General features: G+C 45.6%; 1 long non-coding RNA gene across 1 annotated transcript; it reads left to right on the forward strand.

Annotated features, from left to right (window-relative positions):
• Positions 1-106,135: 106,135 nt before the first annotated feature.
• LOC141095134 (uncharacterized) lies at positions 106,136-221,291 on the forward strand. The gene is made up of 4 exons (XR_012233311.1): positions 106,136-106,324; positions 106,579-106,820; positions 219,965-220,133; positions 221,037-221,291. It is a non-coding gene; the product is annotated as an uncharacterized lncRNA (long non-coding RNA).
• The last annotated feature ends 67,067 nt before the right edge of the window (positions 221,292-288,358 follow it).

Here is a 288,358-nt window from a genome sequence, read left to right on the forward strand (position 1 = left end):
GAGGAAGTCTTCTCTCTCTATCTGCCTCACTGATACGCTCTTGGAAGCGCAGATCAATGAGTGTCGCAAGAGAGATTAGATCCTCTAACGAGGTAGGGGTATCCCGGCCTGCCAGTTCGCCTTTGATCTGACCGGACAGGCCACGCCAAAAAGCCCCCATGAGGGCCTCATTATTCCAACCGAATTCGGAGGATGAAAATGGATGGCATATTGTCCTACCGATATTGTACCCTGATGGAGGTTGAAGAGGGACTCGGTGGCGGAAGCCAGACGACCTGGCTTGTCGAACACCTTGCGGAAGGTGTCCAAAAAGGTGGAAAGTTGAGAGACGAGAGTGGGAAACTATAAAGGCCACTTTAGTGCAATCTGTGAGGTAGTGCTGCGACAGGAGCTCAAAATATAACCGGGATTGGTTCAAAAAACCCCCGACACAACTTGGGGTCACCACTATATCGGGGTGGTTTGCATAAATGGGGCACCGAGTGCGAGACCAAGGCTTGGGCAGAAATGGAGGCAATGGATTGTAGGGAAAGGAGACAGTTTTCTACAAACGCCATGTAGTTGAGAATATGGGCCTGGGTGTCGCTTTACTGAGTGAGCTCTTGTTGGAGACTGGCCAACTGGGAAGCATTCCCAGGGTCAGAGGACTGCAAGGTTGACAAACAGGACTACATAGATTTCAAAAAGCACATAATCCTGGTCTTATTCTCCTGTAGGAACACCAGTTCTTTTTGGGCAGTACCCGAGGTACCAGTGGGGTCCATGGACTAATTATACTGTGACGACTCCCGAAGTGGACCCTCTGGGCTGTGATACCAACCCACAGAGGGCGAGCTGACCTAGTGAGGACCACCCCCTATACAGGGAGTGTCAGTGGCAGACCCAGGGGGGGAAAGTACCACGACTGCTGGAACCAGGGGGTCGGCTCACAGAAGACATGAGTGAGTGTGTTTAGCAAGGTGCAACAGGGAATGTGCAGAAAACAAGAGAGTGAAAAGTGTGGATACAGGGGCACGCAAGGTATAGGACAGTACAAGGCATGTGCACGAGGGCACGCTGGGTACTGGGTAGTGCAAGGCGCGTACACGAGAGCATGGTGGGTATGGGAGCGCGTATGGCATGTACTGACTAGCACGCCCAGGTATGGAGCAAAGCAGATCGCTTGCGAGAGAGCACATCTGAGTACAAGACTAGACCGTGCACGTGAAGGGCAGCACGCCTGGGAGCAAGGCAAGGCAGAGGATGTGCTAAGAAGCACAACAGAGCACAGTGCAGAAACAGAGCATGTGCTAAGGAGCATGACAGGACACAGTACCGAGGCAGAGTATGTGATAAGAAGCACGGCAGAGCACAAGGCAAGGGACCTGAATACTGAGTGCGGCCAAGCAAGGACCAAGCAGAAGAAGCAGGGAAGCACAACAATAATCAGGCGCCTCCCATACGAAGAGGCAGCCTGATATAGGGCAAAAGCGCTGAGACTTCCGGGTCAGGTCCCAGACAGCATTTTGTACTTTTGTGTGTGTGATGATGGATGCTTACAACTGGTGACTGACTCATTATGATCCCCTCCCTCTGGTTGTGCTTGTTTTTAGGGTTTAGGGTATAGAGTCAGCGCCTACTAGTGGCATAGTCTTGAGCCACTGTGCTACCTAATCACAGCACCTCACTTAGCGCCATATGGTGCTGTTCAGTTCAAGGCACCTCAGTACCGCATTAAGTGGCTGCACCCGCGAGTGTGGCACCGTGCGCAACTCAGCGCTTTCCTTCCCTAGTCTGGGTGGATAGTGGCGTCCGCCAGAGCGGTGCAGTGCGCACTTGGTGCACTTACATTTCGATACCCTCTTGCTGTCACCGCAGCTGCGGCGCCGAGCACTAGTGATCTAGAATTACTCTAACCCTTTGCCTCTGGGGCAGAGTCCTGTGACTGTTTACTAGCACTCACCCGGCCGAGCTCTTTGAGGTTAACAGGCTTCAGTATTTATACTCAGTGGCAAGGCGGTTCTGTGAAGCAACAGAACTCGCTCCTGTGCACACCGGGTAATACTAACCCACGTGTGTTCTTCCATTATTTTGCAGTGTAGCGTCCGCCATTACCGAGCAGCAGGTAGCATCTCTGCACGGTGGACATTGGGCGGCGAACGCACCTTGATACCATCTTCTATTACTTGGTGCGTTCCGCTAGCCCTAACACAAAATGACCGCACAGTCTCTGAGTGAGCCAATGAGCTATTAACATTTCCATTTTTAACAACAAAATTTAGCCCAGTCACGACATTCACCATACAGGTACGGTGCACGTCGGAAGCGGGTGTATTGAGCGGGCTCATGGGGTGAATATGACCCATGCTCAGCAGGTAATGGATGTGCATTATGTGGCGCCCCCAGGGGTATGGTCGCCACACTGGCTTTGCCTTCCTCCAGGGGAGGGTAATGCCAGGCTTGGAGGCAATGATGGGTCTCTCTCGCAGTCAATCCATACATGCAACACAGTTCCACTCCAGGCCAGCAGGGGGAACTCGGAACCAGGATTAAGGGGAGGAGTGCTCTCTGAGGGCCAGAAGGGAGGAGTGATCAGTTAGTCTGCGGAGGGTGAAGTGTGCAGACGTGGAGAGAGAAGCTGGAGGTTGAGCTGTGGAAGGCGAGCTCCCTCAGCGTGAGAGCGCAAGAACTGGAGCCTGGTCTCCATGGTTGTATGGACACTAACGGTCCTGTAACAGATACCAGAGGAGTAGGAGGCTGTAAATGCCCTACTCCCATATAAGACTTGAGGGCACAACAGCAGCTTGGATAGAGAGCCGGGACAGAGAATAGGAGAGTCCCTGAGATAGGCTACAGCTGTCTGCCGTGCAAGTAAGGTTCTTGAGAACATCTGACAGGAGGAACTTCAGTGTAACTAAGTATTGGAGTACTTCATTCAAATCAGCGCTAGGAAGGAGACTGCACAGCCCGTCTGCTGAGCGAGAATCCCTGAATTGCTTCCAGGCTAGCCTGCTCCGTTACCATCTGTAATCAGGACCCTGAACTGCAGTTATCAAGTATAGGTACAGAAATTGCAACCCGCTGTGTCTTGTCTGCTTCCTACCCTGTCGGCACTGCTACATCCCCGTTCCAACCACATCTACACTGCTCTGAGACTACAGCTTCACCTGTGGGGAGCTTTTACATCTTTGCTGCACCATGCCACCAGTCCCAGCGGATCTGCTTCTAGCAATCCAACTAATAAAGTGAGAGCTAAACTGGGTTCCACACATGACTAATTAATCTATGAAAACCAGAATACCATGAGTATTCCCTATTGCAATACTCCTACTACCAATCCTCAACAATCCTCAAAAGGCAGTCGTGATTTAAAGTCAAAGTCTTTTGATAACCCTCTTTATATGTTCAGGGTAACACTAACCATGGACATATTCTCTTATGTTGTTTTAAGGGTATGTGCACAAGCTGCGGATTCTGCTGCGGATCCGCAGGGGATTTGGCCCTGCGGGTCCACAGCAGAATTTGCTGCGTTGTACAGTACCATTATATCCTATCGAAAATGGAAACCACAGTGCAGACGGTGCAGAATTTTCTGCGCAGTTTTTGCTACGGTTTCTAATCCACAGAAAGAATTGACATGTCATTCTTTTCTGCGGATTCCGCTGCGGTTTGCCATCTCCTCCATTGTAGAGGTGATAAACCTCAGGGCAAACCCGCAGGCTAATCCGCAGATAAACCGCAGGTCTTTTGACTTGCGGATTTACCTGCAGATTTTGCAAAATCCGTGCGGAAAAATCTGCATATCAATCCGCAGCGTGTGCACATAGCCTAATTGTGTTGTAACACTGTTCTTGAATGATGGACCTCTACAAGGGGTATAATGTTTACCATGAAAAAACATTTGTTGGGAGGATTGTTGAAGCTTGTTGGTTATATTGGAACAGTGACCTATATTCCAGTATAGCAAAGGTTTTTTTGGTTAATTTGCAAATTTTCAAATGTGTGGCATCGTGAATGGATTAATTAGATCAGTGTGGGACCTTGTTTAACGCCTCCTTTATTAGTTCTCCTATTAATGCTGTAATTCTGAAATATTCCAGTAACTCTATTAATGAAATCACTGAGCACCTAATTTTACAGATATTATTTTGATATCTTTATGTGTTTTACATTAATGTGGATATTATTTCGGCCATCCCTACCACCCGATAATGAAATGTCAGGAAGCCGAAGATTTTCACCAAGACAAGAACGTCGAGAATCTGCAAGTGGCAGTTCTACTCTCAGTATGAAACTAAGAGACCTTGACAATAGGTCCTGTGATGTACTACATGGGTCAGACTCAGACCAGACAGTCAGCTCGACTGTAAGTGGGACTTATGACCGTACCAACAGGTAGAGCCGGCCATGGAGAGAAAAGTCGGGTGACAGGGTGTACTTGAAAAGTGTGGAGACTAAAAAGGGTCTGGTGACACAGACAGACTGTGACTTGAGGGCCAAAGCTCAAGACCCACATACAGACTGCTGGGGGCGGGGAAGGTTTAACAAATTGACAATGGTGGATTACATCTCGGGAACGGATGCTCGAAGATGACTGAGACGGCCCTTGCAACTTGTAGGGTAAGGTGACATAGGTACCAGTCTCGAGGCCCCTCGTTTATGACAAATGTTCAACCCCACAAGTTTGAACAGAGGGGGGGTATGTGACACAGTGACCCCTGTCACAGCTAGCTTAATCAGATAAAAAATGAACTTTTTTGAATTTTTCGAAATGGCTTCAATTAAACAAAGAGTGAAAAATTTAAAGGGGTCTTAATACTTTCCAAACCCACTGTATGTATGTGTATATATATATATATATATATATATATATATATATATATATATACACATACAGTATATATATAAATCAAGAAAAATAGGCATCACTCCAAATTAAAAGTGAAAAAAGTGGATACTTTACTGATCCTCAGGTGGCGACGTTTCGATGGTGACCCATCTTTATCAAGCAACGTGCTCATAGTCAGTACAAACTTAAATAGTGGTAACACGTGCATACAATTCCAATAATTAATCTGTTTTACATACTCAAAATGGCCATTGCCATAGTAACGTTTATAAGTGCTCCATAAACATATGAGCAGAGATCTGGATTACAAAGTGCAACAGTGCATATACATTGCTTTAAAAAGACTCAGCTTTGCCAATAAAGCCGATCATGACACAACCTATGAGGGTACTAAGGCTTATATAGTTTAAAAAGTTGGTATATTTGTCTCATATCCATGCAGCTCTCTGTCACTGCTGGCTTCTTGCTGTGGTTGGCATTGTCATTACGTCCGGGCCTACGGAGTGACACAGCACAGTGGTTCTGGTCAGTCCTGACTGGGTATGTGTGTGGTAACTTGTTTCATTTTTTGTTGTTGCTGGAAAAGCAATTCATCAGTAAAAGTTTATCTGCTAGGTTTGGTCTTGGCAGATTTTCCTTTTCCAGCTTTTCTGTATGCTGGGAAGCCCACTCCGGTACATGGTCTACAAATGGAAAATGGACTACTGTACAATGAAAGGGGCCATGTTATGCACCTGTCATAGCTGGCCCAGGTTCTGCTCCCTTTGCCTGTGTCCTCCACCCTTTGCTGTACTCCGCCTCAGATTTTGCAAGTTTGCTTGGCGTGTCTCAGTGATATCTCCCCAGGCATATGGAGGGGACCTGTCACCAGAAAAAATTCTACTAACCTGCAGATATGGAGTTAATTTTTAGGTTACTAGCGTTATTAACCTGCTCAGCACCTGCACATAGTCGAACACTATGGGACAAAATGAGCTTGCAGTTACGGGGGCAGCGCTGATGCGGGTTCAGTCACTGTTCTGAGTTTACAGAGCAACAGCAACAGCAACAGGACTCTCAATCCTGAATATTTTTCTATCTACTGGCTAACACGGTACAAAGATATACATCTTTCCTGTATCAGAGCAACAGCTGTAACTGTGCCCCTAGCCCCAATGCAGAGCCAGAGTCAGTCAAGGCTGGGGGCACGGTTACAGCCGCTGCTCTATATACGCCACCTCCATAACTGAAACCCAAGTGCTGCAGGGGAAAAGCTAAGTTAATTTTCTCCCCGCAGCGTTCACCTAAGTGCTTCACAGAAGTTTATAGCGTAGAACCGTAAAAATAAAAAATCATTTTTTCCACAAAAATGATCTTTTCGCCCCCAAATTTTTTATTTTCCCAAGGATATCAGAAGAAATTTGACCCCAAAAGTTATTGTGCAAATTGTCTCGAGTACACACTGTTTGGGCGCATGGCAGAGCTCTGAAGGGAAGGATCACCAGATTTTACTGTTATGGTTTTCGGGTGCCATGACCCACTGGTCATGAGGTGCCAAAACAGCAGAAACCCCCCATAAGTTACCCCATTTTACGAACTACACCTCTCAATGAATCCATATAGGCATTCAGTGATCATATTGACACAATGGGTGTGTCACCAAATTTTTTACCATTGTGCAGTGAGGACAAAATAACTACATTTTTACCACAAAAAATTGTATTAGCCAAAGATTTATATTTTCACACAAGAAGTGGGTAAAAATGGCAACAAAATTTGTCCCACAATTTCTACCCCATATGTGGCTGTACAGTACTCCTTAGCCATGCGGAGAGATTCAGGAGGCATGGAGTGCTAATTGCCTATTCAAGTCAATGGGACTGTGCACATGTCAGTGTGTTTCCACGGACCGTGTGTCTGTGGGCAAAATACCCTGACATGTCCATTTTTTAATGTCAGCACGGGCCATAAAACGTCCCGTACACGTGCACACACATATAACACTTTGATGTCATCCATGTGACATGCATCGGCGCTGGGGAAGAAGCATTACAGTAAGAGCTGTTCCCTGGCACCGGGTGCTGAACAATTGCTCTCATCATTCTCCCCTGCTCTGCCGGTGATTACATTTAAATAATAAAAGACAGCAGGTTGCAGCTGATGAGACTTTACTCCCATCAGCCTACCCCTGCTACTGCTAATAACAATGAAAGCAGGAGTGGCAGATGGGAGTATTCATTTGCCCCTCCTGTGCTGTAAATAAATACAATAATTAAAAAAGGCATGGGTTCCCCCTATTTTTTAAAACAAGCCAGACAAAACTCACAGCTGGGGGATGCAACCCTCAGCTGTCAGCTTCAGCAAGGCTGGTTATCAAGAATAGAGGGGTCCCCATGCTGTTTTTTTAATTTCTTAAATAAATAATTTAAAAAAATGGCCTGGGGTCCCCCATATTTTTGACAACCAGCCTTGCTAAAGCTCACAGCTGGGGGCTGGTATTCTCAGGTTGGTAAGGGGCTATGGATATTAACCCCCCAGCCTAAAAATAGCAGCCTGCAGCTGCCCAGAAAAGTCATATTTATTAGATGCGCCAATTCTGGAGCTTTGCCCAGCTCTTCCCACTTGCCCTGTAGTGGTGGCAAGTGGGGTAATATTTGTGAGGTTGTTGTCACCTTTCAGGTGACATCAAGCCCCACGGCTTAGTAATGGCGAGGTCTATAAGACAACCATCCATTACTAATCCTATAGTTGTATTGTAAATAAACACAGACACCCATAATAAAGTCCTTTATTTGAAAAAAAATGACACAGACTCCTTTATTAATCTCAATAAAACCATACTTACAACCACGCCTAATCCAAGCGAAGCTCTTGATCTCCTTTAATAAAAATAAAATAAAAAAGCAACGATATACCATACCTGTCTATTGTTGTGTCCCATGCCGTAATCCATATCTGTGGGATATACAGTTTTCAACTTGGATGGTGCCAAGATGTGACCATCCCGACTGAAAAACACTGGTAAATGAGATGCTTGGTAATGCAGCTTCAGTAACCAGAGGTGACATCATAGAGGTTACCTTCGGTCACTGAGCTCCTTTCCCAGCAGGGCTGAGCTGCGATCAGATCAACGCTAGCACAGTGAGCGCTTACGGCTAACAGTGCTAGCGGGGATCTCACCGAAGTCACCACAGCTCAGTCTGGCTCGGAACAGAGCTCAGTGAACGGAGGTTACCTCTATGACATCACCCTCGGTTACTGATGCTGCGTTCCCTCCGGGCTGAGCTGTAGTGACTCCGGTGAGATCCCCGCTAGCTCCATGAGCCGTGAGCGTTCACTGTGCTAGCATGGATCTGATTGCAGCTCAGCCTGACTGGGAAAGAAGCTCAGTGACCGGAGGTAACCTCTATGATGTCACCTCCGGTTACTAACGCTGCATTCCCCAACATCTCATTCACCAGTGGTTTTCAGCCGGGACGGTCGCATCTTGGCACCATCCAGGTTGAAAACTGTATATCCAGCAGACATGGATTACAGCGTGGGACACAATGATGGGCATTGTGTCCCATCGGATGTCAGAAAGGGGTTAAAATGATACGTCAGGTGAAGAAATCCATTTTACAGATTTTCTTTAATCTTTGAAGTTCCTCTGTATTCAAACCTTCGTGCATCAGAGCAAACCTGAGGGTGGGACTGTGGGTAGGGTCTTCAGCTTTAATCCGTCCTCTCTGCTGTGTCTGGATGTGTTTTCTTCTTTAGTTAAAACTTCACGCTAACACTGCCTTAGTCACAGGCGTCGCTTTCGCAGATTGAGCTCTTGGAAGTCTGCAGAAAAAAGGCACCAATTTACTGAAGCCCACCATTAGTCCTAGCCACCAGCAGCGCTTGTGCAGATTGATCTATTGATGGTCTTCAGTGAAATGGTGCCGGTGACACTAACAATCTACCCATGTGCAGCCATCGGCGCCATATTCCTGAGCACTTCCAAGAGCTCAATCTGTGCAAGCGCTGCTCATGGCTAAGATGGTGCCAGTGCAGAATTTAAAATATGAATAAAATGCTCCTAGACACATCAGAAGGGATGGAACAAAGCTGAAGAGCCTACCCTCAGTCCCGCCCACAGACCTGACTTGATGAACAAAGATATGAATACTGTACAAGCCCTTCAAAACTGGTTTCTTCACCAGAGGTATTGTTTTAATCAGTATGACAGCACCAATATGGCCCTGTCCTGTTAATGTATCCTGTCTGTCCCCAGTCTTCTGACTGCAGAAGTAAAGCTTTAATTGTAGGTTAACTTGTGTTTTTAGAGTTGTTATTTTTGTTTAAAATAGTTTGTCAAAAAGTTGCATTGATATTCTGTGCTCATTCTTTGTGCTGTCCTCTTGTCTTAAATGCTCTCACACTGAAGTAGCCATGGGGCTAAACACATAGAATATTTAAAAATCTATCAGTACAAGGTGACATTCCAGTTATACTGAATATGCAGATTGGAACAAATTCATTCAATATTAGCTATTCAAATAAGGAAAGCTCTCTGATTAAGCATTACTTAAAGATCTGCTCTAATGCAAGCAGGACATGACCAATCTGTGATAATTGCACAAAATGACTGAACTGAGCAATAATTGTTAAATAATCTCATTCCATTTATGTATGAAGAATTGAAGGTGTTAATAGAACACAATTTTAAATTTCTACTTCTATGCAATAAACATTTCACTTATTAATAAAGACATCTACAGTGTATACATACATACACACACATATACATACATATACAGTTGTGTGAAAAAGTGTTCTCCCCGTCCTGATTTCCTATTCTTTTGCATGTTTGTTACACTTAAAAATGTTTTATATCACCAATGAAATTTAAATATTAGACAAAGATAACACAATTAAACACAATGAAGGTCTTTATTACGGGAAAAAAATCCAAACCTGCCGGGCCCTGTGTGAAAAAGAAGACGCGCGTCGAGGTGTACAGATGCTACACCTGATACTTATGGTGATTTCCTTACCTTACTCTCTACATAAGTAATATCTCTAATGTTATGTGCATTGTCTCCTCACAGTTAGGTATTAGCTATTGAGCTATAGAGACGCACATCTATATTTTACCTTTTTGTGATCAATTTTGGATTGATTCTAATGATCTATAGTGATTTCCTTTTTGTTAATATTGGCAACTGCATAGCGGTCAGTATAATTGATATGCTGTCTCCCTGCTGGGGGAGATGAAATGGATGTTTTTTGACATCTTAGTAATTTAAATGATTCTCCCAGATGGGCCACAGATTTGTACTCCATTTTGTGTTATTGCCAATTTCTATTGATAGATGACTATTTTCTTCACTATTCAGTGTTACATATTTTCTTAAGAATGTTTCTATTTTGATTATCTAGATTATGTCATGTCTCCTCTCTATGAGGCACTCTGCTTTTTTAATCTTCTGCATTTTGGATTTTAATACAGTTAATAAAAAGATTATTTTATTATAATGAATCTCTTAATCACTCTGGATGAAATTTCGTACCAGGGTTTGGGTTCAATGGTTAGTACTTAGTACCACCCCCTTTTGCAAGTATCACAGCTTCTAAATGCTTTTTGTACCCAGCCAAGAGCCTTTCAATTCTTGATTGAGGGACTTTCATCCATTCTTTCTTGGAGAATTCTTCCAGTTCTGTGAGAAGCCTCTGCCATCTTGCATGCACTGCTATCTTGAGGTCTAGCCATAGATTTTCAATGATGTTCAGATAAGTGGCCCTCACAGTCCCTTGTGAAACCTCCAGCTTGCGCCTTTTGAGGTAGTCTATTGTGGAATTTGGCATGTGATTAGAATTATTAACCATTTGTAGAAGTGATTCTTCTTTCAAACTTCAGTTTTTTTATAGATGGTGTTATGTTTGCATCAAGAATTTATTGAAATTTAATTGAATCCATTCTTCTCTCTACTTGTGAAATGTTCCCCGTGCCATTGGCTGGAACACAACCCCAAAGAATGATTGATCCACCCCAATGCATAATGGTTGGCAAGACGTTCTTTTCCTGAAATTCTGTACCCTTTTTTCTCCACACAAACCTCATATCTTTGTGGCCAAAGAGTTCTATTTTAACCTCATAGATCAACAGAACTTGTTTCCAAATTGCATCAGGCTTGTTTAGATGTTCTTTTGCGTACTTCTGACGATAAATTTTATGGTGAGGATGCAGGAGAGGTTTTCTTCGGATGACTCTTCCATGAAGGTCATATTTTTTCAGGGGTCTCTGAACCATAAAATAATGTACCACAACTCCAGAGTCCACTACATCTTTCTGAAGGTCTTTTGCAGTCAAGCGGGGTTTCTGATTTGACTCTCTAGCAATCCTAACAGCAGCTCCCACTGACATTTTCCTTGGTCTTCCAGACCTTATCTTGAAATCCACTGTTCCTGTTTACTGACATTTCTTAATTACATTTCGAACTGAGGAAAGGGAAACTTGAAAACACTTTGCTATCTTCATATAGCCTTGTCCTGCTTTGTGGATCTCCAACATTTTCATTTTCAGAGTGCTAGGCAGCTACTTAGAAGAACCCATGGCTGCTGTTTTTTGGCACAAGGTTTGAGGAGGCTGGGATTTTATAAAGCTGGGAAATTTGCATAACATAGCTTTTTCTAATGATTATAGTGAACAAGCCATAACCCTAGCAGGCTAATTAAGGTCTGAAATGTTGGGTAAAGTTACCTGAGCACACAAATCTCCAAGGGTGCAAATATTTTGCATCAGTACATTTTCCTTTTTGTAATTTTTAAAATGTAAAAAAAGACTATATATATTTTTTTGCCTAAAATACAGAACAAATGTGTCATCCTTAATTTTGGCCTTTCAGAAATCATTTCATCTTCAAGTTGCTTAACTGTTCACAATATCAGGAATTTTGACCAGGGGTGTCCAAACTTTTATATGCTACTATATAAACAGATAAATATGCATGTTTTTCTCAATATCTGACATGAAATCAGAATAAACCTTTCCTGTTTTAGGTCAATTAGGATTACCATAATTATTAATAATTGCCAAATGCCAGAATAATGAGAGAGTGAGAGAGAATGTTTTAAGGCTTTTTTATTACCCACTGCAAAGTCAAAAATGTACATACACTAAGATTACTATTCCTTTAAACAATTCTGGTCTGCCTATATGATGTCATGTGTTTGGAAGCTTCTTTTTTTTTTTTTTGCAACATCTTATTTGAAGACACAATTCTGGGTGTATTTTAATGCACACCTGAAACACACTGCTTCTTTGTGTAGCATCAAGGGAAAGTATAAAGAAATCAGCCAATATATCAGGAAGAGAATTGTGGACTTGTACAAGGCTGGCTCATCCTTGGGTACAATTTCAAGATACTTGAAGGTGCCTCATTCACGTGTAAAAACAATTATATGCAAGTGAAAACAAAATGGGAATGTCCATCCATCATACCTCTCAGGTAGGAGATGGGTTCTGTGTCCCAGAGATGTACGTGTTTTGGTCCAACATGTGCATATCAACCCAAGGACAAAAGCAAAAGACCTTGTGAAGATAATGGCGGAAGCTGGTAAGATTGTGTAAGTATACACAGTGAAAAGAGTGCTGTATCAACAAGGGTTGGAAGGCTACTCTGCCACATAGAAGCCATTACTCCAAAAGAAACCTAAAAAGTCAGATTAAGGTTTGAAAATGCACACATGAGCAAGGACCTTAATATTTGGAGATGTCCTGTGGTCTGATGAAACTAAAATTGAACTTTTTGGGCATAATGACCATCGTTATGTTTGGAGGAAAAAGGGAGAAGCTTGGAAACCTAAGAACACCATGCCAACTGTGAAACACGGGGGTGGCAGCATCATGTTGTGGGTTTGTTGTGCACCAGTCCCTCCTGCAGCAATTCACAAAATGGGCCCAAATTCCGACCAACTATTGTGAGAAACTTGTGGAAGGATATTTCAAATGTTTGACCCATGTCATTCAGTTTCAGGACAATGGTACCAAATACTAATGAAATTTATGTAAACTTTTGACTTTGCAGTATGTAATAAAAATGCATTAAAACATTATCTCTCATTCTGATACAGGAAAGATGTATATCTTTGTATCGTGTTAGCCAGTAGATAGAAAAATATTCAGGATTGAGAGTCCTCAGTAGTTGATACCTTTTAATGGCTAACTGAAAAGATGGTAACACATTGCAAGCTTTCGAGACTACTCGGGTCTCTTCATCAGGCTAGACTAATACAAAATATGAAGTCACATATTTATGCACAATACAGCCTAGAAAAAATGCAATAGATAAGACAAGTGACGTGAAGCAGAACTATCAATATGGGAGAGGGAGAAACATAAATATAAACATTGGACCAGTTCATAGATAAGGAGTCCGGATGTTTTATGGTCCTCTGATTGGGGTCTAGTTCTGTGTTGTGATGCCCCCACACGGTTTTAAAAGGAAATTCCTTAATTGATGTAAAAAGACATAAATCCATGCGACACATTCATTCCAGCACTGAGAGTGTCAAAGTTCGTCATAAATTTGTACTCCCAAACTCGTCTTTCTCTCTGAGAATTGAAGTTACCTTTCAATACCAGTAATTTCATATCCACGCTGCTGTGATCAGGGATACAGAAATGTTTTGCCACAGGTAGATCCATTCTTTTTTCTCTTATTGTGTGACGATGAGCATTCATCCTTGTTCTAAGCTTTTGCCCTGTCTCCCCCACATACAGACCCCCAGTTGGACATTTAGTACAAATAATTAAGTACACCACATTAGATGTAATGCAGGTGAAAGTACCTGGGATCTTGTAGTCCTGATGTGAGTTGGGGATCTTTATCTTGTCCGTGGTCATTATAAATGGACAGGTTTTACATTTTTTCTGGTTGCAAGGAAAGGTTCCTGCAGCTGTCCAACAAGGATGAATGCTCATCGTCACACAATAAGAGAAAAAAGAATGGATCTACCTGTGGCAAAACATTTCTGTATCCCTGATCACAGCAGCGTGGATATGAAATTACTGGTATTGAAAGGTAACTTCAATTCTCAGAGAGAAAGACGAGTTTGGGAGTACAAATTTATGACGAACTTTGACACTCTCAGTGCTGGAATGAATGTGTCGCATGGATTTATGTCTTTTTACATCAATTAAGGAATTTCCTTTTAAAACCGTGTGGGGGCATCACAACACAGAACTAGACCCCAATCAGAGGACCATAAAACATCCAGACTCCTTATCTATGAACTGGTCCAATGTTTATATTTATGTTTCTCCCTCTCCCATATTGATAGTTCTGCTTCACGTCACTTGTCTCATCTATTGCATTTTTTCTAGGCTGTATTGTGCATAAATATGTGACTTCAGATTTTGTATTAGTCTAGCCTGATGAAGAGACCTGAGTAGTCTCGAAAGCTTGCAATGTGTTACCATCTTTTCAGTTAGCCATTAAAAGGTATCAACTACTGAGGACTCTCAATCCTGAATATTTTTCTCTCTCTCATTCTGGCATTTGGCCAATATCAATATTTATGGTAATCCTAATTGACCTAAAACAGAAAAGACTTATTCTGATTTCATGTGAGACATTGAGAAAAACATGCATAATGTATCTTTTTATAAAGTGTATGTAAACTTCTAGGTTCAACTGTATATGCAGCTTTTGCAAAAATTATGAGACCACTGCAAAATTTTCAGTTTGTCTGATTTTTCTCTTTATAGGTATATTTTTGAGTAAAATATAAATTGCTCTTTTATTCCATAAACTACGGACAATTTGTCTTTGAATTTTTTTTATTTTCAGAAAATGAGAAATGGTAAAAATAACAAAAAAATGCAGTGCTTGCAGACCTCAAATAATGCTAAGAAAACCACTTCATAATCATTTAGCAACAACAATACTAATGTTTTAACTCAGGAAGAGTTCAGAAATCAAAATTTTGTGGAATAACCATGATTTTTATTAACAGCTTTCATGAGTCTTTTCATGCTTTCCACCAGTCTTTCACACTGCTTTTGGGTGACCTTATGCCACTCCTCGTACAAAAATTTAAGGAGTTCTTTGTTTGTTGGCTTGTGACTATTAGGGATGAATCATAGAATCATAGAATCGTAGAGTTGGAAGGGACCTCCTGGGCCATCTGGTCCAACCCCCTGCTCAAAGCAGGATTCGCTAAATCATCCCAGTCAGATGTCTGTCCAGCCTCTGTTTGAAGACTTCCATTGAAGGAGAACTCACCACTTCTCGTGGCAGCTTGTTCCACTCATTGATCACTCTAACTGTCAAAAAGTTTTTTCTAATATCTAATCTGTGTCTCCTCCCATTCAGTTTCATCCCATTGCTTCTAGTCTTTCCTTGTGCAAATGAGAATAAAGTTGATTCTTCTACAATGTGACAGCCCTTTAGATATTTGTAGACAGCTACTAAGTCTCCTCTCAGTCTTCTCTTTTGCAAACAAAACAATCCCAAATCCTGCAACCTTTCCTCATAAGACAGGGTTTGCAGACCGGTCACCATTCTGGTTGCTCTTTTCTGAACTTGCTCCAGTTTGCTGATGTCTTTTTTAAAATGTGGTGCCCAAAACTGGACACAATATTCCAGATGAGGTCTGACCAAAGAGGAGTAGAGGGAAATAATGACTTCACGTGATCTAGACTGTATGCTTCTGTTAATACATCCTAGAATTGCATTTGCCTTTTTTGCTGCTGCATCACACTGTTGACTCATATTCAGTCTGTGATCTATTAGTATACCCAAGTCTTTTTCACATGTGCTGTTGCTTAGACCTATTCCTCCCATTCTGTATATGCTTTTTTCATTTTTATTGCCCAGATGTAGTACTTTGCATTTTTCCCTGTTAAAAACCATTCTGTTAGTTGCTGCCCACTTCTCCAGTTTATTTATATCTTTTTGAATCCTCTCTCTCTCTTCTAAAGTATTAGCTATCCCTCCAAGCTTTGTGTAATCAGCAAATTTAATCAGTTTACCCTCAATTCCTTCATCTAAATCGTTGATAAAGATGTTGAACAATACAGGGCCCAGGACAGAGCCCTGTGGTACCCCACTTGAGACATTCTTCCAACTGGATGTGCAGCCATTTACGACCACTTTTTGGGTCCGATCACTAAGCCAGTTATGAATCCACTTAACAGTTGCCTTGTCCATTCCATACCTAGTCATTTTTTCAATAAGGATTGTATGAGATACTTTGTCAAATGCTTTGCTGAAGTCAAGATATACTCTCCTCCATCTTTACTAACAAGGCATACTTTAGCATTATCAAAGTTTGAGGGCAGAATGGTGTAAGGTTTCTCCTTCTAAGGTAATTTCCTTCTATGACGGAATCACTGATTGGGTGGATCAAGGAAGCGAGGATTCGGTACTCGGTGAGTAATGAGGTACTCGAATCCTAGCAAGTAAATTTCGCTACTCGCCTCGCAATATTTGGATCTCCCGCCCGGCATGTGTTAGGCTGGTTTCACACTTGCGTTTTTTGCGCTGTTTTTTAGCGCAAAAAAAGCATGCGTTTTTTTCCCCATACTTTAACAAGGGTGCGCATAGGTGCGCATACACATGCGTTTGTATGCGCATGCGTTTTTTTTGTAGTGTGCGCTCGGGCACACAAAATGCATCCTGTTGCATTTTTGTGCATCCGACTTGCCCCCAAAAAACGCATACAGCAAAACACCCATTATAGTATGCGCAAAAAAAGCACCAAAACCCGCAAAAAAAGCACACAAACGCATGATGCGTTTTTTTCATGCGTTTGTGTGCGCAAAAAACGCACAGCAAAAAAACGCAAGTGTGAAAGTAGCCTTAGCCAATCACAGTAAAGCCGCTGCCTTTTTTGTTGTGGCATTACTGTGATTGGCTGGCGGCACAGCGTCACTGTATCACTGGAGCCTCTGGAGAGCGGTCGCATTAACTGATGCGGCTGTTCTCCACGGGAGATAGCCGTGGGACCCTCATTATTAATGGGATTACGGCGGATAGGTGAGTATAGGGTGCTTTATAATTTTAATTTTTTTACAGGTGATAGATGGATTCGGGGAATTAGGTGTGTGCGGTGAGTATGTACTCTATGTTATGTGTTGTATGTTATGTGTATGTACTGTATGTTATATGTTGTATGTTCTGTATGTCTTTTTTTTTACATTCACCACATTAGCCAGATGATGGGAATACTCCTTTCCCATCATCTGCTAATGCTGTCACTCTAGCGGGCATAGCGCGATGGGACAAGTAGTCCCATCGGACAATGCCCGCACAGCCCGTACAGAGCCAGCAGAGCCCGCACAGGCCCCGCACAGGCCCTGCAGCCCGGCACAGCCCCGCACACACACAGCCCCACAGACCCCGCACACATTCTCCATGCACACATAGTATCCGCCCACAAACATTCAATGCCCATGACTCGCATTTCCCATAGACTTACATTGGACTCGTTACTCATTACAAATACCCGAGTATTAGGAGCTACTCGTAACGAGTACTGCGAGTCCGAGTATTTCACTACTTGCTCATCCCTAGTGACTATCCATCTTCCTCTTCATTACATTCCTGAGGTTTTTAATGGGGTTCGGGTCTGGAGATTGGGCTGGCCATGACAGGGATTTGATGTGAAAACCAAAGGACCGCAAAGGAGTAAGGAGTCCATAATAATATAAAAATGTATAGATTTTATTAAACATATTTCTTATAAATAAGAGTACAATAAATAATACACTACAGGATCAGGTAGTGATGGCCACGGTATCAAGTACCGCAGTCCACCGGCATTCCCTCTGAGCAAGCACACGCCTGAGGTCACCTTCTCAGATGCCGGCATGAACCCTGTCAATACACCATGCATTGTATTATGTTTGTGCATTTTTTTTCACCTTATTATATATTATGGCCTTATGCCTGTTCACTGGGCACATAATTTGGGTCTTTTTAACGCCATGGAGTTTTGCTTTATGGCGCCTGGTACTTTCTATTAGCACTCTTTGTTTTTGTATTCATGATGTTAAGCTGTCTCATAGTGCGCGTGTCTGGGGATTCAGGCACCATGGAGCATCGCTTGTGGTTATGACGTTTGTGTGTTGTGAGGTAGCGCTATCATTCAGTTAGGGGATTCTCGCTTAGTCGCCACAAAACCAGATCCAGCACGGGTTTTCATAAAGCAGTATAGTCCATGAGGTTTATTCATCATCATAAACCAAAGCAATATGCAACAGCATATAAACAGCAGAGCGTCCATTATAACTTCACTCTGTAAACCCTGTGTTCACACAGGTTGTACAATGTTCAGCATACAGACTCTCTTAGCCTCATTTATCTCACACACATCCAGGTCTCCTCATGGCTGCTTCAGCTTACTGCAGACTTTCATTCCCTCCCCTGGGAACTCTCAGACATGTGCAGCCATTCACCACAGCCACTCCACAGGCTGTTAGCCAGGAAGCTCCATCTCAGCGGGACCTTCCACACTGGACCAACCAGGTCCCTGCATTCCCCCATGTGACCTACCCTGGCCACCTTATATGGTCCATAGCCACGCCCACCGGGTCACATGTCTATGACCTCATCACAGGTCCTTCACACACACAAATACACTTTACAATAGCGTTATTAAACACACCCCCTGGGTGGGTTTATAGGTAACTAGTCCCTGACACATTGAACCAGCACCTCAGCAGTATCACTGCTGATTACCACACACATAAATCTCCATCTCAAGGCCACCCACCTTGAGATACATAACGGTCATTCAGTATCTTGCCATTCATCCACTCTCCTGGGACATCCATACAGCACCCCCTAGTGGACGTAGTAGTCACTACACCACATACCTCCCCCCTTTGTTCAAACTTGTGAGATTGAACACACAACATTACATCAGGCTCTTGAGACCGGGCACTCATTACTCCTTGCCCCACAGGTCGAAAGAACCGTCTCCATCTGTTATACGGCCTCATCTCTACGGTAGGCCTCCCCTGCCCCCAGCAGTCAGAGTACCGGCTCTGATCTTTGGCCCTCCAGTTACAGTCTGTCTGCATCATCAGACACTGTTTGGTCACCATGTTCCTCTCCCTGTTTGTTCTGTTCCCCGACCATCTCCACCGATTGGTACAGTCATCAGTCTTAATCAGGCCTACTGTCTGGCCTGAGTCTGACTCATTCAGGGTCTTACAGGAACTACGGTCTCTCAACGTCATCCTGCCAGTCGAACTACCATTTGCTGACATTCTTCGGCCATCTGCCCTGTCACTTCTTGGTGGAACCCTTCGGGTCCTTACATCTTGGGTTGAAGGCAGCCGCCACTTGGTGTTCCGAATCTCTTTATTGATTCGCCGACGGTCCAGCCTCAACTGCTCAATCTCTTGCAGGTACTCCACTCGATACTCCAAGAACATCCGAAAGTTTCTCAGGCTTTCCACGGAGCCAACCAACAGGGCGGGAATCCTACCCTCTTCACTGGATACCTGGTCTTCATCATCAGGAGGGATCCTCACCCTCACCACACCGGAGCTATTTACAAGGTCTTGCATTACCTTCCCGAATCTTCCAATGATTCTCCCAAGTGTGACGAGCGTCAGCTTAAGCTGAGTTGTTTTTCTTGAATGAGTGGACCCTCTAGGCCGTGGCACCCACCCACCTAGGGCGAACTGACCTAGTGAGGAACCACCCTCTATACAGGGAGTGTCAGGGGCAAGACCAAAGGGGTGAGCCACCACGGCAGCTGGACCAGACGGCCGGCTCAGGGAAGCAAAACAAGGCAAGACAAGACGTTAGTTCAAGGAAACTTCATTAAGGAACACTTCTGGGTATAACAGGTGCAAAACGTGAACACACAAAGTACATAAAGCAAGATGCATGCAAGGGCACGCCGAGGTCCAAGACATCAGGAACACTTCAGGGTTCCATGCAAGGAGACAAGACAAAGTTAGAAACAGGATGCGTGTCAACGAACATGCCAGGGTCAGGTTCACAGGAAAGAGGCCTGCGCATGCCAAGGGGTATGCCAGGGACAGGTACAGGGACGTGGCCTGCGCGTGCAAAGAGACACGCCAGGGAGAGGTACAGGACAGAGGCCTGCGCGTGCAGAGGACACGCCAGGGACCAAGATAGGGTATGGTGGCATCGGAATCCGGGGTGCTGGCATCGACCGACAGGGTCCAGGAATCAGACTGCGGAAATCAGCTCCGGACATCAGGCCGCAGTCATCTAGGTCCGGACCTCTGGCAGCGGCCGGCAGGTTACGGAATCCGGCAGGCAAGACAGGGTTCAGAGCAGAGCAAAGTAAGCAAAAGACTTTGTACAAGAGTAGCACGAAAAGGCACAGTGCGAAAACCAGCGTGCGTGCAAGGGAGCGCGGAAACCACGGCTGGGGCACCGGCAGGCGGTACCGACAGTGGCATAAGCAGGCGGGCACGACTAGAGGCGGCACAGCTGCGGCTCACACAGCCGGTAACCACTATAGCACTGGACGGCGGGCAAGGCTGAGGCACACAGGCGAGCACGACTAGAGGCGGAATGGCTGAGGCACAACAGGCAGGCACAGGATGACCAGGCACGTGCACAAGGGCACGGAGCCACAAGGCAGGGCTAAGCAAAGGTACAGGACAGAGACGCATGCAAAACAGCACGGCAAAGCCTAGTACGAAAAGTGCAAGGGCGCACGAAACATCAGAGACAAGGCATAGGGTAAGAGGCAGAGTCCTGCGCATGCAGAGGGCATGCCAGGGCAAAGTACAAGACGAGGCCTGCACGTGTGGAGAGACACGCCAGGGACAGGGACGGAGTCTAGCAGCGGAGCGTAGGCCGAAGCCCAGAGCCGGGCCAAGGGAGAGCCTTGGGACTAGACAGAGTACAGAGTGGAGGCCTGCACGTGTCGAGAGGCACGCCAGGGACAGGGTACAGAACGGAGGCCTGCACGTGTAGAGAGACACGTCAGGGACAGGGACAGAGTCTAGCAGCGGAGCATAGGCTGAAGCCCAGAGCGGGCCAAGGGAGAGCCTTGGGACTAGACAGAGTACAGAGTGGAGGCCTGCACGTGTCGAGAGGCACGCCAGGGACAGGGTACAGAACGGAGGCCTGCACGTGTAGAGAGACATGTCAGGGACAGGGTACAGAGCGGAGGCCTGCACGTGTAGAGAGACATGTCAGGGACAGGGTACAGAGCATAGCATAACAAGGAAGCATAGCAAGGACAAACAAAGCACGAAGGACAACACGAGACAAAGCACGAGACAAGAGACGGAATACGAGCACGCAAGAGCACAGAATAGAGGGAGCGACCCAGCAGACCAAGCAGCCATGCAGGGAAGCAACACAATACTCAGGCCCTGAGCATAGGAAGGGGCGGTCTGATATAGGGCATAGCACCTCCACTTCCGGGTCAGGACCAGGGAAGAACTTCCAGTTCAGATCCTCAAGGATCACAGGGAGCAGTCACATGATCAGGATTCCAGACATGCAGGGACGATTGCAGAACCAGTGCTGAAACCTGGCAGGACACATGATCAGAGTTCCAGACATGCAGAGATGATTGCAGAACCAGTGCTGAAACCTAGGCAGGTCACATGATCAGAGTTCCAGACATGCAGAGATGAATGCAGAACCAGCCTATGCTGGAACATAGGAAGAACACATGATAAGGGGTTCTAGACATGATGAGATGATCACAGAAGGCAGAGCAGAAACGCAGGCATCCTGCAGCTCAACAGACATGAGGTGAGTGTGCACACTGCTCTAGGGAACATGCAGGATAGCAGACACGAGATGCGCGTGCACACCACTCCAGGGGTTCTTGAGGCAAAACAGACATGGCAGACATGACAGACATGGCGGACATGACACCAATCAGACCTTTGAGAACCGGAACTACCTCTTTCTGCAAACCCAACCGATCCATAGCCTCTCTTGCTAACTCTAGGCGTCGAGCAGCTTTCATATTACTCCGCCTAACCAACTGTTTGACATGGAGACACTGCAGATGCATGTTTTTCAGGACAGCCACCCGCTTTGCTGTGTCTTCCCTGGCTGACATTATCACCAACTGCCTAGTCTCAGGCGCCCAGTGCACCTTACACGCTTTGACCGCCTCTTTGAAAGCCTCATGTACACCTTCCTCAGCACAGGCCTTTTGCATGTCTTTTGGTACATCAGTCACAAACTTGAAGGTCGTGGCCTTGCTCTTTTCCTGGCCAGGAGGCTCTGGCTTTACCATGGACACTTCCCTCACTACAGTTGCCCCGACCGGGTGACTGTCTTCTTCAGTTCTCAGCTCCTCAACCTCACAAGATCTCATCTCTTCCCGACCGTCTGCCAAGACGGGCACTGGCAGTTCCGTTCCACCACCCGTCGGACCCAGCCGCTGTTCCTCACTGTCCAAGTTCTTCTCCCGCAGAAGACCACTTACAGTTTCTTTAAGCTCCAAGACCTCTTTCTCGAGCTCCTCAACCCTGTGCTCGGCCATTTGTCTCAGGACTCTTTCTTGTTCGAGATGTTCTTCCATCTCTTCACGTTTTCCCACGTTGACAGGTGACCTCTGAGCTCGGAGACTTCCTTCTCTAGCCCTTCTATTCTGTGCTCTCTTTCTCTCTCAGAGCCACAGTCACCCCCAGAGTCTGAGTCACCCCGGCCTGTCGAGTATTTCTTCCAGTTACCCACTAACCGTGTTTTCCCCCCAATCGTCTCATCTCCCAGTCCACCATCCGTCATATCACGAGACGTCAGGTCCGTAAGTTGGGCAGATGTACTTCTTCTTCCGGTCAGTTCTACCTCTGACCTGTCCACGTCAGGAGCCATCACTGCCTCAGTGTCTGCTGGCCCCACAGTCGAAACGTCTCCATCGTCCGACCATACATCAAACAAAACAAATTCCCGGCCCCTCTCAAGGCATAGACTAAGTCCCGTGGTATCACGCCCCCTTGGCACTCACCACCTATGGGTCTCTCAAACATCACTTTGTCTACCGTATAGTTCACCGTGACCCCATGTTTACAGCGAACCTGGACCATTTTCTCGGTCAGACAGAAAGTGAGAGGAGCTCCTGCCAGAGTCACCTGACACTTTGAGTCCAGCCGACCCGAGACTCCTTCTCGGTGCAGCATTACGGTACACACCTGTGGCCCGTCATTATCCGGAAAGAATATTCCACATTCAGAAAACAACATACACGAACATTGCTGTTCCTCTTTTGACACACCGGCCCCTCCCTGGGACTCCACTTCTTTTTGGGTTACCACCCCAAATTGGGTCACTGCCCTCTTCTGGGACTCCACCCCCTTTTGGGCTACCACCCTGATTTGGGCCACCGCCCCCTTTTGGGATTTCCCCATGTCCGTTATACTGGTCTCCTTAAACCACAGTTCAGACAACACAGTTTGTCTCTTTTACGATACCACCCAAGTCCTTGTTGGCACCACCACAGCTCCTGCTGTCACTGATCACCGACACCACTGGCTGCTGTTCACACACAGCTGCTGGTGTCCTCTTCATAACCCCGCCGAGTTACAGGAAGCCGCTTGTCCCCTTCGTAACCCCGCCGAGTTACAGGAAGCCGCTTGTCCCTTTCGTAACCCCGCCGAGTTACAGGAAGCCGCTTGTCATCTTCTTGACTCCTACTGAGCCACCGCAGGCTGAGTTGAGAAAAGAAGAAAAAAACACCACACAAAACTCACGATTCCTTTCTGTGTGCCATTCAGGACGTTCTGTCTCCGCCTGATACCGTCCAACACAGGGCGCACCGGGTGCTATTCAGGGAGCGTCCCTCCTCCCAGGGTTTCCCAACACACTGGCCTCACCAGGTCCAGGGGCTTAGCGGGTGCTCTTCAGGACATCCGTCTCCTCCTGAGACTGCCCAACTGTTATGAATGGGTCACCGAGGAGGAAAAAACAACAAGCTAAGTCTCAGAAAATCAGAGAGGTTGGTAACTATGCAGACTGCAGATTCCTGATCTTAACCACACAACTAGTAGCCGTCGTGGAGCGTTCCTACGGTGTTCCTAGACGCCTCATCACAACCGGAGAGCTACATAAGCCTAAGGTAGGAAGAGAGGAAAACTAACTGCCCGAGAGCAGACCCCAAAGGAAAGGCAGCCCCCCACATGTATTGACGGTGAAGCAAGATGAAAATACAAACACAGGCAGAAAAATAGGCTGAGCAAACGATGGGGCCCAAACAAACTTGAAAGGACAGGAAAGGAAAGATACTGTCTGCAATCTGCCAAAAACCCTACCAAAAATAATGTCCAACACTTCTGATAACAAAATTAACCCTGAAGTCACTATATCAGCACTCTGAAATATTCTGAGACAGAGCAAAAAAGAGGCCAATCTAACAAAGGGCAAAAAGACAATTTGGCAAACACAGATAAATAAGAGTGGAAATTCAGCACAGCCCAGCCGGGCTGGCTGACCACACAAAAACTGAGTTAACCAACAAGCGCAAGTGTGAACATTAGCAAAAACAAACTTAACTTAGAGAAGACTGGAGCAGAAGTGAAGTCCAAGACCTGAGAAGCAGACTGAATCACCAGTACTAGGATAGGGCGTCGGCTGTCTCATATCCATTCTGATCCTCCAGAGATCCAATCGTTATCTTCCTCACTACCACTTAGACCAACCTCTCTACCTCCTGTCACCACCAGAGGAAGAATGGAAGGGGAACTCTCAACTGGTGGAGCCGAAAATGAGCTCATAACACCCAACACTCACGCCTCACCAGGTCCAAGGTCATACCACGTGCTCCAGGGATCCGATTCTTCTCCCAGAACCTCCCAACACTGACGCTCCAGGACCTTGCTCACTGAACCCTCCAGGTACACAGTCTTTTCCACTGACCCAGGTCAGTACAACACGAACACCTGTTCGTTACCTGTGTTGGCCCCACAGGTCCTTGGATACCTCTTCTCCACAGAGGCACCCTATCAATCACCAGTCTCTTTCTCTCTGACCCCGGTCAGTACAACACGGTTTTCACGACCGTCACCTGCTGGCCGCGCAGGTTCTTGGACCCCTCTACCACAGAGGTATCCTATAAGTCTCTTTCTCCTGGGGAAACGGTCGCACTGGGCTCACCGATCCGGACAGTGCCTTACTCACTAGGCCGCCCCACGGTTCCAGAACCACAGCCGGGCAGTGGCTTCCCCAACCGTCAGCCCTCCTGGCTCAGTGTTGCCCTTAGCAACCAACTTTGCAGTCCTCTTCCGTTGCTCCCAGCAACAAGGCTACAACAATGCCCATAGCTTTCTCCACCAATTGTGAGGTAGCGCTGTCATTCAGTTAGGGGATTCTCGCTTAGCCGCCACAAAACCAGATCCAGCACAGGTTTTCATAAAGCAGTATAGTCCATGAGGTTTATTCATCATCATAAACCAAAGCAATATGCAACAGCATATAAACAGCAGAGCGTCCATTATAGCTTCACTCTGTAAACCCTGTGTTCACACAGGTTGTACAAGGTCCAGCATACAGACTCTCTTAGCCTCATTTATCTCACCCACGTCCGGGTCTCCTCATGGCTGCTTCAGCTTACTGCAGACGTTCATTCCCTCCCATGGGAACTCTCAGACATGTGCAGCCATTCACCACAGCCACTCCATAGGCTGTTAGCCAGGAAGCTCCATCTCAGCGGGACCTTCCACACTGGACCAACCAGGTCCCTGCATTCCCACATGTGACCTACCCTGGCCACCTTATATGGTCCGTAGCTACGCCCACCGGGTCACATGTCTTTGACCTCATCACAGGTCCTTCACACACACATATACACTTTACAATAGCGTTATTAAACACACACCCTGGGTGGGTTTGTAGGTAACTAGTCCCTGACACATTGAACCAGCACCTCAGCAATATCACTGCTGATTAACACACACATAAATCTCCATCTCAAGGCCACCCACCTTGAGATACATAACGGTCATACAGTATCTTGCCATTCATCCACTCTCCTGGGACATCCACACAGCGCCCCCTAGTGGACATAGTGGTCACTACACCACAGTGTCCATGACTACACTGGCACGCAGCGTCATGTAGCCATGCCAACGGGTGATGCAACTTCCTGGGTGGACCCTGACACATGCGCGGTGATGATGAGCAGCTGCTTCTAGGGTTATATAATGGCGGCCTGCTATGACACACTTTACTGCACCTTGATAAAGTGCAGCGAAACACGCGTCAGTGGCGGCGGGCTCGGGTCCAGGTTGACACAATATGGGTAAGCACTTTGCTTAGATGATCCATGGTATTTCGTTTGCACGTGCAATAGACATTATGGTGAATTAAGGATCTTTACATATACCCTAAGTTTGTGTCCATGATCTGTTGTAGCATTGCAGCGTTTTGTATATTTTTTACAAATTGACCTTGGCTATCACTACCTGAGCCTGTAGTGTATTATTGTTTGTACTCTTATTTATATGATATATGTTGAATAAAATCTATACATTTTTACATTATTATGGATTCCTTACTCCTTTGTGGTCCTTTGGTTTTCCTGATTAGATTCAGGAGTGTCCGTTAGGGTGCCTATATTATCCCAATATGTCTGCTGGTGGGCTTGGTATCCCAAAAGTTATTATACCTTTTTTGGTCTGTATTCAGGGATTTGATGTGGTAGTCCTTCATCCACACATTGATTGACCTAGCTGTGTAGCATGGCACATTGTCCTGCTGGAAAAACCAGTCCTCAGAGTTGAGGAACATTGCCTGAGCAGAAGAAATCAACTGTTTTTCTAGGATAACCTTTTATGCAGCTTGATTCATACGTCCTTCACACAGATTAACCTGCCTAATTCCAGCCTTGCTTAAGCATCCCCAGATCATCACCAATCCTCCACCAAATTTCACAGTAGGTGCAAGACACTGTGGCTTGTACGCCTCTCCAGGTCTCCATCTAACCATTAGACAACCAGGTGTTGGGCAAAGCTGAAAATTAGACTCATCAGAGAAGATTACCTTGCTCCAGTCCTCTATAGTCCAATCCTTATGGTCTTTGGCAAACTTTAGCCTGGCTCTCCTCTGTTTCTCATTGATAAAAGGCTTTTTACTAACTTTACATGACTTGAGCCCTGCCTCTAGGAGCCTGTAATGAACTGTTCTTGCCATGCACTTCACCCCAGCTGCCATTTGCCATTCCTTTTGTAGGTCACTTGATGTCATCCTGCAGTTGCTGAGTGACATTCGACTAAGATGACGGACTACCCAGACAGTGGAGAGTCGTTTTCGTCTTCTGCCATTTTGTAGCTTTGTTGTCCCCAATGTCTGCTTGACCTTGTTTTAATGGACTGCTGTCTTTAAAATTTTAAGGATAGAGGCAACATGATGCTCACTGTATCCCTCTGCTAGTAAAGCCAGAATTGAGCCCTTCTTTTCCTCACTCAAGACTTTTCAACTCCATGGTTAAAAGATATGTCAAAAAACCAGTGTAAATATACATTTTATATAGCATCTACATGTTGGTAATTCCAGTCCATAAATAAATGTCTGTGGGCCATCACAATAAAAATCTAACTAAATATTATCGATATAACATCCCAGCAATAAATTAATTAAAAAGTAAAGACAAATTATCCTAATGTGTGGCTTAATAATGGATGTCCATTGCTATAAGCATGAATTTGCAAGTCCCCCCTGGAAAAGTAGTTAGTTGGAATTGATCTGCATCCACTGTGGATTTCTCACAATTTGGGGTTTCAAAGGGAATGTGTGTTAAAAAAATGTTGACTAAATATGGATCCACAAGGTGTCGTTCTTTGTTCAAAGATATGAATCCACAGAATAACATTTAAATCCACAGGGCATCACTTGTTGACGACAGATTGATTAAGGAATAGTCCTCAGTCACTTTGGGTTACTCATGGCTTGTGGTTTCCCCCACAGTGCATGAAATAGGTCATAGGTTGTAGTTCCAGACAAATATTGATATAGAATGTTGATAAAAGGATTCTGAGATAGGCTGGGTTTTAGCATATAATGGCAAACATGTTTAAAAAGCCACTGAGAAAAAAGAAGAGTAATACTTCAAAATGTGTTTGGAATTACATTGTTAAAACATCACTCCTTATTCTAGGTTTCCTGGCCCTGGTCTCATACTTACCAGCCTCTGTCCTCTGGTCATTCACCAGTAGTTTGTAACCTGCTGGGTCGCTCCATTTTTTGCTGAAGCGATCTGGAAGTTACAACTAGAGATGGTCGAACCTGAACAGTAAAGTTCGGCATCCGTACTGAATTCCAACTTTTCAGGCATCAACACTGTACACGGACTTCACCAGGGAGTCCATGCTACTGTTCAGACAGTAACAAATAATTTAAAATGGCATGGGGTCCCTCCATTTTTGATAACCAGCCTTGCTAAAGCAGACAGATGGGGGCTGGTATTCTCAGGCTTGTAAGGGGCCATTGATATCGCCCCCCCAGCCTAAAAATAGCAGCCCACAGCTGCCTCAGAAAATGCACATCTATTAAATGTGCCAATTCTGGAACTTTGCCTGGCTCTTCCCACTTGCCCTATAGTGGGCAAAAATAAAAGGCAAATAGTTTTCAACCTGGATGTTGCCAATATGCAACTATCCAGGCTGAAAACCACTGATGAATGAGCTGCAGGATTAGTGACCTCATCGAGGTTACTGCAAGTCACTGAGGCTGCGTCCCAGCTGGGTCAATGAACTGCGGTGACCTCCCTCTGGTCAGATTGCCGCTAGCACAGTGAGAAAAAGTGAGTTGAGGGGAGTTCACCACAGTTCATCGGGAGAATTTCACTGCGGTTTACTTGCCTCTGTACCATGAGACTTTTTCTCACTGTTATCTGTGATCTCACCAGAGGGAGGTCACCACAGTTCACTGGCCTGACTGGAAATTCAGCCTCGATAACCGCAATAACGTCACCACTGCTCACTGATGCTGCGCTCGCAGCAGCTCATTCATAAGTGGTTGTCACCCTGGACGGTCGCATCTTGGCACCATCCAGGTTAAAAACTATTTATCCCCAGACATGGATTACGGTGTGGGACAGAACGATGGACAGGTGAGTGATATTGTTGTTTTCATTTTTGTTTTATTACAGGAGACAAGGGATTCAATGGAATTAGGCGTTGTCATGGTCACGTGTGTCTGGACGCAGATGTTACCGCAAGGCGAACCCATAACACACGTGACCCTGGATACAGCGCCTCCAGTGGGGCGAATTTAAATAATAAAACGTGCAGATGGATACACCGCCTCCACCTGGCGAATTTAGGTATTACACGTTAATATAAATTCTGGAAACCCCGCCTCCAGTACGGCGAATTTAAATAATAAGGGGGACCTGGGAAACATTAACAATGGTGGGCCCTGCGATAGGGAAAAGGGAAGTGGAGACCTCCTGAGCTCCCCTGAGCCAGTGTCCCTGCACTCCTAACGTTCCCTATACAGGCTCCGCACCTGTCGCCGCACGCGAACCTTTAACCCTTGCTCGCCCTGACCCTAAACCCTCACTAGGGAATTGGGCAGTGCGGAGACTAATCCCACCACTGCACTAATAACACACTTGAGGGAAAGAGACAATACAGGGGGACACCACTTAGCTTTATGCTCTGTGCTTATGCTCCTGCAACAGAGCCCTCCACCTGCGTGCGTCTTCTCCTCCACCCGGATCCATCACCATAACAGGATCCTTCACCATAGTGCAGCCTTGGAGCAGAGTCCACCACCAGTTGCTGCTGCTTAGTAACAGAGTCCCAAAGAGGAGTTCAGCTTCTGCCACGAAGTCAAGCATGCTTGAGTCCAGCTCAGCAGCCAAGTCCCACATGGTGAGTGCCACTCTCCATAGTCGCCACTCCACCAGTCCATGCAGACACTTCCCGCTGACACCATCACTGCGACCCCACCACGCCATGCCAGCCCTTCATCCAGACACCATAGCTGACACACTTCCCCCCCTGGCTAAGCTGCACAGGACTCCTCCTCAGCTCCATCCTTCCACCAGGCTCTCACAAACTCAGAATCAATGAATGAATGAATCTCACCACCAGTGATTACACACCCTGAGACTCATTTATAGAGCCCCACACCTGATTCATAATTATGTGTGCATTAAACCTAAAGTGCGATACCACTAACCACCACCGGGGACAGTCAAGTCACCTTGGCAACTTGCCAAAAGGAAAAAAAGTTCACTCTGTGCTTTTAAAACTGTCACATCACTTCAGATCATGACAGGCGTTAGGTAAGTATAACTGTGTTTTTAAATAAAAAAAGGAAAAGTGTGTTTTGTTTTTATTTCAAATAAAAAGATTATAGGATTAGTAATGAATAGGGGTCTTGTAGACCCTTCTCCATTACTAATCCATGGGATTGATGTCACTAGACAATGGAAAAGTGATATAAACCCCACAAATATTACCTCACTTGCCATCACTACAGTGCAAGTGGGAAGAGCCAGGCAAAGCACCAGAATTGGCACATCTAATAGATGTGCCTTTTCTGGGGCAGCTGCAGGCTGCCATTTCTAGGCTGGGAGGGATGAAATATACATGGCCCCTTACGAGCCTGAGAATACCAGCCCCCAGGTGTCTGCTTTAGCAAGGCTGGTTGTCAAAATTGGAGGGGACACCATGTCTTTTTAGTTATTTGTTTAACTAATTAAAAATCAGCATGGGGACCACTCTATTCTTGATAACCAGCCTTGCTAATGCTGTCAGCTCAGGGTTGCAGCCCCAAGCTCTCAGTTTTGCCTGGCTGATTATCAAAAATACAGAGGAATCCACACAGTTTTTTTAATTTTTATTTAGAGCAGAGGCTAATGAATACTCTCATCAGTTGCTCCTGCTGTTGTGGATATTAACGGCACTAGGCATCAGATCATGGGAGCAGTAGTCCCATCAGCTGATGCCAGTGACCAGAGGTAAACTTTTTACCTCCAATCACAGCTACAGGTTCACGCCATCATTTGACAGCGTGGAAACTGCGGCTCTCTGACTGGCGGCAATGATTTTACTGCCGATCAGAAGCCGTGTTTGCCATGCTGTCATGCACATCATAGCGTGGCAAACACTGGATGTTCGGGCCCCCATTCAAGTGAAAGATTTCCAGGTACTGTTCTGGTACTCAAACTTTTTTTTTTAACTGTTCGGCCACATCCGTTGGACCTGAACATCCAGGGGTCTCCCCATCTCTTGTCACAACTCAATGATAGTCTACATGAGCCAGAACAATGGCCAGAATGAGCCCCTATTAGTCTTATACTGAGAGCTTATGACCATTAACTCTGACTTCCAATCAGTCAGACGTTATGGTCACAACATGCCGGCATGTGACCAGAGGGGCACCGGGCGGCTGGTGAGTTTAATAGCAGTGGCAGTGAACTTAGTGGCATCATGCAATAAATGTGATTAAGTAAAAAAAATCACTTGAGTGGTGCTAAAGTACTGGGAAACTGACCATTGGTATCCACAGGGATCCTGATATCGAAACTCTGCAGCCTCGTCCTGAATGGAGCAGAAGTGGACACTACAGCTCTTCATTTCCATCAGTGACAGTCAATGAACACAGCAGAGGCTGAACATGCGCCCCTCAAATTCATTCAGGATGGGGCTGTAGGTGACACAACTCTGTTGTCATAATACCTTGGGCTAGGGTCTCCTTCCCTGTCCCTAATGCTAAGGGCATCCTAAGTATCCCTGCTCCCCAGTTTACTTCTGATAATGAAGATGCAGGGGCCACGTAACTTGTTGAACTCCTGAATCAGCCCTATATCTCCTCCCTGACCCAGGGAAGTGGGAAGTAAGTGTGTATGTATATACACAAAAAATACTAACAATGGAGGATGTACATACATAAATGAAATACTGAACATACAAATATGCACACACAGACAACAGAGGTACACCAGGGAGAAAAGGTAGAAAAACCAAATAGGGAGGATTAGTATTTGCACACAGTCGAAACACCAGTCACATATCAACACTCTAAATGCCTCTACCAACAACAGACTTCTCTCCACACTAGCCAGTACAAGACTATCACTGGCAATCCAGATTGCCTGAGGTTACTATATATAGTAGAGAGGAGTGGCCAATACTAAACAGCTGAGGTCATCCAAGCAGTGAGGTTTCAGAGACTCTAAGCTGAACAGTTTAGTCCCTACACTGCTAGAGCAAACCTGAAGCTTTTAATTTGAAGGAAAAATGCCTGTAATCAGTGCAGGAGTACGTGAAATGAGATGCTGCGGTATTCTGGCCCCCGGTTAATCTGTGACAGCAGGTCATTGTGGGCAGTTTCAAAGCAATCAACAACTTATCAATTATGCTTTGGATAGGGGATCTTATTTTTTTTATTTGGAGTAACCCTTTAATTAAATTGAATCCTTCCCTGTGAATTGAAAATACATACAATTGATAGGCTGCTGAAAAGGGTTTAAGAGTAATTTACTTTTAAAAAGCTAAGTGAATTAGCTTTATGCACAAATAGTCCAAATGGACTAATCATTTTGCTGAAAATAAAGTTTTGCATAAGTCTGTTGCTCAAGTTTCCTAGAACAATGTGAAAATATAAAAACTGCAATATTTAAATTCACTGGGGGAACATTAAGCATTAATGGGGTCACCTCTGATTCTGTAAGCTAAATCACTGACCTTGTTACATATGATTCATAGATCTGCATAGAATGTCAAGCAATAATTGCAGTTTCAGTTACTGTAACCATTGAACTTGTCACTAAAAATAAGCAATGATTCCATAAGCAAATTTGCATTTACTGTATTAATTATTCCAGGTTGTAGCAGTAAATCAGAGGGAAGTCTTCTTTCACTTTTACTGGAAAATGAAGCAAAATTGTCATAAAAATGAAGCATGTTGACATTCTTGATTCCAGCTTGTGCCAGAATAACATTTACAGATAAAACTGCGAAAAATTAAATATCAGAAACTATGGCAAAATGCATATAAACATTCAAAGTTAAAGCTTGGTGTAACAAGATTTTTTCGTGTTGCTGCTGCGCGGTCACTTTGAACCAGGTGCCGCAATGGAAGATACAGTGGAGATGCTTATGCACAATGTACATGACCACCATGTCCATCGGTGTATTCAGTCAGACTGCACAGCTGATCCGCCAATCAGAAGGTCTGACTATCTTTCCATTCAGACTCATGGTGATTTACATACACCGCAGGAGAGCTAAAAATGGTATTTATGCATCAAAGGTGGGGAGTCAGGGGTATCAAAAGTACTGCTATAATGCTTATGTAACACTAAATTGAATGACATCTTTACATCATATCACAAAAAATGAATGACAGATTCCTTTTAAATATCCTCCTGCGAAAAATTTGTTGTTGACAGTGCCGGATCACTTCTTGTATTTTTTCATTGGAATTGCTATTTGCTTGATCCACATCTGTTGTTAACATCTCATGGATATTTATACCAATGATGGACATTTAGAGCAACGGACTATTTTAAATGGAATACAAGCCGGAAGGGAGAACACTGGCACGCTTTTTATGGAGTGTAATTTCAAGGCTGTAATGCAGGTCATAGGTACCAAGACTTTGGAATAAAAAATAACCGATTTGACAGGGAAAGAAATTTGGTTGTTATGGACTGTGAAATTCCTTCAAATCCTATGATGAATGTGACAGAGTACCGAGAGGTTTGCGAGTGCACAAGGATATTTCCCATTACCAGTAGGATAGAGAGTTTGTTGATGAATGGAAACAAATTCAGTTACAATATTCTAGTAAGTCATAACCTTTTGAAAATGATTTTGATACAGAACGAAAAAGACTACATGGAGGTTAATGCAGACCTTAAAAAGGTGAAATCCAAGTTATGCACACACATCACTTAAAAATAAATGGCAGGTGTTCCTCAAAAGACTGGATAAAAGATTGATCCCTATTCAAGCAGAAATCAAACAGAGAAAAAAGGACAAGTTTTTAAGGGATAAAAAAGGACTATAAATCGTGTCAGGTTTTTCTATGGAATAAAAATAAAATGAGTAATAGAAATGGTCAACCACAAAAAAGAAAAAGAAAAGAATATTTAACCATAATTATTGAACTACTGATTTGGACTCTAGTGCCTCAGAGGAATTAGGAACTTTGTAATCTTTCGATCTCCATCTGGCTGCACACAACAGTCGTCCACAGCACAGCCCATATCCTGCTGCATCCATGTTGATGTGAATAAAGTGCTTTTTTAATGGGATGATAAATGCCACCTTTTCAATCTTCGTTGACACCAGTGATTGCTATGGATAAGGAGGTCTTTCAAATTCTTAGATTGCCTGTAGGTAAAAGAGGGGTATTCTGAGAATTTTGTTAAGCATTTCATCACTTTGAAGAATTGGCCAATGTCTCCAAAGGATCTCCTAGACTTGTTGGTGTTTCGATTGAAAGTCAAAGATAAATCTTAATGCATTTCTTCTTGATCGGTTTATCTGTCCACTCAAATTATGGCAATAGTTATTACTTTTGGAATCATAAACGAAAGATGGAAACTATTACACGTCAGAGAAAAAGAGGACCATGCAGACAACTGGAGACAACATAAAACTTGCTTCATCTCTCTGTAATTAATCTGTCAGAAATACTAACAAGGGATTAGATTGAAGTACTTACTCGTGTGTTTTTTTTTCACCAACTGCAAGATTTAATTATTTTAAAGCCGTGAAAGACTTGCATTTATTTGCACGGAAATTAATCTTCATGGAGATTTTTGAAGTTCGATGGACAATGTGTTTCCTACAACATGTGAATAGCAGACCTGGCAGACTTTCTACAGCATATCATGAAGAGCTTTCGTGACCGTGAAGTATTTAGGATGTTCAATTTAAATACATGCACTCCTAATGGACTAAACTTGTGTAGAGAACTACTGATCCACTATTAACTCCAGAATTTGAATTTTTCCTGTTAGTATATAGCAGAGTGGTGCCCCTGTGTTAATTGTATTTCATTATTGTTTGGATATATTTACCTGCATTTCCCCATATTGTTTCACTGCGTTTTTCCTGTGTTTTCTATGTCCTTAACGTCTTCTTGCATTTCTTGTATACACCAATCTTGCTTGCATTGAGGGGTTGGTTTTATTAATTCATGTGACTTTTTGGGGGCGTGTGTTCAAGGGTAAAAATAAGCGAAAATGTAAATGTCGTATTACGATTGACGAATTTGCAATACTTTCCGATTTATTCGATGAATATTCGCCAAACATAACCAAACGCCATTCAAGTCAAAGAGAGGCAAAAACAAATGCATGCACAACCCCTTCAAATGGCCCCAAAAGCTGCTAAAATGCATCAATTTAGGGGCAGACATCAGGAAAGTGGCCTAAATTCACCTACAGTACAAATTATAGCATGGCATGGCAGCAATCAGCCATGCATGAGGTATCGGTGTTTGGGCCAGCATTTTTAGTTTTCAATTAAACATCAACGCAAGATGAGGAGGGTGAGGGATCTGTATAGGCTTGCTTTGCTGGGAGCCCTGATCCCACATGCAACAGCTCAACCTGCTTTCATGCTCAGCCACACTCCAGTGGCAAAAATATCAATTTCGTAGACTACTATTGTCAGAAAAATCTAAGGACATGTAGTTGACTCAAAGGAAGTGGATGCCTGACAGTCTCAGATGCCTACTGCTTCCGGCAACATGCATGAAGGAGCACAACCAGGAGTCTACACATTTACCAAAGTTATTGACAGTCACCACTAAAGTGGCATCAATATCACCAGAGCACAAACAGGGTAATGGAGAACGATATCTCTTTCACTACAGCTAACCCAGCAGATGAAGAGACAAAATCAGGACTCTCCACATTTCCAAAAATTATTGGCAGACACCACCAAAGTGGCATCAATTTCACAAGAGTAGAAATAATATAATAGGGACCAAGAGGTTTTCCACTACACCCAACCCAGCAGGTGTACACCAACCAGGAATGTTCAATTGTGACTACTCAAATTTCCAAAAATTTGTGTTAACATCTGCAGCAGCAGAGACATCAGGCACAGAGGCCACACTAACAATATCACAGAGTGCAGTTGCGCAAGATTAATGCAGCACACTAAAAAACGCAAGATCGTCTAGTTAGTACAGCTTGCGATTGGGTTGCAAAAGTTTTTGGAGATCCATGACTTGTTCATCTTGATGAAAGTTAGACGGTCTACACTTTCAGGGGACAGCCAGCTGTGCGTATCCATCAGAAGACCACCAGCAGTGCTGAAGACATGATCTGAGAGAACGCTGGCTACCGAGCATGATAAAACCTCCAAGGCGTGACAGGGGAGCTCAGGACACTCATCCATTTTGGAAGACCAAAATGTGAAAGGATCCAAACCCTCCTGGATGGTATTGATATTCAGTTCTAGATACTCCTGCACCATCCTTTCCATTCGTTCACCATGTGTAAGACTTGGACTCTGTTGTGCTGATGCACAAGCTGGTCTAAAAAAGTGTCAAAGTACTCACAGAAATTGCTTCTTCCATTTACACTACTGCAACTATTGTTTTGGCATTGATGAAGGTTGGAAACCTAGAGCTGCAATGCGCACTGTGTGCCTCACTGCTGTCTTGAGGAAAACCTCTCTTAAGGTTGTATAAAAGTGTGTTTCAGTACTCCAGCGATCACGGCTCCCTTTCCAGGGCGGGAATCATCTGGCAAAATTTTGTCTTATAACGTGGATCTAACAGAGTGCAACCCAGTAGTCAGCACTACTTTGAATCATAACTATACGGGGATCATGTTGCAGATAGTGCAGGAAGAAGGCACTCATATGTTGGGCTCTTCCATGAGGTCCAAGCTCATGCTGTGTTGGTGATTGGGTAACACTGATGCTTGTTTCCTCCATCCCTTCCCATTAACCATGAACAACATCTAACAGTTGCTCACCCATCACCTCTTCCTCCTCCATTTGTTCCTTGGATCTTGAATCTTCACTAACAGTTTGTCCGTTATCACCAGCCCACCTCAATCGCAATAATTCACCTTACCCTGATATCCACCTGGGGGATGACAGTGTGGAACTTTGAGACAATGTTATCCCTTCCGCGTCCTCCTCTGCTTCCTCCTCTACCTCTGGGACCACCATCACCTCCCACAGGCTATTCTAAGTTTGCTCCAGCATATAGATGACCGGAATAGTGATGCTGATGACAGCGTCTTCAGCACTAACCATCTTAGTAGCCATTTTGAAACGTACTGTATTGGCCCAGGCTATACTGCATGACATACTGCATCAGGGCTCATTGCTGCTGCCACAGTTTCTGCAACATGTGCAGAGTGGAATACCACCATGTTAGCACATCGCATATCAACCTGTTAACTGGCATGGCCAAATACCTCTATATCAATGCAACTCGATGACCTGAAGGGTGCGCATGGTGGAAGTGAGCACACAGCTTCTTTGCTTTCTGCAGCTCTCCCAGGCCAGGAGTGGCAGAGAAAATGGTGTACAACAAGGTTGAGAACGTGAGCCATGCAAGGCACGTGTGTGAGCTTGCCTCAGTGTAGGGCATCCACCAGGTTCGCACCATTATCGGACAGGCTTTCCCTGGATGCAGGTTCAGCGGAGACAGCCATTGATCAAACTCAGCCTGGAGAACTGTCCACAACTCTTCAGCTGTATGACTGCGATCTCCAAGGCATATCAATTGTATCACTGCCTGATGGTGGTGAGCCCTGGCTGTTCAGTATGATGTTGTGGGAGATTCTCTCTGCACTGTTGGAACGCGTGTCTCATTAAGGCAGAGGTTGAGGGTGCTGGAGGAGGCCCTAGAGGAGGTAAAGGAGGAACCAGAAGCAGTGCAGGAAGAATAAAATGTAGAGGTTTATCCTGCAAGCCTTGGGGATTCCAAGACTTGTGGAGCAGCGCCTGCCCCTACAACCACCAGAGTCACCCAGTGTCCAGTCAGCAAGATGTAACACCCTTTACCATGCTTACTCGTCCAAGTGTCTGTGGTGAAATGCACCCTGGCAGACATAGATTTAGTCAAGGAATGGGTTTTGTTGTCTGCGACATGCTGGTGTAGTGCAGGCACAGCTTTCTTAGGAAAGAAAATTGTGACTGGGTAACTGGTACTGGGGGACCGCGATGGCCATCAGCTTTCGGAAACCATCTGTATCTACCAGGCGGAAAGTCAGCATCTCTGTGGCCAACAGACTGGAGATGGTGGAATTCAACCTCGTAGCTTTGTCATGCGTAGGAGTAAACAATCAGCGCTGATGGTTGCTGAGGTCTGCTGGGCCACATTTTTGCAAGGAGGGATTCCCAGAGTGACACATGTTGATTGTGGAAACAATACTATTCTCCTCGGCATACCAGCATCTCCAGATTTAGCTTCACCCGGGCACTTCCCAGGCCATAACGGTCCCTCTTCTAGGCAACCCCCATCAATGGAGACACAGTCCGAGACAACTTTAACACTTTCTTTACTTAGGATTTTGCACGTTACATCGACAGTTGGTACATTATAACATTTGCTTGCTTCCTGATCTTTCCCTTGCTTGTTGTCGCTTCTGTGCAGTACACGCCCAGAACGGACCATCCTAGACTGCTTCCCAGTTCCTTCCAGGCCTGACCTCACTGTAATGACATTTCCTTCAGCCTGTTTCACCCCAGACATGAGTTCGTCAATCACTACGTTTGGTGACCCCTGGTGAAGCATCTGGCCCGTCTGTACCAATCTCGTCGAAGCTCCAACTCCTTTCATCTCCTTAGTCCAGCCAACTTCTACCCTAAAAGCATTGGCCCAGGCGGTAAGACGCCACATCTTCCTTTTCCTGTTCTGACCCACTGCTAAGACATGCAGTGGCCGTGGGTAATATAGGCTATAATGACTTAATGTTATGTGACTGCCAAGCTCTCGGGGCCTATTGCCCATGTGGACACTTGGGCGCTCTGGCCCCATCTGACTAAACCACTCTTCATCACTAACCTTAACACTCAGCAGCCCCTCCTACAATTAACCCTCTATGAACTTCCTATCAGGTCCCACTAGTATGCCCCCATCTAGTGGCCCACAACCTAATTACAACTACCCAGTCTATGGGGAAAACTATGTACTATGAGAGTACTCCTCTAATGTCCCAAGAAGGATACACTAACTTTCCCTGACTGTATATATACAAAGAACACATAATATACTGTATATGCAATATTATAATACAGGAATACAAGGCAATATATTACAGTTTTCTATATAATAGTAACACAGTCAAGTGGCAATACCATAAACAATGAGTGGTAATACATAGTTATACCTGTAGCAGTACCGCAGGCAATCATAAAACACATCTGTAAACATCAGGAACCGGAAGACAGAGGGAAGGGAAACATGAAAGACAATATATCTTACCCCTCCTTACACAAGCATGCCGCACTTCTGAGCTCTGCAAACCCTTCCCCATTTCAAACACGTGCCCCACGCTCATGATACACCACCATTATCATAGCAAAAGTGCTGAAAATACTCTAGTGACAATGCAAATATTTTCATGCACTTTTACAGAATGTTACTGATTTTTCCAATTTTATAAAATTTTGCTCGTGTTTCCGATCACAAATCCGAATGTGCCATGTTCGTGCCGAATTTATGTTTGCAGCACGGTGGCTCAACCTCTGGTGGTGTCACTCTGGGAATCCCTCCTTGCAAAAATGTGGCCCAGCAGACCTCAGCAACCATCAGCGCTGATTGTTTACTCCTACGCATGACAAAGCTACGAGGTTGAATTGCAGCACGGGCAGCACGGTGGCTCAGTGGTTAGCGCTGCAGCCTTGCAGTGCTGGGGTCCTGGGTTCGAATCCCACCAAGGACAACATCTGCAAGGAGTTTGTATGTTCTCCCCGTGTTTGCGTGGGTTTCCTCCGGGCACTCCGGTTTCCTCCCACACTCCAAAAAAGACATAATGATAGGGAATTCAGATTGTGAGCCTCATCGGGGACAGTGATGAAATGTGTGCAAACTGTAAAGCGCTGCGGAATATGTTAGCGCTATATAAAAATAAAGATTATTATTATTATTATTATTATGTTTGGCGATCGTTTATAAACAAATTCCCTCAGTACTACTCAAGAGTTTCCTTTTTGTATAAATTGCTTTATGATAATTGTAAATGCAGCTCTGACAAAGAACAGTGCCAGCGTTTTAAACGCGTTGCTGCAGCCATGGATACTTTGTCATTTTAAAATATTTTAACCCTCCGTCAGGCGCAATATAGATTCTCCTCAGTTCATGCGCAATGTGCCTGACAAGCACAGGTCAGAAAACCACCTATAGTAGCTACATATTTCAATTTCAGGACTATAGAAGTAGTCAGTGACCTTCATAGGAATGTATTAAAAGAGATTACACCAAATCAGATGCAAAAAAAAACATTTATTAACCATAAACTTATTAAAACTAAAAGTACCACTTTTCGGTAGTACCGCCAAATAGGCTCCAGTTATCTTTACTTAACTATTGCTTAAATATAAAATTATGGAAAAAAACTTAAAGGATATTGCACTTAGATGTTACTTAATTATTTTCTACTCATCTTCAGTGGTTTCAACTGCAGCAGAAGATCATCGAAACGGAGGCAACGGATCAAGACTTTGAATCGTTTCAAATTCATCACAAGGCTGAATTTTTCGATGCCATCACCGTCTGTCCCCCACAGCTCCTCCAAACTTTGCCTATTTGCTCTGAAAGCACCATCTAGGTATAACAAGCCAATAAATGCCTTGAGTTCAATCACATCAGTGTTTTTGATGTCCCTCTCTCTGGAGAATTGCTCTTTGATTGTGTCAATATACTGGTTAGTGAACCGAATAGTTTCCAACATGCTATCTGTAATTAGATTACTCCAACATTCCACTGCAGTTTTAGCTTTTCTAGCACTTCCAATAACTCCAGGAAGGTGTGTAATAATATTGTGGGATTCTCTGCGCTGTTTGTTCTTGGGTGCCTTTTTGTTCCACTTTGTATTTTTATCTTTGCCCAAATAATAAGCTAGATCTGTGTCTGTTTCCTCTGTATCAGTGTCATCACCATCCTGCTCTGTTCCAGAATCAGTGTTACATTCTGCTACCTCATCTTCAGATGAAATGTCACTAGATTCCTCTAAATCCTCAGTTACTGCTGGTTCTTCCTCATCATCTTCTAACAAAAAAATCTTCATTTCTTCTAAATGAAGGGGTTTAGATGAATCATACTGTTTTCTGGCCATTGCAGCAGCAAATCTGAAGCAAGAGAGAAAGAGTATGTGTTAGGGCGCAATGTGCCTTAGAAGCCACCCTCCTTTTGTCTAAGAAAACAGTACTTATGTACACTAACTTAGCATTAATCCTTCATAAAACAAGCTAAATACACAATCGTGATGAATAAAAAAAGAAAATACTAACCTTTCAATTTGTGTTGAAATCAGGCGCAATGTGCCTGAGAAGCCAAAGTGTTGATATCTGCTCACTAGAAGGTCTGCTGAGTCACTGTGATATCAGGTTTCACAGAGCCTGTAGAGTCAGGAGATAACTAGGAGGGGTGGGGTTTTCTGATAAGTGGGCAAGGAGAGAGAAGTGAAACTAATTACTGTGTGCCTGTCAGATCTATTGCGCCTGACGGAGGGAAATTCAAGCCTTTATTGGTAGCTGGATCCTTCACTCACTTCTACATCATTGTTTCCCAAGCTCCAGTCTTCACGGCCCTCAACAATTCATGTTTTCAAGAATTTCTTAGTATTGCTCAGGTGTGAGATCTTGTAGAATGTAAGCCGGCAAGTGCAGGGTCCTCTTCCCTCTGTACCAGTCTTCCTTTGTTAGTTTGTCTACTGAAAGTGATATTTGTATTTGGATGTAACCCCTTCTCATGTACAGCACCATGGAAGCAATGGTGCTACTGTATATAGATAAATAATAAAAATAATAATTTATGATGCATTGATACTAAATCCATCACCAATGCAATACTAAGAAAATCTTGAAAATATGACTGTTGGAGGTAGGGGCTTACATAGAAATCAATGGGCCCCATATCAGAAGTTCTAATTCCCCCCTCCAATAAAAAAACCCTTAATATTCTGCGTGGTCACAGAAGAGCATATCTAACAACTTTGAAGCCCTTACAAAGTCATTTTATTAAGTTTAAGCCACTAGATTCCCCTTTCATTGCCTCCATAAATTATGATGGCAACTACAGTGTCCCACGTGAAATACAGTATGATACATCCACAGTGAATTCTTCCACAGTTTCCTCCACACACGTGGTATGATGACTTTACTGTACCCCACTCCCCCTCAACCAGCAAAGTATGGTGACTTCAAAACAGTATGACGCCCCAACTGTGATCGCCACATAGCCCTCCATACAGTATTATGGGCACCATATAGTCCTCCATACAGTATTATGGGCACCACATAATGCTCCATGCAGTATTTTGGGCCCCATATAGTACTCCATACAGTATTATGGATACCACATAGTGATCCATACAACATTATGAGCCACATTTAGTCCTCAATACACTATTATGGCACCACATAGTGCTCCATACAGTATTATGGGCCCCGTATAGTGCTTCATACAGAATAATGATCACCACAGTCATTCATACAGTATTATGGGCACCTCATAGTCCTCCATACAGTATTATGGGCCACTTATAGTCCTCCATGCACAAAAATAAATACCTCTCTCCATTCCCTCGCTGATCCAGTGTCTGCAGGGAGTCTTCTGACCCTTTTTATTGCTCGACACAGAGCGTGAGCTGTAGTGACATCATTGCACCCTCTGTGCTGAGATGTTGAAGAGTTCAGAAGGGGAATGATGAGAAGGGGAGCATCAGCTAACGACTCTCTCCCATCATTGTTTTCAACTTTATCAGCATCCAGGAAGCCAATACAGTATAAAGTATGATGCCAACACCAGGTCCCCTCGATTCATGGGCCTCTAGCGGCTGCATGGTATGTCACTATGGGCAGTATGCCACTGGTTGGGGACTGTGAGGACTGGAGTTTGGGAAACACTGTTCTACAAGAACAACAGTAATATGTATAGGGCAAGTACCCCCATGAGTTTCATTCCAAATCTAAAAATGTCACTGCCCTTGCTTTCTGCCCCCACCAGTTGACCTTTTTGTTAAACTGCTAACACAGGAAAAAATCTCACAAATCACATTGAATGACAATCTCACCCATACACAATAAATAGTCTGACAAATTGAGACAACTTGAAAAAGTTGTCATAAAACTTTTTGATATAGGGGGTCACATTGTGGTGTGGTCCATACGCATGTATGAGCAGCTGATTCGCAGACAACTACATGATGGTGAATGTTATAAAAAAAACATTTAATCCTCTTAGTAAATTCCATTTTTACACCTTTTGATATCCTTGAGAGAGCATGTGAGGCAGAGGTCATTCCAAGGTAACAAATGCAAGGACTATGGGTCAATCAACCTATAATTGGTACTATCTACTTACATCCAAAAATCCCCCCAAAAAATCTAACAGTTCCACAAGGTAGGCCAATTGCAGCTAGTCTCAACAGTTCTAGTGAACCCCTTCATAAACTTATTGATTTCTTTTTCAAACCTATGGTAAAGACACTTCTGTAATTCATTAAAGACACTGGGGACATACTGTTGAGACTGTATGGAATCCAACATGAAAGCAACATGGTACTCGCTACAGGTGACGTAGAATCCCTTTACATGTTAAATAAACATAAACACAGCCTGGCACCTGTAAGATTCTTTTTCTCTCAACAAGCAGCATGAATAATTAAAAATGTGAGTTCATACTTGAAGCTGTCATTCATCAACAAGCATAGCTTTTTTTACTTTAAGACATCCCTCTACCTATAGCTTTAGCGCACTGCCAATGAGGGCAACATGTGCACCGTCCTACGCCAACCTTTTCCTAGGTCTGTGGGAGAAGGAGATCTTGCTCATTGACCTATCTTTTCAGAATGTCTTATAAGGAATATATATAGGAGACTTTTTTATTTGGCAAGGATCCATGTCTGACTTGGATTTCTTTATCGACACTTTAAACCACAATGACTGTAATATCATGCTGACGTACCAGTCAAGTTTGTCTACAACTGCTATTGATGAGCTCTTTTCTTGGTAAATATTCTTCATGGCTGCTTATCATTTTGAACCAGTGATGTTCACTTCAGAATCAACCTAATAACACACTGGGCTATTGAGGAATGGGAGAACAGGTTGTTGTTATGCAAACATAATACGGGGTAAAGGATCTAATTATGAAAAAACTTCAAAAACCCCAGTCAGTTCCTGTGCAGACTAAAGTATCCCGTAGCATAGACCCTAGCAGCTCCAGCGTGACCTGGATAAAATCTGAAAGTAAAACTAGAGAAGACAACTTGGATCTGGCTCCCTAAAAAAACCGTCGAGTGTATCATGTGCAAGTGCTTCTCACTAAATTAAAATATCATCAAAAAGTTAATTTATTTCAGTTTTTCATTACAAAAAGTGAAACTCATATAGAGTCATTACAAACAGACTAATCTATTTCAAGTGTTTATTATTATTATTATTATAGCGCCATTTATTCCATGGCGCTTTACATGTGAGGAGGGGTATACATAAAAACAAGTACAATAATCTTAAACAATACAAGTCATAACTAGAGTTGAGCGATACCGTCCGATACTTCAAAGTATCGTATCGGATGGTATCGGCCGATCTTTAAAAAAAGTATCGGTATCGCCGATTCCGATACCGGAAGTCCCATTCAAGTCTATGGGACTTCCGGTATCGGAATAAGAAAAACCCTTTCCTGCCCTTGTACAGCCTCTCTGGGGTCTGTACGGGCCTTTCGGGGGGCTGTGCCGGCCTGCCAGGGGGTCTGTGCAGGCTCCGGTGGTCTGTGCCGGCCTGCCGGGGGGCTGTGCCGGCCTGCCGGTGGTCTGTGCAGGCTCCGGTGGGCTGTGCCGGCCTGCCGGGGGGCTGTGCCGGCTTGCCGGGGGGCTGTGCAGGCTCCGGGGGGCTGTGCCGGCCTGCCGGGGGGCTGTGCCGGCCTGCCGGTGGTCTGTGCCGGCCTGCCGGTGGTCTGTGCCGGCCTGCCGGTGGTCTGTGCAGGCTCCGGGGGGCTGTGCCGGCCTGCCGGTGGTCTGTGCAGGCTTCGGGGGTCTGTGCAGGCATCATCCGATGGGACTACAAGTCCCATCGGGCGATGCCTGCTACCATGACAGTGATTGACACATTAGCCAATGATGGGACAGTAGTAGTCCCATCATCCGGCTAATGTGTTAAATGTAAAAAAAAAAAAAAAAAAAATTACATGCTACATACATGCTACATACATACAACATGCATACTACATACATGCTACATTCATACTACATAAATACTACATGCAACATACATACTACATATATACTACATACATACTACATACTACATACATCATACATGCTACATTCATACTACATAAATACTACATGCAACATACATACTACATATATACTACATACATACTACATATATACTACATGCATGCTACATACATACTGCATGCTACATACATACCACATACATACTACATACATACCACATACATACTACATACATACTACATGCTACATGCTACATACATACTACATATATACTACATGCTACATACATACTACATATATACTACATGCATGCTACATACATACTACATACATACTACATGCTACATACATACTACATATATACTACATGCATGCTACATACATACTACATGCTACATACATACTACATGCTACATACATACTACATATATACTACATGCATGCTACATACATACTGCATGCTACATACATACTACATGCTACATACATACTACATATATACTACATGCATGCTACATACATACTGCATGCTACATACATACTACATACATACTACATGCTACATACATACTACATACATACTACATGCTACATACATACCACATATATACTACATACATACTACATACAATACATTCATACAATACATACATAGACATACAGTACATATAACATAGAGTAACATACTTACCAATACTTGTCACATTGTTCCCCGAAGCCATTGTCTTTTCCAGAATAAATATTAACATAACAAACCACAAAAATACTCACCCACGATCCGAAGCAGTCCACGAGTGTGTCCCACGACGATCTTGGGTAGAGAACTGCAGCATCAGATGATGCTGCCGTTCTCTACGGGCTGCAGGAATCCAATGACGGAAGGTAGGTATCCTTCCGCACTGTATTCCTCCGCCACTTAAAAAAAAAAAAAAGTCCCTAGTCTCACTTTATGCCATTGCTGTGTGGGAATTTCCCACGCAGCAATGGCATAAAGTGAGACTAGGGACTTTTTTTTTTTTTTAAGTGGCGGAGGAATACAGTGAGGAAGGATACCTACCTTCCGTCATTGGATTCCTGCAGCCCGTAGAGAACGGCAGCATCATCTGATGCTGCAGTTCTCTACCCAAGATCGTCGTGGGACACACTCGTGGACTGCTTCGGATCGTGGGTGAGTATTTTTGTGGTTTGTTATGTTAATATTTATTCCGGAAAAGACAATGGCTTCGGGGAACAATGTGACAAGTATTGGTAAGTATGTTACTCTATGTTATATGTACTGTATGTCTATGTATGTATTGTATGAATGTATTGTATGTATGTAGTATATATGTGGTATGTATGTAGCATGTAGTATGTATGTAGTATGTATGTAGCATGCATGTAGTATGTATGTAGCATGCATGTACTGTATATGTAGTATGTATGTAGCATGCATGTAGTATGTATGTAGCATGCATGTAGTATATATGTAGTATGTATGTAGCATGTATGTAGTATGTATGTGGTATGTATGTAGCATGTAGTATGTATGTAGCATGCATGTAGTATATATGTAGTATGTATGTAGCATGTAGTATGTATGTAGTATGTATGTGGTATGTATGTGGCATGTAGTATGTATGTAGCATGCATGTAGTATGTATGTAGCATGCATGTAGTATGTATGTAGTATGTATGTAGTATGTATGTAGCATGCAGTATGTATGTAGCATGTATGTAGTATGTATGTAGTATATATGTAGTATGTATGTAGCATGCATGTAGTATGTATGTAGTATGTATGTAGTATGTATGTAGCATGCAGTATGTATGTAGCATGTATGTAGTATGTATGTAGTATATATGTAGTATGTATGTAGCATGTAGTATGTATGTAGCATGCATGTAGTATGTATGTAGTATTTTTTTTTTTTTTTAACATTTAACACATTAGCCGGATGATGGGACTACTACTGTCCCATCATTGGCTAATGTGTCAATCACTGTCATGGTAGCAGGCATCGCCCGATGGGACTTGTAGTCCCATCGGACGATGCTTGCACAGACCCCCGGACATCAGCACAGCCCCCCGGCAGGCCGGCACAGCCCCCCGGCAGGCCGGTACAGACCCCCACAGGGTGCACAGACCACCGGCAGGCCGGCACAGCCCCCCGGCAGGCCGGTACAGACCCCCACAGGGTGCACAGACCACCGGCAGGCCGGCACAGCCCCCCGGCAGGCCGGTACAGACCCCGGGCAGTCCACACAGCCCCCCGGCAGGCCGGCACAGCCCCCCGGCAGGCCGGCAGAGACCCCCGGAAGGCCCGAAATGACGGCGCATCATGATGCGCACACACCGCGCATCATGATGACGTCAGTCTGTCAATCAACTTGGAACTTCCGATTCCGATGCCGAATTCCGATATTGAAAAAATATCGGAAGTCGGTATCGGAATTCCGATACAGCAAGTATCGGCCGATACCCGATACTTGCGGTATCGGAATGCTCAACACTAGTCATAACTGGTACAGGAGGAGAGAGGACCCTGCCCGCGAGGGCTCACAATCTTCAAGGGATGGGTGATAATACAGTAGGCGAGGGTAGAGCTGGTCGTGCAGCGGTTTGGTCGATCGGTGGTTACTGCAGGTTATAGGCTTGTCGGAAGAGGTGGGTCTTCTGTTAATGTTGATGATTATGGCTTACAGCCATTGAAAACCCAAAAGTCCTTATCTCAGTAAGTTAGAATACTTTATAACACCAGCTTTAAAAATGATTTTGAAATCCTCAATGTTGACCTACTGAAATGTATGTTCAGTAATTGCACTCAATAATTGATCGGGGCTCCTTTTGCATCAATTACTGCATCAGTGTGGCGTGGCATGGAGGCGATCAGCCTGGGGCACTGCTGAGGTGTTATGAAAGCCCAGGTTGCTTTGATAGCAGCCTTTAGCTTGCCTGCATTGTCAGGTCTGGTGTGTTTCATTTTCTTTTTGACAATACCCCATAGATTCTCTAATGGGTTAAGGTTAGGTGAGTTTGCTGACCAATCAAGCACAGTGATACTGTTGTTTTTAAACCAGGAATTGGTACTTTTGGCAGTGTGGACAGGTGCCAAGGACTGCTGGAGAATGAAATTTCCATCTCCAAAAACTTTGTTGGTAGAGGGAAGCATGAAGTGCTCTAAAATTTCCTGGTAAACGGCTGCGCTGACTTTGATCTTGAGAAAACACAGTGGACCTATACAAGCAGATGACATGGCTCCTATAACCATCACTGCTGGTGGAAACTTCACACTAGACCTCAAGCAGCTTGGATTGTGTACCTCTCCATTCTTCCTCCAGACTCTTAGACCTTGATTTCCAAATTAAATGCAACATTTACTTTCATCTGAAAACAACACTTTGGACCACTGAGCAAAAGTCAATTTCTTTTTCTCCTTGGTCCAGGTAAGACGCTTCTGGCGTTGTCTATTCATCAAGAGTGGCTTGATACAAGTGTAGGTAAGGTGGAGGGGCAACCGACCGGGGGGGTGGTCCGTTACTGGCCACAGACAGACTTGAGACAGAGACAGGATCGTGTCCAACAGGTCTTCTTTATTAACCAGTCAACAGCTGCGTGACAAACTTCGCAGCCTCCCTCAGCGGCTGCTCGACAACTTCTGCAGCCTCACACAGCAGCTGCTCGACAATACCTACAACCGCACACAGCAGCTGCTTGTCAATCTCCACAGCCGCACACAGCAGCTGCTCGTCACTCTCCACAGCCACTCGACGATTCTCTCAGCTACACACAGTAGCTGCTTGACTTCGTACACAGGCCCGGGTACCTTCACTTTCTTTCATTGACAAATGGATGTCCCTCGCGGCTCTATCACTGTGGCTGCCCTAGGCCTAACACCACAGCGTTTCACCAGTCCGAGTCCATTCGGCTTAGTGGTACCCCAGGCTGTCTGTCTGCGGCCTCTCTTTGCTCTCTGTCTGTGGCCTCTGCTGTCTCTGTCTGCGGCTAATCCTGTCAGGGCCACCCCCGTAACTGGCACAACTGTCAGTCCTCTCAGGAACTTCCTTTTTCCTCAGCCGTGCTTCTTGTTTCCTGTGCTCCCTTCGCTGACTGACCCTTCCAGAACCTTCCATCTGCTTTTTATCACCTTCTGCTCTGGTAACTCCGCCCCATGACTCAATGGTTTTTCTTAGCCAATGGATGGTGTTCAGTCCTAACCTACAACCCTACAACTCTCCACTGCCCTCTAATGGTCAAACCCCTACACTACGCTTCGTTCTCTTTATCTACAGCTGTTTTACATCTCTCACTCCTACACTGCCTTACACCCTTTGCCTTCCTATTACAGACAGTTTCGTCCGTCAGTCCACCTTCCCTACACTCCCCCTTCCTTTATCCATTGTCGTCCTCGACAATCTTGTCTCCCTCTTTTCCGTTCTGAAACTTTCCCACCTTCTTTTGTTGGACTGGTTGTTGAGCCAGGCCCGCGATACACGGGGGGCTGAACCAAACCGGGAGCAATCATGCTTCGAGAAGCTCACGGCTCACTCACGAGCGCGTACGCCACCATGACAATTTCTTCAGGTTGGGTTAGGTCCATCCGGACTACTCTACGGATGTGTACCTCCCACTGCTCTCCCCTTCTGTCACCCTCTTAACGTCATGACCGAGGCCCTGACCTACCAGGTCATTGTCAACATCCTCCTAACCTTCTGGGGTTTACGTCTGGTACTCGGGGTCTGACTTAGGGACTGTTGTCTGCTCTGATTCTATCTGTCTCTTCTATCCCGTCAATTTCAGTCATGTTCGGCGGTTTCCTCTTTACTCGCAGTACCCGGGACCTGTTGAACATTTTTTTTAGATAACACTTCAACATTTCAAACTTGGCTATATATACTAAACACAGTTTTTTTTGTTTTTTTTTAACTATACATCTTATGCTTACTTCTAACCATACTAGGCTATCACTCTGTAAATTTTCCATTTAGCACTTTTCAAAGCATAACATCTTCAAAACCATCTATAGCTTTAACTATGCCATGCTTCATTCTTTCAAAGTTAAATATTTTTTTTTTTTTAAAGGCATAACATTTTTCCTTTTAACCAAAACATAAATATTATGAACATTGGTGCTCCCCTTTCCTTTGAAGAGAGTACTCCCCTGTATGCATCCCCACTACACCAAGAGTGGGCGCTTATTACCCAATTGAGGACTTCAAACTGTCCCTAAGTCATGCAACAGCACACAACAGTCCCGGCAGTCCATTTAGAAGGATACTCCGGGCCACCTCCTGGCGGCCGATGTTTCGCCAATCAGAAGGGAACTCCACAGCCGTGAAGTCCCCAAGATGCTTGAAATGTTCTGGCACTCGAGTGTCCCTCATGCCCGAGACCATGGAGTTCTTGTCTCTTTTTATGGAGGCTCATACCCTTCAGGGTAGGTGATGACTGCTACCGCATAGCAGCCGCAGGGGCAGTATTCATTGTAATAGGAGACCGGGTCTCCCTCCCGCAGAGCCCGTCCATGTCTGATGGGAGTCACATTGAGGAAGTGTTTGTGGCGAGTGGTGAGGTCCCGGATGAACCCATAGCCTTTTGCGGTGTTAATATGCACAAGCCGCCCATATAATTGAGGGGTAGTCATAGCTGCCTCTTCCTTCTCGTGTAACAGTACCCACACCTCCCGCTCATTGGCTTCCTTCTGCTCAATAATCTCCGCATCCCAGGCGGAGGGTCCGATGTAGGCCGCAGAGTTCAGTGGGCGGGCCGCAGTCGGGGTCAAGAATGGGGCAGAGGCGGCTGCGGACATTGGGGAGCAGGCCGCAACCAGAGTCACGGATGGGACAGAGGCGGCCACAGGCATCGGCGGGTAGGCCGCGGAGCAGGCCTCAGGCCCCGAAGGATAGGCCGCCGCCGGAAGATGGAGCACGGCAGGGGCGGCCACAGGTCGGTTCCGTGCCGGCGACACGGAACAAGGTGCCGCTGGGCGGGTCGGCTCAGGATCGCTGACAGGAGCCGCAAAGTCATCCAGGGCTGGGGTCGCTGAAGAACGGGAGGTCAGGCGGGGAGGCCAGGGGCCGGTGTCAGGGCCCTGGGGCCTGTCTTGTACACGGGGCATGGGGGCGGGGTCTGCCTGCAGTGCCGCCGGCTGAGCCAGAGTAACGCTCACCTTCCCCAGCACCGCGGCTCCAGACAGTCCACCCCGCAGCTCCTCCAGCAGCCGATGTTCTTCACCCCGCCGTCCGGCAGGGCCAGCCTCCAGGCCCAATGACTCCGCACGGACGGTCGGCAACAGCTCCTCTAGCAGCTGTTCCTGGTAGTCCAAGGTGGCTGCAAACTCCTGTGCTTCTTTTTGGCGCCAAATCGCAACAGCCATTTTTAGCAAGGCCTTTTCTTTTTCACTCCAGATCCACCTGCAGAAATCCAGCAATTCACAGTCCAGTTTGTAATCCACAGGAAAAGATCTTCAACCCATTCAGCTTAGGTCCTTTGAATCTTCAAGGCAGGCTTACCGCTGAAGATGTTGTATTTGTGGTGAAGATCCTGCCGACTATGCCAAATGTAGGTAAGGTGGGGGGGCAACCGACCAGGAGGGTGGTCTGTTACTGGCCGCAGACAGACTTGAGACAGAGACAGGATCGTGTCCAACAGGTCTTCTTTATTAACCAGTCAACAGCTGCGTGACAAACTTCGCAGCCTCCCTCAGCGGCTGCTCGACAAATTCTGCAGCCTCACACAGCAGCTGCTTGACAATACCTACAACCGCACACAGCAGCTGCTTGTCAATCTCCACAGCCACACACAGCAGCTGCTCGTCACTCTCCACAGCCGCACACAGCAGCTGCTCGACGATTCTCTCAGCTACACACAGTAGCTGCTTGACTTCGTACACAGGCCCAGGTACCTTCACTTTCTTTAGTTGACAAATGGACCTCCCTTGTGGCTCTGTCACTGTGGCTGCCCTAGGCCTACCACCACAGCGTTTCACCAGTCCGAGTCCATTTGGTTTAGTGGTACCCCAGGCTGTCTCTGTCTGCGGCCTCTCTTTGCTCTCTGTCTGTGGCCTCTGCTGTCTCTGTCTGCGGCTAATCCTGTCAGGGCCACCCCCCGTAACTGGCTCAACTGTCAGTCCTCTCAGGAACTTCCTTTTTCCTCAGCCGTGCTTTCTTGTTTCCTGTGCTCCCTTCGCTGACTGACCCTTCCAGAACCTTCCATCTGCCTTTCATCACCTTCTGCTCTGGTAACTCCGCCCCCATGACTCAACGGTTTTTCTTAGCCAATGGCTGGTGTTCAGTCCTACAACCCTACAACTCTCCACTGCCCTCTAATGGTCAAACCCCTACACTACGCTTCGTTCTCTTTATCTACAGCTGTTTTCCATCTCTCACTCCTACACTGCCTTACACCCTTTGCCTTCCTATTACAGACAGGTTCGTCTGTCAGTCCACCTTCCCTACACAAGTAATGCGACACAAGTAGCCCATGTCTTGGATACGACTGTGTTGCGATGTTACTAGTGCAAAGGGGAAAGACAGACGTACCCGAGAGTGGACCCTCTGGGTCATGGCTCCAGAGCCCCCGAGGGCGAGTGCCCAGGTGAAGACCACCCCCTATACAGGGAGCGTTAGGGACAGGCCCCCAGAAGGTAGAACCGCGACAGCCGGAACCAAAGGGGCGACAGGGGTAGTATACCGGAGAGGAGGCACAGGGGTGTCGGATGAGTAGAGCACTGAGACACACGGAGACCTAACGATACACAGGACTGGAGAGCCAGGAGGGAAGGCCAGGACTGGAGACTGCAAAAGGAAGAGGTACAATGAAGTACACAGAAAAGGGGGAAGACACACGGCAGGTAGGGTGAAGAGAGGAGGAGAAGGCGGAAGGGAAAGGGTAGCAAGGCAGGAAGACCCAGGAAGCACGGAGAGCAAAGTGTAGCGGCGGAGAACAGAGGACCAGGGCGGGGAGCACAGAGGTAGCACGGGCAGCGCAGACAGAGGAGAAGAGAAGGGGCCTGAGAACACAGTGAACGCCGCACAAGACAGGCGTCACCGCATGCAATAACCAGGCGTCTTACCTGAGGAGACGCTGAACATAAATAGCGGTGGGCACCGCCATCTTGGGGGCGGGGCCAGCGCATCAGACTACCCAGGAGGCTGCGCGCTGAGTGCCAGACGCCGAGGGAGCCGGAGGCCAGGCGCAGGGACGCGCCGAGAAGCAGGAGCGCGCCGGCCAGAGCGCGCAGAAGAGAAGGCAGAACCGGAAGTCGTGACAGACTGTGTGTTGGCTCTTGAAGCAATGACACCAGCAGCAGTCCACTCCTTGTGAATCTCTCCCAAATTTTTGAATGGCCTTTTCTTAACAATCCTTTCATGGCTGCGGTTATCCCGGTTGCTTGTGCACCTTTTTCTACCACACTGTTTCCTTCCACTCAACTTTTCATTAACATGCTTGGATGCAGCACTCTGTGAACAGCCATCTTCTTTATCAATGACCTTTTGTGGCTTACCCTCCTTGTGAAGTGTGTCAATGACTGCCTTCTGGACATCTTTCAAGTCAGCAGTCTTCCCCATGATTGTGGTGCCTACTGAAAAAGACTAAGGGACCTTTTTAAATGCTTAGGAAGCCTTTGCAGGTGTTATTTGTTAATGATTCTAATTTACTGAGATAATGACTTTTGGGTTTTCATTGGCTGTAATCCATAATTGTCAACATTAACAGACATAAACACTTGAAATAGATCACTCTGTTTGTAATGACTCTATATAATATTTGAGTTTCACTGAACTAACTGAAATAAATTAACTTATTGATGACATTCTAATTTAGTGAGAAGCACTTGTACCTCCTAAGGCAGGGTTCCCCAACTCCAGTTCTCAAGGCCCACCAACAGATCATGTTTTCTGGATTTCCTTTGTATTGCACAGGTGAAGCAATTATCACCTGATCAATACAAAGGAAATCCTGAAAACATTATCTGTTGGTGGGGCTTGAGGACTGGAGTTGGGGAACCCTGTCCTAAGGGACAGAGAGATAGTGCTGCGCCAGAAAGAAACCCCAGGAGTTCACTTATCTGGCTGACCTAGATACTCAGTAGTAGGACTAAAACTCCAAGCAGAATACACTAAAGACTATCACCAGCAGAGAAGACCAGCAGGGGGAAGATTTAAAAAGTCAGGTATAAAAGGCAAAGGCTAATGATTATAATCATGATTTTATTAATCCAGGCAAGGACATAAACCTTCATTTTTTTCTTGAAAAAGAAAAGCCCTTATAACACAACTTGTGTACTGAGTCAATGTCTAGGTTGTGCTCATTTTTTTGCGTACTACCTGAGGTTTCAAGTAAAATGATCTTTGCACTTGTCATTGTTTACGAACCTTTTTTCTTACAGGTTTTGAAATTAAGCAACAGTTGATTGTATATGGATATTTATAATATTTTGTAATATTGTGTAACATTTTGCACTGTGATTTACTGTGTGCCTCCATTGTATGTATGTTTGCCTGTCTACTCCCCCACTTTACAGGGATTACTTCACAGCCCAACACCATGCAGGATGCTTGGCATTTGCCACAGAACACCAGGATTGGCAAATTTGCCACTGGCACCCTGTGCTCTTCAGAGATGAAGGCAGGTTCCCATTGAGCACATATGACAGAACTGACAGAGTCTGGAGACGCTGTGTAGAGCGATTTGCTGCCTGCAACAACCTTCAGCATGACCGGTTTGGCAGTCAGTAATGGTGTGGGGTGGCATTTCTTTGGAGGCCAGCACAGTGTTGGGCTGTGAGCACAAACCCCATCTGTGGACATCAGGCCCTCAGACCATCCTCATGGAATCGGTTTCTAACCGTTTGTGCAGACACATGCACATTTGTGGCCTGCTGGAGGTCATTTTGCAGGGCTCTGGCAGTGCTCCTCCTGTTCCTCCTTGCACAAAGGCGGAGGTAGCAGTTCTGCTGCTGGGTTGTTGCCCTCCTACAGCCCCCTCTATGTCTCCTGGTATACTACCCTATCTCCTGCTAGCGCCTCTAGACACTACGCTGACAGACACAGAAAACCTTCTTGCCACAGCTCGCCTTGATGTGCCATCCTGGATGAGCTGCACTAACTGAGCTACTTGTGTGGATTGTAGAGTCCGTCTCATGCTGCCACGAGTGTGAAAGCACAACCAACATTCAAAAGTGACCAAAACATCAGCCAGAAAGCATTGGTACTGAGATGTGGTCTGTAGTCCCCACCTGCAGAACCACTCCTTTATTGAGGTTGTCTTGATAATTGCCCATAATTTCCATCTGTTGTCTATTCCATTTGCACAACAGCATGTTTGTAATCTTGCCTAAAGAAGGAGCCACTGTGCTCTGAAAGCTTGCAAACATATTTTCTGGTTAGCCAATAAAGGTATCACTCCTAGAATACTTCTGTAATCTTGCCTGAAGAAGGAGCCACTGTGCTCTGAAAGCTTGCAAACATATTATTTTCTGGTTAGCCAATAAAGGTATCACTCCTAGAATACTTCTGTCATCATTGGGCAGAAAAGTATTCACATTGATTTTTCTGGCTAACATGGTACCACAATACAATTTGTTATTGTACATCACAACAGCATGTGAAATTGATTGTCAAACAGTGTTGCTTCCTAAGTGGACAGTTTGATTTCACAGAAGTTTGATTTACTTGGAGTTATATTCTGTTGTTTAAGTGTTCCCTTTATTTTTTGAGCAGTGTAGTTTAGCAGGTAAGGAAGTGATGATCACTAATTAAATATATTCTGTATGTAATGCTCCCACTCTCATGCATACTTTCTCAACCTCTAGGCTGTGTGCCCACATTGCATTTTTTTAAGCTCAGACGCTGCAGAAACGCTTAAAAGAAGCTTCACACTAAATTGCATGCGTTTTTGGCTTTTTGTGCCAATGCATGCGTTTTAAACTCTCAGGAATCGCTTAGTGGCTAAAAATGCAGCATGCTCATTAATTTCCACATTGCTGAGCGTTTTTAGCCTTCTCCAATGTTCCTAGAAAACGCACAGAAAAAAAAGCATCAAAACGCGCATCTTTTGTGCAAAAAACGCTTAAAAAAAAGCGCGGAAATAAAACACGCGTTTTCTGGGAAGGGGATCAGTTTCCTGAGCGTTTAAAAACGCTAACGTGGGCACATAGCCTTAACATAACATGACTTTGAGAGACAGGAGAGTTGTCAATTGCTGATAACTGAATGATATAACCAAGTGTAGTAGAAATATAACCACACTCAGTAGCGAAATTACAGTCGATGAGATCTCAGGCAGAACCAGAATCTACAAATGTGGAAGTAACAACTAACACATTTTCAGTCCCCAAAGATACAACGTCTGCATGAGAATTTCACACTCTTGGAACCTGAATCTTTACACCTTTAGGCTGAGTGCAGACGGAGTTTTGAGCCCTGCGGATTTTTCCGTGCAGAATGGAAGAAAACCGCAGGTCAAATTACCTGCATTTTTCCTGCGGATTTCTTCCATTTTTCACGCGGTTTTCATGCGGTTTTTGTGCGGTTTTCCATTGCGGTCTTCCCCCTTCGGATTTGGTAACAGGGGAGATAGAAAACCGCACAAAAGAAGTAACATGCTGCGAATTTTGTACCGCAGGAAAACCGCGCGGAAAAATCCGCAGCGTCTGCACAGCGTTTTTTTTTCCATTCATTTTAAAGGTACTGTACATCACAATGCGGATATGCAACGTTTCTGCGCGGTAAAATCCGCTGCGGAAACGCTGCAAATCTGCATCGTGTGCACATGGCCTAAAGGTTTTTTTTTTCTAAAGAATTTCTTATTTATATTTGAAGCACAGAATCATAATGTGCTCAGAATGATCACAGTGCAATCAAAAATGAGCAGGTGCTCCCAGTTCAGTTCCCTCATAGGGACCTCGGCCAACACCATATGTACAAATATGTTCCTTATCATAGCGATAGAGAGAGACAGAATGTTTGTATTTTGGGGAAGCCTGTGAGCAGGTCTTTCCTTGATTTCTCTGGCTTACAGAAGGATGATAAGACTCTGCCTACAGTCCTGCCCCAGAGCACGGGCATCTCATTAACTGAAAACTTTTAACCCTGATTACACAAGAACCACAAGATGGATTTCTTCACCTCAGGTATTATTTTAATCAGTTTAACACTGCCAACCTGACAATGCCTGTAGTTTACTTAGCAAAATCATGATGACAGGTTCACTTTAAAAACCACCATTTTCAGAAGTATATTGTCCTATTTAAATAGGACATGTACTGCCAAGAACAATGACAAATCTTGTACTGATCATTATGTGGTGTCATGGACGTGGTTTGTGGAACCACTGTGCCACAGACTGTGGAGAGCCTGGAGGGGGCGTGACTAAGCAAACACCTGACTTCACTAGAGCCTCTGATGGTGAGGTTAGACTTGGTTCCTGATGAACATCAGGTGCCACTCCAGGACAGACCAACAGACGCACAGCAGCTGGACCCAGAGGACAGACTGGAGGGAGCGGCTGGCAGAGTTTGTATTAGAGTTCAGCAGAGTTTGTATCAAAATGCAGCAGGCATTGTTTGTATCAGAGTACAGCAAGCAGGATCTGCACCAGAGTGCAGCAGACAGGATCTGCACCAGAGTGCAGCAGACAGGATCTGCACCAGAGTGCAGCAGACAGGATCTGCACCAGAGTGCAGCAGACAGGATCTGCACCAGAGTGCAGCAGACAGGATCTGCACCAGAGTGCAGCAGACAGGATCTGCATCAGAGTGTAGCAGGCAGGATCTGCATCAGAGTGTAGCAGGCAGGATCTGCATCAGAGTGCAGCAGGCAGTGGTTGTGTATCAGAGTGCAGCAGGCAGGATCTGCATCAGAGTGCAGCAGGCAAGATTTGCATCAGAGTGCAGCAGGCAAGATTTGCACCATAGTGCACCAGGGACTGGTATGCAACCTTACACAACTTAGATAGCGAAACAGGAGGGTTGCTCAGGAACCTCCCCAGTGTGGAGGAAGCAATATATACATTATGTGCCACAGCTATTGGCTGGGGAGGAAATAGCAAATGCACGCGCTGACCCTTTAAAAGGGCAGGAGTGCACGCACACGTGCCCTAAGGACATGGCCAGAGGACCAGTTGGAAGCATGCAGAGCATGGGGAAGGAAAGAACTGACTGCAGCATTGGTGAGTGAAGAGATACGTCGGAGACCCTGCCTGTCAGAGCAGGACTCCGGCGTGGTGCTAACATGTGGGCATCAGAATGGTGGTTGACTTGTCTAGCAAACCATTAAATGACCTGACCGTAAACTAGCAAGCATGCAGCAGGTTAGTAATCATTTAACATGTGTAAATGCACCTTAAATCCTTGCAAATATTGTAAAGTGGCATTTAGGATCCTCTAGGATATTGGGCTACATTCCCTTTAAGTAAATCTGTTTCAGTTCTAGAACTTTTTTAAAGACAATACATAGAAAATGGAATTTGATTTCCGTCTGTCAGGTGACACGGATGCATTCACCCCTGTCTTATTTATAAGTGAATGTTATTCATGAGCTAAAGCACAAATCTAAAATAGGAAGAGCTACACCTGGATTATTGCTGCTTTCACATTTTTTCCGGAGACTTGTTAGTTTGATAAGTATTTAAGCTGCTTTGGGGGAAACATTTTATCTTAATAAGAATAACCCATCAAGCAAGAAAGCCAACTGACTATAGTCATAATCACTCAGTATAGTCAAAAGTTCGGCTTTTTACTGCTAAAATATTAATTCCACACTTGGAAGCTTCAGAAAATGCTTCGTTTTTAGTGGGTGATTTGAGTGACAGGCAAAGTGGAAGGACCATCAGTCTGTCACAAAGAAATGATGGGATTAGTAGCAGCCGAATAAAGAGACTTGATGGGTTAAAGAGGTTTTTGGAAACATTATACTTACTGTTTGCATCCTTCTTGAATATTAAAATTCCCGGCCTGTAAAACAAAGTCTTTAAAATGCCATTTGCATTTCCGTTGGTCTAATTGACATTGCTCCCCTAGGAACCCTGAGGATTGTGGGAAAGAGAAATCACAGAAATGTCATCTGTTCTTGGCGGTCTCGGAGAGTCTACCAAGATAAAATCACTAATTATTGCATCCTACATTTTAATAAATATGGAATAGACATTACTAAATCCTGCTTTCTTCTCCATACGTCACTAATGTTTTCTCATTAGATAATGGCATCTTTAGTTATCAAATCTTACCATTAATTTTCTGCTTTTTTTTATAATTTCAAAGTCATTTTTTGATACTGAATGGTAATTATAAGTCTGAATATGTATGTGCTAAAAATTAAATTTCCGGGAAAAATAATTTTATTTTACATTTAAAATCTCATGTTTCCTAGGAAAAATTTACTTCTTACTAAAAATTCTCTCTGATTTTGAGAATGAAGGGATAATTTTATTGTTTACTACTTATTGCCTAGGTTCCACCTAAGTCACGAGCAGTTTACCAACGGTGTCCGCCTCTTTGGTAAGAAAGACAGTTATTATAAGCTCTCTACTAGACAAGTTGCTGCTCTGAAACTGGCTTGATCCCTGGATAGGGCCAGCTTCAGTACCCTTGACCATCTTCCAATGCTGTAGAGGCAAAACTGCCTCTGTATTCAGCATCAGAGAACATGGTGGACCTCATAGGAGATCATGATTTTCTAAATATTATGCAGTAATATTGTATTACAGTACATATAACAGAGGATCATGGGTGTAATTCCCCCAAGGGATAAGCATTTATGTTATTTCCTTCTAAAAAGTTTCCAAGTCTATTTTGAAACCATCAATGACTCTCACTGTGGCCAGATCTGGAGGTAGACCATTCCACATATTATTTGTTCTTATGTTAAACAAGTCTTTTCCTCTCTTAAGGTTGAACCTGTCTTTCCGCAGACAAAAGGAGTGCCAAATTTTGAGGGGATTTCACATGGAACAGAGATGGAAACACTGTTCACGTCCCCCTTTGAAGAATTTGTGTGTTTGTGAAAAAGTATTTTGATGTGTAATGTGAACTGTGAAATGCATTATGATATTGGTATTGTATTTTGCCTGGCAACAGGGAAAGTGAGAGTTAATGGTTGGGACTAACCCAGAGTGGGAGGGGCTAAGCTGAAGGTACAAGAGACAGTTTCCTGTTAGAACTTCAGAAGAACCCAGTGTGCAGCCATAAAAGACCTAAGATTTAGTGTGAGCAGTCCAGCATGACATGAGTGTACCTAACGAGAGAGGAGGCAGAGATGGCATGGTCCGGAACAGAAGCAAGGAAGAGTGACGCAGAAAGTAATTTACCGAAGACTAAGTATTATACCAATAAAATACATTTATGTAAAAAAAAAAATTAAAACAAAAAAAGTATATATATTTGGTATCGCCGTGTCCGGAACGTCCCGATCTATGTAACAGTCATATTAGTTAACCAGTTCAGTGAACAAAGTAAAAAAGTTAAATATAAATCATGGCAAAATACTATACTTTTTCATCAAATTGCCAAACAAAAAGGTGGGATAAAATGCGATCAAAAAGTCAAAGTGCTTAGATGTATCTGAGATTTTGGATAAAACTGGACTGTTACTAGTCTGTGAAGAAACCTTCTGTCTATAAGTGATTAAATCCTGACGATTCGTATTCTGCAAAATGACAGATTTTCTGTCCAGGATCCACCAAGGATAATCTCTCTTTCTTAATTTATTATGGAAATGTTCCAATTCTACACCCAATTTATCAACATCACTGCAATTTCTGGTGATACGTGTGAATTTAGCTACCAGAATCAACTTAACTGTGTGTCTGGGGTGGCTGCTCTTAACAACTAAAATGGTGTTACCTAATAATGATTTAGAAAATCTTGAAGTGGCAACAAGTTTGTTACAAAAATCTTCTAGTTGTAAATCTAGAAATGGTAAAGAAAAAGAATTAGCCATATGTGTAAAAGACAAATTACAATGATTCAAATACAGATATTGCATGAATTATGGTATGAAACAATCACTGACCTCAGGGAGACCAGTGAAAGAAAACACTGCAGCAGCCGGCAAAGGCACTCAATCAGTGAAATCCTAGGTGCATTGCTCCCTGGGAAATACGAATATGCAAATAAAGTCCGTGGAGCCTCATTTCAGAGTCTCAAACATGGAACTAGCCAGATCTTCCTCCAGGGAAGGACCCAGCATATTTGTATTTCCCAGGGAGCAATGCACCTAGGATTTCACTGATTGAGCGCCTTTGCCGGCTGCCGCATTGTTTTCTTTGACTGGCCTCCCTGAGGTCAGTGATTGTTTCGTGATGTTGGTCTACTAGGCATTGCTCCCACCTAGCCAGAATCCTACTCCACACTGATGAGGGGCAACACCCCGAAACAGCTGTCTGTGGATGGATACCTTGCCTCGGTATTTCCCTTGTCATATCTGTAAACTTGTAAAGAGCTGGATATTGACTTAAAGGGCCACTTAATATGGTGGTAATGGTGGTTTCCGAAAGGAGCCACTCCTTGGCTGGGTCCTTCCCTGGAGGAAGATCTGGCTAGTCCCGTGTTTGAGACTCTTAAATGAGGCTCCACGGACTTTATTTGCATATGAATTATGATATGGCATATACATCACCTCTCCAGATGAGGAGAAGGTCCTCAATATATCTGCCATAGCACGACAAATGAGACACAATGGAGTTACCATCTCTGAAGAAAAATCTCTCATCCAGGTAAGGCCTCTTTCACACTTCAGTTTTTTGCGTCAGTTAAAATCTGCCAAAAAGGCGGAAAAGCGGATCCGTTCCTAACTGATGTGAACGGATGCCACTGGATCCATTTTTTGACGGATCCGCCGAATGTAGAATTTTAAATGAACCGCTGCCCGGGAAGGGGGGGGGAGAGAGAGAGAGAGAGAGAGATATTTTATCGTCCACCAGAAAGGATTTCAGGGTTAATTTTCTTCCTGACTTCCTTTCTCCGGGCATGCGCTCTGGAAAATGCGGATCCTACAACAAAAAAAGCGTTGCAGGGTCCGTCCAGGCATGCCGGCGGACGAAAAAAATATGGCGGATCCGCAAAAAAACAGATCCAACAGATGGCCATCCGTCAAGATCCGCCAGTAATGCAACTCAATGGAGAAAAAAAACGGATCCGCCAAAAAAAATGGCGGATCCGTTTTTTTCTAAAACTGGCGGATTTTGACTGATGGTCAAAAACGGAAGTGTGAAACAGGCCTAAGACATAACCAAGTTTGCCAAAGATGCTTAGTGCTTCCCTTCCATGGAGACTCCCCTGTACTATAAATAGAAATGATTATGTAATGAAAAATAGTTGTGTCATTAAAAATTGAGTCCCATGAATAATATACAAACACAAATGAACCGTGTAATTAGTGTATTTTGACAAATGAAACTCTAGGGCAGTGAGAGCAATGTCCTGAGGAATCGAAATATAGCACTCCAGAGTGCTCCAGAGAGAGGGAGCAGGGGGTGAGCATCAAGGGCACGGGTTTTACGTTGGAAAGATTGTGGTAGTTCATATTAGATATGGAGCGGTAGGAGGGGGTAGTAATGGGAGGTATGAGCTGGGGGGTCCAGGATTGGGAGATATCTCACCAGCAGTGAGGAGAAGCAGAGAGAGTACGAGCAGGTGGGAGAAGGAGAGGTTGAGGAGCAGGTCAGCAGAGGAGGTCAAGTGGGGAGGAAAGAGGAAAGGGGAGATGATAATTTGGTTAGAGGGTGCTGGGGTTTGGGGATAGCGAAGGAGAGTTAGGATTAATGGAGCAAACACTGTGAAAGCATATGTAAACATGGTGAAGGAGTAAGATGGGTTAATAGAAAAGCTAGGTCCAAGTAATAAGAAGTGTTTACACAGCATACATACATGGGGTCCTGACTCCTGCCGTGACTAACTGCCATTGAAATAGCTGCAGCTTCTCGATACTTTGCTGCAGTGATACTTTACTGCAGGGAGACGGGTGCCAGACCCCCACATGCATGCCCCGCTTAGGAAGCTACTAAATTTATAGAACAGAATAGAGGATCAGGTGAGAGGGATTGTGGGAACTGGCTTGGGATAAATTACCAATTAGCTAGCACACCAGGGGGAGGTTAGATGATCAAAGGCATTGGGCCTGACTACATCCATATGCTGTAACACCTTGCACCAGATAACATCTCTAATAACCCCAATATGGATATACAGCAGTAAGTATTGAGTACAATGCAACAAATAAATTTGGCAAACATTCAGCAGGCACTGTTATATACCATTAAAGGGAATGTTGCAGGATGGTAAACAGCAGATGACAGCAAGCAGAGATTGTATCATTAAAGGGAATCTTGCAAGATGGTATACAGCAGATGACAGCAAGCAGAGATTGTATTTGTGTGAAGAGAGGAGATACTTAGCTGCAGTGATACTTTGCTGCAGGGAGACGTGTGCCAGACCCCAACAGAATGACAAAGTGTGATACGGCAGGTTGTCTAACTTTTTGCAACTGAAAAATTATAATTTTTTTTAATGTACATTAGGTCTGCAGAGTTTCATATCACCACAGCACTGAATGACAAGGTGGGATACAGCAGGCTTTTTCACATTTAGCTAGTGAAAAAATATTATTTAGAATGCTATATTCATGCATGGATCACAATAGAAGCAGTGCACAACACATTTGTAGGACATGTGCCCTGCTGGCTTTGTCTGTGGACCTCAGTAATGGCCAAAAAAAATGCTGGAAGGTAAATTTAACAGTCACACTGGACACTAGCTAGCTACACTATCTGAATGTTATACAACCGCCTAGCTAATTAGCTAAAATCAAGCTAAAAGTGCCAGCATCAGGAGCAGCCTCTTTGCACTGTTGCAGTGTCAAAATGGTGCTAAAATAAGATGTCCGCTCTTTATATGGAGAATGACATGTGATATCAGCAGCCAATGACACAAGCCATAGTGTCAGGACTAGTGTTGAGCGATACCGTCCGATATTGCGAAATATTGGATCAGATTGGATCGGCCGATAACCAAAAAGTATCGTGTATCGCCGATTCCGATACCGGAAGTCCCATTCAAATCAATGGGACAGAAATATTGGAATTAAAAAACCCCTTTCTGTACTTGCACATCCTGTTTGGGAGGGGGGGGAAGAGTGTGGGCGGTGCGTGGGCGGACACTGTGCGTGTCTGTGTGTGCGGGCGGGGTCTGTGCGGGCTTGCCGGGGGTCTGTACGGGCCTGCCGGGGGTCTGTACGGGCCTGCCAAGGGTCTGTGCGGACTGCCGGGGGTCTGTGTGGGTTTGCCGTGGATCTGTGCCGGGTGCCGGGGGTCTGTGCGGACTGCCGGGGATCTGTACGGGCCTGCCGGGGGTCTGTGCCGGCTGCCGGGGGTCTGTGCGGGCCTGCCAGGGGTCTGTGCCGGCTGCTGGAGGTCTGTGCGGGCCTGCCGGGGGTCTGTGCGGGCTGCCGGGGGTCTTTGTGTCTGTGTGCAGGCATCGTCCGATGGGACTACAAGTCCCATCGGGCTATGCCTGCTACAATGACAGTGATTGACACATTTGCCAATGATGGGACAGTAGTAGTCCCATCATCCGGCTAATGTGTTGAGTGTAAAAAAAAAAATATATATACATACTGCATACATACTACATATATACACAACATTCATACAACATACATACTACATACATACTACAAATATACAACATTCATACAACATACATACATACTATATACATACTTCATATATACTACATTCATACAGCATACATACATACTACATATATACTACATGTATACAACATTCATACAACATACATACTACATACATACTACATACATACTTCATATATACTACATTCATACAGCATACATACATACTATATACATAATACATATTGTGATGACCAGGAAGGTATGTCTGAGAGTGGACCATCTGGGTCGCGGCGCTGGAGCTCCCGGGGACGAGCGCGCCAGGTGGTGCCGACCCCTATACAGGGGCCGTTAGGGGCAGGCCCTCAGAAGACAGATGCCGCAACTGCTAGAACCAAGAGGGGCGGCTCAGGACTGAGTGATAGGTACAGGACTGAGGATAGAATGCAGAGCGGAGAAGAGGTGCAGGTCAAAGTACGGAATGGAGACACGGAGTACAGGACTGGGCTCTGGAGTACAGGACGGAGATACGGAGTACAGGACTGGGCACTGGAGTACAGGACGGAGACACGGAGTACAGGACTGGGCACTGGAGTACAGGACGGAGACATGGAGTACAGGACTGGGCACTGGAGTACAGGACGGAGACACGGAGTACAGGACTGGGCACTGTAGTACAGGACGGAGACACGGAGTACAGGACTGGAAACGAACACAGGACTGAAGCAAGGAAAGGAATAGGAGAAAGCTACAGGAAGAACTCCTGCAACCTGGCCAGAGCACCGCAGGCAAGGCACACGATAATCAGGCGTCTCCACCATGATGGAGACGCCTGATATACCCCAAGCTGTGGCCTGATAGGAGGACAGAACCTTAGGGCGGGCGCTGCAGGGTTAAGAACCCTGCATGGTGCGCACCCGCGGCTTAAGGCGCCTGTGCGTGAGGACCACACGCCGGGGGGATGAGCACGGGGAGGAGACCATTACAGCGTGGTGAGATGGGGGCAGGTGAGTACAGGTGGCGGCGGGCCCCGCCGCTGCAGGCACGGCGGCGGTCACCGCTGCCGACGTGACACATATATACAACATTCATACAACATACACACATACTACATACACGCCAACGTGACAGTACCCCCCCTTTATGTCTCCCCCTCATGAGATTGGAGAAAAACGTCTTTAAAAGAAGAGGAGCGTTAACATTCTCTCTGGGCTCCCAGGACCTCTCCTCCGGACCCAAACCCTTCCAAATCGATAAGGAAGAAGGTTTGCCCCCGAACTCTTTTTATGTCCAAAATATCTCTTATTTCAAAGGTATCATCGGCCCCCACTGGTTGAGGGACAGGAGGAGGAAGCGGGCGATACCGATTAAGAACAACAGGTTTAAGGAGCGAGACATGGAAGGCGTTAGGGACTCTGAGTGAAGCCGGCAACCTCAATTTATAAGCCACGTTGTTAATGCATCCAAGAAGCTCAAATGGACCGATGTACCGGGGACCCAGTTTGTAAGAAGGCATCTTTAGGCGGATATGCTTAGTTGACAGCCAGACTTTGTCACCAGGTTGGTATGGTGGAAGGTCCCTGCGTCTTTTGTCTGCATGTCTTTTAATCCGGATACTGGACTTTTCAAGTGCCTCTCTGGTCTCCCTCCAGACTTGAGAAAACTCAGAAGAGAGGGCATCCGCAGCAGGAACACCCGAAGGCGAGGAGAGGGGTAGAGGAACACCAGGGTTCTGGCCAAAAACCACGAAAAATGGTGTTTTAGTGGTGGATTCGTTGGGGTGGTTGTTATGGGCGAACTCTGCCCATGGCAGAAGGGAGACCCAGTTGTCTTAATGGGCATTAAAAAAGTGACGCAGGTAGGCTGCTAGTACCTGATTGATCCATTCCACTTGCCCGTTGGACTGGGGGTGATAGGCGGAGGAGAAGTCCAGAGATATCCCCATGAGCCTGCTGAGTGACCGCCAGAATCGGGAGGTAAACTGGACCCCTCGATCGGAGACAATACGTTGAGGGAGTCCGTGAAGCCTGAAGATCTGGTGGATGAAGACCCTGGCCAACTCGGGTGCCATGGGTAAACCAGGCAGCGGGATAAAATGGGTCATCTTGGAGAAGCGGTCGACCACCACCAAGATAGTGGTACATCCAGACGAGCGAGGTAAATCGGTAATGAAGTCCATACCAATCTGTCGCCAAGGGGCCTCAGGAGGAGGCAGAGGATGAAGCAGGCCGGTCGGCAGGCCCCTAGGAACTTTATTCTGGGCACAAGTCGTGCAGGAGGCTACAAAATCTGTCACATCTTGACGAAGGGAAGGCCACCAATAGTAGCGAGAGAGAACGCAGAGGGTTTTCTTGACCCCAACGTGGCCCACAATCTTGAAGGAGTGCCCCCAGTCTAGGATTTCCAACCTCTTATTCGGTGGAACGAAAGTCTTGCCTGGCGGAATGGAGGAGAGCGTCACGGGTGCCACGGTGATAACTTTGGCAGGCTCAATGATATATGAAGGAGCCTCCTCAGTCTCGGGTGATTGCAATGACCTAGATAGGGCATCCGCCTTGGTATTCCTATCGCCAGGCCGAAAATGGAGTTTGAAGTCAAAGCGGGAAAAATATAGCGACCACCTGGCTTGCCTGGAGTTGAGCCTTTGCGCAGCCTGAAGAAACGCCAAATTCTTGTGGTCCGTGAAGATTGTGAATGGATGGACCGCCCCCTCCAGAAGATACCGCCACTCCTCCAGTGCCATCTTAATGGCCAGTAATTCCCGATCTCCAATTGAATAGTTGCATTCTGCGCGAGAGAATTTATTTAGAGAAAAACCAGCAAGGCACCAAGTGACCAGAAGACGTCCGCTGAGAGAGGACCGCCCCGGCTCCAACGGAGGACGCATCCACCTCTAGGGTGAAGGGCCTATTAGCTGTCGGCCGATGCAAAATCGGGGTGGTAGCAAAGGATCGTTTCAAGGCAAGGAAGGCCTCTTCGGCCTCTGGTGGCCAGACATGTGCTTTGGTCCCTTTTCGGGTCAGGGCGGAGATGGGCTTGGTCACAGAAGAAAAGTGGGGAATGAACTGCCTGTAATAATTTTCAAAACCCAAGAACCGTTGGATAGCTTTTACTCCAACCAGACGTGGCCATTTGAGTACTGCAGCCAATTTCTCAGGGTCCATCTTCACCCCGGAGTCCGTGATAATGTACCCTAGAAAGGGTAATGAGGATTGCTCGAAGAGGCATTTCTCCAATATATCATAGAGTTAGTTCTCCCGTAGACGTTGCAGGACCAGTCGAACACTCTTCCGGTGGGTGGACAAATCAGGTGAAAAAATGAGGATGTCATCAAGATACACGACGACACAAGAGTACAGTAGGTCTCGTGAGATTTCATTAACGAACTCCTGGAATACCGCTGGGGCATTGCAGAGACCAAAAGGCATAACCAAGTACTCGTAATGGCCGTCCCGAGTATTGAATGCCGTCTTCCACTCGTCCCCGGCACGGATTCGGATCAAGTTATAGGCTCCCCGAAGATCCAGTTTAGTAAAGACCCGTGCTCCTCTCAGACGGTCAAAGTTCAGGGATCAGTGGAAGCGGATACCTATTTTTGACTGTAATGCTGTTTAGACCTCGATAATCAATACACGGCCGAAGGGATCCGTCTTTCTTCCGGACAAAAAAGAATCCTGCTCTGGCTGGGGATGATGACCTCCGAATGAAACCTCAAGCAAAGTTTTCCCGGATGTAGTCAGACATGGCCGTGGTCTCTGCCGGAGACAGTGGATAAGTTATCCCCCTGGGGGGATTGGCTCCCGAAATCAGCTCGATTGGGCAATCGTAGGATCGGTGCGGCGGCAGGGTCTCGGCCTCTTTCTTACTGAAGACATCGGCGTATGAGTGGAAAGCCGTAGGAAGCCCCGGAAGATCGGTAGGAGCATGCCATGGTCCAGGACGAGGTACCAACAACAGGCACCGCTCATGGCAGGAGTGTCCCCAACGTAGGATCTCCCCAGAACGCCAGTCCAGAACAGGCTCATGTGAACGTAACCATGGTAGGCCGAGGAGCACGGCGTGGGACAGATTAGGCAGAACATAAAAGGCGATTTTTTCCCGGTGAAGAGCTCCAACTTGTAGTTCCACTTTGGCAGTGACCATGGTGATGGGTTCAAGTAGTGGTTTGCCATCCACAGAGGCGATAGTGCGTGGATTTTCCAGAGTAACCACCGGAATTCAGAACTGGTCCACCTCCCTAAGCCGGATGAAATTACCAGCCGCACCCGAGTCCACATAAGCCTCCACAGATCTACGCTCCCGACCTGCAACAATTAGAACTGAAATGGTAAGGGGCAGAGAGGAATCGGTATCACCTAGGGAGGCCTCTCTTACCTGGCCTAGGTGGAAGCGTTTCCCGGCTTCACTGGGCAAGAACGCACAAAATGATTCGCCCCGCCACAGTAAAGGCATAACCCTTGCGTCCTTCTCTCCCTGCATTGCTGTTCGGTCAGCTTTACCCGGTCCACCTGCATGGGCTCCGGAACGGGACTACTAAGAGATGCCGGGGAGCGGGGAATAGGCGCTTGGTATAGCCTAAAGGGTCTCCTCTCCCTAACTGACTCCTGAGAGCGTTCTTGAAACCGTAAATCTATACGGGTGGCTAGGGATATGAGATCCTCCAGGGTAGTAGGAGTGTCTCGACCGGCAAGCTCATCTTTTATTTTGCCTGAGAGTCCCCTCCAAAAGGCCCCAACCAAGGCCTCATTATTCCACCCTAGCTCAGAGGACACTGTCAGGAAGCGAATGGCATACTATCCTAGGGTGAGAGAACCCTGACGAAGATTGAAAAGAGCCTCAGTGGTGGAGGCCACGCGTCCAGGCTCATCAAATACCCTGCGGAAGGTGTCTAGAAAATTCTGAATGCTAGACACCACTGGGTCATCTTTCTCCCACAAGGGATTGACCCAAGCCAAGACCTCCCCTTCAAGATGGAACACAATAAACGCTACTTTACCTCGATCAGAGGGGTATTGCTGGGGCAGGAGCTCAAAGTGCAACTGACACTGATTCAAGAACCCCCGACATAACTTGGGGTCACCGCTAAACCTGGGAAGTTTCCCTAAGCGGGGTGGCGGGTGAGATACAGGATCCCGTGGTTGAGCCGAAGCGGCTGCAGTGGACTGCAGTGACAGAAGACGGTCGTCAACGGACGCCATATAGCTCAGAATGTGGGACTGGGCGTCACGCTGCTGCGCGAACTCCTGCTGGAGTCCGGCTAGCAACGGGGCGTTCCCTGGGTCAGCAGTTTGTAAGGCAGAGAGACGGGTATCCATGGATTTCATAAAGGACATTATTCTAGTCTGGTTCTCATGCAAAAAGAGCTACTGTGACGACCAGGAAGGTACGTCCGAGCGTGGACCCTCTGGGTCGCGGCGCTGGAGCTCCCGGGGGCGAGCGCGCCAGGTGGTGCCGACCCCTATACAGGGGTCATTAGGGGCAGGCCCTTGGAAGACAGATGCCGCGACTGCAAGAGGGGCGGCTCAGGACTGAGTGAGAGGTACAGGACTGAGGATAGAATGCAGAGCGGAGAAGAGGTGCAGGTCGAAGTATGGAATGGAGACACGGAGTACAGGACTGGGCTCTGGAGTACAGGACGGAGACACGGAGTACAAGACTGGGCTCTGGAGTACAGGACGGAGATACAGAGTACAGGACTGGGCACTGAAGTACAGGACGGAGACACGGAGTACAGGACTGGAAACGAACACCGGACTGAAGCAAGGAAAGGAATAGGAGGAAGTTACAGGAAGAACTCCTGCAGCCTGGCCAGAGCACTGCAGGCAAGGCACACGATAATCAGGCGTCTCCACCATGATGGAGACGCCTGATATACCCCAAGCTGTGGCCTGATAGGAGGACAGAACCTTAGGGCAGGCGCTGCAGGGTTAAGAACCCTGCATGGCGCGCGCCCACAGCCTAAGGCGCCTGTGCGTGAGGACCACACTCCGGGGGGACGAGCGCAGGGAGGAGACCAGCACAGCGCGGCGAGATGGGGGCAGGTGAGTACAGGTGGCGGCGAGCCCCGCCGCTGCAGGCACGGCGGCGGTCACCGCTGCCGACGTGACACATATATACAACATTCATACAACATACATACATACATACTACATTCATACAGCATACATACATACTACATACATACTACATATATACAACATTCATACAACATACATACTACATACATACTTCATATATACTACATTCATACAGCATACATACATACTACATATATACTACATTCATACAACATACATACATACTACATACATACAACATGCTACAGACATACAACATACATACTACATACAATACATTCCTGCATTCATACAATACATACATATAGACACACAGTACATATAACATAGAGTACATACTCACCATCACTTGTCACGTTGTTCCCCGAAGCCAGTGTCATCTATGAAAAAAATTAGAAAAAAAAACAAACAAGCAATATACTCCCTGATCTGCAGAAATCCACGAGTGTCCCATGCCGATCTCCCGTGGAGAACAGCAGCATCAGCTGATGCGACCGCTCTCTAGGGGCTTCAGGAATCCAATAACAGGAGGTAGGTATCCTTCCGCACTGTATTCCTCCGCCACTGTAAAAAAAAATAGTCCCTAGTCTCACTTTTGGCATTGCTGTGTGAGAAAGTTCCCACGCAGCTTTTGCCATAAAGTGAGACCAGTGAACCATAGTAACCGGTCAGTGATGCACTGCAGGAGATCATCGTGGGACACTCGTGGATTTCTGCGGATCAGGGAGTATATGGCTTGTTTGTTTTTTTTCTAATTTTTTTCATAGATGACACTGGCTTTGGGGATCAAAGTGACAAGTGATGGTGAGTACGTACTCTATGTTATATGTACTCTATGTCTATATGTATGTATTGTATGAATGTAATATATATAAAGTGCTCTCAGTGAGAGAAACAAAATAGGAATCTTGTGGGTATGATACCTTTTAATGGCTAACAAATAATAGTGAATGTTGTTACAAAGCAAGCTTTCGGGACTGCTTACGTCCCTTCATCATGCTGATATGACAAAATATTTGAAGAAACCTTATTTATATACAGTTTAAAGCACAACATTTCTACTGCAACATCCTTTTCTGTGGCCTCCCTGCTAACACCCTCGCACCTCTCCAGTCCATTCTTAACTCTGCTGCCTGACTAATTTATCTCTTTCCTCGCTACTCCCCTGCTTCTCCCCTCTGCAAATCTCTTAACTGGCTCCCATTCCCTCAGCGTATCCATTTCAAATTACTAATACTGACCTACAAGGCCATCTATAACCTGTTTTCTCATTATGTCTCTGAACTAATCTTCCGATAACTTCCCTCACGTAGTCTCCGGTCCTCCCAAGACCTCCTTCTCTCCTCCACGCTTAATCGCTCATCAACCAACCACCTCCAAGACTTCTCCCGAATATCCCCCATCATCTGGAATTCTTTGCCCCAACACATCCGACTATCAACCACATTTGGATCCTTCAGACGGAACCTGACAACCCACCTCTTCTGGAAAGCTTACAGCTTGCAATGACCCCGCTGCCTCCTCACCACTACTGGAGTTACCACCTCAACCAATGCCGGAGCTGCTGCAACCCCCCGACCAACTGTCTCCATTCCCACCATCCTGTAGAATGTAAGCCTGCAATGGCAGGGTCCCCTCCCCTCTGTATCAGTATGTGATTATTAGTTTGTTTACTGTAAGTGACATATATAATTTGTATGTAATCCCTTCTCATGTATAGCACCATGGAATTAATGGTGCTATATAAATAAATAATAATAATTCTAATAATAAATAATAATAATTTTGCTGGGTTGAAATTAAGCTGTCTGTAGATCTCATGCACATAACCATAATTGTTTTTCTGTTGCTAAACGTCATACAGTAGGTGACCTGACTTTATAATAGTTTGTAGCATCTAGTGTGTTATAGAGGCCTGATCCAGAGGCCACAAAAAATCCTTGTGCTCCTAACGTCATAGAGTAGGGGACCAGACTTTATAATAGTTTGTAGCATCTAGTGTGTTATAGAGGCCTGATCCAGAGGCCACCAAAAAATCCTGTTCGTAACATCATAGAGTAGGGGACCAGACTTTATAATAGTTTGTAGTATCTAGTGTGTTATAGAGGCCTGAGCCAGAGGCCACCAAAAAATTCTTGGTTCATTTTAATGAAGGTTAGATCATCCACATTTTGGGTTGACAGACGGGTCCTTTTTTCTGTCAGGATTGATCCAGCTGCACTGAAGACTCTTTCTGATAGCACACTTGCAGCTGGGCAAGCGAGCTCCTGTAAGGCATATTGTGCCAATTCAGGCCAGGTGTCCAGTTTAGCGGCCCAATAGTCAAAGGGGAATGACCTGTGCGGGAGAACATCGATATGGGAGGAAAAGTAGTTTGTAACCATAGTTGACAACTGCTGTCTCCTGTCACTTTCCATCGATGCAGTATTACCAGTTGTGTGAGCAGTACTTGAAAAATCTGTCCACAACATTGTCATGAAACCCCTGTCTCCAACGCCACTTCTGCTGTGTGCACCACGAACACCTCTGCCAAGCTGCCCCCGACCCGTACGGCTCGTGTGAGAACCATCACCTCTGCTGTGTGCTGGGAATGCCTCAACCAACCGGTTAACCAGAGTTGCTTGTTTAGTAGCCAATATTAGGTCAAGGTTCTCCTGTGGCATGATGTTTTGTAATTTGCCTTTATAGCGTGGATCCAGGATGCTGGCCAACCAGTAGTCGTCATCGTTCATCATTTTCCCTTTTTAGGATCTGCAAGGCATAATCTGACATGTGGGCCAATGTTCCCGGTGTCAATGATACACTGCGAGTGCTGGTTGGTGGAGCACTTTCTGGCAAATTCACATCCCTCCAGTCATGCACAAACCCTGTACCAGACCTTGCCACGCCAACATTTTCACTTGCCCCACAAGATGCATCCTCCTCCCCTAAGTAATCATCCCCATCATCATCCTCCTCCTCTTCTTCCTTGACCTCGTCCAGGAGAGGTCGCTGAGCAGACAATGGCTGAATGTCATCAAGGATTCCCTCCTCCTCTTCCTCCTCGTCAACATTGGCTGCAGACGCCTGCTCCTTAAGGTGCGTCAAAGTTTGCATGAGCAGACACATAAGTGGGATGCTCATGCTTAGGATGGCGTCGTCTGAGCTTACCAGCCGTGTGCATTCCTCAAAACACTGAAGGACTTTACAGAGGTCTTTCAGCTTTGACCACTGCACACCTGTCAACTCCATGTCTGCTCTCAAAGTGCCTGGCCGTGTATCCTCCCACAAATGCATTATGGCCTGCCTCTGTTCGCACAGCCGCTCAACCATGTGCAGGGTGGAGTTCCACCTTGTTGCAATGTCGATAATGAGGCGGTGGTTGGGAAGGTGGAGCAATCGCTGCAGCTTCTGCATACGAATGGAGTGTATAGGCGACCGGCGGATGTGCGCGCACAGTCTTCGCACCTTCTGGAGCAGGGCTGTTAACTCCGGATAATTGTTGAGGAAGCACTGCACCACCAGGTTCAAGGTGTCAGCCAAGCAAGGTATGTGGCTGAGTTTTGAAAGGGCTATCGCTGCCACAAAATTACGGCCGTTATCACTAACTACCTTGCCTGCCTCAAGATGTATACTGCCCAGCCATGACTCAGTTTGTCGCTGAAAGTACTCGGCCAGCACCTCAGCGGTGTGTCTGTCGCCCAAACACATCATCTGCAACACAGCCTGCTGACGCTTTCCACTAGCTGCTCGATAGGGGGACACTTCGTATGCAACAGTGGCAGCTGCAGATGGAGTGCTCGTACGACTGCGCTCTGTGGACGAGCTTTCGCTTCTGGAGGAGGAGCAGGATCGAACGCGTACAGCCAACTGTTTCCTATACCGTGGGCTAGGCAGCACTGTCCCACCACCGCTGTCTCCTGTGGACCCTGCATCCACCACATTAACCCAGTGCGCAGTGATGGACACGTAACGGCCCTGGCCATGCGGACTAGACCATGCATCTGTTGTGAGGTGCACCTTTCCACTCACTGCCTGCTTGAGTGCATGGATAATGCGGTCTTTCACATGATGGTGGAGGGCTGGGATGGCTTTGCGAGAGAAGAAGTGGCGACTGGGTAGGACATAGCGTGGTACTGCATAGGCCATGAGTTCGCGGAAAGCTGCGCTTTCCACCAACCGATTGGGCATCATCTCTAACGAGATTAGTTTGGCAATGTGGGCGTTCAAACCCAGTGTACGCGGATGAGAGACTGAGTACTTTCTTGACCTACTCATAGTCTCTGGGAGGGTGAGCTGGACTTGAGAGCTGCATATGGTGGAACTAGCGGTGGACAGGGCGGACTGAGAGAGGGTTGGTGATGGAGTTGGTGTTCTTTCTGATGGCCTAGATTCAGTCTTTCGTTGATATAACAGTGGGATTCCCTGACTGCTTTGGCCTTGCAACGACACCTCAACATTTGCTGCTGTGCTAACCGGTGGGCTTACAGTGGGGGAAACAATGTAGCATTGCTGACTACCTTCTTTGTGATCAGTTGCACATGTGGTACTTGAGGTTTGGTGTTGTGTCCACGCTTGCAAGTGCATGCTGGTTAAATGTCTAAGCATGCAACTGGTATTCACATTTTTCAGATTTTTCGCTTGCTAAAGGTCTTTGGCGCACTTCTTACAGATAACCTTGGCCTGATCATGAGGATTTTGTTCAAAAAAGTGCCACACTGCACTCTTCCTATTTTGGAAGACATTTTGCGGCCTAGCACGCTGTGCTATTTTGACCGTCTGGACAAGCAGTCCAGCAACTCTTTTGATTTTTGGAACCTGTCTTTGGAGTGCTCCGGGCCTGCCAGATAACAGCTGTTGCGATGTCGATGTCTGCTGTGGATGCTCCTCCTCCTCATCTGAGCTATTGGAAGCAGCACCCTCTTCCCCCAATGGATGCCAATCTGGGTCAACAACTGGGTCATCCATCACCTCCTCTTCAATGTCATGTTCACCTTCCTCTGTGTCACCGTGTATGGTGGTATAGTATGCGGGAAGGGGCACCTGAGTCTCATCAGGGTCAGAATCTGGCTCATTACACTGCGAGGACAATGTAGTGCTCTGAGTGAATGTACCAGCAGAATCATCTATCAGTGGCTGTGCATCAGCGCACTCCATGTCAGATTCATCTTGGCCTGGGTAATTCACCATTTCACTTGATAACCCAGGCATGGTATGTGAAAACAGCTCCATGGAGTAATCAGTTGTATGGCCTGCGTCATCCTTCAATCTTGCTTGGGGTGAAGGACACAAGGAAAGGTGTGGTTCATGAACATGAGCCTCCAATGACGACTCAGTGCTTTTATTTTTTACAACTTCAGAAGAGGAGGCGATAGAGCTGGAGGCTGAGTCAGCAATGTAAGCCAAAACTTTTCCTGAAGCTCTGGCTTTAAAAGCGGTTTGCCAACTCCTAGAAAACTAAGCCTTCGAGGCCTTGTGGAGCCAGACGATGACGCAGGCTCAACACCTCCTGCATTCGATCCTATTTTGCTTTTGCCACTACCATCAGATCCACCACCAACACCATCATTACCAGCTGGAAACCCCCGCCCAATTCCACGGCCTCTTCCACCAGCATTCCTCATTTTTGGTAAAAATGTAAAACAAGGTACAAGGTGTATATAGGACAGGGGAGATGTAGAATTTCTGAACACACTTGTGGACACTGTTGGATTGTGTGAGGCCCAGTGAATATCACACCGCTATGTCACAGGCTCAATGTCGCAGGTGTGAAAAATGTCACTATAGGACAGTGGAGATGTAGAATTTCTGAACACACTTGTGGACACTGTTGGATTATGTGAGGCCCAGTGAATATCACACCGCTATGTCACAGGCTCAATGTCGCAGGTGTGAAAAATGTCACTATAGGACAGGGGAGATGTAGAATTTCTGAACACACTTGTGGACACTGTTGGATTGTGTGAGGCCCAGTGAATATCACACCGCTATGTCACAGGCTCAATGTCGCAGGTGTGAAAAATGTCACTATAGGACAGGGGAGATGTAGAATTTCTGAACACACTTGTGGACACTGTTGGATTGTGTGAGGCCCAGTGAATATCACACCGCTATGTCACAGGCTCAATGTCGTAGGTGTGAAAAATGTCACTATAGGACAGGGGAGATGTAGAATTTCTGAACACACTTGTGGACACTGTTGGATTATGTGAGGCCCAGTGAATATCACACCGCTATGTCACAGGCAGAAATTGGCTAGTGTATGACAAACTACAAGGTGTATATAGAATTGGGCAGAATAGGAATCTCCCTAGAGTGTAGGTCTGTAAGAACGGAACAAGTCCTCGACTTATCCTTACAGAGTCACACACAGATAGCTTCACTGTGGCCGTGATAACAGCCGTTACACGGTACTGAGAGAGGAGCGTGCACGTACACCGCTGTCCGGTGTCCGTAAAATTGTCAAGCTGCGTGTTTTTTAAGTATACGTACTGACACACGCTGTCTCTCTATAGTTTTGAATGTGATCAAACAGCAAATATACATAACTGTTTGAAAACCAGACAAAACTAGAAGGTTGAGGTCTGTAAGAACGGAACATGTCCTCGACTTATCCTTACAGAGTCACACACAGATAGCTTCACTGTGGCCGTGATAACAGCCGTTACACGGTACTGTGTGAGGAGCGTACACCGCTGTATGGTGTGAAAAAAATGCACGCTCAGTACCTCACCAGGACAAAAAAAAAAAATTTGGATTGCTTTTAAAAAAGCAGTTTGCAGAGCAGTGGGAAAACAGCAATGCAGCTATCAGGAAGCCTTATAAGGCAGCCTAACAACCAACACAGCTGATCCAGCAAAATATAGCCTCCACTTGCACTGCACACACAGTGACTGGTGTGTTGTACAGGCAAAATCGCTAGCAGCAGAAGCAGTTTTTGGTGTCTTCTTCCCTGCCTAACGCTCTCCCTACAGAATCATCATCATCAGCAGCAGCAGCTCTCCCTATTCTGAGATCAGCATGAGTAACATGGCGGTCAGCGTGCACGCCCTTTTATACCCCCTGTGACGGCCCCCAAAGCAAGCCAATCACTTGCATGCCCTTCTCAAAGATGGTGGTGACCCCTGCCTATGTCATCACGTTGCCCACAGTGTCCATGGATCCTGATTGGCTGAAAAAGGGTGCAAAATAAACTTTTCAAACGCGACTTTAGCGCTAAAGTCGCCGAGCTCGTGGCCGACCTCACCCTAGGGTCGGGTTTCGTTTCATGAAACCCGACTTTACCAAAAGTCGGCGACTTTTGAAATTTTTCGACCCGTTTCGCTCAACTCTACTGGGGACAAGAGATGAAAAATTCTCCCTCTGTACAAATCTCTCGTCAGAGCACACTTGGAGTATTGTGTGCAATTTTCGACGCCAGTGCTCAAGAAAGACATTACTGAACATGACAGGGTTCAAAGGCGGGCTACTAAAATGATAAATGGAGTTGGTTCACTACAATACCCAGAAAGGTTATCAAAATTAGGTCTATTTACTCTAGAAAAGAGAAGACTTAGGGGAGACCTAATTATATATATATATATATATATATATATATATATATATATATATATATACACACACACAAGTATATCAGAGGGCTATACAGAGTTCTCTCCAATGAACTGTTTGTACCAAGAACTGTGACAAGAACAAGGGGGCATTCTCTTCGTTTGGAGGAAAGACAATTTCTGCACCAGCATAGAAGAGGGTTCTTCATGGTAAGAGCAGTGAGGCTCTGGAATTCTCTTCCTGAGGAAGTGGTGATGGCCAACTCACTGAATGAATATAAGAAAGGAATCGATGCTTTTCTTGTGAGTAACAGTCTAGAAGGTTACGAATAACATAATATTATAGGTAGATGGTTGACCCAGCTTAGGGGAAGAAATTTTTTTTCCCTATGGAGAAAATTGGCTTCTACTCTGTGGGTTTTTTTGCCTTCCCCAGGATCAACAATGCAGAACAGCTGCACTAAAAATAGGCTGAACTAGATGGACATAAGGTCTTCCTTCAGCCTTCAAAACTATGTTACTATGTATATGCTGGAGCAGACTTTGAATAGCCTGAGGGTGGTGGTCCCAGAGGAAGATTCGGATGAGATAACGTCTCAATGTCACAGACTGTCATCACACAAGTGGGTGCCAAGGGAGGATGGATTACTGCGATCGAGGGGAGCTGGTGATATCAGACAAACTGTTAGTGAAGGTCCAAGATCCGAGGAACAAATATAGAAGGTGATGGGCGATCAACTGTCAGGAGTTGAAGAGGATAATCATCCCCTCTCTGTTGTTCGTGGTTAGCGGGAGGGAACAGAGGAAACAAGCATCATTGTTACCCAGCCACCAACCTAGCATGGGCTTGGACTTTGTGGTAAAGCCCTATATATGAGTGCCTTCTTGCTGCACTATCTGCAACATGATCCCCATATATTTATGATTAGAAGTATTGCTGACTACTGGGTTGCCACTCTGTTAGATCCACATTATAAAACTAAATTTTGCCAGATGCTTCCTGCCCTGGAAAGGACCCGTGAACGATGGAGTATCGAACCACGCTTTTACATAACCTTAAGAGATTTTCCCCCCAAGACAGCAGTGAAGCACACAGTGCGCATTGCAGCTGTAGACTTTGAAAGACCAGCACGTTAATTGCCAAAGCCAAAACATTACCTGCAGCAGCAGTAGTGTAAGAGGAATAAGCAATTTCTGTGAGACCTTTGACACTTTTTTTAGACTAGCTCATGCACCAGCACAACAGATTCCAAGTCTTACATGTGGTGAACAGATGGAGAGGATCATGCATGATCAATACCATCAGGGAGGGTTTGGACTTTTTCACATTTTGGTCTTCCAAAATGTATGAGTGTCCTGAACTCCTCTCTCACACCTTGGAGGTTTTATCATGCCCGGCAGCCAGTATTCTGTCTGAACATGTCTTCAGCTCTACTGGTGGTATCCTGACGGATAAGTGGGTCGCCCTCCCAGGGCTGTGGGGTACTCGGTACCGGGACGGTGTCAGCGGGATGTGTCACAGCGGCGGTGACCTGGTCCGTGGCCCTGGGCGCCCAAGTAATGGGGGAATTGAAATGGTGGAATGTAATTGATTAAATGAATAGTTCGTGACGCCACCTATGGTGTTCGGCAAGGGAGGTGCTAAGCTGACGCTGCATTCAGATCCGCTGGGACTGATGGTATGGTGCAGCAAAGATGTAAAAGCTCCCCACAGGTGAAGCTGTAGTCCCAGGGCAGGGTAGTGGTGGTTGGCACGGGGATGTAACAGTGTCGGAAGGGTAGGAAGCAGACAAAGACAAAGCGGGGTGCAATTTCTGTACCTTTACTTGATAAATGCAGTCCAGGGTCCTGATTACAGATGGTACCGGAGCAGGCTAGCCTGGAAGCAACTCAGGGATTCTCTCTCAGCAGATGGGTTGTGCAGTCTCCTTCCTAGTGCTTATTTGAGTGAAGTACTCCTAGTACTGAGTTACACTGAAGTTCCTCTCAATTCTTCTCTACTAGCACTCCTCGTATGGCAGACAGCTGTAGCTGCTATCCCTCTCTTGGCTCACTCCGTGCTGTTGCGCCTCCGAGTCTTAGATGGGGGTAGTGCATTTACAGCCTCCTACTCCTCTGGTGTCTGTTGCAGGAACATTAGTATCCATTAGTGTTGAGCATTCCGATACCGCAAGTATCGGGTATCGGCCGATATTAGCGGTATCGGAATTCCGATACTGACTTCCGATACTTTCGTCATATCGGATACCGGAATCGGAAGTTCCCATCATGCTATGAGCCTGCTTGCTTTGATTAAGCCAATGGGAATCCTCCGAAGTGTGGGCACTTCCTGTTAGGCATGTAGGCATGTTAACTATTGGCATGGCTGTGATTGGCTGCTGAAATGATGTCATGATGCACTATAAAAGCCACCGCAGCCGCCATTTCTGGTTCACTCTGCTGTGAATTCAGTTAGGGACAGGCTGCTGTAGAAGACTGTGAGGGACAGTTAGAAATAGCGATTCCACCAAACATCTAGTGCTTTACCCAGGCTACATAAACCACCACTGTAGCCTTCTTTGCCCTAGCAGCAGTGTTCACAGCTGTCTGCAAGGGCTGTGTGAGTGCAGCTCACACTGTGGAGTGTGTCCTGCAGCCACGTCAGGTTGTAGGCTGCCCAGCGTGCCTCACTGCTGCCTCATACATCTTTTAATTTTTGAGCTGCATTTTTTACATAATTTCAATCTAGTGTGCTTCCATCCGTATCCATATACGTTGGTTGCAAACACTAGTAGTAGACAGCGGAGCCTTTCTGCAGCCTGTCAGTGTGCGTCAGTGCCTCACACATATTTTTATTTGAGTGCAGCTCATTTTTTCTTCTACTAGTGTGCATCCATCCGTCTCCATCTACGGTGGTTGCAAACACTATATAGGAGTACACAGAGGAGCCTTTCTGCAGCCTGTCAGTGCCAGTGCCCACTTAGCTGCACTGTTCACGGCTGTCTGAGAGGTCTCTGACTGTGTGTGAGTGCAGCTCATGCTGAGTAGAGTGTCCTGCAGCTACGTCTGGTTGTAGGACGCTCAACGTGCGTCACTGCCTCACACATATTTGTCTTTGAGTGCAGCTCATTTTTTCTTCTCCTATTAGTGTGCATCCATCCGTATCCATCAACATTGGTTGGTTGCAAACACTATATAGGAGTAGATAGAGGAGCCTTTTTTTCTGGCTTGTGCCCTGCCGGCGCAGCCAGATTAGTATTACCCAATTTTTTTGGAGCCTCATCTTTTGCATTGTAGGTTACCTGCCTGCATTGTAATAGCTCCAAAAAGTTGGTGATACTATCAGTTTCAATTCTTTGTTCACATACTTTGAGTTTGTTTCCAACAAAGAAACCACAAAAAAAGTTCACCAAACACTACATTTGGAACTTGTGTAGGCCACATCAGCTCCTATTAAAGTGTAGTCCACACACACACACTTCATAAAATTAGTGTTTCTTGTACCTGTAACCAGCTGTTCAGGAATAAGCACACTAAGGCCCCCCTTTGTACTTTTCTGCCTATCTTAAGCAGTCTGGCAAGATGAAGAAGGCAGGGAGTAAGGCGTGTGGGCGTGGGCGTGGAGTTTCAGCAGAAAGAGGACGTGGGGATTCTGCAGGGAGAGGACGTGGGGATTCTGCAGGTAGAGGACGTGGGGATTCTGGGCCTGCTGCGGGCACCAGTGAGTCAGCATCCCCCAGTTTTATCAGGCAACAGTCCTTTATGCGCAGCTTTGTAGGACCTCAACGTACCCCACTGCTGCGGGAGGAACAAATTGAAGCCGTTGTCGGATGGATGGCAGCTAACGCATCGACTTCAATTACTTCCACAGCCTCTCAGGACCAGAGCACCGAAGAGCAACCATCTGTCTCTTCACCACCTGCCAAAGTGCCCAGGCAGTCAGAGAGACATGGACAGGAGCCATCACAGTCTCTACTTCTGTTCTCGGAATCTGTTGGCTTGGAAAGAGGGGGCCAGCCAAGCAGCATTCCTGAATGTGAAGAAGAGGGAGTATGCAGTGATGCGCAACTTCTTTGTCCCTCTGAATCTGAAGAGGCGAGTGGGCCAGTGCCTATGGTCAGCACACCTCAGTATGCATCAGATGATGACGAGACTCAGTTGCCACTTTCTGGTGCGTACGGTGCTGGCGAGACAACCCCGGAGAAGCAGCTGTTTGAAGAGGGGAGGGAAGATGATGAGGTCCTTGACCCATCATGGCGTGAGGAACAGGAAGGTGGTGGGAGCAGCTCGGAGGAAGAGATTCCCCTACCGGCCAAAACAGGAGGCAGAGGGAGGGGGAAGACTTGGTTGCCTGTACCCTCCACTTCGGCACCCGTTAGGAGCATTCCTCATTCCAAAGGCAAAACGGGCGCTCCCAAGACTTGCAGTGCGTGGTCCTTTTTTGACACAGTTGCAGATGACATTTGCTTTGTCAAATGCAAGCTGTGTCATCAGAAAGTCAAAAGAGGGAGAAATGTCAGCAACCTCAATACCACAAATATGTGGAAACATGTGCGCACCAAGCACGAGTAGGAGTTGCAGAGACACCCTGAAGACGTAGGCCAACGTACAGCACCACCTACCACCTCTTCAGTTCGTGTTGGGGCCTCTTCCTCCAGCTCACACACTGCTGGTTCGGCTTCCTCACAGGATCGCCAAGGAAGAACCTCTGCCACTGTTGTCCGGAGACCCTGTCAGATTCCACCCATAGCAGCACGTTCCCATCCATCACAGCCATCGGTAGCACAGGCATGGGATAAAAGGCGCCCTTACTCGGCAAACCATCCCGGAGCACAGTCTCTGAATGCTGGCATTGCCAAACTTCTGGCAGTTGAAATGCTGTCATTCAGGCTGGTGGACACTGACACCTTCCGGGACTTCATGGCATTGGCAGTCCCCCAATACAACGCGCCCAGCCGCTTTTATTTCAGCAGGCGAGCCGTCCCTGCCCTGCAGAAACATGTTGAGGGCAAAATAAAACATGCGCTACTAAACGCCGTTAGTAGCAAGGTCCACCTGACCACCGATGCGTGGATCAGTAACCATGGACAGGGACGATACCTTTCCCTCACTGCCCACTGGGTCAATGTTGTGGAGCCGGGTACAGATCTGGAGAGTGGCGCTGTACGTGTTCTTCCAACGCCACGGATTGCAGGACTCCAGTCTGTACACATAGACTCCTCCTCCTACTCAAGTTCCTCAGAAACAGCAGAGCAGGAGCCTGTTACGACCGATATGAGCACAGCCGTGGCCAAACGTCAACAGGCTGTACTCAAATTAATTTCTTTGGGGAATCGAAGCCACACAGTGCAGGAGCTCTGGAATGCTATCAAGCAGGAGAGCGATGTGTGGTTTGGGCCAGCGAATCTCCAGCCGGGCTTGGTAGTGTGTGACAATGGCCGAAATCTGGTGGCAGCTCTTGGCCTAGGCAACCTCACACACATCCCATGTCTGGCACATGTGCTTAACTTGGTCGTGCAGAGCTTTCTGAGGGACTATCCGGATCTTGATGCACTGTTGCACAAGGTCCGCATAGAGTGCGCTCACTTGCGGCGTTCCAGCACGGCAAGATCGCGCCTCGCTGCTCTGCAGCGACGATTTGGCCTTCCGGAACATCGCATCATATGTGACCTACCCACCCGGTGAAATTCAACGTTACATATGTTGGAGCGGTTGTGTGAGCAGCAGGCAGCAGTCATGGAGTACCAGCTGCATCAGGCGCAAACAAGTCGCACTGTGCGCCGTTCACACTTCAGCACCATTGAGTGGGCCTCTATGAAGGACATCTGCCTCGTTTTGCGTGCCTTCGATGAATCCACGCGGATGGCGAGTGCAGATGATGCACTAGTCAGCATGACTGTCCCCCTTATCTGCCTGCTTCAACAAACACTGCAAGCACTAAGGGATGAGGTTTCGGAAGAGGTGGAGGATGAGGAGTCCCAAATGCCATCTGCTTCTGGACAGTCTGCGCTACGTGTTTCCTCACAAAGGCCTAGGCAGGGGACACTTTGTGAGGAGGATGAGGAGGAGTCGATGGAGGAGGAAGACATCTCTCCAGAGGAGGGAGGTACACAAACCTCTACTCAGTATGTACAGCGAGGGTGGGGTGATGCAGAGCAGGCCGAGGTCACGCCTCAAACAGGGGACAGCGGTTCCTTGGCAGTTGGGAGTCTGCAGCACATGGCTGATTTCATGCTGCAGTGCCTGAGAAACGACCGCCGCATCGCCCACATTCTCGTCTCGGCTGATTATTGGGTGTACACCCTCCTAGATCCTCGCTACCGGGACAGCGTACAAAGGCTCATACCAACGTTGAACCGGGAGCGTAAAATGCGGGAGTACGAAGAGTCACTGGTGCAGTCCATAATGTTTTCCATTCCACCCGACAGCATTGTTGCTAGTGCTTTACAAAGCAGCTCTGTGCGTCAAGGCAGTGGAGGAAACTCTGCACAAAGAGGGAGCAGAGGCAGCGCCGCAGCACAAGGCAAGACCACTATGGCCCAAATGTGGCAAAGTTTTGTGTGTCCACCACAATTGTCTACACCATCAGCGACGCCTCGAGTCAGCAGGAGGCAACGCTTCCGTCAGATGGTGTCAGACTACATGTCTTGCCCTGTCACTGTACTCCCAGATGGCTCTTCCCCCTTCAAGTTTTGGGTCTCTAAGCTGGATACATGGCCAGAGCTTAGCCAGTATGCATTGGAGGTGCTGGCTTGCCCTGCTGCCAGTGTATTATCGGAACGCGTCTTTAGTGCCGCAGGTGGTGTACTAACAGACCGTCGCACGCGACTATCTTCCGATAATGTTGACCGGCTGACTTTTCTGAAAATGAACAAGGCCTGGATCTCAAAAGACTTTGCCATTCCTCTTACAGACTAAATTAGTGGTTGGCAACTGTATCCAGGTCTGCTGGTGTGTTCATTTTTCTACCACCTGAACTATAATCCCTGTGCTTCAACACAGCCAGTTGTCGCTCAGATGTGTCGTCTGCACAGAGAAACACACTAGCTCCTGTGTTAGTGGGGTTCAGTAACGCCAGCTGATCCCCTGCTGTGTGGACGGCAAAGTCACCAGCTCCATCAACATTCAAACCACTACTGATTTTTAACCGTGCCCAACTTAGGTCTCTGGCTCCACTGTCTCTACTATTTCCCCTGGCCTCCAACCCCGCCATCTACATCTCTGAAGTGGCGTCAGCACAATCTACACTTGTTCCTGTGGCTCAGTCCCATCAGTTTATCCCCTGATGTGTGTCCGGCAAGGTCTCCTGCTCTGTCCACATTCCCATAACCAGTAGTGGGAATGAGGACAGAGCTGGCGAACTTGCCGGACAAACATCAGGGGATCAACTGACGGGACTGAGCACCAGTAACACAGGAACAAGTGTAGATTGTGCTGACGCCACTTCAGAGATGTAGCTGGCGGGGTTGGAGGCCAGGGTAAATAGTAGAGACAGTGGAGCCAGAGGCCTAAGTGGAGCATGGTTAGAATCAGTAGTAGTCAACAACCTCCATAAAAACCGCTGCCCATTGGCCTCTGCATGCGGCATGCGTAATCCTGGGCTCCCTCCCCTGCTGTGGAGATGGCAAGTCTCCTGCTGCCTACACCTGCCAAAATGCAGTAGGCCCCAGCCTGCTCCTCGCCTAATCCTGGGCTCCAACAGCGTCAGCTGGTGTTCAGAAGTGTCGTCTCCACAGAGCCAAACACATTCGTTCAAGTGTTTGTGGGGTTCAGCACTGCCAGCTGTTCCCCTGCTGTGGAGATGGCAAGTCTCCTGCTGCCTACACCTGCCAAAATCCAGTAGGCCCCAGCCTGCTCCTTGCCTAATCCTGGGCTCCAACAGCGTCAGTTGGTGTTCAGAAGTGTCGTCTCCACAGAGCCAAACACATTCGTTCAAGTGTTTGTGGGGTTCAGCACTGCCAGCTGTTCCCCTGCTGTGGAGATGGCAGTCTCTCCTGCTGTCTCTGCATTCCAAAGACAGTAGGCCTCTGCCTACACCCTCCTATTTCCTGGGCTTCAACACAGCCAGTTGTAGCTCGGAAGTGCCGTCCACACAGAAAGAGACACTTGCTCCCGTGTCTCAGTGGGGTTCAGTAACGTCTGCTGTTCCCCTGCTGTGTGGATGGCAGTCTCTCCTGCTGTCTCCGCATTCCAAAGACAGTAGGCCTCTGCCTACACCCTCCTATTTCCTGGGCTTCAACACAGCCAGTTGTAGCTCGGAAGTGCCGTCCACACGGAAAGAGACACTTGCTCCCGTGTCTCAGTGGGGTTCAGTAACGTCTGCTGTTCCCCTGCTGTGTGGATGGCAGTCTCTCCTGCTGTCTCCGCATTCCAAAGACAGTAGGCCTCTGCCTACACCCTCCTATTTCCTGGGCTTCAACACAGCCAGTTGTAGCTCGGAAGTGCCGTCCACACGGAAAGAGACACTTGCTCCCGTGTCTCAGTGGGGTTCAGTAACGTCTGCTGTTCCCCTGCTGTGTGGATGGCAGTCTCTCCTGCTGTCTCCGCATTCCAAAGACAGTAGGCCTCTGCCTACACCCTCCTATTTCCTGGGCTTCAACACAGCCAGTTGTAGCTCGGAAGTGCCGTCCACACGGAAAGAGACACTTGCTCCCGTGTCTCAGTGGTGTTCTGTAACGTCTGCTGTTCCCCTGCTGTGTGGATGGCAGTCTCTCCTGCTGTCTCCGCATTCCAAAGACAGTAGGCCTCTGCCTACACCCTCCTATTTCCTGGGCTTCAACACAGCCAGTTGTAGCTCGGAAGTGCCGTCCACACGGAAAGAGACACTTGCTCCCGTGTCTCAGTGGGGTTCAGTAACCCCAGCTGTTCCCCTGCTGTGTGGATGGCAGTCTCTCCTGCTGTCTCTGCATTCCAAAGACAGTAGGTCTCTGCCTACACCCTCCTATTTCCTGGGCTTCAACACAGCCAGTTGTAGCTCGGAAGTGCCGTCCACACGGAAAGAGGCACTTGCTCCCGTGTCTCAGTGGGGTTCAGTAACGTCTGCTGTTCCCCTGCTGTGTGGATGGCAGTCTCTCCTGCTGTCTCCGCATTCCAAAGACAGTAGGCCTCTGCCTACACCCTCCTATTTCCTGGGCTTCAACACAGCCAGTTGTAGCTCGGAAGTGCCGTCCACACGGAAAGAGACACTTGCTCCCGTGTCTCAGTGGTGTTCTGTAACGTCTGCTGTTCCCCTGCTGTGTGGATGGCAGTCTCTCCTGCTGTCTCCGCATTCCAAAGACAGTAGGCCTCTGCCTACACCCTCCTATTTCCTGGGCTTCAACACAGCCAGTTGTAGCTCGGAAGTGCCGTCCACACGGAAAGAGACACTTGCTCCCGTGTCTCAGTGGGGTTCAGTAACGCTAGCTGTTCCCCTGCTGTGTGGATGGCAGTCTCTCCTGCTGTCTCTGCATTCCAAAGACAGTAGGTCTCTGCCTACACCCTCCTATTTCCTGGGCTTCAACACAGCCAGTTGTAGCTCGGAAGTGCCGTCCACACGGAAAGAGGCACTTGCTCCCGTGTCTCAGTGGGGTTCAGTAACGTCTGCTGTTCCCCTGCTGTGTGGATGGCAGTCTCTCCTGCTGTCTCCGCATTCCAAAGACAGTAGGCCTCTGCCTACACCCTCCTATTTCCTGGGCTTCAACACAGCCAGTTGTAGCTCGGAAGTGCCGTCCACACGGAAAGAGACACTTGCTCCCGTGTCTCAGTGGGGTTCAGTAATGCCAGCTGTTCCCCTGCTGTGTGGATGGCAGTCTCTCTTGCATTCTCTGCATTCCAAAGACAGTAGGCCTCTGCCTACACCCTCCTATTTCCTGGGCCTCAACACAGCCAGTTGTAGCTCGGAAGTGCCGTCCACACGGAAAGAGACACTTGCTCCCGTGTCTCAGTGGGGTTCAGTAACGTCTGCTGTTCCCCTCCTGTGTGGATGGCAGTCTCTCCTGCTGTCTCCGCATTCCAAAGACAGTAGGCCTCTGTCTATACCCTCCTATTTCCTGGGCTTCAACACAGCCAGTTGTAGCTCGGAAGTGCCGTCCACACGGAAAGAGACACTTGCTCCCGTGTCTCAGTGGGGTTCAGTAACGCCAGCTGTTCCCCTGCTGTGTGGATGGCAGTCTCTCCTGCTGTCTCTGCATTCCAAAAACAGTAGGTCTCTGCCTACACCCTCCTATTTCCTGGGCTTCAACACAGCCAGTTGTAGCTCGGAAGTGCCGTCCACACGGAAAGAGACACTTGCTCCCGTGTCTCAGTGGGGTTCAGTAACGTCTGCTGTTCCCCTGCTGTGTGGATGGCAGTCTCTCCTGCTGTCTCCGCATTCCAAAGACAGTAGGCCTCTGCCTACACCCTCCTATTTCCTGGGCTTCAACACAGCCAGTTGTAGCTCGGAAGTGCCATCCACACGGAAAGAGACACTTGCTCCCGTGTCTCAGTGGGGTTCAGTAATGCCAGCTGTTCCCCTGCTGTGTGGATGGCAGTCTCTCCTGCTGTCTCTGCATTCCAAAGACAGTAGGCCTCTGCCTACACCCTCCTATTTCCTGGGCTTCAACACAGCCAGTTGTAGCTCGGAAGTGCCGTCCACACGGAAAGAGACACTTGCTCCCGTGTCTCAGTGGGGTTCAGTAACGTCTGCTGTTCCCCTGTGGATGGCAAAGTCTCCTGCTGCCTACACAGTCCTACTACTACTGATTTTTAACCGTGCTCCAATTAGGCCTGTGGCTCCACTGTCTCTCGTATTTCCCCTGTCCTCCAACCCCGCCAGTTACAGCTCTGAAGTGGCGTCTGCACAATCCACACTTGTTCCTGTGTTACAGGTGTTCAGTCCGGTCAGTTAATCCCCTGATGTGTGTCCAGCAATGTCGCCTGCTCTGTCCACATTCCCATAACTATTAGTAGAAGTCTACAACCGATCTTAAAATTTCTTCAATGCAGCCTCAGCCTGCTCCGTGCTTGTCCCTGGGCTTCAACACAGCCAGTTGTTGCTCGTTAGTGCCGTCTTCACAGAGTAAAACGGGTTCAGTAATGTCAGATGTTCCCCTGCTGTTTTGATGGCAATCTGTCCTGCTGCCTCCCAATTGACAGCACATCAGGCCTCAGCCTGCTAAGTGCTTGTCCCTGGGCTCCAAAATCGCCAGTTGCTGCTCATAACTGACTTTGGCACGGGTACTCCCTCCTGCCCAGCTTGGTTCCAGCCCTGCCTGCTGTTTCCGGGAAGTGTCAATGTCAGTTTGCCACCCCAAGTTGCCATGTCGTGTTGCGGTTGGGTTAGCCGAGGCTAGGGTGCCAGCAGTTTAGGTGCTTCCTATGTGGACTGCGGGTTCTGGTAAGAAAGGCTTGTTCCGTAGTGCCAGTAGGACAAGCACCCCCTGTAGGACTGTGTGATTCGGTAACTGCGGCCAGCTTGCGGCATGCCAACTTTGCTTTTCAGGGGTAACTTCAGCTGCCCCTCCGGGTTCCAGCACCGTCAGCTGGTTCTCGGCAGAGCCTTTGGCCTAGGTGCCTCCATCTCGGTATCCGAGTTCCGGCAACGTCTGCTGGTCCTTGGTAGTGCTTTGTAGCACAGGTACCTCCTGCTTAGTAACCGGGTTCCAGCACCGTCAGCTGATCCTCGGTTGTGCCATTGGCTCTTATTCCTTCTGCTGCCCCTCCGGGTGCCAGCGCTGTCAGCTGGTCCTCGCTATTTCCATTTGCTCTTGCAGCTTATGCTACCCATCCGGGTTCCAGCACCGTCAGCTGGTTCTCGGCAGAGCCTTTGGCCTAGGTGCCTCCATCTCGGTATCCGAGTTCCGGCAACGTCTGCTGGTCCTTGGTAGTGCTTTGTAGCACAGGTACCTCCTGCTTAGTAACCGGGTTCCAGCACCGTCAGCTGGTCCTCGGTAGTGCCATTGGCTCTTGCTCCTTCTGCTGCCCCTCCAGGTGCCAGTACCGTCAGCTGGTTCAAGAGGACAAAGAACAGGAAGACAACCACCAAGATGCAGAACAACAAGAGAGAGAAGACAAAGAAGCATAAAAAAAACAAAGCAGAAGAACATTAAGCATAAGACTAATACTCTGAGCAAATGATATTATCTTATTTATAAGCAGAAGAAGACTAAGCAGTGTATGGGGGTGAGTCCGTTCCTCATCGTGGTGCCCCTGGAAAAGGCCTGCTGCTGCAGGCCAAACTGAACGCGGACAAATCCTGTTGTAAATCTTTTGTGACAGGCAGAACGGAAGGTGTAAACTTCTAACTTTTCTAGATAACAACTACAGGAATGCCTGACACAAACAAGAATATGATGAAGAAGAATAGGAAGAAGATGAAGAAGTTGAATATGTAGAATAATAATTGTTGAATAAGAAGAATATGAAGAATGTAAGAAAAGGAAGAAGAAGAAGAATGTAAAAAAAGGAAGTAGAAGAATTAAAAAAAGGAAGAAGAAAAATGTAAAAAAAGGAATAAGAAGAATGTAAAAAAAGGAAGTAGAAGAATGTAAAAAAAGGTAGAAGAAGAAGAAGAAGAAGAAGAAGAAGAATGTAAAAAAAGGAAGAAGAAGAAGAAGAAGAAGAAGAAGAAGAAGAAGAAGGTAAAAAAAGGAAGAAGAATAAGAAAGAAGAAGAAAGAAGAAAGAAGAAGACGACATACATGTCTGGCAAAATATAAATGAGGCTAACATAGTCAATATCTTTGTAACTCCTAACGTCTTTAAAAAAAAAGTTTAATTCCTGCTATTCCATTTGATTGGGCTAAACCTCTATGGCTTTAATGTATCCTCCACCTCCCACAATACATTCTACATTATTCTTAGTTGTTTTTCTTCATGTAGAATTAACCTACAAGGAAAGAAAGGGTTTTTTTTAATTCCGATATTTTGGCCCCATTGACTTGCATTGGTTCCCGGTATCGGAATCGGCGATACCGATACTTTTTTTTAAGATCGGCCGATCCATTCCGATCCAATATTTTCAAGTATCGGCTGGTATCGCTCAACTCTAGTATCCATACAACCGCAGAAACCAGACTCCAGTTCATGCGCTCTCACTAGAGATGAGCCTTTCCTCTCTGCTCGATCTCCGCGCTTCTTCTCTCCACGTCTGCACACTTCACCCTCCTCACGCTAACTAACCACTCCTTTCTCCTGGCCCTCAGAGAGCTCTACTCCCCTTAATTCTGGTTCAGAGTCCCCCCTGCTGGCCTGGAGTGGAACTGTGTTGCATGTATAGGTTAACTGCGAGAGAGACCCTTCATTGCCTCCAAGCCTGGCATTATCCCCCCTGGAAGAAGGCAAAGCCACTGTGGCGGCCATACTCCTGGGGGCGCCACATAAGCACAGCAGGCTGTCCCATGAAGGTGTAGACCGCCTAACTTTCATCAAGATGAACGGATCATGGATCCCCAAGGACTTTTGCACCCCAATTGCAGACTGTACAGACTGGGTGATGTCACATGTTTTTAGTATCCTGCATTAATCTTGTGTAACTGCACTCTGTGGTATCTTTAGTGTGGCTTCTGTGCCTGTTGTTGCTGGTGCTTCAGATGTTAACATAAATATGTGGAAATGTAAATAGTCATGGTTTGTCTACATCTGATGGTTGGCTGTAGTGGAAGATGTGTCAGTCCCTGTTACACTATTTATACTCTTGTGAAATTTATGCCACTTCGGTGGTGTCAGGCCATATTTTTCAAAATTTGAAAACTCCTGGTTTGGTGTCCATCTGCTGAGTTGGGTGTAGTGGAAGACCTGTCAGTCCCTATTATACTATTTCTACTCTCGTGAAATTGATGCCATTTTGGTGGTGTCTGCCATTAATTTTTGGAAATGAGAACACTCCTGGTTGAGTGTCCATCTGCTGGGTTGGACGTAGTGGAAGACCTGTCAGTTCCTATTATACTATTTCTACTCTCGTGAAATTGATGCCATTTTGGTGGTGTCTGCCATTAATTTTTGTAAATGTGTAGACTCTTGGTTGGATCTCCTTCATGCGTGTTGCCTGTAGCAATAGGCCTCTGAAACTGTCAGGCCTCCACTTCATTGGAGTCAACTGTTCGTGTTACTACTATCCTTAGATTTTTCTGACAATGGTAGTCAACGAAACTGATATTTGTGTCACCTGAGTGTGGCAAAACATGAAAGCAGGTTGAGCTGTTGCATGTGTTGTCAGGGCTCCCAGCACAGCAGGCCTACAGTGATCCCTCACCCTCCTCATCTTACTTTTATGTTTAGTTGAAAGCTGTAAATGCTGGCCCAGGTCAAGATACCTCATGCATGGCTGTTTGCTGCAGTGCCATCTTACAATCTGTACTGTGGGTGAATTGAGGCCACTTTCCTGGTGTCTGTCCCTCATTTGATGTGTTTAGGCAGCTTTTGGGGCTGTTAAAAAATGTTGTGCATTTGTTTTTGCCTCCCATTGACTTGAATGGCATTTGGCTGTTGTGGTGTAGCGCCTACTGTGTGTGTTGGGGAACACTCGCTTGGCAGCGGATTAACGTAAACAGGCATGGTTTTTCACACAAAACTGTCAATACTTGTGGAACTATAAGTCCCAGCATAACCATATTTTGGCTTACAGCGCAGAGAACCTCTGTGACACATACCGGCCATTTACCATAATGCCAGTCCCTAATTCACCATCATAATTATAGCTCCAAGCGCTTCCTGAAGCACATACACAGTGCCCCCTAGCTGCAACAGAGATTACTGCATCACATACCCTCCCCCCATTCAAATTTGTGGGGTTGAACATTTGTCACACACTATGTACCTCGAGACCGGGTACCCATTGTCACCTTGCCCTACAAGTCGAGAGGACCATTTCAGTCTGTTTTGGGCATCATTCAGCATCATATCTTTGTTAGGTCTCCCTTGCCCCTAGCGGTCAGTGTATTGGCCTTGGGCTCAAGCTACAGTCCTTCTGTGTCACCAGACCATTTTTAGTCTCCACACTTTGCCTCGTCATCCGACTTTTCTCTCCATGGCCGGCTCCCCCGGTTAGTGCGGCCATAAGTCCCACTTACAGTCGAGCCCACTGTCTGGTCTGAGTCTGACCCATCTAGTACATCACAGGAGCTACTGTCCGGGTCTCTCAGTCTCATACTGAGAGTAGAACTGCCACTTGTAGATTCTTGACGTTCTTGTCTTGCAGAAAGTCTTCAGCTACCTGCCATTTCATTATTTGGAGGGTACCTTCTGGTTCTTATACTTCAGGTTGAAGGCAGCCGCCACCTCATGTTCTGCATCTGTTTATTAGTCTGCAGTTGGTCCAGTCTTATCTGCTCTCTCTCACTCAGATATGTTACCCGATATTTCAGGAGCATTCGTATGTTCCTAAGGTTTTCCTTGGAGCCATCAACAATGATTGGAACCATGCCATCTTCACCAGCTACCTGGACATCACCATCAGGTGGGATCCTCACTCTTGCCACACCGGATCTATTCACAAGCTCTTGCTTCACTATTCCAAGCCTTCCAATGACTTTCCTCACCAGATGTTTGGGTACCGGAATTACGTCTTCCACCAAGCCCAGCCGATTTTTAGCTTCCCTTGCAAGCTTCAGACGTTGAGCGGCTTTCATATTACTCAACCTGATCATCTGTTTCGTGCGGAGATATTGTAGACGCATATCCCTCAGGAATGCCACCTGCTTCACTGTGTGTTAGGCGTTGAGTTTCCCCACTGCACAGGGGGAATCTCGAGCCATGTCCTCAGCGGTCTCCCATTCCTCTGCAGCTGCAGATTCCTGCTCAGCAAAGACGTCGGTCCAGGTGTCTTGCCCAGGCTGATGCTAAGCGTCTGGTTGCTTCTTCTGGCTCTGCTGTAACTCTATCCTTGAGTCAGCAGTGAGTAGACACTTCTGGGACTAAGTCCTGTCTTTTGGGTACTGAGCATGCCCGTGGGACGACCTGTCATTGCAGGCCGGAGGTCACATGCGCAGCTCCCGTTTATGCTCGGATTGGTCCACTATTGGGAAGGTCCCGGAAGGACGCAGCTATAAAAGAGTTGCATGGCCGCTCGGCCATGCGCTAGTATAGACAAGTTATGGATAGTGTTGTGTGTGATGATAGATGTTTGTGAACAGCTGAATGACTCATTAAGAAACCCCTTCCCTTTGATACGTATGGTTTTGGGTTTAGAGTCAGCGCCAAGCAGTGACACTGCATAGCGCCACAGTGCTCCAAGCACCTATTACACACTCAGCCAGAGAGTGTCCTCTGCACGAGACACCTCTGTACCGCATACGCTGCAGTGTCTGTCTCAGCGGTGCCGTGCGCAGTTTTTGCGCTTTCCAGCGCTAAGCTTGAGCTAGTTAGTGGTATCCGCCAGGGCGGCTCTGTACACACGCAGTGCGGTAACACAACTGTCGGCTGCGCCCTGTGTTAGCTAACAGGGCACAGCGTTTCTCTAGGGTTAATCCCTGGCGCCGCAGTAGCGGTTCCTTTAGCCATAGCCTGTGAGCAAAAGGGCTTCGGCGTCTCTTTCGGCGGCTCTGTGCTGTAACAGAGTTCGCTCCTGTGCACGCTGGGTCTGCGGTCACTCCGCCAGTGTTCAGTTGGCATTCGCCATTACCGAGCAGCAGTTTGTCATCTCTGCACAGTGGACTCCGGATTGCGATCACACCTTATTATATTTTATATTTAGTGCGATCCGCAACCCTAACACTGTGCCTTCCTTGGTTGACAGTACAACCAACTGCTGAGTCTCAGGTGCCCTGTTTACCCTACACACTTTGACTGCCTTTTTAAAAGCCTCATGCACACTCTCACTGGTACAGGCTACTTGCACGTCTTTGGGTACCTCTATCACGCACTTGAAGATCAAGGGCTCACTCTCTTCATGGACGGAAGGCTCTCGCATTGCCACAGACTTTTCCTTCAAGACCTCTACTATGACCTGGTAATTGTCTTGTTCCGTTATCAGCACACACTCTTCCTTAGTTTTACACTCTTCAGGCCCCCTCGCTAAGATGGGCATTAGTAGCGCTGCCTTGTTAACCCTCGGACACGGCCGCTGTAAGTCTTCGATTACCAACTTCTCTTCTTGTAGAAGACCTCTTAAGGCTTTTCTGAGTACTTCCACATCTTCCCTTAAGGTCACATTTACACTTTGCCATGTTGACAGGTGACCTCTGAAGGCAGAGACTTCCTTCACCAGCTCATCCACTCGGTGCTCAGCCATCTGTCTCAGGGTCTTTTCTTGTTTGACATGCTCTTTCATTGTCTTTACTACGGGCTGTAAACCTGCCACCTTCAAACGTCTTCGCCAGCTGTTGACAGACCTCTTTGCGCTCTTTCTCCAAGCTTTGGACACATGCTTCTACCTGGTGGCTCTTTCCACGAGCACATTTCCTTTGTCAGCTTGTCAATTTGTCCCTCTAATTGTCGTGTGACAGCGGTTGAATTGGACAGCTTCTCCTGCAGCCCTTCTATTTTGTCTGGGAGCTGTTCTCCACCTGCCATTTTAGCTGCTGAAACCCTACCCCCACCCTATGTTTCTCACATCCTTGACTACCTCAGTGCTAGGTTTTGTCAGTGGTAAAGTGAATTCTTTCTCAATTACACTAACCATGTTGGCACCTGTCCCCGTCTCCTCTTTATCTATCTTCTCAGGGGGTGCAGTTTGTTCAGCCCCTTTTCGGGCTTTGCGCCTCCGGCGATGGGAGAAAAACTTGCCATTTAGACCCGAATCATTCTTACTGCACTCTTTTCCACTGTCATCACCATCTGAATGGGAGTCACCACCACCTGACAGGTTATCCTGGTGTGGTGATTGCAGGTACGCAGGATGCAGTGATGCGTCGCGAGACACTTAGGTGCTTTCTATATCAACGTTTATAAGACCAGAGGGAACTTTCCTCAGTCCCAGCCTGATCACCAAAAGGGGTAACACAGGTTGCCCTCGCAGGGGGTTCTATACAAGCACACACAAACGGGTAGAGCACAACTACTTCCGGCAACAGCCGGTCACTATAGGGCCGCGGTATGGCCGACTACGGGTCCTTAATTATAAAGTCAACTTAGCCGTCCTGACGTCCCTCGCCGTTCGGGTTGGTGGTCTTTCGGCGTAGTAGTTGCTGGGCCCAGTTGCTGAGGCGATAATAATAATAATAATAATCTTTATTTTTATATAGCGCTAACATATTCCGCAGCGCTTTACATTTTTCACACATTTTCACTGTCCCTAATGGGGCTCACAATCTAAATTCCCTATCAGTATGTCTTTGGAGTGTGGGAGGAAACCGGAGTACCCGGAGGAAACCCACGCAAACACGGGGAGAACATACAAACTCCTTGCAGATGTTGTCCTTGGTGGGATTCGAACCCAGGACCCCAGCGCTGCAAGGCTGCAGCGCTAACCACTGAGCCACCGTGCTGCCCTGGCGATGACGAAGACTTTGCGCACTCCGGCACGCTCTCCTTCTCCTTCTGTGTCATTCTGCTGACTCATCGTCCCGGGAATTCCCCTCCTCCTTTATACTGGTCCCTCCCCCAGCCCATCTGTCTGTCACAACGGTCCGTCCCTGAACTCTGTCCCCCGGAAACAGTTTCCCCTGGAACCCAGGTGACGGTCCCCTTGGTTCCGACCCGGACACTCGACGGGGACCCTCTCTCCCACACTGGAACCAGCAGTCACCTTTTCTAACGGTGTCGGACCCTACTCCTGTAACTTCCCCATCTTCACCTTGTGAAGCACTGTCATTCCCTTGTGTCCGAGCTTCTGTCTGCACAACATTGTACTCAGTCCTAGTGATTGCTACTGGCAATAACCCGTCACAGTCACACCACACAGTACGATGAACCCTCAAGATACTCTCTGGGTGTCAGCTCCACTCTGTTTACCTACTACATCTGTATCAGCCACACTGTCATATACTTCAGGGGACCTCAGGTCAGTAAGTTGGGCAGACGAATCCCTTCCTCCAGTCAACCCTACATCTGACCTATCCAATTTGGGAGGTATCACTGCTTTAACGTATGAAAGCCCATCAATAGAGAGGCCTCCATCCTCCTACTGTAGAGGAGCTCCCCCCTCCCAAACGCTCTGGCCTACTATCACCGGACAGGTTAAGTTTGGGACTATAGCGACATCATGGTTTTTAATGTCCCTGTCTGTCTCGAGGATTACCAAGGCTACTGAATAGTCCCTAGTGCACCCATGGATGCAGGTGACCGTGATCTTTTTGGATATTATAAATTTATCAGGCCCAGTCCTCACTAAGGTCACTGAGCTCCCAGAATCCACCAGTCCAAACATATCCTCTCCATTCATCAGCAGGGCAAGCCTCTCACCGGGTGGGTAGTTGGGTAGTTCATATAGCAGACTGGACATATATAGTGCACTTGCCACTAGCAACAGTCTGTCTGTTCCACCCCTTTAACTTCGGGATGCTCTGCCCCTTTTGGGTAACTACCATTCCCGGGACTCCACCCTTTTAGGGACTCTGCCCCTTTTGGGCAACTACTCCCTTTTTGGATACTGCCCTCTTTTGGGACTCCATCCCTTTTTGGGCACCCATCGCTGTTTGGGTTACTGCCCACTTTTGGGACTTCATCCCCTTTTGGGCAACCATGCCGGTTTAGGGAACACCCCATGGAATCCCCCACGGCACTCTCAGGTCCAAGTTCACACAATACACTTATACGTCTCTGAGCTTGTACCGGCCCTTTAAGAGGTTGTCTGCACTGGACCTCTGATGTAAGTTTACGACACCCCGCCTGCTCCTCCGGCTGCTGATCACAAGCGGCTGCTGGTTTCACTGCAGCTCCTGCTGCTGCAGAACCTCTTGCTGCAACTGTAACTGCAGCTCCTGCTACCACAAGTCTCTGCATGGCTCCGCACTGCAGACTTCGTGGACCCACCGATCCACAGCAACCTTCGTAATGCCGCCGAGTTACAACCAAACGCTTGTCACAAACGCTTGCCACAGCAAGCTGATTTGAGAAAAAAATCTTTGTGACCATGTGGCATAGCGCCTACTGTGTGTGTTGGGGAACACTCGCTTGGCAGCAGATTAATGTAGACAGGCATGGTTTTTCACACAAAACTGTCCATGGGTTTATTTAAAACGTCATAAACCTCACTGTAAGCCAGGTTGCACATCACCAGCTTACACACAGTCCATTACTTCATCACGTGTGGCTTTACAAAGCATTTACTAATCAAGCCTGACTCTCTCCAGTCACTAGGTGACCGCACAGTTCAGTAACTGACCTTTGTCAATGCACATAGTACTTTCCCCATACCCGGGGTTACCTCTCAGGAGCTCCTGCTCCACAATCTGATTCCTCATCAGTCCAAGGTCCTCAACAGGACAGCATCTTGCTCAATGTGGGGCCATTCCAGGCTCTGCACACACATGTGGCCTGTCCAGGTGCTATTCAGGACATTCATCCAACCACCTGGTCCAAAGTCTCACCACGTGCTCCAGGAATCCGATCCTACTCCCAGGATCTTCCATCACAGACCTTCCAGGACCTTGCACCCTGAACCATTTAAGTACACACACTCTCTCCATGTGACCAGACCTCAGACACATTATATGGTTGTAACCACCCCCATGGATGGGTGGTACATGAGTGGTTAGTCAATTCCCACCCAGCTCTCTGAATAACCCTATATGCCACTGTAGGGAAGGTGACCTGATGGATGAACGGACTTGTCATCAGTTATGATAGAAGGGAAACAGCTGAACAGTTTATACGAAGTGCAGTACCCTGGATGACCACAAGATGGCAGGGGGGTGTGCGAGTTCACGATTTGACAGCAGCCTAGGGCTTTAGAAACCGTTGGTCATGGGGGGCAGAGTTATAAATTTGACAGGAGGGTTCCAGAAAGTTCCAGTCCCCGGGAGGAGCTCAAGAGACGAGACGTCTGTGACAAATTGTGTGTTGTGAGGAGAGCTAAACCAGGGGACTGAGGAGGAAAGAAATCAGGGGGGTGGCCCTGACACGAAGTACCGCAGTACAGACGAGGTCCCGAGGGAAAGCATACCGAATCTGACGACAACAGCTGACCAGTAAAATTGCTGTTGGTGTACAGGCCTAAGGCGGCCACAGTGACCAAACTGGCAGGAACATCACTAAGCTGAAAAAGGGACGGTGTGTGTATCTACGTCCCAAGTGAAAGTACGGTGTCTGTGTACCGGGGCCTGGAAATGGAGTGCCGTGAAGGAATTGCGGTGTATTGCTGGGGCCGTCAGACGGACGGCTGGAAATAAACTTGGACCTGTTGTACCCGAAATCGGCCTCCATCTGGTGGCTGTAACGTCTTTGCGCGGTATAAAGAGAGACTACCCCCCAGCCCGACCCACCATACTACACCACCCTTATAAGTAATACGCAACAAATACTTGTGGAACTATAAGTCCCAGCATAATCATATCATTTTGGCTTACAGCGCAGAGAACCTCTGTGACACATACCGGCCATTTACCATAGTGCCAGTCCCTAATTCACCATCATAATTATATAATTATAGCTCCACGTGCATCCTGAAGCACATACATAGCGTCCCCTAGCTGTAACTGTGTTCGGCGAATATTGCAAATCCGAACCGATAATTGAAATATTCGCTCTTCTCTAGTCATGAGTAGCACAGAATTAATGGGCATTTCTACTGTACCATAGTAGTTCAATATAAGCTATTAGAAAGAATTTTAATGACAGACCAGAGCTGGATCTGTCTTGGTTGCTTGCTCTGCACATGTTAAATGTAATGCTTTATTGGACACAACTAGCCACAATAGTATTATTGGACTGCACATGCAGGATTCCCAGCAACCGCTGTCTTCAATGGTGCATTTACATTTAAATATGGATGCATAAACCTAACAACCCTATTCAAGCCTTTATCTGCAGGTAGTTAGAAATAGATGTCAGATGGAGTCCATAACTGGCAGGACCTTTTAACAAATGTGGCATTAGGAAAAAGAAGGCTTTTAATAATAATAATAATAATAATAATAATAATAATATTAATAATCTTTATTTATGTAGTGCCAACGTACAATTCCGCAGTGCTTTACCGTTTAACATTTTCAAAACACAAGTCATAAATAACAACGTTAACAATACAATAGTTAAAGCAAAATTAGACAACCCTGCTCGTGAGAGCTTAGAATCTACTGGGATTTGGATGTTTCTCCTCAGCAGTTCGCCCCCAGCAGTTCGCCCCCGGGTACATTTTAACCCCGCACAGTTCGTCCCCAACATTTGGCCCCCAGGAGGCTTCGCCCCCGCACATTTCACCCCCGCACATTTCACCCCCAGCAGTTCGCCCCCGAATGTTTCACCCCCAGCAGATCATCCCCTGATTTCTCGCCCCTGGATGTTTCGCCCCCAGCTGTTCACCCCCAGCAGTTCACCCCAGGCAGTTTGCCCCCGGATGTTTCACCCCCAGCCGTTCGCCCCCGGATGTTTGGCCCCCAGCCGTTCGCCCACGGATGTTTCGCCCCCAGCAGTTTGCCCCCGGCAGTTTGCCCCCGGATGTTTCACCCCCAGCAGTTCGACACCGGATGTTTCGCCCCCGGCAGTTCGCCCCCGATGTTTTGCCCCCGGATTTTTCACCCCCAGCAGTTTGCCCCCGGATGTTTTACCCCCAGCAGTTCGACACCGGATGTTTCGCCCCCGGCAGTTCGCCCACCGATGTTTTGCCCCCGGATTTTTCACCCCCAGCAGTTTGCCCCCGGATGTTTTACCCCCAGCAGTTCGCCCCCGGATGTTTTGCCCCCAGCAGTTCGCCCACGGCAGTTTGCCCCCAGATGTTTCACCCCCAGCAGTTTGCCCCCGGATGTTTTGCCCCCAGATGTTCACCCACGGATGTTTCGCCCCCAGCAGTTTGCCCCCGGCAGTTTGCCCCCGGATGTTTCACCCCCAGCAGTTCGACACCGGATGTTTCGCCCCCGGCAGTTCGCCCCCCCCGATGTTTTGCCCCCGGATTTTTCACCCCCAGCAGTTCACCCCCGGATTTTTCACCCCCAGCAGTTTGCCCCCGGATGTTTCACCCCCAGCAGTTTGCCCCCGGATGTTTCGCCCCTGGATTTTTCGCCCCCCTGGCAGTTCGCCCCGGATTTTTCACCCCCAGCAGTTCACCCCCGGATTTTTCACCCCCAGCAGTTTGCCCCCGGATGTTTCACCCCCAGCAGTTTGCCCCCGGATGTTTCGCCCCTGGATTTTTCGCCCCCCTGGCAGTTCGCCCCGGATGTTTCACCCCCAGCAGTTTGCCCCCGGATGTTTCACCTACAGCATTTTGTCACTGGAAGTGTCACCATCTGATGTTTTGCCCCTAGCATTTTGACCCCAGATGTTTCATCCTTAGCTTTTGGGGTCAACATACAGGGAACAAAGCATCTAGGGCTGAACATACCTGGGGGTAAAATATACAGGACCCCAATTGCTGGGGATTCTTGTGGCTGCCTTTTCAGCAGCTCTATTGGCTGGCCTTAAAGGAGTATTATCACCCTAGAATGCAAAAAACTGACATACTTACCTGTCGCAGCTGCGGCCACTCTTGGGTCCCGGAGTGCTGTCTAGCGGTTCCCCGTAACTTCTTCTCCTGCTTCTGGCTGTCTTTTCATCTTGCCTGGATCACTGATCCATGAAGAATGCCGTGGCAGTGAGGCCGAATGTCTCCTGGCCGCTCACTGACATGACGTCACTCCTGCCCCATTCATCAGTCAATCCAGGGGGCAGGATGCCTCTCCTATCACCAAAACACTGCTGCACATGCGCAGTGCCGCGATGAGATCAAGCAGAAGAAGAGGATGCTGGGAAGAAGGAGAGGACTCATGGTGGCCTCCGGATCCAGCATGGCAATCGCCAGCCCACACAGTCAGGAGAAGATCAGGCAAAGATGAGCAGAAGACCTCTAAGTGAGTACCAGGAGGGGAAGATCGGCAGCATCCGTACCACAACATGATTGCTGAAAGCATGCTGCCTTATTTTGCTGTTCGGCTTGAGAATACCCCTTTAATGCAGGCTATGTATGGAAGCAGGGGGACTGTTGACTGACTACAGGGTTAATCCCACCAACCATCTCTGCAGAACTGAGATATTGGCTTTGCTGGACTAAAGTGGTGGTTAACCAGCTTCTACAGAACCTCTTTATCAGGTCTTCAGAAGGGGGGTTTTGGGATTAGCCCTCACAGAACACACTGCCAGTACACCAAAGAATGGGGCAGCAGATAAAAGTGGTATTCTCACTTCAGGATCCCTTTTTCTGTTGATGCCCATTCCTCAGATTAGGCCAAGAATAGGGTGCAGTTGTATTCTGCATTGAACCAGCTGTTTATCAGCAGCTTCAGCACCAACGACAAGGACAAGTGACTGGAAGCTGCAGCCATAACTCTCCATGATTTCAGTGAGATCCAGGGAAGATGTGACCGCGCTTGGTAAAGAGCTGATCCACCGCGACATGCCTTATACAGGGGCATGCACTGCTCTGTGCAGAGAAATGCATGTTCTGGACGGGACTCGATTGTGTGCATCTGGTCTTTCAGTAACAAACGGCCCTTTGGGGACAACCATTAAATTGGTGTGGCCCTTGGTGAATATGAGTTTGACAGCCCTGATCTAAGACAAGTGACCATCATTTTACTGTCATGTACAACTGGTGTTACACTTAATGGCTTCTTTTTGTCATCCATTACATATCATACTATATCTAGTGATAAGCAAACCCAATCTGGAAAGTTCAGGTTTCGTATCGAACATTGCCTGCTCGGGTTCAACCACACCGACCCAAAACAGGCAATGTTCGGAGTTTGCTCATCAGAAAATAAAAATCGCTTCTCTCCCCTTTGCCGAGGTCCCTACCTGTGTGGAGAGTCTTCTTGATCAAGGGAATCCCTAGCTAGTAATAATGAAAGGGATTTCCTCGGGAACGATGACTTATTCACACAATGTGGAAGTGCATGGAAGAGGACCCTCCGCGTCTGTCAGTACCTCATAGAACCACAGGAAAAAGGATGATCACAAGGCAATTATTTGTGTGTATAAAAATATAATTTTTATTGAAACAAATTCATTAAAGCCATACTGCCAAAACTGGGGAAGTAGGAGACTACAGATACACTCATTGCTCAAAGTCACTCATTAAACGTGCAAATCCAGGAAGAGACAGCTACCACGAAAACAGATAGACATAGGGACTGCCAGCAATATATTGCAGCTACAAGGGGCAGAACTGAAAAAGCCCTAATAATAAACTACTACAAATATTAATATAGCCATAATTATATCGCAAGCTGTATAGGCCACATCACAGGTTATGATCTAGATGTCAACCATAAAACAATGCCGCTTGCCTGGCAATAACCCTCATACCCATAATTACAATAATACTCTGCAAATATCAGATAACCATGGTCACTTCTGGTCCGCGCGACTGGAAGTAACACTCACCACCCGGCTGTGACGTTTCACATCCGGGTGGTGAGCATCACTTCCAGTCACGCGGTATACGACGCTGCGGCTGGGAGATATAAATAATGGAGACACATGGTTGGTAGCAGGCCCCTTGAGAAAGGAGCCGAAATGCGCATTGGGGCGGACGCACTAGTCCAGGAGGTAGCGGCACCTTGTATAAAAGATACCCAAAGGTAATTTTACCTGATTATATTAAAAAACACACTCCCCTTGAAAAAGCAAATGCAAAACGCGCGATGGGGTACCGCCACTACTTAAGGTAATGTAGCAACACTTTTTCTTTTATATATCTTCCTTATACCTTAGCTTTCAAATCTCTAATATGTACTCTGGTCATTTCTGCCACATGGATTAACTTTTCTCTACCTGGAGTTGCATATTTTTTCTTGGACACAGGCTAGTTTCACACTAGCGTTACTGGGCGCAGCACAGGGCCGCTGCTAAGCTCCGCCCCCGACCGTGCCTCCTCCGGTCAGCTCCTCCTCCGATCGCATGACGCTGCATGCAATCAGCATACCCTATACTTAGCGTTGGGTACGCTGGTCGTGCGCTGGTACACTTTTGCCCGCGCATCCGCCCTTTTTGCGCTGCGCCGACGTGCGCCAAATGCACTGTGTTCCATTTTTGTGCGCTCGGTGCAGCGCAAAAAGGGCGGATGCTCGACAGAGAATTTTGGGATGAATTCACAATAAATTTTCCTAATCAGAAGCATCCGTTGTTGATATCTCACATTAAAAACTCACATTTTGCTTCAGATTTTTTGATTTTTTAACAGAAACATTAAATTGAAGCAAAATCTGATGTGAAGGAGCTAAACAATAGTTTTTTCTACGACATGTATTGTCCCAGTGGAAAATGATATATTCCTGTTTAAAAATGCTTCCAAGCTTCAAAAATGTCACATTTTCAAAGTTGTGAAAGGAATAACGGCAGCAGAAACTAGCAAAATGCAGAATTCCATGAAAATAAAAGGTTTACATCAGGAAAAACGAGCAAACATGTAAGAAGTATTTGTGAAAAAAAGCATACTAACGCAACAGTTCATTAGGTCGGGGTCATATGCAGCGTAAATGTCTTAGGCCGGGGTCACAATGGCGAGGAATACGGCCGAGTGAGAGGCGCTAAAAGCACGCATTAGACACGGACCAATGATTCTCTATGGGGTCACTCGCACCAGGCGTATATTTCTCATCCGTATTCTACGCTCCGTGTCAATCGCAGCATGCTGCGATTGTCAGCGTTTTACGGCCGTAGTACGCCAATGCAAGTCTATGGGTGCGCAAAAAATACGGATTACACACGGACCAGACATGTGACTTGCGAGAAATACGCACCCGGTGTCTTTTACCAAAGCCAACAATTCAGTGCGCTATACAGTAAACTCACACTGACAGGTTTAATAAAGAAAGAAAGAATAGATATAGACACACAGAATACATACATATATATATATATGCATTCTATGTGTCTATATCTATTCTTTGGTTTCTGTTATAAACCCTGTCATACGGCTCCATTATATGTCCATTTTGCAAGCCTGCGAGAAAATCTCACCATACGGATTACATACGGATGCTGACATGCGCAAAATACGCGACCACACCTTGATTACGGATGACATATGGAGCACTGTTTAGGGGTCATTCATCCGTATTACGCATGTAAAATACTGACCGTATTTTGCTTCGGTTAGTGTGACCCCGGCCTAAATCCCATCCACATGCTCATGAAAAAATGCACAGTTAAAAAAAATGACATGCAGTGCAGCAGTGCCATACCCACCAAGTAGGCAGGGGACGCCACTGCCCCCGGGCCGTCATGGGCCTGCCGCCAAAGGGTGTAATGCACCCATGAACAGCGGGCCCCTGGATCTATCATGCTCTGGTAGGTGCCTGTCTCCTTCTGGAGCATGGCAAGGATAAACTAATACTCACCACCTGCTGCTGCGCTGCTTTCCTCACTCTGCTTCGATGCAGATCCTGAGACGTGAGCGATCATATGATTGCATACATCATTCCAGATCCTGTATCAAAGCAGCGTGTGGCAGCAGGTGGTGAATATTAATTAACCCTCTGCCATGCTCCGGTAAGTGACCGGCACCTACCGGGGCATGGTGTACCCTCTTCCCAGCACTAATTCAGCATTGGAACTTCATTTCAGGCTGTTGGCAGGGGGCATGGCTAAAGGGGCAGGGCAGAGGTTAGGAGACATGTTAATGAATCCTTAAGGTCCATTCACATGCACTAAGTAGTTGCAGCAGACAATCTGCAGCTAATTTATAGCAGAAAATTCTACACTCAAATTGACATCTAGTGATACGATTTTGATGCGACAACCTTGTCCTCTGGCTGTGATTAACAATGGCTGGATACCTGCAAATCATGGTTGGTGGACAAGGTTACCACTCTGCTTATGAACATGGCAGGCCACTGTATCTCAAAGGCAGGACTTCTACTTTGAAGCTGAGCAGAGAATCAGACTGCAACTAAACAAGTGAGGCATAGTTGCAATCAGTAGGCCTCACCCTACATTATACTATCCTCAAAGTTTCCCTTTAAGGTAAAATAATCACATAGTATTCTAGATCAGCACTTTGTAATAGATAATTTTTCACATTTGTGCAACATAAACTTTGCAATAATTCTATATAATGGAAATGTTAAATGCTTACCAGAGTCATGCAGAAGGAACTGCTGCTGGATACAATCAATATTGATCCCCTGGAACTCCTGGGGAATAACAAGTTGATCAAGGGCTTGGGGCAACCTTGGAATATTGTCAAGTTGCCTTGATAATCGTATTTTTCTCTTCAGTGTTGCTTTCTTTGGGAGAAGTGCTACAACATTAGAATGGGCTCCTGAAATGACTTCTGTGAAAATCTGTGGTGGTGTCTCCTGTTTTGTCCTTGCCCTGGTGAGCGCCTCATTGACAGGTCAGATTGCTTCAGGTCTTGCTGCTTGTGCTGCATGGTTGTGGGGATTGGTTACTTGCAAGTCGACCATTTTTCACACACCCAGATGGAATGGACATCGTCAGCCGTTCGTTTGGAAAATGCGTAAGTGTGATTCTCATAGACCAACTTCTTCTTCCCACGTTTGGATAGAACTGAATTCATGCTTGTAGAAAGTGAATTGCTGTGGAAGCGGACTGATGTTTTGTGCTAGTACACCTCTCTCTTTGTGGAGATTTCAGACACTGCTATATTTTGATGTAAAGATGGAATAAAAGCTAGTCTAATGTAACTTGCAGGACACCTGACATGAAAATTGTTACATCTGCAACAAAACTTGCAAAAAAGCAGGTCAGTGCTGAGTCAGGTAAAAGTTCACAAAATGTTTTGAGTTTAGAGTGGTTTACATTCCCCACCTAAATCAGGCCTCATTCACACTGCATTTTTTTAATCCGTTTATTTTTTTCGTGGTATCTTTTTGTAACACAAAAACGTTTTAGAAACGTTTTGGAAAATGTCTTGTTAAAATTGCGGGCAAAATGCTCTGACACTATAATGCAATCAGTTGTGAGGTTTACAGATGGAAAGAGTTGATTTAAAATGTCACAAAAGTGCAGCACTCTGTACAGTACTTTTGTGACATGTGAATTGATGACGGATGGGAATTCATGAACCACAAGGACAAACTGGCAAAACATCCAAACACAAAATTCTGGGGGCAAAACAGGGTACACACATCCGGGGGCAAACTACCGGGGGTGAACTGGCGGGGGTGAAAAATCTGGCGGCGAAAAATCCGGAGGCAAACTGCTGGGGTCGAAACATCCAGGGGCGAACTGCTGGGGGTGAAAAATCTGGGGGTGAACTGCTGGAGGTGAAACATCTGGGGGTGAAAAATCCGGGGGCAAACTGCTGGGGGCGAAAAATCCAGGGGCGAAACATCCGGGGGTGAAACATCTGGGGGCGAAATGCTGGGGGCGAAAAATCCTGGGGCGAACTGCCGGGGGGCGAATCCTCCTGGGGGGCGAACTGCTGGGGGCAAAACGTTCTAAAACTCAATCTACTATGAGGTGGGGGAGATTCAAAGTACAGGTGTGTATTTACAATGATGGTCCAGCCATCTTGAGGGAGTGAGGGATAGATGGGGATAGTGAATGGGCTACACACGCACACTTCCACATAAAATGACTTTGATTAGTGAACGTGATAGGCCGCTCTGAACAAATGTGTTTTGAGGGAGCGCTAAAACTATGCAAATTGTGGATAGTCCTAATTTCTTGGGGTAGAGCATTCCAGAGGATTGACGCAGCGAGGGAGAAGTCTTGGAGTCTGGAGTGGGAGGTACTGATTAGTGCAGAGGTTAGACGAAAGTCGTTTGCAGAGCAGAGCGGTTGGTTAGGCCAATAGACAGAAATGAGGGAGGAGATGTTGGGGGTATCGCACTGTGGAGAGCTTTTTCCCTCATGGCAGCTCCTGCACTCAATTTGACATTTTTACATATAGCCATACTGGCTGTTGACCACATAGTCTTACATAAATGTCCATTTTTCTTATAACAATGGCTGGACCATACACTACACACACTTTTTACCTCTTTTGTTTCCTTATAGATTATAAGCTATTGTAATGAGGCCTTCACTCCTTGTGCTAGAAGTATTGAATATTGTGTTGTTTTTTAACACGTATATCAACTGACTTGTAACATGCTGCACAATATCTTGGTGCTTTATAAATAATTGAAGAAGAAAAGTTGCACAGAAATTGCATAGTGCGCAAAAAATAATAAAAAGATATATCCAGTTTTTTCTTTGAAATAAAAGAAACACTGACAAGCACTTAAAACATTTAAAAAGTACAATGATGTGCTAAAGATTGTGATATGGATAAAATATTCCAACAAAATAAGACCCTCAAGAAACCAGACAGTTGTATAATAAATAATGATACATTTCTACAACTTCCCTCGCAATCAATAAAGTGTATTGTATCGTAAAAATGAGGCACAGTGCAATAATAATACAAAAAGTAGCTAAGGAATTCTTCAAAGACAGAGGTCTAGGTACATAAGAATATTCCCGAAATAACAATTTGGAGACAGAACTACACAAGTGCAATACACAATAGAGCACATCAAATAAAACACACTAGCAGTAAGAAATTGCAGAGCAGCCACACATAATGTAATCTATACATATAAAAATGAGTGTATGTATGTGTGTGTGTGGTGTATCAAGCCATGCCCACTCCACATAGCCCCATCCACTCCACATAGCCACACTCACTCCACACGCAAAGCCCGGTATAATAAATACCTAATCTAATATATATATATACAGTGGGGCAAAAAAGTATTTAGTCAGTCAGCAATAGTGCAAGTTCCACCACTTAAAAAGATGAGAGGCATCTGTAATTTACATCATAGGTAGACCTCAACTATGGGAGACAAACTGAGAAAAAAAAATCCAGAAAATCACATGGTCTGTTTTTTTTTCATTTTATTTGCATATTATGGTGGAAAATAAGTATTTGGTCAGAAACAAAATTTCATCTCAATACTTTGTGATATATCCTTTGTTGGCAATGACAGAGGTCAAACGTTTTCTGTAAGTCTTCACAAGGTTGCCACACACTGTTGTTGGTATGTTGGCCCATTCCCCCATGCAGATCTCCTCTAGAGCAGTGATGTTTTTGGCTTTTCGCTTGGCAACACGGACTTTCAACTCCCTCCAAAGGTTTTCTATAGGGTTGAGATCTGGAGACTGGCTAGGCCACTCCAGGACCTTGAAATGCTTCTTACGAAGCCACTCCTTCGTTGCCCTGGCGGTGTGCTTTGGATCATTGTCATGTTGAAAGACCCAGCCACGTTTCATATTCAATGCCCTTGCTGATGGAAGGAGGTTTGCACTCAAAATCTCACGATACATGGCCCCATTCATTCTTTCATGTACCCGGATCAGTCGTCCTGGCCCCTTTGCAGAGAAACAGCCCCAAAGCATGATGTTTCCACCACCATGCTTTACAGTAGGTATGGTGTTTGGATGCAACTCAGTATTCTTTTTCCTCCAAACATGACAAGTTGTGTTTCTACCAAACAGTTCCAGTTTGGTTTCATCAGACCATAGGACATTCTCCCAAAACTCCTCTGGATCATCCAAATGCTCTCTAGCAAACTTCAGACGGGCCCGGACATGTACAGGCTTAAGCAGTGGGACACGTCTGGCACTGCAGGATCTGAGTCCATGGTGGCGTAGTGTGTTACTTATGGTAGGCCTTGTTACATTGGTTCCAGCTCTCTGCAGTTCATTCACTAGGTCCCCCCGCGTGGTTCTGGGATTTTTGCTCACCGTTCTTGTGATCATTCTGACCCCACGGGGTGGGATTTTGCGTGGAGCACCAGATCGAGGGAGATTATCAGTGGTCTTGTATGTCTTCCATTTTCTAATTATTGCTCCCACAGTTGATTTCTTCACTCCAAGCTGGTTGGCTATTGCAGATTCAGTCTTCCCAGCCTGGTGCAGGGCTACAATTTTGTTTCTGGTGTCCTTTGACAGCTCTTTGGTCTTCACCATAGTGGAGTTTGGAGTCAGACTGTTTGAGGGTGTGCACAGGTGTCTTTTTATACTGATAACAAGTTTAAACAGGTGCCATTACTACAGGTAATGAGTGGAGGAAAGAGGAGACTCTTAAAGAAGAAGTAACAGGTCTGTGAGAGCCAGAAATCTTGATTGCTTGTTTCTGACCAAATACTTATTTTCCACCATAATATGCAAATAAAATGAAAAAAAAAACAGACAATGTGATTTTCTGGATTTTTTTTTCTCAGTTTGTCTCCCATTGTTGAGGTCTACCTATGATGTAAATTACAGACGCCTCTCATCTTTTTAAGTGGTGGAACTTGCACTATTGCTGACTGACTAAATACTTTTTTGCCCCACTGTATATATATATATACACACACACATTGTATAAGCCGACCCACTTATATGCTGACCCCCCCTAATTTTGCCACAAAAAACTGGGAAAACTTATTGGCTTAGCCTAGGGTTAATTGTGGTCCAAGAAGATGCTCCATAGATAACCCCCCCATATGCTGCTGCACAAGGGTTAATGCTGGCCCAAGAAGATGCTCCATAAATATCCCCCCATGCTGCTGCACAAGGGTTAATGCTGCCCCATAAGATGCTCCATAAATATCCACCATAATATGCTGCTGCACAAGGGTTAATGCTGCTCCATAAGATGCTCCATAAATACTCCCCATATGCTGCTGCACAAGGGTTAATGCTGCCCCATAAGATGCTCCATAAATACCCCCCATAATAAGCTGCTGCACCATAACATGCTGCTGCACCATAATATGCTGCTGCACAAGGGTTAATGTTGCCTCGTAAGATGCTCCATAAATACCTCCCATATGCTGCTGCACAAGGGTTAATGCTGCCCCATAAGATGCTCCATAAATACCCCCCATATGCTGCTGCACAAGGGTTAATGCTGCCCCATAAGATGCTCCATAAATACCCCTCATAATATGCTGCTGCACAAGGGTTAATGCTGCTCCATAGGATGCTCCATAAATACCCCCATAATATGCTGCTGCACAAGGGTTAATGCTGCACCATAAGATGCTCCATAAATACCCCCCATATGCTGCTGCACAAGGGTTAATGCTGCCCCATAAGATGCTCCATAAATACCCCCCATAATATGCTGCTACACAAGGGTTAATGCTGCCCCATAAGATGCTCCATAAATACCCCCATATGCTGCTGCACAAGGGTTAATGCTGCCCCATAAGATGCTCCATAAATACCCCTCATAATATGCTGCTGCACAAGGGTTAATGCTGCTCCATGAGATGCTCCATAAATACCCCCATAATATGCTGCTGCGCAAGGGTTAATGCTGCTCCATAAGATGCTCCATAAATACCCCCATAATATGCTGCTGCACAAGGGTTAATGCTGCCCCATAAGATGGTCCATAAATATCTCCCATATGCTGCTGCACAAGGGTTAATGCTGCCCCATAAGATGCTCTATAAATATCTCTTATTTGCTGCTGCCGATGCTGCTGCAGTTAAAAAAAAATGACATACTCACCTCTCCATCGCTGGGGGCCAGGTACCGGTGTCCTCAGCCCCGGGCACTGGCGATATTTACCGGTCCCATTCCATCGCCATCCACTGCTGTGTCTCCCGGGTCTCTGGTTCAGCAGGGGGCACGCACTGACTACGTCATCGCGCCCTCTGCCGTCACAGCAGGAGGACCCGGAGACACAGCGGTGCACGGCAATGGAACGGGGATAGGTGAATATTGCTCTGCCCCATCATACTCACCCCCTCCTGGCGCATGGTCTTCTCTACAGCCCATGCTTCTCCCTCTGTCTAATGCTTCCTGCATTCAGCAGTCTTGTGGTACCACTCATTATACTCATAATGACCGCTGAACACAGGAAGCAGAAGACAGAGGGAGAAGCAGGGGCTGCAGAGACATGCCAGGAGGGGTGAGTATAGTCTCTGACACGCCCCCACCCACCCCCGGTATATGACTCACGTATAAGCCGAGAGGGGGACTTTCAGCCCAAAAAAATGGGCTGAAAATCTCGGCTTATACACGAGTATATACGGTATATATGTTTTTATAATATCTAATATATATTTCATAGGCACATCATCTTGACCACAAGAGGTTATACTGCCTGTGCTGCCCTTAGCAACCAATCACTAAGCATCTTTCATTTCAACAGAGCTGTTTAAAAGATGAAAGCTGAGCTGTGATTGGTTGCTATGAGCAACAGTTTTCAGGCTCCGCAACACCTCTACAGACACTGACCGGATGGGAAAAATCTAGCATCTCCGGGAACATAAGCTCCCAGCCATTGTCTGCCCCGCAGAAAGGAGCAGAGCATACATGACAGAAATGAATCACCCCCTCCTCTATTTCTCCCAGGCTCTATTGTTACTGGCATAGAAAATCGCATCATCAGTGGCCGCACACAGAGCCACACAGAGAGTCACACACACACAGAGCCACACTGCCAGGTTACAAGCCTGCGTAGACGCACAGCCCGAGATCCCGCCCCGCATTCTCTTCTGATTTATTCACACTGTGGGGCGAGAAGGAAGACATCATGTGATGTCAGTGGATGGGCAGCGCTAACTGCGCATGCCCAAGAAACAAGATTACAGCGCAGGGTAAATAACTGATCGCTGAGGAGGCAGTGCCCAGAAGAATGGAGGAAATGACTGATGTCTGTGAGGCGTCTGTGTCCGGGGGGAAAGACCTGCCCCCCGGACAAACTAGAGGTATGAGTGACCAATTATAAGAACGATTCTTTCAGTAGTGGAAGGGACCCCAGCTAAAAGAGCCACCTTGACAGAATGCAGCATTAATGCTGCACAAGGTGGCTCTTTTAGTTAAAAATGTCTGGGAGGGGTGACAGGTTCCCTTTATGTGGGAGAACTTGCACAATTGGTGGCTAACTAAATACTTTTTTTCCCCACTGTATGTACTGTATGTTCTGCATGCTTTTTTTTTTTACTAGTGAACACATGCATTGTTTTATGCGACTTCTTTCCCATCATTGGCAATGCTAAAACTGTGAGCATTCATAGCCGGATGGGAGCAGTAGTCCCATCAGACAATGACTGCTTACACAGACATGCCCACACTGGCACACACACAGGGACACACGCAGACACATGCACACACACAGAGACACACACAGACAGACATGCAGACCCCCACACACACATGCAGACCCCTGCAGACAGACATGCACACAGTCTCCGCCCACACTCCACCCACACACTTCCCTCCTCCCGATCTGCAGCATTTCTCACACCCACATCCGCAGAAAATCCACAGATCTTTTTTACATTTGCGGTGGATGTGCCTGACTCAATGGAAGTCAAAGGGGACAGAAACGCTGCAGATCCACAAAAAGAATTGACATGCTTCGGAAAAAAAAGCTGCAACTCTGCGCGGATTTTTCCGCACCATGTGCACAACAAACCCGAATTTTCCATTCACTAACATTGGCTGTGCACTACACTGCGGATTTGATACGAACCCGTGCAGCCAAAAACACTGAGGATCCGCATCTAAATCTGCAACGTGTGCACACAGCCATATTCTACAACAGTGGTCCCCAACCTTTCTGACCTACAGAGCCACCTTCAGCTCTGAGACAGGGTCACGAGCCATCTCCAGCTCCCTCTCCCCTTGCAGTAGTTGCAACCAGAGCCCCCATTATGGGTATAATGATAACCACAGCTTTTCACAGAAATTACTCCGAAGCAGTATAACAAGATCCAGCGAGCTCCACAATACCTCCATTCAGTATTCTCCCATCCAGCACTCCCAACACACTAGCACATCCGGCTTCAGGCACCCCCTCTCACAGGTAGTGGAGCGCCAACCAGGGGCGTGGGGATACTTGGCACTGGTTCTTAAGGAGATATGTCATGGCAGCAGTGACCCGGTCCATGGCCCTGGGCATCCAATGAAAATAATGATAAAAGGGGAATAAAGTTTGTAAGATATGGTTTGTGATGCCACCTGTGGTATTCGGCAAGGGATAGCTGATGCTGCTTAAAGAGACCGCTGGGGCTGATGGTGATGCAGCAGAGTTAGTACAGCTCTCCATAGGTAGAGCTAAGTCCCAGCACACTTATGATGGTAAAGATAGTGCTGATGGATGTAGTACAGAGGGGATGGTGCAGTAAATAACTCTTAGGACACGGCAGGGTGCAGTTTTCACACTTTCACTCATGGTTTGTGGTGCAGTCCATGGCACTGATTACAGATGGTAATGGAGATCCGGGCAGCCTGGAAGCAATTTAGGATCCCCTAAGCGAGCTTGTGTTGGAGGCCTCCTAACTGCACTGTTCTCTGAGGTCCTTGCTGCCTGAAGCTATGCTCTGTCCTCTGTTCCTTACTGTTCTTTAGTCCTTGCCTGTATGGCAGGCAGCTTGAGCCTTTTAAAGGTGTCACTCCTTCGTGGTGGCTCCAGCTCTGGTATGCTGCTGTGCCTTCAGGTGTGTGATGGGGCCAGGAGGCCTGCAGTCTCCCGCCCTCTGGATTTGGCTGCTGGGACTGTTGCACCCGTGCAGCCATGGACTCCGGCGTCCGGTGTCAAGCACTTTTCCCTTGGGTGAGCTTGGTCACAGCTCCAATCCCCAGGCTTTCCTAAGCTTCCACTTTCCTCTCTCTTCACTCTGCTCTTAGGACAAGTTCCTCACAGCTCCTGTCCCTTGTACAGACTTTCACAGACTGCCTAACCCTGCCTCCAAGCCAGAACTAATAAGGGAAAAATGACAAGAAATCCTGGTTGCTTCTCATGTAGAACTGCAAAATGTCTATGTTGTATATCTATTAAAGATGGTGCTAAAGAATTTAAGTCTAATACCACAAATATTAACTACAAAATTAATTATCATGTTGATTGCCAGTCTTGTTTTGTAGCCTATTTAATAGAATGTAGTGGTGGTCTCCAGTATGTTGGCCGCACCATACAGACTATGCATGCAAGACTCAACAAGCATCGCCAAAATATTCGGAATGGCTTTTTGCTGCACAGCCTATCCAAATACGTTTTAACCACACACCAAACAAACATGGAATCTTTGAAACTAACAATTATAGATTTTATACTGGACACTGTTTCTGATCGATATGGTAGCCTTATTAATAGAGAGAGCTTCTGGATCTTCAAGTTGGGTGCGTTGGCACCTTAGGGGTTAAACCTCAGTATTGAAAAAGTTCTTAGGTAACCTCTCTTTTTTATATTTTTTTTAATATATTTTTTATTATTCTCATCTAATTTTTATCTGCTTCACCAGATACATTTTTTATTTTTTTATGCTACATTTCATATGTTGTTGTTTTTAACTTGTGTTTCATGATTTTTAACATATTTTTTAAACAGGGATTTGTGAGTTTATATTTCCTTGTCTTTATATAGTCTTTTTATTGTTGTGATTCTTATCAAGTGAATTCTGATTGTACTGACCCCTGATTGGCAGCAATGTGTTTAAATACCCCTTCCTGTCTACCTACAATAAACTTCCACCTGATGAAGACAGGCTACAGTCGAAACACGTTGTGGGTAGCACCAATATTCTTGTCCTGGCTTCATTTCAGCGCTCCCGTGACCGTGCATTTATTTCCAAGATTTATTCGCTCCTTCTAGAAGATGCACGGCTGGAGCTCCAGTGAATCGTGCTCCCCTTTTTAACTCCCTTGCTGCCCTCACAGCGCTCCTAAGCTCCTAATAGACCACTATTTTCCTGACTCTTAGAACTAATAAGGAAGCTTTCCTGAAACCAGGTTTTGAGCTCCCCCTTCTGGTCTGGAGTCAGGAAAGGTGTTGTATGCTGGTGTTATCTGGCTAGGGAAACTCTCCTTGCTACCTTGACATCACCCCCTGCGAGGGAGGCAATGCCACTGTGGCAACTGAACTCCTGGGGTGCCACAGTAGTATCATCCTGTCTCCATTGTGCCATACTTAAATTAAATCGAAACCATTAAGACCAGTATATGTGCATCCAGATCTGCTCTTCTGTGCAGGACTACTCACAAAATTCACCACTTTGAGATGTACTCCTGTTTAGTAGACCTGGAGCTAATGCACCAAGCTGGCAGACGGCTGCGAGCCACAGTTCATAGGACCGCGAGCCACATGTGGCTCCTGAGCTACAGGTTGGGGACCCCTGTTCTACAATGTGTTGTCATTTTATATTCAACAGTAAAATGTATTGTGGAATCCTAGAACCTTATGAAACTGCATATAACATTTATAAAATCTCCCCATTCATCAACCATAATCATATTAGAAGGAGAGAGGTTTAATCTTGTTATGTTAGTATATGAAAATTATTTCAGTACATTTTTACAACCCACACAAAATATAAGTTTGCTCCTTTCTGCTGAAATACCTACTTAAAAAAGTCATGAAAGAGTAAAAATATATGAGGAAATAAATTTATTTTGCTGCTTCATTGGCAAGGAAGTAGAGATAATGCTCATCAACGTTGTCATTATGCCTGAAGCATTTGTGTTTTGCTGTACAAAAGATAAAAAAGCAATTATAGAATTCAAAGATATGTTGTAAAATAGAACACCAAAGAAATTTCAATAAACATCCTACTAAGTGAACATTGATGCTGACGGTACCGGTGAAGAAGCCACAGGTATGCAGAGCTATGGACAGTATGTGTATGTGATGAGAGGGCAGGGCGCGCTAACGCAAATGCTATCCGCCACGACTACCACCCTGTACCTCCCTCACACATACACCCCTGAAGGCACCAACTGTAGTACCTCATTCATATGTTGTGAACAAAATGTTGTTGTGTTACTCGTGCACTCATACAAGCTCAGCACACAGTGCAAAGCCTGTCAATATTTACAAGCAGGGTCATCCATACATGCTTGAAGGTATCAACTGGAGTGTCTCATAAAAAATTAAGAGAGTGTAGTTGTAGTACTTCTACACTCATAAAGGCTTTGCACAAAGTTTGCTTATCTCTTTCCGGATTGCGCCAGTCACACAACTGCTAGATAAAGATACGCTATTTGTTTAACAAATAGAAATTTTTTGGGATTTTTTAGATCGCCGGTGTTTGTTCAGTAGAGCCTTCAGTAACATTACCTCTTAACCCACATACGCATCGAACACCAAACCTATTCCCCCTTCCTCCACTACTGTGCTTTTCCGTTTAAGCTATGCTTTTATGGTTTCCATAGATTGTGTCATTTTCCATGCCGTGTATAATTGTCTTGCATTTGTTCTGCTGTCACCTGCTGGTCTTTTTTCTGTATGGCAGCCTGCAGCTAATTAATTCTTATACATGCCTTCCACTTCTGGTTCAGAGGTCACGCCTTCTCTTCCTGCTTCCAGCCATTGTTAGTGTCAGTTTCACCTGGAAGAGACATGCTTGTACCGAGCTGTGAAAGGCATCAGTTTTTCGACCACTTGCTGCACCACCTTGTTAATCACGTGGCTGTATCAGTTTGTTAACACTCTGCATGTCCGGAGAACCTATTGTATTACCAATCATACACTGTATGTCAAGATTTCCAATTAAACACGTCTGGACTTCATAATCCCTGGTGTGCATTATCTCTCCGGACGCTGAGCAACATGGTCCTGTCTGCCCTACATTAAGGAAACGAAGGTAGGAATCTCTCTCAGCCCCTTTTCACCAGCCACATCTTCATTCGCCTCATGCGGGGACAGAACAGTCGAAAAACTGCCTTGAATCCCGGCACAATCACCCTTATATCCCAACCCATCTGCTTGCTCACATACTGCAGCCCTGCTCTTCTAAGAAACTGTCTGTAGTGTCACCCCAGACCGCATCGTGTATAGAGACTCTCTGTATATTATGCCACATTGTTGCAGATAGTCGACTGCAAAACCCCACAAATCTCCAAAAACAGCTTGGGAATCTTGTCAGGACGTCTTAACTAAGCTGCACTGTGATTTCCAGCCTCTAATTCAAAAGTTCAGTTTCTTAAAGAGACAGTGCACCTTAAATCAAAATGGCCGAAAAAGACCCTGCACAGTCTCCCACTGCTGAAGCAGAGCAAATACAACCCGATACTGTCCATTATGAAGAGCTGGAAACAGAGCCAGCTTCAGAAACAGGCTAAGGCTCACAACCAGTACGCTCCCTTAAGCTAATGTTAAAGATCCTCCAAAACTGCCGTTCCACGAAGGATGAGTTCAATGACAACCTGGACGACCTATGGGAACGAGTCACTTCCCACATGTCAAGCATCCAACGCCACAAAAATGATGCAGCGAGTCTACAGGACACTATAAAATGGCTAGACACGACCCACGGAAGATACAAGAGACTATTCGCAAGGTACGCCGCCTTACTAAAAGACTCTAATATTGATGAACCCTCAGAGTTAAGCAAAGTACATTCTACAGACAGAGAAAGGAACGCCGCCGTGCAAGACGCGAAAGATAAAGCGGCGCTCCGTATCGCTTATCTGCAAGAATCAAGATCCCACAGGTCAGGCTCATCCAGACACTCTTCTCGGTCATTCAAATCACCCTGCCTAATGACTTCAACCCTCAGCGACAGAATCCTAGAGGCTTGTTTAAATGCAGAGCGATCCAAACTAAGACCCTCCTACACAGAAAAGAAAGCAGAAGCAGAGGCAGAAACCAAGAAAGCAGAGGCAGAGGCAGAAGCCAAGAAAGCAGAAGCAGAGGCAGAAGCCAAGAAAGCGAAAGCAGAAGCAGAGGCCCAAGCAAAGATCCTTCAAACAGAAGCAGAGGCTCGGGCAAAGATTCTTCCAACAGAAATGGAGGAAGAAATCACATTAGCAGAAGTAAAAATACTCGCGCAAGCATTGAAGCAAAACCTCGACCCGATTTGCCTACGACCACTGGAAGAAGATGACCCAGCCGTCCGTACCAGTAATTACGTGCAGCACACACCTTCTCCAGCGATGTTCCACCCAATAAAGTGGAAGTGTCCAAGTCAGCCCAACTTACGGTGCCAGTGTTACCCACAGCATCTGCAGAGACCCAAGACCAACGCCATAATGTGTCCCCTCAGGAACAGCAATCATCACAAGATGACCACAAGACGCACTCCAGTCCATCTCCACAGTCATCGAAATCTCCAGAGGTTAAACCACAGCTCAACCCTGCAGCAACATCATTTTACCTGGGAACAATTCACCTCTCCACGCCACACAGCTTATAGGCCCGAGGGGCACCCCAAGCTAACACGGTAACAAAGAGTGAAGGATCAGACATGTACGAGTTTGCCAGGTTTATGGTGAGCAAAGAACTAATCAGCACCAGCCTCTCAAAGTTTGACTGTGCAGAGAACTACAAAGCCTCAAAAGCAACCTTCAAGGCCATCATTGCTGACCTCAACCTATCCGTGGAACAGGAACTCGACCTCATGGTTAAATGGTTGGGTCCAGACTCCACAAACCATATCAAGAGTCTTCAGACCATCTATGTGGGGCAAGCTGTAGCAGGTCTCGCTGCTGCCTGGCTGAGACTCGAAAGAACCTATGGCAGCGCTGAAGCCATAGAAAAGTCCCTATTCAAGAGACTGTAGAACGTTCCAAGGATCAACCTTAAGGAAGCCCACAAACTTCTGGACTTAAGTGATCTGCTTATGGAGCTCGAACTTGCAAAAAGAGACCCTTGTCTGTCTGGACTGTGCTACTTGGACACTGCCCATGGGGTGAACCCAATCGTTTCAAAGTTGCCACATAGTCTGCAAGAGAAGTGGGCAGTGTGCGTCTCCAGGTACAAAATATCACACGATGTTACCTTTCCTCCGTTCACTCAGTTCTGTAAGTTCGTTGATGAACATGCCCAAATGAGGAATGACCCTAGCTTAGACTTCCTGGAGTCTAACACTGCAGATCCAGCAACACCCTCATCAAGGTATGAAAGCATCACACATAGACGCAAGGACTTGAGGAGCAGTGTAAGTGTCAGAAAGAATAACCTGCCACCACCTGCAGTACCCACTGATAAGCAGTACACTATTCCAGTGAGGGATAAATCTTTCAATCGTGAGTGTCCCATTCACAAAAAAACACACTCGTTGAACAAATGTATAGGCTTCAGGTCCAAAACCATACAGGAGTGCAAGAAAATCCTCAGTGTACTTGGGGTGTGTTTCAAGTGCTGTGCCTCATTAGAAAACATGGCCAAGGGCTGAAAATCTGCCATTAAGTGTGAAGAGTGTCATAGTGACAAACACCCATCAGCTTTGCATCCAACCTCAGCCACCAGCAATCCAGCAGTCGCAGTTACCTTTAGTCCGGCTACAAGCCATGGCGGGGAGCCACAGAATTACACCAAGTCTACCACGGCTGTCTCCTGCTCACGATCAGAGGTATGTGGGGAGAGCCAAAGTGTTAAATGCTGTGCCAGGATATGCCTAATCAGAGTTTATCCAGAAGGGCAACCAGAGAAGGCAGTAAAAATGTATGCCATCATTGACGATCAGAGCAATTGATCCCTAGCTGGACCTAAGTTCTTTGAAGCCTTTGGAATCAGGGGACCAGCAACGCCCTATACGCTGAAGACTTGCTCAGGCCACATAGAGACTAGCGGCAGGAGGGCACAAGGTTTCATTGCTTCTCCTGTCAACGGAGGCGTAGAAATACCCCTACATACGCTAATTAAATGCAATCAAATACCCAGCCAAAGGGATGAGATTCCTACCCCAGAAGCTGCGTTCCACCAACCACACCTAAGGCACCTAGTCAGCGTTATTTCACCTATGGACACAGAAGCTGAAATCCTACTTCTGCTCGGCAGAGACAATTTAAGGATACATAAGGTCCGCCAACAGTGCAATGGTCCTGACTATGCCCCATACACACAGAGACTCGACTTGGGGTGGGTAATCATAGGAAATGTGTGCTTGGACCGAACAAGAGTCGATTCCTTTAAGATCTATGTACGCCGAGACAGACAAACTACTTTCTGCAAACCATGTGAGGTGAAAGAGAAGACTCCAGATCCCGTACAGCTGCCTGATGTAATTCCTTCTCCCTATGCAGATGACTTGGGAAGATTGGTGTTTCATACAACTAAGGATGACAGCAAGGTAGCCCCATCAATGGGAGACAAGGAATTTGTCAGGATAATGGACAATGAGTTCCTTAAGGACGAGACCAATCACTGGGTTCTTTCCCTACCCTTCCAAGCTACCAGGGTAAGACTCCCAAACAATCGTGAACAAGCCTTGACCAGATTCAACTCTCTCCAGCGCACACTAAGCAACAAACCGGAGATGAAAGAACACAGTGTCACCTTTATGAGCAAGATATTCCATAATAACCATGCGGAGCGAGCGCTTCCCTTAAAGGAAAACGAGGAGTGTTGGTACCTACCCTCATTCGGAGTATATCACCCATGGAAACCTAAGCAAATTAGAATTGTCTTTGATTTAAGCTCCAAACATCAAGGCGTATATCTCAACGATGTCCTCCTCATGGGTCCTAATCTTACAAACAACCTAGTAGGAGTGTTGATGAGATTCCGGAAAGAGCCCATTGCCATCACCACCGACATTGAACAGATGTTCTACTGTTTCATAGTCAGAGAGGACCATAGGAATTTCCTCAGGTTCCTGTGGTACAAGGACAATGACCCCAGCAAAGAGATGGTGGAGTATCGCATGAGGGTGCACGTATTCGGGAACAGACCTTCTTCCGCAGTGGCAACCTATGGCCTGCAGAGAACCACACAAGAAGGAGAGTCTGAATATGGAGCAGACGCTAGAGACTGTCATGATCCCAGTGCAGGTTTTTGAGCTGCACGTCAGGGGTTAATGTCTGGAGCTCAGTGCAGTTTTTGACCTGCACACATGGGGTTAATGATGGTGGCCTCTTTCTAGTTCTGGGAGAGCTTCTTAAACCCCTGGGAAGCTTCAATCCCTGCCAGTTATACTTTTGCCTTTGGCCTAGTGTGCTGACCCCTGTGTGCCTGTGCCTGTTTGTTGTTAAAGCTTGTTTCTATGGTTCTGACCGGGTTCTGTTTCCCGTTGTGAGTTTGCCTGTTGATTCTGTACTGCGTTATTATCTCTGTGCATGACTCATTGCCTGTGACCTGACTACTCTCTGCTCGCCCCTTTTGTACCTTGCAGCTATTTCTGTGTGTGACTCATTGGCTACGTCCTGACTATTCTCCCTGTCTATGTCCCTTGGTAACTTTGTCTCGCAGTTACCCTGCTAGGAGTTCTCTTGCTTAGGCCACGCCCCTAGCAGTCACGTGCTTCAGGTCCTGCGGCTCTGAAGTACGCATCTTCTCGGCTGCTGCCCGCTCCACAGGTATCGTTGAGCACAGTTCGCTTTACTCAGGACACGCGCACTGGTTCAGTGAGCAAGTTCAGTGAGGTGTTCCTGACAGAGACTTTGTGGAGAAAGACTTCTACGTAGATGATGGACTAAAATCTCTACCCACAGAAGAAGTGGTGATCGACCTACTCAAGAGGACCCAAGGTATGTTGTACCGAGCTAAGCTTAGATTGCACAAAATTGCTTCAAGCAGCCTGGCTGTCTTGAGAGCCTTTGAGTCAAGTGACCACTCACCAGTATCCAAGGACATAGACCTGGGACCAGACTGTCCGCCTGTGCAGAGAAGCTTAGGCTTGAGGTGGAACCTGTGTGTAGACACCTTCAGTTTCCAAATCAACTGTGCAGACAAACCATTCACTAAACGTGGTTTCCTGTCAGTGGTGAATAACTTATACGACCCACTGGGATTCGTAGCACCAATTAATATACAAGGTAAATCCCTTCTGAGACAGCTTTCCGAAACCGTCAAGGACTGGGATGCCCCACTCCCTCCTGATAAGGAACCAAAAAGGGAAACCTGGAAGCAGTCTTTGTGTGCTTTGGATTAAATCCATATGCTAAGATGCTATGCCAGAATCTCACTTGCTGCTAGCACTAAGAAGGAACTCCATGTGTTCTCAGACACATCCACAGAAGCCATTGCAGCTGTCACCTACTTTAAGGTGATGGGACCTGACAATCAAGATCACGTTGGGTTGGTTTTTGGCAAGGCATAGTTGGCTCCCAAGCCTGACCACACTATACCCAGGCTCGAACTCTGTGCGACCGTCCTTGCAGTAGAACTCGCAGACTTTATACAGCATGAGCTGGACACCAACATAGATGACGTTCAATACTACAGTTCCAGTAAGGTTGTCTTAGGTTACATCTACAACCAAACAAGGTGCTTCTACGTGTACGTCAGTAACCGCATCGATAGAATAAGGAGGTCTTCCAAGCCTGAACAATGGCACTTTGTCCCATCTGAACTTAATCCAGCTGACCATGCCGCTAGACCTATGTCTATAAGTTCTTTTGCTAACTCTTCTTGGCTTTCAGGTCCTAAGTGTTAGGAGTCAGATTTCTGCCTCTCCTTTGCTGAAATCTAGATCCTCACATTCTGCAGTCTCCTGCGCTTTTCCTGCTGCAGAGGAGATTGCAGAGGAGATTGCCCTGCGGCAACTCTCTCCAGAGGCTAAGTCCTTTGTTCCCTCATCTGAGCGTGCTCATGGGACGAACTCCCGTTGGAGTTCGGGAGTCAGATGCTCAGGTCCCGTATATGTAGCTAAGTTTTTGATTCTGTTATGAATGAGTCACCGGAGGTGAAAACAAAAATACAAGCTAAGTCCAGAGAACCGGAGAGGTTGGTAGCTATCGGATTGCAGACCCCTGATCCTATTCACCACAACTATCAGTAGCAGTGGGGGGTTCCTACGGTGCCCTAGACCCCTCATCACAGCCGGAGAACTACATAAGCCTAAAGAAGGAAAGGAGAAATCTAAACTGCCCCAGAGCAGACCCCAAAGCAATAGACAGCCCCCAACATGTATTGTCGGTGAAAAACAGATGAAAACACAAACACAGACAGAAAGACAGGCAGAACAAACGATGGGGCCCAACTAACTAGATAGGACAGAAAAGATGCTGGCTGCAATCCGCAAAAAACCCTAAAAAAATGTCCCAACCGTCTGATAGGAAAAAAGGCCCTGAAGTCGCTATATCAGAACTCAGGTATATTCTGAAAACAGAGCAAAGAGATCAACTGATCAGAGACAAAAATGGAATTCAGCCAGTCCCAACCAGGACTGGCTGAATACAAACACTAAGGAAACCAGACAAAATCTCATGGAATATTTGCAGGGCAAAAACTTAGCTTTTAGTAGACAGGAACTAAAACTGGATGCCAGAGCTCAAAGCAGAAAGGATCACCAGCAAACCCTGCAGGGCGTCGGCTGCCTTATATCCACTCAGAAATTCCAGATGTCCAATCACACTCCGCCTGTTCAGATAACAGGTTCTTCCCATCCCAATCAATTTCACTACCTCTCTTCACCAGCAGAGGGAGTTCATCAGACATCAAAGGTGAAGGGGAAAATGAACTCACAACATCTGCATTAAGGAAACGACGGTAGGAATCTCTCCCAGCCCCTATTCACCAGCCACATCTTCATTCGCCTCATGCAGGGACAGAACAACTACCTCTCTTTTTCCCAATCATGTTGAATGTACCCTTCCCCTCTTTTAACCAGCTGTTGCAAACCATAGCTCAAACCATCAGTCACCTGTAACTCAATCAACAATCTTTATTTCCTGAGATAATGTGTCTGCACAGCATTATTAGCTGAAATGATTTTGATTAGGAAAAGGGGAACTGGTGCCAGCACCCCAATATTAGCCAAAACAATTTTGATTCAGAAACAGTGCCAGGTACCTGCACAACAATAGTAGCCCAAACAAATTTGATTAGGAAATGGGACCTAGTGCCTGCACAACAATATTAGCCCAGATGATTTTGATTAGGAAATGGGGCTTGGTGCCTGCATCCCATTATTAGCATAAATGATTTTGATTAGGAAACGTGGCCTCCTGACTGAAACACAGTATTAGCCAAAACTATTTTGATTAGAAAATCTTTACTCCTGCCTGCACAACACTATTAGCACAAGCTAGTTAAATGCTATGAAGAAACCACTATGGCTAAATAGAGCTGTAAGGGGAGCAATAAGTGACAAAGATAAAGCATTTAGCGAATTAAAGCAAGTAGGTAGTGATGAGGCATTAACTAAATACAGAAGATTAAATAAATTCTGTAAAAAGCAAATCAAGACAGCAAAGATTGAGACAGAGAGACTCATTGCCAGAGAAAGTAAAAATAATCCCAAAATATTCTTTAACTACATAAATAGTAAGAAACTAAAAAATTATAGTGTTGGCCCCCTTAAAAATAGTCTGGGTGAAATGGTGGATGAGGATGAGGAAAAAGCCAATATGCTAAATGACTTTTTTTTCAACAGTGTTTACACAAGAAAATCCCATGACGGATAACATAATCAGGGATTAAAATTCTCTGTTAAATGTCACCTGCTTAACCCAGCAGGAAGTACGGCGGCGTCTAAAAATCACTAAAATTGACAAATCCCCAGGCCCGGATGGGATACACCCCCGAGTACTGCAGGAATTAAGCACAGTCATAGATAGACCATTATTTTTAATCTTTAAAGATTCCATAATAACAGGGTCTGTACCACAGGACTGGCGTATAGCAAATGTGGTGCCAATATTCAAAAAGGGGACAAAAACTGAACTTGGAAATTATAGGCCAGTAAGTTTAACCTCAACTGTGGGTAAAATCCTGGAGGGTTTTCTAAGAGATACTATACTGGAGTATCTGGAGAAGAATAACCTCATGACCCAATATCAACATGGGTTTACAAGGGACCCATTCCTGTCAGACTAATCTGATAAGCTTTTATGAAGAGGTAAGTTCCGGACTGGACCAAGGGAATGCAGTGGACGTGGTGTACATGGACTTTTCAAAAGCTTTTGATACGGTGCCACACAAAAGGTTGATACATAAAATGAGAACAATGGGGATAGGGGAAAATATGTGTAGGTGGGTTAAGAGCTGGCTCAGGGATAGGAAACAAAGGGTGGTTATTAATGGAGCACACTCAGACTGGGTCACGGTTAGCAGTGGGGTACCACAGGGGTCAGTTTTGGGCCCGCTTCTTTTTAACATATTTATTAATGACCTTGTAGGGGGCATAGAGAGTGGAATTTCAATATTTGCAGATGACACTAAACTCTGCAGGGTAATCAATACAGAGGAGGACAATTTTATATTACAGGAGGATTTATGTAAACTTGAAGCTTGGGCTGATAAATGGCAAATGAGCTTTAATGGGGATAAATGTAAGGTCATGCACTTGGGTAGAACGAACAAGATGTATAATTATGTGCTTAATTGTAAAACACTGGGCAAAACAGTCACTGAAAAAGACCTGGGTGTATGGGTGGACGACAAACTCACATTTAGCGGCCAGTGTCAGGCAGCTGCTGCAAAGGCAAATAAAATAATGGGATGCATTAAAAGAGGCATAGATGCTCATGAGGAGAACATAATTTTACCTCTATATAAGTCACTAGTGCGACCACACTTAGAATACTGTGTACAGTTCTGGTCTCCGGTGTATAAGAAAGACATAGCTGAACTGGAGCGGGTGCAGAGAAGAGCGACCAAGGTTATTAGGGAATTCGGGGGTCTGCAATACCAAGACAGGTTATTACATTTGGGGTTATTTAGTTTGGAGAATCGAAGGCTTAGGGGTGATCTTATTACAATGTATAAATATATGCGGGGACAATACCAACAGCTTTCTAATGATCTTTTTACTCTTAGACCTGTGACGGGGACAAGGGGGCATCCTCTACATCTGGAGGAAAGAAGGTTTAAGCATACTCACAGACGTGGATTCTTTACTGTAAGAGCAGTGAGACTATGGAACTCTCTGCCATATGATGTTGTAATGAGTGATTCCCTACTAAAATTTAAGAAGGGACTGGATGCCTTTCTTGAAAAGTATAATATTATAGGGTATATTCACTAGTTTCCTTAATATTGCGTTGATCCAGGGAGCAAGTCTGATTGCCGTATGTGGAGTCAGGAAGGAATTTTTTTCCCCAATGTGAAGCTTACTGTTTGCCACATGGGTTTTTTTTGCCTTCCTCTGGATCAACATGTTAGGGCAAGTTAGGATAGGATATGGGTTGAACTAGATGGACTTAAAGTCTCCCTTCAACCTTAATAACTATGTTACTATGTTACTATGACAACTGGCAGCAGGAGCAGCCTCTCTGCACTGTTACACTGACAAAATGGCACTAGCAATGCAACATGTACACTTTTTTATATGAAGAGGGACAAATGACTTGTGCAGCCAATGACAGAAGCTCTTGTGTCTTGACGTTGTGCATGGTTTCTGTGCCCAGATTGGCTGCCAAAATGTACACACATTAAGCTAATTAGAAAAAAAGGGGCCCTATACCTAACCACTCCCATCATAAAACATGTCTTAACAAATGCATTCATTTACCAAGCTACACCCAAATTTAGCCAACTTTGACTTTGACTAAGTAAAAATGCTCTGGAATCCAAACACAAATCTGAATGAGCTATGACAAATTTGAGATTGGCTAACGTTTACTCATCTATAGTGCTGATGTAAAGCCATTATTCAAAATTTACAAAACTGAATATGAGCTTCTCAGATTAACATTCTGATCTGACTATTTGATGCCCATTGCCACATCCTCTCAGTAAGTCCCTAACTTTTTATAGCTGTAAAGGTGAGGTGACATATACAAACCATTACCACAGCGATAGTGCACCAGCAAGACAGGCCACCCAATGCCGAACAGTTCCCATGCTCAAGGATGAGTCTCCTTGACTCCAAGCCACACCACCCAACAAACACAAAATCACAGCAACAATGGCTGCCACCCAGCACCAACTGAAAGTAACTAAAACTCACCTTCCACCGAGAGGTTCACCATGATGTGGCAGTGGAATTCATACAGCCTGATTATGTTACACTAAGAGCCTCATATTAATTTTTGTTAATTATTTCCTAGTGGCATTAGATCCCTGTATGAATTTTTGGATGTGCAGTCCATGCTGATCAGGAGCACAGATAGTGCTTTAGTCCTTATACTCAGTGAATGGGGCTGTCAATATTGGTCAATTATGCAGTTTGAGCTTTATTCCTGGGAGTCAGTGATACAATTAATCCTCCTATCATATCCATTCAGTCAAGTATGACTCTTAAGGCCCCTTTACACTCTTCAATGTCACGGTGATCCCACCAATGATCTGACGTGGATGCGATCGCTGGGACGTAGTTAGCTGATCGCTGGTGAGCTGTCACATAGACAGACCCTCCAGCGATCGGGACCAGGGAGCAAGCTGGTTTGCAAGGTAAACAGCGGGTATCTAAGAACAGCGCGGCTCTTAGATACCTGCTATTTACCCTGGAAACCAGAGTGCACGCTGGTTTCCAAGGTAAACAGTGGGTAACTAAGAGCCGCGCGGCTCTTAGATACCCGCTGTTTATATTGAAAACCAGCTCCCAGCATCGCTGATTGATGGTCTCCCGCTGCCACACGCAGCGATGCATGCTGGCCAGCGGGAGACCAACGATCGAAAAACGGCCCAGGACGTTCGAGCGCTATCAGTGATACCCGGCAGGGGGGCCGGTCACTGATACATGTCACACACAGCAATATTGCTGGCGAGATCACTGTTGCGTCACAAAATCAGCGATCTCGCTGTGTGTGATGGGGCCTTTAGTCATTTAAAGGATCATTACTTGCCAGGCAATTCTATTCCATGTTGCTTTTTTCAGTTTGCCAATGGTCATTCCCATGTCGCTCTTGACGGTGTCGATCCAATGGGTTCTTGGCCACCGTATTCTTCTGCCACTGACCAATCACAACATGACGTCTTTCTCCGATGACTGATTTTGCATAATATGGTCAAAATAAGCTAATCTTGACTTAGTCCAATCATCTCTGCTGGTGATCCTCGCTGTTCTTGGAATCTGTAGAAGTCTCCTCCAGCACCAAAGTTCAAATGGGTCAATTACAATTAACATCTAGTACTTGGAAAACAGTAAATTGCACAAATAATATTTTTTTTATTTTCCAAAAGTAAAAATATACTTTGATTTACTAAGTGATTTGTAAAAGTGTTAACAGATAATCTTGATGTGCTTGGTAATAGCAATAAGCACATTTTATGCATTTACTACCCATTTCATTTTAAAGCAGAATAAGTACATTAGTTAAATAAGTAGAAGTTGATGTTAAATAAGTAGAAGCTGAGGACAGCAACTCCTTAACTGATTACATAGAATTATCTCTCATTTTGCAGATTATTGGGTGACATTTTTAGAAGTCACATAATATACACTCACTGGCCACTTTATTAGGTACACCTGTCCAACTGTGTGTTAAGACTTAATTTCTAATCAGCCAATCACATGGCGGCAACTCAGTGCATTTAGGCATGTAGACATGGTCAAGACAATCTCCTGCAGTTCAAACCGAGCATCAGTATGGGGAAGAAAGGTGATTTGAGTGCCTTTGAACATGGCATGATTGTTGGTGCCAGAAGGGCTGGTCTGAGAATTTCAGAAACTGCTGATCTACTGGGATTTTCACGCACAACCATCTCTAGGGTTTACAGAGAATGGTCCGAAAAAGAAAAAAAATCCAGTGAGCGGCAGTTCTGTGGCCGGAAATGCCATGTTGATGCCAGAGGTCAGAGGAGAATGGGCAGACTGGTTCGAGCTGATAGAAAGGCAACAGTGACTCAAATTGCCACCCGTTACAACCAAGGTAGGCAGAAGAGCATCTCTGAACGCACAGTGCGTCGAACTTTGAGGCAGATGGGCTACAGCAGCAGAAGACCACACTGGGTACCACTCCTCTCAGCTAAGAACAGGAAACTGAGGCTACAATTTGCACAAGCTCATCAAAATTGGACAATAGAAGATTGGAAAAACGTTGCCTGGTCTGATGAGTCTCGATTTCTGCTGCGACATTCGGATGGTAGGGTCAGAATTTGGCGTAAACAACATGAAAGCATGGATCCATCCTGCCTTGTATCAACGGTTCAGGCTGGTGGTGGTGGTGTCATGGTGTGGGGAATTTTTTCTGGGCACTCTTTGGGCCCCTTGGTACCAATTGAGCATCGTTGCAACGCCACAGCCTACCTGAGTATTGTTGCTGACCATGTCCATCCCTTTATGACCACAATGTACCCAACATCTGATGGCTACTTTCAGCAGGATAATGCGCCATGTCATAAAGCTCGAATCATCTCAGATTGGTTTCTTGAACATGACAATGAGTTTACTGTACTCAAATGGCCTCCTCAGTCACCAGATCTCAATCCAATAGAGCATCTTTGGGATGTGGTGGAACGGGAGATTCGCATCAGGGATGTGCAGCCGACAAATCTGCGCCAACTGTGTGATGCCATCATGTCAATATGGTCCAAAATCTCTGAGGAATGCTTCCAGCACCTTGTTGAATCTCTGCCACGAAGAATTGAGGCAGTTCTGAAGGCAAAAGGGGGTCCAACCCCTTACTAGCATGGTGTACCTAATAAAGTGGCCAGTGAGTGTATATCAAACTGATAATTCAAGAAGTTTCTTTTCTAAACTAAAAATCAGTGTTGCACTGCATACCACTCATCATTTTACAGAGAGCCCACCCTGATAATCAGCCTGTGCCACCTTAAATTACTGTCTTCAGATTGGTATAAAAAGAAGAGAAATAGTCTCTACAGGGGACACAATGAAAATAGTTGACATGAGAAGATGTAAATGTAAAACTCTACCTAGGGAATAATCATTAAGTGCCTAACTGTGGATTTTCTTTATAAAATGTACTAGATGTATTGCATACATAGAATATTTAGCTATCCATTATCTAAAAAGCTTAGTGTTCTTATCGTAAATAACTAAAGAGAATAGTAATTTGGACATTATAAAAAATGTATTAGAAGGCAGCCCACGCTTAGAATAATTTATGCACTTTTCAGACAAAAAGGACATTTAATCTTATTAATTTTACAATGAATATAAAATCAATTTCCAGATCCCTGATAATCTCTTTGGGGGCTGTTAATGGGTGAAACTGAGACCAAGAAACTGATCATTGTAATACTGGTGAATTAAAAGGGTTGTCCCATAATTATTATGGTGGTCTAAATGAGTTTGTATTTGTAACTGGAAATACCATCAATTTCATGATTTTGGTAAGCAGTGACTATATTTGGATGATCATGTGAACTTAAAGAATAGTTAACAGAGCAAAATATTGCATAGCACGTTCCTAGTGTACTTAAAATACTGCACTTTTGGAGATTTTTCAATATAAAGTATACACCCCTCGAATGTAAATATAAATTTGACTAGATCCCTAAACGAACAGGTTTAGGAGTTATTTCTAATTTTTTCAACAAATTTACAAAACCTGTTTCTTTAGGGACCTATATAAATTGACATTTTAGGGTCCTATATATTGGAAACTCTCCAAAACTGATACCATTTTCACCCCTTCATGACAGGTGTTTTTGTTTTTGCATTTTTGTTTTTTGCTCCCCTTCTTCCCAGAGCCATAACATTTTTATTTTTCTGTCAAAATGGCCATGTGAGGGCTTGCTTTTTTGTTTTCCTGCAGGAGACCTCTGGTTGTCATGCCAACCCATCGGTGACCCGTGATCACATGACAGGGTCACCGATGGGCGGATTTCCGGCGCATTTGCCAGAAGCGCATGTTAAATACCTTGGTCAGAGTTTGAAAGCGGCATTTAATGGGTTAATAACCACGGGTGGATCCTGATTCCACCCGCGGCTGTTCCGGGCACATGTCAGCTGTTCAAAACAGCTGACATTTGCAGGGAAAGATGTGGGCTCACCGCCGGAGCCCACATCAAAGGGAGTTTGTCCGACATCAGCGTATGTATTATTACTTCCAATGTCGGAAAGGGGTTAAGGACCACACCCCTCAAATACTGCAAAACAGTTGGGAAATTTTTAAAGTGGAATGAAAAAAATTACCCCTAAAATGTTGCTTTAGCCCCAATTGTTTCACTTTTGCAAGAGGTAACACCAAAAAGTGGACCTAACAATTTCTTCCCCACTTGAAGTCAAAAAGTTCTGTTGCGATACCCCACATGTATTCAAAAAGTTCTGTTTGGACAAACTTGAAAGTGACCAACTCATGTGGCATGGCCAGCATGTAGACATCTTTCCTGTCATTCCAATTTACTGCAAGTTGTTCACTTGCAAGTGAGAATGACACTCCCTTCTCCAAACGTCTGGGCAGTGGAAGACCTACTCATTTTTTTCTTACTGTCTCACAGGCCACTGTATTTGCAGTGTGGAGGGATTTATATAAGGGGATACTGGAGTAATTATCGGTGTACACATGGTACTCTTGATGTAAAAATGGCATAATTTGCTCATAGACGATTCTACCAAGGATGCCAATTGTCTAGAGGCAGTTTGGTGGGTTTATTTGCAGAATGGCATACAGCCCTTGAAACTCATCAAAGATTTGTCAACTGCAACATTTTGCTTCAAGGCATAGTAATTTAAAAATTAATATTTTAGGAGTGAAATTAGTGGTCTCAATTTATTTAGGCGAACATAATTGGGCTAATTTCTTGGGAGAGCTTGAGAATTGCGACTAAAATTAAGGAATTTAATTTGGCCTTTCACAATGGACTTGTGTCATGACAGCTGCAAATACAGTGGTACTGCAGACTGACTGTTGCCCAGTAGGAGCGGAGAGTTTTTTTTTTTAATAAAACAATGTTCAGGGTAATACCCAAATTTGTTTTATTTTGGAGACATTTATGGGTATTCATGAACACAAATGAAAGGCAGTAGGTTTGGGGGAAATGTATTATTGGGTATATACATTTGTTTGGTGGACAATTAATTGTAGATCTAACTGTAGCGTAACAAAACTTCCAAAAAAATCAAAGAAGGTAAAATAAGTTGCATGAACTTTTACATCCAGGGCTGCTAAAAAAAGGGAAAATTTGCAGGGAAAAGCAATTGTCGGGATACCACGTTGAAGATGGGACTGCGGGAACTTGGCCCTGCCTTTGACGCTACAGCAATGACAACTTACTCTGCTGCCATCGGGATGTGGAATCCTGTGGAGGTAGAGGAGATATCATTGGCTGAAAACTGTTTTGCTTCAGAAGCAGATTCTGTATCAGTCCCGAAATTGCCAGAGCAAAGCAGGGTGTACGCTTGCTCTGTGGTAAACATTCTGTGGGCCATTATTTAATTTTATGCCTGCTTAACTTAAAAAAATCTAACCCAAATCTAGTACTACTAGACCTAAACCTAGTCTAACACTACTATTTTTTTATTTTAATTTATTTATTTTTATGGCACAATGAATGTCATAAAAACAAAACCCCCAAAAAACAACTGTGGAATTTCAATTTTTTGTGCATTTTCACCAAACTTGGAATTTTTTTTACCACTTTCTAGTACATTGAATGGTATGATTCAAAATTACAACTCAATCTCATAAACAACAAATCCACATGTGGCATTGTGAACAAAAAATAAAAAGCTATGGCTTTTGTAGGGAAAAAAAACTAAAGCACAAATCACTTGCTTGGGAAGGTGTTCATAATCGAATCCATATGATGGAAGCTGCCTATAATTGGTTATTCTTACATCTCTAGTACTTTTTCTTTGCTGACTGCTGTGTTCCAGACCTCATATTCTCCATTATCTCTCTTGAGTTTGACCCCATCTTTTCTGATTCCCTTCTCGACTAACCACTTGGTATTTGACATCTGCTTTTGCTCTGACTTTGATTTTGTATGTGATTTTGTCCCTCCTGATAATGACCTGGCTAGTCTCAGTCTTGATCTTCCAGTAGTAACAGCAGCTATTTTGTGGACACAACCCGTGGGATCTGGTTGCAAGTCAAGATTCCTGAATAGGAGTTACCGAATGAAGGCTAGGGTTCCTCTGACAGATGAATAGACCTTTTTGTCCAATATTTTTAATCAGAAAACTACAAATAGTTTAACCCCTTTCCGACATTGGGCATAATAGTACACCCATGCCAGATGCCCCCTGTTTGGTGAGTGCTCCGGCGCTGATCCCGTACCATTTTGGGCACATAGCTCGTCTATACAGGTGATATGTGCCCACAACAGCTGTGGGTGGCTTTCGCTTACCGGAAGCGCATCGCTGATCCCGCCCATCAGTGATCGTGGGTCACCAATGGGTCGGCATGACAACCAGAGGTCTGTAACAGACCTCTATGGTTGTCATTGCTAGATTGTTGTGGTTGGCGCTCAAATGAAGTGAGCATTTCTGCTATACACAGGCATTCTAATCATCGCCTGTGCCTAGCAGAAGTGATCAAAGTACTGCAGCTTCTAGTCTCCCATGGTGACTATTAGTGTTGAGCGATACCTTCCGATATTGTGAAATATTGGATCGGATTGGATCGGACTAGAGATGAGTGAAACCGGTCAAAAAAATTCAAAAGTCGCCGACTTTTGCCAAAGTCGGGTTTCATGAAACGAAACCCGACCCTAGGGTGAGGTTGGCCACAAGGTCGGCGACTTTAGTTCCAAAGTCGCATTTCAAAAATGCTTTAGCGCCCTTTTTCAGCCAATCATGAACAACGGACACTGTGGGCAACGTGATGACATAGGCAGCGGTCCCCACCATCTTTGAGAAGGGCATGCAAGTGATTGGCTTGCTTTGGGGGGCGTCACAGGGGGTATAAAAGGGCGTGCACGCCGAACGCCATATTACTTATGCTGATCTCAGAATAGGGAGAGCTGCTGCTGCTGCTGATTCTGTAGGGAGAGCATTAGGCAGGGAAGAAGAAAAAAAACCTGCTTCTGCTGCTAGCGATTTTGCCTGTACAACACACCAGTCATTGTGCAGTGCAAGGGGAGGCTATATTTTGGTGGATCAGCTCTGTTGGTTATTAGGCTGCCTTCTATGGCTACCTGATAGCTGCATTGCTGTGTGCACACTGGTGTTCAAACTGCTTTTTTAAAAGCAATCCAAATTTAATTGTTTTGTCCTGGTGAGGTACTGAGCGTGCATTTTTTCACACACCGTACAGCGGTGTACGCTCCTCACACAGTACCGTGTACCGGCTGTTATCACGGCCACAGCTATCTGTGTGTGACTCTGTAAGAAAAAGCTGAGGAGTTTGTCTGTTCTTACAGACCTACACTCTAGGGAGATTCCAATTCTGCCCAATTCTATAAACACCTTGTAGTTTGTCATACACTAGCCAATTTCTGCCTGTGACATAGCAATGTAAAATACACTGGTCCTGAGAGAATCCTTCAGTGTCCTCAAGTCTGTACAGAGATTCCAATTCTCCCCAGTCCTCTATAGACATTTTTTACACCAGCAAAATTCAGCCTGTGATATAGTGGTGTAATATACACTGGGCCTGAGAGAATCCTTCAGTGTCCTCAAGTCTGTACAGAGAGTCCAATTCTCCCCAGTCCTTTATAGACATTTTTTACACCAGCAAAATTCAGCCTGTGATATAGCGGTGTAATATACACTGGGCCTGACTCAATACAACAGTGTCCAGAAGTGTGTAAGGAAATTCCAATTCTCCCCTGTCCTCTATAGACATTTTTTACACCAGCAAAATTCAGCCTGTGATATAGCGGTGTAATATACACTGGGCCTGAGAGAATCCTTCAGTGTCCTCAAGTCTGTACAGAGATTCCAATTCTCCTCTGTCCTCTATAGACATTTTTTACACCAGCAAAATTCAGCCTGTGATATAGCGGTGTCCAGAAGTGTGTAAGGAGATTCAAATTCTCCACAGGCCTATATACACATTTCATTTTTTACACCATCCAAAATCAGCCTGTTATATAGAGGTGTAATATACACTGGGCCTGAGACAATACAGCAGTGTCCAGAAGTGTGTAAGGAGATTCAAGTTCTCCCCACTACTATATACACCTTGTACCTTGTTTTACAGTACCAAATAGTTGGTCGAATTTTGGGTACATTTTCCAAAAAAATGAGGAAGTGTGGTGGAAGAGGCCGTGAAAGTGGGCGGCGGTTGCCAGCTGGTAATGATGGTGTTGGTGGTGGTGGTGGATCTGCTGGTAGAGGCAAAAGCAAAATAGCACCTAATGCAGGAGGTGTTGAGCCTGCGTCATCGTCTGGCTCCACAAGGCCTCGAAGGCTTCCTTTTCTGGGAGTAGGTAAACCGCTTTTAAAGCCGGAGCTTCAGCACCAAGGTTTGGCTTACATTGCTGACTCAGCCTCCAGCTCTATCACCTCCTCTTCTGAAGTTTTAAAAAATAAAAGCAGTGTCCTCATTGGAGGCTCCTGGTCATGAACCACAAAATTCCTTGTGTCCTTCACCCCAACCAAAATTGAAGGATGCGGTAGGCCATACTACAGATTACTCTATGGAGCCGTTTTCACATACCATGCCTGGGTTATCAAGTCAAATGGTGAATTACCCAGGCCAAGATGAATCTGACATGGAGTGCACTGATGCACAGCCGCTGATGGATGATTCTGCTGGTACATTCACTCAGAGCACTACATTGTCCTCGCAGTGTACAGAGCCAGATTTTGACCCTGATGAGACTCAGGTGCCCCTTCCCGCATACTATACCACCATACAAGGTGACACAGAGGAAGGTGCACATGACATTGAAGAGGAGGTGATGGATGACCCAGTTGTTGACCCAGATTGGCATCCATTGGGGGAAGAGGGTGCCGCTGGCAATAGCTCAGAAGAGGAGGACGAGCATCTGCAGCAGGCATCGACATCGCAACAGCTGTTATCTGGGAGGCCTGGAGCAGTCCAAAAACGGGTTACAAAAACCAAAAGAGTTGCAGGACAGCTTGGCCACACGGTCAAAATAGCACAGCGTGCAAGGCCGCAAAACGTCTTCCATAGTAGGAAGAGTGCAGTGTGGCACTTTTTTGAACAAAATCCTAATGATCAGGCAAAGGTTATCTGTAAGAAGTGCGCAAAGACCTTTAGCCGAGGGAAAAATCTGAGAAATTTGAATACCAGTTGCATGCTTAGACATTTAACCACCATGCACTTGCAAGCGTGGACGGACTTCCAAACCTCACGTACCACATGTGCAACTGCTCCCAAAGAAGGTAGTCAGCAACGCTACATTGTTTCCCCCACTGTAAGCCCACAGGTTACCACACCACCAGCAACAAATGTGGAGGTGTTGTCGCAAGGCCAAAGCAGTCAGGGAATCAGAATGTTATATCAACGAAAGACTGAATCTAGGCCATCAGAAAGAACACTAACTCCATCACCAGCATCAACCCTGTCTCAGTCTGCCATGTCCACCGCTAGTTCCACCATATGCAGCTCTCAAGTCCAGCTCACCCTACCAGAGACTATGAGTAGGACAAGAAAGTACTCATCCTCTCATCCGCGTACACTGGGTTTGAACGCCCACATTGCTAAACTAATCTTGTTAGAGATGATGCCCTATCGCTTGGTTGAAAGCGCAGCTTTCCGCGAACTCATGGCCTACGCAGTACCACGCTATGACCTACCCAGTCGCCACTTCTTTTCTCGCAAAGCCATCTCAGCCCTCCACCATCATGTGAAAGACCGCGTTGTCCATGCACTCAAGCAATCAGTGAGTGGAAAGGTGCACCTCACAACTGATGCATGGTCCAGTAGGCATGGCCAGGGCCGTTACGTGTTCATCACAGCGCACTGGGTTAATGTGGTGGATGCAGGGTCCACAGGGGACAGCGGTGGTGAGACAGTGCTGCCTAGCCCACGGTATAGGAAACAGTTGGCTGTAGGCGTTCGACCCTCCTCCAGAAGCGAAAGCTCATCCACAGAGCGCAGTCACACGAGCACTCCATCCGCAGCTGCCAGTGTTGCACACGAGGTGTCCCCCTATCGATCAGCTAGTGGAAAGCGTCAGCAGGCTGTGTTGAAGATGATGTGTTTGGGCGACAGACACACCACGGAGGTACTGACCGACAATTTTCAACGACAAACTGAGTCATGGCTGGGCAGTGTACATCTTGAGGCAGGCAAGGTAGTTAGTGATAACGGCCGGAATTTTGTGGCAGCCATAGCCCTTTCAAAACTCAGCCACATACCTTGCTTGGCTCACACCTTGAACCTGGTGGTGCAGTGCTTCCTCAATAATTATCTGGAGTTAACAGCCCTGCTCCAGAAGGTGCGATGACTGTGCTCACACATCCGCCGGTCGCCTGTACACTCCAGTCGTATGCAGAAGCTGCAGCGATTGCTCCACCTTCCCAAGCACCGCCTAATTATCGACGTTGCAGCAAGGTGGATCTCCACCCTGCACACGGTTGAGCGGCTGTGCGAACAGAGGCAGGCCGTAATGCATTTGTGGGAGGATACACGGACAGGCACTTTGAGGGCAGACATGGAGTTGACAGGTGTGCAGTGGTTGAAGCTGAAAGACTAAAGTAAAGTCTCAGTGTTTTACTCAGTGAGTAAAGTCTCAGTGTTTTGAGGAATGCACACGGCTGGTAAGCGCAGACGACGCCATCATAAGCATGAGCATCCCACTTATGCGTCTGCTCATGCAAACTTTGACGCACATTAAGGAGCAGGCGTCTGCAGCCGAGGATGAGGAGGAGGAGGATGATCATGGGGATGATTATTTAGGGGAGGAGGATGCTTCTCGCGGGGCAAGAGAAAATGTTGGTGTGGCAAGGTCTGGTACAGGGTTTGTGCGTGAATGGAGGGATGTGGATTTGCCACAAAGTGCTCCTCCACCCAGCACTCGCAGTGCATCATTGACACCTGGAACATTGGCCCACATGTCAGATTTTGCCTTGCAGATCCTAAAAAGGGACCCCCGCATTGCCAAAATGATGAACGATGATGACTACTGGTTGGCCAGCATCCTGGATCCACGCTATAAAGGCAAATTCCAAAACATTATGCCACAGGAGAACCTTGACCTAATATTGGCTAACAAACAAGCAACTCTAGTAAACCGGTTGGATGAGGCATTCCCAGCACACAGCAGCAGTGATGGTTCTCACACGAGCCTTAGGGGCCGGGGGCAGCTTGGAAGAGGTGTTGGTGGTGCACACATCAGAAGTGGCGTTGGAGATAGGGGTTTCATGACAATGTTGTGGACTGATTTTTCAAGTCCCGCTCACACGACTGGTAATACTGCATCGATGGAAAGTGACAGGAGACAGCAGTTGTCAACTATGGTTACAAACTACTTTTCCTCCCATATTGATGTTCTCCCTCACAGGTCATTCCCCTTTGACTATTGGGCCAGTAAACTGGACACCTGGCTGAATTGGCACAATATGCCTTACAGGAGCTCACTTGCCCAGCTGCAAGTGTGCTATCGGAAAGAGTCTTCAGTGCAGCTGGATCAATCCTGACAGAAAAAAGGACCTGTCTGTCGACCCAAAATGTGGATGATCTAACCTTCATTAAAATGAACCATGCATGAGTTTCCAAGGATTTTGTCCCACCTTACCCTGATGACACATAGGTTGCCAGAAAAATGGCTTGTTTTGGTCCTCCTCTTCCTGGGACTTGACCAATTTCGCCTTTAGCATCAGCTGAATGTCCCACATCAACATATGCCATTTTGTAAACCTCCCTAACTGGGCTGCCTCCACCCAATGGCCAGGGTCACCACCTAGCGCACGCAACCGTGCGAGTGCCGTTGCCCTGGACAGGTGGGTAAGCCGACTCTTGGGCGCGGGCACTGGCACAGGGTCCCTCATAGTGCAATCAAGTGTCTCTGACGATGGGGGTGCACACCCGCCATCAGACACACCGCCACACACCGCCGTACTATGAGGGGCCCTGTGCCAGTGCCGTTGCCATCGAGTGGGCCCCCCTGCTTGCTCAGGATCACAGCACTTGCAAAGTTGAAATACTTAAATCTCCCTGCTCCACCGCCATGACGTCTTCCGCGTGTCCTGACAGTGATATTCTGATCAGAGACCGCAATGACATCATGACAGTGCGCCCTCTGCCTAAACAGCCAAGTGCAGTGAGATGGAAGATGGGGACGACGAGGAGTCCAGATTAGTACAGGGATTCCCTAGCAAGGAGACTTATTTAATTGTTTTCAATGTTGGGGCAGCAATTTTTGGGGTGCACTATACTCTGGAGAACGATATATGGGGCCCACCATACACTGGAGCATTCCAAAGGTGGACATCAGACACTGGAGCAGCATTTACAGGGCCCATTATACACTAGAGCATTAGAAATGGGGCCCATTATATATGGAGCATTATTTGGGCCAATAAGACAGTGGAGCTTCATCCGTGGGGACCAACATATACTGTAGCATTATGTGGAGCTCATCATATACTGTTTCAAACATTATATGGGACAATGATTCTGTATGGAGAAATATATGGGCCTCATTACTCTGTATAGCGCACTATGCGGTGGCCATAATACTGTCTGTTTTTGTAGCTATTGGAGAATTTAAAATGGATATCAGTCATGAGATGTAAGAAGTGAAGTATTTTTCATTGTACTATACTTCTATTTCTCGCCGTATCAGAGCATCATGAGTTGTCGTATATGTTAAAGGGGCGCTCTTTGGCCCAGGGCCCACGAAAACCTGGAGCCAGCCCTACCCCCCCACAACTTTAGCCAAATAACCCCCAGTTTTCAGTGCGTAACTAGTATTATGAAGTAAATAAAGGTTGACAAGCTTCAGTAATAAGAATTTATGCTTTTGCCATTCAAATGGGCACTGTAGGTGTGTTTCCTGTCCTCCTCTCACAGCCGACTTTTATTACCCATTGACTTACATTGGGTTTCGTGTTTCAGTCGGACCCCCGACTTTTCCCTATAGTCGGCCGATTTCGCTCAACCCGACTTTCGCTCAACCCGACTCGACCCGAAAAAAGGCAAAGTCGCTCATCTCTAGATCGGACCGATACTCAAAAAGTATCGGATATCGCCAATTCCTATATAGGAAACCAATGCAAGTCAATGGGACAGAAATATCGGAATTAAAATAAACCCTTTCTTTCCTTGTAGGTTAATTTTACATGAAAAAAAAAACAACTAAGAATAATTTAGAATGTATTGGGGGAGGTGGAGGAGACATTAAAGGCATAGAGGTTTAGCCCAATCAAATGGAATAGCAGGAATAATTTTTTTTTTAAGACGTTCGGAGTTACAAAGATATTGACTATGTTAACCTTTGTTATATTTTGTCAGATATGTATGTTTCAATACTTCCATGCTCTTCATCTTCTTTTTTACTCTCCCACACTTTCTCCTTCATGATCCTTAGCAGCAGCAGCAGCAGCAGCATCGTTTTCATCAACTTCTTCACCTTATTCATCTTCTTCTTCTTAACCTTCTTCCAATTATTCTTTTTTTTTTACATTCTTCATATTCGACTATTATTCTTCTTCATATTCTACTTCTTCATCTTCTTCCTATTCTTCTTCTTCATCATATTTTTATTTGTAACAGGCATTCCTGTAGTTGTTATCTATAAAAGTTTGAAGATTACACCTTCCGTTCTGCCTGTCACAAAAGATTTACAACATGATTTGTCCGCGTTCAGTTAGGCCTGCAGCAGCAGGCATTTTCCAGGGGCACCACGAGGAGGAACGGACTCACCCCCATACACTGCTTAGTCTCCTTCTGCTTATAATTTAGATAATATCTTTTGCTCTGATTTTTAGTCTTATGCTTAATGTTCTTCTGCTTTTTGTTCTTCTGCTTCTTGTTCTTCTGTCTCTTGTTGTTCTGTATCTTGGTGGTTGTCTTCATGTCCTTTGTCCTCTTGGTCATCTTCCTCAGGGTCATCTTTTTGGTCTTCTTTGGGGTGGTCTTCAGGGTCGTCGTCAGGGAGATCCAGAGTGATTACCAAAAACCATTTCAAAAAGCTTGGACTTGGAAATGTAGCAGAAGGTACAAGAAGGCTGAGGAACTGCCGAGAACCAGCTGACGGTACTGGAACCCGGATGGGTAGCAGAAGGAACAAGAGCCAATGGCACTACCGAGGACCAGCTGACGGTACTGGAACACGGTTACTAAGCAGGAGGTACCTGTGCTAGAATGCACTACCAAGGACCAGCAGACGTTGCTGGAACTCGGATACCGAGATGGAGGCACCTAAGCCAAAGGCACTGCCGAGAACCAGTTGACGGTGCTGGAACCCGGAGGGGCAGCAGAAGGAACAAGAGCCAATGGCACTGCCGAGGACCAGCTGACGGTACTGGAACATGGTTACTAAGCATGAGGTACCTGTGCTAGAAAGCACTACCAAGGACCAGCAGACGTTGCTGGAACTCGGATACCGAGATGGCGGTACCTAAGCCAAAGGCACTTCCGGGAACCAGCTGATGGTACTGGAATCCGGAGGGCCAGCAGAAGGAACAAGAGCCAATGGCACTGCCGAGAACCAGCTGATGGTGCTGGAACTCGGATGGGTAGCAGAAAGTACCCCTGAAAAACAACGTTGCAAGGCCGCGAGCCGGCCGCAGTTACCGAAACCCACAGTCCTACAGGGGGTGCTTATCCTACTGGCACTACGGAACCAGCCTTTATTGCCAGTTCCCGCAGCCCACATAGGAAGCACCTAAACTGCAGGCACCATAGAGTTGGCTAACCCGACCGCAACACGACATGAAAACGTATTGGTACCAAAGTGACGTTGACACTTCCCGGAAACAGCTGGCGTGCTGGAACCAGGCTGGGCAGGAGGGAGTACCCATGCCAAAGACACTGCCGAGAACCAGCTGACGGTGCTGGAACCCGGATGGGTAGCAGAAGGAACAAGAGCCAATGGCACTACCGAGGACCAGCTGATGGTACTGGAACACGGTTTCTAAGCAGGAGGTACCTGTGCTGGAAAGCACTTCCAAGGACCAGCAGACGTTGCTGGAACTCGGAAACCGAGATGGAGGCACCTAAGCCAAAGGCACTGCCGAGAACCAGCTGACGGTGCTGGAACCCGGAGGGACAGCAGAAGGAACAAGAGCCAATGGCACTACCGAGGACCAGCTGACAGTACTGGAACATGGTTACTAAGCAGGAGGTACCTGTGCTAGAAAGCACTACCAAGGACCAGCAGACGTTGCTGGACCTCGGATACCGAGATGGAGGCACCTAAGCCAAAGGCACTGCTGAGATCCAGCTGACGGTGCTGGAACCTAGAGGGGCAGCAGAAGGAACAAGAGCAAATGGCACTGCCGAGAACCTGCTGACGGTGCTGGAACCCAGAGGGTCAGCAGAAGGTACCCCTGAAAAACAACATTGCAAGGCCACGAGCAGGCCGCAGTTACAGAAACCCACAATCCTACAGGGGGTGCTTGTCCTATTGGCACTGCGGATACAGCCTTTATTGCCAGATCATGCAGCCCACATAGGAAGCACCTAAACTGCAGGCACCATAGAGTCGGCTAACCCGACCGCAACATGACAGGACAACGTATTGGTGCCAAAGTGAAGTTGACACTACCCGGAAAAAGCTGGCGTGCTGGAACCAGGCTGGGCAGGAGGGAGTATCTGTGCCAAAGACACTTCTGAGCAGCAACTGGCAGTGTTGGAGCCCAGGGATTACAGTAGAAACAGAGTGTAGCCAGAGGCCTAATTTAAGCAAGTTTAAAATATGGAGTAGTGTGAATGTGGACAGAGCAGGAGAAATTGCCGGACACACAGCAGGGGATTAGCTGACATTACTGAACCCCAATACACTGAAGCATATGTTGACTGTGCAAATGGCATTTCTGAGCAGCAACTGGCAGTGTTGGAGCACAGGGTCAATCATGGTGTAGGCTGAGGCCTATTTGGAGCAATTTTAATATCTGATGTTGGGATGAATGTGGAGGGAGCAGGAGATATTGCCGGACACACAGCAGGGGAGCAGCAGGCGTTACTGAACCCCACTAACACAGGAGCTAGTGCTTTTCTCTGTGCAGACGGCACTTCTGAGCAACAACTGGCGGTGTTGGAGCCAAGGGATTACAGTTCAGGTGGTAGAAACATGAACACAACAGGAGACCTGGATACTGTTGCCAACAAATTATTTAATCTGGAACAGGACCTCCAATGCATACTAGCTAAGCTCTGGCCATGTATCCAGCTTAGAGACCCAAAACTTGAAGGGGGAAGAGCCGTCTGGGAGTACACTGAGAGGGCAAGACATGTAGTCTGTCACCATTTGACGGAAACGTTGCCTCCTGCTGACTGGAGCCATCTGTGATGGTGTAGACATTTGTGGCGAGCACACAAAACTTTGCCACTTTTGGGCCATACTGGTCTTGCCTTGTGCTGAGGTGCTGTCTCTGCTCCCTCCTTGTGCAGAGCTTCCTCCACTGCCTCGACGCACAGAGCTGCTTTGTAAAGCACTAGCAGCACTGCTCTCGGGAGGAATGGACAACGTGATGGAATGAACCAGTGTGTCTTGTTACTCCCGCATTTTACGCTCCCTGTTCAACGGTGTTATGAGGCTTTGTAAGTTGTCCCGGTAGCGAGGATCTAGGAGGGTGTACACCCAGTAATCAGCCATGTTGAGAATGTGGGCGATGCGGCGGTCGTATCTCAGGCACTGCAGCATGAAATCAACCATGTGCTGCAGACTCCCAACTGGCCAAGAAACGCTGTCCCCTGCTTGAGGCGTCATCTCTGCCTGCTCTGCATCACCCCACCCTTGCTGTACATACTGACTACTAGAGCATTGTGTACCTCCCTCCTCTGGAGAGATGTCTTCCTCCTCCATTGACTCCTCCTCATCCTCCTCACAAAGTGTCCCCTGCCTAGGCCTTTGTGAGGAACCACGTTGCTCAGACTGTCCAAAAGCAGATGGCGTTTGTGACTCCTCATCCTCCACCTCTTCCAAAACCTCCTCCCTTAGTGCTTGCAGTGTTTTTTGAAGCAGGCAGATAAGGGGGAAAGTCATGCTGACTAGTGCATCATTTGCACTCGCCATCCGCGTGGAATCATCGAAGGCACGTAAAACATGGCAGATGTCCTTCATAGAGGCTCACTCAGTGGTGGTGAAGTGTGAACAGCGCGCAGTGCAACTTGTTTGCGTCTGATGCAGCTGGTACTCCATTACTGCTGCCTGCTGCTCACACAACCGCTCCAACATATGTAACGTTGAATTCCACCTGGTGGGTAGGTCACATATGATGCTATGTTCCAGAAGATGGAATCGGCGCTGCAGAGCTGCAATGCGCAATCTTGCCATGCTGGAACGCCGCAAGTGAGTGCACTCTATGCGGACCTTGTGCAGCAGTGCATCAAGATCTGGATAGTCCCTCAAAAAACTCTGCACTACCAAGTTGAGCACATGTGCCAGACATGGGATGTGAGTGAGATTGCCTAGGCCCAGAGATGCCACCAGATTTTGGCCATTGTCACACACTACCAAGCCTGGCTGGAGATTCACTGGCACAAACCACATGTCGCTCTCCTGCTTGATGGCATTCCAGAGCTCCTGTGCTGTGTGGCTTCGATTCCCCAAAGAAATTAATTTCAGTACGGAATGTTGAAGTTTGGCCACGGCTGTGCTCATATCAGTCGTAACAGGTAAGCGTTCACGGGTCCATGTGGAGGTAGACCGTGACGGCTCCTGCAGCGCTGATTCTGAGGAACTTCAGTATGAGGAGGAGTCAATGTATACAGACTGGATTCCTGCAATCCTTGGAGTTGGCAGAACACGTACAGCCCCACTCTCAAGATCTGTACCCGGCTCCACAACATTTACCCAATGGGCAGTGAGGGAAAGGTATCATCCCTTTCCATGGTTACTGGTCCGCGCATCGGTGGTCAGGTGGACCTTGCTACTGACGGCGTTTAGTAGCGCATGTTTAATTTTTCCCTCCACATGCTTTTGCAGGGCAGGGATGGCTTGCCTGCTGAAATAAAAGCGGCTGGGCACATTGTGTTGTGGGACTGCCAATGCCATGAAGTTACGGAAGGTGTCAGTCTCCACCAGCCTGAATGAGAGCATTTCAACGGCCAGTAGTTTTGCAATGCCAGCCTTCAGAGCCTGTGCTCGGGGATGGTTTGTCGAGTATGGCCACCTTTTCTCCGATGCCTGTGCTACCGATGGCTGTAGAGTGGCCTGGGAGTGTGAGGATGACAGGGAACGTAATGCTGTTGTCATGGTATCTGGAATTTTGGTTTGACAAGCAAAGGGTTAATGTCATGGTATCTGGAATTTTGGTCTGATAAGCGAAGGGTTAATTCTTGGAGCCTCTCTTCGGTCTCAGGGAGGGTATTTATGGCCACAGGCGAGCAACCTTCCCTGTCGTTTATACTTCATACCTGAGTGTGTCCGACCCTGCCTTTGCTAAGTGCCTCTCGCCTGTTTTCCGTGTTTGTTGTGTGTATGACCTGGTCTGGATTTTGGTTTCTGTCTCTTGGCTTTCTGATTTTGTACCATGCAGCCGGACCCGTGTTTCTGATCTTTGGCTTCCCAAGACTACTCTCTGACTTTCTGATTTTGTACCGTGCAGCCTGACCCATGCCTGACCTCCTGCTTCCCTGACCTTTCTTGTTCTTCCTGACTTTGTACCGCATTGATTCTCCTGTGTATGACTTCTGGCTTGCCCGACCATCGCTACTGTGTAAACTCCTGGCTTTCTGAGACCTCTGCCTGTCACTTCAGCGTCCCTGCAATAAGCTCCGCCCCCTCTGACGTCACAGGTCACGTGGTACTAGGTCCTACAGCTTCTGAGTGCTTCTGCAAGCGCTCCGCCCCCTCCACAGGTCCTGCGATATTCCAGCCTGTGCTGCTGACAGCCCCGTGGTCCGAGTTCCTACGCCGGGACCGCTGACCGGTCACGCTACCCTCCTGCAGATAAGGGTAAGCGTGAAATTATAAACAACCTTATTACTTTTTCCTCCCCCCTACTCATCCTTCTGTTACTACCTGTGTGTGAGTGTGTGGTGGGTCTGCTGCAGTCATGGACCCGATGCAGGCATTGTCAGAGCAAGTGAAGCAGCTCTCTCAAATGTTCCAAAAGATGAGTGTTGAACAGCGCAGTATGGCTCATACCCAGCAGCAGCTGGTTAATACTATGCAAGGGGATATGTCTTCCGAGAGTAGGGATGTATCCCTGACGTCCCCTGAATCCCCGGTTAAACTGCCTGACTCCTTTTCTGGAGACAAAAAGGAGTTCAGAGCATTCCGGGAGGGGTGTAAATTATTTTTCTCCCTGAGACCTCGCTCATCCGGGGGAGAATTTCAGAGGGTGGGGGTAGTTATCTCCCTGTTGCGAGGTGCCCCACAAGCCTGGGCATTTTCGCTAGCACCCACAGCACCAGAACGTATGACTGTGGATGCATTTTCTGAGGCCTTGGGCCCTATCTATGATGAGCCTGATAGAGTACGCCTGGTGGAAGACATGGTGATGAGCGCACGTCAGGGTCGGCACTCTGCAGAGTGGTATTGTTCTGAGTTTTGGCGGTGGGCAGCGGAAGTCACCTGGGACGATGCGGCTCTCCGCGGTCTATTCCGTAGGGGCTTAGCAGAACGCCTTCAGGACGCCCTAGCTCTGCATCCGCCTCCTGATACCCTGGAAGATGCCATGACACAGGCAGTTCGGATGGATCGACGGTTAAGGGCCAGAGGGGTGATGCAATCTGAGTCCCCTCTGTTCACTGGGAGCAAGGAAGTTGGGGCCAGTGCAATCCCCATGGAGATTGGTGCCACTTCCATCAGAGAGAAAGAGAGGAGACGCCGGCGCGATAAACAGCTGTGCTTTTATTGTGGAGAAGCAGGACATTGGAGGAGAGACTGTCCATCCTGTCCCTCGTCTTCCCAGCCGACGGGAAACTACTAGGTCTGGGTAGTGATCGAGGAGGCTGCCCAGACCCGCAGGTACCTTTTTCCTCATGCCCAAGCTGTTGCTTGATGTTGAACTGCTGGTAGACAAATGTTGTTTTTTTTCCACAGCTTTGGTGGACTGCGGTTCCTCTCTAAACCTGGTCAGTGCCAGCACCGTCTCCAGGGCCAAGATAGGGACAGTCAGGTTAGAGACCCCGTTGAAAATTGTGGCAATTGACTCCTCCCCTCTCACCCGTTCGGGGATTCGTTATGCCACCAATACCTTTGTGTTACAGGTTGGCTCCTCTCATGTGGAGGAGATGAAATGTTTCATTATGGATAATCTACCTGAAGGGCTGGTGTTGGGTATGCCGTGGCTTCAGCGGCACAACCCGGTAATTGACTGGGAAAGGGGGGTAATTGTTAAATGGGGTCTGAAATGTGATGACTGTTCCTATAAAGCTGTGTGTTGTGTTTCCCCTGCAAATACTGTCTTGGAGTCTTCTGTGTGTCTGGAGGGCATTCCGGAGTGCCTGAAAGACTTCGAGGATGTGTTCTCCGAAAGCGAGGCCGAGGCATTACCCCCACATAGGCCTTTTGATTGTAACATTGATTTAGTCCCAGGGGCCAAATTACCCAAAGCCCGTCTGTTTAATTTGTCTGGGCCTGAACGCTTGGCAATGAAAGAGTATATAAAGGAAAGTCTCCGTAAAGGGCATATCAGACCGTCGGTCTCTCCAATAGCAGCGGGGTTCTTTTTTGTTAAAAAGAAAGATGGTGGCCTGCGTCCCTGCCTCGACTTTCAGGAACTCAATAAAATCACTTAAAAATGCTTATCCCTTACCGCTGATTCCCGATCTGTGCAATCAGCTCTCGGGAGCAAAATGGTTCTCCAAACTAGACTTTAGGGGGGCTTATAATCTTATCAGGATTAAAGAGGGGGATCAATGGAAAACAGCATTTCTAACTACTGAAGGGTTGTTTGAGAATCTGGTGATGCCGTTCGGTCTCGCCAACGCACCAGCCGTTTTTCAGAATTTTATTAATGTGATTTTTGCGGACCTGATTGGCCGCTTTGTTGTCATTTATTTAGATGATATCTTGGTTTTCTCCACAGACGAGCAGTCTCACCTATCTCATGTTAAGATTGTTCTCCAGAGACTCAGGGAGAACCAATTGTTTGTTAAATTAGAAAAGTGTACCTTTTTTGTGCAGGAGTTAACTTTTCTAGGGCTGATCATTTCCCCACAGGGGTTTCGTATGGATCCCAAAAAGGTGCAGGCCATTGCGGATTGGGTCCAACCCCAGGACCTGAAGGGCCTGCAGCGTTTTCTATGGTTTGCAAATTATTATCGGAGGTTTATCAAGGGTTTTTCTCAGATAGTGAAACCTATTACCGATCTCACATGTAAGGGGGCCGATACAAAAAATTGGTCCCTTCCAGCCAAACAAGCTTTTGTGAGTCTGAAGAATTGCTTTATGTCCGCGCCAGTTCTGGTGCAGCCTAATCCGTCACAGCCGTTTGTGGTAGAGGTGGATGCGTCCGAAGTGGGGGTGGGGGCTGTTTTGTCTCAAGGTTCGGCTACATTAACTAATCTCAGACCCTGTGCTTTTTTTTTCCAAGAAGTTCTCTCCGGCAGAGAGAAATTATGATGTGGGGAACAGAGAGCTCTTGGCTATAAAACTAGTGTTTGAAGAATGGAGGCATTTTTTGGAGGGGGCAGAACATCCAATTACGGTTATCACTGACCATAAAAATTTGGAGTACATTAACACAGCAAAGAGGTTGACTCCCAGACAGGCTCGGTGGTCACTTTTTTTTTCACGGTTCCAGTTCTCCATAACTTTCTGGCCTGGTTCTAAGAACGTGAAGGCGGACGCATTGTCACGAAGTTTCGAACCTCTTTCTGCCCCCGATCCTCCCTCGTCCATTCTTCGACCCGGGGTGGTGATAGCCGAGCTTTCGTCAAAGTTGGAGCGGGAGATTGTGGAGGCTCAATCTTTAGCTCCAAGGGCCAAGCCGCCTAATAAATTGTTTGTACCACAGGTCTTACGGTCCAAGCTCTTACGAGAGTTTCACGATTCTAAGTTGGGGGCCCACCCAGGTATTACGGCCACTTGTGAGGCGGTAAAGAGAATGTTTTGGTGGCCATCAATGTGTTCAGAAATTAAGGGGTATGTCATGGCCTGTGGGGTGTGCGCCCGTTCTAAGAGCTCTCATTGCCGGCCGGCCGGGGAATTGGTACCGCTGCCAATTCCAGAAAGACCATGGACCCATTTGTCCATGGATTTCATTACCAACCTCCCCCCCTCCAAGGGTAATACCGTCATTTGGGTAGTAGTAGATAGGTTTTCAAAAATGGCACATTTCGTACCCATGTCGAAACTACCATCTGCCGAGGTCCTTTCTAAACACTTCCTTTCCCAAATCATTCGTCTCCATGGGGTACCTATCAATATCGTTTCGGATAGGGGGGCACAATTTATAGCGAAATTTTGGCAAGTGTTCTGTAGGAAGTTGGGGATATGTTTGTCTTTTTCCTCAGCCTACCACCCGGAGAGTAATGGCCAAACGGAGCGCACCAACCAGTCTTTGGAACAAATCCTTCGATGTTTGACTTCAACACTGCAAGACGACTGGTGTGATGCATTACCATTGGCGGAGTTCGCCTTTAATAACCGAATTAACCAGTCCACCGGTAGGTCACCTTTTTTTGTTAATCTTGGATTGAACCCTCATTTTGGTGAGTTTTCGCGGTTGGACTCAAATTGTCCAGGGGTAGAGGATTCGGTTAGGCAGATCAGTGGTTTATGGTAAAGGGTTCGAGCAAGTATTGAAAAGGCTCAGGGAAGGTACAAATGTTTTGCTGATAGAAAGAGGGTCCGGGTCAGGACTTGCAGTGTGGGGACAAGGTGTGGCTCTCAACACGGAATATAACGTTAAAATTGCCATCAGCAAAGTTGGGTCCCAAATTTATTGGTCCCTACGTCATAACGGAGGTGATTAATCCGGTAACTTATCGGCTACGTCTCCCATCCTCCCTGAAGGTGCACAACGTTTTTCATAGGTCCTTGCTTAAGCCTGTAGGTTCAGTAAGAGAGGAACGTACCCCTCTACCACCGCCGATATCAGTGGACAGCCACATGGAGTTCGAGGTGCAAAAAATTGTGCAATCTCGATGGGTTCGTGGCTCTTTGCAGTACCTCGTCCATTGGAAAGGGTATGGCCCGGAGGATCGTTCCTGGGTACCGGCCAGATCAGTACACGCAGATCGTCTGGTCAGGGCATATCATGCTCGATACCCAGGAAGACCTGGGGGTCCGGAGGCCCCCCGTTGAGGGAGGGGTACTGTCATGGTATCTGGAATTTTGGTTTGACAAGCAAAGGGTTAATGTCATGGTATCTGGAATTTTGGTCTGACAAGCGAAGGGTTAATGCTTGGAGCCTCTCTTCGGTCTCAGGGAGGGTATTTATGGCCACAGGCGAGCAACCTTCCCTGTCGTTTATACTTCATACCTGAGTGTGTCCGACCCTGCCTTTGCTAAGTGCCTCTCGCCTGTTTTCCGTGTTTGTTGTGTGTATGACCTGGTCTGGATTTTGGTTTCTGTCTCTTGGCTTTCTGATTTTGTACCGTGCAGCCCGACCCGTGTTTCTGATCTTTGGCTTCCCAAGACTACTCTCTGACTTTCTGATTTTGTACCGTGCAGCCTGACCCGTGCCTGACCTCCTGCTTCCCTGACCTTTCTTGTTCTTCCTGACTCTGTACCGCATTGATTCTCCTGTGTATGACTTCTGGCTTGCCCGACCATCGCTACTGTGTAAACTCCTGGCTTTCTGAGCCCTCTGCCTGTCACTTCAGCGTCCCTGCAATAAGCTCCACCCCCTCTGACATCACAGGTCACGTGGTACTAGGTCCTACAGCTTCTGAGTGCTTCTGCAAGTGCTCCGCCCCCTCCACAGGTCCTGCGATATTCCAGCCTGTGCTGCTGACAGCCCCGTGGTCTGAGTTCCTACGCCGGGACCGCTGACCGGTCACGCTACCCTCCTGCAGATAAGGGTAAGCGTGATAGCTGTGGGTGGAATTACACTGGGTCTCTGTACAACAGTGCCAGATGTTCTTCCATGGTGATCCTGTGAGGAAGCCGAACCAGCTGTGTGTGAGTTGGAGAAAGAGGCTACAATACGAGCTGAAGAGATGGTAGGTGGTGCTGTAGGTTGGCCTGCGTCTTCAGTGTGTCTTTGTAACTCCACCATGTGCTTGGTCCGCACATGTTTCCACATATTTGTGGTATTGAGGTTGCTGACACTTTTCCCTCTTTTGACTTTCTGATAACACAGATTGCATTTGACAAAGCAAATGTCATCTGCAACTGTGTCAAAAAAGGATCACGCACTGCAAGTTCTGGGAGTGCCCGTTTTGGGTTTTGGAAGAGGTATGCTCCTAATGGGTGCCAAAGTGGAGGCTACAGGCAACCAAGTCTGCCCCCTCCCTCTCCTTCCTGTCTTAGCCGTTCGGGGAATCTCTTCCTCAGAGCTGCTCCCACCACCTTCCTGTTCCTCACGCCATGATGGTCAAGGACCTCATCATCTACACTACCCTCTTCAAACACCTGCTTCTCCTGGGTAGTCTCGCCAGCACAGTACGCACCAGAAAGTGGCACCTGAGACTCATCAGATGCGTACTGAGGTGTGCTGACCATAGGCACTGGCCCACCCGCCTCTTCAGATTCAGAGAGACAAAGCTGTTGCGCATCTCTGCATACTCCCTCTTCTTCACATTCTAGAATGCTGCTTGGCTGGCCCCCTCTTTCCAAGCCAAGGGATTCAGAGAACAGAAGTAGAGAATGAGATGGCTCCTGTCCAGGGCTCTCTGACTGCCTGGGCAATTTGGCAGGTGGTGAAGAGACAGATGGTTGCTCTTCAGTGCTCTGGACCTGAGAGGATGTGGAAGTATTTGAAGTCGATGGGTTAGCTGCCATCCATCCGACAACGGCTTCAATTTGTTCCTCCCGCAGCAGTGGGGTATGATGAGCTCCTACAAAGCTGCGCATAAAGGACTGTTCCCTGTTAAAATTGGGGGATGCTGAGTCACTGGTGCCCGCAGCAGGCACAGAATCCCCACATCCTCTCCCTGCTGAAACTCCACACCCACGACCACGTGGACTTGGGTGAATGAAAATTGAATAAACCGCCTGCGGTCATTTTACAATCAGAAGGCGATATGCCAGATTTTATATTTTTTTTCTTATTGAACAGCCATCATAAAAGACGCAATTTCTAGTTTTCCCACTGTCATCTTTGCATAGAGCAACATATTGTTAGTTGTGATGAGTGAGTATACTCGTTACTTGAGATTTCCCGAGCGTGCTCGGGTGATCTCCGAAAATTTTTATGTGCTCGGAGATTTAGTTTCTGTCGCCGTAGCTGCATGATTTGTGGCTGCTAGACAGCTTGAATACATGTGGGGATTGCCTGTTTGTTAGGAATTCCCCACATGTATTCATGCTGTCTAGCAGCCACAAATCATGCAGCTACGGCGACAGAAACTAAACCTCCGAGCACATCCGAATACTCGGAGATCACCCGAGCACGCTCGGGAAATCTCGAGTAACGAGTGTACTCGCTCATCACTAATTGTGAGATGAAAAATCAGACTATTTATTTTGCATTTTATCTTTTATTTTCTCAAAAAAAAATTGAGTGTGTAATTGAATAGATCTAGAACTGAAATGGAATCACTTAAAAGCCAAGCAAAGTAATTTCTTTTCTATGGTCATTAAGTATTTGATAGAAATAGCCAGTATAATGAACATTGAGGTAGTAATCACTAGTCCATTCCAAAGAGCCAAACTCACATTGCACTGCTTAAAAGATTAACGTAATAGAAAGGATTAATCTTTCCTTAATTAATTTGTAGACTGTGCTCTGCTCATGGCAAGTATTCATTAAAGCGAAAAGGAAGACACAAATGCCAACAGTTGAAGACCTATTTCTTAAAGGTCACCGAAAGTCCTCCAGCTTATTTTTTTTTTAATAAAGAAGCATGCATTCATTTTTGCACCGTACTAGCCTTTAAATTAGCCGTGCTGGATTGTAATACTTATCTATGGTCGTAGGTTCTTTTTAATGTTTATTTTCCACCAATTACTGTAAAACAGATAAATAATGTACGGGTGTAATTTAGAGCAGGGTTAACTTGTAATTACAAATAAGAATATGAGAAATATGAAAAGAACATGTGGTGCTCTCAGTGTTCTCTTGCTATAAGCAAAGCTATTGTATTTTTCATGGTAAATTTATAAATTCATATTTAAATCTCCAAATTTAGCCAACACCATTAGAATAACTGGCCCTCACTATCATCTATAGCAACACTGAAACCAAAGTCTATTCCTAATTATTTGTGAAGAACCATGATGATGATGTTAGGTGATGTTGTCCTTCCCAGGAAATGGCAGCTAGCACTGCGTCACAAAGGGCATAGTTCTCTGCCTTTATATTTGAGCCTGTGTACAAAGAATATAGGTGGCTACATCCACTCAAAGCAAAATGTTTTGTATGATGTTAAAGGGAATCTGTCACCTATTTTTAGCCCTATAAGCTGCGGCCACAGCCATCAGGGGCTTATCTCCAGCATTCTGTAATGCTCTCTAGACAAAAGTGTGAGAGACCTCAATCAAGGGTTGCTAACAAATGCTGTAAGCATTTATAGCAAATTTGCAGACGGAAAGCATGTGTGGAAGCGCTAGTTAACCACTGTAAATTAGCAGAATTGGTATTCCCTTCACCTAGGAGGACTGGTTCTAATTACAGATAGAACTTGAACCAGTGATTTCCTTTACTGATTCTTCTATTGTAATTTGTTTTGCCTGTTACACCTAAACACTGTAAAAATACAAAACTAGGGTATAAACGTTTAAAAAACTGCAGAACTCGAAGCATAGCAGAAAACACCCTTACACTAGATACTAAAATAGTTTCTTTGTGGATTTTAGTCAGGTAAATCTTTTTCTCACTGAATTTGTAATAATAACCCTTTTTGTCGTAGAGGAAAATTAAAATCCTTAAGACATCTGCTGGTAAGGGACATGCCCCCCCACTTACATTGAAGAGGGAAAATGACCTTTAACTGGAAGAGCTGACACTCCCACCTCAATTTGAAGTGGAATTAATTGTAGCTAGGGAGAGAGAAACGTGTGGGCTTAACTTTGAGTTAACCCCTATCCCCTCAGCGGTCAGAGTCCCCTGCTTTGAGGTGGGCTCCGGCGGGGACATAAACAGCTGACATGTGCCTGCAATAGGCAAGAGTGGAATCGCAATCCACTCGTGCCTATCAACTAGTTAAATCCCGCTGTCAAACACTGACAGCGGGCACTTAACTACCGCTTCCGGCCGCCAGGCCGGAAGTAAGCGTATTGCCGACCCCCGTCATGTAATCGGTGGTTGGCGACGCCTTGCCTTGACAACCAGAGGTCTCATAGAGACCTCTATGGCTGTTGCAAGCACATTGCTATGCGTTCATATCAATGCAATGAAAACGAACGCATGGGCCATGCACATACAGTGAACAAGTCAGTTCATATCAATGCAGTAAATCTGCTACATATGGGCGATCTGCTCATCGCCCATATGTAGCAGAGCCGATCAAGTGTGGCATGCTTCTAGTCTCCTATGGAGGCTATTGAAGTATGCCAAAATGTAAAAAAAATTAAAAAAACTAAAAGTTCAAATCACCCCCTTTCGCCCCAATCAAAATGCAATACAAAAAAAAAAAATCACTCATGTGTGGCGCCCCTGAGGGTTCAGTTGCCACAGAGGTACTGCACCTCCTCCTGAGGTGTGGTACCCCACCATCCAGGTAAGGTGGAGACACCTGACCACATTCCAACACCTGCATCCCACACAACATAGTAGTGTAGCAAAGCACCCTTTGGTGACTCCCTGCTTGGAACACGAAGCGTGCTGGGAGGTGGTTGGAGTTAGTTAGCATCAAAAGACCGGGAAGAGTTTAGGATTTAGTCAGTCTGACTCAGGGAGTCAGTGAGTGAAGATCCCCTGAGTGGGATGGATGGAAGGAAGTGCTGCAGCAGACCTCAGTGACCTGGGTCCGCTGGCACAGGAAAGGAACATTGATAGAAAGCCTGACTCTCTCCATAAGAAAGAAGGATTTGTACGGAACGTGAGGAGAGGAGGACTAAGGATTAGGGTTAGAGGAGAACCCTTCTCAAGTTTACAGCGCAAGGCCGGGGTCCGGTCCCCGAGGTGATATGGATACTAATGGTCCTGCAGCAGACACCGGAGGAATAGAAATTGTCACCACTTTATTCCCACACAAGACTTGGGGGCACAACAGCAACGATAGTGAGCCGGGACTTAGTAGTAAGGAGTCCCCGAAGCATGCTATAGCTGTCTGCCGTACAAGTAGAGTTCATAGGTACATCTGACAGGAGGAACTCCAGTGTAACTCAGTACTGTGAGTACTTCACTAAAGGCGCAAAAGGGAGACGTTCAGAAAAGGCACATATGTTGGCGGAGTGTTAGAAAGGAGTACTACATCTTGCCCGGAAGTTGGCTGAGCCCCTGATCCAGAGGGCACAGCACCGAAGCAGGCACCTGTACCTGGAACAGACTGTGAGTAAAGCTTTGGAACTACATGCCCTGGTGTCCTCCACTTATTCCTGCATCAACACACCCAGCACTGCTACATCCTTGTGCCTAGCCCTGCACCGTTCACGTCTCTCCCCTATCTCTTCATCTACACTGCCCTGGGACTACAGCCCTGCTTGTGGAGGGCTTCACCATCATTGCTGCACCACACCATCTGTCCCAGAGGATCTGTCCGCAGCGTCGGCTTAATATCTTCACTGCCGAATACCACAGGTGGCGTCACGAAACATTCATTAATAAACTTTATTACATCACTCAACATTCCCCCCTTTTACAATGGACGCCAAGGGCCACGGACCGGGTCCCTGCCACTGTGACAACTCCCATTGAAATCCATCGGGCCCGGCTCCGAGTACCCCGCCGACCTGGCGAGACCCTGGGGGCGCTCCTCAATGCACATATTTGGTATCGACGTGTTCAGAAACGCCCAATCTATCAATAAAAAAAGGATTAACCTGATCGCTAAACGGCGTAGCCAGAAAAAAATTCAAAACGCCCGTTTTACATTTTTTTTGGCCGCTGCCGCATTCTATTAAAATGTAATAATGGGCGATCAAAAGTGGTATCATTAAAAACATCAGCCCGGCCCGCAAGAAATAAACCCTCACCCGACCCCAGATCACGAAAAATGGAGACACTACGGGTCTCGGAAAATTGTGCATTTTTTTTTTAGCAAACTTTGGAATTTTTTTTCACCACTTTCATAAAAGATAACCTAGACATGTTTGGTGTCTATGAACTCATAATGACCTGTAGAATCATAATGGCAGGTCAGTTTTAGCATTTAGTGAACCTAGCAAAAGCCAAGCAAAAAACAAGTGTGGGATTGCACTTTTTTTGCATTTTCACAGCACTTGGAATCTTTTCCTGTTTTCAAGTACACAGCATGCTAAAACCAATGAGGTCTTTCAAAAGTACAACTCGTGCCACAAAAAATAAGCCCTCACATGGCCATATTGATGAAAAAATAAAAATTTATAGCTCTGGAAAGAAGGGGAACGAAAAATGAAAACGAAAAATCGAAAAAAGCTCCGGTCATGAAGTGGTTAATAAAAAGCAGTAGCTGTGTTGTGTTTGGGTCCTTTGTTAATTCTTGGTACAAAGAGAAGGCTGGTAGTGCAATAAGAGACTGCGCTGCTGTGGTAGAATTCAAGGTATCTTTATTGCCAACGCGTTTCCTGAGCCAGTCCCAGCTCACTTCATCAGAATTCAGTGAGCTGGGACTGGCTCAGGAAACGTGTTGGCAATAAAGATACCTTGAATTCTACCACAGCAGCGCAGTCTCTTATTGCACTACCAGCCTTCTCTTTGTGCTAAGTCCTTGGACCTCGTGCAGACTGCTGCAGCTGTTTTATGCGATTATAGGTGTTGTGACTCTCACAACCCTATCAGGTGAGCCTAACACTTGCTGTGCACTCATCTACTTTCCATACAGACCTACGCATTGGAAGCGCCCTGTCTCCCCCTTTTCTTTGTTAATTCTTGGAAGACATAGTTTGCGGTGGGTTCGAACCATTTTACCAATCGGAGTGCTTCCCTTCACTGAGCTCTGAGCCATTTCAGTTACCAGGTTGAGTGGTTTTCTTTAATTATTCCTTTTTATTCCATGTAATTTTATATATATTGTATTGTTTGTTCCCATTTTGTATCATCTTGAATATTTTTTATAAACTCTGCCTATCTTTCTGGATTAAATATTTAAAATGTAATAGCTCTGTTCCTCTTGCTCCGTAAACAGCACCCCTGAAGCCATACGCTGCCTGTACAGGTGTTCAGTCGGCCTGTATAAATGATGGTGGTGTCAACTAGTAGTTATTTTGTTATTGTGGAACTGGCGGTGATCAACCGGGTTATATACATATATTCCATGTGTTGGAATCGGAGGTGTATATACCATACACTCACTGTTAGTTCTCCAATAACTGACCTAGTGGAAGCAGTCACGGTTTTGTCCCTCACTTGTCAGCCAATTGCATATTGTCCTGACGATTGGAGGCAGTGGAGTTGTATTCCCTTGATAAAGTGGTAACTGTTGGCAGTAGTGGGATCTGTGTGACCTCTCTGGTGTTATCTGTGACAAAGTGGAAACAGTGGAGGGATCTGTGTGACCCCCTGCTATGTGTCAGGAACACCGCACTGCACTTGCTCACTGAGCCAGGGCGTGTGTCCTGAGTACAAAGACTGTGCACAAAGATACCTGCGGAGCGAGCAGCAGTGGTGACAATGCATGCTCCAGGACCTGAATCACGTGACTGCTGGGGGCGTGGCCTAAGCTCCACAGAGCTAGGAGCTGCAGGGAAACTCCTAGAAGGGTAACTACAGGACAATGTTACCAAGGAGCATAACTGACAGAGAATGCCAGTATGGAGTGAGCATAAATACCCCTCCCAGATCCAAAGAGAGGCCGGCAATGTTAACCCTGTCAGAACAGGACATTAACCATGTCCTAACCATGACAGTACCCCCCTCTTAATGGGGGGCCACCGGACCCCCAGGTTTCTCAGGGTACCTGGCATGAAAAGCCCGCACCAGTCGATCAGCGTGCACCGAACTGGCCGGAACCCATGATCGATCCTCAACGGAATATCCCTTCCAATGGATAAGGTACTGAAGTCTCCGGCGCACCCACCGCGAATCAATGATGCGCCCTACCTCGTACTCCAGTTGACCCTCTACCAACACTGGTGGAGCCACGGATGAGGGATCTTCTCTAACTGTCCCCACAGGTTTTAATAGGGACCTGTGGAAGACGTTAGAGATTTTGAAGGAGGTGGGCAACTGTAATCTGTATGCCACCGGGTTGATCACCTCTACAATCTTGTATGGGCCAATAAATTTGGGGCCCAACTTCATAGAGGGTATTTTAAGTTTGATGTTACGAGTGGACAACCAGACTTTTTCTCCCACTGTCAACGCAGGAACCACCCCCCTCCTCTTGTCTGCAAAATGTTTGAACTTCTTCTGGGCTTTGGAGATGTTCCCCTGTACCTCCTTCCAGAGGGTTTTTAATTGTTGTACCATCCCCTCGGCACCAGGGCAATCCGAATCCATACGGGAAAATTCCCCAAACTGCGGAACAAACCCATAATTGACCAGAAAGGGAGGCTTTCCGGTAGACTGATTAACCTGACAGTTGAATGCAAATTCTGCCATGGGCAATACCTCACATCAGTCTTCCTGTCTGGAGGAGGCCAGGCATCTCAGAATCTGCTCCAATGACTGGTTGGTGCGTTCCGTTTGTCCGTTAGATTCCGGGTGATAGGCAGAGGAGAATGACAACGTGACCCCCAACTTCATACAAAACGCTCTCCAAAACCTGGCCACAAATTGCACACCCCTGTCCGACACCACGTTCACAGGCACTCCATGCAGTCGAACAATGTGCTGTATAAACAAACGAGCCAAGGTTTCAGCAGATGGTAACGCAGGTAATGGCACAAAGTGGGCTTGCTTAGAAAATCTATCAACCACTACCCATACCACTGAGTTGCCCTTGGAAGGTGGAAGGTTAGTGATAAAGTCCATGGACAGGTGTGTCCATGGTTTATCCGGAATTGGCAAAGGCACCAATTCCCCGGCCGGCCGGACCTGAGAGCTTTTAGAGCGCGCGCACACTCCACAAGTATTCACAAACCTTTTTATATCAGTACCCATAGAGGGCCACCAAAAACCCCTAGCTACTGCCCCCCCCGGGTAGCTGCAATACCAGGGTGTGCACTTAACATAGAGTCATGAAATTCTTGGAGGAGTGTGGGACGGAATTGTTCGGGTACAAACAATTTACCTGGGGGTTTATTCCTGGGAGCTTGTGCTTCCAGAATCTCTCTCTGTAACTCAGAGGAGATTTCGGCTACAACCACTCCCGGTTGAAGAATGGAGGAAGGAGGTTCTGGAGGGGACACAGAATCAAAACTTCTGGTCGGAACGTGATGGTAAATTGAAATCGAGAAAAAAAAAGTGCCCACCGAGCCTGTCTGGGGGTCAATCTCTTAGCAGACTCGATATAGGCCAGGTTTTTATGATCAGTGACGACCGTAATAGGATGAGCGGCCCCCTCCAAAAAATGCCTCCATTCTTCAAAGGCCAATTTAACTGCTAACAGTTCCCTGTTACCGACATCATAGTTTCTCTCGGCCGACGAGAACTTCTTAGAGAAAAAGGCACAGGGTTTGAGGTTAGTCAGGGTAGCGGGACCCTGTGACAATACTGCCCCCACCCCCACCTCCGAAGCGTCGACCTCGACGATAAAAGGTCTTGACGAATCGGGTTGTACCAACACAGGGGCTGTAGTAAAACACTTCTTTAATGCCAGGAAGGAATTTTTTGCGGCCACAGACCAACTTTTTACATCTGCCCCTTTAAGAGTGAGGTCCGTCAAGGGTTTTACCACCTGCGAGAACCCTTTAATGAACTTCCTATAATAATTAACGAAGCCCAGAAATCGCTGCAACCCCTTCAGGTCATGAGGCTGCACCCAATCTGTAATGGCCTGAACCTTCCCTGGATCCATGCGGAATCCCTCCCCGGATACAATTACACCCAGAAAAGACAGTTCTTGCATAAAAAATGAGCACTTCTCCAGCTTAGCATACAAATGGTTCTCCCGGAGTCTCATAAGCACCGTACGCAGATGATGCAAGTGTGACTGACTGTCCTCAGAGTAAATCAAGATGTCATCCAGGTAAATGACTACATAACGTCCAATCAAGTCAGAAAAAACAACATTAATACAGTTCTGAAAAACCGCAGGAGCATTAGTGAGGCCGAAGGGCATAACCAGGTTTTCAAACAGCCCCTCAGTTGTCAGGAACGCTGTTTTCCATTCGTCCCCCTCCCGGATCCTTATAAGGTTATAAGCCCCTCGTAGATCGAGCTTAGAAAACCATTTGGCCCCCGTGAGTTGATTGCATAGATCAGGAATCAATGGGAGAGGGTACATGTTCTTAACAGTAATTTTGTTCAGTTCTCGAAAGTCGAGGCACGGTCGCAACCCACCATCTTTTTTCTTTACAAAGAAAAACCCCGCTGCCACGGGTGAGACCGAGGGCCGAATATGCCCCTTGCGAAGGCTTTCTTTAATGTACTCTTTCATAGCTTGGCGCTCAGGCCTGGACAAATTAAACAAACGAGCCTTGGGTAATTTGGCTCCAGGTACTAAATCGATAGCACAATCATATGGTCTGTGGTGGGAGCGCCTCGGCCTCGCTTTCGGAAAACACATCTTTAAGGTCTCTCAGGTACTCCGGAATACCCTCCAGACCGACAGATGACACAGATACAGATTTTATCGGATTGACAAAAGGAACCGGGTTACAAAACAGACCATTATCATTACATCCCCAACGGGTGATCTCCCCCTTCACCCAATCAATAAGAGGATTGTGGTGTTGCAACCAGGGCATTCCCAATACCAGTCCTGCAGGCAGATTATTCATAACGAAACAACTTAAATTTTCCACATGAGTGGAACCCACTTTCATAGAAAAAACTTCAGACATAAAACAAATTCCATCCCGGGTAAGAGGGGATGAATCCACAGCCACAATTTTAACAGGGTCTTTTAACCTGACTGTCCCTATCTTATTAAGAGTCACAACTTGGGCATCAATCAGATTAATGGAGGAACCACAGTCAACAAAGGCGGTGGTCATAACAGGACCGCCAGCAATTTCCAATTCAACCTGGAGGACCATTTTTATACGTGAGAAAAAATGTACCTGGGAGTCTGGACAACCTCCTCGATTGTTGCCCAGACTCAGTCGTTTCTCTGAAGGTTTCTCTGAAGAAGGGCAGGAGGGACAATTCCTTTTCCAATGTCCAGAGGCTCCACAGTAAAAACATAGTAGGTTGTCTCTGCGGTGCCTTCTCTCTTTCTCCTTAACCGAGACTGACCCAACGTTCATGGGCTCAGATACGGGTGAAGTGTCACACAATTTGGGGTACAAGGGAGACTCTTGTTGCATCATTCCTCTAGCACGGAGTCTCCGGTCCATACGGACCGCCTGCATCATGGCGTCCTCCAGGGTATCAGGAGGCGGATGTAATGCCAGAGCGTCCTGCAGATGGTCAGAAAGGCCCCTGCGAAACAACCCCCTCAGTGCGGCGTCATTCCAGGATACTTCGGCGGTCCAACGTCTAAACTCTGAGCAGAACCATTCAGCAGAGTGCCTTCCCTGTGTCACACTCATCACCATATCCTCTGCCAGACGCACTCTATCAGGCTCGTCATAAATGTGCCCCAGAGCCTCAAAGAACAAGTTCACTGACATACGTTCAGTAGCAGAGGAAGACAGAGAGAAAGCCCATGCTTGAGGAGCCCCCCGAAGTAGGGAAATAATGACCCCCACCCTCTGGAACTCATCCCCGGAGGAGCGGGGCCTTAGAGAAAAAAAAAGCTTGCATCCTTCTCTGAAAGACCTGAACTCCTTTTTATCCCCTGAGAAGGGATCAGGCAATTTGACTGGAGATTCGGGGGATGCTAATGACACATCCCTACTCCCAGAACTAGAAGCCCCTGCATCGACAGCCCCCTGCACAGTAACCACCAACTGTTGCTGGGTATGGGCCATCGTGCGCTGTTCCACATTGAGTTTATGGAACATTTGGGTCAGGTGCTTGACCTGATCAGCCAAGGCTTGTATGGGATCCATGAGGATAACACACACTTTTTTTTTTTTTTCCTTCAGAGGAAAAAAAACCTGAAACGGTCAGTTATAATGTCAGGAACACCGCACTGCACTTGCTCACTGAGCCAGGGCGTGTGTCCTGAGTACAAAGACTGTGCACAAAGATACCTGCGGAGCGAGCAGCAGTGGTGACAATGCATGCTCTAGGACCTGAATCACGTGACTGCTGGGGGCGTGGCCTAAGCTCCACAGAGCTAGGAGCTGCAGGGAAACTCCTAGAAGGGTAACTACAGGACAATGTTACCAAGGAGCATAGACAGAGACAGACACCAGATCAAGCCGGGTCAAAGCACGAGATAGCAGGACAGTACCAAAGGGCTTAGACAGAAAGAACAGTCAGGACGTAGCAATAGATCAGAAAACCAGAACAGGTATTAGACGGTACAATAGGGGTAAACTGTAACGGAGTAACGATAGCCAAGCCAGGAGGTCAGAACCAGAAAAGACAATGGTACCAAAAACGAGAGACGGAGTACAGAGTGAAGGAACAAGCCGGGTCATACACGGGAAGCAAACAAGCTATGCAGAGTACACACACACCAGGGGTCAGACACACCAGAATAGCAGTATAACTGACAGAGAATGCCAGTATGGAGTGAGCATAAATACCCCTCCCAGATCCAAAGAGAGGCCGGCAATGTTAACCCTGTCAGAACAGGACATTAACCATGTCCTAACCATGACACTATGTATCCTTGACACTTTTGATTCATTTTAAGGAGTTTTCCAGATTTAGAATCTTCCATGCACCATTAATTTAGAAAAATGGTGAACAGAATGTTGTCTTACTATTCACTACTGTTATAATCTTTGGTTTATTAACACAACTGTAGCAATACATATGTCTTCATTGGTAATTCCTAATAGGCATTCTCATTATGGAGGTTTTGTTTACTCCTTTAACTAGCCCTCCTGTAAAACAACAAAAAAAAGCCTAAAAGCTAATAATTCGCACCATACCTGCAGTTCTGCTTTTGATCACCGCTTCTGGGGCAGCATTCTTTGAGTCAAAATAGTTTAATAGTTTTTTTAAGTTGTAGGCAGATGCAAGGCTATAATGAACTAGGGATGCAAGATATGAGCTTCATAACACGGTGGTATACAGAGAATGAGAAAGAAGGAAGGGGTTACTTAGACATCAGAGTTGACTATAATAGGAATATTATAATTATATTTATTGCTAATATAATAAGTAATAGTATCACTATAATAGTAAACCCAAAGAATCAAATAAGATACAAAGTGTGTAGCATCAAATAAGTAGCAAAATGCAAATATGTATCTAGGTTATCTGTTGTGAATTCTCTCTCTGGCTTCCCTCTGGTGATTATTGAAGATAGTGGAGCTGGTCAGATTGAGAGTTCTCTTTCTGGGCTCCCTCTGGTGGTTACTGGAGGTAGTGGAGCTGATCTGATTGACAGAGGTTTGCCACCTGATAATGAGGAAGACTATTGGAGATCTGGGGTTTCTGATTGGGATTTAAGACAGCTGACTCCCTCTATCCCTGCTAATGATTTTTTCCCTGTGCCTCCTGAGGTCTGATGTCTCCTGCTCTTTCCCTGCATGTTCAGCTAAGTGGTTCATTTGCTATTCTGTTTGCATTTGATCTGGTTTTGTTTATCTCTGCTTTATGCGGGTCAGCTAGCTCTGGCTAGGGCTGTGCTGAATCACCACCCATATGTTACTGCATGTGCCAGTTTGTTTTGTCCCCTTTTATATTGGTCTCTTTTTGCTTTGCTTTCAGAATATACCAGAGTGCTGATATAGTGGGGGGCGAAGTCGTGCGACTTCAGTGTTTTTGTGCATCAGACGTGTTGGACTTTTTTCAGAGTTTTTTGCGTGATTGCAGACAGTGTCTTTCCTTTCCTGTCCTGTCAAGCCAGTGTGGGCCCCATCGTTTCCTCAGTCTATTTTTCTGCCTGTGTTTGTGTTTTCATCTTGTCTCACCGGCAATATATGGTCAGGGGCTATCTATTCCTTTGGGGCCTGCTCCAGGGCAGTTTAGATTTCCCCTTTCTTGCTTTAGGCTTAGTTAGCTCTCCGGCTGTGCCAAGGCGTCTAGAATCATCGTAGGTACACTCTACGGCTACTGCTAGTTGTGTGGATAGGATCAGGGGTCTGCAATCCGCTTAGTTACCAAACTCTCTGGTTTTCTGTGGCTTAGCCTGGGCCTGCTATCCTCCTCGGTGACCCATTCATAACAGTTATCCTTGAGAATAAAATGCTTAATAAATAGGATAATGCCAAAATGGCAACAAAGTAAAAAAGATACTAAGAAAATAGCAAGCAGCTAGAGAGACATTAGATATTTGGTGACCTGGAAAGATCACATAAATGTTCCCCATCCGATGACTTAAAGAAGTCACTTACAGTTAAATGAGAATCGTCCCGCTCTTTACTCCTATATAAAGCAAAGGCGGATCTTTCTAAACGTCTTCTTCATCACTATGAACATGACAATAAAATGGCAAGTAATTAGCTAGGGCCCTAAGGATACAGAAAACTAACATTTATGTCCCTTCTATCATGGACTAGTCTCGACAACGCAAACATCTTTACCCTCACATTGCAGGTATGTTTAAAACCTTTTACTGATCACTACACTCTGTGGATTCAACTAGTTCTGCAACATAAAATGCTGACTTTAAGTTCCACATCCAAAATTACATAAAATTGTCAACACAGAATCCCTTGAGTTGCCCTTTACTGAAGGAGAACTGCGGACAGCCATAAAATAATCCAAATTGGGGAAAGCTCGTGGACTGGATAGATTCTCTTTATCCTATTATAAACCGTCCCCCCACCTTATTTCTAGCTTCAATGCGATGTTTAAGGAGTCAGACTTCTCCTTACCATGGGATTCCCTCGAGCTCATACAGTATATCAGTTATCCATAAGAAGGAAAAGGTCCATCCCAATGTGCAAGCTACAGACCTTTCTCACTCCTCAATGTGGACATTAAGTTGTTTGCAAAAATGCTTGTGTCCACATTATCCAATCTTTTATCAAATATTATCCACCAGGATCAAGTGGGTTTCATGAGAGGTAGAGAGGCAAGGGACAATACAACTAAGGCATTGAACCTCATACACAGAGCCAAAGTGAAATCCCAGCCCCTTATGCTTTTATCTACAGACGCAGAAAAGAATTTTCATAGTTTAATCTTGACCTTTATGAAAGAGATACTCTGTGACATAAACCTAAGAACCAATATGCTTCATTGAATCTCTGCGGTATACAAAAAGTCAACTGCCAGCGTAGAGGTAAATGGGGTCTTATCAGAGGAGTTCGCTACACGCTATTTCACACGTCAAGGGTGTCCGCTAGTGCCTTTAATTTTCATACTTACATTGGAGGCTTTCCTCAGAAGGACTCAATCCAACACCAACATTATAGGCCGTTGCATTAGCAGGTCTCCTTACAAAATTGTAGCCTATGCAGGCAATCTTCTTTACTGAATTTTAGTACAGCTGATTTTGATTATTAATTGTGACTTCCTGAGTCCTGTCTGCAAGACAGAATTAGCCAAAACGATTTGGATTAGGAAATTGGGCCTGGTTCCTGCACCTCAATGTTAGTGTGACACCCCAGAGTCCAGTTGTCACAGTGACATTGCCTCCCTCTAAGAGGTGAAGTCATGCTTGGAGGCAGGTAACATAGATTAAATCACAATTCCTGCCGAAGGTCAGAAAAGGGAGCTGCCTTATAAATTCTGGCCAGCAGAGGGGGTTGGTGAGTCAGCTAGAAGTGAGCTGAGGGGGTTGTCATGGAAACGAGAGGAACTGTGAGCTGCGAGCAAAGGACAGGACAGTTAAACGTGAGGTAAAAAGATCCATCTGGAAGATCCTGTCAGTTCAAGACAATGAGCTGATCTGACAGGAGGGGAAGGACGATAGCAGAGAGAAGAGGCTCTGGGGAAGCTAAAAAACTGAGTATAGCAGCCCCCAGTGTGAAGCACTATTAGAGAAAAAAGGAACGTTAGAGTCCTTGGTGGTCAGGAGCTGTATGTCCTGATCGCCGAATCTGAAAGTACAGGGAATTGTAAATTCTTGTGCAACATTGAACACCTGAGGACACGGCAGCAGATAGGTGCCCGGGGCTAACGGTGAAAAGGATGGTACCCATGGAATAGGCTCATGCTGACAGCCGTACAGGTTAGTGAAATCAGCACGCAATTGAGGGTCGCAGCTTAGTTATAAACAGCAGAGACCCACACACAAAGCGCAGAAGGAAGGTCCTAAACCCCCACCTGGCAAGGTGGATCCCCTGAATGCCTCCATGTGAGCCGGACTCATTCCATCACCTGTATGTGGTACTCCGGATTGCAACCAATTGCCAGTAAAAGGTAAAGAAACTGCACCTCTCTGTGTCCTCTCTTTTCTCTGCACCCCAACGTTCACAGCCATTTTCACTATTAATCTAACATCTTTGCTCTGGGACTATTGCTCTACCTGTGGAGAGCGATTTTCTCCTCAGCTGCGCCACATTAACAGTCTCAAGGGAGCAAAACCACAATGCTGGTCACCTCTGACCAGAATACCACAGGTGGCATCACGTATTTAATCATCTACAAACTTTATCTTCATTTTTACCACATCACCAACAACTTTTCCCCTTCCCCTTTCAACATTTTTATTTAATGGACGCCCCAGGGCCACGGACCGGGTCGCCACAGTGACACTGTCCCCCATTGAAGTCGACGGGCCCGGTATCGAGTACCCCCACGGTCCAGCACCGCACGCGCGCTCTCGCCCTCACGCCGCCGCTCATGCGCGCCCAGGGCGCTCCAACTGGTGTCACGAACAGGATCTAGCGAGCCTAGCAAAGCTGGGTAAAGGAGCCCGGCAAAGCTGGGTACTGTATGCCATAGACTTTATTAAATTGAGTGCTAAAGACTCTAATGAGCTTTCAAATAACCACCATAACTGCATCACACAGTGCGTGCAAGCAGAGAGGGGCGTGCCAGTGAAGCTGGAGCTGTGCTCTATTGTGAGCAAGTGAAAAACAGGAAGAAAATGCCCAACGCGGGTGAAGATTCAGCGGCAGTCGCAGCCCCCATAACGCCGCTATCAATGCCATATATACCAGGAGCAGCCTGGTTACCAAAGTACTCAGGGGAGTCGCACACCCTGAGCGATTTTAAAGAAAGATTATGTAGTTTGTTCAAAGTGTACCCCCTGTCAGAGAGCCAAAAAGTCAGTATCCTCTTTGGCCAGTTAACTGGTGCGGCTTAGAGGGAAGTAAAGTTCTGGCCGGACACTGATAAAAGAACTGTGAAACAAATCTTAGCCAGACTGAAAGACACTTTTGATACCCGTACTGCAACAGAGATAAAAATGAGATTCTTTGTGCGCAGAGAGTGCAGGACAGTATACAGGACTATGCCCTTAATCTTCAGGAGACACTACGGGCCGTAAAGCAGGTTGACCCTGAGAGCGTGCAAGATGAAGATAGATTACTAACAGAGCAGTTCACAGAGGGACTCTAGTCTAACAACCAAAGGACAGAGCTGCGCATTATGGCCCTACAAGATCCTGAATTGGACTTTGCACACTTTAAAGATAGAGCCATACGGGTGCTACGTGAATCGAATCCTAGCAGCACAGAGCCCTCTAAGCATCCTGCAATTACATACAAGCAGGAGACAGCATCCTTTCCAAAGACCCCTATTGAGACTGACAAGCCGTCCCAAGATGATGATTCTGCTGCAGACTTACGTCTCCAAGTCAAGGAACTAACCAAAAGTGTGGCTGCACTCACAAAAACTGTGCAGTCCCTGCAGGTGACTCCAAAGAAGAAGATCCAGCTGGCCTCCAGTCCAGATGACGTCCCGTGGTGACAACAGAGGAGAATCCCACCGACCAGAGGGAGAGACAGCGATCGTTACGACGAGGATAGATAGCCCATCTGTCGCCGCTGCAACAAGGCGGGGCACCAAGCAAGATACTGTCATTTAAACAAGCAACCCCTGGGGCAAAGGGCCAACCCTCAGGAGTAAGATGACCAGGCCCACCAAATTGGCGAGACAAGTTCGTAGGAGGATGACCAGTCTTGCCTGTTGTGATTGACGGTTTTCCGATGAACGCTTTACTGGACACCGGCTCCCAGGTGACAACGATACCATATGTTCTTTTTAAGCAGTCCTGGGCAGATTCAGACATTACTCATAGCCCAGATAAAGACTTTGCCATTTTTGCCAGCAATGGTCAGCCCTTGCCTCAGATGGGATATAAAGAGGTGACCATCAAGATTGGCAGACTAGAATTGCAATTGCAAGGTTTGATAATAGTTGATATTGACAAACGAGAATGCCATGCTATGATCACTTTAGGCACTAATGTAATTGAAAATTGTCTTGGAGAAATTATTGTTTTGCTACAACTGGTAGCCGAGACTGCCAGCTCCAGTCAGCAACGGGTTCTGCAAAAGGAGATCAGAGCCCTGATGCAGAGACAACAGATAGAGCTGTCTGGTGGAGAAGTCGGCAGTGTCAGAGTAAGTGATCCTTTTCCCATTGCAATACCTCCCAGAAGTGAAATGTTAATTTGGTGTCGGGCAGCAATAGGCCTAAGGGGTCAAGATTACCAAGCCCTGGTAGAACCCATGTACTCTGATAGTAGGCCCACTATCCTGACAGCCAGAGGGGTAGTTGATGTCCACAAGGGGAGAGTACCGATGCGCATCTTAAATTGTGGGAGAGAGAGGTCTAGTTACCCCGGAATGCCACCCTTGCTAAATTGTTCACTGTCAGTAACAATGCAATAGAGACACTAGAACCCTTGCTTCCGTCTGACAAGGTGGAAGAGAATGGCTCTGAAGGGCAGCAGGAGGATTGGTGTCAGCAGCTACACGTAGGCACTGACTCGACCGGGTGGCTCGAGAAATTGAACGGGTCTTCAGCAAGCATCCTCTAGACTTTGGGCAGGCAAAAGGGGTCCAACATCATATCCCCAACAGAGATCATCCACCCATTAAAGAGAGACACCGGCCTGTACCCCCAGCACACTATCAATGTGCCAAGAGTATGTTACGGGAGATGAAGGAGGCTGGGGTAATCAGAGATAGGTGTAGCCCCTGGGCAGCTCCATTAGTCCTCATTAAGAAGAAAGATGGTACTATGAGGATGTGTGTAGACTACAGGCGGATTAACAGCATTACACATAAAGACGCTTACCCATTGCCTAGAATTGAGGAATCACTAACCGCACTGAGAACTGCTAATTATTTCTCTACCTTAGATCTCACCAGTGGGTATTGGCAGGTTCCTGTGGCAGAGGCAGAAAAAGAGAAGACAGCATTTACAACACCAATGGGCCTCTGCGAGTTTAACTACATGCCGTTCGGGCTCAGCAATGCGCCAGGAACATTTCAGCGGTTAATGGAATGCTGCCTTGGACATAAAAACTTTGAAACTGTTCTGCTGTACCTGGATGACATCATCGTCTTCTCCAAAACCTACGAAGACCATTTGAAGCACCTGGCCGAGGTATTCGAAGCCATGTCAAACTTTGGCCTGAAAATAAAACCGTCCAAATGTCACCTTTTGAAACCCAAGGTGCAGTACCTAGGCCATGTGGTGAGCGCGGATGGTGTGGCATCCGATCCTGACAAAGTCACCGTTATCCGGGACTGGCAAAGACCCAGCACTATTCATGAAGTGAGGCAATTTCTTGGGTTAGTAGGCTACTACCGAAGATTTATTAAGGACTTCACCAAGATAGCAGCACCGCTGCAAGATCTTCTAGTGGGCCAATCCAAGAAGGCCAAGAACAAAAAGGATAGAAGAGTCCTTCACCAAGTTGAAATTGGCCCTCACGGGAGATGAGGTCCTGGCCTACCCTGACTATGACCAACCGTTTGTACTTTACACTGATGCCAGCAACATGGGATTGGGAGCAGTGCTGTCACAAGTGCAGAAAGGCAGAGAGAGAGTGATTGCCTACACCAGCAGGAAGCTTCGTCCCACTGAGAGGAACCCTGACAACTACAGTTCCTTTAAGCTGGAGTTCCTCACCATAGTCTGGGCGGTAACAGAGCACTTCAAGCACTACTTAGCTTCAGCCAAGTTCACCATCTACAAGGACAATAATCTGCTAAGCCACCTTGAAACAGCAAAACTTGGGGTACTTGAGCAGCGATGGATGGCCCGACTGTCCAACTACGAGTTCACCATCAAGTACCGAGCAGGTCATAAGAACGCTAATGTGGATGCATTCTCCAGGATGCCCAATTCAGCAGATGGGGAGAAGATCCAAAAGAACTCGAAGAAATCGAGTTACCAGCCTTCCACTGTCCAATTGCAGCCCAGCGCTCCCTACGAGTAAGGAATAAGCGCTTTGTCGTACGAGAGGTAACGTTGAATCCATTACCCCATAATGAGTGGGCAGAAACACAAGACAGTGACCCGGCTGTTCACCTCGTAAAGGAGTGGCTGGCACAAGCTGATGCACACCCTGGTCCAGAAGACCCACAGGAAGCACAGCAGCTATGGATTGAGAGAGGCAAGCTGTTCATCTACGAGGGTAAACTGTGCCTGAGGAACATCAACTCGCGCACACACGAACTGGTCTGGCAAGTGGTAGTCCCAAAGAGAGATGCGCCAATGGTCTTAGAGGCGTATCACAATGGAGCAGGACACTTCGGTTGGAAGAAGTTGGAGGTCCTACTTTGTGAAAGGTTCTACTGGGTTGGCATGAGGAGTTCCATTGAGAAGTGGTGCCGAGAATGTGGCCCATGCTACCTGCGCAGAAAAGACCGTAACAGCCAGCGAGCCCCATTACAGCCGATCATCACAAAACAGCTGCTTGAACTGATAGCCTTGGATTACGTGAAGTTAACACTGAGTAGGAATAGCTACATCTATGCTTTGACCATCGTGGACCATTACTCAAGGTTCTTGGTAGTCGTGCCTGTTAAAGACCAAACAGCGAAGACAGCAGCCAAGACATGTCAGCAGCACTTTTGTCGACTGCACGGATACCCTGAACAAGTGCTCACCAATCAAGGTCCAGTCTTTGAGGCAGAAGTATTCCAGGAGTTCTGCAACATGTACGATTGCAAGAAAATCAGAACGACGCCGTACCATCCACAGACAAATGGCATGTGTGAGAAGATGAACCAGGTGGTAATTGACTTATTGAAGACCTTACCTCTGGAAGAACGAAACCAGTGGCCAGAAAAGTTGCCAGATCTGATAGATCTATATAATCATATACCGTTAAACGCCACCAATTGCACTCCGGCCTACCTGATGAGAGCAAGACCTGGCAAGTTACCCATTGATTTGGACATGGGAGTCTTAACACCTGAGACAACATCACCAGATGCAGCCTGGGATACAGAGCGGCAACAACAGTACGGCAAAGTACAAGAATGTGTGGAGAAAAGTTTGTCCCAAGCAAGACAGAGGCAGGAAAGAAATTACAACCAACACACCCCTGCAGTTCCCTTGACACCAGGAGAACAAGTACTCAAAAGAAAGAGACGAGTTCACAAACTAGATCACCAGTGGGAGGCAGAGCCATACACTGTAATACCTTCAGACTTTAATAACACCAAAGTATGTATCATCAGCAAAGATTGAGGAGAAGCCTTAGAGCAGTCTCAAGAGATCATCTAAAGATGTGCCCTGATCAATTGAAGGACAAGAAGGAAGTCCAAGACACTCCACAGCCCATAGTAGAGGTGGAAGAAAAGATTCAAACTATACTTGGAGAATTTCCTCGGATGTGGACACAAGTGAATCAGGCAATAGTAGTACCAGTTCTAACCTTTCATCAGCCTACTGCACCAGATGAAGAAGAGACTCATAATGAAATGGCTCCAGTAACAGATACCACATCTGCAGTGGAATGTGGAAATCTGTCCCCTGCTAACAGCGAATCTGACAATCTCATGGTGAGTCTAGGAGTAACGAGAAGGCAGTCTAAAATACCTATCTTACACAAGTCTACTTATAGCGTAGTGACTAGTGCACCAACAGTAGACATCAGAGAACAGGTCAGGTCATCAGAAATACCTACAGTATACTGTGCAGATGCACTGGTAGTACTAGAGGTCAGATCCCTGCCCGCTACAGAGATTACATAATATAAATAAAGTAATAAGAATGTATAGTTGTAACCGTTAAGCATGAGAGCCTACAGAGACTTGCTGTATGAACCTTTTTAAGTATTCGTAATAACCAGTTAAAGGACAATTGGGCCACAGGACTATGTGTGGTCAGAACTTTTATTTGTAAATAGTTACTCCAAAAAGGCCTTGAAAATATGCCGCCGGTGTGGCCGAAAAACAGGACCATCTACAGAGTGCCCTGTAGCCACGCCCAGGGACGACACACAAAGTGGGTTAAGGCGGTTCCCACCAACCAAACTCCAGGTACAAGCACAAAGACAATTCCTGGACAGCCGCGTAAGGACTGTTCACTGCAGTAACTGTGCTATTGTTTCTTGTCTGGCTTTTGATAATTTTTACATTTTTAAGACTTTGTAGATTTTCATTAATTGTTGTTGTGAACAATTCTTGTTATGTTTCCTCAGTCCAGGAGTACTGAACTTAACTCGGGGTGAATGTGACACCCCAGAGTCCGGTTGTCACAGTGACATTGCCTCCCTCTAAGAGGTGAAGTCATGCTTGGAGGCAGAAAGGGGACCCCTATGCCAGGTAACATAGATTAAATCACAATTCCTGCTGCAGGTCAGAAAAGGGAACTGCCTTATAAATTCTGGCCAGCAGAGGGGGTTGGTGAGTCAGCTAGAAGTGAGCTGAGGGGGTTGTCATGGAAACGAGAGGAGCTGTGAGCTGCGAGCAATGGAAAGGACAGTTAAACGTGAGGTAAAAAGATCCTTCTGGAAGATCCTGTCAGTTCAAGACAGGGAGCTGATCTGACAGGAGGGGAAGGACGATAGCAGAGAGAAGAGGCTCTGGGGAAGCTAAAAAACTGCGTATAGTAGCGCCCAGTGCGAAGCACTAATAGAGAGAAAAGGGACGTCAGAGTCCTTGATGGTCAGGAGCTGTATGTCCTGATCGCCGAATCTGAAAGTACAGGGGTTTGTAAATTCCTGTGCAACATTGAACACCTGAGGGCACGGCAGCAAATAGGGGCCTGGGGCTGACGGTGAAAAGGATGGTACCCGTGGAATAGGCTCATGCTGACAGCCATACAAGTTAATGAAATGAGCACACAATTGAGGGTCGCAGCTTAGTTATAAACAGCAGGGACCCACACGCAAAGCGCAGAAGGAAGGTCCTAAACCCCCACCTGGCAAGGTGGATCCCCTGAATGTCTCCAGGCGAGCCGGACTCATTCCATCACCTGTATGTGGTACTCCGGATTGCAACCAATTGCCAGTAAAAGGTAAAGAAACTGCACCTCTCTGTGTCCTCCTCTCTTTTCTCTGCACCCCAACATTCACAGCCATTTTTACTATTAATCTAACATCTTTGCTCTGGGACTATTGTTCTACATGTGGAGAGCTATTTTCTCCTCAGCTGCACCACATCAACAGTCTCAGGGGAACAACACCACAACGCTGGTTATCTCTGACCAGAATACCACAGGTGGCATCACATATTTAATCATCTACAAACTTTATCTTCATTTTTACCACATTACCAACAATTTTTCCCCTTCCCCTTTCATCATTTTTATTTAATGGATGCCCCAGGGCCACGGACCGGGTCGCCGCCGTGACACCATCCCCCGTTGAAGTCGACGTGCCCGGTACCGAGTACCCCACGGTCCTGCACCGTGCGCGCGCACTCTCGCCCTCACGCCGCCACGCGTGCGCCCAGGGCGCTCCAACAACCCAAACAATTTTGATTAGTAAATATGACCTCCTGAGTCCTAAAATACAAAAGAGATTTTAAATTATAGCAAAATATATATAATAGAAGAATCTAGGCACATACAGCTCTAGCAAAAAGTAAGAGGCCACTTTCATATGTTCAGTTTGTCTGATTTTTCTCTTTCTATATTTCTGAGTAAAATGTAAATTGTTCTTTTAGTTTATAAACTTCTGACATGTCTCCGAATTTCCAAGCAAAAAATTTTGTATTTTTTTTCTGACAAAGAAAAACGGTCAAAATTAAAAAAAACCCAGGGCTTTCAGACCTCAAATAATGCAAAGAAAACAAGTTCATAGTCATTTAGAAACAACAACACTAATGTTTTAACTCAGGAAGAGTCCAAAAATCAATATTTTTTAAAATAACCATAATTTTTAAAAACAGCTTTCATGCGTCTTGGCATGCTTGCCACCAGCCATTCACACTGCTTCTGGCGCAAAAATATAAGCAGTTCTTCTTTGCTTGATGGCTTGTGACTATCCATCATCCCCTTGATTACATTCCAGAGGTTTTCAATGGAGTTCAGTTCTGGAGAATGAGCTGCCCATGACAGGGTTTTGATGTTGTGGTCTCTTAATTTTTGTCAGAGCTGTATCTGTAACACTGAGAAGACCAAATAGTAAATTTGGCTAAAAAAATACAAATCCAATATTTTTAAAGGTGTTACATCACAATATAGAGGGTATCAGTGAATAAACATGTGTAGATCCCCCCAAAAATGTTAATAAAGTGCCTTGCAAGTGCTTTTAGTATTGTAGAAATGTCAATTATTAAGAACCAAAAAATAAATAAATAGCATAACGATTACTAGTAGATTAATTCAAAAGAAGATGTATGAATCATCAGAAAATGCCATTGTTTATAGTATCAAAGCTATCATAAGCAAGTTCCCATTAATAAAGACAGTATGCAGTATTTTAACTAATACAGGGATTTAGAGCGGTTACAAGATAACTACTGGTCAGTGCATATATTCTCTACTGGATAATACATGGGCGCACTCACATTTTGTAAAGGTGCCATGGCTATATATACCACCTCTACGACCCTGACAGTGCCGTTTCACCTAATAGCTTCTTCCAATGGGGGTGTTAAGATACTAACAAATTGGACTCCTTTTTATGCTTGTCTTGATGATACAGCTGTTAGAGACATCAATGCATCCGGTATGTATTCACGCATGCACGGTTTGCTGAGCTCTCAGGTTTGAAAGAGTAGGTTCTTGTAGGTTTTGTATGATTTATGGCCAATGTGAACATGCGTTTGTGTACTGCCTCTATACCAACTTAAACCAAGCTCAATTTTTGTTGTTTTCTTTGAATTTTTGCATTCTGTGCAAGTCAGGGTGTGGCCTCTCATCATTCAGCTGCAAATTACATTTAAAAGCTTCCCAAGGCTGTTGTCCACAGTTCAGGACCGGGTCCTTTGTCTGCCCTTATTCACACAATGAGGTCAACTCTGACACATGGTAAAGTTTTTAATATTAGACATTGAAGGACCATCCCGAACGGGATCGCCGTGCCGATGGCTTTTTTTTTTTTAATCAAAAACAATGTTACTAAGAGCCCTATGTTACTTAGATACATTTTTGATTTTTATTTATTTAGTCGCAGGAGGGATTATCGTATTTTTTTTCTTACAATGTTTTGTATGCTTTATGGCCAATGTGAACATGTGTTTATGTGCTGCATGTAAACCAACTTAAATCAAGCTCATTTTTTGTATTTTTAGTTTATGAACGGGTACTTATTTAGGATAGTTTTGATACTATAAACAATAGAATTTTCTGATCACTAATGTTCTTATAGATTCATATATCTTATTTTGAAATATTCTACTAGTATTGGTTATGCTATTCGTTTATTTAATAATTGACATTTCTACAATACTAAGAGCACTTGCACTTTATTATAATTGTTTGGGGTGATCTACACATCCTTATTCACTAATACCCTCTTTATTGTGATGTAAGGCCTGTTTCACACTTGCTTTTTTTTGCAGCGCGTTTTTCCCGCAAAAAAACGCATTGAAAAACGCATACAAAAGCATACAACTGCTGCGTTTTTTTCAAGCATTTTTATGAGCATGCAGGAAAAAAACGCAGCGTTTTTATGCGTTTGTATGCGTTTTTAGTGCGTTTGCGTTTTTTTCCAACATTAGGTGGCCCCTCACACTAACCCAAACCATGACTTTACTAACCCTAACCCTGACCCTAACCCTAACCCTAACCCTTAACCAAACCATACTTAACCCTAACCCTAACCCTGACCCTAACCCTAACCCTAACCCTAACCCTTAACCAAACCATACTTAACCCTAACCCTGACCCTAACCCTTAACCAAACCATACTTAACCTTAACCCTAACCCTAACCCTGACCCTAACCCTAACCCTAACCCTTAACCAAACCATACTTAACCCTAACCCTGACCCTAACCCTTAACCAAACCATACTTAACCTTAACCCTAACCCTAACCCTGACCCTAACCCTAACCCTAACCCTAACCCTTAACCAAACCATACTTAACCCTGACCCTAACCCTAACCCTAACCCTAACCCTGACCCTAACCCTAACCCTAACCCTTAACCAAACCATACTTAACCCTAACCCTGACCCTAACCCTTAACCAAACCATACTTAACCTTAACCCTAACCCTAACCCTGACCCTAACCCTAACCCTAACCCTGACCCTAACCCTAACCCTTAACCAAACCATACTTAACCCTAACCCTGACCCTAACCCTTAACCAAACCATACTTAACCTTAACCCTAACCCTAACCCTGACCCTAACCCTAACCCTAACCCTAACCCTAACCCTGACCCTAACCCTTAACCAAACCATACTTAACCCTAACCCTGACCCTAACCCTTAACCAAACCATACTTAACCCTAACCCTGACCATAACCCTAACCCTAACCCTGACCCTAACCCTAACCCTAAACCCCCTTAACTAACCCTAACTTTACCCAAACCCCTAAATTCCATTGTCTAAACTAATGGTAAAAAAAAAAACGCATGTGCAAAAAAACGCATACATAAGCATGCCAATGCGCACATATGCTCACCATAGACTTATAATGGTTGTCTTGCTGTAAAAAAACACATTGCGCGCGCATGCGTTTTTTTGAGGCAAATCGGACGCACAAAAAATGCAACAAGTTGCATTTTGTGCGCCCGAGCGCATACCGCAAAAAAACCGCATGCGCGGTAAAACGCGTACAAACGCATGTGTATGCGCACATAAGCGCATCCCATGCAAAGTATAGGAAAAAAAAAACGCATGCGCTATTTAGCGCTAAATTACCGCGAAAAAAAACGCAAATGTGAAACCAGCCTAACACCTTTACAAATTTTGGATTTGTATTTTTTTTCGTTTGGGCTAATATTGTTGTGCAGGCACACTATCACAGTAATTAAATAGTGATTGTTAATTTAGGGACAGGTGACTAACAGGTCCGAGTCTAAGGTTGTGAAACAGCTTGTTAAAAGAGGGGAAGAGTATATCCAGCATGAGTGGAAGGGGGAATAGGCTTGGTTTTCTAAGTCTACATGAGTTAGGTGATAATGATACTGAAGGCTCTAGCGAACAAACACCATCTTGTCCTATCCAAAGACCACTAACATCTGTTACTGGATGGCTGATGGCCAATCCCAGTTCTCCTGTACCAGTTGCCATTACTTCTCTAGTAAAGCTGCACCTTTCTGCACAGGTTCAAAATGGCCACTAAGATGGTTAGCGCTGATGATACCATCATCAGCATCACTGTTCTGGCTGTTTACATGCTGGAGGACACTTTGAATAGTCTGTGTGAGGAGGTGGTAGTCCCAGAGGAAGAGGTGGAACCAGAAGAGGATGTGGAAGGGATAACGATATCTCTAAGTTCTGGACTGTTGTCGCACAGGTGGGTACCATGGAAATATTGATTACAGCAATTAAGGGGGGATCATGGTACCAGACAAACTGTTAATGAAGGTGCAGGAGCCAAGGAAAAAATGGAGGAGGAAAGAGGAGGAAGAAGTGATAGTTGCGCAACAGTCACAAGATGAAGAGGATAATGATTCCCTCCCTGTTGTCTGTAGTTGGCAGATGGGGACAAAGGAAACAAGCTTGATTGTTACCCCGCCACCAACACACCATGGGCTTGAACCTCATGTAAGCACATGAGCGCCTTCTTGCTGCACGTGATGTCCGTATTGATATGATTAGAAATCTGTTAGATCTGTTCCATGGTACAAGAGTAAATTTTGACAGATCCCCCCTGGAAAGGGATATTCGCATGCTGGAGTATTGAAACACGCTTGTAGACAATGTTAAGGGTGGTTTTCCCTAGGACCACAGTGAGGCACACAGTGTGCATCGTAGTTATAGACTTCCAACCCAGGTAACATCGAGTCTTCAATGCAAAAACATCAGCAGCAGTAGTGTAAGTGGCATAAGAAATTTCTGTGAGGTGTTTCACACATTTAGACCAGCCGGTGCACCAGCAGATCAGACTACAAGTCTGAATCGTTGTGAACGATTGTAGAGGATGGTGCAGGAATTTGGACCCTTTTGCATTTTGATTTTCAAAAATGGAAGAGTGGCCTGAGTTCAACCGTCACACCTTGGAGGTTTTGTCATGCCCGGCAGCCAGAACCTATGTTCAGAGCTGCTGGTGGTGTCCTGACGGATAAGTACATCCGGCTATCCCCTGAAAGTGTAGACTGCCTGACTTTCATCAAGATGAACAAGTTATGGTTCTCCATTGACTTTTGCACCCCAGTGGCAGACTGGGCAGATATTAGGTGATGGTGTATATTTTTAGCGTGCTGCATTTATCCTGTGTTATTGCAGCCTGTGACTCCTTTGTTATGGCTTCTGTGCCTGCTTTGGCTACTGCTGCTGATGTTTATAATAATAATAATAATTTTATTTCTATAGCACTGACATATTCAGCAGCACTTTACATTTTAGAGGGGACTTGTACAGACAATAGACATTAAACAGATGCCAAGAGGAATGAAGGCCCTGCTTGCAAGCTTACAATCTATGAGGTAAAAGGGAGACATGGAAGTGTAAAGGGGACTAACAAGCAGGAACATGGGATGCAGTGACGGTACCAGGCAACAGAGCAATGCTTAACAGGATTTATTTACAGGGGAAATACTCCACGCAAGGAGGTGAAGGGTTAAACAATATTAAAGGGATGGCACAATATAACGGTTCAAATATTAGCAAACGTATAAGGAAGTCCTAATACAGAAGCTCCTGCTGTGATCTCAATGATGCCGGCAATGGCCAATGCAGTGTCCTCATTAATGGGGTCAAACGGACAACAATACCCCCGTCTTCTGGTGACAGTGGTCAGTCTCCGGTACCTTTCTCTGCCCCTAGTCCATATTCTGTAGTGGCCAAGCAACAGTAAGGGTCAAAGCACGCTCTAAGCTCGACGAGACTCTTGCACCACTCTCCTCACAGTGTCAGTCAAGCTTACCCAAAGTGGCTGACGGAAAAAGGGGTCACAATCTGATATGGGCCCCAAAGTGGTTTAACGGCATGGTCAGGGTACATGGGTCTGTCCTGTATTCGGCCACTAGTATGGGGCACGTGCATAGTACTCACGGACACGGATTGCCCTGCGTCTCACTTACTGGAAGTCATCAGCACACACTGTTCGTCCCTCTCACGCTCTGTCCCCGGCTGCTGGCGGAGGGAAATGACGGTCACTGGTCTGCGGGGCAATGGAACCTCCCGGACAAAGCACTTCCCTCTCTCCGGCTGCAACATGACCAGCTCTGCTCTGTCCTGCAAGGGCTCTGCACTGTTCTGCACCCGGTTTCCCTCCTGGTAGCGGTCCCGCTCTAAACGGTCGGACCCTGCCGTTAAGCCAGTGCCCAGTGTGGGATGGGGCAGCTGAGTGTGCTGCTCACCGCACTTCTGCACACTGCTCTGCTCTCGTGCCAAACTACCCTGTTTCGCACACTTTGCCCTCTTATCTGCTAGCTGCTGCGCGCCCTTTTCCTCAGTCTCCTCCAACCTCCCTTAGTCAACAGGAAGGTGTCTTCCTCCTGGGCTTTCCCCTGGCTGCAGGGGAAGGTCTGCCTCCTGAAGGCTGTCCCCCAGGAACAGAGGATGCAGCCTCTTCAGTTCCGGACCCTGAAATGCAGGTACCGGCGGTTCAGTTCATCCCCTTACAAAAGGTAGATGGTAACAATTTCAAACAATTTTTTGAAATGTGGAGATTCCAAGTTAGGTATCCATCTGATGTGTTACCTTAGTGGTAGGGTTCTCAGAGAATTGTTATACTATTTATACTCTGGGGAAATTCATGCCACTTTAGTAGTATGTGACAATATTTTGAACTGTGGAGACTCAAACTTGGGTCTCTATCTGATGCGCTGCCTGCAGTGGAATGGGTGTCAAAGACCCATTATACTATTTTTACTCTGGGGAAATTGATGCCAATTTAGTGGTATTTGACAATAATTTTTGGAAATGTGGAGAGTCAAACTTGGGTCTCCATCTGTGGGTTTCCTCTAATGGAAGGGGTGTCAGAGGCCCATTAAACTATTTCTACCTGGGAAAATTGGTGCCGCTTTAGTGGTATGTGACAATATTTTTTGGAAATGTTTAGACTCCAAGTTGGGTCTCCTTCATTTGTGTTGCCTGTAGCAGTAGGGCTCCCAGACCCGCAGACCTGCATTTACTTTCAGTCAATTATCTGTGTTACTATCCTTAAATTTTTATAACATTCGAGGTCTACAAAGCTTACAAATGTGCCACCTGAGTGTGGCTGTACAAAGAGGCAGTTTAAGCAGTTGCATGAGGTCTCAGGGCTTCCAGCACAGCAGGCTTACACCGGTCCCTCAACCACCCCATCTTAATTGAAACTTCAATTCAAAGCTCTAAATGCTGGCCCAGACCCTGATACCTTATGCATGTCACATGACTGACTGCTGCTGTGCCATTGTAAAATTTCTATTGTTTCTATCCTTACATTTTTATAACATTTGTGGTCTACCAAGCTGAAATTTGTGCTACCTGAGTGTGGTTGAACAAAAATCCAATTTCACCTGTTACATGAGGTATCAGGGCTACCAGCAAAGAAGGCTTACATGGGTCCATCACCCACCTTGTTTTTATTGAAACTTCAATTCAAAGCTCTAAATGCTTTCTCAGACCCTGATACTTCATGCATAGCACATGGCTGTCTGCTGCTGTGCCATTATCAAATTTCTTCTGTGGGTAAATTGATGCCACCTTTCCTGTTGTCTGCCCATAATTTTTGGAAATGTTTGGACTCCAAGTTGAGTCTCCTTCATGTGTGCTGCCTGAATTTGACAAGGCTCTCATAGCATCAGGCCTACACCTGTCAGTCATACACGTGTTACTGATCAATGTTTCAGCTAGAAATGCTGGTCCAAGCCCTGTGCCAGGTCCTGTCCTATGCATCCATGCTTCACAATTATACTATTTGTACTTTGGGTTAATAGATGCTACTTTTCAGGTGTCTGCCCCTAATTTGAGATGTTTTGGAAGCATTTTGCCCCCCTTTAAGGTGTTGTCTATGAGTTTGGTTTTGCCTCCCATTGAATTCAATGGGGTTTGGGTATGTTCAATGAACCGTTCGGCGAACATCGGGACATTCACCGAACCAAGCCTTGAAAGGTTTGCTCATCTCTAGACAAGAAAACACTTGAAGTTGCATGCTCAGGCACAGGACCTTTGAGGCACATTATCTCTCATTCTCCTTGCTTATCGAACTTCGAGACCAACCCAGCACCAATTTTCAAAGCCAATGGGAGGGAAATTTGTGTGTCTCTCTGTTGAAGGATCAGTGGACTCATATCTTTACCTTAACACATTAATCATCCATTTGTTTTTGCTTTTAAACTGCTTTCTCTGTGGTATAGGGTCCTAAATCGTCTACATTCTATTTTACCAGAAGCTAGTCCCATGCGTTGGAGATGTACTGAAGAGCAAGGTGACCTATTACACATTTTTTTGGCCTGCAGGTTTCTCTCCACTTTTTGGGAAAAATTACAATTAGTGATGCATAATATCACAGATCTCATTTCTAACCTAAATTCAGCTCTCTTCCTTTTTCATCACTGCAACATCCCCTTAATTATATAGGGAATTCAATATAAAAACACTTAATTGCAACTGCAAGAGCGTGCATCCCTTTGCTCTGGAAAAAAAAATATTGCTACCACAATCTCCCTCTGTTTTTTAAAATTTAATGAGGGGATGTTAATGGAGTAACTCACCTCTATGAACAATAATTCCTATTGACATTTCTACAAAACCTGGTTTTATTGGCTGGAACTTAGATCCTCTGCTGACTTTCTGGCTCTTATTGGAGAAAACTGAGCTATTAATCTTTGGGCCTCACCTTTGCAGACCCTTCCCCATCTCCTATCCTTCTTTCTTTTTCTACTGTTATCTCTTTTCTTTCTTTTTCTTTGTCTACTCCTATGAATGTGTTTTTCCACTTAGTGTGTGTGGTTATGATTATGGAATTTTACATCCTGTTTCTTACGTACAAGTTTTTTTATTTTAGCACAGTTAATGCCTTGTGACTGCAAAATATTTTCTCTTTTATAAATTCAAAAAATAAAGATAAATTAAAAAAGAGGCATTAGATAAAAACTAAATGGTTCAAGTGTCGCGTGGTAAGAACCCATAGGAGAGATCCTCCCCTTAGGAGACCTCAGAGTGTCATACACATTTTTTCAGAGCAATTAAAGGCTGTGCAGCATAAATCAATTAATGGTCAATCAATTTGCCCCAATTTTTGGAAAAAATTCTGCAATTTCTGCAGATACCTTGTACAACTTCCGACCTTCTATACTGCATCTGTCATTGGTTGTAACATCCCATCTCCTATAAGAGATGATAATCCACTCCAGAGTAGAATTTAATTAAAAGAAAAAAATGTAAAGACTAAAAGTGAGGTTTTATAATCTAAATGATCACTATAAGAAAACACCTTTTCCATGTTTTACTTCATTAGGTTTCTAACATGCACGGGATCCATACAAAATGCGAGGAAAAATTATCCTATTATGTTTCTAAATTTTAAAAAATGACAGATGAAATCTATTAACTTAGAACACTGGCTGACAGATATAAATGTATAACTATAAAACAAAACCTAAAATGCAATCTACAACTGTTCATAGTTACACTATAGCAATTATTTACATAGTAATGGACTTTATCTTTCTAGGATCTGTCCCTGTTATAGATCTTTGCCTGGAATTCATTTTCTGTCTTATAACATAGAAGTATGTTTGTCAGCCGGTAGATGGCAGCATAGCTCTATGTGTAGATGTGACCTACTAATGTACTCCACAAAAGTTCTAGCTAGGGTGTAAAACAACTTTTATTAACTCCCTGTGACTCACCTAGAATTCCATGAAGAATTCGGTTTTACACTGCTCTAAAAGTCTCCACTTAATTCTATTTCAATACACTTAACGGTATGCAATTATCTTTCTAAATTTACAAAATGCGCAGCGCTGAGATGCTGTACATAGCCCTTCAGTTATCTGCACAAGCAGAGACCACTTCATTTGAGAATTACCAAAGTGGTCCACCGAGAAATACATCTCATTGCAAAACTGTATGTACAAATGCTCGAAACATATACACGGAATTTGAAAACTTCCCAAGAGAAAAATATATTTTGAAATCCCAACCCAACACAATCGGAGAAACCTGACATTAAAAGCCTGCACCTCGGTGCTCCAATGTGTGCTGTTAATAGAATTGCCATCAAAATTCAGGACTTAGATTTCTTGTAAACGGTGATGACTCATACAGATGCAACTAACATACATTAATATATTCTATATGAATACATGACATATGGAGCTAAGGAAATTATTTTTACTTTAAAGTCTAACTATTGCTTTGATTACTTGTTTTTCTTCGTCTTGCCTTTTTTTTTCCAGTTTTTTGACTGTCAAAGTCTCAGTCCTACATGTATGGAAGCTTTGTCCTACTGTATGCATGCTAACATTCCTGTCGAGTAATCCAGTGAACTCCATAAGATTAGTGGTCTTAATTTCCAGTATATTAAGGCTATGTTCACAATTTGCATTTTTGCTGCTTTTTTTTTTCTACTGCGTTTTTTTCTGCAGACTAAACCTGCTGCCTTGGCAGGAAAGAAGCTGCTTACAAAAAGCAGGTTTTGCTGTGTTTTTTCTGCATTTTTTAGGATCTCAAAGTTCAGCTTTGCTTCCACCACAACACACAAGCATAAACAATGCAAGGTGTTAGGTCACCAAAGCAAGGCATATGTGAATCCAGAAAAAAAACATTTTTGGGGAAAAAAAAAGCAATTTGATCAAATTATTTATTGGAAAAAAGATTTTTATGTCTGAAAAAAGAGTGACTATTCTGAGCCAAAAAGTTTATATGAGTTCTTGAAAAAATACACAATTACAAATGTAACAGAGGGTCAGGAATACTTTACCTAAGACGTTGGTAGAGCATTAAGTTGGTCAGACACGGTTTACTTTCACACATTGGTCAGCCTTTATTTGGCCATCCATCTTTGTTCAATCTCACGCCTTGGTCGGCCAATGTTTAGTTTACACATATCACTGATTTAATTAAACTGTACTCATCCTAACTGCCAGATATTATGGTTTAAAATCACAAAAATAAAAGGGTTTCACATCCTGCTGTACATGTAATTCTTTCATTAACAATGCAGGAAAACCTGATGCCTCCAATTTTTTTGGTGTTTTTGCAATGACTCTTTGCTTTCCATGAGTGAAAAAAACACAGCAAAACACTGAAAGAAGTGACATACTGCAGTTATCCAATTCAGTCAGGAAGAAAAAACAATGTGTGTGCATGAGATTTCTGAAATCTTATAGCTTTTGCTGGTACTGCAAAACACAGCTTTTAATTTGCATAAAAATAGCAGCAAAAATGCAATTTGTGAACATAGACTTAAGCAGATATGTCTCCAGATTTGACAGGAGGAGAAGAAAAAGCAAGCAAGAAAACATGTGCACACCTATAAGTAGAAAAGGTAATTTTATTGACACAGTAAAGGCCCCTTTACATTTAGTGATGCACCAGCAATCCCGACAACGATACGACCCGGTCAGGATCGCTGGTACATCGCTAAATGGTCGCTAGTGAGCTGCCACACAGGCAGATCTCACAGCGATGCAGCAGCAATATAGCGAGCGGCCGTTACTTACCTTTCAGACGCGGCGATCCTGACATCCTCCCGTCCGCGTCCACGCGTCGCTCATCGGCGCCAGCAGGAAGCCCGGCAGGAAGCGCCTGACGAGAAATGGAGCTGCGCGATCTCGCGCGATCAACGACAGACAGCGGGGGAGCCGGTCGGAGGTAAGTATCACACATAGCGTCATCAAATGGGTGATGCTTTAGCGATATTGCTAGCGATATCGCTATGTGTAAAACCCCTTTTATACTTCAAAGATAAAAACAATTAAAACATTAACATCCCTATTCACATCCAATGGTAATATAGATCAATGTGTAGTTGTCAGGGCACAAAGTTAATATTTACTACAAAAAGGAATATAAGGAGCATATATAAATTAAGTACTATAACCAGGTATGAATCCCGTATAGTAATTTACATTATTATACCCAGGTATAAGTCCAATACAAATGCGCTTCAAGGGGAACAGAACCCAACTAAATACAGGAAGCAAAATTAAATATCATATAGTAGTATAAATGAAAACATGTAGACCCTGTGTTATGTGTCCCAAATATAGAGGACAAGTAAGATGCAAATACTTATAGAGTGAAACTCCAAAAATAACAAATCAGAGCAATAATCCAGAAGGTGTAGGAAAATGTAAATATAATATGAGAAGATGGTGAGATATATCACAAAAAGAGTATACCTACACTATTTAGTTTAGTTTATCATATGCAATGATTTTTTTTAATACGTTATCATTAATCCTTCTCAACCATTTGCACTGATATATAGTGGGGAAAAAAAGTATTTAGTCAGTCAGCAATAGTGCAAGTTCCACCACTTAAAAAGATGAGAGGCGTCTGTAATTTACATCATAGGTAGACCTCAACTATGGGAGACAAACTGAGAAAAAAAAATCCAGAAAATCACATTGTCTGTTTTTTTTTTCATTTTATTTGCATATTATGGTGGAAAATAAGTATTTGGTCAGAAACAAGCAATCAAGATTTCTGGCTCTCACAGACCTGTAACTTCTTCTTTAAGAGTCTCCTCTTTCCTCCACTCATTACCTGTAGTAATGGCACCTGTTTAAACTTGTTATCAGTATAAAAACACACCTGTACACACCCTCAAACAGTCTGACTCCAAACTCCACTATGGTGAAGACCAAAGAGCTGTCAAAGGACACCAGAAACAAAATTGTAGCCCTGCACCAGGCTGGGAAGACTGAATCTGCAATAGCCAACCAGCTTGGAGTGAAGAAATCAACTGTGGGAGCAATAATTAGAAAATGGAAGACATACTAGACCACTGATAATCTCCCTCGATCTGGTGCTCCACGCAAAATCCCACCCCGTGGGGTCAGAATGATCACAAGAACGGTGAGCAAAAATCCCAGAACCACGCGGGGGGACCTAGTGAATGAACTGCAGAGAGCTGGGACCAATGTAACAAGGCCTACCATAAGTAACACACTACGCCACCATGGACTCAGATCCTGCAGTGCCAGACGTGTCCCACTGCTTAAGCCTGTACATGTCCGGGCCCGTCTGAAGTTTGCTAGAGAGCATTTGGATGATCCAGAGGAGTTTTGGGAGAATGTCCTATGGTCTGATGAAACCAAACTGGAACTGTTTGGTAGAAACACAACTTGTCGTGTTTGGAGGAAAAAGAATACTGAGTTGCATCCATCAAACACCATACCTACTGTAAAGCATGGTGGTGGAAACATCTTGCTTTGGGGCTGTTTATCTGCAAAGGGGCCAGGACGACTGATCCGGGTACATGAAAGAATGAATGGGGCCATGTATCGTGAGATTTTGAGTGCAAACCTCCTTCCATCAGCAAGGGCATTGAAGATGAAACGTGGCTGGGTCTTTCAACATGACAATGATCCAAAGCACACCGCCAGGGCAACGAAGGAGTGGCTTCGTAAGAAGCATTTCAAGGTCCTGGAGTGGCCTAGCCAGTCTCCAGATCTCAACCCTATAGAAAACCTTTGGAGGGAGTTGAAAGTCCGTGTTGCCAAGCGAAAAGCCAAAAACATCACTGCTCTAGAGGAGATCTGCATGGAGGAATGGGCCAACATACCAACAACAGTGTGTGGCAACCTTGTGAAGACTTACAGAAAACGTTTGACCTCTGTCATTGCCAACAAAGGATATATCACAAAGTATTGAGATGAAATTTTGTTTCTGACCAAATACTTATTTTCCACCATAATATGCAAATAAAATGAAAAAAAAACAGACAATGTGATTTTCTGGATTTTTTTTTCTCAGTTTGTCTCCCATAGTTGAGGTCTACCTATGATGTAAATTACAGACGCCTCTCATCTTTTTAAGTGGTGGAACTTGCACTATTGCTGACTGACTAAATACTTTTTTTCCCCACTGTAATGTCCAGATGAACTTTGACACATCATGTGTCTCAGCCTTGGCTCCACATTTTTTGAAATTCCATCAGTTTAAATGAGGCTACATCTTGATAACTGGATTATGGTTTTCGTCCTGGGGCACTTCCAAACACGTAGACAAAATAAAATGTGAAGCTGACTAGCCTTTATTCATTAGCAGCATGGATTCTCCACATTTCTTCCTTCTACACTATCTAACTTGGTCTCTGGACCCAATCACCTGCTTCAACTGGGATTACATGCTTTTCTATAATGCTGGGTGATCACATCTTAATCAGGTTAGTATAACCTTAATTCCCTGAATTGATTTTAACCCAGATAAAACCCTATTGCGCTTCTAATTGCTTCCTTAGTGTATCACTACATAAAGTTAAAGATGACACATTAGGAAAGAGTGGGTAATGCAAATCCAGCTTTATAAAAACCCAGCCTACTCTAATCTTGGACCAAAATACAGCAGCTATGGGTTCTTCTAAGCAGCTGCCTAGCACTCTGAAAATGAAAATGGTGGAGGCCCACAAAGCAGAAGAATGCTATCAGAAGATAGCAAAGCGTTTTCAAGTTGCCCTTTCCTCAGTTCGAAATGTAATTAAGAAATTGCAGTTAAGGGAACCTGTCACCTCCCCCAGGGCATTTTTAAGTAACCTTCAGCAGCACTAAGGCTGCATTCTGTGAAGGTGGCTCTTCTTTTTCTGACCCCTAGTAATGCTGAAATATCGTCTTTTATAAATAGGTCCTCAAACCTGTAATGCATCCCATAGGTATGGTGTGTCCCCCTGTCTGAGCCGCCTCCCAGCCATCCATCATGCCCCTGTCTTGTGTCTGGGCACCGTCTCCAAGCCATCCATCATGCCCCTGTCTTGCATCTGGGTGCCGCCTCCCAGCCCTCCATCATGCCCTTGTCTTGTGCCTGGGCACCGCCTCCCAGCCTTCGATCATGTCCCTGTCTTGTGTCTGGATGCCGCAACCCTAGCCGTCCATCATGCCCCTGTCTTGTGTCTGGGTGCCGCCTCCCATCCGTCCATCATGCCCCTGTGCACTGCCGCCTCCTCCTGTGTTGTATGCTGGTGCCTGCGCTGTGACAACAGTTCTCGGGCATGCAGCGTGCGCGCTGAGCGGGAACTGACATCAGGCCATCAAGTCTGTGTGTTTTGGAGTCCCCCGATTCCCAGCCCCGCAGTGTGAGTACTTCATAACACACTTCGGGGCGGGATCAGGGGACTCCAAAACACACAGGCTTGATGGCCTGATGTCAGTTCCCGGGCAGAACGCATGGCGCATGCCCAAGAACTGTTGTCACAGCGCAGGTGCCGGCATACAAAACAGAAGGAGGAGGCGGCGGCACACAGGGGCATGATGGACGGATGGGAGGTGGCGCCCAGACACAAGACAGGGGCATGATGGATGGCTTGGAGGCGGTGCCAAGACGCAAGACAGGGGCATGATGGATGGCTGGGAGGTGGCTGATACAGGGGGACACACCATACCTATGGGATGCATTACAGGTATGAGGACCTATTTATAAAAGTCGACATTTCAGCATTACTAGGGGTCAGAGAAAGAAGAGCCACCTTCACCGAATGCAGCCTTAGTGCTCCTGAAGGTGGCTCTTTTACTTAAAAATGCCCTGGGGGGGTGACAAGTTCCCTTTAACAAGAACAGTGGAGGTCAAGATATGGTCTGGAAGACCAAGCAACATTTCAATGAAAGCTGCTTGTTGGATTGCTAGAGAGGCAAATCAGAACCAGATTCTAATGATGCTGTGATACTGATTATACTGATACCTTTTGCGAAGAAATCCACTTTCAATATCTGCTGCTAATTCAAATTTGGTACACAGGGGCTGGACTGTACCCGGAATCTTCTCGTCTCTGTCTGTGATTCCCCAACCTCTATGCCTATCTCCAGTATGCTAATTACCTGCCTCCTCTGTTTGTAATCTCAGTAATGACCTGTCAGTCAAAGACTGAAGGCAGGTGGAGTGGCTGGGGATTCACAAACAGGGAGTAGAAGACCCTGGGTACAGACCAGCCCCTGTGCACCGACATCTAATTAGCAGAAAACTTAAAATGGTGATTAAATGGCCATGTCATTATTTTACATGACAAATTCACTTTAAGTGTAAACTTTCTAAAATTTTTTATACACACACACTACCACAAAGTACATCTCCCTTTTTGTATTTAAGAGGAATATATAATAATTTATGCAGCTTGTATAATGAAATCTGACACCAAATTTGCTGTAAGCAAACAAAAGCCAAATAAACTAAAGTATAGCATAATATATTATATTTATAATACATTTTTTGAAATTTCTTATCCCATATGATTTAGCATCTGCAAACCCATCAATTAAATTATCATGTATACTCGAGTATAAGCTGACCCGAGTATAAGCTGAGGCACCTAATTTTGCCATGAAAAACTGGGTAAGCTTATTGACTCGAGTATAAGCTGGGTATGCATTGTCTCCTCATCCCTGTTCTGGTGTGTGTGGCTCTCTCGTCCTGTCCTGGTATGCGTGTGTCCCCCTGTCGCTGTCCTGGTATGCGTGACTCCCCTTGTCCAGTCCTGGTATGCGTGGCTCCCCACATCGCTGTCCTGGTATGCGTGACTCCCTCTGTCACTGTCCTGGTATGTGTGGCTTCCCTCATCGCTGTCCTGATATGTGTGGCTTCCCCTCATCGCTGTCCTAGCATGCGTGGCTTCCCCCCTTCCGTCCTGTATGCATGCTTCATATTGCAAAAAAAACCTTCCTTCTCACCCTCCTCCAGCATGCCCTCGCAGCATCTCATTGGGGCTGGCTTCTGGCAGCTCTTCCTGTGCTGAGTGATCACATGGCACCGCTCATTAAGGTAATGAATATGCACTCCATGCCTATGGGAGTGGAGACGTGTGCATATTCATTACCTTAATGTGCAGTGCCACGTGATCACTCAGCACAGGAAGAGCTGCTAGAAGCCGGAACCAACGACATGCAGGGCACACTGGAGGGTGAGTATGATGTCTTCTGGAAGCCGCCGCTTCGTCACTGTGCGCACTATAAGAGAAATGAATATTCATTTCTCTTTAGCAGCGGCACAGGCTTTAGCCACAGCTGCCAGATCCTGCCTCTGTCACCCACTGCTCCACCGCTCCCCCCTCCCATGCTGGCTTTCTGGGACAATGACTTGTGTGTAAGCCAAGTGGGGCATTATCAGCACAAAAAAATGTGCTGAAAAACTGGGCTTATACACGAGTGTATACGGTAGCTGTTTTATATTATACACTCAAGTGACCCAATTAAAATAATCTTTGGATACACCTATTATTATACATTTAAGTTTCTAATCAAGAATTATTTGTTATTTTCATTCATTTGCTAGCTATACAATATATTATTATAATTATATGGCAGAGTATGATGATACTTGCATTATTGAAACCCTTTATGTATGAGAGAAAATTATAAAAATAAGCAGATACACAAACTCACATATTTAACCCAGGTGTTCAAAAAAAGTCTTGTAATTACAGCAGCCTCTGCAATGATTCAAGTAGAATCTCTAAGTTACTAACCAATTCAAGGCCAAGTCTGATCTTGACCAGGCACATTTTCATTTTTTTCGTACACGTGATTCAAGGGTTGTAAATTTTTTTCTCACTTGCATAGTCAAGCATTTTTTTTTACAGGTGCAAGACAAGTAACAGCAATTTGGATTGGCACTGGCATTTTTATTTATTTATTGAATTTTACCTGCTTATTAATTAATTTATTTTTCATTTGTTTCACACATTGTGCCCCTTAAGGTAATAAAAGACCTTCATTGAACATTTAAATATTTTACTACTTATATTTTCATCTTATTTCCATTGTAACTGGGTCTTGTATATTAGCCCCAGTTACAAGGGAAACGCTTCCTCCTGGCTGCATAGCAGAGTTGCCTGGGCCTCCTTAGACTGGCAGTTACTCTTCCATCCCTATACACAACTATCACATGACCACTGTTTGGGGAGGAAGTAGTTCTATCAGCACTTCCTATTTGTCATGGTTAGGACATTGTTAATGTCCTGTTCTCACAAGGTTAACTTTTGCCGGCCTCTCTTTGGACCTGGGAGGGGCATTTATACTCACTCCAGACTAGGGTTCCCTGTCAGCTATACTGTTATTCTGGCTGTGTGTCTGACCCCCCCTGGTGTGCATGTATACTGCATTGCTTGTTTGATTCCCGTGTATGACCCGGTCTGTCCCCTCACTCTGTACTCCGTCTCTCATTTTGGTACTATTGTCTTCTCCGGTTCTGACCTCCTGGCTTGGCTATTGTTACTCCGTTACAGTTTGTCCCTATTGTACCGTCCATTGCCTGTTCTGGTTTTCTGATCTATTGCTACGTCCTGACTATTTGCTCTGTCTAACCCTTTGGTACTGTCCTGCTATCTCACGCTTTGACCCGGCTTGATCTGGTTTACGTCCCTGTCTATGCCCCTTGGTAACTTGTCCCGTAGTTACCTCTCTAGGAGTTTCCCTGCAGCCCCCAGCAGTCACGTGCTTCAGGTCCTGATAGTCTGAAGCACGCATCGTCACTGCTGCTGCCCCGCTCCACAGGCATCTTTGAGCACTGTTTTTGTACTCAGGACATGCGCACTGGCTCAGTGAGCAAGTGCAGTGAGGTGCTCCTGACACTATTACTGCATACACAGCGCATGTTTAGGACGGTGTATACAGCAATCAGGAAGGCACAGACTATAGTAAATCATTTGTGCTTTATATATGGGGACTCCAACTGTCTCTGATAGTCCCAGCCCTGCTCCTGAAACTGTATGATCATCAGTAGCTGCACTCCTATGCAGTGACATTTCAGAATGTCACTGTAGAGTAGGAGTCGGACCGCCTAGACATTTACAGTCTATGGGCGGTCAAGAATCAGTTAAAGAAAACTTGCCAGGTGGTTTATGCTGCAAATACCATGGGCCACCATCACAAATATCTACAGTATATTCTAGAATCTACACAACTACAAGCAGCAACCAGGAACTTGATGACTGTCCAGTCTACCCACAAGTGTTGTTCACCGATGGCTTCTCTCCCTCCATCTCTACTTGATTAACAGGTCTCTCCCTGTGCACATATCTGTTAATTTAGTTGAGTGGGGAGGAGACAAGCTTGTCATCTCAATATCCTTGTTCCCGGTGTTTGCCATTAATTATGCCTTCTCTGATGCGTAGCAGTAGTTCAGAATAGAACATAGACGTGTAATGATGGAGCCTGTGTATGAAACAGGTGAAAATTTCAATGTAGATGTACCATTGTTATGCAAAAAGCTGCAGTAGGTGAAACACTAAGAAAAACTATGAAATAAATTGAATAGCTCCCAATTTGACATATATGCAATGTCAATAGGTAATCACATTTTTAATGGGAACTTGACAGCTGATCCTTGAGCAAGGCTGCATGGTTTCAGCCATATACAAAAGGTTTAACACTGAAATGCTACAGAGAAAAAACATAGTATAATAGCCACTGGGGTCGGTGCCATATGGAAGACTAGTCAGACAGGCGGGTCCCTGGCGGCTTATCCCTGCCCACCTCCACTGACTGATGGGTCTCACCTTGTACACACTCAGAAGGAGAGACCTGTCACTCAAGGACAGCAGGCGGGGAGAAGCCGCCGGCTATTAAACTTTGTTTTTCTCTTAAACTTCACAGTGTATCAGAGTTAAACATACATGTCTACAATCATGCAGCAGGTGTCTGATACATGTGGAATGAATTGGGCACAAAGGGTTCCCTTGAAAAATGTGTACTCCATTATCTTAAGCAGTCCCTTCTTTTTCTTGTGCAGAAAATAGAAATTATTGCTTCTGGTTTCTACCACAGAACACCTTATACAGGGTGGGCCATTGTTTTTCTTGTGAAATTCTCAATAAGTTTGATGTGTCACATGACCCTCTTCCCATTGAAAAAAATAAAGTTGGATCCAAAATGACCAACTTCAAAATGTCCGCCATGGTCACCACCTATCTTGAAAAGTTTCCCCCCTCCCATATACCAATGTGCCACAAACAGGAAGTTTCAAATTTTGGAATAAATTCATGGACTTCAGTGCGCTGCTAGACAAATTCACTAATCCAGGTTATGAGAAAGATTAATTGTTTATTTCCCAACGCATTTCAAAGTGTATACCACTTCTTCCTCAGGGGATGACATATCTCGATATGTCATCCCCTGAGGAAGAAGTGGTATACACTTTGAAACGCGTTGGAAAATAAACAATTAATCTTTCTCATAACCTGGATTAGTGAATTTGTCTAGCAGCGCACTGAAGTCCATGAATTTATTCCAAAATTTGAAGCTTTAAGCGGTCACAGAGCTGACCCTTGGACGTGCAGCAAGCAGACTACTGATCCTATATGCCTGAACCTCTCCTGAAAAGGGTGAGTACATTCTAAATTATTCTTTTAACCTCTTCCCGACTGCCCACAGTAGATAAACGTTGGCGCTTGCTGGGCTTTGTGCAGCGCCGACGTTTATCTACTGTCGGCGGTTTTGTGCCCCCCAGGACCCCCACGTACCTTATAATGCAGGGATCCTGGCGCACAATGCATGCTGGGACCCCTGACATCATCGAGACCTGATTGGTTCAGGTCCTGATGACGTCAGATCACAGCAGCCAATGAGAGAGCTCGCTGGGAAAAGTTTGTTGTAGCAACAAACTTTCCCAGCGATCTGCCTTATAAAAATGCTGTTTCTCCTCAGATCTCCTGTCAGTGAGAGATTTGAGGAGAAACAGCGTTACAAGTGCTGCTGGCAACAGCTGTGCCAGGCAGCAATTGTGCTATAAAGTAAAAAAAACAATAAAAAACCCAGATAAGGCAGGTTAGGGCTAGTAACAGTTAGGGTTACTGTTAGGTTAAAGTTAGGGTTACGTCAGTCAGTCACGTGACGTCAGTCAGTCACGTCACGTCAGTCACGACACGTCAGTCACGTCACGTCAGTCAGTCACGTCACGTCAGTCAGTCACGTCACGTCAGTCACGACACGTCAGTCACGACACGTCAGTCACGACACGTCAGTCACGACACTTCAGTCACGTCACGTCAGTCAGTCACATCAGTCACGACACGTCAGTCAGTCACGTCACGTCAGTCACGTCACGTCAGTCACGTCAGTCACGTCACGTCAGTCAGTCACGTCACGTCAGTCACGTCAGTCACGTCAGTCACGTCACGTCAGTCACGTCAGTCACGTCACGTCAGTCACGTCACGTCACGTCAGTCACGACACGTCAGTCACGACACGTCAGTCACGACACTTCAGTCACGTCACGTCAGTCAGTCACGTCAGTCACGTCACGTCAGTCACGACATGTCAGTCAGTCACGTCACGTCAGTCAGTCACGTCACGTCAGTCACGTCAGTCACGTCAGTCAGTCACGTCAGTCAGTCACGTCACGTCAGTCACGTCACGTCAGTCACGTCAGTCACGTCAGTCACGTCACGTCAGTCACGTCAGTCACGTCACATCAGTCAGTCACGTCACCTCAGAGTTTTCTATTTCTGGAAAAAAAATAAAAACTAATAAAATGGCCCGTCCGTATTATAGTACAGAGGAAGCTTATGCACTGTTATGTTCTGACAGTGAAGAAAGCGCAGTGTCAGATGGCGATGTGGATTTCGAGGGCTTTAGTAGCAGCGACAGTGATAGCTCAGAAATGAGCAGTGATTCTGGTCCATCTTCACACACAAGGACCAGTACAACAAGAAGGACAAATAGCGCTTCTGGAGAAACGTCTCCAACTCAGGGAACAATGCCCAGTACTAGCGCTGTCCCTAGTGCTTGTGAATTGGCGCACGTCAGTGTCCAAGGGGCTTTGCCTCTTGATGTAGCATTTCCCAGATGGGAGGCTTCGGATTCGGCTACTCCATTCATCCCTAATTTTAATGCCATTCCTGGTATAAATGTGGAGGTGGAAAATTTTGGACCAATTAATTTTTTTAATTTGTTTATGACAGATAGCTTGCTAGAGCATATTGTCCTACAAACAAATTTATATGCGTCCCAATTCATCAGCCAGAATCCACGATCCTATTATGCTAGGTCAAATTTATGGACACCAACTAATGTCTTAGAAATGAAAAAATTTTTAGGACTTACATTCGCTATGGGGCTTGTAAAAAAAACGAGCATTCGGTCCTATTGGTCCAACCGCCCTGTTCAAGCCACCCCTATGTTTTCTGCAGTTCTTCCTAGGACCCGTTATGAAATGCTCATGAGGTTTTGGCATTTTAACGACAATAGTCAATCCCTGCCCAGAGATGCCTCAGAACATGACAGACTATTCAAAATCAGACCCATCATCAAAGACTTAACAGAAAAGTTCTTGAGGCTCTACACCCCAACAGAAAACATTTCCATTGATAAGTCCCTTGTAAAATTCAAAGGAAGACTGCACCTCAAGCAATTTATTCCTTCTAAGAGAGCAAGGTTCGGAATAAAGCTCTATAAAATGTGCGAGAGTTCAACTGGATACACAGCTGCTTTTCGCATTTATGAGGGGAAAGATAGCCAACTAAACCCACCAGGATGCCCTACTTATCTGGGGACATCTGGAAAAATTGTTTGGGAGCTGATAACTCCATTTTTACAAAAAGGCTATAATCTGTATATTGACAACTACTACACCAGCATACCCCTATTTAAAAGTCTGGTTGACCATAACATAGGGGCTTGTGGGACCATTCGCAAAAACCGTCAGGGGTTTCCACAATCGTTGGTCAACGAAAAGTTCCGAAAGGGGCAGTCAGGGGCTTTACGCAATGGAGAGCTGCTTGCCCTTAAGTATAAGGATAAAAAAGATATTTTTATCCTGAGCTCGATCCACACAGATGCCACAAAGGCCATTGCAGACCATCAGGGATCCACTACTCCAAAACCTGTGTCTGTCATTGACTACAACAAATATATGGGGGGTGTGGACCTTGCAGATCAGGTTCTACAGCCATACCAGGTATCAAGAAAATCATATACCTGGTATAAGAAGTTAGTCATTTATAATATATATACATATAATTCCTTTGTGTTGTACAGAAAAGCCGGAAATACAGATACTTTCCTTGATTATCAGGAAAAGGTCATTGAACATCTTGTTTTTGAAAATTTTGTCCCCGCCAATCCTTTAGAATCTGAAGATGTTAGAAGACTCACTGAGCGACATTTTATTGCACTCATTCCAGCAACTGAAACAAGAAAGAACCGCCAGAGAAGATGTCGTGTATGTTCCAAGAGAGGAATGAGGCATGATACCCACTATTATTGCCCACAATGCCCATCATTGCCAGCCTTATGCCTCCATGACTGCTTTAAAATCTTCCATACAGAACCACGTTTTTAAACTTTTTTGACATTCAATGCAGTCACTTTTGGGGGCTTATGCTGTTCTGGCACCTCAGGGGCTCTGACAATGTGACATGACATCCTCAAAACATTCCAGCAAAATCTGAACTCCAATATGGCGCTCCTTCCCTTCCAAGCTCTGACATGCGTCCAAACAGTGGTTTATCCCCACATATGGGGTGTCATCATACTCATGACAAATTGCACAACAACTGTTGGGGTCTAATTTCTCTGGTTACCCTTTGGAAAAAAAATTGAGGGCGAAAAGGTAATTTTTTGTGGAAAAAATATGATTTTTTTTATTTTCACGGCTCTTCGTTATTAACTTCTGTGTAGCACTTGGGCGTTCAAAGTGCCCACTACGCATCTAGATAAGTTCCATGGGGGGGTCTAGGTTCCAAAATGGGGTCACTTATTGGGGGTTTCCACTGTTTAGGCACGTCAAAGGCTCTGACAATGTGACAGGTCACCCACAAACAATTCCAGCAAAATCTGCTCTCCAAATATGGCACTCCTCCCCTTCCAAGCTCTGCCGTGCTCCCAAACAGTAGTATTCTCCCACATATGGGGTATCGGCATGCTCAGGAGAAATTGCTCAACAAATTGTATGGAGCAATTTCTCATGTTACCCTTATGAAAATGCAAAATATGAAGCTAAAACAATTTATTTGTGAAAAATGTTGCTTTTTTTTATTTCCACGGCTCTATGTTATAAACTTCTGTGAAGCACCTGTGGATTCAAGGTGCTCAATACACATCTAGATAAGTTCCCTAAGGGGTCTAGTTTCCAAAATGGGGTCACTTATTGGGGGTTTCCACTGTTTAGGCACGTCAAGGGCTCTGACAATGTGACAGGTCACCCACAAACAATTCCAGCAAAATCTGCTCTCCAATATGGCACTCCTCCCCTTCCAAGCTCTGCCATGCGCCCAAACAGTATTATTCTCCCACATATGGGGTATCGGCATGCTCAGGAGAAATTGCTAAACAAATTGTATGGAGCAATTTCTCATGTTACCCTTATGAAAATGCAAAATATGAAGCTAAAACAATTTATTTGTGAAAAATGTTGCTTTTTTATTTCCATGGCTCTATGTTATAAACTTCTGTGAAGCACCTGTGGGTTCAAGGTGCTCAATACACATCTAGATAAGTTCCCTAAGGGGTCTAGTTTCCAAAATGGGGTCACTTATTGGGGGTTTCCACTGTTTAGGCATGTCAGGGGCTCTCCAAATGCAACATGGTGTCTGCTATCGATTCCAGCCAATTTTGCATTCCAAAAGTCAAGTGGTGCTCCTTCCCTTTTAATCTCTGCTGTGCACCCAAACAGTATTATTCTCTCACATATGGGGTATCGGCATGCTCAGGAGAAATTGAAAAGCAAAATGTATAGACCATTTTCTTCTGTTACCCTTGCGAAAGTAAAGAAAAAAAAGTCTAAAGGAAAATTTTTGTGAAAGAAAAGGAAATGTTTATTTTTCCCTCCACATTCCATTCATTCCTGTGAAGCACCTGAAGGGTTAATAAACTTCTTGAATGTGGTTTTGAGTACCTTGAGGGGTGCAGTTTTTAGAATGGTGTCACTTTTGGGTATTTTCTGTCATATTGACCCCCCAAACTCACTTCAAGTGTGAGGTGGTCCCTAAAAAAAATGGTTTTGCAAATTTTGTTGTAAAAATGAGAAATCGCTGGTCAACTTTTAACTCTTATAACTTCCTAACAAAAAAAAAGTTTGATTCCAAAATTGTGCAGATGTAAAGTAGACATGTGGGAAATATTATGTATTAACTATTTTGTGCGATATAACTCTCTGATCTAAGGGCATAAAAATTAAAAATTTGAAAATTGCAAAATTTTCAAAATTTTCACCAAATTTGCATATTTTTAACAAATAAACGCAAGTCATAGCAAAGAAATTTTACCACTGTCATGAAGTACAATATATCACGAGAAAACAATGTCAGAATCAGCAGGATCCGTTGAAGCGTTCTAGAGTTATGACCTCATAAAGTGACACTGGTCAGAATTGATAAAATTGGCCCGGTCACGAAGGCAAAAACAGGCTCGGTGCGAAGGGGTTAATAATAATCCGGATAAGACCCTATTGCGCTTTTTTGTTCCTTAGTTTGATTGCAACAAACAGGAAGTTGATATCACCAACCATTCCCATTTTATTTAGGTGGATCCATATAAATGGCCCACCCTGTACTTTATTTTGTGATAAAACTTCTAGACCCCACACTGAGAATGCACAGAAATATGAGGCTGAATTCACTATCTAGTATTGCTATTCATCTTACAGTCTTTCATACTGTATTGTTGGTACAGTTATGCCAGCTGAAATGAACGTGTGATAACTAGATATGATTTCTGCCAGGGGAAGAGTCTTGAGGAGATCATTTGCATATTCCCAGTGCCTTCTGGGATAAGTGAAGAGTCTCCGCGAGCTCAACGATCACTGGGTTTTGGCCGTTAAGCAGAAAAGAGGAAATTGGAAAACCAGGGGAAGAGTCTTGAGGAGATCATTTGCATATTCCCAGTGCCTTCTGGGATAAGTGAAGAGTCTCCGCGAGCTCAACGATCACTGGGTTTTGGCCGTTGCAGCTGAAAAGAGGAAATTGGAAAACCAGGGGAAGAGTCTTGAGGAGATCATTTGCATATTCCCAGTGCCTTCTGGGATAAGTGAAGAGTCTCCGCGAGCTCAACGATCACTGGGTTTTGCCCGTTGCAGCTGAAAAGAGGAAATCGGAAAACCAGGGGAAGAGTCTTGAGGAGATCATTTGCATATTCCCAGTGCCTTCTGGGATAGGTGAAGAGTCTCCGCGAGCTCAACGATCACTGGGTTTTGGCCGTTGCAGCTGAAAAGAGGAAATCGGAAAACCAGGGGAAGAGTCTTGAGGAGATCATTTGCATATTCCCAGTGCCTTCTGGGATAAGTGAAGAGTCTCCGCGAGCTCAACGATCACTGGGTTTTGGCCGTTGCAGCTGAAAAGAGGAAATTGGAAAACCAGGGGAAGAGTCTTGAGGAGATCATTTGCATATTCCCAGTGCCTTCTGGGATAAGTGAAGAGTCTCCGCGAGCTCAACGATCACTGGGTTTTGGCCGTTGCAGCTGAAAAGAGGAAATTGGAAAAACCGCGCGCCGAAATTTGGCTCATCTTTCATCGTTTTTAAGAAATCTCAAGATGGAAGAGGCCAGGAGCCATTTGGTGAGCTGCATTTCTTGCTACATGTTCACAGATTTACCAGTGGAAAAGCCAAACTTCACATGCCACAAATGCAAGCTTGTGTCCCTGTTGGAGGAAAAGTTGCAAAATCTCGAAGAGAGGTTAGCTACGTTGAAGATCATTAAGGAAGGTGAAGAGTTCTTGGACAGAGCAGAATTATCTCTTCATGTTACAGAAAGAGAAGAAATTCGAAGTGCACCTGAAGAAATAGAGGAATGGAGACATGTGACCCAAAGAAGCAGGAGGATCAGGAGGCAGTCAGCACCCATACTGCTCAGGAACCAGTACCAGGCTCTCACGCAGGAAAACGATGAAGAAATACATCAGGATAAGACTTTGCCAACAAACAGCAACCTTGTACGCCCTCAGAGTCCTCCTGGATGGAGAAAGAAAAATGTTGTGAAGAAGAAACGGAGAGTGGTGGTCATGGGGGATTCCCTGCTGAGAGGAACAGAGGCCGCTATCTGCAGACCGGATATAACTACAAGAGAAATGTGCTGTCTTCCAGGTGCAAAAATTAAAGATGTGTCTGACAGGATATCAGGACTCTTCAGACCTACAGATGACTACCCATTCCTGCTACTACATGTGGGGACAAATGACACCGCAAGAAACGACCTGGAAATCATCTGCAGAGACTTTGAAGACTTAGGCAAGAAAGTGAAAGAACTGGGAGCGCAGGTGGTCTTCTCTTCCATCCTCCCAGTGGATGGCCATGGAACAAGGAGGTGGAATAAGATTCTGCAGGTGAACAACTGGCTACGTCGATGGTGCCATCAGCAACGATTTGGATTTCTGGATCACGGAGTGAACTACTTATACGATGGACTACTTGCTAGAGATGGGGTGCACCTTACGAAGACTGGAAAGCATGTATTTGGAAGTCGCCTTGCTACACTTGTAAGGAGAGCTTTAAACTAGAACAACATGGGAAGGGAAGCAAAAGACCAGAAAAAGCCATACACCTGACAAATGCTATTGAGAACTCTGCTATTAGAAGTGGAAAGGAAGAACAAAGACGAAAGAATCTAATTAATAAAAATATTGGAGAAAGAGAAACCAATCACAAACTAAAATGTTTCTATACTAATGCACAAAGCATGGGCAACAAACAAGGAGAATTGGAACTACTAACACAGGAACAGAAATATGATGTAATTGGAATCACTGAGACTTGGTGGGACAATACACATGATTGGAATACAAGACTAGAAGGATACAACTTATTTGCAAGAAACAGACTTGATAAACGAGGAGGGGGTGTCGCATTGTATGTTCGAAACGCGTATATCTGCACAGAGATTGAAGCTTCAGAGACTGGGAGTTCTGTGGAAACTGTTTGGGTAAGAATACAAGGACAGAACAATGGAAAGGACACCATTGTAGGCATTTACTACAGGCCGCCTGTGCAAGCCGAAGATATAGATGAACTCTTTATGCATCAGATGGCCAAGTTCTCAAAAAAATATGACATAGTTGTCATGGGAGATTTCAACTATCCAGACATTTGTTGGGAATCTCTCTCAGGCAAAACTAACAGGTCAAGGAAATTCTTATCCTCTCTTGCTGACAACTTTATCTTCCAAAAGGTAAGGGAGAAAACAAGGGGAACTGCTACCTTGGATCTAATCCTTATAAACAGGGAGGAAATGGTTGAGGAGGTAAAAGTGGCTGGGACCCTAGGAGGTAGCGACCATGCTATTTTAGAATTTTGGATTACTAGAGGTGGAAGACCTGTGAAGACTCAGACGTCAAGGTTAGATTTCAGAAAGGCAGATTTTAAGGGATTCAGAAAGAGAATTGGAGGGATCCAATGGCTGGATATCCTTAAAGACAAAAATGTCCAGGAAGGATGGGAAATCTTGAAAAATGAAATTCTCAAAGCACAGTTGTTAACAATTCCGAAAAGAGGGAAGAATAGGAAGCATTTAAGGAAACCAGGATGGATGAACACAGAACTTAAGCACATGCTAAAAAGGAAGAAAAAAATGTTTATAAAATGGAAAGAGGGAGGCATATCTAAAGAAGAATATAATGCTGTCTGCAGAACCTGCAGGGCACAAATCAGATTAGCTAAAGCTGAAAATGAACTGAGGCTTGCAAGAGATGTCAAAAGCAATAATAAAGGATTTTGGGGATATGTCAAAAGTAAAAGAAAAGTCAAAGATGCTATAGGATTTTTACAGGATGAAAATGATGAAATGGTAAGACAGGATGTTGAGAAGGCTGAACTTTTAAATTCCTATTTTGCATCTGTTTTCTCTCAGAAAGGAAATGCAACATCAACTGTTATTCACTGTCCTATTAAGGGAATAGAAGAATCCAGGATATCTATAAACAGAAAGATAGTGAGGAAACACTTAGCTAACCTAAATGAATTCAAGTCTCCAGGTCCAGATGAATTACACCCCAGAGTACTGAAGGAGATAGCAGAAGAAATTTTTGAACCCCTCTCCATAATCTTTGAAAATTCTTGGAGAACAGGAGAAGTGCCAGAAGACTGGAGAAGAGCAAATGTTGTTCCTATCTTCAAAAAGGGGAAGAAGGTGGACCCAGGCAACTATAGGCCGGTGAGTCTGACTTCTATATCAGGAAAGATCTTTGAACAAATTATTAAACAACATGTATGTCAATACCTGGATAAGAATGAAGTGATTAAACAGAGTCAGCATGGGTTTCTAACTAATAAGTCATGTCAGACTAACTTAATTTCCTTCTATGACGGTATCACTGATTGGGTGGATCAAGGAAATGCTGTAGATATAGTATATCTTGACTTCAGCAAAGCATTTGACAAAGTCTCTCATACAATCCTTATTGAAAAAATGACTAAGTATGGAATGGACAAGGCAACTGTTAGGTGGATTCATAACTGGCTTAGTGATCGGACCCAAAGAGTGGTCGTAAATGGCTGCACATCCAGTTGGAAGAATGTCTTAAGTGGGGTACCACAGGGCTCTGTCCTGGGCCCTGTATTGTTCAACATCTTTATCAATGATTTAGATGAAGGAATTGAGGGTAAACTGATTAAATTTGCTGATGACACAAAGCTAGGAGGGATAGCTAATACTAGAGAAGAGAGAGAGAGGATTCAAAAAGATTTAAATAAACTGGAGAAGTGGGCAGCAACTAACAGAATGGTTTTTAACAGGGAGAAATGCAAAGTACTACATCTGGGCAATAAAAATGAAAAAAGCATATATAGAATGGGAGGAATAGGGCTAAGTGACAGCACATGTGAAAAAGACTTGGGTATACTAATAGATCACAGACTGAATATGAGTCAACAGTGTGATGCAGCAGCAAAAAAGGCAAATGCAATTCTAGGATGTATTAACAGAAGCATACAGTCTAGATCACGTGAAGTCATTATTTCCCTCTACTCCTCTTTGGTCAGACCTCATCTGGAATATTGTGTCCAGTTTTGGGCACCACATTTTAAAAAAGACATCAACAAACTGGAGCAAGTTCAGAAAAGAGCGACCAGAATGGTGACCGGTCTGCAAACCCTGTCTTATGAGGAAAGGTTGCAGGATTTGGGAATGTTTAGTTTGCAAAAGAGAAGACTGAGAGGAGACTTAATAGCTGTCTACAAATATCTAAAGGGCTGTCACATTGTAGAAGGATCAACTTTATTCTCATTTGCACAAGGAAAGACTAGAAGCAATGGGATGAAACTGAATGGGAAGAGACACAGATTAGATATTAGAAAAAACTTTTTGACAGTTAGAGTGATCAATGAGTGGAACAGGCTGCCACGAGAAGTGGTGAGTTCTCCTTCAATGGAAGTCTTCAAACAGAGGCTGGACAGACATCTGACTGGGATGATTTAGCGAATCCTGCTTTGAGCAGGGGGTTGGACCAGATGGCCCAGGAGGTCCCTTCCAACTCTACGATTCTATGATTCTGCCAGAAATGTTCTTTCTGTCGACATTTTAGACCAATTCTCCTGACAGATTAGATTCAGAATGAGAATTTTATATATATTTTTAGGTTTTTTTTAGCAAACAAGATCGCAGAAACTTCACTAGCAATTCTGAAGCAACTGACACCAGCTGTGTCTTATTTCATAGCTTTTTTAAGAGAATGTATTCAAGGGCTATCATTACTGTAGGAATGTCAATATTATGTTACAGATAGAAAAGAACTGATATCAGTCAACAATAAGTTTGCAGTTCTTCAAACATATGCAAAACCTATGCAAACAAAGTGTTAAAGGCATTAATCATTTTACTGACTTTATAGGCTAAAAACTCAGTTATAAAAGTAGAATAGGTTACATTTGGATATATTGTCTTTTTCACATTTGCCTTTGAATTTCTCATAGACATTTTTAGTGCTGTAATAGAAATGCAATTATTATCCCCCCAGTGATCTTATTGTATTGCACTTTGTGCGGTGGGTTATTAAATGTTACAATGGTAATTTTTTCATACACCTGTAAGCATAGGCACAAGCATATGCACCTTTCCCGATTTTGCTCTTAGGACTCATACTCACATGCGAGATACTCGGACGAGTTTCGCATGTCAATACCCGACACTGTCGCCGGCACTCGGATCGGAGCGTTCAGCTGTATATATTTCAATGCAGCTGAACGCTCCGATCCGAGTGCCGGCAGCAGTGCCGTGTATTGACGTGCGAGACTTGTGCGAGTTTCTCGCGTGTGAGTATGAGCCCTTAGACCTGAAGTTTACATTTAATCTAATCTAATATATACCAGTAATAAATGACCATTGCACCTTCCTGCGGTTCCCCTCCTTCAGTACACATTGTGTTCTTTTACCAAATGGTTATGTACCTCTCACAACTAAGAGTCTCTTCATCTTCCCCTAATAAGCTTTATGTCACTTTCCCATTTATGGTTTTCCCTTCCTTTTGGCACTCTTCATCTCAGTACAAACTTCTTCCATAAAATCATTTTTTTTGGCACACTCACAAGATGTCACAAACCTCTTCATTTTTGCCTTCTAGCATGTACCCAACTGCTGGATACACTGAATCAATATTTCACTTAATTGCATTCATCTGCATGTCACCATTTCTCTATCCCTTCATATTATTTATCCTTATGTCCTTTTTCATATATTGTCATGCACAAACATTCTAGTCCTTTTCATCCCTGTAGGGTCATTGGTAGCTGTCATAAAATAGAGACTCCACCATTTTTTAGTCTTTTTTGTTTTACCTTTAATATTCTCCTTTCCATAAATTTAAATATCATTGGACATTATCACTGATTTTCTTACACAAAACTTTCCCAGCATTTCACTTTCAGAGCACTTTATCCCACTTACGTAACACTTTATTTGCTCCTACACCTTCAGTTTTGATTATTTATTAATCACTATACAAGTGTTGGAAGATGGCACATCACTAATTAAAATATTCCCCTTACAGCCTCACTCATCACTCCACTTCCTCCTTCACTTATTCTCCGCACTCAGCACTAATAAAACCACCCACACACTTTCTTCATTAGTTTCGGAACACACGGGTACTTAGCGATTAAACACCTCACTGAGTTACAGACGCATCCCACTGAGGTGCACATGCTTGGGCTATGAGCGTGCTCATGACATGGGATTTCACGGACTAGATGCGATCGTCAGACATTCACTAACGCCCCAATGGGCGGAGTGAATTGATGGCTGAATAGCATGACAGCTTTAGATCAAGAGTGTCACTCAGCTAACGCATGCTCTGTGACACTTATGAATGTGGCATTACGCGATACTGAGATTCCCCTCTGATTGATCACCAGGGATATTTAAACCAACCCACTACACCCTCTGCCTAGACATGCCCTGAAGAAGCTGGGCGAAACGTGCGCATCGGGGCAGAGGGACAGGACTCCTACACTCCAATTCAAGCTATGAACACTCAGGAAAACTTTATGCACATCTGGTTTTGCGTCTCTTTACTTGCAGACATATTTACCGTAACTTTAACCCCATAAAGTGTCTATGACAGCTATGTTGCTTTTGTTTGTAAACTCATAGGAGACCGAGCTCCATACTGTTTATGTCCTTTCATTTTTTGCAAGGTTCAACAGTGCTCTAACCAGATATGCTTAGACACACTGCTTTCACCAGCTACTTGGGTGTATTTGTTTTAGTAGCCATGCTCAGTTGTGTCTTAAGCCCCTGTTACACATAGCGATATCGCTAGCAATATCGCTGTAATGTCACCGATTTTGTGACGTAGCAGCGATATTGCTAGCGATATCGCTATGTCTGATACTTACCTCCGACCGACTCCCCCGCTGCCCATAGCTGATCGCGTGAGAACGTCTTGGACCATTTCTCGTCGGGCGCTTCCTCCTGGGCTTCCTGTGGCGCCGACAAGCGACGCGTGGACGCGGGCGGGAGGACGTCAGGATCGCCTCATTTGACAGGTAAGTAGCAACCCCCGACCCCTGCTATGTCGCTGATGAGATCTGATTGTGTGGCAGCTCAATAGCGACCACTTAGCGATGTACCAGCGATCCATAGCGTTGTCGGGATCGCTGGTGTATCGCAAAGTGTAACGGTACCCTAAATCACATGTGTTTGGACACACTACTTTCATCAGTCACTGTGCTATGTGAACAACTCTACCTCATGTGTTTGTGCTGAACCTATCTTGCTTCATGCTATCTTATAGCAATGTATTTATACATGCTCCTTTCTTTATATACTGTAATATTTGCACATGGCACTTAAATATGCAGTAATGCATTGACATCTTATGTTTACTTGGTGTTTAGTCGTAACCATTTCTCATTTATATATCTGAAATTCAGTATAATACCTTGCTTGTATGCTTTTTGAAAACCACCATCATTATTCAAAATGTATTATCCTGGTTAGCAATTAATATTGTTTTGAGCCATAAGTCCCTCTATCTTTTATCTTGTACCTTTCCCGATTTTAATCCTCTTTTATTGAAATGAAAATTAAAAAAAAAACAATTTCTAAAGATGTATCTCCCTTTACCTATGGTAAACATGCACCTAAGGTTAAAAAGTTGTATTAAGATTTGGAAGTGCTCACTGTTGTGAGTTCATTTTCCCCTTCACCTTTAATGTCTGATGAACTCCCTCTGCTGGTGAAGAGAGGTAGTGAAATTGATTGGGATGGGAAGAACCTGTCATTTGAACAGGCGGAGTGTGATTGGACATCTGGAATTTCTGAGTGGATATAAGGCAGCCGACGCCCTGCAGGGTTGCTGGTGATCCTTTCTGCTCTGAGCTCTTGCATCTAGTTTAGTTCCTGTCTACTAAAAGCTAAGTTTTTGCCCTGCTATTGTTCCATGAGATTTTGTCTGTTTCCTTAGTGTTTGTATTTAGCCAGTCCTGGTTGGGACTGGCTGAATTCCATTTTTGTCTCTGATCAGTTGATCTCTTGCTCTGTTTTCAGAATATACCTGAGTGCTGATATAGTGATTTTGAAGTCTAGCGACTTCAGGGCCTTTTTTCCTATCAGACGGTTGGGACATTTTTGGTAGGGTTTTTTGCGGATTGCAGCCAACATCTTTTCTGTCCTGTCCTATCTAGTTAGATGGGCCCTATTGTTTGCTCAGCCTGTCTTTCTGTCTGTGTTTGTGTTTTCATCTGTTTTTCACCGACAATACATGTTGGGGGCTGTCTATTGCTTTGGGGTCTGCTCTGGGGCAGTTTAAATTCCCCCTTTCTTTCTTTAGACTTATGTAGTTCTCCGGCTGTGACGAGGGGTCTAGGGCACCGTAGGAACCCCCCACGGCTACTGTTAGTTGTGGTGTATAGGATCAGGGGTCTGCAATCCGATAGCTACCAACCTCTCTGGTTTTCTGGACTTAGCTTGTATTTTTGTTTTCTCCTCCTCCGGTGACTCATTCATAACAGCTCACCTATTGATATAGGAATTTTTCATTATAAGGACATTAAGCTATATAATACTATTTGTAGTATAAAAGTAAAAGAAAACTCTTGACTAGAAATGGGCAAACCTGAACAGTAAATTTCGGGGTCTGTACCAAACACCTAGTGTTCGTGCACAGACCCCAAACACAGACTTCTCCAGGAAATCCATGTTACTGTTTGGGTATAGCACATCAAACACCGATGGCTCTGATCGTCGATAAGATCATTACCGTCAATCAGAGAGTTGTGGTTCCCACGCTGTCAGATGACTGCATGAGACAGTAGCTGTGACCAGTGGTAAAATGGTTATCTCATGTCACAGGTGGCTGATGAAAGAGTACAAGGTGGGCCGTTTATATGGATACACCTAAATAAAATGGGAATGGTTGTTGACCCAGAACAGCGCTCTGAATTTGCAGAATGGGCAAAAAAAAATTGGAACAGGACCCTCAGTTTACACAGAACATTATGTTCAGTGATGAGGCAAACTTTTCTGGATGGGCTATATATATGGATCCACCTTAATAAAATGGGAATGGTGACAGTTTTTAGCGTAGGGTGTCTTGCATTGAAATCTACTGCAATGACCAGAGTACTGCATTCACCAGACATCAACACAATTTCTATCCACAAATCACAAGTTAACCTCTGCGACATGTCAATGGCTGTAAAGAAAGAGAAACTTGTAAATAACCCATGAAAGAATAAAGTTACCTTAAAACCAAGCACACCATTGTTTTTCTTGTGAAATTCTCAATAAGTCTGATGTGTCACATGACCCTATTCCCATTGAAAAAAATAAAGTTGGATCCAAAATGGCCAACTTCAAAATGGCCACCATGGTCACCACCCATCTTGAAAAGTTTTCCCCCTCCCATATACTAATGTGCCACAAACAGGAAGTTGCTATCACCAATCATTCCCATTTTATTTAGGTGAATCCATATAAATGGCCCACCCTGTATTACTCCTATCAGTATGCAAAAGAAAAAAATAGAAAACTGAGCTGGAGTATGACTTGAAAACATGCATGATGTAAAGGCATGTTCACACTGGCCATAGAAACAAGCAAAACCAAAGAAAAGACAATGTATATGCCTGCTGTTGCTGATAACAGCGAGAGCAGATGCCACTAATGGATGTATTCATCAGCCGGAGCCTGTGCTTTAATTAAATTTTAAAAAAATGGCGTGAAATCTTTTCTATTTTTGATAACCAGCACAGGCAAATCTGACAACCCTCAGTTGTCACTGTTATCATGGCTGGTTATCAAGAATAGAGGTGTCCTACGCCTTTTTTTAAATTATCAAAAGCCCCACTTAGCCTAAAAATAGTAGCCTGCAGCCGCCCCAGAAAAAACGCATCTATTGGTTTTACTTTTCCTAATTGCCATGGTACAATGGGAAGTGGGGTAATATTTGTGGAGTTGATGTCAGCTGTTTTATGGCCACTGACATCAAGCCCACAGGCTAGTATTGGAGAGGCGTCTATAAGACGCCACCATTACTGACCCCATAGTTAGATTGTAAAAAGTCACACAGCCAGAATAAAATCATTTAATTGAAATAATGACAGAATCCTTTATTTGAAATTAAAAAAAACACAGTTATACTCACCTTTATGCCTAATCCATCAAATCACAAGTCACCTGTAAAAAACAGAAAATAAGAAACAACCATAATATTCACCTTTATGCCTATTCCACCAATGCCCATGTCCCCTGGAAAAAAATAAAAATGGCAATCAACCATACCCCTCTCCTGTCCAAAGTGAAGATAATCCATACTGTCCCACGACAATCCAGATGATTTGGACAACAGTGACTGCTCTCCCTGTCATCTGGCTCAAACTGACAGGAGCATAATTGTTCCTGCAGTGTCTAGCACTAAGCTCTCATGCAAAAGTTCACCAGAGTTCAAAGCTAGTTCATCAGATTTGTACTTCAGTGAACTTTCTAATGGCTGCTCAGCACTACACACTGTAGGAGTGATAATGCTCCTGTCTCAGTGTGTTCCAGCTATCGGGAATAGCGGTCGCATCACTGATCGTCATGGGACTATATTCACATTTGACAGGTGAGTGATAGGTTGTAATTTATTTTTCTTCTTTTCCATGGGACATGAGAATCATGGATTAGACATAAAGGTGGGTATATGGTTATTTACTATTTTCTGTTTTTATAACCAGTGATGTGGGCTTCAATGGATTAAGTGTAAAGGTGATTATTACTGTTTTTTTTATTTTTATTTCAAATAAAGGTGTCAGTGTCTTATTTTCAATTAAATGATTTTATTTTGGCTGTGTCTTTTTTACAATCTATCTATGGGTTTCTGTAATAGACGCCTCTCCATTACTAACCTTTGGGCTTGATGTCGCCAGCCATAAAATGGCTGACATCAACCCCACAAATATTACCCCACTTTCCACCGCACCAGTGCAAGTGGGAAGAGAGAGAGGCAAAGCACCAAAATTGGCTCATCAAATAGATGCGCCTTTTCTGGGGTGGCTGTGGGCTGCTCTTTTTAGGCTGGTGGGGGCCAATATCCATGGCCCCTTACCAGTCTGAGAATACCAGCCCCCAGCTGTTTTCTTTAGCTTGGCTTGTTGACAAAAATGAGGGGGAATCCACCAGTTTCTTTTTATAATTTATTTAAATAATTAAAGAAAAAACGTTGTGTAACCCCTCTATTCTGGTAACCAGATATGACAAAGCTGACAGCTGAGGGCTGAGCTGGTTATCAAAAGTAGAAAAGACCCTCAAGTCTTTTATTTAAATTTATTTATTTTTTTATTTATAGAGCGCAGGTGCCGGCTGATGAATACTCCCATCGGTGGTGCCTACTCTTGCTGTTATCAACAACAGCAGGCATAGGCTCATGAGAGTAGTACTCTCTCATCAGCCAATGCCTGCGACCAGCAGTAACCTTTTTACCTCACAGCTATTGGCTCTCACTGTCATATGACAATGTGGGAACCACAGCTAACTGGCATGTTTGTACTCCCCATTAATATGAATGGGATCGTGTTCAGGTACCGTTCTGGTACTCGAACTGAACTTTTTTAGATGTTCGGTCAAACTCTCTATATTCAAACATTTATGGGTTCACCCATCACTACTGACATGTCTGTTCATGCAAAAACATGCAGCAAACAGTGATATGAACCCAATGAGTTTGAGGTTTTTGCAAACCAGGTTTTGGGGTCTAAGTAATTATGTGCTCTTCATCCATAATGGGCTATAGACTTTCCACATCACTAACTCAGTCTCCAGTAGTCAAAGCTGACATGAAAATAGTTTTGTACCTGTTCCAGATATCCCGGGCTCTGTTTCTTTCCCATGGATCTGCTGCCCTCTAAGATACCCAGCATAACTTTATGATATCATCATTCTGGACCTATTTAAGGCCCACTAAGACACAAATATGTGTTTTAGGATAAATACTTATAGTATTGTATTGTTGTCATGCTTCTTGTCATGATGCTCTCACCTGGGGACGGGACCCCACGCCCGGAATCACCACTTCCGGCGCCGCGGCCACTCTGGGGTTCCCGTTGGGTGCACAAGCGCACCTCTCGTACTTACTTCCATGGCTGCACAATGTTGCTAGTGCGCATGGGCGCTCTTCTTGGTTCTAGCTGCAGACTTGTCCTCTCTATGGTCCTGGATGACCTGACCCAGAAGTCCCCGTGCTCCTGCCCTATATCAGGCTACCTCTTCCTATGGGAGGTGCCTGATTATTGTTGTGCTTCCTGGCTTGGTCTGCTTGGTCCTTGCCTGGCTCTGCACTGTATTCGGGTTCTCTGCCTTGTGCTCTGTTCCTGTACTCTACCTTGTGCTCTGTTCCTGTATTCTGCCTTGTGCTCTGTCCCTGAACTCTGCCTTGTGCTCCGTTCCTGTACTCTGCCTTGCCGTGCTTCCCAGCACATGCTCCGTGCATGCACTCTGCTCTGCTCTATCGTGCTTCATTGCACACGCTCTGCCTCTGCTCTGTGCTCTGTCTAAATTTGCACTCAGGTGTGCTCTCTGCGCATGTTCTGTCTAACTCTGTACTCAGGCGTGCTCCTTTGCATGCGCCCTGCTTTGCTCGCATCCGGGCGTGCTTGTCTGTGCACGCCATATGTGCTCTCGTGTACCCACCTTGCACTATCCTGCATCTAGCGCACTCCCGTATACACGCCTTGTAGTGTCCTGTACACTCCGTGCTGCTGTACACTCGTCCTGTATTGTCCTATACCCTGCATGCCCCTGTGTCCACGCTTTGCACACTCTTGTACTCTGCACATTCCCTGTTGCTAGACACACTCACTCGTGTCTCCTGTGAGCCGGCCACCTGGTGCCAGCAGTCATGATTCCTTACACCCTTGGGCTTGCCCCTGACACTCCCTGTAAAGGGGGTGGTCATCATTAGGTCAGCTCGCCCTGGGAGGGTTGGTGCCATGACCCAGAGGGTCAACTCCAGGAGTCGTCACAATTGTGCTTGTTTGTTGTTCTTCACCATCAGTTCCAGTTCTGCATCTATCATTGTGACCCTGCATACTCCCTGACTTGCTAGTTAACCTACTGCTGGATTTACTGCTGCTTTGCAGCAAGCCAAAATTCTGTTGTTGGACTGTGTTCATGTTGAGCATTTATTATTCCACTATGCCTGTGGCACCTATGCTTCCTATGGGTATTTCTTTGGACTTGTCATGTCTCTCTTCAACTGCTATCTTGTTCCTCTGGTCTCCAATGGGGCAACTCTATGCTCCATTCATGCTTTCCAGGTTTCTGTACCAACGCCTTAGATCCATTTGCCCACTTGGTATTTTAACTCCTTCATGCCAAATGATGGATATGTACTGTAAGTCATGAAGCATGTCTGGGACTCTGGAACTGCTCAGAAGCAGAGTACAGGTGTTTGAAAGATACTAGCTCCCACTGAAGAAACCACCTTAACTATGTATGTAGCCTTATTTTCAAGGCAATGCTCCATGTAAAAGAATTATGCAAAGTTAGTTATACCAGCCAAACAGAGAACCATCTGTAGACCACAACGTTTTAGAGTTTTTTCTCCTGGACAGTAAAAAGCAGAATAATGGTAGACTGTATTGAAATTCCAATATGTAGTTCAGGTGTGTGGGGGTATTGACTCCGACTGATGAGACTTAGCTAAGTATGGATAACTGGGGGTATCCAGCTAAATTATAAAAGATCTGGGGTCTTTGGGTAAAAAGTCTTCTAACTATTGACCTTCAAGTATTGCAATAGTTGAATTTAATTCTTCTTATGTTCCTTTACTATTATATGTGTTTTGTTTTTTTCCCTCTCTTATCTCAGTCTGAAGTGTCGTAAACCTGATACTAGCACTCTTCTGGCGTTTTGCTCATAGCATAGGTCGCTGATAATCGGTCCTGGTGTCTTATCTAGCCCCCAAGAATCCTTTATATTTTTCTGTTCCATGTATATGTTCTCCCAGGCTGAAGTAATATAACTTCACGTAAAAAGAATGTATCAACAGGTTTTTGTTAGTTCATCTGAAAGCCATCCAATGTGGGTTAAGAGACCCTGATTTCAGAAATGTGTCACTGAATTCACAGGGTGCAGCATTTGTGGCGCAATCAGAGTTTTTAGATGTAGCAAAGCTCTGAAAGCTAACCTCATCCACATCACAGATTTCTGTGACACTGTCTATTGACATTGAGCTGCTTATCACAGGAGGGGTGTGGTCGGACGACTTGGCATGAGGCAGCTAGTGATAAAACCTTTACTGCAAGAAAACAACAGCACACAGCCTAATAAGTGACACACCGCTGAAATCTATTTCAGCCCCTGCCCTGCTATCTTCGTTTTACATAGCAATAACCTGCTGACAGATTCATTTTAATTGATGGCAAATGTTATTCTAGCTTTCTATGTTTTTTGTTTTGCAACATGTTAAAAAAACAACAACTGCATATGGAGAGTTATTTTCACGTCAATGTTCCAAGGGAATAATATGCAAACTGACGTCAATCATACAGTACTGCTTTGCTCCTGTTTACATTATGGTTTTGGTGTTTTTGACACCTATCAACATAGAGTCTCAACCATCTGTGAAGCATCTAGGCATCTAATTTGCCATAAACTACCCTGATCTGTACAGAAAAAGAGCAAAAAAACCCAGAAAACTGTAATGTTTACTGATTAATCTCTGGTTTCTCTGCTATAAATCACTTTGCTGCACTTTCCTAGAAATGCGTGGAAAAAGTTGAACATGCTCAGCCAACTATTCCTTGTCTGCTGACCAAAGGTGGTACCTGCGCTTATCACATATTTATGGAATATCCTTTTGGTATTTCATATTTGTATGAGATGAGAAACAAAACTACAAGATGACTGTTATCCTTATCTACAAACTCATACAAGAAAACAAAATTAGTCCGCAAAGTCTGGTAGAGAAAGTGTTTCTCAAGGGCTTTCTCTAGGAGTCCTAGTAGCATTTAATCAGCTTTTTACATTCAAAATACTAAATCAATAATAGAATATTATATAACGTAGAGATCAACAATTCCCGATTTATACTAGCGCACATCCGTCAGATCCACTTAGGAGGATAGGTCTGCACTCCTGACATATCTTTATTAGAAATTCAAATAATCTTCACAAAGTAGCAATTCTGCAGTGCCCTTTCTTGGAACTCCACATTGCTCTGTACCTTGGATGTTCCTTGACTTGTATGAATAAATTGACACTGGGCGTTTCCGTTCCCCATGTGATTTGATGACTGTATGACCTCGGTACTCCAGAGTGTGTATATATATATATGCAAGTTAAAGATTCACGAGCATGATAGAGTGATCCTTAATTATTCACAAAGAAATTTCGGCTCTCCTGGGCCTTCATCTTCCACAGGCTTTGTAGTAAAATCTCGGGAATGGCAGAAGTCGAAAATGTTTGTGATGTCTGTGGCTGCGAAATAATTGAGTGTTGCTCTGTTCTATTCTTGAATCATTGAATAATTTCTGTGACAGCAGTAAAATTCTTAAACTTGTATTTATTGTACATAAATTGAATGCCATGATTTTTTTTTTCTATATTGTGAATTTTTAAACCTTTCAATCAGACAGCTCTATTGGTGGACTAGTTACCAGTGATGAGCGAGTGTGCTTGTTACTCGAGTTTTCCGATCATGCTCGGGTGTCCTCCGAGTATTTTGGCATGCTCGGAGATTATGTTTGTGTGGCGCCCCTGAGGCTCAGTCGCCACAGAGGTACTGCACTTTCTCCTAAGGTGTAGTGCCCCACCGCCTAGGTAAGTTGGGAACTCCTTTCCACACTCCAACAACTGCATCCCACACACAGGATAGTTCAGCACTGATCACATTGCGGCTCATGCTTAGAGGGTAGCAGAGCACCTCTGGTGATTCCTTGCTTCGTAACACGAGATGGGCTGGGAGGTGGGTGGAGTTAGGTATAAAATAGTGGGAAGGTTTAGAATTACAGGTCAGTCTGACAGAAGGTTAGAGGAGTCTGAGGTCAGTCAGACAGGGAGTCTGATTCAGAGAGCAGGCTGACAAGAGGTCAGCCTGAAGGGAGCTCAAGGCGGAGGAAGGCAGTCAGTCAGACGAGACTGAGGACTGGTCTTAGTGGAACGTGCTCCCTAGGAAAGGAACAGAAGGAGAAAGACGTAGAACTGCAACCTAAGCTTCCATAAGAGAGAGCAGGAACAGCGCGGAATGAAGGAGTAGGAGAACAGAGAGGAGTTGTGGGTTGGAAGAGCAACCCTGCCTATACAGTAGGTTCTCAGCACAAGGCCGGGCCTGGTCCCCAAGGTTGTATGGACACTTATGGTTCTGCAGCAGACACCGGTGGAGTAGTTGGCTGTAAATGCACTACTCCCATCCAAGACTTGGGACACAACAACAACAAGGATAGAGAGCTGGGATCCAGGAGGTCCCTGATCAGGCTACAGCTGTCTGTCATACAAGTAGAGTTGTTAGGAACATCTGACAGGAGGAACTTCAGAGTAACCACGGTACTGGAGCTCTTCACACTAAAAGGCACAATAGAGGAGTCGTTCAGGAAAGGTACATGTTGGCAGAGTGTTGGAGAGGAGAAGCCTAACATGCCCGGGAGGTTGATTGAGTCTCTGCCCTGGAGGACACGGCATGGAAGCAGGCACCAGTGGTTAACAAGAACTGTGAGTAAAGCGTTGAAACTGCAAGCCCTGGTGTCTTCCAGTCATTGTGCGCCAACACCGTCAGCACCGCTACATCTGGGTATCATCCTTTACACTACCTGCGCCTACACACTGCCCTGGGGCTACAGCTTCACCTGTGGGGAGCTATACCATCTATGCTGCAACACACCATCAGCCCCAGAGGATCTGCACGCAACGTTAGCTTAACATCTTGCTTGCCAAACACCACAGCTGGCGTCACGAACTATTCTATTTCATTAACTACAAACCACCATTGACATTGGGCGCCCAGGGCAACGGACCGGGTCACTGCTGCTGTGACACATTCCCCTGACACCGGCCCGGTACCGAGTACCCCACAGCCCTGGGTGTGAGGGCGACCCATTTGAGTCCCCGCAGCTGCATGATTTGTGGCTGCTAGACAGCCTGAATACATGTGGGGATTGAGATTGACTGTTTGTTAGGGAATCCCCACATGTATTCAGGCTGTCTAGCAGCTGAAAATCATGCAGCTGCGTGTATTCAAACATAATCTCCGAGCATGCCCAAACTACTCGGAGGACACCCGAGCATGCTCGGAAATCTCGAGTAACGAGCGCACACGCTCATCACAAATAGTTACTATTACTAAGTCAGAACTGATCAGGCAATGTTGGTCTTAGTGCTCATACAGACATCAGCTTTTCTCGCATGAGTACTTTTCTTTTTTTCATGGATAGCACTCACACCTATAATAGTCTATGCGATAGTCTAATTTTTTTTTTTTATTTCTCTGAAAAAATTTGTCTGCAAAAAAGCGTAGAGATCCAAATGTCAGAACAAACTCGCTAATGGAAAACTATGGATTCTACAAAAAAAAAATAAATAATAAAAAAAATCTGACAATAGTCGGCTGCTATCTGTGCGCTGTCTGTTTTTCATCGACTTTGATAGTAGAAGTTTGAGAAATCTCCATCATTTTTTTTTTCAGTCCAGGTTTAGACAGCCAGTCTAGAACTTTGGCCAGTCAGACAAAAATTGTGTATGTGACTCATTGTTCAGTTCTTTGTGATAGTCCATACAGCACATGAGTGCAGGAGCGGCCTGTTACATACACTATTATTCTTCGTAAATTGGTTGGTGTAGAAAAAAATGATTTGTAACTATTGGATCAATGTGCTGGCTGTTGATCATATGGACAGCAAACTGACCAAAAATATGGTCGCCTACAGAAGTTCTGAGGCCGGGTTCACACTTGCGAGTGTGATGCCAGAAACTAGGGTGAGCCTCTCACATGAATACCCGGCACTGCCGCTGGCACTTGGGACCGGAGTGTGCGGCTGCATGTATTTCAATGCAGCAAAACACTTTGCTCCCGAGTGCCAACGGCAGCGCTGGGTATTGATGTAACAGACTCGCCCGAGTTTCTCGCATCACACTAGCATCACAAAAAAAAAATGCTATGAACACTTTAAAAATAAATATTATAGACAATTTTAAATATTCCTCAGCAATATCATACAGATGTGACTGGCATTATCATATGTTCAAAACATGAGATATAATATGGATAAGGCAGACGGTGAGAAACAGGAGCCAAGAAATGTGAAAAAAATGGCTGATGGAAGCAGACGTGTCTCAGTAAAGAAATAAATATAAAAATAAAATGCTATAATGTGTGAGATAAAGAATACCTGAAGCTGATGCTAATGAGGTCATGTAAACATTTATGTGAAATATGAGAAAAAATTATTGTGCTAGTAGGTGTGTAAGGTTCAGCCAGGGCGGTAGTTGTGACTGAGGTGAACGGCCCAGGCGCGCCCTGGCCTCCTCTCACATACACTTCACAGTTCTCTGTCAGCATACCTATAGCTCCATTCTTCTCACCTTCAGGGCCTTTCCAGGGTGGCTGTACATTTTTTCCACAAATTTTAGTACAAACAGAGTCACAGTCAAATTCCAACTTTCAACACGAAACCTTACTCGTATTCGTTCTCCGTCCTTTCACTTCAGTTACAGCATTTATGTCAGGTAACACACAGTTTGCCTTCTTCTCTTTCCCTATTTTCTCACTGTCACCTTCCAGAACGTTCCCGGGTAGTCCCGCACTGGTCAGCATCAATGCATCCTCCCTGTCCAGCTTTCTATCTTTGGGAGTTCGCCTGTCTGTTTTGCCCCAGACAAAAGGCCCTCTGCACACGTACTAAGCCGCCTCATGATGAGCGATCTGTGCTGCCGTACTGCTGCCAACACTACCATCTGCAGTGTAGTGCTCTGTACTGCAATGTTCTGCACTGCTGTCATCTGTGGCCCTCAGGCCCTGAACGGCTGGACTTGTAACCTTAAACATTACGGGGCTAACTGCCCTGTCAGGGCTACTTAGCCCAAATTACAAAAATGCCGGATGCTCCCCGATGTAACCACAGTTGGCCCCTCCTACATTTAACTATTTACATTCTGAGCATATCTTTACCCACATCTAGAGTACTAAATAGGGTACAACACTTTCCCTGCCATAAGCATAATAACAATATATATTTATAAAACCATACATTAATATATACACATCTATACAGGGCGGTCTCGTTCAACTCTTACAGGTGCATCCAGGAAGGTGAAGAAAAATATATGGAAAAATACCATAAGAGAGGAAAATTTGTAGAAGAGGCCAAAACTTATCAAAATGGAATACACAAGCTAACGGTCATCCACCTATAAAGTGTGAATGGATGACAGTGATCTGTGCATCTACCTGAAGATAAAAACCAGGTAAGTATATAATATAGTCATAAAAGCAAGTATACAAATAACAAAAGACTGTCTGTCACTACTAAGCAGAATTTAGTGTGTACAAGTGCAAACTAAGAGTAGCCATCTCTATACATAACAAATAGCATGAAAACATGAAATAAATTAATTTGAATTGCATTACTGCTCTAGATAATAAGAAATAATGGAGATGCTTGGCACATGATTTGGCCAATTCATACGTGCCCAGCAGCCGACAACAAGGTGAACTTCGGTTGCTGGGAACCTATCTAATATAAATCCTCTCTTAGGTTGCATTTATGGGTAGGTAGTTTCCCTGCTATAATTAAAACTTCCACAGGCTGGTGGGTGGAGTGCTAGGTCAGACAGCTAATACACAAATAGCAAAAGACTGAAGGTCTCTTCCAAACAGAAAACTGGTGTGTACAGGTGCAAATTAAGAGTAGCCATCTCTATAGATAACCAACAAATAAAGTTGAACTCTGTAGCGCTATAGCATGCAAACATGAAATACATGAAATATGAGTTACATTACATCTCTTGATTATAAGAAAAAATGGATATGCTTAGCACACGCTTAAGTTGGCCAATTAAACAGTTAATAATTGAATTTAACCTGTGGCCATAGTCATTGTCATTTGGCAATTGGGCATTTGCCTGCCCACATTACCTTGTACTTCACCTTTTGGTCCTCAGTATGTATTTTAGAATTGTTTTATCTTCTACTAATATTTTCATTTTAATATATTTTTCTGGTGATTATGATTTACTCTGTTTTCTCTAGTGTGTATTTTGTATAGGAGAACATCACTATTGTAAGGGTAGGCTTCCAGCCCAGGTTATTCTTTTGTGCTATGTCCTTCTTCAAATGAGTTCAACTGATTGTGTATTTTTTATTCGCAGATTTTCAGCATACCATTCAAGTTTAAAAGTGAAAAGGCATATACAGTAGGCACAGTAAGAATATAGCCTAAGTGCCTTAACGGAGTAATATTAGCAGAAGTCTATTGGCAGAAAGCTGAATGTGATGGTGGCACACCTACTGTATAGAGTGGGTGTTATTATGCATGTGGTTTAGAACTTTTCTCGTTTTCTAAAATATGTCTTGTACACAAACTGTTACCATTTAAATAATCATATAAAGAATTTAGAAATGCATGGAAGTAGTTAATATAAATTAGTATAAAGATGAATCTATAAAAACATTGAAGTTGTAATTGTATTTTACATCTGTTTGATACATAAAAAAATGCAATGAAATGTTTCGAGGGCTTCCTACTGAGAAGAAAGATGCTGTTGCAATAATGTATTGCATATATTTTATACATTTTCTTTTCTGTGGCACAGTCAATGTTTATAAGAGAAGCTACATAAAAAATCGCTAAACTGTGTTTAAAGCTTACAACTTTAATGTCTAGGCAATAACTCACATGCGCTCTGCCTGGCCGCCACACAGATGGTTTAGTAGGCAGTGCTGTCCTCCACAATTTTGGCTGGGCTTAGGTTCCTGTCAGTCTCAGCAATCAGACCTGTGCTATTTTGTCTCATTTCACCTGTTACAGACTCGGCTCATTTACCCATTCTGTTTGACCTCTCCAGTCCAGAATTCGGCTTAGTATTTTTAACCTGTGCTGCCCTGTACATGAGTCAGCTGCTGCAGGTCCTGGAGTGGCATCCGGCCCAAGCCTATCCTTACCATCTGAGGTGCTAGTGTAGACAAGGAAGTCAGTTAATCACTCTCAAGTGTAAACTCAGCCAGTGGCGGAGTGGGTCCACACTCACCAGCATGCACCCCTCCAATTCATTTATGGTTGAACTGCAGAGTTTTGCTCTTATCATCGGGATTGAGGATAACTTGATTTATTTGGGGAATAACCCTTTATCAGATACCAGATGGTATAGATACCAGACATATAATTTAATATAATGTATACATGGTTAGGCTCAGCTGAACCGAATCCTAACAGAGATAGATATCTCCATCTCAGTTATAAAAATATTAATAAAGATATTTTTAGAGCTGTGGCGAGTCCCAAACAGAACCTTTGCTATGGTGCCCTGTGAACTCTATGTACGCCCCTGCTTGCAGGGCAGTGACAATAAAAGCAATCTGGCCAGTTATTCGGAGCCTGAGGCTCCCCGGGTCCCATGGCCAGATTGTCCTCATCATAAGCAGTATGCTGGACAGTATGAATGCAATACCAGGCTAAGGGTCTATGAGGAGGCGCAGAAGGTTTCGGTGTTGGCTCCTATGTTACAGAACAAAATTGCAGGCTGCATGGGAGGGACCATACACTGTACATAAGCGTTTAAATGATGAGATGTTGTGACTCTGGATGATCATAAACGGCATAAAAAAATTTTCATGTCAATATGTTGAATGCAGCATGACTGAGGAGGGGAAAGATGACCTGCTGCTAGACTTGGGGTTTGGGTCTCAGTGTATGGAGTCCTTGGAGTCAGCAAAGATTAACTCTAAGCTATCTCACAATCAGAAGTCAGAGCTACTTGGGGTTCTCAAGGAATTCATAGAAGTCTTTTCAGGGAAACCGGGGAGGACTTGTTTAGCCAGTCACCATGTAGAGACACTGGTAATCATTAGTGATGAGCAAGTATACTCGGTGCTCGGTTTGATCTCCGAGTATTTTGGCGTGCTCGGAGATTTAGTTTCTGTCGCCTCATCGCAATTTTCCAACTTTGAATTTTCATGCCCTTAAATCACAGAGATATGTCACATAAAATACTTAATAAGTAACATTTCCCCCATGTCTACCTTACATCAGCACAATTTCAGAACCCAAATTTTTTTTTGTTAGGATAACAAAAAGGGTTAAAAGTTAAACAGCGATTTCTCATTTTTACAACATCATTTTTTTAGGGACCACATCACATTTGAAGTCACTTTGAGGGGTCATATGATAGAAAATACCCAAAAGTGACATCATTCTAAAAACTGCACCCCTGAAGGTACTCAAAACCACATTCAAGAAGTTTATTAACCCTTCAGGTGCTTCACAGGAATATTTGCAATGTTTAAAAAATTGAACATTTAACTTTTTTCACAAAAAATTTATATCAGATCCAATTTTTTTATTTTACCAAAGGTAACAGGAGAAATTGGACTCCAAAAGTTGTTGTGCAATTTGTCCTGAGTACGCTGATACCCCATATGTGCAGACAAATCACTGTTTGGGCGCATGGCAGAGCTCGGAACGGAAGGAGCGCTGTTATGATTGAGTCACCGTAGGAGGCAAAAACAGAAATGCTAGCTAAGTCCAGAAAACCAGAGAAGTTGGCAGCTATCGGATTGCAGACCCCTGAACCTATCAACACAACTAGCAGTAGCCGTGGGGGGTTCCTACGATGCCCTAGACCCCTCGATCACAGCCGGAGCAATAGCTAGGCCTAAAGGAAGAAAGGGGAAAACTAAACTGCCCCAGAGCAGACCCCAAAGCAAAAGGCAGCCCCCAACATATAATGACGGTGAAGCAAGATGAAAACACTAACACAGGCAGAAAGACAGACTGAGCAAAGACGGGGCCCAATCTAGCTAGATAGAAAAAGGACAGGAAGGCTGCTGTCTGCAATCCGTGAAAAACCCTATGAAAATAAGAGCCAACAGACTGACAGTGAAAAAGGCCCTGAAGACGCTAGGCTTCAAAAAAGCTATGTCAGTACTCAGGAATATTCTGAAGACAGAGCTACAAGCAAAAGGAGATTCAGCTCACCCCAGCAGGGAATGGCAGAATCCAGAAAAGCAAGGAAAACAAAAACAAAACACTAATGCAAACAGGCAAAGCAGAAAAACTAAGCTTAGAGGAGCAGGAATCAGACTGGTGTCCTAGAAGTCCAAAGAGAAATCACCCGCAGGGCAGAAGGGCATCGGCAGCCTTATATCCAGTCCGTGACTCCACTCAGCCAGTCATCCTCATCAGGTTCAGGTGCCTGATAATCAGGCTCATTACCTTCCTTCACCAGAATAGGGAGTTCACCAGACCTCAGTGACGAAGGGAAAAATGAACTCACAACAGAGCGCCATTTGACTTTTCAATGCAAAATTGGCTGGAATTGAGATCGGACGCCATGTCACGTTTGGAGAGCCCCTGATGTGCCTAAACACTGGAAATCCCACACAAGTGACACCATTTTTGAAAGTAGACCCCCTAAGGAACTTATCTAGATGTGTGGTGGGCACTTTGAACCCCCAAGTGCTTCACAGAAGTTTATAACGTAGAGCCGTAAAAATAAAAAAATCATATTTTTTCCCCAAAAATGATCTTTTCATCCCCAATTTTTTATTTTCCCAAGGTTAAAAGGTGAAATTGGACCCCAAAAGTTGTGCAATTTGTCCTGAGTATGCTGAAACCCCATATGTGGGGGTAAACCACTGTTTGGGCGCATGGCAGACACTTTTTAATGCAAAAAATAGTTTTGCATCACCATATTTTGAGAGCTATAATTTTTCCATATTTTGGCCCACAGAGTCATGAGAGGTCTTGTTTTTTGTGGAATGAGTTGACGTTTTTATTGGTGCCATTTTTTTTATCATTTTTTATTCCGATTTTTGTGAGGCAGAATGAACAATAACCAGCAAATCAAGAATTTCTTTTGGGGGGGTTTATACCATTCCGCATGTGGTAAAATTGATAAGGTAGTTTAATTTTTCAGGTCAATATGATTACAACGATACCTCATTTATATTTTTTTATGTTTTGGCGCTTTTATACAATAAAAACTATTTGAAATAAAAAATAATTATTCTTGCATCGCTTTATTCTGACAGCTATAACTTTTTTATTTATTTGCTGATGACTCCGTATGGGGACATGTTTTTTGCGGGACAAGATGATGTTTTCAGCGGTACCACGTTTATTTATATCCGTCTTTTTGATCTCGTGTTATTCCACTTTTTATTAGGCAGTATGATAATAAAGCATTGTATTTTGCCTTGTTTTTTATGGTGTTCACTAAAGGGGTTAACTAATGGGACAGTTTTATAGGTCGGGTCGTTACAGACGTGGCAATACTAAATATGTGTACTTTTATTGTTTAGATTTTTTAAATTAAAATATTTATTGATAGAATAAATATTGATTTTTATATTATTATTTTTTAAAATATTTTCACTGTTATTTAATTCTAACTTTTACACTTTGTCCCACTATGGGACAATCATTTTGTTCAGGCTGATCGCTTCTATTGCATGCAGATGAAGCATTATCTGCATGCTACAGAAGCTGTCAGCACGCACTGCACTTTCTGCACACTGACCTGAGAGACTTCCTGACATGAACTGCGCATGACAGGAAGTTTCACAGCTCTGGTAACCCGGATGTCATCACGACATTGGGTTACCATGGGAGTGATCGGGACCCTGCGTCATGCGGCTGGGTCTCTGATCCAAAGGCAGTGGGGCTGTCAGCCCTCTGCCGGCTCCAGAACGCTGTGATCATGTTTGATCGCAGTGTTCTGGGGGTTAAAGTGCCGGGAGTGGTCTATGACCGCTCCTGGCACTTAGTGCCAGGTGTCAGCTGTGAGAATCAGCTGACAGCCAGCCACAATCGGTCACGCTCTCAGCTTATCGCCCATGACGTACTATTCCGTCCATGGGAGTTAAGTCCCAGGGCACATAGACGGGATAGCACGTCCACTGGCAGAAAGTGGTTAAATACATTTAACACATAAACTCGATTTCATACAGTAGGTAATTTTTTGTTGATACAGTCCCTTTAAGGGACACTGTATTTAACTTATTTCACTTAAATTGCTGATTCCTACATCTCCAGCAGACTTATTCCTCATATAGCATGTGTTGCTATATATGAGCCATTTTAGAACTTGAGATTTTTTTTTCCTGTGAGACGCAATCACTCTTTCCACAATATCACATTCTGATGGTGATATATAAAAATAAGATTATCCTGCAATGTGAGATATTGCTAATGATAAGGATCTATATATAATTACATGATTCATCAGCACATGATTATCTTGTCTAGCTGCACAAAAAAAGCACCTCAATGCTTTGGAGGGAGAATAGAATATATAAGAAATAATTAGACAAAGGGGAAACAATATTATTTTATTATCAGTGATGTGTCTATGGGCTTCATTTATATTCTGATGGCCTTGAAAATTTTTGAAAATAAAACAAAATATATGTAATAAAGGTTTTACTCCAAAGCATGAAGGAAAAGAAGTATAATTGTTCAAAGAGAAAATAAGAATTTTGACAAAATCTGCTGGAAATCTTTGCATTGTGCACTATATTCATCTTTTCCACAAGGTTAGTATCTTTTAAGGATTCAATGTCAAATTTAGGTTTTGCATTAAATCTTGCCTACCTATCTGTTCTAAAGCTCTACATGCTCACAGTTAATTTAAGAATCCTATTTGGACAATTCGTACTTACAATAGAGAAACAATTCTATTTCTACTTGATTTTCTTGAAGGTGAAGAGGGCCTTTAACTGGAGTTTTTTACTTAGCCACTATTGGATCTTCCATAGACTTTAAACATATGGGTGTCACAATTCCTCCTCTCTTAATGAGTGATTGTTTTGCTGTCCTATGGAAGCTGGGTCATACTGAGTTGTTACTGTTTTGATTGATAGCTTGGTTATCCAGTCATGTGATGGGCATGCTGAGCTAAAGGTGCTTTGATTGGCAGCTCGACTGTCCAATCTAGGACTAGCAAGTGCGGAACTTTCTCCAGGTGTTCTCTGTTCTGGAGATAGCTCAATTACATAGCTTGGGCAATTTGCCTCTGACCCCTGACAGATGTAGTTTGTGCTTCCTGGTGAGTGAACCTATCCCTGTGGCCATCCCATTTACTATTCAGAGACTGCACTGTCTGAACCTGTCCCTTTGGCCGTTCCGTCTGTTATCCGGAGACTTCACTCATCCTTGTGGCCATCCTGTCGGCACAATGTGAACCTGTCCCAAGTAGTTGTCCTATTGGCACAGTCAGAAACTGTCCCAAGTGGCTATCCAGTCTACACAGTCTGAACTAGTTCCAGTGAATGTCCTGCCCTGTTCTGGAGTCTGGATTAATGGCTTAGACCCTTGGGGTCATCTGCTACTTCTAGATGATGCCCTGGAGTGGTACCTGACAGCTACCTGCCACACCAGCGTGACCTCACCACTAGAGGCTACAGTGAACACCAAGATTACTGCTTAGTCACGCCTCTTTAGGGTAGGTCCAATCTGTGGTACAGTGGGCCCACGAACATGTGCACCACCTGCGAGTGTAACAATTTCTATGTAAAAAAATGGAGCTTGTGTCAGAAAAGAATCTTTGGTGCTTTTAAATATAGATCAAGTTAATCAGTTCTGACTATGTAGTGTACAAGTTTTCTATATACAGTACAAATTCATGCACAAATTGTTGATATTCTGTTAGGGTAAGAAAACCCTACAACTGTCACTGAAAAAACTTGAAACTGACAAAAGTAATTTTGATTTCAAATGTACTGAATATTAAATAATGAAAATCTAACATTGCTGTTGAATGGTTCAATAGAAAAATAAAAAGAACAAATTAGTGAAATGACCTGAACAGAAATGATGGTGGCCTTTGCATAATATTTTGTTGCACAACTTTTTGAGGCAATTACTGTAAATAAAAAAATTCTGTAACTCCAAATGAGTTCACAGGTATTTTGGTCCAGTCTTCATTAGAAAATTACTCCAGCTGTCTCAGGTTTGAAGGGTACCTTCTCAGGAATGTAGGTTTAGGCTTCCACAGATATTCAATACAATTTAGGTCACAGCTTATATAAGCCACTTCAGAATAGTTCAATGCTTTGCTCTTATCCATTATTTTATTATCTTGTTGGAGATCCCATGAGCTTTGACTCAGACAAAGCTTCTAAAGGGCATGTCACACTAAGAGATATCGCTAGCAATATCGCTATAACTAGTGACGCTATAGCGATATTGCTAGCGATATCGCTATGTCTGATACTTACCTACGACCGGCTCCCCCGCTGCTTATCGCTGATCGCGCGAGAACAGGCTGGACTGTTTCTCGTCGTCTGCTTCCTGCGGCGCTTCCTGCTGTGACGGCGAGCGACGCGTGGAGCCGGGCGGGAGGACGCAGGATCGCCTAGTGTGACAGGTAAGTAGCGACCCCCGTCCCCAGCGATGTCGCTGGTGAGATCTGCCTGTGTGGCAGCTCACTAGCGACCACTTAGCGATGTACCAGCGATCCTGACAGCGTCATATCGCTGGTCGGGATCGCTGGTACATCGCTAAGTGTGACAGTACCTTAACACTGGGAAGCACATTTCACTCCAGAATGCTTTGATAGTCATAAGATTTAATTGCCCCTGCATAGATTCAAGACATCCTGTGTCAGATGCATCAAAGCATCCCCAAAGCATAACTAAGCCACCACCTTGCTTCATTTTAGGTACAATGATTTTTATGTATGCTTCATGTTTTCGTCTGTGAACATAAAGTTGATGTGACTTGCCAAAAAATTCCAGTTTTATCTTACCTGTCAAAAGGACATTCTTCCAGAAGCTTTTTGACTTGTCAATATTCATTTCGGCAAATGCCAGTCTTGCTTTTCTATGATTTACTTTCAACAGTGAATTCCTACTCTGTCATCTTCTGTGAAGTACGCTTTTGCCAAGAAAGTTCGCAGCGGATGGTATGATCTGACAACAATGTACCTTGACTCTGAAGTTCACCTCTAATCTCTTCGGAAGTTGTTCCGGGCTCTTTGGTTACCATCATATTATTCGTCTCTTCTGTTTGTCATCAATTTTCAACTTGTGGCCATATCCCAGAGAGATTGACTGCAATTCCATAATCTTTAAACTGCTAAATAATATGTGAAACTCTAATAGCTGGAACATCAAGTGGTTTGCCATTACCGTTGACATGTTTGTCTATAATTTTATTTCTAACATCCTGAGACAACTCTCTCTTTAGCTTTCTTTGGTCCATATTTAGTGTGCTACACACCATGATGCCAAACAGCACCATGACTACTATTCACCCTATAAATAGGCAGACTGATTGTTAGCTTGAAGACACCTGTGATGTTAATTACAGCATGCGCTTTAGTTTAACATGTCCCCATGGTCAAATTCTTTTCAATCTCTTTTCATTCATTTGTGTTTTTTTTATATTTTTATTCTGTAGAACCACAATTCAAAAGCAATGTCTGTGTTTTTTTTTTACTTTAACATAAGGTTTCAGCAATTTTGTCCATGTGTGGCATATCCACAGTATGCTTAGTCCACTAGGTGCAATAAAGTTTATTTTTTTCATTTAATAAAAATAGAAATGATAAAATCACAAGACTGCAAAACTCACTGCTTCAGTTGGTATTGCATTTAACTACTCAGGCCAATGACTGGCTGCATTGGTTACACTCTGGAAGTTGGAAATAAAGCCTGTCAAAGATCACTGGAGTGTCTACTTTTTAACAGGGAGGGATTTAGAAAATTAGTTTTGTCTTGTTTTATTTTTTTTTCCCTGATTCAAGCATTTTGAAAAAAACAAAACTCCAAGACAACCCCTTTAAAGTGAGTGTTGTCTTAGTTTTTAGCATTAAATATCTTCTCCACATTCCCATAGGTTTGTACTGTGGAAAGTCAGGGAACATAGAGGTTAACCTGGATCAACCTTTATCGCTATGGACATTCATTAGGCAAAAAAGGAAAAAGAAAAGCAAAGGCCTGACTTTCTAGTGGGTGACAGAGGCAAATCCGCAAACCTCGTTTCACATCTGTCTGTATAACTTTGCAATATTCTTATTCTTTCACAAGTGTCTTGAACCACAAAATTTTCAAACTAAAACTGAACATGTTTTTTCGCTAAATATAACTTTAATTATCTTGTTCCATCTAGTCATGCTGATAATCAGGAAATTTTTTCCAGCTACGTACTTGTCCAAACAATCACCTGACAAATCAGCAAAATGCTCATTTGTTGCGTGCAATGATTTTTATGCTTGATTTAAAAACATCCTTATCGGCAGACAAGTCCTGGAGAGAACAATTATATTCTATAAGCACAGAAAGATTGTATTAATTAGACATGTGCCACACACACACACCAGTCACACGCTAGACACAGGACACATACACACCAGTCACACACTAGATACATGACACACACACACCAGTCACACGCTAGACACATGACACATACACACCAGTCACAAGATAGACACTTGACACATACACACCAGTCACACACTAGACACATTCCCTATAAACGCATTAGATACATGCCACATACACACACTAGACACATGATATATACAGTACATACCAGTCACACACTAGACACAAGATAGATAAACACTAGTCACAAGATAGACACAGGATACATACACACTAGTCACGCTAGACATATGACACATACACACCTGTCACACCTAGACACATGACACATACACACGTTAGACAAATGATACACACAAACCAGTCACATGCTAGACAAGATGCATGCACACCAGTTACACGCTAGACACAGGACACATACACATACTAGACACAGGATACACACACACCAGTCACAAGCTAGACACATGACACAGACACCAATCACGCGCTAGACACATGAAACACACACCACTCACACCATAAACACAAGAAACATACACACACTAGACACAGGATACACACACACGAGTCACATGTTAGACACAGGATGCATACACACCAGTCACACTCTAGACACAGGACACATACACACCAGTCACACACTAGACACAGGCTAGCATGCTAGTCACACACTAGACACAGGACACATACACACCAGTCACACACTAGACACAGGACACATACACACCAGTCACATGCTAGACACAGGCTAGCATGCTAGTCACATGATACACACCAGTAACTGACTAGACACAGGATACAAACACACCAGTCACATGCTAGACAAAGGATACATACACACAAGTCACATGCTATAAACAGGACACATGCACACCAGTCACATGCTAGACACATGACACATGCACACCATTCACATGCTAGACATATGACATATACACACGGTAGACACAAGATACACACACACACCAGTCACATGCTAGACACAGGATACAGACAAACCAGTCACACACTAGACACAAGATACGTAAACACTAGTCACACTCTAGACACAGGACACATACACACTAGTCACACGCTAGACATACAGTATGACACATACACACTAATCACACCTAGACACATAACACATACACACGCTAGACACATGTTACACACACACCAGTCACACGCTAGTCACATGACTCATACACACCAATCACACACTGGGAACAGGATACATGCACACTAGTCATATGCTAGACATATGACATATACACACCAGTCACACGCTAGACACATGACACATACACACCAGTCACAAGATAGACACAGGATACATACTCACTAATCAAATGCTAGACACTTGACACATACACACCAGTCACACCCTAGACACATGACACATACACACCAGTCACACACTAGACACATTCCCTATAAACGCATTAGATACATGCCACATACACACACTAGACACATGATATATACAGTACATACCAGTAACACACTAGACACAAGATAGATAAACACTAGTCACAAGATAGACACAGGATACATACACACTAGTCACGCTAGACATATGACACATACACACCTGTCACACCTAGACACATGACACATACACACGCTAGACAAATGATACACACAAACCAGTCACATGCTAGACACATGACACACACACACACCAGTCACATGCTAGACAAGATGCATACACACCAGTTACACGCTAGACACAGGACACATACTAGACACAGGATACACACACACCAGTCACAAGCTAGACACATGACACAGACACCAATCACACGCTAGACACATGAAACACACACCACTCACACCATAAACACAAGAAACATACACACACTAGAGACAGGATTCACACACCAGTCACATGTTAGACACAGGATGCACACACAAGTCACACACTAGACACAGGACACATACACACCAGTCACATGCTAGACACAGGCTAGCATGCTAGTCACATGATACACACCAGTAACTGACTAGACACAGGATACAAACACACCGGTCACATGCTAGACAAAGGATACATACACACAAGTCACACGCTATAAACAGGACACATGCACACCATTCACATGCCAGACATATGACATATACACACGGTAGACTCAAGATACACACACACCAGTCACATGCTAGACACAGGATACGCACACACCAGTCACACACTAGACACAAGATACATAAACACTAGTCACACTCTAGACACAGGACACATACACACTAGTCACACGCTAGACATACAGTATGACACATACACACCAGTCACACCTAGACACATAACACATACACACGCTAGACACATGTTACACACACACCAGTCACACGCTAGTCACATGACACATACACACCAGTCACACACTGGGCACAGGATACATGCACACTAGTCACATCCTAGACATATGACATATACACACGGTAGACACAAGATACACACACACCAGTCACATGATAGACACATGATACACACACACCAGTCACACGCTAGACACAGGACACATACACACCAGTAACATGCTAGACACTGGGCATACACACATGCCAGTCACATGTTAGACACAGGACACATACACACATGTCACACGCTAATATTAATAATAAATTTTACTTCTATAGCGCCGACATATTCCACAGCACTTTACATTTCAGAGGGGACTTGTACAGACAATAAACATTACAGCATAACAATAATCACATAGATCATAACAGATACCAAGAGGAAAGAGGGCCCTGCTCGCAAGCTTGCAATCTATGAGGAAAAAAGGTAGACACGAAAGGTGGGTGGTAACAATTGCCCTGATTGTTTGGACCAGCCAAAATGTTAAGTGTGTAACAGTACAGACACAGAGGGCTAATAGATGCATAAAGCATATGGGAACATGATGCAGGGAACCTGGTTATGGTAAAATTTTTGACTGTGCCACACAGGGATAGTTAGGTTAATGTGTTGAGGCGATAGGCCAGTCTAAATAAATGCGTTTTCAGGGCACACTTAAAATTGTAGGGATTGGTGACTAATCGTATTGACCTGAGAAGTGCATTCCAAAGAATTGGCGCAGCATGTGTATAGTCTTGGAGAAGGGAGTGTGAGGTTCTGATTATTGAGGATTATAACATCAGGTCATCAGCAGAACAGAGGGCATGGGTAGGGTGGTAGACTGAAATGAGGGAGGAGATGTAGGGTGGTGCTGATCCATGGAGAGCTTTGTGGGTGAGGGTAATAAGTTTGTACTGGATTCTGGAGTGGATGGGTAGCCAGTGTAATGACTGGCATAAGGTAGAGGCATCGGTGTAATGATTGGCAATGAATATGACCCTGGCTGCAGCATTCAAGACAGATTGGAGGGGGAGAGTTTGGTAAGAGGAAGACCGATTAGGAGAGAGTTACAATAGTCCAGACGAGAATGAATAAGAGAAACAGTAAGAGTTTTTGCGGAATCAAAAGCAAGAAAAGGTCGAATTGTAGAAATGTTTTTGAGGTGCAGATAACAAGAGCGAGCCAGTGATCGAATGTGGGGGGGGGGGGGCGAATGAAAGTCGGAGTCAAGTATGACCCCAAGACAGCGGGCATGTTGCTGCGGAGTAATAGTGGAATCACACACAGAAATGGCAATGCCGGGTATAGGTACATTAGTAGAGGGAGGAAACACAAGGAGTTCAGTCTTTGACAGGTTCAGATTCAGATATAATGAGGACATGATGTTAGACACAGTGTTTAGACAATTACTGGTGTTTTCTAACAAGGCAGGCATGATATCAGGAGAAGTGTATAATTGAGTATCAGCAGCATAGAGATGGTACTGGAAAACAAATCTACTGATTGTTTGACCAATAGGGGCAGTATACAAAGAGAAGAGAAGGGGGCCTAGGACTGATCCTTGAGGAACCCCAACAGTAAGGGGAAGATGAGAGGAGTAGGAACCAGCAAAAGATACAGTAAAGGAGCGGTCAGAGAAATAGGAGGAAAACCAGGAGAGAACGGTGTCCTTGATGCCAATCGAGTGGAGCATAGTGAGGAGGAGCTGATGATACACAGTGTTGAATGCTGCAGAGAGATCCAAGAGAATTAGCATGGAGTAGTGACCATTAGATTTAGCTGCTAGTAGATCATTAGAGACTTTAATGAGGGCAGTTTCAGTAGAGTGTAAAGAGCAGAAACCGGATTGGATAGGGTCGAGAGTTATCAGAGAGATAGCAGATCAGACGGGAGTGGACCAGGTGTTCCAGGAGTTTAGAGATGAAGGGAAGATTAGAGACAGGTCTATAGTTAGTAGCACAGTTTTGGTGGAGGGATAGTTTTTAAGTAGTGGATGTATGATGGCATGCTTAAATGAGGAGGGAAAGATACCAGAAGAGAGAGAGAGGTTAGGAAAGGGACTGGAGGAGATGTGACGAAAATGGGTCACTGGTGCAAGTGGTTGGGTGAGAAGATGCAAGGAGCCTGCTTCCTTCTTCTTCTGTGACTGGTTCAACAGTAAGGGGAAGATGAGAGGAGTAGGAACCAGCAAAAGATACAGTAAAGGAGCCGTCAGAGTAATAGGAGGAAAACCAGGAGAGAACGGTGTCCTTGATGCCAATCGAGCAGAGCATAGTGAGGAGGAGCTGATGATACACAGTGTCGAATGCTGCAGAGAGATCCAAGAGAATTAGCATGGAGTAGTTACTATTAGATTTAGCTGCTAGTAGATCATTAGAGACTTTCGTGAGGGCAGGTTCAGTAGAGTGTAAAGAGCGGAAACCGGATTGGATAGGGTCGAGAGTTATCAGAGAGATAGCAGATCAGACGGGAGTGGACCAGGTGTTCCAGGAGTTTAGAGATGAAGGGAAGATTAGAGACAGGTCTATAGTTAGTAGCACAGTTTTGGTGGAGGGATAGTTTTTTAAGTAGTGGATGTATGATGGCATGCTTAAATGAGGAGGGAAAGATACCAGAAGAGAGAGAGAGGTTAGGAAAGGGACTGGAGGAGATGTGATGAAAATGGGTCACTGGTGCAAGTGGTTGGGCGAGAAGATGCAAGGAGCCTGCTTCCTTCTTCTTCTGTGACTGGTTCAAAATCAGAGAGTGAGCTAGATGTAGTGGGGGAGGGAGGACAGTGCATGGTATGAGGTGATTGGGAGATAATTTCATGTCGGATATGGTCAATTTTTTCTCTGAAGTAATTGGCCGATCGTCAGCTCGAAGCTCCATGGTTGGGGCCTGCATTCTTGGGGGTTGAGCAGGGAGTGAACAATGTCAAAGAGACGTTTAGGTTTATTGGATAGTGAGGGTGTTGAAATAGGCTTGTTTGGAGAGGTGAAGGGCAGTGTTGTAGGTTCTAAGCATAAACTTATAATGGATGAAATCTTCATGCAGATTGAATTTTCTCCATAGACGTTCGGCGCACCTGGAGCACCGCTGTCTATAAGTATGGACAGTATGGGTGACCTGAGCAGCCTGGCAGTTCTTGATAGAGAATGAAAGAAGGTTGTGGTCAGAGAGCGGGAGAGTGGAGTTTGCGAAATCCTCCACTGCACAAAGCCGAGAGAAGACCAAGTCGAGGGAGTTTCCGTCTTCATGCGTTGGAGAATTAGTAAGCTGTGAAAGGCCAAACGAGGAGGTTAGAGATATAAGGTGAGTAGCAGATGGGGAGAGGGGAAGAGCAATGGGGATGTTAATATCGCCCATGATGAGGGTAGGGATGTTACAGGAGAGAAAATGTGGAAGCCAAGAGGCAAAATGATCCAGGAACTGATGGGAGGGGCCGGGAGGATGATGCACCACCGCCACTCGCATGGAGAAGCGGATGTAGAGTCTGACGGCATGGACCTCAAAAGAAGGGAAGACAAGTGAGGGTAGTTGAGGGATAACCTGAAAGGTACATTTTGGTGATAGGAGCAGACCAATGCCTCCACCTGCTCTTTTGTCTGATCTTGGGGTATGAGAAAAGTGTAGTCCCCCATATGAAAGAGCAGCAGCAGTGGTAGTATCTGACTGCTGGATCCAGGTGTGAGTAAGAGCTGGAAGGTTAAGAGAATTTGAAAGGAAGAAGTCATGGATGAAGGAGAGTTTATTACACACGGAGCCAGAATTCCAAAGGGCACAATTAAGAGAGACAGAAGGCATGCAGGGAATATTAATAAGATTAGAGGGGTTTCTGAGTGTAGCAGTTGGGGGGGGGGTTGACTTTCTATAACATGGGGGACCAGGGTTTGGAGCAATGTCCCCTGCGACTAGGAGAAAGAAGATAGAAAGAGTGAGCAGATGGTTAAGTGATTTGTGAGAGTGTCTCTTATGTTGAATGGTGGGACTGAATGGATATGTGCTGTGTAGCAATGTGAAAAGAGCATGAGTAGGACGCTAGACACAGGACACATAAACATGCTAGACGCAGGATACACACACACCAGTGACATGCTAGACACATGACACAGACACCAATCACGTGCTAGACACATGAAACACACACCACTCACACCCTAAATACAAGAGACATACACACGCTAGACACAGGATACACACACAACAGTCACATGCCAGACACAGGATGCTTACACACCAGTCACACACTAGACACAGGATACATACACACCAGTCACTGACTAGACACAGGATACAAACACACCAGTCACATGCTAGACACAGGATACATACACCCAAGTCACATGCTATACACAGGATACATGCACACCAATCACGCGCTAGACACATGACACATGCACACCAGTCACATGCTAGACATATGACATATACACACGGTAGACACAAGATGCACACACACCAGTCACATGCTAGACACATGATACATACCAGTCACACGCTAGACACAGGATACACACTCACCAGTCACACTCTAGACACAGGACACATACACACCAGTCACACACTAGACAATGTGCATACACGCATACCAGTCACAGACACAGGACACACCAGCCACACGCTAGACACAGGACACATACACACCAGTCACATGCTAGACACATGACACATACACACCAGTCACACTCTAAACACAAGACACATACACACGCTAGACACAGGATACACACACACCAGTCACATGCCAGACACAGGATGTATACACACTAGTCACACGCTAGACACAGGATACATACACACCAGTCACATTCTAGACACAGTATAAATACACACCAGTCACATGCTAGACACAGGGCACACACACACCAGTCACTCGCTGGACACAGGATACATACACACTAGTCACAAGATAGACACAGGATACATGCACACCAGTCACACCTAACCACACGATACATACACACGCTCGACATAGGATACACACACCTGTCACATGCTAGGCACATGACACTTAGACACCAGTCACGTGCTAGACACATGAAACACACCACTAACACCCTAAATACAAGACACATACACACGCTAGACACAGGATACACACACACCAGTCACACGCTAGACCCATGACACATGCTCACTAGTCACATGCTAGACATATGACATGTACACACGGTAGACACAGGATACACACATACCAGTCACACGCTAGACACAGGACACACACCAGTCACACGCTAGACACAGGACACATACACACCTGTCACACGCTAGACACTGGAAACACCAGTCACACTCTAGACACATGACACACACACCAGTCACATGCTAGACACAAGACATGACACAACACACACCAGTCACACACTAGACACAGGATACACACACACCAGTCACACCAGTCACACATTAGACACATGACATACACAAGCAGTCACAGGATTAGAGATGGGCGGACCCCTGGATTTTCAGGTCCGGCCAAACAGTTAAAGAAAAGTTCAGGTTCGGGTATCAGAACAGTACCCAGACTCCATTCACTTGAATGGGGGCCCCGAACATCCAGTGTTTGCCACACTGTCATGTGCATGACAGCATGCACCTGCTGCAGCTAATAACAGCGAGAGCAGGCGTGGCTGATGTGAGTATTCATCAGCCTGTGCTCTAAATAAATAGTTAAAAAAAAACTGTGTGCGTTTCCCTGTATTTTTGATAACCAGCCAGGGAAAACTGACAGCTGGGGGCTGCAATTCTCAGCTGTCAGCGTCAGCAAGGCTGGTTATCAAGAATAGAGGGATTCTAACACTGTTGTTTTTAATTATTTAAATAAATAATTTTAAAAATCAACGTTGGATTCCCCCCATTTTTAACAATTAGCCTTGCTAAAGCAGACAACTGGGAGCTGGTATCCTCAGGCTAGTAAGGAGTCATTGATATTGCCCTCCCTTAGCCTAAAAACAACAGCCCACAGCCACCCAGAAAAGGTGCATCTATTAGATGCACCAATTCGGGTGCTTTGACCAGCTCTTCCCACTTACTTTGTAGCGGTAGCATGTAGCGTACATATTTGTGGGGTTGATGTTGTCATAGCTGCTTTTGTTCCGACCAAGCGTCAGCTGTCCAGATCACCAGTGAGTCCGAATTGTGAGGTTTCTCGCCCTTCTGTTCACAAGCGCTTGGAGACAAAGTGACACACACACTGGTCGTGGCTAAATCACTTTATCTGACGTAATGAAATATAAGACATGTTTTTATACCATTTACAACAATATGTGACTCTGGAGCTCATTTGGCCCCCACCATCACCTCAGGGTCGTACGTACCTTGTTTACAATATACCCAGAACACGTTGTTGAGAACAAATATGATAACAAGTATAGTTTCCTTGAAGACAGAGACTACTAGTCTACATAAGAATAATTCTAGCAATAATAAGGCAAAAGGCAATTGAAGTCTTAAAGGCATTTAAAGGGATATAAAAGCAAACCATTAACTCTTCTATATCAATTTCCCCCTTTTGTAAATGGTATAACCTTTGCCACAGGGTCAGCTGATGTCCACAAAGGAGCTACTGTCTCATGGGTCTAGTAACCATAAGGGGGCTTCCTACCTGCTTCGCCCATCCACCCTCAGTGTGGACACTCACTTTCCCCATCAGCAATGGCCACCTGGGGTCTATGATACACTACAGAAGGTTCAGCCTTAGATTCTTTTTTTCACACATACATTATTCAGTTGCTTAAGTAATTCATATATTAGCGCTTTTACGGCTACATAAAATAATAAGCAAAACAACAAAATTTGCATACAAGTCTATATAATGCCAAAAAAAAATCCATCCTGCAAGGCCATTAACCCAATTTGCTGGATTTAGGAAAGAGAATGTGTTACCTCACCAGGAGTCTCTGGTTGCACTGTGTTGCTTTAACCATTGGTCTCTAAGTTCACCTATTTGGTCTATACTGGCCCTGATCTGTAGATTGCCAGCAGGGTCGATCTAATTACAACAGGTGGGACCAATTATTATCTGACACATTCCTCCTTCTTTGCGATCAGGTAAGCTAGTACTATAGTATGTTGGTTAGTAACTACGATTAATTGTCTCTGTATTGTATTACTTTCATTAAGAACTTCAAGAATCTGGAAAATCTGATCATCCAGGTATTCGGTAGCTTCCACTAATTTATCCCACATTTGGGTTATGAAGGGGTATATTAGCATACTACTGAATATTTTATTTGTTATCCCCATTTCTACTAGATGCGGCCTACCATTTGGCTTATTGTCTGCAGCCCTTCTATACGAGGTGTGAATTGGGACTGCTGCTGTGTCTATTTTACTATGAGGAACTATGAAAGTGGCTGGTGTCAGTTTAGCAAGAGTGCAGACCCCTCTTATGTCCGGGCTCACCCACCTGTAGGCATGATGTCCGCAAAACCAAGAATACTCAGTCAGGGAGAACACAAACGTGACCAGGGGTCTGTATACATTGGTATAAACTCAAAAGTCCTGACTTACTGTAGGCTTATGGGCACACCAAGTATAATTCATTTGTTTTCCACTTACACCAGATGTACATTTACCCCTTTCTTTCCTTATTATTTTACCCGTAGATGATTTACAGCCTTCAACACCATCTTGGTACACCGTCTCATTAACCTGTGTTTGATCGCGAGTGTATATGCGGAAGCAATTATTGTCCTCACCACAGGTATTTGCTCCAGTGTGTTGAAGACTGAACTGCAGTCCATCATTGGGAATAGGGTCTGAGTGAGGGATTTCAGTCCTCCTCCTGGCGACCATATTACCGACATCTGAGTCATATTCCCGCCACCACATTTGTACCTTTAGGCCGCGTTATATTAAACTGAAACCAGGGATTAGCGGCCCATTCGACTATAGCCAATGAGGCAGATATATCACGGGGCACACCTAGATTGAGTCCAAGTCTCATGGTGTATGCAGTGTGGGGTTAATACTTCCCATAGCTCCAGAGGTAAGGCTAAGTACGGCATAGTCCTCGCAGATACTGGGCTGTGTGTACAGATCCAACAGTCCTTCGGTTTCTGTCCTTCCATGTCCTTTATAAGAAGAGCATTATGCCGAATAAGTTTGTTGTCCCAATCAGCATTTAAGAGTTTGTCCTGTGTCTCTGTAGAGTGCAGTAATCCTGTCACTGCCAGCAAGGTGATGAGAACAGTCATTCTGCTGTTGACAGGACCTTCTTGCAGTGACTGGCGTGGATCCAGGTGGGCTTTCCCTCAAGTTTTACTGAAGTGGATGTGGTCAGCTGGACTTGGAAGGGGCCGTCAAATCGTGGGTCCAGGCTCCTTCTCACGTGTCTGCATATAACCACCCAATCACCTGGATTCAGCTGATGCACATCTGCACTGGCATTAGGATCTGGAATGTATGAGAACACATGTTTATGCACCACATTAAGTCTTTCCTGCAAGGCCTGGACGTAGGCTGTCATAGCACTGTGTTGCATTTGTAGCACCTGTGGGAAGTACAGACCAGTCTTTGGTGCACTACCAATAGGACTTCAGAAGGAGACAAGCCTGTGTTTCTATTTGGAGTTTGTCTGACTGTAAAGAGTGGAAGAGGCGAGCACTCTACCCAGCTCTTTCCTGTGTCTGCCATGGCCTTTTCAATTTTCAGTTTAAGTGTCTCATTTAGTCTTTCCACTTTCCCACTACCTTGTGGCCTATATGGTGTATGAAATGCTTGCTGTACACCCGGGGCCTGCATGACTTCCCTCATTATTTCTCCCGTGAAGTTTGTACCCCTATCTGTTTCTGTGGCTTCTGGGACACCATACCTGCAGATCAGTTCTTTCATCAGTTTGTAGTCATTTTAGCATTTGCACATTTTACCGGATAGGCTTCTGGCCAACCAGAGAAGAGATCTACACATACTAGGATATTTGCATACACTCCTATCTTGGTAGCTGTATGTCGTCAATCTGCAGTCTCTGAAACGGGTAGAGAGGCCTAGATGTCGCTTTCTTAGGGACTTTTACTGTTTTACCTGGGTTGTGCTGTGCACAGATGAGGCATGATTGTACAAGTTTCGCGGCTGCGTAACTGAAACCAGGAGCGATCCAGAAGGCATTCACCATGGCACACATGTGACTTTTTGAGGTGTGAGTGGGGCCATGTGCTGCTTGCGCCATGATTGGGAACAGGGACTTTGGTGGGCACAATTTATCCTTATTCTCCCATACTCCATTTGAGTTCAGCTCAGCTCCCAGTCTCTCCCGGTGTACCTTCTCTGTTTGGGCAGCCTTTTGCCGGAGGGATTTCAGGACATCTAGACCCAATGTGGCTGGAATACGCTGACTCCCCGCCACCGTCCACTGCTCTCTCCAGGCCGCCTTGTGCTATTTTAGCAGCCTCGTTCGCCCTTCTGTTGCCCTCTACCTCCACAGAGTCACCTTTGTGTGTGCTTTTACCTTGACAATGCCAACCTGGACTGGTAACATCAATGCCTCCATCAATTGTTTCACCAGCTCTGCATTTTTAATGGGCTTCGAATCTGTGAAAATATTAGCGACTTTACCTGCAGCGGCTCTACACGCCTCAGTGAGTGCCTTCAACTCTGCCTCCTGCGCCGACATGTGAGGAGAGAGTGGTTCCGCTCGGATTACCTCATGTGAGGATACTACTCCATATCCAGTGTAGAATTGTCCATCCTGGTGGTATTTGGGGCCATCTACAAAAAAGAAACTCAAAGTCTGCATTACTGAACAGGTTTTTCATGAACGTGTGCAAACCCAACTGTCTCCTGACTCATCAGTTCTATGCAGACATGTTCATGTGTCATGTCAAAGTATCCTTCCTCACTCACTAATACGGTCACCAATTCCCCCTTTTCTGAATCCACAGGCAGGAGGGTGGCTGGATTCATAATGTTACATCTTTTGAGGGTGACATACTCAGGAATTAGTAGAGCACACTCAAGTCGGAGCTGTCTGGCCATAGACAGATGTTTTGGTTGAACTTGTACGAGTATGGCATGGATGTCATGTGGGGAATAGATTGTCAAAAGAAACGTCAGTGTGATCTCACATGCCTTTCCTAGTAGTAGTGCAGCTGCTCCTACCGCACAGACACAATCAATTGCATTTTGTGTGAGGTCCCGGGTCTGATGACAAGCAGTAATAAAGTGGTTGGAATATTTGTGAAGCGGACCTTATCCAAGGCCTACTGTAGGTCACTAAACCTAGGAAAGTGCATAGATGCTGATGTGACCTGGGTAGAGGGAGATCTTGAATTGCCTGTTTCCTGTCAGGTGTCTGGTACCTTCAGCAATATAATGTCCCAACAAATGTCACCTTTTGTTTGTAATACTGTAATTTGTCACGTGAGACCTTGCAACCCTTAGGGTCATTCACGTACTGTAATAGTACAATCAGCGGATGAGGTGATTGCCACTACTCAAGGATCCCTGCCATCGCTGCTGAATAGATGGCAGGGGATTTCTTTCCCCCTTTGTGGGAGGACTGTCCAACAATATTGTTCACCTTTATGAGTAAAGGAGAAAGATACTGACAGTCAGGGTGCAGGGGTACAGAGAAAAATGCACCTGCTAAATCAATGACTGTGAAACATTTTGACATTACTGGGATCTGTGACAGTATTGTGTGTGTGTGTTAGGGACGATTGAGGTCACACTCACTGTATCATCATTAATAGCCCTTAAGTCATGAACCTTTCTGTAAGTGTCAGCAAACCCTTGAGTCCTTTTTTTTTTTCCTAATAGGATACAAAGTGGTGTCGCAGGGGGAAGATCTTTGCAGTCCAGGGGGGGTTTCTTTGCACCAGAACCCCTGCCTTAACATACTCTCTAATATCTCTGCTCGGGGCAATTGATTTGGCTAGGCTCAAGGGGTATTGCTTTAAACAAGGAGGAGTGGTTCCTTCTTTCATTTTAATCATGACAGGGGGAATGGGCAGCCGACCCACATAATTTTTTCCCCCCTTGCCCAAACAGTGTCGGGCCCCTGTCCCATTTCCTCATCCTCAGGCATTTTGGTGTCAGGTGTTAGTTTCACCTCTTTTGTCATATACACCATTGCCGCAATCTTACACAAATGTTTATCTGAGAGGGGACTTGTGACTGTAATACCCTCAGGAGAGTACTGTATGGTGGCCGTGATCGCACTCAGCACATCTGCTCCCAGTAAATTCATAGGGTATTGTCACTAACAATAAGTTTTGTAAGTACCACAATTCCAGCACCTCACTGTTTCTAGGTCCTTAGGTCCCTTATTACGTCTCCACTTTTTTCCTTGTGCTCCAGCATACATGACAGGTCGTCTTATTGTCCTTGTTTGCTCAACTTCTTTAGCTACATTAACGAGGTCTTTTCGGATCTACATATCTCCATTCAGGTCTGGCTGTCTGTACTGCGTCTCGTAAGTCTTTGTTCATACCGTCAATGAATGCATTCACCAGTATTCTAACATCAAGTGGGTTTATGCAAATGTACCCCATTTCTGCCCATTTCAGCTGTAACTGTCCAAAGTACATCTCTACCCTCTCTCCTTTTTGCTGTGTCACATTAGTCAGGAGTATGGACTGCTCTGATTGTTCCACTGTAGCCCATTGTCTTAGTGACTCACAGTACGTCTCCCCAGACCGTGCAGATTTATCATCCATGCCCCAAGCCTGATTCTTTGTCACATCTGTGTGTGTCTTAATTATATGTCCTAGTGCGTCACCTGCCTTTAAACTCCCCAACCTCTCTAGGTCTGCCCAGGTACACTTATATGTCTGCTGTACTCCCTTTATGTGTCTGTAAAACGGGAATGGTTGGTCTTCAGGGTCAGGCAGCTGATTCAGCAAAGCTAGCTGGTCAGAGGGGCTCCAGGGATAATACACCTGCATCTTTCTTATTCTAGTCACACTTCTAGGTCCTGATGGGGTTGGTCATCTGATGTCTACTGTCAGCTTACTCCTCAAAGGTCAATGTCCCCACTACCCACTATCCACACTATTATGTCAGCTTCTTATAATCTTGTCTGGACAGGATCTAGTGCAACTCGCTTAGGTCAGTAGCACAGGTCACACAAGTAGCTATTCAGTCTGGGTTTGTCTGAGTCTGATCACAGTGTTTACAAATCCATCTGTTTTGTCTGGGTCTCTGGTTACACTTTGTCAATCAAAACATTCATAATACACCTTCCACACTGCTGCACATTCATTCTCAAGCATCATTTATTCACTTGCTATTTTCTTCCCTTGTCTGTGCCTTTTTGTACATCCAAACATTCACACTCTGGTATTTTTGCCTTTTTTTAAATATTGGTCCAACCTGTTTTACTGCTTCCTTTCTTCTCTGTCTTTTACAATTTGCATAGCTGTCTTGGATCTCATTGGGGGCACCGACTGTACACAGAAAAAGTTGCCATGGCTTCAATCTTTTTCTGCCGACAGCTCACCTTTCTTCTGAAATGCACTCCCAGTGTGCCTAGACCTCTGTCTTACAGGCCACACTTAGCAAATCAGAGAGAGCCTGCCAAGGTGTAGCGGGAAGGCTCCTTGCCTCTCACCCGGTAGACCTACAGGATGTAACGGGAAGGCTCTCTGCCTCTCACCCGCTAGATCAGCTGACTAGATAGGAATAGGCCTTTTTCCTTCTAGCCCAGCTCCATGGATTGTGGGAAGGCTACTTCAACTTAGACAGCTCACCTTTCTTCTGAAATGCCCTTCTGTGTGTCTGGACCTCTGTCTTACAGCCCACACATAGCAAGTCAGAGTGAGCCTGCCAAGGTATATCCAGAGGGCTCCTCGCCCTCACCTCTCACCCACAACAAAAAACCCACTGACTAAAGTAAGAAGGCCTAGGTGTGATAGGCCTCTGACCTACTTTATCAGCCGTACAGTCGGCTACCTCCTCTGTTGATACACAATTTGCTATACAAATCAATCACACAACTAGAAGTAGGTTCAAAACACATTAATGACCAAACAATCACTTACAATGACCAAACAATCACTTACAATTCTCTTCTAAATTAGGCACCATATCTTACTTTTAACTTCCAACTTCAATTAAGTACTGTTGCTTTAAAATGCACAAATCTTTCAGCGCGTACCTTACGGATAGAATTACAGAGAATTTTGAGCACAGCTCACACCCAGCAGAGATAAGAGCGAAGGGAGAAGAAAAACTGCGCAGCGCCATCCTTCCCCCCTCCCATCAGCATCCCGTAGTTCTTTAGACTTATCAAAATGAATTTCTACAAAAAAAACTCAAAATCACTGGATTTCACTGTAAGAGCACATAACTGTATAATGAGATTAACCATGCCTTGCCCTTTTTCCGGCCAAATGCATTCAGGAAACTTTACAATGTAATGCCACTTATAACATGAGCTATATCATTACTCAATTCATTCAGTCTCCGATGTAGATTTGAAATATCTATAACGCATCTGTCCGGGATTCTACCACAACTAGAAAGGTAACAAATCTCTTGACTAGAGTTGAGCGACTTTTGGTTTTTTAGGGTCGAGTTTCATTTCGTGAAACCCGACTTTTCCAAAAGTCGGGTCGAGCAAGATCGTCCGATTATAGGGAAAAGTCGGGGTCGTCCCGAAACATGAAACCCAATGTAAGTCAATGGGGAATAAAAGTCGGCAGTGAGAGGAGGACAGGAAACACACCTACAGTGCCCATTTGAATGCCAAAAGCATCAATTCTTCTTACTTAAGCTTGTCAACCTTAATTAACTTCATAATACAAGTTACGCACTGAAAAATGGGGGTTATTTGGCTAAAGTTGTGGGGGGGGAGGGCTGGCTCCAGGTTTTCATGTGCCCTGAGCGAAAGAGCGCCCCTTTAACACATACCACAACTCATCATGCTCCGATACGGCAGAGAAATAACGGTATAGTACAATGAAAAATACCTCACTTTTTACATCTCATGACGAGGCCCATCTATTTCTCCATACAGAATCATTGGTCCCATATAATGTTTGAAACAGTATATGATGAGCTCCACATAATGCTACAGTATATGTTGGTCCCCATGGATGAAGCTCCACTGTCTTATGGGCCCAAATAATGCTCCAAACATAATGGGCCCCATTTCTAATGCTCTAGTGTATAATGGGCCCTGTAAATGCTGCTCCAGTGTCTGATGTCCACCTTTGGAATGTTCCAGTGTATGGTGGGCCCCATCTATCATTCTCCAGAGTATAGTGCTCCCCAAAAATTGCTGTCCCAACATTGAAAACAATCAAATAAGTCTCCTCGCAAGGGAATCCCTGTACTTGTCTGGACTCCTCGTCGTCCCCTTCTTCCATCTCACTGCACAGTATTTCAACTTTGCAAGTGCTGTGATCCTGGGCAAGCAGGGGGGGCCCACTCGTTGGCGACGGCACTGGCACAGGGCCCCTGATAGTACAGTGGTGTGTCTGATGGCGGGTGGGCCGAACCTGCACTTTCATCTGCAGCTTCCTCTTTGTCACCGTGTAAGATGGAACTGTATATGGGAAGGGTAACCTGAGTTTCATCAGGGTCAGATTCAGGCCGGGTAGCGTGCGAGGGGAATGTAGTTGTCTGGGTCAATGTACCAGCAGATTCATCGAGCAGTGGCTGGGCATCAGTGCACTTGTGTCACCCCCAGGAGTACGGTCGCCACAGTGGCATTACCTTCTTCCTAGGGAGTGTGATGTCATGCTTGGGAGCAACGAAGGATCTCTCTAGCAGGTTAACTGATTGGGCGGCGTTATTCCCACGAGTCATGACCCTCCAAACAGCGTTCATGAAGGCAAAGTGTTTGTTTTACGTGGGCAGTATGGTTGCAAAGCTGAACCTTAAAGGAATGTCCAGAAGGGCACCACCAGGAGTGGAGCCTACGGTTAAATTCGACTCCACCTGGGAAACCTCAACCATGCCAGCTACAGAACAGATGCACACATTGCAAGCTTAATTCCGTTAACGAACGAGACTCCGTCATGCCCCGCGGTCCGAGTCCGGCTTACTAGAGGGACACGTGAGGCTCTGGCACATGAGATTGGCCAATAACTGGTGTGTCATGCCCTTACATGTCCGTGGCTGCATGTGCGCTACACTGAAAAGGCCAGCGTTTGTCGCTTACAGGTGCAGATAACCCGCTGAACAACGTTAGTGATGGGGATCACTGATTACAATTATTACCCGCGAACAATGATTTCCCAGTAAGTGCAGGTCAACCGCAGTTCCGGAATTAGGCCTAACCGTCATTCCTGAAAAAATGAAAAACTTACGTGTGCAAACCACAGGTGCTGTAGCTTGCTTAACAGCTCGCCAGCCGTTCTCACGCCCAGTATGGATTACACGTGATTGCACAAAGGTGAGAAAGGGTACCGTATCCCCAGATAACATGTATGGATAGCGTACACATTCAAAATATATGTCTATACATCAGGAGGCAGGCTCAGACGTGTCAGGCCCAGTATGGATTGCACGTGATTGCACAAAGGTTAGAAAGGGTACCGTATCCCCGGATAACATGTATGGATAGCGTACACATTCAAAATATATGTCTCAGGAGGCAGGCTCAGACGGTGTCAGGCACAGTATGGATTGCACGTGATTGCACAAAGGTTAGAAAGGGTACCGTATCCCTGGATAACATGTATGGATAGCATACACATTCAAAATATATGTCTCAGGAGGCAGGCTCAGACGGTGTTAGGCCCAGTATGGATTGCACGTGATTGCACAAAGGTTAGAAAGGGTACCGTATCCCCGGATAACATGTATGGATAGCGTACACATTCAAAATATATGTCTCAGGAGGCAGGCTCAGACGGTGTTAGGCCCAGTATGAATTGCACGTGATTGCACAAAGGTTAGAAAGGGTACCGTTTCCCCGGATAACATGTATGGATAGCGTACACATTCAAAATATATGTCTATACATCAGGAGGCAGGCTCAGATGGTGTTAGACCCAGTATGGATTGCACGTGATTGCACAAAGGTTAGAAAGGGTACCGTATCCCTGGATAACATGTATGGATAGCGTACACATTCAAAATATATGTCTCAGGAGGCAGGCTCAGACGGTGTTAGGCCCAGTATGGATTGCACGTGATTGCAGAAAGGTTAGAAAGGGTACCGTATCCCCAGATAACATGTATGTATAGCGTACACATTCAAAATATATGTCTCAGGAGGCAGGCTCAGACGGTGTTAGGCCCAGTATGGATTGCACGTGATTGCACAAAGGTTAGAAAGGGTACCGTATCCCTGGATAACATGTATGGATAGCATACACATTCAAAATATATGTCTCAGGAGGCAGGCTCAGACGGTGTTAGGCCCAGTATGGATTGCACGTGATTGCACAAAGGTTAGAAAGGGTACCGTATCCCTGGATAACATGTATGGCTAGCGTACACATTCAAAATATATGTCTCAGGAGGCAGGCTCAGACGGTGTTAGGCCCAGTATGGATTGCACGTGATTGCACAAAGGTTAGAAAAGGTACCGTATCCCCAGATAACATTTATGGATAGCGTACACATTCAAAATATATGTCTATACATCAGGAGGCAGGCTCAGACGGTGTCAGGCCCAGTATGGATTGCACGTGATTGCACAAAGGTTAGAAAGGGTACCGTATCCCCAGATAACATGTATGGATAGCGTACACATTCAAAATATATGTCTCAGGAGGCAGGCTCAGACGGTGTTAGGCCCAGTATGGATTGCACATGATTGCACAAAGGTTAGAAAGGGTACCGTATCCCCAGATAACATGTATGGATAGCGTACACATTCAAAATATATGTCTCAGGAGGCAGGCTCAGACGGTGTTAGGCCCAGTATGGATTGCACGTGATTGCACAATGGTTAGAAAGGGTACCGTTTCCCCGGATAACATGTATGGATAGCGTACACATTCAAAATATATGTCTATACATCAGGAGGCAGGCTCAGACGGTGTCAGGCACAGTATGGATTTGACGGCCCAGATTACACAGAGGAGGAGCAGGGAGAGGTAAAGATTGCAAATGCTGGGGCCCTGCCCAAGCAAGGGGGGCCCACTCGTGGGCGTCGGTACTGGCACTGGGCCCCTCATAGTACGGCGGTGTGTCTGACGGCGGGTGTGCACCACCACCGTCAGAGACACTTGATTGCACTGTGAGGGACCCTGTGCCAGTGCCCGCGCCCAAGAGTCGGCCTACCCACCTGTCCAGGGCAACGGCACTCGCACGGTGTCGTGCGCTAGGTGGTGACCCCGGCCATGGGGGGGAGGCAGCACAGTTAGGGAGTTTTAGAAAGTGGCATATGTTGATGTTGGACATTCAGCTGATGCAAAAGGCAAAATAGGTGAAGTCCCAGGAAGAGGTGGACCAAAGCAAGCCATTTTTCTGTCACCCTATGTGTCATCAGGGGAAGGTGGGACAAAATCCTTGGAAACCCATGCATGGTTCATTTTAATGAAGGTTAGATCATCCACATTTTGGGTTGACAGACGGGTCCTTTTTTCTGTCAGGATTGATCCAGCTGCACTGAAGACTCTTTCCGATAGCACACTTGCAGCTGGGCAAGCGAGCTCCTGTAAGGCATATTGGGCCAATTCAGGCCAGGTGTCCAGTTTAGCGGCCCAATAGTCAAAGGGGAATGACCTGTGTGGGAGAACATCGATATGGGAGGAAAAGTAGTTTGTAACCATAGTTGACAACTGCTGTCTCCTGTCACTTTCCATCAATGCAGTATTACCAGTTGTGTGAGCGGTATTTGAAAAATCAGTCCACAACATTGTCATGAAACCCCTGTCTCCAACGCCACTTCTGCTGTGTGCACCATGAACACCTCTGCCAAGCTGCCCCCGGCCCGTACGGCTCGTGTGAGAACCATCACCGCTGCTGTGTGCTGGGAATGCCTCAAGCAACCGATTTACCAGAGTTGCTTGTTTATTAGCCAATATTAGGTCAAGGTTCTCCTGTGGCATGATGTTTTGTAATTTGCCTTTATAGCGTGGATCCAGGATGCTGGCCAACCAGTAGTCGTCATCGTTCATCATTTTGGCAATGCAGGGGTCCCTTTTTAGGATCTGCAAGGCATAATCTGACATGTGGGCCAATGTTCCCGGTGTCCATGATGCACTGCGAGTGCTGGGTGGAGGAGCACTTTCTGGCAAATCCACATCCCTCCAGTCACGCACAAACCCTGTACCAGACCTTGCCACGCCAACATTTTCACTTGCCCCACGAGATGCATCCTCCTCCCCTAAGTAATCATCCCCATCATCATCATCCTCCTCCTCCTCTTCTTCCTCCACCTCGTCCAGGAGAGGTCCCTGAGCAGACAATGGCTGAATGTCATCAAGGATTCCCTCCTCCTCATCAACATTGGCTGCAGACGCCTTCTCCTTAAGGTGCGTCAAAGTTTGCATGAGCAGACGCATAAGTGGGATGCTCATGCTTAGGATGGCGTCGTCTGCGCTTACCAGCCGTGTGCATTCCTCAAAACACTGAAGGACTTTACAGAGGTCTTTCAGCTTCGACCACTGCACACCTGTCAACTCCATGTCTGCTCTCAAAGTGCCTGGCCGTGTTTCCTCCCACAAATGCATTATGGCCTGCCTCTGCTCACACAGCCGCTCCACCATGTGCAGGGTGGAGTTCCACCTTGTTGCAATGTCGATAATGAGGCGGTGGTTGGGAAGGTGGAGCAATCGCTGCAGCTTCTGCATACGAACGGAGTGTACAGGCGACCGGCGGATGTGCGCGCACAGTCTTCGCACCTTCTGGAGCAGGGCTGTTAACTCCGGAAAATTTTTGAGGAAGCACTGCACCACCAGGTTCAAGGTGTGAGCCAAGCAAGGTATGTGGCTGAGTTTTGAAAGGGCTATGGCTGCCACAAAATTACGGCCGTTATCACTAACTACCTTGCCTGCCTCAAGATGTACACTGCCCAGCCATGACTCAGTTTGTCGCTTCAAGTACTCGGCCAGCACCTCGGCGGTGTGTCTGTCGCCCAAACACATCATCTGCAACACAGCCTGCTGACGCTTTCCACTAGCTGCTCGATAGGGGGACACCTCGTGTGCAACAGTGGCAGCTGCAGATGGAGTGCTCGTACGACTGCGCTCTGTGGACGAGCTTTCGCTTCTGGAGGAGGAGGAGGAGGAGAGTCGAACGCCTACAGCCAACTGTTTCCTATACCGTGGGCTAGGCAGCACTGTCCCACCACCGCTGTCCCCTGTGGACCCTGCATCCACCACATTAACCCAGTGCGCAGTGATGGACACGTAACGGCCCTGGCCATGCCGACTGGACCATGCATCAGTTGTGAGGTGCACCTTTCCGCTCACTGACTTCTTGAGTGCATGGACAATGCGGTCTTTCACATGATGGTGGAGGGCTGGGATGGCTTTGCGAGAGAAGAAGTGGCGACTGGGTAGGTCATAGCGTGGTACTGCATAGGCCATGAGTTCGCGGAAAGCTGTGCTTTCCACCAACCGAAAGGGCATCATCTCAAACGAGATTAGTTTGGCAATGTGGGCGTTCAAACCCAGTGTACGCGGATGAGAGACTGAGTACTTTCTTGACCTACTCATAGTGTCTGGGAGGGTGAGCTGGACTTGAGAGCTGCATATGGTGGAAGTAGCGGTGGACAGGGCGGACTGAGAGAGGGTTGATGATGGTGATGGAGTTGGTGTTCTTTCTGATGGCCTAGAATCAGTCTTTCGTTGATATAACAGTGGGATTCCCTGACTGCTGTGGCCTTGCAACGACACCTCAACATTTGCTGCTGTGCTAACCGGTGGGCTTACAGTGGGGGAAACAATGTAGCATTGCTGACTACCTTCTTTGTGATCAGTTGCACATGTGGCACTTGAGGTTTGGTGTTGTGTCCACGCTTGCAAGTGCATGCTGGTTAAATGTCTAAGCATGCAACTGGTATTCAAATTTTTCAGATTTTTCCCTCAGCTAAAGGTCTTTGCGCACTTCTTACAGATAACCTTGGCCTGATCATGAGGATTTTGTTCAAAAAAGTGCCACACTGCACTCTTCCTACTTTGGCAGACATTTTGCAGCCTAGCACGCTGTGATCTTTAGACCCTCTGGACAAGCTGTCCAGCAACTCTTTTGATGTTTGGAACCTGTCTTTGGAGTGCTCCGGGCCTGCCAGATAACAGCTGTTGCGATGTCGATGTCTGCTGTGGATGCTCCTCATCTGAGCTATTGGAAGCAGCACCCTCTTCCCCCAATGGATGCCAATCTGGGTCAACAACTGGGTCATCCATCACCTCCTCTTCTATGTCATGTGCACCTTTCTCTGTGTCACCGTGTATGGTGGTATAGTGTGCGGGAAGGGGCACCTGAGTCTCATCAGGGTCAGAATCTGGCTCTGTACACTGCGAAGACAATGTAGTGCTCTGAGTGAATGTACCAGCAGAATCATCCATCAGCGGCTGTGCATCAGTGCACTCCATGTCAGATTCATCTTGGCCTGGGTAATTCACCATTTGACTTGATAATCCAGGCATGGTATGTGAAAACAGCTCCATGGAGTAATCAGTAGTATGGCCTGCGTCATCCTTCAATCTTGGTTGGGGTGAAGGACACAAGTAAAGGTGTGGTTCATGAACATGAGCCTCCAATGACGACTCAGTGCTTTTACTTTTTACAACTGAAGAAGAGGAGGCGATAGAGCTGGAGGCTGAGTCAGCAATGTAAGACAAAACTTTTTCCTGATGCTCTGGCTTTAAAAGCGGTTTGCCAACTCCTAGAAAACTAAGCGTTCGAGGCCTTATGTAGCCAGACGATGACGCAGGCTCAACACCTCCTGCATTCGGTCCTATTTTGCTCTTGCCACTACCATCAGATCCACCACCAACACCATCATTACCAGCTGCCAACCCCCACCCAATTCCACGGCCTCTTCCACCAGCCTTCCTCATTTTTGGTAGAAATGTAGACAAAATCCAACAAACTATATAGTAATGTAAAACAAGGTACAAGGTGTCTATAGGACAGGGGAGATTTTGAATTTCTGCAGACACTTGTGGACACTGGACACTTTTGGATTGTGTGAGGCCCACTGATATCTGAGCGCTATGTCACAGGCTCGATGGCACAGCTGTGACCAAAGTGACTAGAGGATAAGGGAGATTTTGAATCTCTGCACACACTTTTGGACACTGGACACTTTTGGATTGTGTGAGGCCCAATGAATATCTGAGCGCTATGTGACAGGCTCAATGGCACAGCTGCTGTGACCAAAGTGACTAGAGGATAAGGGAGATTTTGAATCTCTGCACACACTTTTGGACACTGGACACTTTTGGATTGTGTGAGGCCCACTGATATCTAAGCGCTATGTCACAGGCTCGATGGCACAGCTGTGACCAAAGTGACTAGAGGATAAGGGAGATTTTGAATCTCTGCACACACTTTTGGACACTGGACACTTTTGGATTGTGTGAGGCCCAATGAATATCTGAGCGCTATGTGACAGGCTCGATGGCACAGCTGCTGTGACCAAAGTGACTAGAGGATAAGGGAGATTTTGAATCTCTGCACACACTTTTGGACACTGGACACTTTTGGATTGTGTGAGGCCCACTGATATCTGAGCGCTATGTCACAGGCTCGATGGCACAGCTGTGACCAAAGTGACTAGAGGATAAGGGAGATTTTGAATCTCTGCACACACTTTTGGACACTGGACACTTTTGGATTGTGTGAGGCCCAATGAATATCTGAGCGCTATGTGACAGGCTCGATGGCACAGCTGCTGTGACCAAAGTGACTAGAGGATAAGGGAGATTTTGAATCTCTGCACACACTTTTGGACACTGGACACTTTTGGATTGTGTGAGGCCCACTGATATCTGAGCGCTATGTGACAGGCTCGATGGCACAACTGTGACCAAAGTGACTAGAGGATAAGGGAGATTTTGAATCTCTGCACACACTTTTGGACACTGGACACTTTTGGATTGTGTGAGGCCCAATGAATATCTGAGCGCTATGAGACAGGCTCGATGGCACAGCTGCTGTGACCAAAGTGACTAGAGGATAAGGGAGATTTTGAATCTCTGCACACACTTTTGGACACTGGACACTTTTGGATTGTGTGAGGCCCACTGATATCTGAGCGCTATGTCACAGGCTCGATGGCACAGCTGTGACCAAAGTGACTAGAGGATAAGGAAGATTTTGAATCTCTGCACACACTTTTGGACACTGGACACTTTTGGATTGTGTGAGGCCCAATGAATATCTGAGCGCTATGTGACAGGCTCGATGGCACAGTTGCTGTGACCAAAGTGACTAGAGGATAAGGGAGATTTTGAATCTCTGCACACACTTTTGGACACTGGACACTTTTGGATTGTGTGAGGCCCACTGATATCTGAGCGCTATGTCACAGGCTCGATGGCACAGCTGTGACCAAAGTGACTAGAGGATAAGGGAGATTTTGAATCTCTGCACACACTTTTGGACACTGGACACTTTTGGATTGTGTGAGGCCCAATGAATATCTGAGCGCTATGTGACAGGCTCGATGGCACAGCTGCTGTGATCAAAGTGACTAGAGGATAAGGGAGATTTTGAATCTCTGCACACACTTTTGGACACTGGACACTTTTGGATTGTGTGAGGCCCACTGATATCTGAGCGCTATGTGACAGGCTCGATGGCACAGCTGTGACCAAAGTGACTAGAGGATAAGGGAGATTTTGAATCTCTGCACACACTTTTGGACACTGGACACTTTTGGATTGTGTGAGGCCCAATGAATATCTGAGCGCTATGTGACAGGCTCGATGGCACAGCTGCTGTGACCAAAGTGACTAGAGGATAAGGGAGATTTTGAATCTCTGCACACACTTTTGGACACTGGACACTTTTGGATTGTGTGAGGCCCACTGATATCTGAGCGCTATGTGACAGGCTCGATGGCACAGCTGTGACCAAAGTGACTAGAGGATAAGGGAGATTTTGAATCTCTGCACACACTTTTAGACACTGGACACTTTTGGATTGTGTGAGGCCCAATGAATATCTGAGCCCTATGTGACAGGCTCGATGGCACAGCTGCTGTGACCAAAGTGACTAGAGGATAAGGGAGATTTTGAATCTCTGCACACACTTTTGGACACTGGACACTTTTGGATTGTGTGAGGCCCAATGAATATCTGAGCGCTATGTGACAGGCTCGATGGCACAGCTGCTGTGACCAAAGTGACTAGAGGATAAGGGAGATTTTGAATCTCTGCACACACTTTTGGACACTGGACACTTTTGGATTGTGTGAGGCCCAATGAATATCTGAGCGCTATGTGACAGGCTCGATAGCACAGCTGTGACCAAAGTGGCTAGAGGATAAGGGAGATTTTGAATCTCTGCACACACTTTTGGACACTGGACACTTTTGGATTGTGTGAGGCCCACTGATATCTGAGCGCTATGTGACAGGCTCGATGGCACAGCTGTGACCAAAGTGACTAGAGGATAAGGGAGATTTTGAATCTCTGCACACACTTTTAGACACTGGACACTTTTGGATTGTGTGAGGCCCAATGAATATCTGAGCGCTATGTGACAGGCTCGATGGCACAGCTGTGACCAAAGTGACTAGAGGATAAGGGAGATTTTGAATCTCTGCACACACTTTTAGACACTGGACACTTTTGGATTGTGTGAGGCCCACTGATATCTGAGCGCTATGTGACAGGCTCGATGGCACAGCTGTGACCAAAGTGACTAGAGGATAAGGGAGATTTTGAATCTCTGCACACACTTTTAGACACTGGACACTTTTGGATTGTGTGAGGCCCAATGAATATCTGAGCGCTATGTGACAGGCTCGATGGCACAGCTGTGACCAAAGTGACTAGAGGATAAGGGAGATTTTGAATCTCTGCACACACTTTTAGACACTGGACACTTTTGGATTGTGTGAGGCCCAATGAATATCTGAGCGCTATGTGACAGGCTCGATGGCACAGCTGTGACCAAAGTGACTAGAGGATAAGGGAGATTTTGAATCTCTGCACACACTTTTGGACACTGGACACTTTTGGATTGTGTGAGGCCCAATGAATATCTGAGCACTATGTGACAGGCTCGATGGCACAGCTGTGACAAAAGTGACTAGAGGATAAGGGAGATTGGATTGCTTTTAAAAAAGCAGTTTGCGGAGCAGTGGGTAAACAGCAATGCCAGCCTGTCAGGAAGCCTTAAAAGGCAGCCCAACAACCAACACCACTGATACACCACAATATAGCCTCCCCTTGCACTGCACACACAGTGACTGGTGTGTTGTGCAGGCCAAATTGCTAGCAGCAGAAGCAGGTTTTTTTTCTTCTCAGCAGGACAAAAAAAAAAAATTGGGATTGCTTTTAAAAAAGCAGTTTGCGGAGCAGTGGGTAAACAGCAATGCAGGAATGTCAGGAAGCCTTAGAAGGCAGCCCAACAACCAACACCACTGATACACCACTATATAGCCTCCCCTTGCACTGCACACACAGTGACTGGTGTGTTGTGCAGGCCAAATCGCTAGCAGCAGAAGCAGTTTTTTTGTCTTCTTCCCTGCCTAACGCTCTCCCTACAGAATCAGCAGCAATCTCTCCCTATACTGAGATCGGCAGAAGTAAGATGGCGGTCGGCGTGCACGCCCTTTTATACCCCCTGTGACGCCCACCAAAGCAAGCCAATCACTTGCATGCCCTTCTGAAAGATGGTGGTGACCCCTGCCTATGTCATCACGTTGCCCACAGTGTCCGTGGATCCTGATTGGCTGAAAAAGAGCGCAAAACAAACTTTTGAAACGCGACTTTGGCGCGTAAGTCGCCGACCTCGTGGCCGACCTCATCCTAGGGTCGGGTTTCGTTTCATGAAACCCGACTTTGCCAAAAGTCGGTGACTTTTGAAATTTTTCGACCCGTTTCGCTCAACTCTACTCTTGACACAAAAATGATGTGTGTTGATTCATTTATACGTGCTCATTCACGGATTTTTTTATACTCAATTACTCATCTCTCATCTTATTCAGTGTTAGGGTTTCTAGGTAGAAAACCCGAGAGTGGACCCTCTGGGTCGTGGCTCCAGAGCCCCCGAGGGCGAGCGGACCAGGTGATGCCCACCCTCTATACAGGGAGTGTTAGGGGCAGGCCCAAGGGAGATGGAACCACGACAGCTGGAACCAAAGGGACGACCCGGGGTAAATACAGGAGAGCAGATCAGATCAGAGTGGAGAAAGGTATACGAGGGGTAGCGCAGATCCAACGAAGCAGGAGGCAGGCTGTGGAAGCCCGAAGGGTCAGGACGGAACCGGGACCAGAAACTGAAAGGAAGATGAGGGAAAGGGGATTAGGAAAGACTGGGCCTGGGAAATGAGACGAGGAATGAGACAGGGGAAGGAGCGTAAAATACAGGAGGGAGGTAACAATAGGGCAGAGGTACAGGGACCGGCACGGGAACACAGGAGGAGGAAACAGAGGAACCAAGGAGGACGGTAGGCAGAGACAGGGAGACACGGGAGCAGGCTACAGACGGGGACAAAGGCTGAGATACAGGAGAGCGCAGCACAGAGGGTGCGTGGGGACCTGATGGCCAGGGGTGACGCTGCGCAAGGATAGCGGCGCCACGGACTACGACAAACAGGCGCCTTACCTGTCCCGACGCCCGACTGAAATACCCGGTGGGCGCCGCCATGATGGGGGCGGAGCCACCGGGTTACGTGCCCCAATGATGCACAGAGGCCAAGGAAGAGCGAGCGCGCATGCGCGGGCCTCCGACGCGCCGAACCCCTTCAAAGCCAGAGAGGGGATGGCGCGAGAGCGGAGAGGAGGGGCGCCGGCTGGAGGAGGACCCCAGGTGAGCGCCGGCAGGCACAACAGTACCCCCTCTCTTACTCCCCTCCCTCTTAAGGCGGGACAAGAATTTTCTCATGATATGAGGGGCATTGATGTTCTCTCGGGGTTCCCATGACCTCTCCTCAGGACCGAACCCTTTCCAATCAATAAGAAAAAAGGTCCTACCCCTGACGGTCTTTTTTGCCAAGATGTCCTTGACATCAAAGATGTCTTCTGCGGTGCTAGGTTGAGGGGCGCGGGAGGAGGCTGGGTGAAAGCGATTAAATACTGTGGGTTTGAGGAGCGAGACGTGGAAGGTATTGGGAATTCGCAGAGAGGCAGGTAGTTTTTGTTTATAGGCCACGTCGTTGATGCGACTCAAAATCTCAAAAGGCCCAATATAACGTGGACCCAATTTATAAGAGGGGATCTTAAGGCGAACGAAACGCGAGGATAGCCAGACCTTATCGCCCGCCTGATAAGGAGGAGCGTCAAGGCGTTTCTTGTCGGTGTACCTCTTCATCCGATCGCTAGCTCTCTCAAGGGCCCCTTTTGTCTCCTCCCAAATTTTAGAGAATTCTGAGGACAAGGAGTCTGCCGCCGGCACGCCCGAGGCGGGGGAAACGGGAAGGGGAATGCCCGGGTGCAGTCCAAAAACCACAAAAAAGGGGGACTTAGAAGAGGATTCGTTGGGGTGATTGTTGTGGGCGAATTCAGCCCAAGGAAGCAGCGAGACCCAGTTGTTCTGGTGTGCATTAGAAAAATGCCGAAGATAAGAGGTTAACACTTGGTTGATTCGCTCCACTTGGCCGTTGGATTGCGGGTGGTAGGCAGAAGAGAAATCCAGGGCTACCTTCATTGAGCCGCAGAGGGCTCTCCAGAAACGGGAGGTGAATTGAACACCACGGTCAGACACGATGTGCTGGGGAAAACCATGAAGTCGGAAAATATGTTGCAAGAAGATCTTCGCCAACTCGGGTGCCGAAGGCAGGCCAGGCAGAGGGATAAAATGGGCCATCTTGGAAAAACGGTCCACCACCACCAAAATGACAGTGCAGCCGGAGGATGGAGGTAGATCCGTGATAAAATCCATGGCGATATGGCTCCAAGGGACCGAAGGTATAGGCAACGGATGTAAGAGACCAGAGGGTAACTGTCTTGGAACTTTATTTTGGGCGCAGGAGGGACACGAAGCGGTGAACTCCAAGACGTCCTCGCGGAGCGATGGCCACCAATAGTGTCGGGAGATGAGGGACAGAGTCCTTTTGGCTCCAGCATGCCCGGCGACTTTAGAGAAGTGCCCCCAACGCAGAATCCTTACTTTGTCATGGTCCAATACCAAGGTCTTGCCTGGTGGTGGATTAACCAAACTTAGAGGAGCTAAAGTGACGATCTTCGCTGGATCGATGATGTGAGCAGGACCCTCCTCTTCATCCGAAGGGAGGAATGACCTCGATAGCGCATCTGCTTTGCCTTGCCGAGGGTTGAGCCTTTGAGCAGACTGGACGTAGGCCAGATTCTTGTGGTCGGTAAATATTGTGAAGGGGTGGACAGCTCCTTCGAGAAGGTAACGCCATTCCTCTAAAGCCAGTTTTATCGCAAGTAGTTCCTTGTCCCCAATGGAATAATTGCGCTCAGGCAGGGAAAAGGCTTTAGAGAAAAATCCACATGTAACAGTCCGACCAGTGGAGGTTTTTTGCAGGAGAACGGCTCCAGCTCCAACAGATGACGCATCGACCTCAAGAATAAAGGGTCTATCGGCATCCGGACGGTGGAGAACAGGCGCTGCAGAGAATTTCTTCTTCAAAGCTTGAAAGGCCTCCTCTGCCTCAGGAGGCCAGAGGTGGGGTTTTGCCCCTTTGCGTACGAGGGCAGAGATAGGCTTGGTTAAGGTGGAGAAGTGCGGAATAAATTGCCTATAATAATTGGCAAAGCCGAGGAAGCGTTGGATGGCTTTGAGTCCAAGGGGACGAGTCCAGTTCAGGACAGCGGACACTTTCTCAGGGTCTATCCTCAGTCCAGACCTCGAAATGATGTATCCAAGAAACGGCAGGGACAGTTGCTCAAAGACGCATTTCTCCAACTTGGCAAAGAGGTGGTTCTCCCTAAGACGCAGCAACACTTGCCGAACGTCCCGCCGATGGGTAGAGAGATCCGGGGAGAAGACAAGGATGTCGTCAAGGTAAACCACGACACAGGAATAGAGGAGGTCTCGAAAAATATCGTTGACGAGTTCCTGGAATACTGCGGGTGCATTGCAGAGGCCAAAAGGCATAACAAGGTACTCGTAGTGACCGTCACGCGTATTGAACGCGGTCTTCCACTCATCCCCAGCGCGAATTCGGACCAAGTTATAGGCTCCTCGGAGATCAAGTTTGGTAAATATCTGGGCTCCTCTAAGGCGATCAAAGAGTTCGGGGATGAGGGGCAACGGGTACTTGTTCTTTATCGTGATGCTGTTTAAACCTCTGTAGTCGATGCACGGGCGGAGCGACCCGTCCTTCTTCTTGAAAAAGAAGAAGCCTGCGCCCGCAGGAGAGGAAGACTTTCATATGAAACCCCTGGCCAAGTTCTCCTGAACGTACTCAGACATGGCTTGCATTTCTGCCGGCGAGAGCGGATAAATCCTGCCCCTCGGAGGGATAGCTCCCGGGACGAGGTCGATGGGGCAATCGTAGGGTCGGTGCGGCGGGAGGTTCTCGGCCTCCTTCTTGCTAAAGACGTCCGAAAAAGAGCTGTAAGCGATGGGCAACCCGGAGACCAGAGGAAGGGAACAGGGACCACCCACGGGAGGCACCGGCAGCAGACACCCCGCCCCACAGGACCCTCCCCAGCGCAGGATATGGCCCTTATGCCAGTCTAAGGTAGGCTCGTGGGCCCGTAACCAGGGAAGACCAAGAAGAATAGGGTGCGAGATGCCCGCCAGGACATAAAAGGCGATCTTCTCTTTGTGCAAAGCCCCTACCTGGAGTTCTACCTCCTGAGTGATTAGGGTAACTACCTCTTGAAGAGGTTTACCGTCCACGGACGCGAGGATCCGTGGAGTTTCTAGGGTCTTAACCGGAACCGAGAATTTAAGAACCTCCTCGAGCCTAATAAAATTTCCTGCTGCGCCGGAATCTACATAGGCCGCCAAGGAAAAACGTTTACCAACAACGTGCAACAAAACGGACAGAGTGAGGGGTGGAGAGGTATCACATACACCTAGGGAGGCCTCTCTTACCTGACCTAGGCGGAGGAGTTTTCCGGACGCTCCGGGCAGGCACGGACCAGATGGGAGTCGCTGCCACAATAGAAACAGAGACCATTGGTACGCCTCTCCTCTCGGCGTTGTCCCGATAGTTTAAGCCGGTCTACCTGCATGGGTTCTGGCATAGAAGCTGAAGTGGATATCCCGGACCGAGAGCAGGGAGGTCCACGGACGGCTGGGGAAGAACGCGGGAGCCTCCTCTCACGAGCACATTCCTGGAATCGTAGATCGATATGTGTGGCCAGAGAAATCAGTTCCTCTAAGGTGGTGGCTGTATCACGACCAGCCAGCTCCTCCTTAATACGACCCGCGAGACCTCGCCAGAAGGCCCCTACCAATGCCTCGTTGTTCCACCCCAAATCCGAGGATAGAGTCCGAAACCGGATGGCATATTGACCCACGGTTTGGGACCCTTGGTGGAGGTTGAATAAGGATTCAGTGGTAGAGGCCAGACGGCCCGGTTCATCGAATACTCGACGAAACGTCTCAAAAAGGTACTTAACTGGGAGACCACAGGGTCATCCTGCTCCCAGAGAGGGTTAACCCATGCCAAAGTGTCTCCCTCGAGGTGGGAGACAATAAAAGCCACCTTGGCCCATTCAGTGGGGTACTGCTGGGGCAGGAGTTCGAAGTGGAGACGGCACTGGTTCAGGAAACCCCGACACAGCTTGGGGTCCCCGTTGTAACGGGGTGGCCGAGCTAGGCGGGGCGGTGGGTGAGGAGCCAAAGCTGAGACGGGAGACGCGGCGGCCGCCTGCAGGGAGTGTAAGCGGTCGTCTATAGAGGCCATGTAACTAAGCATATGGGCCTGGGAATCTCTCTGCTGTGCCAGCTCTTGTTGCAGTCCAGCCAATTGGGAAGCGTTCCCCGGGTCGGAGGCCTGGAGCGCAGAGAGACGGGAATCCATGGACTTCATGAACGCCATGATACGGGTTTGGTTCTCCCGTAAAAAGAGCAGCTCCTTTTGAACCGCAGCGGCACCGGCGGGGTCCATGGCCTGTTTGTTCTGTTAGGGTTTCTAGGTAGAAAACCCGAGAGTGGACCCTCTGGGTCGTGGCTCCAGAGCCCCCGAGGGCGAGCAGACCAGGTGATGCCCACCCCCTATACAGGGAGTGTTAGGAGCAGGCCCAAGGGAGATGGAACCACGACAGCTGGAACCAAAGGGACGACCCGGGGTAAATACAGGAGAGCAGATCAGATCAGAGTGGAGAAAGGTATACGAGGGGTAGCGCAGATCCAACGAAGCAGGAGGCAGGCTGTGGAAGCCCGAAGGGTCAGGACGGAACCGGGACCAGAAACTGAAAGGAAGATGAGGGAAAGGGGATTAGGAAAGACTGGGCCTGGGAAATGAGACGAGGAATGAGACAGGGGAAGGAGCGTAAAATACAGGAGGGAGGTAACAATAGGGCAGAGGTACAGGGACCGGCACGGGAACACAGGAGGAGGAAACAGAGGAACCAAGGAGGACGGTAGGCAGAGACAGGGAGACACGGGAGCAGGCTACAGACGGGGACAAAGGCTGAGATACAGGAGAGCGCAGCACAGAGGGTGCGTGGGGACCTGATGGCCAGGGGTGACGCTGCGCAAGGATAGCGGCGCCACGGACTAAGACAAACAGGCGTCTTACCTGTCCCGACGCCCGACTGAAATACCCGGTGGGCGCCGCCATGATGGGGGCGGAGCCACCGGGTCACGTGCCCCCATGATGCACAGAGGCCGAGGAAGAGTGAGCGCGCATGCGCGGGCCTCCGACGCGCCGAACCCCTGCAAAGCCAGAGAGGGGACGGCGCGAGAGCGGAGAGGAGGGGCGCCGGCTGGAGGAGGACCCCAGGTGAACGCCGGCAGGCACAACATTCAGAGGTTCTCATAGACATATATACAAGGATTCACACAGCCTGACTATCTTGCACTTTGGATTTGATTGACACTTTAACCTACAGCAGTGTCCACTGACACTCCGAGAACACCAAAGGCCACTTCTTACACAAGAAACATTGAAAACCAGAGCAACAAAAAACCACAGCCTTATACAAATTTACTGGCAATCCAAAATAACCACTGCACAGAGTCTATCCCAGACTTTGTGCTACACAGTACACCAGTACACAACCAGTTAGTATATTAGTATATTGCCAGAACAGTTTAACAGATAATACAGATGACAATTATTATCTTATTACTCTATTATTCAACTCTCATACAGACATACTCATCACTCACTGGTGATGTGGGTTCTTTTGAACCGTGCTGTTACAGTCTTACCCAGAGATATGTAGACATCCTTAGAAAGGTTACAGATGCAGAATCAATGTAAGAATAAATGTTCTCACCTGCTGCAGCCTGGATTCTGCATTTTCAACCTTCCAGGAAGCTCCCACATACGGATTCCGAATAGACTGGTTTCCACGGCCCCACATTGGGCGCCAAAACTGTCATAGCTGCTTTTGTTCTGACCAAGCGTCAGCTGTCCAGATCACCAGTGAGTCCGAATTGTGAGGTTTCTCGCCCTTCTGTTCACAAGCGCTTGGAGACAAAGTGACACACACACTGGTCGTGGCTAAATCACTTTATCTGACGTAATGAAATATAAGACATGTTTTTATACCATTTACAACAATATGTGACTCTATGGAGCTCATTTGGCCCCCACCATCACCTCAGGGTCGTACGTACCTTGTTTACAATATACCCAGAACACGTTGTTGAGAACAAATATGATAACAAGTATAGTTTCCTTGAAGACAGAGACTACTAGTCTACATAAGAATAATTCTAGCAATAATAAGGCAAAATGCAATTGAAGTCTTAAAGGCATTTAAAGGGATATAAAAGCAAACCATTAACTCTTCTATATCAATGTCAAATTTGTAGTGTCTGGTGACATCAAGCCCACAGCTTAGTAATGGAGAGGCACCTATAAGACACCTATCCATGTCTAATCATGTAGTTATATTGTAAATAAACACACAGCTAGAATAAAGTTCTTTAATTGAAAGAATGACACAGGGTACTTTAATGTTTCTAAATTAAACCATAGTCACATCATCGCCAATTCCATTGAAGCCATAGTCTCATGTAATAAAATAAGAATAAAAAAACCCTATCCCTCACTTGTCCGTCGTTCTGTACCGCACCGTAATCCATGTATGGGGAGCAATAGTTTTCAATCTGGAAGGTGCCAAGATGCAATCGTCCAGGCTGAGACCCACTCAGGATTGAGCAGCTGCAAGCACAGCATCAGTGAGCAACGGTGATGTCATTGAGGTTACCACCGGTCACTGAGGCTGCGTCCCCAGCCAGGCCTCTGAACTGCAGTGACCTTAGTGACATCCTCAATAGCACAGTGAGAGTCACTCAGTGTAATGCTGAGCTTAGTGAGTTCACCACAGTTTGATTTGAGAAATTTTTCCCTCTGAACTGCGGTGAACTCACCACTGCACTGAGAGGCTTTTTCTTACTTTTCCCCTTCTCCACACAACACCTCATCATACCCACCTTCTCCACACAGCCTCTTATCTCCCTTCTCCTCACAGCCCCTCATAATAATAATAATTTTTATTTTTATATAGCGCTAACATATTCTGCAGCGATTTACAGTTTGCACATATCGCTGTCCCCAATGGGGCTCACAATCTAAATTTCCCATGTTGATGGGAAAATGCTTACAAAATGCTCAAAAAGACACACAGGCATCTTCTGAGTATCTTTTAGGCTTCCATTCACTTGTATTGAAAGTATGCAGCGTCTTCCTAACAAAAATGCCTGAAGAATAGTCATGCCACTTCTATTAATTTGTTTGACACATCAACAGCAAGCCGTTTTTCCCTTGAATCAATTAGGATGATTCTTTTAAAATAATTTGTGCGTTTTTTCTAACATAATTACTAGCAGACCTGCGCGAAAAATGCTGAAAAATTGAACAATATGAACATACTCTAAGCGTTATGTCTTTTCCTGCACCCAGAAGTTGAATAACGCTATTCTAGAAGACAGGCAATCAATATCGCCAGAAGATACTTTAATTTGGCAAAGTGAATATAGAATGTCTCTTGTTGATTTCAGTGTAACGTAAAAACATGTCTTGGACTGCACCATTTTTTCCCATTGGCATTCTCTGATATTGCAGCTTTGCTTCCATTGGCATGACCCGGAGTTCCAAGAGCGGCATTGCTTTTTCATTTCTTGTAACATATTATGTTATGTTTATAATCTACCCCATAGAATTACAGAATGATGTTTTGGTCTGCAGGACCTGTTCTTTTAATCATGTAGTTATTTTATACAAGAATTTTTATTTATGTCACTTATTTCTTATTACATTTGCAGTGGATAAAATAAATTACATTTAAGCAACACGATTCAAAAAAGTGACGTTATCAAATTAATGTTATCTCACATTCTAGTTGTGACATGAACGTATTCCTTTTTCTAATGAGATCTCAATATTCATAGTGATTTACGGAAAAGACAAGTATCCAAATGTATATAATTGTGCGCTATGAAACTTGTAATATTCTTTAGACAAACTAGATAAAATGACAGGACACTTAGAATTTAAACATATAATTTTCTTGTATCTTTATACTTTTACCTATTGCAAAAGCAGGACATTCAGAAAAACTTCTGTTCAAAATGAGATTGAATTTATTGGGGGCTGTTTTTGAATTGGACAACATTGAATATCTAACTTTATCTGCTATAAAAGAGATCAACACGTTTCTGCTCATTTGGTGGCCACAAATCCTAAAATTAACTTTTCATAACACAGTTGTTAGATGATAGAATCTCGGCTAGAGAAAATTATTCAACCACTCTAGAATATCACATTTATTTTCATGCTACTTTTAGAGTACATTTTTTCCTGCCTTTTTTGCAAAGTGTTATCAAATATGCTTTCCAATTTAGTTTAAGACCAGGGTATGCTAATGTGTACTACCCAAATATATCTAAAAAATTATATCTATTTTAGGCATGGCATCCAGTCCAATCCACAAATATTCATTGTGTGTTTAGTTTATCTGCTTGGAACACCGTCAATATGCCAACATTTTGTAGGACAAGTGGTTATGCTTACAGCATGTATAGAGACTGCTTAGCTCTATCCTTATACTTATTTGAAGGAAGTTGGCATCAGGGCCTAAATAGTCACTGTCATATGAACAAACGGTGCATAAATCAATGGGAGAAGATTAGATATAATACAAATTTACTTAAATTATTAGAGATTTTTGATTCTTCTTCCACTTTTGAGAAACGTCTTCCGCACTCTCACTATCCTAACTGAAAGACAACTAAAATCCATCTTGGTTAAAGTAAGCCAGGTTGCCAGCACATTAAGTTTTTAGGTTACATATCCTTGTATTGTATATTGTAAGTAGAGGCAGACAAAACAGGTAGATCACGGTGAAATGAGTGATTGATTCAGCTTATATCATAACTGGATTTACAGTTGGAGCGCCCCGCGGGGCCTGGGGGTACTCGGTACCGGGCCCGTCGTCTTCCATGGGGGACGGTGTGACGGCGGCAGTGACCCAGTCCGTGGTCCAGAGGCGTCCAGTAATAAAATAGGGGAAAGTTGTGTGGTATTTAAGTGTGGTAAAAATGAAAATAAAGTTTATAGATGGTTAAATACGTGACGCCACCTGTGGTATTCTGGTCAGAGGTGACCAGCGCTGCGGTGTTGTTCCCCTGAGATTGTTGATGTGGCGCAGCTGAGGTGAAAATAGCTCTCCACAGGTAGAGCAATAGTCCCAGAGCAAAGATGTTAGATTAATAGTAAAAATGGCTGTGAACATTGGGGTGCAGAGAAATGAGAGGAGGACGCAGAGAGGTGCAGTTTCTTTACCTTTTACTGGCAATTGGTTGCAATCCGGAGTACCACATACAGGTGATGGAATGAGTCCGGCTCGCCTGGAGGCATTCAGGGGATCCACCTTGCCAGGTGGGGGTTTAGGACCTTCCTTCTGCGCTTTGTGTGTGGGTCTCCACTGTTTAATACTAAGCTGTGACCCTCAATTGCGTGATGATTTCACTAACCTGTGCGGCTGTCTGCATGAGCCTATTCCACGGGTACCATTCTCTTCACTGTCAGCCCCGGGCTCCTTATCCACTGCCGTGCCCTCAGGTGTTCAATGTTGCACAGGGATTTACAATCCCCTGTACTTTCAGATTCGGCGATCAGGACATACAGCTCCTGACCACCAAAGACTCTGACGTCCCTTTTCTCTCTATTAGTACTTCACTCAGTGGTCTGCTATATGCAGTATTTTAGCTTCCCTAGGTCTCTCAGTCTCTGCTCTTGTCCTTTCCCTCTTCACAGATCAGCTGCCTGTCTTTATCTGACAGGATCTTCCAGAAAGATCTCTTTACCTCACGTCCTCCCGTTGTAACTGTCATCATCATTTCTCCTCACAGCTCACAGCTGTTTTGTTTTGTGATCAATGTGCACAGGAATTTACAATCCCCTGTACTTTCAGATTCGGCTATCAAGGCGTACAGCTCCTGTCAGCCTGGGACTCTGATGTCCCTTTTCTCTTTATTAGCACTTCACTATGGGGTCTGCTATACGCAGTTTTAGCTTCCCCAATGCCCCTTCTCTCTGCTATAGTCCTTCCCCTCTTGTCAGATCAGCTCCCTGTCTTGAACTGACAGGATCTTCCAGAAAGATCTTTTTACCTCACGTTTTAACTGTCTTGTCATTTTTCCTCACAGCTGCTCTTGTTTCCATGACATCTCCCTCAGCTCACTTCTAGCTGACTCACCAACCCCCTCTACTGGCCAGAATTTATAAGGCATCTCCCTTTTCTGACCTGTAGCAGGAATTGTGATTTAATCTATGTTACCTGGCATGGGGGTCCCCCTTCTGCCTCCAAGCATGACTTCACCTCTTAGAGGGAGGCAATGTCACTGTGACAACCGGACTCTGGGGTGTCACACAGTCATATTGCTCAGTACTGTTGTGTATTTTTATCCATGCCTGTAGACCTGTAATAAATAAAGATGCATGGATTGATCCGTGGAGAAACGAGTTTGAGTCATTTTTCCTGAAATTTATGGTTTCACGCAAATTCGAATACACTGAGAGTCAATCTGCAGTTCACAAAAAAAACCCTGCCATTCACCTTTTCCTACATTGCTGAAGTGTCAGAAGCAAGGAAATGTTTTCTTGTGTGTCCACGCATGCCTCTCCATAATGCCACATAATCAGAGATATCAGAGATATGCCAGAGATCAGCGGTTCCCAACATCTCGCTCTTTCTCTTTCTTTTTTCTCTGTTTCTCGCGTGATGTCACAGCAGCTAGTCTCCGCCTTTTAGTTAAGAAAGAACTGAAAGTTAGGGATGCGGAGGAGAAAACTGGTGACAAATGCAGGATACAAAAATAGAATGTCTGTAAACAGTTTTATTCATAATAAACATATACATGACAGTTTTCTAGCAAAAGTCATGTCTAAACTTTCTGTGTGGTGCAACCCACAACACTCGGCAGCTCTACTCTCAATGAAAGTGCCAGGTCTCACATGTAATCTCAAAATATTACATTTTAAATTAGGTAAGACATGCTAAATATTTTATGAAAATGAGGATGAATGAACTCATGGAGATCAACATCCAACACTGCGGAGACACCATCACGTGTTTCTCAACGCAGTGATTCTAGAGCACTGCCCCCATCCCTTATGGGAAATATGCAAGACATGCAAAACAGAAGCCGCGGAGACACCATCACATGTTTCTCAACGCAAGCAATGACCAGCCAGGTCTTTCCCCGGGAAGGAACAACCACGGGAAGGGCAGTCTCCAATGAAGGAAACCACCTATGCCAAAACATGGTATCCATCCACAGACAGCTGTTTCGGGGTATTGCCCCTCATCAGTGTGGAGTAGGAAACTGGCTGGTAGGAGCAATGCCTAGTAAAAGACTGTGAAAATGAGGATGAATGAACTCATGGAGATCAACATCCAACACTGCGGAGACACCATCACGTGTTTCTCAACGCAGTGATTCTAGAGCACTGCCCCCATCCCTTATGGGAAATATGCAAGACATGCAAAACAGAAGCCGCGGAGACACCATCACATGTTTCTCAACGCAAGCAATGACCAGCCAGGTCTTTCCCCGGGAAGGAACAACCATGGGAAGGGCAGTCTCCAATGAAGGAAACCACCTATGCCAAAACATGGTATCCATCCACAGACAGCTGTTTCGGGGTATTGCCCCTCATCAGTGTGGAGTAGGAAACTGGCTGGTAGGAGCAATGCCTAGTAAAAGACTGTGAGAATGAGGATGAATGACCTCATGGAGATCAACATCCAACACTGCGGAGACACATCACGTGTTTCTCAATGCAGTGATTCTAGAGCACTGCCCCCATCCCTTATGGGAAATATGCAAGACATGCAAAACAGAAGCCGCGGAGACACCATCACATGTTTCTGAACACAAGCAATGACCAGCCAGGTCTTACCCCGGGAAGGAACAACCACGGGAAGGGCAGTCTCCAATGAAGGAAACCACCTATGCCAAAACATGGTATCCATCCACAGACAGCTGTTTCGGGGTATTGCCCCTCATCAGTGTGGAGTAGGAAACTGGCTGGTAGGAGCAATGCCTAGTAAAAGACTGTGAAAATGAGGATGAATGAACTCATGGAGATCAACATCCAACACTTCAGAGACACCATCACGTGTTTCTCAATGCAGTGATTCTAGAGCACTGCCCCCATCCCTTATGGGAAATATGCAAGACATGCAAAACAGAAGCCGCGGAGACACCATCACATGTTTCTCAACGCAAACAATGACCAGCCAGGTCTTTCCCCGGGAAGGAACAACCACGGGAAGGGCAGTCTCCAATGAAGGAAACCACCTACTGTATGCCAAAGCATGGTATCCATCCACAGACAGCTGTTTCGGGGTATTGCCCCTCATCAGTGTGGAGTAGGAAACTGGCTGGTAGGAGCAATGCCTAGTAAAAGACTGTGAAAATGAGGATGAATGAACTCATGGAGATCAACATCCAACACTGCGGAGACACCATCACGTGTTTCTCAACGCAGTGATTCTAGAGCACTGCCCCCATCCCTTACCATGCTAAATATTTTATTGAGCAGTTACGGAATGGTAACATCATTTGTGTGGTTACTGTTTTGGCAAATGGGAACATGTCCTTTGAGTACTGTACTTTACATCACTCTATGTGTTGCCATACGGTGCCTTTTACAGCGCTATAAAATATATTTTTCACTAATTGGTAAAAAAATAGCATTTTAAAGGGGCATGCTTCAATGTATTTGTTTGGTCAAATTATGTTTCACAGAAATCTCTCTTTGCTGTTAAAATTGGATGCACAGTAAGGGCTGTAGACTCGCATCGGTGCTATATTATTGCTTTCTAGTACATGAATAGAGTACCTCCAATATGTGCATGTGATATTATTTTATCATCAGCTGCATTATCAGTTTTTTTCTTACATGATACAAAAACCCCCCCCCAAAAAATGATTAACATAACAATTGCACTTTGTTCTGCAGGTGATTCATTTGCCATGCAGATATATTTGAAAGGGAGCATTATACTGTGAATGTTTTAGTGTTTATTGTGTTTTCTTTACTGCATTTACATTATATGTCAAGTGTTTCTCTTGTATGAATATATTACATATATTGTATATTAACAGCATAAAAGTTTCATAAAGGATTAATTCACTTTGCGGCTGTCTGGTTGCCAAAGATAAAGAGTCTCAGAGCTTTCCATCCTTGATAAACTGAAAGGTCATGCCGATGTGTTTGCCTTCAAACAGAAAAATTGCATTCATTTTCTGCAAAAAAGAACACATGGATTTGTTTGATATGAAGTAAACAAGTCAGCAACAAACTTTATCTAATTAGAAAGAACATTAGAAAATGAACCACACATAGATATCAGGAAATCCGACTTGAGCTTTCGGTGTTTGGAGTTGAGAGGAGAATTAGGGTCAATAGCTAAATGGATCTGATAATAATAGTTGGACAGCTGACAGAGTTTATTTTGCAAGTATTAATTGGGCACTTATTTTAACAGGGAGGCCAATGTTCAATACATTGGATTATGTTATGGTTTATTTATGGATAAAGTGCTGGTTTGTCTGTAGCATGTGAAACAAAATAAAACTGAAAATGCACAAAAATGTGCAAAAATAGGTTTATTGTTAGAAATTATCGACTCTATTGAAATTCAAATTTGATGAACTTTGATTCCAGGTTCTCAAATTGCTCTGAAAAAAACATGTATAATGTTCTGAAGTGTCCTAAGACAGTGTTAAACACATTTTGAGCTCTTTAATGCAAATGTGACACCCCAGATTCCAGTTGTCACAGTGACATTGCCTCCCTCTAAGGGGTAAAGTCATGCCTGGAGGCAGGAGGGGGGCCCCCATGCCAGGTAACATAGATTACATGACAATTCCTGCTGCAGGTCAGAAAGGGGAGCTGCCTTATAAATTCTGGCCAGCAGATGGGGTTAATGAGTCAGCAAGTAGTCAGCTGAGAGAGAAAACAAGGGAGTTGTCATGGAGATGGGAGCAGCTGAGCTCATGACAAGACAGTTAGTCAGATGGAGATGGGGAGCTGATTTGTGAAGAGGGAAAGGACAAGAGCATGAGACTAGAGGCTCTGGGGAAGCTAAAATTGCGTATAGCTCACCCCAGAGCAAAGCGCTGAGATAAAAAGAGGACGCCAGAGTCCTAGGCTGAACAGGAGCTGTACGCCCTTTCAGCCAAATCTGGAAGTACAGGGAACTGCAAGTTCCTCGGCGACATTGAACACCTGAAGGCTGGACAGCAGATCAAAAGCCTGGGTCTGACGGTGAAAAGGTCAGTACCCGTGATACAGGCTCACGCTGTCAGCCATACAGGTTAGAAACCATCACACAAGAGAGGGTTGTAGCTTAGATACAAACAGCAGGGACCCAAAAACAAAGCGCTGAAGGAAGGTCCCAAACCCCACCTGGCAGGATGGATCCCCTGAATGCCTCCAGGCGAGCCAGACTCATTCCATCACCTGTATGTGGTACCCCAGATTGCCGCCACTTGCAAGTAAAAGGTAAAGAAACCTGCACCTTTCTGTGTCCTCCTGTTTCTCTGCACCCCAACGTTCACCGCCATCTGAACCTGTCAGGAACACCGCACTGAACTTGCTCACTGAGCCAGTGCACGTGTCCTGCGTAAAACGAACTGTGCTCAATGGTACCTGTGGAGCGGGCAGCAGCCGGGTAGATGCGTACTTCAGAGCCGCAGGACCTGAAGCATGTGACTGCTGGGGGCGTGGCCTAAACTCCAGAGAGCTAGGAGCTGCAAGAGAACTCCTAGCAGGGTAACTGCGAGACAAAGTTACCAAGGGGCATAGACAGGGAGGATAGTCAGGACGTAGCCAATGAGTCAAACACAGAGGTAGCTGCAAGGTACCAATGGGGCAAGCAGAGAGTAGTCAGGTCACAGGCAATGAGTCATACACAGAGATAAAAACGCAGTACAGAATCAACAGGCAAACTCACAACGGGAAACAGAGCCAGGTCAGAACCATATAAACAAGCTATAACAACAAACAGGCACAGGCACACAGGGGTCAGCACACTAGGCCAAAGGCAGAAGTATAACTGGCAGGGATTGAAGCTTCCCAGGGGTTTAAGAAGCTCTCCCAGAACCAGAAAGAGGCCACCATCATTAACCCCATGTGTGCAGGTCAAAACCTGCACTGAGCTCCAGACATTAACCCCTGACGTGCAGCTCAAAAACCTGCACTGGGATCATGACCGTACCCCCCTCTCAACGGGGGGCCTCTGGACCCCCAGGCTTCCCCGGGTACTTGGCATGGAAAGCCCGAACTAGGCGATCTGCATGTACAGAGCGAGCAGAGACCCATGAGCGCTCCTCTGGTCCATATCCCTTCCAGTGGACCGGGTATTGCAAAGAGCGGCGCACCCGCCGAGAGTCCACAATATGTCCGACCTCATACTCCAATTGACCCTCCACCAGCACTGGAGGAACAACAGTCAGAGTCCTCTTTGACAGACCCTGCAGGTTTCAGATTTATGGAACACATTGGATATTTTTAAAGAGGCGGGGAGACGCAACCTATATGCCACTGGGTTGACTATCTCCATAATCTCGTATGGACCAATGAATTTTGGTCCCAACTTAGCTGATGGTACCTTTAAGGTTGATGTTACGTGTGGAGAGACAAACCTTCTCTCCCACCTGAAACATGTCTCCCGAAGTTCTCTTTTTATCAGCAAAATATTTGTATCTCCCCTGGGCTCGACAGATATTACGCCGGACTTCAGCCCAGAGGTTTTTTAACCGTTGAACGGACCCCTCTGCCCCTGGACAACCGGAATCCACCCGTGAAAACTCCCCAAAATGCGGATTAAACCCATAGTTAATCAGGAATGGGGACATGTTGGTGGACTGACTCACCCGATTGTTAAAAGCGAATTCCGCCAACGGTAAAGCATCACACCAATCCTCCTGTCTGGCGGAGGTCAGACACCTGAGAATTTGTTCCAGAGATTGATTGGTGCGTTCTGTCTGACCATTACTCTCCGGGTGATATGCCGACGAGGAGAGTGAGATGCCCAATTTCATACAGAACGCCCTCCAAAATTTGGCCACAAACTGCACACCTCTGTCAGACACAACATTCAGGGGTACCCCATGCAATCGGACCACATGCTGCACAAACAACCTTGACACTGTTTCTGCTGAGGGTAATGCTGCCAAGGGAATGAAATGGGCCTGTTTAGAAAACCTATCTACCACCACCCAGATCAAGGTATTACCCCTGGAAGGTGGAAGACCGGTAATAAAATCCATGGAAAGGTGAGTCCATGGCCTATCAGGAACCTGTAAAGGTATGAGTTCCCCAGCCAGTTGGTTTGCGAGCTTTTGGAACGGGCACACATGCCACAAGCAGAAACAAAATCCTTGACATCGGACCTTAGTGAAGGCCACCAAAAACCCCTGGCTACTGCCTCTCTAGTGGCCGTGATACCTGGATGAGCACTCAGCCTAGACTCATGAAACTCCTGCAGAAGTCTAGGCCGCAACGAATCTGGAACAAACAGTTTTTCCCCTGGCCTGGTTGCCGGAGCTAGGGCCTGAGCCCTTAGAATTTCTTGTTCCAACTCACTTGAGACCCCCACTACTACCACCCCTGGGGGAAGAATGGAGGACGGTGGCTCAGGGGGAGACACTGGATCAAAACTTCTGGACAAGGCATCCGCTTTAACATTTTTGGACCCCGGTCGAAAAGTAATGGAGAACTGAAATTGTGAAAAAAAAAGTGACCAACGGGCTTGTCTAGGAGTAAGCCTCTTAGCAGATTCAAGGTATGCCAAATTTTTGTGATCCGTGACAACCGTGATAGGGTGAGCCGCCCCTTCCAAAAAGTGCCTCCATTCCTCAAACGCCAGCTTGACCGCAAGAAGTTCTCTATTGCCTACATCATAGTTTTTCTCAGCTGAGGAGAACTTCTTGGAGAAGAAGGCACAGGGTTTGAGATTGGTAAGGGTGGCCGGACCCTGGGACAGCACAGCCCCCACCCCCACTTCAGAAGCATCTACCTCCACAATGAATGGTTTGGACGGGTCTGGTTGTACCAACACCGGGGCAGACATGAAACATTTCTTAATCGCTGAAAAGGACTCCTTAGCAAGTACAGACCAATTTTTTACATCAGCGCCCTTCTGGGTAAGATCCGTGAGTGGTTTAACCACTTGTGAGAAACCTTTAATGAATCTTCGATAATATTTCGCAAATCCTAAGAAGTGCTGGAGCCCCTTGTGATCTCGAGGCTGAACCCAGTCAGTGATCGCCAGCACCTTCTTAGGGTCCATACGAAACCCCTCACAGGACACAATCAACCCCAAAAAAGACAGTTCCTGTACAAAAAACGAACATTTTTCCAATTTAGCGAACAATTGGTTCTCCCTGAGTCTCTGGAGAACTGTCCTTAGATGTTGCAAGTGAGATTAACTGTCCGGGGAATACACCAAAATGTCATCCAAATAAATAATAACAAAATGGCCTATCAGGTAACAAAACACAACATTGATGAAATTCTGGAAAATAGCGGGTGCATTAGTTATCCCAAACGGCATAACCAGGTTCTCAAAGAGTCCTTCTGATGTGAAGAATGCAGTTTTCCACTCATCCCCATCCCGAATCCTTATCAGATTGTAGGCCTCCCACAGATCTAACTTGGAGAACCATTGGGCCCCCGCTAACTGGTTACATAAGTCTGGGATGAGGGGAAGCGGGTAAGTGTTCCTAAACGTTATCTTGTTAAGTTCTCGAAAGTCGAGGCACGGCCGCAAACCACCATCTTTTTTCTTCACAAAGAAGAATCCTGCTGCCACAGGTGACACAGAATGCCTGATATGCCCTTTGCGGAGACTCTCAGCTATGTACTCCTTCATGGCTTGGTGCTCAGGCCCAGACAAATTGAACAATCGAGCCTTAGGTAACTTGGCTCCGGGTACTAAATCTATGGCACAATCGTAGGGTCTATGTGGTGGCAGCACCTCAGCCTCATTTTCGGAAAAAACGTCTTCGAAATCCTTCACGTACTCCGGAATACCTTCCAGACCGACAGATGATACAGACCCGGATTTAACAGTGTTAACACGATGTCCCAGGTTATCACATTTATCATTGCATCCCTATTGAGTGATCTCCCCTGTAACCCAATCAATGGTAGGATTATGGTGTTGAAGCCAAGGCATCCCCAGTACCAGTCCTGCAGGCAAGTTATCTAGCACAAGACAACTTAGTTTTTCCACATGAGTGGAATCCACTTTTAGAGAAAAAAGTTCAGACCTGCAACAGATACCGCCCTGGGTAAGAGGAGACGAGTCAATTGCCACAAGTTTAACAGGATCCTGAAGCCTGACTGTCCCTATCTTATTGAGAGTCATAACTTTGGTATCAATCAGATTCACAGCAGAACCACAGTCAACAAAAGCAGTAGTCTGAACAGGACCATAACCAAGTTCCAGTTCCACCTGCAGCACCATTTTTGCACGTGAGGAAAATTGTACCTGAAGGTCTGGGTAGCCTCCTCGACTACTACCCAGACCTAGTCATTTCCCGCCATCTTGGAGGATGACGGACAGGAGGGGCAGTCCTTCTTCCAGTGTCCGGATTCCCCACAATAGAAGCACAACTGCTTCTCCCGGCGGCATCTTCTATCTTTTTCCTCACAGGTGACAGTGCTCACCTCCATAGCCACAGGAAGAGTCCGGGTCTTATCTCCACTGAAGAATAATGGTCTTTCCCATTGCATAATGCCTCTAGCCTGCAGTCTGTGCTCCATGCGAACCGCTTGGGTCATGGCATCCTCCAGGGAGTCAGGCGGAGGATGGAGTGCCAAAGCATCCTTCAGATGTTCACACAGGCCTCTGTGGAACAGCCCCTGAAGGGCGGCATCTCTCCAGGAAATCTCGGCTGCCCAACGTCTGAATTCAGTACAGAACCATTCGGCCGAGTGCTCCCCTTGACAGACACTCATCACCTTGTCCTCAGCCAAACGCACTCTATCTGGCTCATCGTAAATAAGCCCTAAGGCTTCAAAAAACGCATCCACAGACATTCTCTCAGGGGCAGAAGAGGAAAGCGAAAATGCCCAGGCTTGTGGGGACCCCCTAAGCAGGGACATAACTGCCCCCCCCTCTGTTTCTCATCCCCAGAGAAGCGGGGTCTCAAAGAGAAAAAGAGCTTACAGCCCTCCTTAAATGCCCTGAAATCATCTTTGTTACCAGAAAACGTATCTGGCAATTTAACCGGGGTTTCGGGTGGGACCAAAGTGACATCTCTATTCCCCACCTGCTGGAAGCCTGTGGAAAGCACCCCCTGAACCGAGTCCGCAACCTGCCGTTGGGACTGGGCCGGAGCTTGGTGTTCCAAACTAAGCTTCTGCAGTGACTGAGTCAAGCATTTCACCTGCTCAGATAAAGCACACATTGGGTCCATGCTGCAGAAGTGAGGAGAGAAAAAAAAATTGCAGGCCAGTTATAATGTCAGGAACAGCGCACTGAACTTGCTCACTGAGCCAGTGCGCGTGTCCTGAGTAAAACGAACTGTGCTCAACGATACCTGTGGAGCGGGCAGCAGCCGGGTAGATGCGTACTTCAGAGCCGCAGGACCTGAAGCACGTGACTGCTGGGGGCGTGGCCTAAACTCCAGAGAGCTAGGAGCGGCAAGAGAACTCCTAGCAGGGTAATTGTGAGACAAAGTTACCAAGGGGCATAGACAGGGAGGATAGTCAGGACGTAGCCAATGAGTCACACACAGAGATAGCTGCAAGGTACCAGAGGGGCGAGCAGAGAGTAGTCAGGTCACAGGCAATGAGTCATACACAGATAGCTGCAAGGTACAAGAGGGGCGAGCAGAGAGTAATCAGGTCACAGGCAATGGGTCATACACAGAGATAATAACGCAGTACAGAATCAACAGGCAAACTCACAATGGGAAACAGAGCCGGGTCAGAACCATATAAACAAGCTATAACAGCAAACAGGCACAGGCACACAGGGGTCAGCACACTAGGCCAAAGGCAGAAGTATAACTGGCAGGGATTGAAGCTTCCCAGGGGTTTAAGAAACTCTCCCAGAACCAGAAAGAGGCCACCATCAGTAACCCCATGTGTGCAGGTCAAAACCTGCACTGGGCTCCAGACATTAACCCCTGACGTGCAGCTCAAAAACCTGCACTGGGATCATGACTAGTGTTGAGCATTCCGATACCGCAAGTATCGGGTATCGGCCGATATTCGCTGTATCGGAATTCTGATACCAAGTACCGATATTTTTTCTATATCGGATACCGGAATCGGAAGTTCCCATAATGCTATGAGCCCGCTATATTTGATTCAGCCAATGGGAATCCTCAGAAGTGTGGGCACATCCTGTTAGGCAAGTAGGCATGTTAACTATTGGCATAGCTGTGATTGGCTGCTGAAATGATGTCATCGTGATGCGCGGTCTGAGCGCATTATGATGCGCGGTCAGTGCGAGCCTGCCGGTGGTCTGTACGGGCCTCTCGGGGGCCTGTGCCGGCTGTCGGTGGTCTGTGCTGGCTGCCGGTGGTCTGTACGGGCCTCTCGGGGGCCTGTGCGGGCTGTCGGTGGTCTGTGCCGGCTGCCGGGGGCCTGTGCCGGCTGCCGGTGGTCTGTATGGCCCTCTCGGGGGGCCTGTGCCGGCTGTTGGTGGTCTGTGCCGGCTACCGGGGGCCTGTTCCGGCTGCCGGTGGTCTGTACGGCCCTCTCGGGGGCCTGTGCCGACTGTCGGGGGCCTGTGCCGGCTGCCGGTGGTCTGTGCGGGCCTGCCGGGGGTCTTGTGTGTGTGTGCAGGCATCGTCCGATGGGACTACAAGTCCCATCGGGCGATGTCTGCTACACTGACAGTGATTGACACATTAGCCAATGATGGGACAGTAGTAGTCCCATCATCTGGCTAATGTGTTAAATGTAAAAAAAATATATATACTTACTACATACATACTACATACATACATACATACTTCATATATACTACATTCATACAACATACATACATACTACATACATACTACATATATACTACATTCATACAACATGCATACTACATACTACATATATACTACATACATACATACTACATACATACTACATACTACATACATACTACATACATACATACTACATACATACTACATACATGCTATATATATACTACATTCATACAACATACATACATACTACATACATACTACATATAAACTACATTCATACAACATACATACATACTGCATATATACTACATACATACATACTACATACATACTACATTCATACAACATACATACATACTACATATATCCTACATTCATACAACATACATACATACTACATACATGCTACATATATACTACTTTCATACAACATACAGTATATACATACTACATACATGCTACATATATACTACATTCATACAACATACATACATACTACATACATACTACATACATACATACTACATACATACTACATATATACTACATTCATACAACATACATACATACTACATACATGCTACATATATACTACGTTCATGCAACATACATAAATACTACATACATGCTACATATATACTACATTCATACAACATATATACATACTACATACATGCTACATATATACTACATTCATTCAACATACATACATACTACATACATGCTACATATATACTACATTCATACAACATACATATATACTACATTCATACAACATACATACATACTACATATATACTACATTCATATAACATACATACATACATAGTACATGCATACATACTACATACATACAACATGCTACAGACATACAACATACATGCATACTACATATTACATACTGCATACATACTACATACAATACATTCATACATTCATACAATACATAAATATAGACATACAGTACATATAACATAGAGTACATACTCACCAATACTTGACACATTGTTCCCCAAAGCCAGTGTCATCTGTGGAAAAATATGAAAATAACAAACAATATACTCCCTGATCCGCAGAAATCCACGCCTGTCCCACGCCAATCTACCGTGGAGAGCAGCAGCATCAGCTGATGCGACCGCTCTCTACGGGGCTCCAGGAATCCAGTGATGGAAGGTAGGTATCCTTCCGCACTGTATTCCTCCACTGTAAAAAAATAGTCCCTGGTCTCACTTTTGGCATTGCTGTGTGAAAAAGTTCCCATGCAGCATTTGCCATAAAGTGAGACCAGGGACTATTTTTTTAAAGTGGCGGAGGAATACAGTGTGGAAGGATACCTACCTTCCGTCACTGGATTCCTGGAGCCCCGTAGAGAGCGGTCACATTAGCTGATGCTGCTGCTCTCCACGGTAGATCAGCGTGGGACAAGCGTGGATTTCTGCAGATCAGGAAGTATATTGTTTGTTTGTTATTTTCATATTTTTCCACAGATTGACACTGGCTTCGGGGAACAATGTGACAAGTATTGGTGAGTATGTACTCTATGTTATATGTACTGTATGTCTATATGTATGTATTGTATGAATGTATTGTATGTAGTATGTATGCAGTATGTATGTAGTATGTACTATGTATGTATGTTGTATGAATGTAGTATATATGTAGCATGTATGTAGTATATATGTATGTTGTATGAATGTAGTATATATGTAGTATGTATGTAGTATATATGTATGTTGTATGAATGTAGTATATATGTAGCATGTATGTAGTATGTATGTATGTTGTATTAGTGTAGTATATATGTAGCATGTATGTAGTATGTATGTATGTATGTTGTATGAATGTAGTATATATGTAGTATGTATGTAGTATATATGTATGTTGTATGAATGTAGTATATATGTAGCATGTATGTAGTATGTATGTATGTTGTATTAATATAGTATATATGTAGCATGTACTTAGTATGTATGTATGTATGCATGTTGTATGAATATAGTATATATGTAGTATATATGTATGTTGTATGTATGTAGTATATATGTATGTTGTATGAATGTAGTATATATGTATGTTGTATGAATGTAGTATATATGTAGCATGTATGTAGTATATATGTATGTTGTATGAATGTAGTATATATGTATGTTGCATGAATGTAGCATGCATGTAGTATGTATGTATGTTGTATGAATGTAGTATATATGTAGCATGCATGTAGTATGTATGTATGTTGTATGAATGTAGTATATATGTAGCATGTATGTAGTATGTAGTATGTAGTATATATGTGTGTTGTATGAATGTAGCATGCATGTAGTATGTATGTATGTTGTATGAATGTAGTATATATGTAGCATGTATGTAGTATGCATGTATGTTGTATGAATGTAGTATATATGTAGCATGTATGTAGTATGTATGTGGTATGTTTTTTTTTTTTACATTCAACACATTAACCGGATGTTGGGACTACTACTGTCCCATCATTGGCTAATGTGTCAATCACTGTCAGTGCAGCAGGCATCGCCCAATGGGACTTCTAGTCCCATCGGACGATGCCTGCACACACACACGACCCCCGGCAGGCCCGCACAGACCACCAACAGCCCGCACAGGCCCCCGAGAGACCCGTACAGACCACCGGCAGCCGGCACAGACCACCGACAGCTGGCACAGGCCCCCGAGAGGCCCGTACAGACCACCGGCAGCCGGCACAGGCCCCCGAGAGGCCCGTACAGACCACCGGCAGCCGGCACAGGCCCCCGACAGGCCACTACACAGGCCCCAGAGAGGCCCGTACAGACCCCACCCGCACACACAGACACACACAGAGTCTGCCCATGCACCACCCACTCTTCCCCACTCCCAAACAGGATGTACAAGGCAAGAAAGGGTTTTTTTAATTCCGATATTTCTGTCCCATTGACTTGAATGGGACTTCCGGGATCGGAATCGGCGATACCCGATACTTTTTTTTAGATCGGCCGATCCAATCCGATCCGATATTTTTCAATATCGGGCGTTATCGCTCAACACTAATCATGACAGAACAATTAATCAACGGAGCTAACGGAACACTGCACACTCCAGCAGGGAGTGGCAGAATCCAAAAGCAAGAAAAACAAAAACAAATCTTAAATGCAAAAAGGCAAAAACAGAAAACTTAGCTTTAGGAGAGCAGGAATCAGACTGGTGTCCAAGAGTCCACAGAGAAATCACCCGCAGGGCAGAAAGGGCGTAGGCTGCCTTAAATCCAGTCAGTGACTCCACTCAGCCAATCGTCTTCATTAGTCCCAGGTGCCTGATAATCAGGCTCACTACCTTCCTTCACTAGAATAGGGAGTTCACCAGGCCTCAGTGACGGAGGGGAAAATGAGCTCACAACAGTACCCCCCCCCTTGAGGAGGGGTCACCGAACCCTCAACAACGCTACCAGGGCGATCAGGGTGAGCCCGATGAAAGGCACGCACCAATCTTTTGGCATGAATATCAGAGGCAGAGACCCAGGAATTATCCTCCTGACCATAACCCTTCCACTTAACCAAATACTGGAGTCTCCGTCTAGCCAGACGGGAATCCAGAATTTTCTCTACCTCATATTCCAAGTTACCTTCAACCAATACAGGGTCCGGAGGTGCCACCTCAGGCACAACTGGCTCAACAAACCTCTTCAACAAGGACTTATGGAACACATTATGGATCTTAAATGTGACAGGAAGAGCCAAACGAAAAGAGACCGGATTAATAATCTCCAAAATCTTGTAAGGTCCAATAAATCTAGGCTTAAACTTAGGAGAAGCCACCTTCATAGCAATATTTTTTGATGATAACCACACCATATCACCAATCTTAAACTGGGGACCAATGGTCCTATGTCGATTGGAAAACCGCTGGGCCTTTTCCTGGGAGAGAGAAAACTTATCCACCACTTGGTCCCAGATCTGGTGCATTCTCTCCACCACAGTGTCAACACCTGGGCAGGCAGAGGGCTCCACCTGCCCTGAAGAAAATCGAGGATGAAACCCAAAGTTACAAAAAAAAGGTGACATCAAAGTGGCAGAACTAGCTCTATTATTTAAAGCAAATTCGGCCAAGGGCAAAAATGAAACCCAATCATCCTGATCAGCGGAAATAAAACATCTCAAATACGACTCCAAGGTCTGGTTTGTTCTCTCTGTCTGCCCATTGGTCTGAGGGTGAAAAGCAGAGGAGAAGGACAACTGAATTCCCAACTTGGAACAGAATGTCCTCCAAAATTTAGACACAAATTGAACTCCTCTGTCAGATACAATGTTCTCAGGAATCCCGTGCAAGTGAACCACCTGTTGCAAAAACAGGGGCACCAACTCAGAGGAAGATGGCAACTTAGGGAGTGGTACAAGATGAACCATCTTAGAGAACCTATCATAAATCACCCAAATAACAGTCATTCTTTGAGAGACCGGCATATCAGAGATGAAATCCATTGAAATATGGGTCCATGGCCTCCTGGGGACCGGCAAAGGCATCAACAACCCACTAGAGCGAGAACAAGATTTAGACCGGGAGCAAGTCCCACAGGACTGCACAAAATTCCTGACATCATGAGACAAGGTGGGCCACCAAAAAGAGCGACTCACCAGATCTCTAGTACCAAAAATACCCGGATGACCAGCCAATGCAGAGCAATGAACTTCAGACATCACTCTCTTCTTCCACTGGTCAGGAACATACAACTTTCCACTGGGGCAACGCTCAGGTTTGTCCTCCTGGAACTCTTGCAGAGCAAGTCTCAAATCGGGCGAGATGGTAGAAAGAACTACCCCTTCGCCTAAGATGGTAGCAAGCTTGGTCACCACAGGAGAATCAGCAAAGAAACTCCTAGAGAGGGCGTCTGCCTTGACATTCTTAGTTCCAGGAAGGAAAGAGACCACAAATCAAAACGTGTAAAAAACAAGGCCCACCTAGCCTGTCTAGGGTTCAAGCGTTTAGCCGACTCTAGGTAAATCAAATTTTTGTGGTCAGTAAGGACCACAACTTGATGTTTGGCTCCCTCCAACCAATGTCTCCACTCCTCAAATGCCCATTTCATGGCCAACAGTTCCCGATTCCCCACATCATAGTTACGTTCAGATGAAGAGAACTTTTGGAAAAGAAAGCACAGGGATTCATTTTAGATGTAACCGGATCCTTTTGGGACAACACTGCTCCTGCCCCAATCTCAGAAGCATCCACCTCTACCTGAAACGGGAGTGAGACATCAGGTTGCCGCAGAACCGGGGCGGAGGTAAATCTACGCTTCAGCTCCTGAAAGGAAGCAACCGCCTCCGGAGACCAATTCAACACATCCGCACCCTTCCTGGTCAGGTCAGTCAATGGTTTGGCAATACTAGAAAATTTTGCTATAAATTTCCGATAAAAATTAGCAAAACCCAAAAACTTCTGGAGGGCCTTCAAAGAAGTGGGCTGAACCCAATCATAAATGGCCTGTACCTTGGCCGGGTCCATTTCAATAGTTGACGGAGACAAAATAAATCCCAAAAAAGAAATCCTCTGTATTCCAAAAAGGCATTTTGATCCTTTGACATACAGAGAATTCTCTCTCAAGATCCGGAACACAGTTCGAATATGTTCCACATGAGCATCCCAATCCTTGGAGAAGATCAAAATATCGTCCAGATAGATAATCAAAAATTTATCGACAAAGTCTCGGAAAATATCGTTCATGAAGCACTGGAAGACAGAAGGGGCATTAGTGAGCCCAAAAGGCATCACCAGGTACTCAAAATGTCCCTCCGGAGTATTAAACGCCGTCTTCCATTCATCCCCCTGCTTAATGCGGATAAGATTATACGCCCCCCTGAGGTCAAGCTTGGTAAACCAGCAAGCACCTCTGACTCTAGAGAATAGATCCGAAATCAGGGGTAACGGATACTGATATTTAATAGTAATTTTAAAGGACCGCCCACTTTCGGAACTTTTGACAGTACAACTCTGCAGATTCTCGACCCTGGTTCAATGCTAACAGGGTCTTTTCAGCCTGATCAATAGCATTAGGTTCGTCGTACAGCAACCCCAAGGCTTGAAAAAATGCGTTCACATTAGTCAGAATAGGGTCATCTGGTTTCAAAGAAAACGCCCAATCCTGGGGATCGCCGCGCAGCAAAGAGATGACAATTTTAACCTGCTGCGCGGGGCTCCCTGACGAGTTAGGCTTCAAAGCAAAAAATAATTTACAATTATTTTTGAAACTCAAAAATTTAGATCGATCCCCAAAAAATACATCAGGTGTGGGGATCTTTGGTTCAACAGCATGTGAACGAGCAAGATAGGCGGAAATTCCTCGCACTTCATCAGCGAGCTGCTCCACACGATCAGACACTTGCTTTATCTCCATTGAGAGAAAAAAAAATTCCCCCTACGGCCTCAGAGATATAGAGGAAAGAATATACACACTCTTTTTTTTTTTTTTTTTTAAACACAATTCTTTCCTGCTATTGAGTACCCCAGGATCTGCGGTTTGGCGGGTGATTCTGTTATGATTGAGTCACCGTAGGAGGCAAAAATAGAAATGCTAGCTAAGTCCAGAAAACCAGAGAAGTTGGCAACTATCAGATTGCAGACCCCTGAACCTATCAACACAACTAGCAGCAGCCGTGGGGGGTTCCTACGATGACCTAGACCCCTCGATCACAGCCGGAGAGATACATAGGCCTAAAGAAGGAAAGGGGAAATCTTACTGCCCCAGAGCAGACCCCAAAGCAAAAGGCAGCCCCCCACATATAATGACGGTGAAGCAAGATGAAAACACTTACACAGACAGAAAGACAGGCTGAGCAAAGACGGGGCCAAAAACTACCTAGATAGGAACGGATAGGAAGGCTGCTGTCTGCAATCTGCCAAAACCCTATCAGAGACAAAAGCCAACAAGCTGATATAAAAATGGCCCTGAAGCAACTAAGCTTCAAAAACTAAATCAGCACTCAGGAACTTTCAGAAGACAGAGCTAACGGAACACTGCACACTCCAGCAGGGAGTGGCAGAATCCAAAAGCAAGAAAAACAAAAACAAATCTTAAATGCAAAAAGGCAAAAACAGAAAACTTAGCTTTAGGGGAGCAGGAATCAGACTGGTGTCCAAGAGTCCACAGAGAAATCACCCGCAGGGCAGAAAGGGCGTAGGCTGCCTTAAATCCAGTCAGTGACTCCACTCAGCCAATCGTCTTCATTAGTCCCAGGTGCCTGATAATCAGGCTCACTACCTTCCTTCACTAGAATAGGGAGTTCACCAGGCCTCAGTGATGGAGGGGAAAATGAACTCACAACACTTCAATATCTCTAAACTAGGGTAAATCGAATGGTAGGTAACAGGTGGAAACAAACAGCCCATTTAACAATGTACTAACCGACTTCTTAGGCTATTCTTAAGGCCTCGTCTCACATAGCGAGATCGCTAGCGAGATCGCTGAAGCGTCACCGATTTTGTGACGCACCAGTGATCTCGCTACATGTGACACATAGTGGCGACCAGCCCCCCCACTGGGTATCGTTGATCGTGCATTTATTCAGACTGGCCTATCGCCTCAACACATTAACCTAACCTATCCCTGTGTGGCAGAGCCAAAAGTTTTACCATAACCAGGTTCCCAGCATCATGTTCCCACATGCTTTATGCATCCATTAGCCCTCTGTGTCTGTACTGTTACACACTTAACATTATGGCTGGTCCATACAATCAGGGCAACTGTTACCACCCACCTTTCGTGTCTACCTCTTTCCTCATAGACTGTAAGCTTGCGAGCAGGGCCCTCACTCCTCTTGGTATTTGTTATAATCTACTGTATGTGATTATTGTTATGCTGTAATGTCTATTGTCTGTACAAATCCCCTCTGAAATGTAAAGTGCTGCGGAATATGTCGGCGCTATAAAAATAAAATTTATTATTATTATTATTTTTATTATTATCGTGCTTGAATGTCTTGGGCCATTTTTCATCATCGGCGTCCCGCTGGCCAGCGCGCATCGCTGTGTTTAACGCTGATGAGCGACTTCGTTGGTGACACAAAACTCAGGGATGCAGCGTGAGTCGTCAGAAAAGCTGCTGTGTGACAAGGTACCCGCGATCCTTACCAGGTCGTATCGTTGTCTGGATCGCTGGTGCGTCGCTATGTGAAATGGGACCCTTGGATAGTAAGACAGTTCACAAATTATATTTTTGGAGGCACGTGCTTTCCTTGCTGATATTTATATTCAATATGAATCTATGGCTTTTTCACATGCAGCGGTACAAAAATTATCCCTCTTTGGGGAATATTAAGAACTTTTTTTTTTGCTGCATGAAGAGGCAACAGTTTTTTGCCATAAGCTGACCAAAAATTATCCAGTTATTTACAATCCAGAAACAGGTGTGTTGTTTGAAAACAATGGATTCTTAACTAGGATTGAAAAATTATCCTTTTTTATGGAACTGCAGTAGGTCTGTGGTTCTGAAAATGAGCAAATAATTAAAATGGCTTTTTATCAAGCCATCCAAAAATTATCCTCATATTTAGAGAACCGGAACAAGTTAGCTGTTTTGAAATTTAAGAAGCAAAGGCTTTTCATCAAACCAGTAGCAAAATTATCCCTATTTTTGGAGCTTTTTCATGTTTATTTACTCTGAGTAGGGTATGTAAACGAAAGAGGTTCATTGGATGCAGTAAAGAGTTGGAGGCAGAAAAGGGGATAACAAGGGTTTACTGAACAGGCAATTAACACGTAATACTCCATGCTGGGAGGCAAGACTAATACGGCAGTGGCGGGGATTACACACAAAAACAATGCTCGAGCATAAGATATACAAAAACAATGTAACTTATCGCTTGCAGTTCTTGCAGGGAAAGGGCTGGAAAATCTCCCAATGGCGTTGCAAATCATGGACAAAGCCTCTGACCTTGTTACGGAGGAACGAGAAGCACTGTCTCCCGATGGTGCTGATGGATCCGGTCCTGCTTGGCTTGAGTGCGCTGGAATGTGGAAACAGTCCTTTATGAGGATTCCTCAGGAATGCCGCTGAACATGAGCCGTGGGCACGCTCATAGACCGTGGCAGTGGGCGGTCCTTTAAAGTAGTCTCTAGGCAGTTTATCTGTTACCACAGATGGGACAGGGCTATCTAAGAGAAGGAGGTCAGATGAAAACTCAATAGCGTCAAAGTCAGTCTTATAGTCAGCACACTGAGGGATGAGTGGCGTGGAGTTGTCAGACGGAGTAGCGGAGAGGAAGTCAA

Source organism: Dendrobates tinctorius, unplaced genomic scaffold, assembly GCF_039654945.1.
Source record: "Dendrobates tinctorius isolate UK_male_01 unplaced genomic scaffold, ASM3965494v1 ptg000067l, whole genome shotgun sequence".
Taxonomy (NCBI): domain Eukaryota; kingdom Metazoa; phylum Chordata; class Amphibia; order Anura; family Dendrobatidae; genus Dendrobates; species Dendrobates tinctorius.